General features: G+C 37.3%; 3 protein-coding genes across 3 annotated transcripts in view; 2 read left to right on the forward strand and 1 right to left on the reverse strand.

The window, feature by feature from the left end:
* Positions 1-11,851: 11,851 nt before the first annotated feature.
* LOC150082192 (ras-related protein Rap1-like) lies at positions 11,852-20,296 on the forward strand. The gene is made up of 2 exons (XM_090380037.1): positions 11,852-12,193; positions 19,527-20,296. The coding sequence occupies exon 2, from the start codon at positions 19,553-19,555 to the stop codon at positions 20,234-20,236; it is 684 nt and encodes a 227-aa protein (XP_090236163.1). The 5' UTR covers positions 11,852-12,193; positions 19,527-19,552; the 3' UTR covers positions 20,237-20,296.
* A 31,735-nt stretch (positions 20,297-52,031) lies between these two features.
* On the reverse strand, positions 52,032-214,675 carry LOC150082193 (transmembrane protein 184B-like). Its single transcript, XM_090379161.1, has 10 exons — positions 214,356-214,675; positions 167,065-167,283; positions 120,222-120,384; positions 114,826-114,916; positions 112,999-113,074; positions 103,287-103,378; positions 93,911-94,080; positions 78,325-78,569; positions 67,685-67,970; positions 52,032-52,551 (listed from the first exon to the last, which is right to left on the reverse strand). The coding sequence occupies exons 2-9, from the start codon at positions 167,278-167,280 to the stop codon at positions 67,719-67,721; spliced, it is 1,305 nt and encodes a 434-aa protein (XP_090235287.1). The 5' UTR covers positions 167,281-167,283; positions 214,356-214,675; the 3' UTR covers positions 52,032-52,551; positions 67,685-67,718.
* A 60,296-nt stretch (positions 214,676-274,971) lies between these two features.
* LOC150082194 (uncharacterized) overlaps positions 274,972-288,358 on the forward strand; it is an 84,746-nt gene continuing 71,359 nt past the window's right edge. Inside the window, exon 1 of the mRNA XM_090380038.1 lies at positions 274,972-275,752. Within this exon, the coding sequence (XP_090236164.1) occupies positions 275,371-275,752 (382 nt within the window). The 5' untranslated portion in view covers positions 274,972-275,370. The remainder of the gene's footprint in view (positions 275,753-288,358) is intronic.

Genomic DNA, 288,358 nt, shown 5'->3' on the forward strand with positions numbered 1-288,358 from the left:
ATGTGAAATAAAATACCATCAATTAAATTAAAAAAAAAAAAAAAAAACCGGCAAGACTAGATTAGTATCCTCTGTTTAAGCCACGTGGTCCTTGTTATAAGATCCTGTTGTTTATTCAGGTCATCAGATATATTTATCTTACCGAGAACGTTGACGCACACAATTATGGTGGGTGGGTGTGTGGGTGGGTGTACGCTTCTTTATTTTGTTCTCCTCATCTGTTCTAGCATTTATCTCACCCGAGATTCGATACCTAAGTTACTGCGTCCAGGTGCACGTGAACGGTAGCTTCATTCTGGGAAGAGACACTGCTTATTTATATAAATAAGCTAAATTTAATTGCATAAATTAGCTTTGAATTCTTGTAATTACAAGAAGATTGGTTCCGGTGTATATGAAAAGGAGTTTCCAGCAGAGAATGTGGTAGCAAGAAAGGCGAGAAGGAAATTATCCATGGTAGCCAGGCAGTTTATATTATAGCGGGTTCGTCACTTGTAACTCCTTTTAAAAGGTTTAAGTTCGGATCTCGAAGGAGAGTTTTTAAGGACTTCTTCATTACCATTACTAAGTCCGAATGGCGCAACGTTACGAACTTTTTCTTTATTAACCAAAAATAATTAAAATAAAACAGGATCATCATGCCATTCCCACAAGGTCGAATCTGGCTAAATTTAGCCAGATTCACTCCCCCTGCCACATTGAAAGGCAACTTAATCCAGTGTTCGACAACCACACGCCCTCGTGGGTAGCACAGTTGGAACAATCGACGTCTTCCCCATACCGCGTGGAAAAGACCTGAGTTCGAGTTCCCTCGATGACGTGAGCAATTTTTATGGGCTTTTTTTTTGGCTCCTAAAACTCAGTGCCTCTTCTCCATTGACCGTGTGTTCTTGTGGAATCTCTCACCATGCTCTTTGTTAGCATTGACCACATTTGGTCTAAAAAATTCCAGGTGAGAATACAAGTAATGGCGCTTGATTAGCAATCTGCATTCTATTTTCACTCTTCATGTTACCAAGAAAGCCATTCACTACAAAGAGAAACAACCGCCAAGAATTTCACACGCCATCGGCCATTTTGTCTTCCAGTTCCTGTGAAGACAACATTTGCTTTAAACGAGATGCCAGATCCAGTTCTTGCTGATTAGGGAAATGTCACATTGGACCGGCTCCTGAGGTGATAAAAGTGTAACATTGCAGTGTGCAGTAGACCTCACATAAAATTGAGCTACTCTCTGGATGACATTCGACCTTCCACCGGTATCAACGGACCCAGCCCGTGCAAACAAAACGTGCCTCCAGATACTTGAGTTGTCTTAACAAAGCAAACAGGATCCATCGCTTCGTGGGGCTCTCGCCAAAATCCCTGGCTTCCATCATTGCAAAACAAATTGTTCAATGAGAAGTGTTACTAATAAGTGCTGTCCTTTCCTATTTGTCTAAACCTTCAATTTTATTAATATTCAAATTTCTTTATTTACAGTGTCCCTTGTTTACCATACGGGTTTCCTGTCCAAACTTGCTTTCTTTGCTTAATTTTTTATTTTTATTTTTACTGAAAACTAAACGTTTCCTGTATAATTCGATATACATTATGTATATAATAATACATCTTCCCATTTCTCTCTTGTAATACTTGTAACGCTAGACGTTTTACAGTACTCTGTGAACTAGTTCATATTCCCATATGTTCTTGTGCAGATGATGCAATCGATGACCTGTTATCAAATCCTAACAGGTGCTTTGCCATCAGGATCATGTAATTAGTTGGGGTTGGCAGCTAAAGATAATCTAGTGAGGGTGGTATGAAAACGCAGTTACCGATCGATTATTAGTTACTGCTCTGAAAAAACCTGAAAATTGTAATACGAGGGGCGTCCAATAAATTGAGATAGAGGCAAAAATCTGGTTTTATTTTTCAATGTAACTCCTCTGAACTTCAATACACTTGTTCCATTTTGTTGGCAATGAGGAAATACCAGACAAATTAAATTTATTGTCCGGTGCCGTCCACGTAAGTTTTTTTTTTTTTGAGATTTCGAAGGAAGAAATAGTCACTGGGGGGGCCAGATCTGGCTGTAAGGTGGATGGTTATGTTCTATAAAGTCACAGTCTCTCAAAGCAGCAGAATAGCATGTGACCTGTGCAGTGGTGCGTTGTCCTGAAGAAGCACACCTCTGGAAAGTTTCCACAGCTTTTTTTCCTTTATGACATCCCTTAGGTTGTACAGTAGGGATGCATATGACTCCTCAGTGACTATCTGCTTGTGTTCCAAGTAGTGAATGCACAAAATTCCCTCAGCATCCCAAAAAAATGGTGGCCATAACCTTGCCAGCTGAAGGTTGTGTCCGAAATATTTTGGGTTGAGGAGAACCCTTGTGTTTCCATTGCATTGATTCTTGCTTGGTCTCAGGATCCCAGTGATGAACCCATGTTTCATCACCCGTAACAATTCTGGAGATGAACGTTTCAGGATCCCTTCCAAAAAGCTCTAAATTCCCCTCGCAACGCCATACTCTGAATTGCTTCTGCACAAGGATTACAAATCATAGGATCCACCTTGCACTGACCTTAGTCCTCCCCAAACGTTCATGGAGGAAGGTTATAATGGTTCCATTAGATATGCCACATTCCCTAGAGATTTGGGACACCTTTAACAACGTCAGTCATTCAGCAGTGTGGTTTCCACAGCTTGGCACATTTCTGGAACGGTCGCTGTCATGGGCCTTCCTGGACGTGGATCATCTTCGACTTACTCTCTACCCAACTTGAATTGTTTTAACCAGAATTTAACCTGGTACTCTAAAGGTCCACTGCTGCCATGCACAGCCACCATCCTTTCATGAATGGCCTTTGGCCCATTTCCTTCTTTGGTGAGAAACTTGATGACCGAACGACGGTCCAATTTCAGCAAATCCATAACTTGATACAGGTGTCCTCCTTCTTTCTGTTGCAGCAGTACAACCTAAAAACATAGTGAGATCAAAATTAGTATGATTCAAGTTGATATATGTTAGAATATGATAAATCGTGAATCTTTGAAATGCAAGTATGGGAAGTACCTTAGGTAGATAATTTATTGAACGCTCCTCGTACTAAGATGAATAAATTTCTAAGAAATATGTGACGTGGTTGTGTTGGTTCGTGAAAATTTATTTCGCTTCTCCTGCTGAGTAATTAGGCATTTTATCTTCAGAAACATGTTCTGACAAGTTTCATTACTAATTAGCAACAGCTTGATAAACTTAAAAAGGACATTTCAATTAAAACAATCTATATTTTATTCTTATTATCATGTTTTATTGTTAATAAAAATTTGATTATAAAGTATTGCAAAACTTGTAGTAATGTTCACTACAAGTTTTGCAATACTTTATAATCAAAGGTACATGAAATGCAACACGTATTTCAGGCTCTGCGACTTAATAAACTATACAATCGTAGTATGCTGCCAACGCATTCGTAATGCAGTTTACTTATTTATTCCTGGATTTTAATATCAACTGAAATATATAAAAAAAAATAAATTTAATGTTTCTGCTGTTATTGATATAATAAGCAAGTAGTAATAATTTATTATTTATGTATTTAGTAAACTAATAACAAAATTACAGCTTACAGCAATGACTTTCTATGTGCGAACCGAGAATATTTCGTTTCTGGGCATCGGCTACATTGCCCATTCATTGTACGATAAACCCAAGTTTCTGGTGGGTCCTGTGGGACCATTACAGTGGAAGGCAAGTATGGCCGATTACAGCAACATCAATTGATTGTCTGCCTCACCGATGAGAGCAGTATCGGTTTGACTGTATTTTGCTGAGTATCTGAACCATGCAGTTTTTAATTTAGAAATTCATATCCAAAACATGCAGTTTTTAATTTAGAAAGTATGAGGAACACTAGTGATCTAATATCTGTTTATATTTCTGGACGGCCGCATAGGATCAGAGGAGTTCACAATATAGAGAGAATACAAGAACATTACCATATGTAGCAGTCAGTAATTTGAACTAGGGTAAACTCCAGCACGTGTACCACTCTACTAGTTGGTAGAATCTTCATTCTCCCCACACTGGGTGGAAAAGACCTGAGTTCGAGTCCCTTCAATGACGTGAGGAATTTTTATAGATCTTTTGCACAACATGGCTGAGTTAGTCGGTCTCAGGCGAGGGAGCATGGTTTTTCTCCTGGAAACTTGGGGTTTTCGTCCAGCAAACATAAAATCGACTATAGATGCACCTTTTGATGCTCCTAAAAACCCAACAGTTGACCTACGGGCTCCACCTGTCCTTCTGTTATTGAACTGGGGCTTCTGAGCAGTTACAAAGAGAAAGATAAAATTTTACAGAAAGTGATACTCCCAATGAGGACATTAATTTGCATTAAACTGTCACAAAAAAGAGACTCCCAAAAGCTATCTAAACATGTAAAAGAAAATCATTTTGGGCTAGTTAACCTTTTTCCACATTTTATAATAGATGGATGTCTAACCCAAAAACACGAAGTTGTACAGAAGAAGAGAAGAGAAGATTGTTTATTTGGTCGACCATCAAAAGAGTCTTTTCAAAGAAAAGTTTCATGATTTCTAAATGCTCATACTCCAGTACTTTTCCACCTGTTAGGTTCCCGTCATTTTCCACGTACTCAAAAATTCTGATAATTATAAAGAGCAACCTATTGTTATTGTCTGCCAGTGCACTTATCTGGTATCCATTAAACTGCTTCTTAAGAAAATATCAAGTTTTCACCATCGAATGCCATAAACAATATACTGAATGGCCAAGGCATTTATTTTTATCCTTTAATGGAGCAAGAATATTACTTCGTAATGCGAGGTGCATCTTCACAATGGGTTTTAATAAAGCCTTTAAAGACAAAGTGGCTTTTGCAAGTCTTCGTGGTATTCTTAACAAAGAGATCAGGCTCCTCCGTAGCCAGATGGGCAGGAACAGCAATGCGTAGCACACGCTTCTTGATTAGACCGGGGTTTCAGCCCGTGACCACCAAATATGGAGGATGTGGAAAGGTCAGAGATTGACGACCGCATATCCCCCTGGAGCAATATGGCCTTAGCTGCTAATGCTCCTAAAAAACAAACAAACAGCTAACCCCACCAAAGAGATCATTTTTCAGCTTTAAAAATATATTACAGTAAAATAAATAAAAAATTGTCTGCAGATAATGGAAAACAAAGTTTTTATACACTAAGATTGCAAAAGTATCTGACACCACTTGATCTTCCATTTTTCGGAAAGACTGCTATAATTAACGATTGAAGTCCGTAAACGTTGTATGTCCTAATATTTTTGAAACGTAATATAGGGGTTTGAAGAGCAATCCTCTATACGCATAATGTAAGAAATCTTACCTTTTATACAAGGAGTGGTCAATAAGTAGGACATTGGTTTAATGTCTCATGCAGAAGAAATTTCATTAGTACTATGAACAGCTAGCTAAAAGTTTGTTTTTTTTTCTTGTGTTGACTACTGTTTCTTTAAAGTTTAAATTTGCAAGGCGAAGGAAGCAAATCAAACTATGAGAAGGCGAAAGCTGCATATGGGAAGAATTGCCCATCCTTTGAGACTGACAAATTGTGATGGTGAAAAGATCCATATCAGCCCAAAAGAAGAACAGCTAGCCCTTGAAGAGAGGAGCATGACTATAAATTTTAGAAAATGCAGTGAACATTAGCCATGAGTCTGTTTGCACACTGCACATGTTCCTGCACATGTCTATGGTGTCAGCCAGATGTGTGCCAAGACTGTCGTTTTTCAAAAGCTCCGCAGGAAAGAGTGCTTCTTCACTTTTTGGAGTTTTGTTCAGAGATAGTGGATAATAATTTTTTATCCGAATTGTGACGATGGATGAATGTTGGATGCATCATTATGATCCAAAAACAAAAAAAAAGATGAACAAAGAATGGATACATTCATTTTTACCAACCCTAAAAAACCGGCCAAAGTTCAATTGTCTGACAACAAGGCCATGTTGTCAGTTTTCTGGAACTCTAAAGATATCATCCTTACAAATCACTTCCCAGAAGGCAACATCACTGATGAATACTACAAAACCAGGAAAAGTTAAGGAAGGATATCAAGTTGAAGGAACACGGGAAGCTATCCAAGTAGATAAGAAAATGCAAATTATATGCTTCTCTCCTCACACTATCCAGTGGACCTTTGAATTTATTCAAACTGTCAGCCCCCACTACTGACAGGCACTACACATGCCATCACTATATATATGCTGCGCCGGTCGGTAACATTACTCCTAGGTACTGCGGGATGCGTCCACTCTTGAAAACATTATGGTCATCTCTGTTTTCAAGAGTGGAAACGGGGTTTCCGAGAGATAAATCTTGTTATCCCCGCCTGAGACCGGCTAGCCCAGCCACGGAGTGAAAAAGCCCATAAAAGTTCCTCGCATCATTGATGGAATTTGAACCCGGACCTTTTCCAGCCGGTGTAGGGAGGCTGGTGCTTATAATCGCTGTTCTACTGCGCAGACAACCAACATAGTTGAATGCTCTCCTTCTGTGGTGTCAAGAGTCAAAGGTCACACGTGGGCGACGCAAGTGGCGAGCGTCGTGTGTCTCCTCTTGTAATATAGCAGCGACAAAGCACCGTGGCCCATTCAACCACTGCGTACAATGTGGAACAGGAAGACCAATATCAGCATGAATAGGCGCTGGGCATTAGCTCATGGAAGTTATCATACCCACAGGGAGACACAAGAAACTGTGCCTTGCATGGTCACGTAAGCACGAACACCGCACCACCACATGTAGAAAGAAAGCTGTGGCCTGGTTTGGTTAATCCCGTTTCCAACTCTATCATGCTGATGGGTGTATCCACATCTGGAAAAGATAACACTAGGCTATGACATCCCGATGCACGGTTGGTGGTCTGCAGATTGGTGTTATGGTTTTGGGGACCGTTTTTGTGGCCTGTAGCTTCCTTTGCTACTACTAATATTTTGGTAATGTAGTTTATCTTTCTGGGTATCGAACAGGAGGAGATGTTGCGAATGGAGATGTTTACACTGCAATGTCCGCGAGTGTATCTGAAACCCTCTGTTGAACGCTTTCTAATCGGTCATAAAACTTTCTGGCTACAGCAACGTTCAGATACTTCAGTAAAGCATTTCCTACACGTCTCCAGTGATAGGAATTCGAAGATAATACAGAGGGAATCTAGATAACAGAATTCCGCTACCAGGATACCAGTGCGTAAAGAATTTGTTGTCTGTACAGCTAAATTTATGTATTAAAGCTTCCATCGTATTGATTAAATTATAGAGAGGGCAAGAAAATAAAGTTTTGCATCGTGTGTTGAAGTTTTGACCTTTAAAATATATTTTCATTCAGTTTGAGGTATTATTCTCTGTGGTAAACAGAAAACAGACGAATACATGAATACATAAAAAACAGAAAATTCGAATTATGATTTTTCTTTTGAGATTTTTATACATTTTTAAGAATGTGAGATTTTCTTAAAATTTTAGCAGCTATCGGAAGTGGCATTGATTCAACGTATGGTCATAATTCAGTGATCACCCAGTGTATATCACCATATTACTTGATAATTTAATTTCTTGTTGCCAAGCAACCGTTAGCATCAAACCATGAGGAATAATCTTTCAATATTCATTACTTTACTGCTAAGATTTCGGATAAACTTCCTATAAAATATAATATTTTATTAAAGTCATTGATATTTCAGTAAAAGAGGTTGATGTGTCTTTGTGCAACATCAATAGAATTTTTTTGTTTTAATGGCCTTTGTTGCTGCTCTACGATTATTAAAAATAGGTTTTTTAATTTCAGTTTACGTAAAATAATTCGAAAATTAACATTTTCGAATTCTTTTAATTAAGAATGACTAATCTGGCTAAATTGTCCTGAGGATGAACATGGGTAAATCCAAGAACATCTAATTTTCATTATTTCTGACTGCGCAGGCGCAAAGCTTGAGGACAACTAACCGATTATCTCTTTTTTGCTTTTCAAGGATGAAATAAGTTTCTGGTTGTGTCGACCTATTCAAACACGCCAAAAACAAAATAATCCCTTTCTTGGCAGAACTGCTTCTATGAGTTGAAGAAAGCAATTATTTTATTTTATTTTTTTCAGAAAAATCCATCCCAGGGGACTCGATCAATGGAATGAATTTATATTGCGCTTCAGTTATAAATAAATGAGACTGTTGTACATTTTTTTATTTTATTATCTTTTTTAATCATGAAGCACAAATTCCCAGTTGCATATAATCCTGTTTGTGTTTTATTTTTAAAAACGAATAATACAAAATAAGAGAAAATCCTGTATTAATTACATACAGGCAGCAGGCAGCACTTGCTGCGCAGAGAGTTTTCAATAGAGTCGGCACTGCGCAGTTGTATGTAAACAATCTTCCAGTTACATCACAAATGAAAGCGCACGTGGCGTATTATAAAATGCAGCTAAACGTAAACAATTTTCTGGATTACTTGAGAAATATATTTCATGCAAAGTTCGAAATTAATAGCATTCTGTAATATTTAACAGCTAATTTAGATGTAGTTAGCTGCGACGTATTTATTTAAATTGACTTGAAAAGAGAGGCTTAATTTTAATTTGTGAGCATGCGCACAGATACAAAAAGTTGATTTTTGATAAATTGATTGCATGTCCACTTTCTTGACTAGACGAGTTACCTTGGCAACAGACTGATTCATTTTGTTAACAGTGGATAAGGAATATATAAGTGATGCGATGTATCACTTTTATTGTTCTTTGAAGCAGATAGCACAATTAATATCGCAAAACTCAAAGTCTTTAGGATAGCATGTGCTAGGGGGTTTAACTTTCCTTTGATCCCGACCTTAAAACAGTTCGTTGCCAAGACAACACTAATTGCGTAAAGTTTTTTCATCGGAGCTGGACTGGACTTCCCTTTGGCCATCTTGCACTTGTATGTCTTTGTAATGTATGTGTGTTTTTTGGCCAGTTTGCACGTAGTAGTAGTAGTGGCATGCGATGCAAGAAAGCAAGTGTATGAACTTATGCATCATCAGCCAAAAAAAAAAAAAAAATCACAACATTCCCCCCGAATGCCTGTCCAGTTCCTCCTTAAATTTATTCAACCTATCAACTTCCACAACGACAGATGGAAGTTTGTTCCAGCAATTAACCACCCGCTGGCTAAAGGAAAATTTCTGCACATCTATTCTACATCTGTCTTTTCTTAATTTAAATTTATGCCCCCTTAGGTTCGTAATCTGAACGAGTGGAAGGATCCCATGAGAATTCAGCGCGCTCAATCTATTCAAGGTCTTATACACCTCAATCAGATCACCGCGCAGGTGCCTAGTCTCCAGCCACTGCAATTTTCAGAACTTAAGAGGATCCTTTCATTCCCCTCACCAATCTTATTGCCCTTCTCTGTACACGCTCAAGCAAATCTACATCCTTCCTAAAATGAGGCCACCAGACCTGTACGCAGTGCTCAAGGCGTGGCCTGACCATTGCCTTATACAGAGGGATAATCACCTCCTTTTCCCTGCTAGCAAAATTCCTATATATCATTGACAAAACCCCATGACCTGCCCTGGCAGCCTGTCTGCATTGCTCAGAAAACTTCATATCTGACTGCACAATTACTCCCAGTAGTCATCTTCTTCATGCTCGGACATTGTGTAGCGTACTCCGAATTGGAATCTTTCCCCCTACGGGAAGGCTGGTCGACGTAAGAGATTTTCCTCAAGGTCCATGGGGAAAAAAGCTCACGAATAATAAAATTCAAATAATTTTAGCTGCTCTCATGAGATTTCGCAATGTCTCATCTTTTAAAAAGACATTGATGAGACATTGAGTCTTTTTGAAATAAACCTTTTGGTGCGATTTTTGTTTGAAAATAGTGCAACAGTACGGCAACTCGTTGTGAAGGAAAAGTTCGTTTACTACCATAGTAAAAATAAATTATGCTTATAGCAGAGAAAAAACAAGTTTCACAGTTTTCTCCGGCAAAAATGTCACGAGTTTATCAGAGCTATATATTGACAACAGTAATATGAAAGGAATTTTTCCCGATACCTGTTCATTGAATTTTATAAGAAAAATGTTTAGAATACTGCTGAATATGGGAAGGATCTACCAACGAAGTCTTTTAACAATTTCTCTTTCGTGATTTCATTTTCAAATAGATGCAGAATCGATTGAATGAAATCCATTTTCAGGCTCACGAACACGTCCACATACGTCGTGTTGCGTTTGAGGCGGGTTCGTCTAGACCAGGGGTGAAAAACCTCCCAACCTTGGTCTACACTTGTCTTTTTCTTATTTGGCTCTTGGCTCGAAAAGGTTGTCAACCCGTGCTCACTATTAACATGATGGTCATGAGGAACACGAATGCTCTCTGGTGACTTTAATGTGTTTTACAATTCAAGACAGCTCCAGTTTTCTATTGTATGGAGCAACTAGTGGAATGATTAGGCATTTCGTATAACTTTTCGATAAAGAACCGAAATAGAGATAGCATTCACAGTTTCCGAACCTCTACGACACACAGAGCACGAACGAATAGAAATTCGTAGACCCGACTGAGAAACACAGATCCATTCCATCGTATGTGAAGAATCCGGCTTCACTTTTCCATTAAAAAAAAAAAAAAAAAAAAATATGTCATAAGAGACTCAAACAAGTTTTCAAAGCAATAGTTAAAAACAACTTACGTTAGCTTTACTTCTAGAAACAAATTAAGGAACTTGATTAAGTATCCTCGTGGGTAGCTCAGTAGATAATATTGCTGCTCCTTCGTACCGTTTGGAAAAAAAGAAGTGGGTTTAATGAAGCAACATCGCTACCCAAGATGAAAAATAATTCCTGATTAAAGAAGACGGTAGTACGGTTTTGTTTTTCTTTCTCTTTGAAAGTATGACATATCAATGGATGCGTTAGAATTTAATGTCGGTGACCTGTTTACTTTCCGAATGAAAACGTGTAGGCAAATATGTTTTTATTGTTAGAAAGAAGACATTTTTCTTTCAGAATATTGAACAATACACCAACTTCATGGTAGAATCTTAAGCTACATCAGCCATATATTTTGGGTTCCCAATATTAATAATATAAGCCAGAGCAGCAACTTCGGAGTTTGACCTGTATCCCTAAATGTTCAGTGTAGGTTTACTTGCGAACTTCATTCTCATAAGACGAGTTTCCATGGAAAAAAGTTGAAAGTTATATTGCAATTAACACTGGATTTGAAATTCTGTAAATTGTAACACACATTTGTAGCTATACAAATACTAAATGAACGATTTGGAGTGCTTAGCAATAGGTGGTAGAACAATCCACCATGGTATTAAAACATGCATCATTGAAGCACGCTGGTTCCCCTCTAAATAATTAAATATCATGAATTATGATCTATTTTCTTATTTTATTAAATCACAGTGAAATGCGTGTTGCCACTTAATTTTTTTAAAATCCAGGAGGAAATGAATAAAGTATTACAAAACGTTGAGTGAATGTTATATGTGCAGTGAAGCATAAACAATAAACAAGCAATAAAAATTATTTGTTAATTAATATTAATAATGCCCTGTTTTGTTTAATATTTTTGTTAATTAATATCAATAATGTTTGTTTTGTTTAATAATTTGCAAATATTAGTAATCTTCTGTTTTGTTTAATATATTTTTAATTAATATTAAATAATGTTTTGTTTTGTCAATGGCCAAAATGCAGAAGGCGCAGTTGTCATTTTAGAAGCTTAGTAAACACATCTGTCTCAGCAAGATGTCTATGCTTGAAGCGCAGGATTTACTCTTCGCTCTTTCGAAATGCTCTGTGAGCATATCATGCTGCACCGCGACATCATTTGAATATTATTACCGGAGCACCCTGGAATCTTCTGACCAATGAGAGGTGAAGCATCTTCCCAAGTTTTGCTCTCTACACGAGCATCCCTACAATGCGCTTACAGAGAAGTGTTGTTAGTACAGTACGTGTTTGTTTTACCACTTGGAAGACTGAGCTGTCATTGGGCATAACCAGTATCTAGGTGCTGCACGCGACAACCGAAACGAAGTATAAAACGCAGTCTCAGCCTAGTTTCTGCAGCTCATATCTAAGGAGTAATGACTGCAGCTACAAACATCCGACATTCCCCAGCCAACCCGCACAAGAGAAACAAGGGATTACAAACAAGGTAAGCATATTACGAATCGTTATTATAGAAGCATATTACAAAATAGCTGATGGAAATGATGTATCGATTTATTAAATAATCTATATTTTCGTAAAATAATCAATATTATTCTTCTCTTATATAACGAAACTCAAAATACTGTAATACTTTGCTATTTTGTAAATTCCTTCTCATCTGCTTCGTAAATTCCTCTCCTTTTTTACTAATTATAATTTATTTTTATTATAATTATTCCTAATTATCAAACGTAGCATTTGTGTCCAGTTATTTTCAACTAGTACGACTTCTCACAACATTAAAAAAAAAAAAAAATAGTATTAAAGTAAACGTCGGGCGAATAATATTGAAATTTCTTCATGGTGTATAAATTGAATACAGAAATTAAAAGTAATATTCAGAAAAATCTCTAAAATTAATTTCTTTTTATAATTTACTCTATAGTTTTTAAGACGTTTTTAAGAAATAAATAAAAAAATATTTAGAATAAAGTATCGGACATGCGGAGAATTTTTTGATAAAGGGAACAGTATGAAAAGGTAAGGGATTTTTTTTTTTTTTTGAGGAGGGCATTAGAAATTTTAAGGGTAGTCATATAAATTTTATTTGTAAGCGTCTACCACATTTGCATTTGTTCAATAAAATATTCTGTCGATTTTTAGAAATAAAAAACCGTTAAAGTAACTAATATAAGTTTCGTTTTATTTCATTTATTATTATTTTTATTGAATGTGCAAATATCTTAATAAACTTACAGTGCCTTATGCATTTTGGAGTCCCATCTTGGTCCCTAAACTGACCCAGAATTTAGTGAAAACAGAAAATATATAATATATTCATTTCGTGATAATAAGTGGCAGATACGTTCCTGAATATGATTGCATAAATTATTAGCTAATTTACAATAATAAATAATATGCAACAGTTGAACTGGAAAATGAGGGGCAGTTATAGACATTGCCAGAGAAAGCCAAAAATTATTTTTATATAACAAGTAATTTTATATGAATGTCGATCGCGTAGATAATGAAGTTCCAGTACAGAATTGCTATGCATTGGCAGCCGTCTGATAATCTTTTTGGGAGTTCTGTTTTACATTTTTTTCTGTGGGGTTATTCTGTGTTTTTCAGTCCGCATAACTCATGGGTGACAAGTTCCGGAAACTTTAATATCGTATGGGGTACAACTTCATCTTTCCACCTCGTGTTTGTCTTCGGTTCGAATCCCTACTGCATCTTTCCACCTCGCTTCGGTTCGAATCCCTACTGCTTCCTTTTCGACTTCGTTTTTTAAACCTAAGTCAAGACCGAGTCAATAAACTAGTTTTATTATCCTTGTTTATTGTTACGATACAGTTAACTATAAAGTAACAGCTTAATTACAAAGAAAAAAAAGTTATAATTTACATTGGAAAAATTAGTTATAATTAATATTAAATTATGATTTAAAATAAGTGCGTATTAATTACGATGAGTTTATTCAATTCAATTAACTCAGTTCAATTTTTTATAAAAATCCAAAACACGAAAGGCATTAAAATCTATAATATAATATAATATAATATAATATAATATACATAATATATATTATATATAATTAATAATATAATTTTTGTTTGTTGTGCTGTGAGTAGTTCTGTCGATATTAAGTTTTTTTGGTTTTTTTTTTAACTATTCATACACAATAATAAACAGAAATATATGCGCATGCGCACGTTTAAAATTTCGATTTTTAGCCGATCGTTTAACAAATTTAAAAATCTCTGTGAATCAGTTATTAAATATATGTACAAAATTTTATATTCTTTTTTTTTATTTTTTAATGGTGATGTGTTCTTATAAGAATGCAAGCAAATTGTCTTCAGAACTCTAAAACACCCTTTCCTATTATTTACAAGAATACTATGTATATAGTGATGGAGTGATAGGCAAAAGTTTTCTTTTAAGATGGAGGAAGAGTTGTTTCTTCTGTTTTTGCGTCGTCTCGATCATTCTTCTTTCATTTGAACGTTGTTTATTGTTTTCTCGTTGTTTATTGTTTTCTGTAAACTGTTTTTTCCTTTCATTTGAACATTGTTTATTGTTTTCTCGTTGTTTATTGTTTTCTGTAAACTGTTTTTTCCTTTCATTTGAACATTGTTTATTGTTTTCTCGTTGTTTATTGTTTTCTGTAAACTGTTTTTTCCTTTCATTTGAACATTGTTTATTGTTTTCTGTAAACTGTTGTTTCCTTTCATTTGACCATTGTATATTGTTTTTGGCAAACAATTTTTTTCTTTCATTTGAACGTTGTTTACTGTTTTCGCAAACAGTTTTTTTTTCCTTTCAATCATGGGCCAATCTAGCTAGTCATAAAATTCCCTGCTTCTGATAATAATATCTCTCGAATGCTGTCCAAAGAGTGAAAATTACTTCTCCTAAATTATTAGATATCAACAAGTGCCGCTTTGCTGCATCTGTCTTTCCTTGGGACAGCTTCTTCTACTTGTAATCCTGACCTGGCAGCCACCTTGATGACACGCTGACTAAACTCTGTTGCTACGCTTGCTGCATCGAAAACTGTGCGAATCTCTGAGAAACAAAAGGATGGTGTCTCTTTCTCTCACTACTTGTTTCAACCACAAGCAGGACCTCCACAAGGTATGGAAAACAATTGGGGGCTATCTATGACCATATTGCTTGTTCCAGAGCCAGAGCTGAATTCATATAAGTCCCGTGCAATTAAAAATCTCTTTCACCAGACTCTTATTCAAAGAGGAAAACAGCTGTACTTTAAAAAGTCAATAGCTTTACTCTCATTTCAATCCCACAGAATGGCTTGATCTGAGTACTAGATTCTCGAACTAGAAGACCCATGACACCAACGTCGTTGACTTTCAGTTACCATCTGATGCCTTAGCACAGCGTTTTCTAAACTGGGGTCAGTAGACCAGTTGCAGTTGGTCCGAAAAATGGACCCTCTGGAACTGGTCAAATTATTCGTTCTATGTATAGCAAATTGATGATAAATAAAGTTATTACTTTATATTTATGTAAAAATAAGAATAAAGTTGAGTTGTTTTAAACATAAAACTTTGAATTTCCTTTTCAAACAACCCAGTGTTCACACACACACACATGAAAAAATATGCATATATACACTGTCCTACCATTAATATCCGGATTCCGGAAACCCCTACATGGAAGGGGAAACAGGTCCTATGCTTGCAACACGTCAGAACCTGCTATAATGCAAACTGGGCTTCGAACAGGCAATTGCAAAAGTGGGCATGCAAGGTGACACGTTCTTCAGAATTACCTCAACAGTTCAACAGAATTGATCACCTCGACAAATGCTAAATGCCGATTAACATGGTGTAAGGAGCGCGAATCCTGGACTGTAGAGCAGTGGAAAACTATCCTATGGACAGACGAGTCGAGGTTCGCACTCTACCAGTCTGATGGCCGTTCCTGGATGTGGCGAATGCCAGGGGAACAGTTCCTTCCTGATTGTATCCTCCCAACAATAAAGTTTGGTAGAGGCAGTGTCATGGTATGGGGCTTCTTTTCATTGGCTTGGGTCCATTAGCCGTTATCGACAAAACCATGAATGATGTGCAATACCAGGCCATCCTGGACAATTACGCGCTTCCAATATTATGGAAATACTTCGGGGAAGGCCATTACCTGTATCAGCAAGACAACGCGCCATGCCATACTGCTTGGATCGTAACAGAGTGGTTTGTGGACATGGATGTGGAAAAGTTGGATTGGCCAGCCCAGAGTACTGATCTGAACCCTATCGAGCATATTTGGGATGTATTGGATCGTCGCGTACGTGCACGTCGAAATCGCCCAAAGAACAAGGCCAAACTGGTGGCTGCGTTCAAGGCAGAGTGGAGGAATATATCACCTGACATTTATAAAAAGCTGGTTGAGAGTATGCCGCAAAGATTGAAGGCCGTCATAAAAGCAAAAGGTTTCAGCACAAAATATTAAATGACACAATAAAAGCTCTTTTTTTTTGTCTAAAAGAAGGTGTCCGGATATTAATGGTAGGGCAGTGTATAAAGCATTTGTATAGTATTCTATACAGGTGGCAGGGTTGCCAGAGAAGCTGGCTGGGGCCGCAAGTAAAAAAAAATAAACATATATATATATATATATATATATATGCCGCCAAGCAGAGCTTGATCAGAGTGACCTAGATAGACTTCGGGGATGGTCAGAAAAATAGGAGCTATGCTTTAATCCAGCAAAGTGTATTGCACCTGGGTATCAGTAAACCCAAATTAAATTATACTCTTGGTGGAATTGAACTAAAGTCAGTATTCGAAGAAAGGGACTTGAGTATTACGATACGGTCACACATGAAGTTCTCCGAGCATTGTAGACTGGTTGCAAGGAAGGTCCATGGTGTCCTATTGATTATTTATCGAACATTTGCTAGTAGAGATAAGGACGTCATAGTTCCATTGTTAGACCACTCTTGGAATACTGTGTTCAAGTATGGAAACCGCGCCCCCCCAAAAAAAAGACATCGAGCTTCTTGAAAGGGTCCAAAGACGAGTAACTTGCCTGGTGAGACAGGCGAAAGGGCGTCCATATGAGGAAAGACATCGAATATGTGGGTTGCAGAGCTTGGAAACTAGGCGCCTAAGAGGAGATTTGATTGAGGTGTTTAAGGCTCTGAGAGGAGACTTGATTGAGGCACTTTTTCTTTCCTTTTTTTTTTTTTTTTTGGCTGGGGCAGCATAAGCCATAGGCTTCCATGCACCATTTGGCCACTGCTAATACTAATACTATTATATCACAATCTCCGTCCTCTCCACACCGGGTGGTAAAAGCTGGATTCGAATCCCGTCGATGACGCGAGGAACTTTTATGGGCTTTTTCACTCCGTGACTGAGTTAGTTGGTCTCAGGCATAGACAGCAATGTTTTTTTCTCAGGGACCCTGGATTTTTCGTCCAACAAAGCAGGCAAATCGACCAGAGAACACACGCAATTTACAGACACAATACACACGAGTAGAAGAAATAACTTCTATTTATAATCAGTCATTTGCATAAATCCTTTCACCTTAGAAGAACTTAGTAAATAAATATCTCTACCAAACATCTTGAACACAGTCCTTCTCCCCCCCCCCCCGAACTTTTTTCCTCAAGAATCGAAGGTGTACAGCGTGAAGTCCATACCTAAGATTCCGTCTCTATCGTATGTCAATCACTACCGGTCCATTTCATGTGCTTCAAGGTTCTAAGAAAACCTATTACCTATTCTACCTAAACAGCTTCTGCCAGACAGGTCTACGAAAATCCACAATTCAATACAAAATCGTTTAGCTAAGACCAACCTTCTCTCAATTCCGACTAAAATCCTCAATTCATTATACGATAATGTAGAAATTTCTGTCACCTACCTCGACCTAAAATCTGCTTTTGACTTGACGTATCAGCACTCCCCATTCTAGGTCAGTGACACTTCCATATTTCTTGCTCCCTTTACTCTACAAACGGACGCTCTTTCTAAAGTGGATATCTGACCTTCATTCGCCATTAAGCACAGGTGTTGCACAGGGTGGAGTACTGTCGGGCCTATTATTTACTGCTTTTCTTCATGGGAGAGAAGATATAATTTACTATGCAGATGATATCAAGCTGACTACGCGTATTACCTCTACTGATGACATAAATCTTATCACAGCTAGTCTGTCTAACAAACCGAAGATGATATTTCAGCATATTTATGCCAATTTGATGATTTGGTTAGGATATGTCTCAACCCAACCAAAGTCCATGATTCTATTTTTATACAGTGTCACCCGGATACCTAATGTATTCACTCACACTGATCTTGGAGTCGTTTTGACCCCAAATTAACCTTTCATAATCATCTAGATGCTCTGAAAATGGCTAAACTTAGATGACAAGCTAAGCATCACCTCCTCTATGTCAGGAACAGCATCCCGAGGAAGTACATCAAGACAGTTGTCCACTCAGCAGTCATACGTGGAACAGAAACATGGGCTTCTGCGGCCCCACAACACCCAAACCATTTTATGCTTCAGAATACTGACTGCTGAGGTGGGCATTTCAAAAACATAGTATGCCCTTATTAGTAGTACCACAGCCCTGGCACAATGTCTAAAAATCCAAGGCTCCATAGTTCAATCTTTGAGAGAAGACTCACTGTAAATATGCTCATTGATATTTCAGCTCCTGATCTGTAGGATAGTGTTCGCTGGAGGATCCCACTCTGTACCCTTCGGGCAGCTCCTTTCCTAGCCACCAACAGAAACAGGTAGATTTCTCCCTGGCAAATGCTAAAGGTCACACAGTCACTTGATATGGCCCGTTATCCATTCGCTACCAATAAGAGGTATTCGCCAGAAAATCTTGGAACACAGAGCTGTTCTTAGGCTGCAATAAAGCCAGCTCAATCATTTTATTTATATACATATTTCCAACGTGAATTTAATAGCTGGTTTAGCATTCGCTTTACCTTGAAACTTGGATACCTTACCAGAAGGCAATAACCTTTCGTCTTCAGAGCATCTAACCATATGATAGCTGTAGGGCGAAATAAATACAGGAGATGATGAAATCTCTGCGAAAGGCCAAGGTTATGGATTCTAGTTCCTCCAGATTTTCTTTCTACTTCGCAGACATCTCTTCGGAGCAAGAAAAGGTTATTTAGTTACTATGGCAACGCCAATGTGGGAAGACTTGCCATCTTCCTATTGTTTTCAGTAGAACTGGAAGAATAATTTAATTTTCGAGTGGAGTCGGGTGTCCGTTGCGTTGCATAAGTATTGAGGTTCTGGGGAAATAACTTCCTGTTGGGAAACTTAGAATGAGAACCGTTCCCGATATTTGAATGCACGTGGGAACACGTGCATTACAATTTTTTTTTTATTAGGAAAGTGCGACGCTATTATATACGAGGGGTGATCATTTAATTCGTGGACTGGTGCAAGATTTTATGAGCAGACTCGGTGTGCACATTACTTGTCGAGATAGTGTTGCGCGAACAGTTTTTTTAGCTGCGTGTCACTGACGATCGTTTTGAAGCAAGCGTCATGTCGGACATACGGATTGAACAGCGATATGTGATTCGTTATTGTGTCAGATGGGGCTTAAATGCATCGGAAACATTTAGAGTGTCTTGGTAGGACGGCCATATTATTGAACACAATAAAATATATTATTGTACATGCAGAAAATTAACTTTCAAAACTAAGCCTTTTATTTTTTCGGTAATCTCTCTTCTATACATCTCCCACTGCGATGTATTTATATATATTTTTTCTCCTCTTATTTATTTCACATAAATATGCGTTCTTTATTTCTTTTATAGGCCAGTTGCTTACATCCGTTAGTAAAATGCCAAGTCTCTGCAACAAATCCATCCTTAGTGCTTCCTCTGCTGCGGATTCTGACTCCCAAAAAGTTAACGACCATCCACGCGTTGTCATCATGGGATCCAGTGGAGTAGGCAAGACAGCGATTGTCCACCAATTTCTCTACGATAGCTTTCCTATCGACCATTGTGCGACAGTCGAAGAACTCTATCGCAGTGAATACGAAGTGGGTGGTGCTTCCCTTACTTTAGATATCCTGGATACAAGTGGGACCTACGAATTTCCTGCCATGAGACGTCTAGCTGTAACTACTGCTGATGCTTTCATCCTCGTCTTTTCAGTTGACTGCGCAGAATCATTTGAAGAAGTGAGCAGACTCAGGGATTTGATACTCCAAATACGACCCGGTGGTGCTCCTATAGTTGTAGTGGCTAATAAATCCGACCTGGAAGAGCTAAGAAAGATAAGAAGAGAGATCTCAGAAACTGTTGTAACCATAGACTGGGAAAGTGGCTACATTGAAGCTTCTGCAAAAACTGGCTACAATATTATAAGTGTTTTCAAGGAAGTCTTGGCTCAAGCCCATATTTGTTACGCTTTAAGTCCTGCTGTGAAAAAGAGGAGACGGTCTTTTCCATTATATCCCGCGTACTCGAAGATAAAGCACAGTGTGGAACAAAAACGGCACAGCTGTACTTTGTCTTAAGCTTTGGTTTTCTGGAAGAGATTTTAATTTAATAAAATCCAGGGTTTGTATGAACTAAAAGGCGAGATATAGCCATAACTTCATTTACATCAAAGATTTTAACAGTTCTTTTACTCGCTTGTATAATGTTCGAAATACGTATATCTTCGATGAACTCTGGATTTCATAATTTATCCTATGATCATGTAAAATTATTTTTTTCTCCAAGAATAAATGGAAATCATTGGAGATTTTAAAAAAGATAAAAGAGTATTGTTATTTTTGTCTTGGTCGTTATTTTGAAAATAACAGTTTTATATATGCTATTAAAAGAAAGAAAAGAGTAATATTTTATAACATAAATTGGTAAATAACAATTAAATTGTTTACATTATCGATTGCATTAATCAAAAGAAAACATACCAAAAAAAATAAACACGTAAGTGTTTAAAAAAATGTAAAGTACACATTTTAAGACAAATTTAAGTGGTCAATTCTTTTTTACTCCACTTGAGACTACTAGTGCCTTTTTAAATGACAATGCTCACTCAAACAGTTGTAAAAGTTGTTTAATATGAGTTACCATGCTCATTATCGGGCTGGCGCAAAGATGAAAAGACAAGACAGTCCTGCAGGCACCATATCATTTATCTAAGACCAAATCTTTAGCCATTTAATAACTTTGAACTTCACGCTTTAAGTGCCATCTGTTATTCAGCAAACTGCTCGTGCAAATTACAGCTATGTGGATGGTCATAACGATTGCACGTACCAAGGCATACAGCGCTTGCGTGAGCCACTGATCAGTTTGACATCACTTTAGAGCAGCCGAGAGCGAGCAGAAAGCAACAGAAAATTCTCAGTCTGGATACAGTTGATAAAAGATATGCTTGGTTAAATATATGTAACCATATTGTAACGTTAGAAGCTTCATGCAAGTTTTTTTGCCGCTATGATACACTTCACTCTCCTGAGTAGACTTTTCGCCAACGAACAATAAATGGCAGCGAATATAGTCTTTCATTCCTCCTGCAGAACAGCGTCCAGTTGGCCACATATGTGTTCCATAGAATTCAAATCTGGGCTCTTCACGGCCATTCCTACATTTCTTGTCGAACCATTCTTGAACAGCACCGGTGGTATGGCAATGGGCATTATCCTATTGAAACAAACACAGGTGTGTATCAAGAGCTGTTAAATCACAGGGAATATGAAATTGCCCAAAACATTAAGGTCGGCGTTGGTGATCCTCCTCACAACCACCGAAGATTCTAGTCCATACCATGAGAAACAAGCTCGCATTAAAACATCACCATCTAAGGACTTCATTGTTAGTGCGGTCCGCGCAGGTAGCACAGTGGCATTGTCACCGTCCTTACCACACCGGATGGAAAAGATATGGATCCGAATCCTGTCAATGAAGCGAAGAACTTTCATAGGTTTTTTTTTTTTTTCACTCCATGACTGAATTAGTCGGTTTCAGAAGTAAATGGCAAGGTCCCCTCCGGAAACTTGGATTGTTCGTTCAGGAAACCAGGCAAATCTACCAGAGAATACACGCCAATCACGAATATAATACATAATTCACTTTGGCAGATGAATTGACATTCCGGGTGGCCCTACAATGACATTTTTTCATTGTTAGTGCGATGCATTCGGGCAGCAGGTTCTACAGGCACTCAAACCCATTCGTCTGCCCCTCTTGGATAGTTGGCAGAAGCACCGTCCTCCCCACACCATGTGGAAAAGACCTGAGTTTGAATCCTGTCAATGTCGAGAGGAATTTTTAAGGGCCTCTTCCACAATATGGCTGGGTTAGTCGGTCTCGGGCGAGCATAGCGTGTCTTTTCTCCCAGAAACTCGGGTTATTCGACCACAGAACACACACAATTTACAGAAATATTACATGAGGTGTAATATGGCCTAAGTTGCTGATGTGCTGAAAAAAACCTACAACCTCTTGCGATGAAATGGGACAAAATTTGGTATGGTGGTGTACCAAAAGGTACACTACCACCCATAAGGCCACTGGTGGTGTGCAAGACTAGTGGATGCCACACTCCTGTACCGTACCTGAGGAACCCAAACCCAGACACCAGCAAAATCCAGCCAGCAAAAAAAGAAAAAGAAAAACTCACAGGCAGTTTTGAAAGTCCTTGGGCACCAGCATTCCTGTGCCATCGAGGTCCAATAGGAAAAAGAATTAAATAAATAAATTAGTAAAATAAATAAAAAAAATATATAAGAATAAAATAATAAAATAAAAACAATAATCATACACTCACAGGGAGAAACCAGTGAGTGCGAGCAATTCCGTACCACAAGAGTCCCAAATCCTGGTACAAGCAAAAGAGTTCGCCTCTTGAGGCCACAATTTCTGCCCCCTTAAGGGGCTGTGTAGAAACAGAAAATAAAATCTCCGGTACATGGAAGGACAATGCAAGTCCGTATCGCCAGTTAAGTGCAGCCAGTAAAGCCCAATCAGGTGTGTCCTATCGTAAATCATCCCAATTAAAGCCACATTGAAATCAATTGTTCTGGGAAAAAAGAAATATCACAACAAGTATTCTATCTAGGTACGTCCTGCCAGGTAAGTATTTTATAATTATAGTAACAGTGATAGGTATGCGGAATACGTAAATAATAGTTTTAGTAGAATCCAAGAGCCTAAAAGAAGTATCAGCATGAGTTTTCTTCCATAGTTTGAAGTTGAGGATACATTTCCAAATCAGTGGGAATTCTACATTTTAGCATACGCATGGATATGTTTCTACACTTGCTAGAAGCCTGTGGAACAGTTAACATACACATAAAGTACTGGTGGGTATTTAAGAGATAACTGTAGATGACGTAAGTGTATTTTCCAGAGGTCCGACATTTGAAGAAGAAGCAGCTAATCTTTGGAATGCCTGAAAGAACTCTTCATTTGCCACGAGAATAGCTTCGTTTCCTTCAGCAAAATTATTATGATAAGATTTTATTGATGATCTTTAGTCATTGTAGTTGAAGCAACGAGCGATAACGTGAGCCCAAGTTTCCTTGAACCGGCAAGAACAAAGATGTAAGTTGATAAGGCCGAATTGAAATAATTTTGAATTTAGGGATCCGTGACCAATGATTAAGAACGTAGAGTAAAAACAAGGGCTGAATCATTTCTTAACATCCCTTTCGGTGTTAAAGGTAACATCTGGTATTAATGAAAAAAGGGTTAAAATTTTACCAGACTTCTTTGCCATACCAGATGATAAATCATATATGATTATTGTGTCTCGTCAATCTCATAACCAACAAATGAGATGTAAACGTATTTGATTGACGGCTTTACTAGCCAATGAAAAATAAGCATCTTAAAGTTAAACAGAGATCATTCAATGTTCTCTGTTTTGAATTTATTTAATCTTTTTTTATATAATCCTAACAGAAGAACACAGCATATTTAGAGCACAGCTGATTAATGTTAACTGTTAATTCTCATTGGCATAATTCAATTTTCATTTTACAACCACCAATTATCGCTTTCGCGCTGCCCTCTGAAATTCGACACGCTGTATTGGTGCCAAAGTGACATACGAGAAGAACCGGATTATTTACCTTCCATCTGGGAATTGGTACAGCGATCCACAGCTAATAATCATTAATGAATATTAATTATTATCCGGTGATTCGGCCGAAGCTTATTTACGCCACGAATGTGCAGTGGAATTTGAGATCAAGGTTGAAGCGGACTGTATTCCTAAATGCAGATAACCCCAAACACAGAAATTGTTATTAGCGTGACTCGATGTAATGTATTGCAACGCTTGGTTTAACGATTCTTCTCCTTATACTGATTATAGGCTATCATGAGGATTTTCCAAGTGGACCTCAAATAGATGAGCCTTGAGCTATTGTTAGGAGTATAATTTATGTCCTTGTCGTGATCAAGGTTACAGTAATTAGATTTTGGCCGACGTTGTGGTTATGACAAATTACCACGAAATTAATTGCTATGATGAGCTGAGGATGAACATGCATGGCTTTATTGGTAGCAATTAAACAAAATATCGATTTATTCGAAACTGGAAAATCAAAAGGAAACCTCCAAAAGACAGTCGGGCAAATAACTTTCTCCGAGATCTGTCACACCCAGACACTACAGTCGGTGTGGTAGGCCATGTACCGTGACTCATCATGCTAAAGCACAGTTTCCATTGGTATACGGTCCAAGAACAGCCTTACATCGAAACTAGACGGCATCTGGCATTAATCGTAACCTGGACCATTCAGAGATGCGACTAGACGTATCAGAGGTCCCAACGTGTGCCAGTTGAACACACTCCAGACCATTACCGTCTGGAGTGTGTTCAACTGTCCACCTGCCTGAACAGTTCCTTGTCGACATGACGGGTGATTGCTTCGTGCGGTTTCTGTCAGATACGCATCCTCCGGTCTACTCGAAATAACTGGAAACGGGACTCATCAGACCAGTCTCTAATCATCCAAGGTCCAGTGCCGATATTCTTTCGACCAGTTGAGGCATACACTCTTGACACTGTCGAAAGGGGACAGTGCAATTCCTGTACCACCTCTGCGATAGAGGTGGTAACTCACGACGTTTATCCATACTGACATCGAATTACCGTCTATGTGAATGCAGTGTACCTATATACCTGTCAAGCGGTGGGTTCGTCAACTAGTGAGAAGGGTGACAGCGTCGCGTTGCCCAGGAACCAGGTATCCCATGAATTGTTTCCTTTCAGTGTATGTGGTGAAAGAAATAAAAGTTTAGGGTTTTCAACGTTGAAGGAAAATTATCTGACTTGGTTACTGAATTATCTGTAGAAAACTTATCTCACGGGCTGTAGAGTTATTCATCTTATAAGCCGACAAATACGGTAATAATAAAGGTAATTCTATTACCTTTATTATTACCGTATTTGTCGGCTTATAAGTTTCTGCTGTTGGAAGACGCACCCTAGTTTTGCAACAGTAAATTTAAGGAAAAAAACTTTTGAAAAAAAATTTATTGTTAGTACAATGGAAATTCAAAATTCAATAAAAAATAAAACCCAAAAGCCAATAAAGAAAGGTATAGGGTTATTATTTTAGTATTATTAATTTTAGTGTTCTTTGGCATATTGTGCTACTTTTAGCTTAAATCCAATGGTATAATTTTGCCTTCTTGATGCGCCTGCCATTGATTAGGACTTAAATGTATAATTGGAATTCACTTGTTACTCCAACAACAGCCTTATCTCATATCTTTCTCGCTCGTTTTTTCGAAATTTATTACTCATTGCGTCACTATTTCAACAACAGTGTTCCTACCCACCGAAGAGGGGCCAAAAAGCCTTGAAACGGTGCCGGTTGGATGGTGATATCCGCAGAGAATAAGTAACAATAGTCTTCTCTATAGGTGAACCGTTACTTATTCCAGGTAGTGTAAATACCATGGCAGCTCGTTGTGAAGGTATTCACAATATGAGATATAATTAAAACGATGCATTAAAACTACCTTGGTAGTAGAAATGATGTGTGTATTACCCATGCATAATTAAACTCCTTCATAAACATAGGATATTTTTTCCATGTCACGAGTTGCCTTGGCGTTGTACTACTTCAAACAGTTGTTCATCTTAACAAGAAAATGTTGCTTGAAGTTGTGCAGGTGAGAACAATAATCTCTGAACGCGTATCGTATTATTGATAAAAAAGATATTTGTTGCCATCCGCATAATGTTCCAGAATATCAGGTCCTTAAGAAACAATACACTGGAAGAGATTCTACTTTCGAACTCCTTAGACATCTTGTGCCTCTCTGAAACGTGGTTAGAAACAAACCAGACAGATATAAGCTGTGCCATTCCCGCAGGCTTTCATGTACTGGCTGCCTCCCGCAATAACTGCAGAGGGGGTGGGGGGAGTTGCTATAATTTTCAATACGGCAACGTTCTCCATCGTACACTGTCTCAAGCATCTCTCAAGATGTGGAAACCTTAATGATAACTCGAGAACATCAAGATACCACTATAGATGTCGCATCCCTGTACCGTCCTCTAACACCAACTGTGATGGCTATCGACGAAGTCACTAACTGGTCAATAAATAATTTGCACCCAGCAGCAACTCATATGGTATGTGCAGATGTCAATCTTCCGCCATCTACCCAACACCTCAAAAGTCGGCTCATAAAATCTCTCCGATCAATCCAAATCTTCCAAGTTAACTACCGGTCAACGAGAGACCAAAACCTGCTGGACATAGTCTATTCACTAACCAATCATATTTATAGCTCTTCTACCCAAAAAATACTCCAATATCCCCAAAACCAAATCTGTGCGAAAGGTCACCACCCAAAAATTTCTGAATCCAATGCGCTGCATTTAAGCTACATCCACAGTCCGTGGAACATCTTAGATGGATGTGAACTGAGCCTCGCAATCAATTTAATGACAAAATGGATCAATATCATCGCCCTTCACATTGCTACCAAGACAGTCACCATCACTCCGCGCTCCAGAGCGTGGTGGACTCCCCAACTCAACCAAAGTTTCCACTACAAACAATCACTGCACGCCACATGGAAAGTTTCTGGCAATATCTTAGACCGCATTGCATTCTCCAAAGCCAGGGCCGAATTCAACAGAAACAAATCAGCTGCAATTAAGAAGCACCTCGAAAGAACCCTAAAAAAGGAGAAACCATTCTACAGAACAAAGACTAGTTCTTCCAGCAACATCGACCCGGTTGACTGGCTCGTCTACGTTGCCAGATTTTTTAAGCAGCCTCCAACTAAATTATCTCTGCCCCACTGGAGAATATCTGGAGATCAGCATTAATGTTTAATTAAACATTCACTGTTTGAGGAAGAAGGGCAGGGCCTAACTGAATTGTCCAATAAGGATCTTTTCTTGTAACATGCATTGTAAAGTGAAATGTAGATGATTTAATCAAACTAGATTGCTTGGAAACAATTTTATGTATTTTATATATTCAAAATTCGTACGTTAATTCTATATTTTTCATCTCAGTTTTTCACAATTACTCTCGTAACGAAGAACTATTTTCTACCGGCTTCAAATGAACTTAGATGCCCTATATTTACTGTATTTACTAAAAACGTTTGGAGGCGTATTTGTATCCGTCCGGCCCTTTTCTGTTCCAAATTTTATAGAAATGAAGAAATATTTACCGATAGGTAAAGATAGGAATCTTTCATATAGACTCCAAAATTACATTATGGTTCTTACATAATGTAATTTTACAGAGTAGAAAAATTAGATATTTTCGAAATTAGAACTTAGGAACTTTAGAAATTATGAAATTTCTAAACTTAGAACTTAGCAGTTTAGTTTATCAGCCAAACTATGCAGATTAACGTAAATTCTCTTAACCGATGATGGTATCCTAAGTACTATTGGCTGAAGAATCGTGACGTTCACTTTGACATCCAATCATATCATTTTTTATACTAAACAATCACTTACTATCGAACTCTCTAAATAGTCGTTTTTGTTACTGATTATTGTATATTTAATGGCGGTTTAAATATATTTGGTTATTAAATAAAATTGTAAATTTAAAAATTAACTAAAATTTTAAAAAATACATGAAATTAAAAACTTATTACACAGATATAAGATGATAAATTAAATACACCACTAAAATTTACTTTAACATGATTTTAAATGTGAAATTAAAGAAAAATTGAGTTTATTTCAGTTAATCGCTGGAGCCAACTTAAATGCGTCTACTTTCAAGAAAATCTCTGTTCTTCAGAGCAGAGTTATTTTTAAAAAAATTAAGAGTCAGAGTTAAGGTTGCTGTTGCCATGGTTTTTGCGATCTCTTAACAAGAAATGATTTTTTTTAAACTTTTTTTTTTCCAACGAGAAAGTAGTTCCTTTCCTATTTATTCTGAACATGAAATTTTTAAAATATTTCCTCCAATCCTGATTCGATTCATAGCATGAAAATTAGATCTATCCCCCCCCCCACGTGTCTAGAAGCTTGCTGAAAGATTGTCAGTTTTTCTGAACTAACTGATTCTTAATCAGATGACAGGTCGGTCTAGGGACAACATGAAGGTGAACAGTTGTAAATTCTGTTCTGAATTACTAAACATGTTTACTGCAGCAACTGCAAGTCACTTGGGTGTTATTGACCAGCAATTAATTCTGTAAGCATTTCTACAAACACTCTCATATTACCTTGAACTATATCTACTTCACTGCGCAAATTATCTAGTTCATTGAGCCAATAGTACCTAAAGAACTCCTTAATTCTGCGCGTCATCCTGCTGGTTAACTTGAGAAAGTTGCGTTCTTACAGGTGGTGGTACAACAGTTAATTCCTCCTATTTGGGCTGAGTGATCATCAGGTTGCGAAGAAGAAAGATGAGATACCACTGAGGAGGGCGGAATAATAGAAATCCTCTTTTTCCAAAATCGGTCATATATCTCAAAAATAAATTCAGTTCATCATTTATTCGAGAAATTAACTAATGATTTACTGTAACATTATTTTAAATGTCAAGTTAAAGAGAGGTGATATTTGGAAAGTTAGGTAGACAATAATTCAATTGACTACCTTCTCCTGAAAAAAAAAAAAAAAAAAAAATGGGAAAAGAAATCTCTAACAGGAAAAGAATCAGTCATCGGCTTCACAGTTAAAATAAACAGAACTACAGCACTTTTGGGTTATGAATTTTCCGGAATTCACTACCTTTCCCCTAAAAATATTTGTTCCTCCAATTTCCCTGATTTTACAAGCTATCACTGGAAAGGTGACAAACAAGATATGCAAATCATCGAGTAGTTAGCAGATACAACCCTCTCTCTGGTAAATATTCTGCATATTGCATAGCACTCTTTCTCCAAAATGATTAACGATTAGACATCCGTAATTTTCAGGGGACAGCCCCCGGAATGTCCTGAAAATCATCTGTTCCTGTAAATCAACCGATTACCTTCCCTAAAGAGAGAAAAAAAAAAAAAAGCAAAAGAAAAAAATCTCTTATAGTACTGATACATCCACAGGGGCTCACATCTGGTGAGTATGGGCTTGGCACACCCAGGGTCCTGAGCTGGATATCATCATTCTTCTCTTTCTTGTTTTCTTGGTGATTCCCTTCTACTTCTGACTCTCTCTCAGGCTAACGCAGGAATCTTTTTTTTTTTTTTTTTTGGCTGGTGTAGCATAAGCCTCAGGCTTCCTTGCATAATCATAACAACAATAATAATAATAATAATGTTAATGCTAACTACACACAACAACATTCACAAAGAGTTGCGGTAGTATTGCACTAGTTTTAAAATTTACTTGAAAATATTTTTAGTAGGTTTAGCGATGACGTTACACTACTAAAAAGTTAATAGATTATTTAGCTATTTTTTTTTATCTTTTAAGTTTAAGCCTTTAAAACCTTTCTTTTAAACCTCTTTAAATTAAAATTTTATATTTTGAAAGTAGTTCAATACCAGGGCAGCTCGTTATGAAGGAATGTTTGTTCCTCTATTAGAATAAAAACATTGCATTAATTGAGCACTTTAAATAGTGCTCTCAGCAAAATAAAAAATAAATAAAATAGAAGAAAGGAAAGTATAATTTAATAATTATTTTGTTTATACTTTAAATTATTAATTCGTATTTTAATATGTTTATAATTCGTGTGTTCAGCTATATAAGTAAATACATTCATAATTCCTTATTATTATTATTCTGTTGATTTTGTATATTGTGAAAATGAGGGAAATTTGTCCCCTGGTTGGAAGGGGGAAAATATTAATCTAAAAATAATAAACAGTAATTCAAAGGCACCGGAATGTTCATTTGAATTTATAGTATCAATTTTATCAGGAGATTGTTTCGGTACTGCACTACTTCAAATACAATTTTCCTATTGAGATAGAAACTCAATAGATGTGCCGTTTAAAGTAGTTGAATATCGAGGCAAGTCGTTGTGAATGTGATGGTTTTCCGCATGAAAGATACGAGTAGAGTACTACCAATAATCCTAACCTCGTTAAACCCATTTACAATTAATTACAATCAAGGATTCTCCCTCGCCCACTATAATCTCTTTAATCAAATTTTCCACCGTCGCTGAATCTGAGTGTTGCTGAAAAGTTCGTCTTTAAGTTTAGGAGACATTTTGTTCCTGGATTTGAGCGTAAAATAAAACAAATAATAAAAATAAGGATATTTGCTATTTATTTGACGTGTACAGCATTATCCATAGGCGGGTTCAGTCCCCTTTTCAGACACATCAGTAAGGTATCGTGGAAGGAAGTCACTCAAAATTACAGATTTCGCGGCCCTCGCGGGTGGCACGGTGGCTAAAATCACCGAGCAATTAATACTGGGTGGAAAAAGCCTGAGTTTGAGTTCCACTAATGACATGAAGAGTTTTTATGGTTCTTTTCACGAGGATTGCATAGTTTTTTTTCTCCCAGAAATTCTCTTTGTTCTGTTGGAAACATTAAATAACTGTTAATTATGTGAGTCTCTTGGGGGACAGTTTTTTTTTTTTTTTTTTATGCTAGCCCCTTCGGGGGCAGGATTCGCTGGTCTCCAGTTTATTAGAGATGGGATTTTCACCTGCTCGTGCCCAGATTTAGGCTTCCTGGTTAGGGGAACTGCTGGTATTACACTTTTTCCAGATGATGCGTGATTCTTTGTGGGCTTCACCACCGTACGTGAATATAGGAGACTGCTGCACCCATACGACTTGCGCTTCTTCCTATGGTTCTGGTAATATTACATTTAGTTTAGTACGTGCATAGTTGAGCCCGCCTCCTCGTGGCGTGGACGGGTACTGGGAAAGAGCCTTCCTGGTGAACCACTGCTTCCTGGTAGCTAAGTGGCCAGAAACAACACAACACACACACACAACGCAAACATAGCACTGCACTCACTTCTGGCCATTGCACAGATTTTTGCATATCATCACAAAGAACCATAGTGGAGTTTAGGGGCCGCCTTACATAAGACACTACACATATCCACATTCATTAAATAATTTAATTATATATTATAATGCAAAGGCAAAACAATGACAACATCGTCATTGGAGAAGTATTCCCAGGAAGGCCATCGTTTATAGGTTGCAATAAGCGAAAGTCTAATGGCACGAGGTCTAGTCCATATGGAAGATGTGGAAGAATAGTCCTTTCGAATTCCACAATGATCTGGTCCTCCTTGTCAAGATGGTGGTGTGCAGTCTGGGCTGTGTACTGTGTAATTGTTAGTATGACAACTGTATACTTGAGAGGATAAATGATTAGTGTGTGTGTTGTTATAGCAGGTCCTCACCAGAGTGGACTACAGTGGGGTAAACCTATGTGCCCTCTAATTTATGACATGGAGCGGGATATGCTGACACCGGCTACAGCTGGAGCCGGTATGGTGTTATAGAACCACTATCCTCGGTGTGATCTATCATAGGGCACCCTGGTCCTATGTTTTGTTTCCAAATTACCCATACTCCCTTCCCCCTTTCCATGGAGGATGGGCTTCTTCCACAGTGATGCCTCTCTATTCCTTTAACTTCCTACTCATTGGTAGATTGCCTTCTTATCGTCCACCCTAACCTTCTTGCTCTGCGCCTACCCCCTCCACTGTCATCCCTTTAACGTCTTCCCCTTATAGAGTTTTTTTTTTAATTGGGGCCTTCCCTGGAAAGCTCAGGCGCAGTCCAGAGTTCACCACTGCCAGAATCGTTCCACTGCCTCCCCGAGGCAGTGGAATCTTCGTGGAGTCTGGAATCATTGTGGGGAAGGAGAAATTTTGCTTTCTTCTCTGTCCTGAGAAAAATAATTAGTTGGGTTTCAACATTCTCAAATAACTTTTAATATTTAATAAAGAAAATTTGTCAAATTTGCATTCGTAAAACTAACTTGGCAATATCAGAGCGTTTGAACTAAAACACTTATTGGGATTCGATTTGTGTGTGTGTCCCAAGCATTTGCACTTTTATGATTCTAACGAATAGATGAGAAAAGTGCGTCTTTGTTCCTCCACTATCATCTAGTTGGTGTTGCTATGGAAACGATATAAACTTGCAGAACTATAGCTTAAAAATCAATATCCGTTTTCCACTGTGATTCATTAAAACAGGAGTTATTATTGAAGCGCATTTAAGGTTTATTTGGCACGCGTAATTAAACGACAAAGGGAACTCAAGTTGGACACTAATCCTAATAAAGAAACAACGTGTAATAGTTTTGCGTTACTTTGAAAGTCTGTTTACAGAATAACAAGGCCAATTTTGCAAAGGTGAGCATTGAGTTTATTTTATTTTTATGAAAACCAAAGTATGAAAGATAATAGAATCCATAGTGGTAAAGTTTCGAAGAGCATGTATTAATGCACGCTCAAACTGGATTTGTTTATAGGGTGTGTTTACGATGGTTCTATTTGCCCTTTCCTAAGATTCTTTGCGTATTGTTTTACGTGGAGGCAGTTCGTTAAGACATCAGTGCGAAGGGATTACTGTTGGGCCTTTCTTCGAGAATCTTGTTCGACAGCACTGCTCGTAAGGATTACTTGATTTCTTAAAGAGCTTCGTTAGACAGAAGTACATGAGTTGTGTGAGAGATTGGAGCAGGACTGCGTGGGGATGCAATTAGTAGATGCAGGTTTCGATCTGGATAATGCAGCACTTTATTTTTGTATTTCCACAAAACAGGAATCAGCCAATTACAATGTGCAGTTGTAGCACACTGCTCGACAAAATTAACAGAACAAACCGTTTTTTATGAATATTTTACAAGTCATGGAGTTTGAGTGAGTTCCGATGGTTGATAATGAGCTGGAGTCTGTTATTATCACAAAATAAGCGCTGATACAGAATATTAACTCCCTCAGGGCCACTAAGACAGCTGGGGTCGATCGGATTGTTCACTTTATGGTAAAGTGTCTCAGCCCACATCTAATTGAACAACTGAAAGCTATTTATAGAGTTTCCCCCGAAAACTGGAATAAGTATGCTGTAATCCCTATGCCAAAAATTGCAAACTATAGGCCTATATCGACTGCATCTACACTCTTGAAAATACTGGAGAAAGCTCTACTGGCAAAGTTGACGGATCAGATCCTGGCCAGTCAGCCTCAACAAATTTATTATGCAATATCTAATAGATCAGCAATTACGAACCTCCTTCCATGCCGGGAAAAAAAAAAAAACCCCAAAGAAATGCAATAATAATATATGTTGATATAAAGGCCGCATTCGATAGTCTGAATGTACATGCCCTACTACATCTGCTGCAACACACCTTCCAAATAAAAGGAAACTTGTTGAAGTTCCTGCAGTCCCTACTAAGTTGTCGTTCCATTTATTTCCATGCAGACAGTCAGATTCTCCAGCGACCAGCCCACGAACGAGTTCCACAAGGTGGCGTCTTATCCGGACTCCTCTTTACCGCAACGATGATCCCGTTCTGCGAGATGCCATTAAGATTTTAACGACCATCCAACCGTCCTTTTCTAATGGTGAATTGTGTGACCAGATCAATCATAAGCTTATAGTTATTTTGTACTTAGATAAATTTGGCCTGGCCCTAAATCCACAGACTGTTAATGATGGCGTACTCTCTGAAAAAATCACCTACGCTCATACCTCCAAAACTAAATGGGATGCCTGTCCCAAATGTCAAAACTCATAGAGATCTGGGAACAATATTGGACACCAAAGTTACGTTCATGTAGCATATTGACAAAAGGCCCCTAAAGAGAATGAACTATCTACAGTGGATAACCAAACAAAACCTCTTGCTCGTGAAACAAATTGCGACAACCGCTAAATTAGAAACTTCTTTTAATTTCATAACCCAACGCTTGTGACACCTCCTAATTTTAACAACCACGATAGCATGGTGCCTGGCAGGTCCACAAAAATCTTTTTTTTTTTGAAAATTCTGCTTCACCTTAAAAGAAGACATTATATATAATACTATTAGCCACTTTCATTTTAAAGTTTGAAAAACCATTAAGTGTGTGAATTCAAACTAATGCATGTGCTTGTATTAGGAAGGATGTAGATTTACATTAGGATGTACAGAGAAGGACAACGAGACTAGTCAGGGAAACAAAGGGGCGCTCTTACCAAGAAAGGTTAAGTTCTGCAAATTGCAGTGCTTGGAGAGTAGGCACCTGCGAGATGATCTGATTGTGGTGTATAAGGCCTTGAATGGGTTGAGCAATCTGAATGCTGATGAGATTCTTCCTCTTTCTCAGATTAAGAACCTGAGGGGGCACAGGTTCAAATTGAAGAAAGACAGTTGTAGAATAGATGTGCGGAAATTTGCCTTTATCCAGCGGGTAGTTGATTGGTGGAACAGGCTTCCATCTTTTGTTGTGGAAGCTAATAGCCTAAATAAATTTAAGGCTGATCTGGACAAACATTTGGAACGAATGAAGGTGTGAAATGGGAAGGTTTTTTTTTTGTTTTTTTTTCTGGCTGATGCTACATAAGCTTGCTTTCTTGCATCGTATGCCTAAATTTCTTTCAAAACTTCGTGCAAATCGGTTTGCATTTCCTTCGCTACTAATGCTTCCCTACGTATAATGCAATGATTAAAATCTATATTTGGAGCAATTTCCTTTACTCTGCCTTTTAAACCTTTATTTTCTCCTATTAATGTAGCCATCAGTACAATTCGCAACACAGTTGTTCCACGTTAGATTATTTGTTTGAAGGAAATATTTATAACATCAAAAATCTTCTGGCCCGTCGTTCTTCCTTCCAAAGCTTCCAAGCTTTGCAAAATAGAAAATTCTCCAAAATATTCCCCCGTAGCAGTATCCGATATAAGCAATAAGTTGAGCAAGGTTTGAAATATCTGTGGATTCGTCTAACTGTATTGCAAAAATTGGACTTTCTCTCAATCGATTTAATTAATTGAATTGTATGTTGCAGACCGGGCTAGCCAGGTGGGTAAAGTGCCTGCTTGGCAACCCAAAGGTCGCGGGTTAGAATCTCGTCTCGGGCTTGGATCAGAGTAGTGCGAAAACCTTGGGAGGTGCATTATGGCCACAGAAGCCGATGCGTCAACAACTAACAAAAAGAAAAAAAAAAAGAATTTTGTTGTCCGATAACTGTAATACGCCGCGAGACAGGGTCTCTGGACAGAGGAATGGTTTTTAAATCGTACATGCATAACCGAAATAATTGTTATTGCTATATATTAGTGCTATTTTAGTGCTATATACACACTTTGCTTTGTATATTTGCTGCTACCGTACATCTACAGTATTGAAAAAGGAATTTTAACAACAGGTTTTTAGCTTTTATGTACACAAAAAATAAATTTATTTAAAAATTTCCGCGACCCCTTTAATTTATCCCGTGACCCCTCTGGGGGTCGCACCCCACTGGGATAAGGGCTTCAAAGAGTGGACGAATGCGACAGCTCTTATCCCTATTAAGACTATAGCGTTCGGACGAACATATTCTTAAACTCTCCAGCCATTTCCGGTTCCAAAAGCCATGTGCCTTATCCACGATCACGGCTTCTTTAGCTGTAATGCCATGCCCAGTTTCCCAGGCATCGGAGGTTTGCGCATCGGTGCAAAACTGCTGGTTTAGTTCCGTATGGCTTAAGAGTGAAGTTACAATTTCAAGACAGTCAGCTAAAGCGAGCTACTATGATATACCAGAGGAAAGTGGTGGGTATTTGGATCAGTAAGTTACATAAAGATTTGATGTATACCAGGAGGTGTAAAGAAACGAGTTCCAGGCGTTTAAGCGAATGTTTGGAATTAGTGCATTGGACATGGGTAACCGGAACAGTGATAGCCAAAGCTACCTGGATCTCGGATGAATATAGACAAAGGCAAGTGAACAAATATAATAGATTAAGAGAAGAAGCCAGGGAGGAATGTGATGTAATCACTGGAGGCGAGTTCATTCATAACCTGAGTGATAAGGAGTTAACAAACGAACAGATAGAATTATTAAATCTAGGCCCCAATTTCAGTTTAATCCCTCGTAGGCTCCCCATAGCAGATATTACAATGGGTATAGAGAGAGCTGTGGCCAATTTGCCTAGGGTCACAGCTAATGAGATTCGGATTAGGACATTGTGCACATTAGGTTCAGCCTGCAAATCCTCTTTCAATTTAACAGTTACACAAAGAAAAGCATTAAGAGAATTAAAACAAGATGATAATATTGTAATACTACGTGCAGACAAAGATAGATCTACGGTAATGCTGAACAAAGAAGAATATCAAGAAAACGCTCTTAGTTTACTGAATGATAGGTCTACGTATAAGATCATTCGTAGAAATCCCCCGAGCGGACTAGAACGAGTTAATAAGTTGATCCAGAGTTGGCTTAAGGCAGGAAAAATATCTCAGGTTTCCTGGAGGTTGCATGCGTTGGACTGTCACTTACCTAGAATTTATGGTCTGCCTAAAGTGCACAAGGCTGGTGTATCTCTCAGACCCATTGTGTCGTTTATTGGCAGTCCGACGCATGCACTGTCAAGATTTCTGGCTGAACTTGTATCCCCCATAGTAGGATACTCGGATCATACCATCAAAAACAGCAGAGAATTCGTACAATTCGTCCGTGCTTAAGAGGTAGAAGAGGGTGAGATTATGGCATCCTTTGATGTCATTTCTTTGTTCACATGTATACCTGTCGAACACGGCTTGGATTGTGTGCGGAATGCTTTGAGTAGAGATGGTACTTTGAAATACAGGACAGCGCTAAGTGGTGAAGATATTTGTGAAGGTGTTGGCTTATGTTTATCCCATACCACTATGTTATTCCAAAAGGTTATGTACCAGCAGGTTTGCAGAGTGGCCATGGGTTCACCTATTAGTGCAATTATAGCCAACTTAGACATGGAAGAATTTGAAGATAGGATGTTGCGGAGCTCTAGTCCTCCCCATTACGTGCATGGAAGAGATACGTTGATGACATGTTCACGGTGATATAGAGGACACGAAATAGAGATATATTCAATTGGTTGAATAGTGGTTCGCCTTATATTCGGTTTACTTCGGAGGTTGAGCAAGGGGGGCCCCTTCCATTTCTAGATGTATTTGTATACAGAGAAGGCCGACACTTGAAAACTAAAGTTTACAGAAAACCTATGTGTCGGGGCCAATACACACTTCAAGAGCTCAGGTCAATTGCCACAAAAATAGTGTGGTTAAAGCCTTAATGGAAAGGGTGGGGTCCCAATGCTCGTCGTTTGAAGAGAGATGCTACGAGATTAAATGTGTTACAGCAGACACAATAACGTGCGGTTACCCCCAGAGCAACATTAAGAGGTGTTTAAGAGGTATGAACAACAGTCACATGGATGCTTTTACACCTGTCTCTAACGCATACATCCGCTACTATCCGGGCATTTCGAAACCCATTTCCCATACCTTGCGTTCATGTAAGATATGCTGTGTGCAACTGCCAGGTCGGAGGCTGCACACAGTACTGTCCGCAACCAAAGATCCTATTGCATGTAATAACACTAGTGGGGTCACATATGAAATTGAGTGTCCTGATTGTGGGGGAAACAAAACGCAGACTGCGGGATCGCCTGGGGGAATGCAATAGAGCCCTTAAGACTGCAAATTATGGAGGTTCAATTGTAGCAGAACATGCCAGGGAAACTGGGCATGGCATTACGGCTAAAGAAGCCGTGGTAGTGGATAAGGCACATGGCTTTTCGAATCGGAAATGGCTGGAGAGTTTAAGAATATGTTCGTCCGAGCGCTACAGTTTTAATAGGGATAAGGGCTGTCACATTCATCCACACTTTGAAGCCCTTATCCTACGAAGAGATGAACGGTTTAGAGTGGTCCATCCAGTTTCCGGTTCCAATGCATGAGAAGTGAACCGTGTGCAGACACCATAGTTCATGACGCAGACCTGCTGAGATGTATGTGGTACATATAGATTGTCGGTCATCCTGCAACCATTATAGCTGAAGGCGGCCACTTCTGCCGAAAGCTCCCATGTTAGTGATTTTAAACAACTTTTATCGCTTTTAATTTTATATTATCATAATAAAGGCGTTTTATAGATTTCGGTCAGTGTTATTTAGTAGCATTACAGATGAATTACAGAGTTCCTGACTCTGGAGGCCTTTTCAATGAATAAACTTAAATTCCAGCAAGAGCAGCAACTGCCTGGCCAGAAATGTACTTTTTTACATTAAACTGAAAACAAAAATAGCAGCACAAATGTAGAGTGGATAGAAACCATGGGATACCTACCTAGTAACAGGTATGCCCACCTTTTGCCCAGATAAGGGCAGTCACATGGCAAGGTATTGAGTCTAGTTCATGAAAGCATTCCACAGGTATTTCCATCCATGCTTGCTGCACCACTGTCCATAATTCCGTGACATTGCAGAGTGGCGGATCCAAAGCTTGAATGGACCCTTCCACAGCATCCCAAATATGCTCCACAGGATTCATGTCCAGTGAGGCAATTCCATGGTGGTAAAATCTGTGGAATGCTTTCCGAACCATGTTCTAGTCACCACAGCTCTGTAGGAAGGTGTATTGTCCTACTGGAAGAATCCACTGCTCTGTGAGTGCACAATGACCATGAAGGGATGCAGATGGTCTGCAAGGATGGACATGTAATCTGGACCATTCAGATGTCTAGACATACCAGAGGTCCCGTGTGCTACTTGAACATGCCCCAGACCATTACCGACCTGCTTAAACAGTTCCTTGTTGACATGACGGGTGCATAGCTTCATGCTGTTTCTGCCAGATACACATCCTCCTGTTCACTAACAATAATTGGAAATGGGACTTATCGGACCAGAAGACCTGACTCCAATAATCCAAGGTCCCTTGTTGATGTTCTTTCGCCCAGTTGAGGCATAGAGTACTGTGTCGTGGTGTTAGCAATGGGATTCTGGTGAGTTGGTGGTTCCCATAACATATTGCGGTTGATTGCCTGGTCTTGGTGGAGATGCTTCTGGTACCTCCCTAAAGTTGGCAGTGATTTGTGCTACCATCGCTCTCCAGTTGGCTGAAACAATGTGAAACAGACATCAATGTCTACATTCATCCACCACCTTTCTTCTCCCACAGTGCTGCCCACAACGAAATTGATACTGTCGAACAGGGATATTGCAATTTCTGTACCACCTCCACGATAGTGACCCATGCTTGTGCATCCATCCACTATCGTCCCTATTTCAGTAGGTTAACTCATGTTTATCCATGCTGACATCAAATTAGTCTACGTGAATGCAGTGTACCTATATACCTGCCAAGCAGTGGGTTCATACACTAGTGAGAGGGGTGACAGCATTGCATTTCCCAGGAACCACGTATCACATGAATTCTGTCCTTTCAGTGTAGTACACATATGGTCTTGTGTCACCTATCACCATTTTTCACTTAATAACTCTGCATAAACATGTGTGATCAAAAAGTCCAAGGCCTGAACTCATCTCTGGGAATTGAAGTTTATGTTATTTGCATGGGTCTTCTTCAAAGTAGTCTTCTTGACACCTATATACACTGATTGAAATGCTTGTTGTAACACCTGGAAGCATTCCTGATAGGCTACTTTTGGAATTGTTAAGTTCCTTCAGTTGATCTGTGCCAACTGAAGAAATTCAGTTGAATGGAAAGTGCTGAGTATGCAGGGGGAGCACCAATTCACAGATGCTCACTTTTCTGTTTTTCTCTGAACAGCAACACAATAGCCAATGAGCTGTTTTGTGGTATTGCTGGTTCACTATTTGATCAGGCAGGGCAAGACAGGACAAATTAATAATGAATACCATTCAAGTAAAAAAATATGGTAAACATGACTTGCACATTCATTTGTTCAAGATTGCCTTGCTTTATTTCAACTCTGGAGAAAACTTAGTATTCCACTAGGACTGTGCCTTTGTTGCCAGGTAAAAGCAATACATCCAAAACTTCTCACCAGTAATGTGAACAGCAACAATGCGTTGATGCAAGGCACAAACTTGCCTGAAACATCACATTCCCAAATCTTGTATTAAAATCAATTTGTAATTTTGTTGATAGTAAAACATTTACATCTGATCAGATCACAAGTGATTGGATCACTGGTTTTTAAAGTTCGAGGGCAGCTAGAACGAGGATCGCCTTTGACAAATTGCCCTCTTTAAAATTTGCAAACCACCAAATGTTTTTCAATGACAACAGCTGCTCTGAATCTGAAAGATGATATTCAACCTGTCAACATATGCTTATTTAGCCTGACTGCAGATAAATAGGCAATCCATGTATTATGCCTGGTCGGTTAACAGATGTGACAAATCACAACTCTCCATGACACTAAGTAAAAAGCCAGTCCTTGAACTTTTTGATCACATCTTGTAGTAGTAGAATTTTAGGAACATTGGCAACTAAGGCCATATTGCTCTGTGTGTATGTTGTCTGTAAATAGCATGTTCTATGGTCAATTTTCTGTTTTCTGGATGAAAAACCCAAGTTTCCAGGAGACAAAAACCATGCTACCCTCACCTGAGAACAAAAAAAGGCCCATAAAAATTCCTCACATCATCAACAGGACTCAAACTCAGGTCTTTTCCATCCAGTGTGGGGAGGACAGTGATTCTAACAACTGTGCTACCCACGAGGGCTCACACCTTGTATCAACTCCAAAATCATTCAAGGAAAACTGTGTGGGTGTGTATTTCAGAAGCAGATACAGAAACAGCCAATAAAGTGGTAGATAACCTGCAATAGATTTTTCAGGTGAGCCTGCTAGACCTTGCACCAACACTGCCACCACTGGGTTAATAAGCATGTCTCCTGAATGATATTTAGGTTGTGTAACACTCCATTTTCATATCTAATGCTATTTTCAGTTTATACCCAGAAAAATTTAACTTGCATTTTAATGTGGCCCTTTATTTGCAAACAAACAAAAATTCTTTGTATACAAACATATAACAGTTCCATTTATATAACTTTTTAATCCAGGTAACTGTATTTTTAGCAGGTACACTTTACATATCGTTTTAGATATTATCGCAGTGCACCCAATTAACATTTATGATCCTTATGATATACAGAGAAAGTTTATAAATGTTAATCATGTGCACAGATTGTTTTAAAAAGGCAGTAACCATCTTCAATAATTTAACTCAAATACCAAAGTAATATATATTAATAACACAAATTGATGTTTTACAATATATTAAATAGATATTAATAACATATACACATTTAAACAAGAAAATATCTAAATACAATAAAAGTAACTATTTTACAAGGATTCACACATGAATAAAATTATATCAGGAATTCTTCTCAATTGCAATTTAAACGTGATAAGTACAGAAAATTACCTGGAAGGGCATATAAGTTCAAGTAAAAGGGGACTATTTTGAATGCGTCATCTACATGTAAAACAATTTACCCTAATTTTTTGAAAATTTACTTAATTAAAAAAAAGTGGTGGTTACAGATAATGCGCATTTGAAATTACATAAGTTTAGGTAATAACATGTTTTAGTAAAATTCTTTTATATTAGATTTTGATTAGCTACATTTGGTGGTAGTTTCCTCCTACTTTGAGTTTGTTTCTAAATAGAGACCATAAACAACACTGAAAAGCAAGACTCTACCAGTGATCGTGAAATTTTCAAGATGATTTTGTAGGATATGTGCTATAGATCATTTCACTTTTATCATAACACAACATACAAAAAAATTCACCTAATTCCTTAGTGTACACTCTTTTAGCTGATAGAATGGAACCAGCTGTGGCACAGCAGATAGTATGTACGCAGAAGTTTCTGTGAATGCACATAATAAAAAAAATTATAAATTCTTTTTGTCATATGTAGCTAAACTTAATTTATTAGAGATTACCTAAGTTTACTTTTAGTCTAATGTCAACTCTTGTTTACTATCAGTAATTTAAAAAAAAAGGAAAAGAAGAAATGCAGAAATAATGGAATGAAATATGGAATTTAAATTTAAAAATAAAACAAATGAAGAGCTGAAAAATCAGATTTTGCATTTAATCTGCTATCATGAACTGGTTGGCTTAACATATAACATGTGTAGGGTAAGGGGATTGTTTGTGTAAGAATAAGTTAAAAACATGCCGGGAGAATCTTGAAAGTTAATGAAAATTTTAAGGAGCCTGTATGTTACTGTTTGCTTAGAGATTAGAATTGTAAAACATTGGAAAGATTACAGACTACTGCAAATATATTTTTTTGTAGAATTACACAAGGAAAAGCAAAATAGATTACAGTGAAACAGAAAATGTGATATAATCAGAAATGAAAAGAATTAAGCATTGCAATATTATATGAAAAAAATAAAATAAAATAAAATAATTCAGTAAACTTGGAATAATGAGGGATACACAGCACAAAGCTATTCTAACGGTTTTGATTGTAATTTTTATTTTATTTTTTAACCTTCTGCATATCAATTCTAATTTGGAAAAAAAGTTATACCACAGGAGAGGGGTCAAAATTCACTCCATTTCTTTTTTATATGTATGAAACCTGAAATACTGATTTTTTTTTTTTTCACCTATATGTAATAAAAGCTCTATAACATTTACTCAAAAACAAATCATTAAATAATGAAATACGCAGATTTCAACATAAAAAAAAAATCCATAAAAGTAGGAATAAAAAATATGGGTTAAGAAATTTAACAACTTAATTTATAGTAAAGGCTTTGAGTATCAAGAAATTCAGTTGAAAAGAGAATTAGCTAAAGCCTCTATAAATAAGTTAGGAAGGATAACATTAATACAGTGGAACCAAAAGCATAAAAATTAAAAGAAACTGAATTTCCTAAAAAGGGCGCTTTTTTTTTTTTTCAAAAAGGTAGAAAAATAAATTAAAACGCACAAAAAACCCAGAGCTAAGAATTTCACTTGTTTTAGTAGGGTTTAAGGAGCATCAGTGATTAAGGTCATATTGCCCATGTATACAGTCTGTAAATTGCGTGTGTTCTGAGGTCAATTTTCTGTTTTGCTGGACAAAAAAAAACACGCTACCCTCACCTGAGGCAAATTAACTCAGCCACATTGTAAAAAAGGCCCATAAAAATTCCTCCCATCATCAATGGGGCTAGAACTCAGTTCTTTTCCACCCGGTGTGGGATTGGACAGCAATCCTACCAACTGTGCTATCCACAAGGGCAGAATTTCAATTGTCAATGCTTGTGCAAAATTTGTGCAACGTCTACTAAAGGAAGGTGGGAAGTAGAGCATACATGATGGCTGAGTTCTGCCCTGGAGCAATCAGCACAAAAGCTTTATTATGATGGTATGCTCCAGTGTTAGATGTTGGGGCAAAATCATATTTTCCAAAAAGCTAAAGCCTTTCCAAGCATATTGATCATTAGAGGTTTAAAAGGAGGCAAGTAACAACATATTTACAGAAGCTTTGGTTAATTCTTTTATTGGCTTAATTTAAAAAAAATAAGCTTAACTTATAATTAACTGACTGGTATCAAGTTAGTCACTAAACTTTTGAATACAATTATATTAATATAATAATCAAAGTTTAATGTCTAAGTTTGCTGATAATATAGATGTGGGTAGTATAGTTAATGACAATAACCTGGGTATGCTACTTAAACAAGACAGATAAATGGACATGCATCTGGGCAGCATTAATCCTAGGGAAAGGCACCACCAAATGCAAGAGTGGAGAGACTGCTAAGGTGTCTCATGATGTTTTTTCAATATAATTTTTCCTTTGCCAGTAGAAATAAAGGAGTGATTATTCCATTATATAAAGCAACAAATCTTGAATATTACATACAGGCTTGGAACACAATTTTAGGAAAGATGTGGATGTTGGAAAGATTACAGAGAAGAGTGACAATGCTAGTTATGGGCATAAAGGAGTATTCTTATCAAGAGGGAGAGACTTGAAATTTTAAGGTACAGTGCTTCGAAACCAGATATTTGTAGGGCAACTTGATAAAGGTGTTTAAAGCCTTGTCAGGTTTGAGTAAAATAAATGTAGGGTGAATTTTTATGCTTAATCATGTGACATACCCAAAGGGGTATAAATTGAAACTAAGAGGAAATAACCGTAGACTGCATGCCAAAAATTTTCCTTAGCAAACAGGCAATTCCTCAGGAAATGAGCAATCTACTGAAATAATTTCTCACCTACCCCTGTGGAGGTTTCAATGCTTCTCTAAATTTAAGAAGCTAGATAAATACTTAAAAAAAAGAGGCAAATGAAAGGAGGGAAGGCAACATTTTATTTTATTATTTAAATTTAATTTTTGGTGTAAAATTTAAGCTTGCTTTCTCGCATCATTCTGCTGATACCAAAACAGTAAACTCTCTAAAATATAGCATCCTTGAGGATTGAAAAAGGTGCTGGATTTTAAACAGGTATAGACTTAGTGGTTGAGTAGTTTTAGAAGAGCACATTTCAATAAATATTAGCATTAGAGGCACATTATGCAAGAAAGCAATCTACAACTAACTGAACTTATTTACATCTGCAAACATTTATAATGACTATCTTGTCTGTTTTTTTGGCTAGCAGGACTTAAACTGCATAGATAGCGAAATGTTTTAATTCTCACAACAGAACAAATTTGCCTTCATAACAAGTATGGCCAGGCATGCTCATTATGTCGATATGGCCAGACACTGCACTACCTTCAATAGCTAGCTTTAGCTATATTACAAATTTGAAAACTAATTTCATATACCACATGGTTATTCATGTTGAACAACTTCTTTACAACTGTTGTCACTAGAGCCCACCTTCTATTTAATGAGACCAGATAGTCATGAAACAGGCTGTCACAGCATTCTCATCTTTTAACTGAGACCACTGCATTATCTGTGCTTTTTAACTCCTGCTGGATGCAAAATCAGATTAAAGGACAAGATAGTCCTGGAAGCACCTTATAAAGAAAGAAATGGTCACTCTTTTTTGTATGGATTCTTAAAGACAAGTTCAACTGTTGACAAGAGTGCCAGAATTCTTTAATATTTCTGGATTGTAAAATGCTTATTTATTTTATGTGCCTGATTATAAGGAATTCCAGATTACAAAAAATATTTAGAATTTTTCATGGAATTTTTAATTCTAGATACACCATACAAAAAAGGGCCAGATCTAACATCAGTTTTGTTCTAATTTTACAATATAATTGAAATAAAAAAAAAAAAATTCAAAGTATACAAGCAAAACTCTTTGAGCGGAGTCAATTCTGACTACAGTATGCAGAGGGTTAAAAAAAGATATACAGACAGTTCTCGACTTTGAGTTAATTTGTTCCTAGTGCACGCTCGTAAAGCAGGAATTTATTTCACATAGACATAAGGTTAAAAATAGGGGTTACGTTCTCAACAATGAAATTAGTTAGCTAATTAGTTTGTTTAAGCAATGATTGATTTATCCAAAGAAATGAAAACGTAGCCTGTAAAATCAAGAAATTATTAACGACTTACAAATGTTAAAGAATGTTTATTCTTCATCAACATCGACACTCGTTGATTACTCATTATTGGTTCGGCACTTGTTGGTTTGTTGCACAAGGAGTTGTCTTCTTCAGAAATGTTTCAAGAGGCATTTTTTTCCAAGACAATCTCTTTTAATTATAAATTTCACGATTGCATGCATAAGCATTTTTTAATGGTGCACACAAATTTTGACTAACACGATTCGTGTGGAGTAACAAATTTACGAAGCTTAAAAAAAAAAAAGGAATGAAGAGAAGATTCTGAAAATGTATTTATGTTTTTTATACGATTGAAGATTTCAGTAAAGGGGAAACATATTTCACCACAAGAAGGTATGGATTCTTACGTTATTGTGAAAAAACCACCCAATTCCAGATATCGGTATTTTTGCAAATGCAAGAAGATCCGAGTTTACTACCTGTTTATAATTACTTGCAGTAACAGAAAAGTCCAATAAACCGGAAAGTGCAAATTGTTTTTGTTTTATGGTAGTGACCTCCAGAAATGTGCTTTAGTAAAAATATCACAAAAGCGTTTAAAATTGATTCTTATAACGGGAACATATGATAACGTATGGAACATATGTAGTGCATTTTAATGATTTCAATTGGTAACTAATACAATTTACAAACCATGCTCATGACCTTTTATATGGCCTTAAGGTCACGCTCGTGACCTTAATAATGACATTTTAGAGAGATACCAAAAAACGTGTTATTGGGTTCACCTTACGATATTTTAACAATACGACGGTGTCTCTGGAATGGATTAATATCGTAGAGCTGGGTACACTGTATTGTATAGCTACATGTGGTATTTATGAACGTTTAACATTCATTTTTTTGCAATTAATGTTCATATTTTCGATTTTGTTGATACTTGATACTTGGGGAAAAAAAAAACTCATAAACCTGGGAACTCGTAAAGCGAGAACTGCCTGTATTCATTAATTTGTAATTTGTTATTTTTGGAAATCAATAACTACTCTTGAGAGAATGTTTTGTGAAGAATATAAAAATAGTTCCAATGTATTAGGTCTCTTGCTTTATTTTATGTTTTTTTTCCTATGATCCTCAAATTATCTGTTGGTATTGAAATTGCATATAGCAGACATGGGTTCACCACTCAGACTCACAAAATATTTTGTTAAGGTTGTATGAATTTAAAGAAAAAAGTAAACAATAAATGTCAGCAAATATTTTAAAAATGAAATTCAGTAAGCCAAAATCTAAACCATGGCTGAATTTCTCCCAACACTTAACGTAATTATAAAGAGAACTCAGCTAACTCCAACCATTTCAAATCAAATTTAAAAAAATTTGTAAGGCTTTGAATGGATTGAGTAAACTACATGCTGATGACATCTTTACTCTTTGTTGGTCACGTAAGTGGACATAAACTGAAAAAGGATGGTTTCAGGTTAGATGTATGAAGTATGCTTTCAGCCAGCGAGTAACTGACTGTTGAAACAAACTTTTCATCTGATGATGTGGAAGTGGGTAGTTTGAATAAATTTTAGGAAAAGATTAGACAAATAATGATGAAGTAAAAATGGTAGTTTGAATAAATTTAAGTAAAAATTGGATAAATTGATTGAAATGGACAGATGAGATGGTTAGTTTTTTTTTTTTTTGTGGCTAATGCTGTATAAAGCTTGTGTAATTGTGTATCATTTGCACTAGTAATACTAATACTAAAAAGTAGTGATTTTTTTTTGTTTCAATTTCAATCTTTCATAATTCTTTTAATACAGCAGTGACAGCTTAGAGCTCCTAGCAAGTGAGCAATTCCTGCTATTCTTGATGTACACAATGTTATTATGTATATGAGAATGTTTACAGGAAAAGCTGGCTTAATGGAATCATTTAAATGATTTCAATTTTTTTTTTTTTTTTTTTTTTTTAAAGAGGAGACAAAACTGTATACATGAAATGTAAACAAATTTATATGCATTAGTTTCCTGCTAAACCTGATGTTCAATTTTTATTACTTCATTAAATATTTTTTATTGTTTTAAATAGGCCAGTTTCTATACATTGATGGTAATATTTTAATGCTGGATCAGGATTTTATTATCTGTATAATTTAAAATCAGGAAAATATTCTTATAATATGGGAATAATAAAAGTAGCATATATCTGAGAATTAGTTTAATAGTTCTGAAGATAAAGATTTAATAAATTTATTGATCAATTCCATTTCAATTTTGTACTTAAGTCTATGCTTAACAGAACTATATTTGTGTAATTTAAGATAGTTTCAATACCAATGTAAATTGCAAATGATGCCATCTATAGAACTTGTGTGTGTGTGTTGGGGGGGGGGGGAGGTAAAGAGTTAAGAGCAGTTTCCAGCATGGGCAAGGTAACGATATGTTTTTTTTTAAATGATAAGCAAAAATGTTTAATGCCACTGGTAGACAATATCTGTTCATTTGTTTTATTTTTCAATTTTAATTCCAAAATTGCATTATTTTATCATTGTTATTTTTAAATATTTTCTTTAAAATGATAATAGTAAAGAGGTTAAAATAACTTTGAATGCTGCAATAAAGATTGGTAATATCTAAATAAAAAGTTTTGCTAAATTTATGGTTAAACAAGCATTAGAACAAGGATACCTATACAGTTTAATTGGAACCACTCAGTCAAATTGGTTAAAATAATTACACAATGTCATTGCAATTCAGTCAAAATAATATTTATAAATAAAAGATTAAAGTTAATAATTTGTTTAAAACAAAATTTCATCAATTTGGTCTTGATATAAACTAAACTGATGAAATTCTGATTATTTAAAATTTATTTATTTATTTCTGATTACTTATTGAAATTATGATGAATAAAAGGCAGTTATTCATCTCCTTATGTTATTTCAGTAACAATTGTGCATTGGAACTGAAATATTCTACATTTACACAATCTACATAGTAATTATTACTTTAAGCTATTGTAAGAAACACTAATTTAATTGTAAAAAATAGTATAATTATTTTAACCAAATTAATTTGGCTATCATATCTTACAAAATTATACATTTCAGCACCACAGTTAACATAAGAGCAGCAATTCAAAGTATTAAAGTCTTTAATTAGGAACTTCATAATCCTAAAATATAATTATGGGCTAAAAATTTAGCCAAGCCACCATAAAACATTCTAAAGAACACACAAGATTACAATTAAAAACTGCTGTACAAAATGAACTGGGGTGTTGTTTGAACAGTGATGCAAATGTTGCATGTGGTACTGTAGTTCACTGTTTCATATTTCTTGTTGTTCCTCATGTACAATATCATATTTACTGTAAGCAGCATCCTTCCAAGAAAAAGTTTGTGTACATTCTTTGACCACTATATTTTCCAGTAAACTGCTATAATTATGTTATTTGCAATGGATATGGCACTGAGTAATAAAGGTTAAGGCCAGGAATCGGCAACCTTATTTCTCATGAGTGCCATTCTGTTTATTACAACAATAAAAATAACCATGCATGCCACATGGATAAATATATCCAAATTATAATATGGAAAATTTGAACAGTATCATGCAACTGATATGCTGCAAAACATCTTTCCACTTGCCACTTAGTGGCACATGTTCATAGGGTTGCTAATGTCTGGTTAAGATTATGCTGTGAAGATAAAATAGGTTTATAGCTGCAGAATTATAGTTGATTATATTAATGATAGGGCCTTAGTATGTTATGTGAAACAAGAGGTGCTCACACAGAAACTTACCACTCATCAATAAAATAATGTTACTTCACATTCAGAAAAATGAAGCATTCTTGCTATATGATCTATAAATTTTTTTCATTGCTTACAGATCATGGGATCGATGGCAATTCATTCATACTGATTATCCAAAGCTTTCTGTTAAATCTGTGTTGCACATCTGATTTAGTATGCATAAACTAGCAAACAATGCTGCACTTTTGTTTTTATGGGATGCTGTTTGCAGGAAATGTAACATCACACATTAGAGACACCTAAAAATCAAGGTGTCAAAACTTTGACAGACATTTCCCACACAGCAAGTTGGATCACTGTATCTCACTACATTTGTTTTAAGCTGGTAATGATAATTTGTGAACACTTCAAGGAAGTTATCCGATTTGAGGTTCTTGACATTTGTTAACTAATGAAGATATTATGGTGCCCAGAACTATGGATGTCAAAAAAATTCTCCAAGTATGACAAAACAAACTCGCCTTAACAATTCAATTCGGAGACCGAAAATTTTCCATTTCTGAAGAACTCCCCATAGTTTTGAGATGTTACTTTAGATATAGTTAGGAAATGTTATTACATGGTTTTTGATCCATTAGATAAAAAGTATGTTATAATATAAGTAAATATATATTATATATAGGTTATCTTAAATTTAGTTCAAAAATGACTGAAGATTAGATCTCATTCCAGATAGGCCTAACATTTAGGCTCTAAAAGAGATTAGGAGAAAATAATAATAATAAAATAAAAAAAAGTAATTTTTGTATCCTGTCAAATAAAATGTCTTGGACTAAAAGTTGGAGACAACTGCATCACAGCACCCAACAACTGCTTCATAAATATCAGCTAAGTTATTTATTTATGAATTCTGACAGTAAAGCTTTATTTTTTGTAAAGCAACTTATATTGCATAGCAGGATGGTTATGACAGTGAAAATGTAGAAGCATGGCTTGATCACTAAATTTAAAATATGACTTTCCCTATTTCAGTATCTTTTGTTTGTAAAAAAGGCACTGTGAAGACACTCAGTTAAATTTCTCTAGTTAAAAAATCCAAAGCCACACACACACACTAGAAGATGAATAAGCACAGAAGCTAATGGGTAAGGAATCTTTCAATACCTGATCTTGTCATCCTAAATTATATTTATATATCTGCATTTTACAAACACAAATATGGTCCTGTACAAGGTTTACTCCAAACAGATGAATAAAATTCTACCTACTTTCAGTTTTTCTAAATTACTATGATCCAAAGTCTTGAAATTTAAATAAAATAGCATTTTCCATGTTAAGCAAAACAAATTAACATAACAATATAGAGAATTTTTAAGATTTCAAGCTAAAAAAAAATATAAATTAACAGTAGTCATGGGAGATCATTGATCTCCCATGACTACTGTTATATTTGCTTGGTTGTTTTAAAATAATAGAATTCAAAAATCTTTTTTCACTACGATGGAGCTTCATCACACTTTCCTGTTCTGTGTATGGTTTTGGATGGCATCCTACACTTTTATCATGCAAACAGAGAGTCAACCATTTTTGTACTTACTAGAATAGTTACTATCTAATGTCAATTCGAGAACTTTGTAGACAATAAAATTGAACTATTTTAAAATTCAATAGCACAAATATTATTACTACAGTTACAACTCATGAATGACAGTAATGGTATTGAATTATATTTTACAATTTAATTATATTTTACAGGTTAATTTAGAATTACGCTATAGTAATTCTAATGGTAAAGAAATTTATGATTTGATTTTCAGTATACTGGATTAGTAAAAACTTCACTTTTCCCCCCTTGAGATCAATAAATCTTTTTCTTTTACTAGAACAATGATGGCATTCCTATTTAAAATTATTAAAATAAAAAAAGAAGTATTATTCAGAAGGCTTAACTAATGTGTTCAGAGTGAACATCTTTAAAACAATTTAGATGAAATAAAAGAACTAAAAGAGAAAAATAATTGCTATATATTTTTCTTTCTATAACATTTTAATGGTACATTTTTTTTTCTCCTTTAATACAACCTTCCCTCTGTACAATATATTTGGGTGCGGAACTAACCATCTGCAAAATAAGTACAGCAAAGAAGTTTAAAATATAAAATTTAAAATATAATAACCTTCAAATAGAATAAAAAGCAAGTAACAAACTATTATTAAAGAACACTTAAACAAAAAAAAGAAGAAATTCTGTGAAAATCTTAAAAATCTTATAAATGGAAAAATTTTACTACTCACAACCTTTGAAAATCATTGAAATTGTACATTTAAAAAAGCAATTTTACCTTCCTCCAGACAGTCTACCTGAATCATCAGCCCATAAAATATTAATATTCATGGAATATATTAAGTACAATTTTATGATGTGTGTGTGTTCATATGAGAAAGTAATAAACAAGATTAATCAATGATAATACATGTACCGGAATATAACAGTAATAATCCAAGATTATACTTTGTTTACTTTTGTAGGCACAAAATTTACAACTCATAAAAATGAAAGAATGAAAATTAAGTTGGAACAAACATAATCACTGATAACACTTCTTAACACTCTTACCAATTTACAGTCATAATGAAACACTGGTATTTCTATACAATAATATTAGAAGCGATATAATATATATTTATGCATGTGTGTATATATTTATATATATATTTATTTATTTATATAATATTTTACAACAGCACAAAATACATTTTTTCAACAGTATGTAACACTTTTACAGTCAATTCTTGGAAGATTCAGAAAAATGGTAAAACCTCCGACAATCTCTAACAAAAAACTATTACGCAAATTAGGCCAAAGCTGTTAAAAATTTTCAAAAACTAATCTTCAAAAATATGAAGTTTCAGAACTGTGATATACCTACTAAAATGACAACAGATGGCGGTATTGTTGCTATGGTTTGCCTATGAAACAATTGAAAGCAAACAACTAAAAGGTATGCCAGTAACTTTTGACTTGGTCCAAAGTTAGGGTAGTTGTAGCAAGAGTTCATTTTTAGAGAGCTTGGACTTCTGTAAAATGGCAGAACTATGTTGGGAAATGCATTAAAAAGTTGAATATTGCATTCACATAATTCTTTAATTCACTGGTAGCAGGACACACTAATCAGGAGTAATATCTGCTGCAGCTCCATTTGCCTTGTACCATTCTGTTGACAATATCAAAGCTGTAAAAGAAAATTTAAATTTAAAGAAAAATTTGGAAGGAAAAAAAAAAAAAAAAAAAAAAACAAGCAGAAAACTAATGTAGTCCCATGCTGCTAAACTAAATCCATCTTCCCAGTATTACATTAAACCACCCCCTTTGCTTTTAAATTTCTTATATTGGAAAAAAATAGATATAGCTTTTATTAATAAGTTAAACACTTATTCATCTTGCAGATGAGAGATTTTATTATAAAATAAAAGTATACACATTACTAGTCCTCCGACTTTTATCTACCTAAGTAACTATTACGCTCAACATCAGAGTAAGGTTTAATTATCAGAAGTATAGCTGAGAATTTTAATAAATACTAAAAACTAAATAGGGGAAAAAAAAAAAAAAAAAAAACATACAAACTTAGAACTTAAAATTAAACAAAAATGAAAAACAAAACCTAAAGAGTATCAGATTACTTAGAAGAGGGAGTTCTACATGATTGTTCATTATTATGTTAATGATTGATAGACACTACACTATTATATCACATGGTAGATTAAGTAATTTATTACTGAAATAATACAATTAAAAGGAATAGAACCCTCTCAACACCAAGCACAAACTATTTATGGCTGTGTTTCAGGAACTCACTGTTTCCAGTATTTACCTTAATTAATTAATAAATGATAGTTTAAGGAAATTCCTAGAGTTAGTCTCTAAATTAGTTGGAAGGACTTACCTGTTAATGTGATCTGGGAGTGGAGTTGCTCAGTCTGGTTGGGGAAGACTGAGGTGAAATGAGTGGACTGACTGTTTTTATAGGTTGGAATTGACTTGGTGTAGCCAATGGAAGGTTGTTGCATAGCAAACCTGGGGGATTTTGGATACAGGGATGAGGACTGGCTTGATTGGTTTGGTTTTTATGGTGCATGGGCAACTAAGGCCATGATGTGCCAAGTCCAGGACTACTTGAGAGTATATCTATGGATATTTCAAAACTTTTTAATCCATTACAGATTATTAGATCAATGTATGAAGTTTTTAATAACTGACTGTGTTTTTCTACTATTAAATTAAAATTAAACTAAATTACAGTGTCCCTACAAAATTGCATCATACAGTTGCCAAACTGTTATGACTTACATTAATGATAATGATAATTTATTATTATTTTGTTCATTAATTGCTTATTAAATTTAAGTTAAGACTTTAAAAATTAAAATTAAAAATTCTATATTCAGTCTCTGGCCTCAGTATAGGCAACACCCTATTTTCCCTCCTGGCAGAAACATTTATAGGCCTTGGAAGAAAATTTTCTAAACCAACAACTCATAAAACCAAACTCTGACAATATGGAAGACATCCTCCTCATTTGGAATCATGGAAAAAACCAACTAACAACTTCCACCTCAACAGATTTCACCACAAAATTAAGTTTAAGGTTAAAAACAGAAAAAAAAAATGGACAATTCCCATTCCTGGACATCCTCATTTCAAGAAACCCTGACAATCTACAGATGACAGTAAAAGGAAACCCAAGGGCACAGGATGCATCCTAAACTACAAGTCCTCAAATCATTTCTCCACCAAAATAGCCATCATCAGAATCTATGACAACAGAGCACTAAAATTTTGCAGCCAATCAGAATTACTAAAAATCTCAATCATAAAAGCAATAGCTTTAAACAACCCACATCCTCCAGCATTAACAGACAGCATCACCAACAAAACTCTAAACAATAGTTCTGGACCTCGACAAAAGAAAGCAGACAAACCTAAGACCAAGCTCATTATTCCATATATCCCAGTCACTGGCAGAATCATAGCAAAAACCAACAATCCCACATTCTATGCAAGAACACAATTTCTCAAACAAAAACTATCCAGGAGTCAACAACAACCATCTAATCCTAGAGGCCATGTGTACCTTATCCAATGCTCATGCAACAACTTACATCAGAGGAACATAGAAGACTCGATAAAAGGATACAAGAACGTAAGCAAGACACCCAACAAGGCAGAATCCAAAAGTCTGAAACAGCTGCACACACCCTTTCTTGCAGAAGCACAAGATTTCTCCAATACCATAGTTCTAACAAATGATCATCATACTCCAGAAGCTCCACAATCAACAAGAAGCAAGAAATTAACTTCCACAATGCTTATTACAACCTATTCCATACATATATCCTGAAGAAGTTCTCAGTAAAAAGATCCAAAACCTCTTAATAAAGAAAAGTAAATCCAGGTAGTCTCAGTCAAGATCAAAATTAACTTAAATTTTATCTTTAAAGCTTTAACTTAAATTTAATAAGCAATTAATCAACAAAATAATAATAATTATCATTAATGTAATAATCATAACAGTTTGGAAACTGTATGGCAATTTTATAGGGACATCATAATATCTGTTGACGAGGCTAGTGGGAGTCAGAAGTGTTCAAAGCTGCTAAGTGGATTTTCTTATTTATTGATTTGAAATTATTGTTTTTCTAAAACTTTTGATTTAAATTTAACAGTATAGCATTATTTTGTGATTTTCTGATTAATCTGATGTATTTATTCTTTACTCGGCCTTGTAATTGCATAAAAGTATCGGTAAGGGTATCAAATGTTGCAGCTCTGCTGAACGAGAAGTTTTTTAGCCATATTTAGCCGCTTTATTGACAAATTGTTACATCAAATTATTTTCTATAAGTAGCTTATAGACCTAGTCAGGATCCTTAGTTTATTCTGAACTGAGACAGCAAGATTTGGAAGTTAATTAATACTTAAGTGTCCGTAGATTTACCGTTCGTACCTTGCCGCCATTGTTATACAACACAACGTTATATCCCGAACTAGATAGTGTAAGCTTAGTATAGTATAGTATATAACATAACATTGTCAATTAATCAGTAAAATCTATTAATCTTGTTAAACTTCATTGTCAATTAAATTGTACTTTTAACTAAATACATATAACGACTTAGATTACAAATGTAACATAATTAATTAATACATAACTTGATACTGAAGTTATATAAACGGAACTCGTAGATAATACTCAATACTGAAAAATATATATAGTGTTATAACTGTGTTGGGATACAAGTTTAGGGTTATAATTTTGTACTGAAATTAATATTAAATTGAAATCATGACTCAGACCAGAGCAGCAAAGCAAAAGGCTCAAGCTAATGGGAGTGTCGTGGCTCAGGGGAGAACTGAGGAGGGCAGTTGCCCTCTGAATCACAGCCTTTTAAAATGCACTGCTTGAATGATGTTTGTGGAGCAATTGGGTACGGGACATGATATTGCCATGGGGGATGTCTTTGTGTGTGTGCACGATGTAAGGAAATCAGGTGACAACTCAGTGTTGTTATGGGCCTATATGAGAGCTTGAAGGACAGGGTGGATGCCCTCGAAGGATCTAAATTGAGGGTGCCATCAAGCTCTCAGCTGCCCAAATCAACGCCAGAGCTTGCACTTGGTCATCATGCAACACAGCGGCAACCCCCAAGGCAGAATGTGCTAGTCCCACAGGAACTAGTAGTTGTTGGTGACTCTATTGTCAGGGAAATGGGGAACATGCTTTGTAAAAAGGATAGGTGGAACAGGACCAGGGTATATCTGCCAGGGGATCTGCCAGGGGCAAAGGTTGATGACGTAGAACGGATATCATCTTTTAAGGGCACAAAAGGTGATATAGTTGTACATGTTGGCACTAATTATATTAAGAGTAGGAAACCGGCAGAATTACTTAACAAGTACAGGTCACTATTAAAAAAAAAAAAAAAGCCTTGAATTAGGGTTGAATTTGAAAGTGTCTGCAATTCTGCCCAGTCACGATAGGAGGGAGTATATGATGAGAGCCTTGTCAATCAATTCGGCCCTGGAAAGATTGTGCAAGGTTCAAGGGGTAGAATTTTTTTTCAGCCTGGTCTGTACTTGTTAACAGGAGAGACTGCTTCTACAGGGATGGGATACACTTAAATAGAAAGGGTGCAAGAATATTTGCTGATGCTATCGAGGCAGTGTTAGGTGGGTCGGAAAACTGCTATCATGGGGGGATAAATGGACTAATGGATTAACAGTAGCCACTGGCAGAGGTGAAAGTGATTCTTGCACTGCTTCTATTGGAATGAGCAGCAGCCTGAAAAACAAGATGCAGGATATTTCAGAAACTGCAGGGAGTCATTGCGGTACAAGTAAACACATTGGTTGTGTTAGGGTAGCTAAGAATAGGAACAGGTGCATGTATACTTGTATGTACACCAATGCTAGGAGTTTGGTAAATAAATTTGATGAATTTGAGGTATTGCTCAAAACATTGTTGGGATATCAGACATGGTGTCACACAGATATAAGGAATGCAGAACTGGAATTTGGGGAGTACAATGTGTACAGAAAGGATAGACAGGATAGGAAGGGAGGAGGGGTTATGCTATTAGTTAAGAAACACATAAAATCCAAGGAAGTGAAGCCAGTCGACATCGCTGGACAGTGCAGTGTCGAGTCAGTTTGGTGTGACATAAGCATTGGGAGATCAAAATTGAGAGTAGGCGTGTGCTATAGGCTTAATGACTCTGATGAGTATAATAAGGGAATAATATGTACAGGGAATGAGTATATATGTACAGGGAAATAGAGTGGGCCAGTAAATCAGAGAGTCTTATAATGGGGGATTTTAATTTCCCAGATATTGACTGGAACTTGTGGTTGGTCACTTGCACACTACAAGTCTTTTGTGGATTTATTGGATGATTGTTTTCTGCAGCAGCATGTTCAAGAGGCAACCAGAGAGGGTAATACTCTTGATTAGCAGTGATCATTCATGTATTAAGAATTTGCAGATAAAGGAACCACTAGGTGGCAGTGATCACAGTGTACTGATGTGGGATTTACTTAAAGGTATAATTACCATCAGAGATAAAGGAATGGTTTTTTCTTCTGTAAAGGTGACTAGAGTGGTCTCAGACAGTTTTTAAATTCTGTAGAGTGGGACCAACTGATGATGTTACCAACAGCAAATTCTGAGTGGGAAGCATTCAAGGAATTAATCTTGGAAGCTACTAGACTTTTCATACCTATTAAGAAATATTGTTCAAGGTTTAGGCCTAAATGGTTGTCAAATGAACTAGTGAGACCTGTGGCAGAGAAGAAAAATGCATGGGATGAATATAAATTATCAGGTGACACAGAAGCCTATGGTAGATATAAGCTAGTCTGTCATCAAATCACAAAGAAGACTAGGCAAGCGAAGGTAGATTACGAGAAATCTTTGGCAAAGGATGAAAAAAACAGCAAAGAGTTCTTTACTTATGTAAACTCTAGAAGGAAGGGGATGAATCAGATTGGTCCACTTTGTATCAATAGGTCAACTGTTGATGGTCCTGCTCAGGTAGCTAACAAACTAAATGAATATTTTGCATCGACATTCACACATGAGGAGTTATTCAGCGAGGGGAATGCCAGAGGTGTATTCAACTCTGGCAGTAAGCTAGATAATCTTGTAATACAAAGGGTACTAGGAAAGTTTTGCAATACAGCTTTGTTCATTTAATTTTTTCAAAGTAATTTCCTCTACATTCAATACACCTCTCCATCCTCCGAAACCAATCTTTAAACCAGTTCTGCCAAGTTTCACTAGGGAGTAAAGCACACTCGTTGTCCCAAGCCCGTAGAAGGTCCTCATCACTGGAAAACCGCCTCCCTTTTAGCTTCATTTTCCCATGCGGGAACAGTGCAAAGTCGCAGGGAGCAAGGTCTGGACTGTAGGGAGGGTGCTCGAGAAGTTTCAGTCCTGTCGTGGTCAAATATTCGGTGCAGGCTTTGGCGCGGTGAGCTGCAGCATTATCGTGATGGAAGTACCAGGTGTCCATTCTTGACTTTGGCCGCAGGTTCTTCATAGATCCAATGACTTTAGGCAGGCATTGTTCAGTATACCACTTAGCTGTGACTGTCTTCTGCGTGTCCAAAACGACACGTTCCACAATTCCACTCGATTTGAAAAATACAGCTATCATTTTCTTCTTTACAGATCGGGATTTTCTGACAATTACGAGTGTGTCATCATCATCAAAGACCCAAACTTTGTTTTGAGCCTTGGTCGGCAGATCGTAATAGTACAGCCAAGTCTCGTCACCTGTCACGATGTTGTTCACATACCGAGATTGTCCCTTATCAAACTATTTTAACATCTCCCGGCACCAAGTCACACGTCGTGTCATCTGCTCTTCAGTCAGTTGATGCGGCACCCAGAGAGAACAAAGTTTCTTCACGTGCAAATGATCTTGCAGAATCGAACAAATTGCTGGTGCATTTAAGCCAAAAGTATCCTCTATCTGTTGGTAGGTCACTCGCCTGTTTTCGTCAAGCATTTTCCTCACAGCAGTAATGTTTTCCTCCGTAACTGACGTTCGTTGCCTTCCCGGCCTCTCAGAATCCTCCAGAGTGAAATTTCCCCTTTGGAATTCTCTATACCACCTGAATATCGTTGTACGATGTGGACAATCATCATCTAGTGCAAGAGTCATTTCTTCTAAGCACTGGTCTATGGTTAAACCACGCACGAAATTACACTGCAAAACTGTCCTTATCTCATTTCGTGACCACGATGCCATCGCAAGCACTTTACACTCTCACTACTAAACTAATGAATAACTGAGCCCATCGACTTGCTGCGGCGGCTACTATGCACGTATGAACATGTCTCAACATGCAGCAACAAGCAACTTCCTGTAATTCATTGTTGCGTCATATTGCAAAACTTTCCTAGTACCCTTTGTAACTGAGAGTAAAGTGGAGGAGAAAATGTTGAAGATAAACACAAGAAAGGCACCCGGGGGTGGATGGGATCTATCCAGTTATATTAAAGGAGGCAGCAAAGGAAGTAAGAAAACCCTTAGCCATAATTATGAGAGCTTCCTTGGACTCAGGGGAGGTACCCATAGACTGGAGATGTGCAAATGTGACTCCAATTCACAAAGGAGGATCAAAGGCTGACACAATTATAGACCCGTGAGTTTAACTTCTGTTCCAGGAAAATTAATGGAGGTACTGGTTAAAGAAGCACTGCAGGATCATCTAGACAAGACTTCAGTTATAGCTCGGACACGGCATGGTTTTGTTAAGGGAAAGTCTTGCCTGGCCAATTTGATTGGATACTATGATGCAGTCACAAAAGAACTGGATGCAGGGAATAACTTTGATATTATATATTTGGATCTTAGAAAGGCTTTTGATACTGTTACACATGGAAAACTGCTACACAAATTGGAGCAGTGTGGCATTGGAGGCAAATTACTGCTATGGATAAAGGGATGGTTGAGGGGAAGAAGACAGTGGTAATCAATGGACACTGCTCATCGTGGACTAATGTTATTAGTGGAGTCCCTCAGGGTTCAGTGTTGGGTCCATTATTGTTTTCTGTATCTATAAATGATATTGATGATGGTATATATCAAGCTTAATGTCCAAGTTTGCAGACAATACAAATGTTGGCAGGGTTGTTACGGACACTACTGACGTTATGCTATTGCAACAGGATCTGGAAAGGTTGAGCAGATGGGCTGAGAGGTGGCAAATGAAGTTTAAAATTGACAAATTTAAAGTACTACATATGGGAAACAGCAACCCCAGGGCAACGTATCAACTCTGTGGTACTACACTGACAGTGGTAGAGAATGAAAAGGACCTGGGCGTAATTGTGCAGGCAGATATGAAGTTCTCTGAGCAGTGCAGACAGGCTGCAAAAGAGTAGCTCATGGTGTCTTATCAATGATATACAGGAATTTTTCTAGCAGGGATAAGGAGGTGATTATTCTCTTGTATAAGGCAATGGTCAGGCCACACCTTGAGTACTGTATACAGGTCTGGAGCCTTCATTTCAAGAAGGATGTAGAGCTGCTGGAACGAGTACAGAGAAGGGCAACAAGATCAGTGAATGGAACAAAGGGTTGCTCTTACAAAGAAAGGCTTAAGTTTTGCAAATTACAGTGTCTGGAGACTAGGCACCAGTGAGGTGATCTGATAGAGGTGTATAAAGTCTTGAATGGTTTGAGCAAGCTCAATGCCAAAAGGATTCTTCCTCCTGCTCAGAATAATCACCTGAGAGGGCATAAATTCAGATTGAGAAAAGACGGATGTAGGATAGATGTGCGGAAATTTGCCTTTAGCCAGCAGGTAGTTGGTTGGTGGAACAGACTTCCATCCCTTGTTGTGGAAGTCGATAGCCTAAATAAATTAAAGGCTCAGCTGAACAGATATTTCGAATGAACAGAGGGTGAAATGGAAGTGGTTTTTTTTTTTTTTTTTTTTGGTGATGCTGCATAAGCTTGCTTTCTTGCATCATATGCCTATACTAATGCTAATTTAAATTTAAATTTAATAGTCGAACAACACAACTATTAAATACTTAATATATCAATCTAATAATATCCGTAAAAGATTAAAATGTTTAGAAATATCCATAGATATAGTCTCAAGCCAGTCCTGAAATTGGCAGATCATGGCCTTAGTTGCCCATGCACCATAAAAACAAAAACCAAACCAATCAAGCCAGTCCTACCCTTTCTTCCCCTTAACCTCAGAATCATCCCAATCTACCTCCATAATATATTCCTGTACCCAAAATTCCCCAGGTTTGCCACACAACATCCTCTCATTGGAGGTTGTTGTGTGGCAAATTTAGAGAGTAACTCGAGGAATTTTTCTTAAAACTAACTTAATTAATTAAATTTATAAGAAAGAGTGCAATAATTATACAACAATTATACATGTAAAGGAGTATAGTATAATTAGAATATATTGTATTGTAAACAATCATATATCATTATCAAATTGAAAACTTGTAGTACCACTCCTCAAACAATGTTTGAGGGGTGAAAATGCAGTCAAAATGTAGCCATAAATAATTTGAGTGTTTGGAATTACTTAATATACTATGTGATATAATAGTGCAATGTCTATCAATTCAGTAACATAAAGAGTATCATTCAGCCTGAGATCCTACACCAGATGAGCTTGGCATATCACCAGTAACATGGGCTGTAATTGGCTGCATTTTGTCACAAATAGAATGCAATTAGTTTGTTACACAATTGAAACTATTTTAACATAAAAATGTGTGTAATTTTACGCAGGCATGACAAGAAAAAGTTTATGGCATGAGTCTTGTCAATTAATTCTGGCTTGCAAGGCTCATGAGATAGAATTTTTGTCAGCTTAGCCTGCACTTGCTGATACAAGGAGGCTAGCTGCTTTTACAGAGATGGGACACACCTGAACAGAAAAGGTGGAAAGAATATTTGCCGATGCTGTCGAGGCAATGTTAACTAAAGTACGACAGTATTTATTCAACTATTACAGGACTAATGACCTTCATATAAATAAAAGCATTGGATAACCCTGAGAGCTAAATTAAGTTATTTCAGTACAACAGGTACTTAAATACATAGTATAACAGATATATTTAAATACATAGTTATTTTTCCAAAAAATTATCAATCAAATAGATTTGTACAGTAGTGCTCAAAAAAATTGCATCATTGATTTTTTAGGTTGTTTGTCCATATACTTGCAGCTAATCTTTTAGAAATAGCTGAAAGAACATAAATAAGTAATAACAATACACATATGAAACTATTAATTGCAGAAAAATTCACTTTTATGTCATATTATTATTATTATTTATTAGCCACATGGTGTAAGGAAGCCTGAGGCTTATGCTGCACCAGCCAAAAAAAAAAATTCTAAATTACCCTGTGTGTGTGAGAGAGAGAGAGAGATAGAGAGAGAGAAAATACAATGAAATAAGTACTTTTATCCAAAATAACAGTATGTTACTTATGGTTCATATAATATAATATAATAACAAAAATTCTATGAAAGCAGTGACATTTCTCATTACTTTGCTCATGCTAGGAAAACAGCAGCTATATAAACAAAAACTCAACAAAATGCACACTATTTTGCTAGCCCATTGCTTGCTTTGATGACTGCTGCACATTGTCATGGCATCAACTGGATAAGGTTCTGAATATATTCCTGGAAAATCTCATGATACCAAACACATTAATGTCTCCTGCAGCTCTTTAAGTGCTTCGATTTCTTTTGCACTACTGAAACACCAATTTTGTTCAAACAATTCTCAACTGGATTGAAGTCTGGACTATTCTCAAGCCATATTATTGTGTGAATTGATTTATCCTTCAACCATTTTTGCACCTGAAGACAGCAAAATAAATTACATTTATTTAAGCAAGAGTGTGACATTTCATAAATTTAAAACTTTTGCAAATTTTATGAAATAGTACTTATGGTTTTGGCTCTATGACATAGAGCAGAGTTGTCCTGAAAAATGCAATTGGTAACATCCCCATAGTGATCTCTAATTGTAGGAAGTAATTTTATCTCAAGAATGTCCTTGTACACCTCAGCATTCACTGTACCTTTCAAATAATCAAGACTATCAACTCCTATGTAAAATACAGCCCCAATACCATTTGAGATGCAGAATGCTTGAGTGTGGAGGCGATACAGTCAGGATGATCTTCTCTTCCTTGTCTGTTGGCCATCCAAACCATGCAAGTTGAATTTTGATTCATCAGAGAAAATACATTTCCATCAGTGTTCTCCCCAGAAAATTTTGCCAGCCGGGTGGCATTATGAAGTAGCCGGGTGGGGAAGTGCAATACTTCGCAATATTATAAATTTTTCTGTTATTTATAAATGTAACAAGTAATCCAGAGCAAAAATTAATTGCATAATTTAACATTATATGCTCCTGTCACATTGACCTCAATCGCATAGTATGTTCGAATTAATATTGATCGCGATCAGTGAGCAGTACCATACAATACAGCAAGAATTGCTTAAATTTTAGCCGGGCAGTGCACTCATTTGATAGGTCCTGGGGAGATCAACATCCATTAATCCTTAGACCAGCTAACATGCCCTTTTGCCCACTTTAGACAATAGGCTTTCAATTTTTGCATCAAAAGTGTTTTTTTTTCTTGGGTGGTGTGCTACTAATCCTGATGAGAAAGGCATCTACATATTGTACCAATACTTGCCCTTACTCCCATACTGTTTCCAGATCTGCCAATGAGTACCTTCTGTTTCAGACACACACACAGATAGACCAGAAATCTGTCCTGCACTGCAGAAGACATTCGTGGATATCCACTTTCTTTTTGTTTAGACTGCTCATTTCTAATAATTTTCGTAATGAACTGCCACTGTTTACTGATTATAGTAAATCCTTTTAGCTATTTCATGTATAAAATATATCCCTCTACATCCCACACAGTAGCAACACTTTACTACGTGGTGTTAATTGTGAAAACTGAACCATTGAAATAACACAGAATACTGGGCTTGTGGCATATGCACTGTATTCATACTGCTGCTAGGGTGATGCAATAGGGTAATGATATTATAAAACATATATGTGAATTTTGCAAGCAATGAAATTTTTTGAACACCACTGTACTTACATATTATTTACAGAATAAAACAAAGTATGTATTTTAAAGATGAACACTAAAATAAAAAATAAAAGAAATGCTTGAAAAATTAGCTTTCTAACACTTTTTGAAAAAAAGAAAAAAAAAGAAGAGGTTTTCAATTGACATAAAAGATTTATTTTTTCATTGAAATTCTTGTTTTGATATTGTTTAAAAATAACAGTCTGCAGGTGTTGTATCTTCTTGTCATTCTTAATATTTTATTAAGTAATCAACTACTTCAAAAGCTTCCACATGGGTGAGGGCTAGCAAGATCACAGGGTTGTTATTTTTGACCAAAAATGATTTGCTGTATATATTTAAAAATTGGTCTTCTATGGTGTCATGTTCAGCTGCTAACTCAAGGTCTGATGAATTTTAACAGTTCTGTCAAAGTTGGTCACATTTTCTGTAAAGATTTTGAAAAATGTAATGGACTATTTAGTTCGCGATACTGCTAGCCAGCAAGTGAAATCTTTGACATTTATATATTTCAGGAATCTCATGATTGTCCCAAAAATGAGTCATGACTAGCTTCTTTTTAAATTTCCTAAAACCTTTTGATTTACCATTCTTGAAATAAGTATATCCAAGGACTCTTTTGATGATGGTACTGCACTGGAAGAGAACTGATATCACTAAAATTTTTCAATGCTCTTGGCACTGCAGGTTTCCTTACAACCATTAATGAGAGCTTATATGTTCCAGCAGCACTGACTGTACTATATGTATTCTTTACTTTTCTTATAGCCTGGAGCCACTACTTCAGTTGTAGTTGCCAAGGTTTTATTTGGTATTTTTTAAGATTGGTTTCACTGCCAGCTCTGCATCCTCAGACATACCAATGTAAATCTTAGCCTGTATGCGCAACAGCAGTACAATGGAGACCAGTATAAGCAGGAAAGCATTCCAATATGGACTGTGGATTGTAACCTGAACACTTTTAATGTAGGATGATGGTTGGATACCACCATCAGTAACAGTGGTAACCTTTCTGTGCACACAACTGCAACTTCCCCGAACCTCCCAAAATCCACTGTGGTAGATGTTATTGAAAAATGGAAGACTGTGGGTGATATCTCAATGAAAAGAAGGTTGGACAGATTCACAAACTCATAGAACAAACCATAAAGAGGGCAGATCATTCCACCTGCAGAAAGCAGTACTAAAAGAACATTGGTTAGTACATCAACTGTAGGAAGCTGCACAGTCTTAGGATCAATGGTAAAGTAGCCATACACATGCCCAATATTATGGTCACCAATGCAATCAATAGCACCACTCCAACAGTATTCAGAGTCATGTAATTACTGATATTTGTGGACTCCAGAACAGTGATGACAGAAGATATTATGAGGTAATGAAATCTCACTATGCAATGTTTTATCTGATGGACACATCTGGATATGGAGATTATCTGGAGAGCACTTTCTGCCAGAGCATATCATTTTGATCATGAATTATGGTAATAGGGGCTGATAATATGGAGCTGTTTCAGTTGAATCAGACTTTGTTTTTTGTAGTGTCTAAAACCATGAAATCCAGGTCCAACTTGAACACTTTTAGACCACACACTTCCAACTCCAATGAACAGCTATGGGATGGATGAATTGCAGTATCTGATATTAAGCTTCAGTCAAAACAGCTTTCTTATGAACAAGCAGACACCCATTGGAAGTTGGTCAAAAATAGGCCCAAAAGGTTGATTCTAAGAAAAACACTGGTTAGTGCATCAACTAAATTAAAGGTGGCCCTATTACATATTAGAGTTTTGAGGCTTAGAATGCATATTGAAATTTGCATTAAAAGCTCTTTTTCCAACTATCTGGTTGTATCTGAATACCTTTGGTTATAAAGTGTGTATAACATACACTCATAAATATACAGAGGCATGCACAAGAGAAATTTTAGTTTTACAACTTAAAGGAACACCAGCCAGTATGGTATGTATCAGATATATTTACTTTGAGTATTTGCCAAGGTACACCTCATGGTTCAAAGTTGAGCAAGGTTAAATTTAAGTGAAGCCTTAATTGTTAAATGATTTGTGACACAAATCAAAATGCTGTAATGCATCTATATGAAAAAGAACAAATTCACATTGCAAGAATGATTTAAAGAAAAATTCTGACCCAACAATGGAAAACTTTGCCTTACCCGCCACAGTCTTTAGACCTCACTTCAGCTGACTGTGATTTAGAGGTTTCTTCAGAACTTGGAGAAAGAGAGATACAGCAACTCAGACAATCAAATCTGAGAACTTTTTTTTTTTGCTTTAAAGCATATTTAAATTATATAGTCAGTGTACAAATTTGGTGAAATGATGAGGCTTAGTGATATATACAAAAAAAAAGTTACACATAAATATTAATACAGTGGATTCCGGTTATTTGGGCCACCGGTTAATCGGGGCAGCCGTTTATTTGGGGCAAATCTTAAAAAACAAAAACCAATCGAGAAAATAGCCAGGGTTTACTTCGCTTAATTGGGACAAAATGCCGTTTAATCGGGGCAGGAGACCTCAGCACTGGAGATTACCCTATGATTGTCTCCGACCGTACCACGTAGTTCGGTCGGATTTTTGGAGGTCACAACCATAAAACAATAAAAACAATTAGCAGTCACCTGTTTATTAGGCTTTTCTGTTAGTGCAATCTATCATAAACGGACAGTAAACTCGATCTTATTGAATTTGCGATAATACCGGCAGCTGGAATTCTGTGGGTTATTATGGTAAAATGTGTTTACACTTCCATGGAATCTTCAATCATATAAAAAAAATAATTTTCAGAATCTTCTCTTCATTCCTATTTTTAAAGCTTCCTAATTTGTTACTCCGTTCTCACTTGCGCGTGTTGTGTTACTTGCAATTTATGTGTGCCCTGTTCTTTGTTATTGATTGCTTATCTTTTTACTGTTTTAAATTTCAGTCCCCACCAACAAATGTCAGTGAACAGAAACGTCAACTAGTTTAGTTAGTATGTACATATTACAGTACGTATTAATTATTCCGATTATCACGTATATTCTTCCGATTTTCACGTATCATTTAATTTTTTAATTGGTAAGGTAATAAAGGGTAAATTTGTGCTTAATATATCTTTACTTTTATAGCCTGTGGATAATATTCCTCCTATTTTCGCTAATTAGAATCGCTGTTTAATAGAATTAAAATTCAATTCACAAACGTGATCACAATGACCGGCGCTTACTGCACATCGTATAGTGAACGGTACTTTACTATTTTGAGTTCGTCGTAACGTGATTTGATTGTACAGTGAACTAATTGTAAAGGGGGTGGGGGGGGGTAAATTGTATTTTTAACTATTTACGTGAAACTTCGGATAATTGGGGCAGCCGCTTAATCGGGCCAAAATGCACAGTCCCGATGTGTCCCAAATAACCGGAATCGACTGTATTTGACAAAGGTAAATAAAAATTTATTAGACTATTTTATTTAAAATAGATGTTTTAAATAAAATATCCTGCTTTACCAACCAGTAAACTCTGATGGTGGTATATGGCACTAATAATACAGCACTACTATGTAGTTCTAATTATGCATATTGCAGTTGAACTGAATATATGGTACTTATGGAAAACATCAAGGTAGGCACAATAAGTCCAAAAACTAATACTAATATTTGCAAAGCAGAAAAACTGACAGACCTCTTTGGCATAAATGTGTGAGGCAACAGTCCATTTACTGGAATTCATCATCTGAACTTAACAGCATAATTTTCTCGCTGTACGGAGTAGTAGTTGGAACCTGACGATTTGGTGGATTAACTCCATTTGCTGAAGGATGATCAGTATGTTCATCATCTACATTTCCAGACATACTAGCATGCAAACTTGATGCTGGTGGTGGTGCTGTATACTGGGTATATTGCTGATATTGTGGGTGGAAGTTGTGAATAGCATCATTCATAATATCCTTAGGATTCATTGTTTCCTACAATGAAAACATTTTGTTATTATTTAGTTTAATGCAAAATGGTTTAGTTATAAAACATATAAACTTTTAAAATGAAGAAAACATCTGTTTCAATATACACTTTCTAAGACTACTTTTATATTTTATGTACCTTTAGAGTACATAAAAATACAGTGAAACCAGCTTTAAGCACTTTCTATTAAACACTTACAGACAGACAGCTTATTTTAACCAGTCCCATGCTAAATCTTTCTTTTATCCCTTTCCCAAGTGAGTTTCTAGTGGTAAGCTACCTGAAGCAAGTTTTTCTTTTGATAATTTTTAAATTTGTAAAAACTGATAAACTAAGTAAACAAGTGGTTTTAAGCAATATATATTTTCCTACTTTGATTTTATAGCTAAATAGCAGAGCAAGACTGTGAAAAATAAAATAAAAAATCTTGTAAAAGAACAGTAAATTTATTATAAAATTACATTACTTAGCATAAAATAAAAAACTCAACAGATTAAAAACATAAGTGTTAAGAATGCATAAAACACAGAAAAACAAATTAAAAGCAATAAGAACAGTATAGATGCAGTATTTTGGAGCATGCATTCCTCAATCAACTATGGGAAAAACAGTATGACAGACCATTAGCATAGAAGTAAAGAAAACGTGATTAGAGAGAATATGGCAGACAGCTATTGCCAACTGAATAGGATTAAAATCAAATACAAAAGGGGAGGGGGAAGGCAAAAGGAGGGAGGAATAGAAATAAAAAAGCAAATTAAATCGAGATTAACATTTTCACCTATCACACAGTGTTTCCAATAGTGAAAATATTAAACAACAATACTGTATTGTACTTAAAAAAATAAACTTTGAAAAATTGCTAATTTCTTAGCAAACACATACTTCTAAATGAGACATTATTTACAGAAAAACCACTTCGCAGTAAAGTACTATAAACAGGTGACAAGAATCGCTCAGCAACATAATCAAAGTCCCACAATATGTACATGTCTAACATTAATAACGTCATGTGGTTTCTTTTGCCTGTATGTTTGCTATGAGTACTACTCTTAAAAAAGCTGCAATATAAAGTTTTAACTTAAACCACTGGCAGTCATACGATGTTAATTTTTTTACTCTCATTACATCTCCACCATTTCTTTCATTTTTACCCCTCTTTTTGTTATTTTACTCTGACTTCATCGGAAAATCATTCTGTTCATTTTGGAATAACTCTCAAAGCTTCCCACAATTTCTAACTGAAAATCCTCCAAGAAGTTTCTATTGGACAGGATGAAAATGTGCAACAAAAGTGGTAATACTTTGTATCTGATTTCACGTGGCTGCTAGTTTGTTAAAAGAAAGAAAAGTAAAAATTTGTTCATGGAACTCTGTGTCACCAGTTAAGAGTAAAATTTTAGTCTTGCATTACCAGCAGACAATTCTGAGTCCTCTTTGAGAGTATAATGGTTTTGCTATTTGCCACTCATTTGCAGAGGCCTTGGATAAAGTCCCATCACAGACTTCAGTAATTTGTGAATGCCTCCTCGATTGGAGCTGTTGGCTGTTCTCAGAGAAAGGAATAGTTTTTTCTCATCGAGTCACTCTGGGTTTTGAAGTCTCACAACATGCAAATCGGCCTGTAAACACACACACACACACACACACACACACACACACACACACACACACACACACACACACACACACACACACACAGTACCTGTGAACAGACAAACTACCCATAGATATGCTATAGCAAAGGCAGACTGGGAACTCTTCCAGAACACCCTACGGAATAGCATACAACAACGACAGAGAGAACTCCAATGTATCGAGGACCCAAGAATCCTCCAAATTAAAACGACTGAAATCATAAAACAAGCCAGCGACACAGCCATCAGGAAGGAAAATCCAACACCAGGGAAAGTGCCCTGGTGGAATCAAAACCTCCAGCGACTCAAGAAGGAGGCACAGGAAAGAAGAAAGGCCTTCCAGCGAGCCAGACGCTCCTGGCCGATGGCGGAAATTGAAACCCTACGACAGAGCTACAAAGAGGCGAGAAACGCCTATACAGCACAAATTAGAGAAAGTAAAAACCAATCCTGGGAGCGCCTGGTCTCCACCACTGGAAACAAGGACCCTTGGGGACTTGTATACAAGATCGTCACCAACAAACTTCCCAGAGGGGAAGTAGTTGAAGCCACTAAAACACCTGAAGGAAACTTGACTACCACTTGGGAACACACCATCAACAATATCCTTGACGCTGCCTTTCATCCAGAGATACAAACAATGACAACAGAACAGAGCCGAGTTTGCCAGGCCAACGGGACTCATCAAACGGCAACAAAAGAGCACCCTTTCACCATGGAAGAGATCAGCAATGCAGCAGACCTAATAAAAGGAAATAGATGCCCTGGACCGGACCTTCTGGAACCCGAAATTATCAAAAAAACGGTAGAGTACGCCCCGAACTTACTACTAAACCTATATAACCTCTGTCTCAGAGAAGGTATCTTCCCGAATTCCTGGAAGGTGGCAAAAGTTAAACTCATCCTAAAGAATCCAACAAAGCCACCACACCTTTCGGACTCCTATCGGCCCATTGCACTTTTGACAGTTATCAGTAAGCTATTTGAATGACTACTTTACACACGGATCCAACATTACTATGATGAGGCAGGCCTGGCCTCAGCAAACCAATTCGGCTTCAGATGGGGAACCTCCGCCGTGGATGCCTTAACTCACCTCCTGACCAAGGTAAACAGATGTAATACAAAGTACTTCCTAGTGATAGCCGTGGACTTCGCTGGGGCGTTCGACTCACTTTGGTGGCCGAGCGTCCTGGCGAGGTTGCGCGAAGCGAACATGCCGGAAAACCTCTATAACACAATCAAAAGTTACCGAAGCAACAGAACCATCAAAGTCACCGCCCCCTACGGCACACTCTCCAGACATGTCCATCGGGGCTGCCCTCAAGGTTCGGTCCTTGGCCCATTACTGTGGAATATTGTCTTGGACACCTTTCTTAACATCGATCTCAATGAAGTACAATCTCAGGCATTTGCGGACGACCTCATTCTGATGATACAGGCAAACTCAAGAGCTGCATTAGAGGTCCTCGCAAATCGGGCCCTGACCACTCTCCAAGAATGGGCAAACCGAAATCAACTCAAAATATCCTCCACAAAAACAAACTCCATCCTACTAAAGGGACGCCTTGATCTTAGGCGGCCTCCGCAAATAAAAATTGGGCAGGAAACAATCAAATTCTCCAACCAACTGAAATACCTAGGCGTGATATTGGACCAAAAACTGTCATTTCAGGACCATCTGAAATATCTCCTTAAAAAAATAAGACGCTACGCAGCCATGGTTGCCAGGGTCACGCGTACAGAATGGGGCTTAAAAAAGCGAGTCCTCAAACTGTTCTACAAAGCTATCTTCACTCCGATCGTCACCTACGCATCCGGTGCATGGTTTCAAAAAACTACAACAGCAGAAAACAGACGTATCACGGACCAAATTCACAGATCCATCCTCCTAACCATCACTCACGCTTGCCGCACGGTGAGCACCCACGCCCTGCAAGTGCTCGCAGGCACTCTCCCGCTGGACCTAGAAATCATACAACGCGGCCTACTATACTACCTAGACAAAGGCACCCCACAGACTTTTCTGGGGTTCACTATTGACCTAACCAGCAACAGAAATGTGGAAAAGAAGAGGATACAAACTCACCTGCAGCAGGCATGGCAGGAAAGGTGGAGCAACTCTCAAAAGGGAGAGATCACAAAGAAATTTCTACCCAATATTGAACAAAACTACCCAACCTCACCCAACTGGTTCTCCCCAGGTCTACAAGCAACGTACCTCTTAACTGGACACGGAGCTATTAATGCCAAACTGTCTCTACTTGGGATTCAGGTTGATCCAACTTGCACTTGTGGGGGGCTGGAGAGCTGGCAGCACCTAATGTATGACTGCAGGCTCTATGAAGACCTGCGTGGTGTTTTACTCACCAGAATCCACTACTTACCACAGGGACAAGAACATCACCTCCTAGACACAAAGGAGGAGTATCAAGTCTTCTCGGATTATGCACAGGCACTGTTCACGAGGAGGAGGACGAGGAGAAACCAAATGGCCGCAGCCCACAACCCACTACCATTATAACCAAAGAACATCTGTTCTTCAGCTCACCGGGCTCCCTTGCCTGGTGCCTTTCCACCCCCTCCCCTGCGCCGGTGGTGGGACAGTCCCCCCGGCGCCCCCTACTTTCTCCTGGTGAGGCATGGGCATGCCTCACTGACTTCTGGGGTTGCCTACTCTATCATCCCCATATTTCTGCCTTAACCCCCCAGCCTTCAGTCTCCCACCCACTCTATCTTTATGCTAGCGAATGTCCCACACACAAAAACTTAATTATGTCAAAATTCCCGTTCGCCCATTCTTTCGGTCTTTATTATGCAAGCATTGTCCCCCTCACCTAGCGATCATCAAACCGACGATGATGGATATATGTATCTGTCTGTACGTACGTGCATATAAAAGAGCGCGCGCGTTTTTTTTTTTTTTTTTTTTTTTTAAGGTCCTAGCCTCTGAAATCTCAGGAAATTAGGTGGCAGGACCTGCCAGAGTGAAACTAAAATTACTGGGTTCCTGGTCTGCCTCCACGGGGCGAAGGTGGGGCAACGTTGGGCCTCAGCAGGGGTCCAGCGGCTAAACGACCAGATGAACAACGGTACACGACATCACACAGATACAAAGCCCACACACTTTTAAATCTCTGGCATTTCCCAGTGAACTGGTACACCCACAATGAAAGCAACACGGAGATGGGGGAAACCCCTGGTGCCGTCTGACACTAAATACACCTTACACCTTACACACACTGCAATATCACCAAAGTCACTGATGTGAATGCCAACAACTTTACAAAATTATTTTATTAATTATCAAATTTGAGTAGTTTCATAGTTTTTTGATATCACGATTTAGCCTTGGTGTGTTATAGTGTATATTGGCAATAGAAACTCGAAACTAAAGCTTATTAGGAGTCTGAACTTATTACACAAGTAAAGAATCAAGGGTCTAATTCAACAGAGATATTGAAATAGTCGAGAAAAAATATTCACACTGTGCTTCATATTTCTGTCTGTACTGCTGAGGGAACCATATTGTCCCTTTTTGTCTTAGGTTCTTATATATGACTATTATCCATGAATCCATATCCATTTAAAGAAAGTAATTAATACTGTTTTTAATTGAATAACATTGACCAGTGAATCCATTACTCATTAAAACCTTTAAGGCACCACTGTGATTAGTTTTGGAACTATTTGGTTCTATCACCAGACAAAAAGGTAATCTCGATTAGAAATCCGTGACAAGTAAATAAAGGTATCAAATATAAATGAGTAACCAAGCATTATTCAACAGGAAAAAACTTGCAATTGAAAATGTAACTTTCATAACATGATAATAAAAACCCCCATTGGTAGGCCAATGCATTAAACAAGTAAAAAGTGGAGCACTACTTCAAAGTAGATATTGATTGGGGTTTTATTATGTTCTTTGATAATGGGACTAAATCATTCTAAAACCAATCACAACAATGCCTTCAAGTTTTTAAAATATTTTAACGAATAACAAATTCAAAGGCATTGTTGTGTTGTGTAAAGTGGTTCGAGGAACACAGTAGTAGCCAGCAGACCTCACAAGTGAAACGTTAGTCCATACACACAAGGGATCCTAGTTCTTGCCAGAAAAACATACCTTATATTAAGCAACCACCACTACCTGCCTGGACAGTGGGCAACATGCACAATGAGCCCATGGACTTGTGTGCAGCACACATGAAGGCATCCTTCAGTGTGTTGCACCAGCATTTGGACTCATCTGAACAGCCTGTTTGTTTCCAGTCCTCCAAAGTCTGACCAGCATTTTGTTGAAAACACAGCATTTGCCATCAACAATGATCGGTGATGAGGAGAGGGTGTCTCTTAAATCTTCTGCTGTAGAACCCATATGTCTGAGTGTGCACCACACTGTCATTTGGGATATTGTTCTAATTAATGCTGTTAATAGGGTTACATATTAACTGCTGTGTACCTAATCATCCATATATCAAAACAAAAATAAAGAACAAAATGCAAATTTATATGTTGTTTCCTGCAATCTATGAATCCAAACACACAAATATGCAACTCAAAATTTAGTCATCATTAAAAAAAAAAAAAAAAAACGAATCATAGGAGCAAAATAGCACCTTACCTTACATATAACTCTATAAGCATCATTAATTAATTTGCTGCATTTATTTTGTGGTTCAAGTGTTTCCAAAGTTCAATTCAATAGCTTTACTGAAATAACCTTCTTTTCATTCCCCATAATAAACACACCCTTAGGCCTTTATGATTCTCTACTACCTTGAGTTTGGTACAACTCACTCAAATGAAGTGCCATGAATTTAGTAGTATTAGTAAATGATGCAAGAAGGCAAGTTATATAAAATACCAGCAAATACACACACACACACCTTCCCATCCATCCATCATGTTTAAAGTATGTTAAACCCCAATTGCCATAGTAATAACAGTAATAGTGCATGTGATGCAAGAAAGCAAGCGTATGAGCTTATGTAGCATCAGCCAAAAAAAAAAAAAAAAAAAATATCACACAACCATTCCTTCTAAAAGTTTGTCCAGTTCTTCCTTGAATTTATTTAAGCTATCAGCTTCCACAACAACAGATGGAAGTTTGTTCCAACAATTAACCACCAGCTGGCTAAAGGAAAATTTCCGCACATCTATTCTACAACTGTCTTTCCACAATTTGAATTTAAGCCCCCATAGGTTCATAATCTGAGCAAGTGGAAGAATCCCATCAGAATTCAGTATGCTCAACCCATTCGAGGCCTTATACATCTCAATCAGATCACCTTGCAGGTGCCTAGTCTCCAGCTGCTGCAATTTGCAGAACTTAAGCCTCTACTGGTAAGAGGATCCCTTCATTCCACTCACCAATCTTGTTGCCCTTCTCTGTACATGCTCAAGCAAATCTACATCATTCCTAAAATGAGGCCTCCAGACCTGTATGCAGTACTCAAGGCATGGCCTGACCATTGCCTTATACAAAGGGATAATCACCTCCTTTTCCCTGTTAGCAAAATTCCTGTATATCATTGACAAAACCCCTTTACCTGCTTTTGCAGCTTGTCTGCATTGCTTAGAAAACTTCATATCCGACTGCACAATTACTCCCAGGTCTTTTTCATTTTCTACCACCCTAAGTGTATTACCACACAGTTGGTACGTTCCTCTGGGGTTACTTCTACCCATATGCAGTAGTTTGCATTTGTCAATGTTAAACTTCAGTTGCCACTTCTCAGCCCATTTGCCCAAATTTTCTAGATACTGTTGCAGTAGCACACTGCCATTACTGTCATTAACAACCCTGCCAACCTTTGTAACATCTGCAAATTTCAATACTAAGCCTGATATACCTTCATCAATATCACTGATAAATATACAAAACAGCAGTGGGCCTAACACCGAACCCTGTGGGCCTCCACTAATAACATTAGCCCATGAAGAGCAGTGTCCATTGATTACTACCCTCTGTCTTCTCCCACTCAACCACCCTTTTATCCATTGTAGCAACTTACCCTTAATAACATTCTGCTCCAATTTGTACAGTAGTCTTTCACGTGCAACAGTGTCAAAAGCTTTCCTGAAATCCAAGTATTTGATATCAAAATTATTTTTTGCATCCAGTTGCTTTGTAACCACATCATAGCGTCCAATCAAATTTGTCAGACAAGACTTTCCCTTAACAAACCCATGCTGTGTCTGAATTATTGCTGCAGCCTTGGCGCCTCCGTAGCCAGGTGGGCAGGAGCAGCAGTGCGTAGCACATGCTTCTTGATCAGACCGGGGTTCGAGCCCGTGACCACCAAATACGGAGGATGCGGAAAGGTCAGGAAATGACCACCACATATCCCCGGACCAATATGGCCTTAGTTGCTAATGCTCTTAAAAACCAAATAACAAAAAAAAAAAAAAAAAAAAAACTGCAGCCTTGCCTAGATGATCCTGCAATGCATTTACCCGGAACAGAAGTTAAACTAATTGGTCTGTAATTGCTCGTGTCACCCTTCGATCCCCCCCTTTGTGAATTAGGGATACATTTGCACATCTCCAATCCGTGGGGACTTCCCCTGAGTCCAAAGATGCTCTCATAATTATGACTAAGGGTTTGCTTAGTTCCTTTGCCGTCTCCTGTAATATAACTGGATAGATCCCATCCACCCCAGGTGCCTTTCTTATGTTTAACTTCAACAATTTCTCCTCCACTTTGCTTTCAGTTATTACAAAATCATTATGCATTCTGTTATAATCTGATAAACTTCTGGCATTTTCCTTCCTTAATAACTCGTGTGAATGTAAATGCAAAATACTCATTCAGTTTGTTTGCTATTTGAGCAAACAAACTGAACATCAACAGTCGAACCATCAATATCAAGTGGACCAATCTGATTCATTCCCTTCGTTTTAGAGTTTATATAAGTAAAGAAATTCTTCCTGTTTTTCTTAGCATCCTTTGCCAAAGATTTCTCGTAATCTACCTTCGCTTGCCTAATCTCCATTGTGATTTGATTACAGACTAGCTTATATCTGCCACAAAAATATAAGTAGAACCAATACTGAACCCCAAGGGTTCCCGCCACTAATAATAATCCAAAATGAGCAGTAGCCATCAATAATCATGCTCTCTCTTGCCACTCAACCCTTTCTTTATCCATATCATATGAGACAGTATCACTTACTATTTCTTTACTGAAATCTAGGTGTACAATGTGAAAATTATTTTTTCATCCAGTTCTTTTGTGACCACCTCATAGTAGCTAAGCTAATCAGATTAGTCAGCCAAGATCTCCCCATTCAAATACATATTGTGATTTCTGTACAGTATATTGCTAAATTCTATTAATAAGAGTAACTACAGTCATAAAGGGTGAACCTAACTAAATTCCATGCTGTTAATTTTAGTTACAGCATGTAGCAATTAAGTAATATGATAAATAAACTAAACAATTAATACTCAAGTGTAATATCTAAAATAAGATTTTCTATAAAAAAAACAGCATGTTCCCTATACTCACAAAAGATGTTTTATTTTATGTGTAAACATCCTTAAGAAACTTAGATTAATGTACACTTTAGATTGCATTTACTACACTTTTCATAATTCCATAGTAGATGACGAAAGAAAATCAAAACTATTTAAAATCAAACCTAGAACCAAAGTTATGAAAGATGTAATGTTTTACGCTCACGCCCGTTACTTACTCTACCGAATCAACCTTAGTGACTGAGTTAGCGTCATCTAGGAAGTGATGACATTTGTATCTTTTCCGTCACATTTTCATTACCAATCAGTTTTACTTCAGTCTGAAAATTTAGTAAGTGCTGCCAAAGATATTTTCACATCAAAATTATGCCCAGTTATAATTTTTTATAGAAAATAAAGATAAAAATAAAGAAAATAAAATTTTACAGACTAAAGATGATTAATTGCACAACTAGTTTTCTTCCATATACAACTTGGCTGCTCACTTAGATGTGGTATATTATTCAAAAGTTTTCTAATGGGGCCACATGTAGTCTAATGAGACATCGATTGATCTCAAAATGGGTGTCACATGTAGTGCCTTGAGTTTTAAATAAACGTAGATTCAATTTTTTGGCGACATTATTTATTTTAAAATAGTATCAGCAAATTTAAGGTAGCTGATGGATAACAGTGTCATGTCTAATGTGAACATAAGCCTAAGCTCTGAAGGAAAACAAGCTCATCTCTCTGTCATAGGGGAGAAAATATTGGTTTCTCCAAGGCAGAAACTTAATACAGAAATGTATACAATTATCAAATTATGAGCTTTTTTTTTTCTTTCATAGTTTTAGTTTTCTTATAAGTAGTCAATCTTCAATTACTGATGATATATCACTTAGTGAAATAATTTCAAATAAACAACACTCTCAGAAAGGAGTAATACTGCTATTCATTTAATAGGGTGGTCACTATACTGACAGCTGTTTTAATAGTACTGATACCTCATGATGATGTCAATTCTCAATGCAGATTTCTTAACTTAAAACAAAAATCTAAGTATATATTGTAGAATCACATTTGAATACAATACATAAAAAAAAAGGCCACTCCTTTATTACAGATAAAGTTTTTACTTTTTATACAACAGCTTCTCTCACATACTATCATTTTAAAGTTAGGTTACAAAAATATATAAACATTTTTAATATAAATGATTTAATTCTAATACAGTTTACACTGACAATATATCATACTTACTTTCAAACTACTTGAGATGCTCTGCATTGTTACAGATCGACCCTGAGCATCAGCATGGAATCCATGCATATAAACTTGATACGGGAATGCATAACGCAAAGCTAGTGATGCAAAAAACATTTCTATACATATAAGGAAATTCTGGTATCCAGCTGAGACTGTACCAGCACTTGCTGTAAATATTCCATTTGTAAAATAAATTGGAGAAATTACCCCTGCTTTCTCTAGGATTGCCAGAATCACACCTAAAAATAGAGATGATTATAATATAATAATTTAATAAAATGTAAATAATATTAACTTTTACTAATTAGCAAACTATCAACCCAAACAGTTATGAAACATTTATTTTTTATTATGTTAATACAAACATTGTAAAACTTATTTAAGTTATTAATAATTTTTTTTGTTTATTACTTATAATAATTTAGAGCAGGGATTCTGAATCTACAGATTACTCCACTATGAATAATGTTGCTTCATTATTTTTCTGTTATGTGAAAAAAAGTTAAACATTTTCAAGCTAATGGATTCATTCTTACATTCTGACTAGCACTTGTAATAATAGCAACAGCTATTATCTGTTGCACTAGGGAGCACATGTTCCCATTATTTTTAGTTAAGCGACTCTGCTATTTAAGAGCTTGCCACACACTAAGAAGATGCTGATAAAGACTATCTAGTTATCAAAAGTGATGACTAGATGGTCATCAGAGTAGAGTCTAGCAGCAACAAAAATTCCTGCTTTGATATTTCTGTATCCAGGATTATTTAAAATGGTGTATAATGAAAAAAATTGTCATAAACAGTTTTATGTTATTTATTGTAATATTTATACATATGCATACATATAATTAATTTTATTAATAAGAAAAACAAAATACAAATTCAAGATAAAATTACAAAAATAAAAATTCAAGATAAAATTATAACAATACAATTACAATAAAAAAATACAAATACAATTCCAGTAACAAAAATTGCAATATTTTATTTTAATGAGAGATTTCATACTGTTTATTTTTATCAGTGAATCGATATTTGTCATAGCAATGCAGAGAGTATTTTTTAAATTTACATCAGAAATTCCATTAATTCAAACACAGGTGACCCACGCTTCACGCTAACAATTCGTTCTGGAAAAATAGAACATTAAGCGAGCACCGCATTCCCATAAGGTAACATATGTATTTGTGAGTTGCGGTCGGTGCCATAGGATATTTCCTAATCAATAATAAACAGTAGTGAAAAGATGCCCAAATGTCGGTCAAATTATTTAATATTCAAATATTTGTACATATAAAATACTCTGCATTACATATGTATATAATTGTGGTAACTACTTACGTATCAAAATTAAACTTAAAATTCCAATTAAAATCATGAATTTAATTGATCTAAATTGATTTAATTTAATTGATGAATTTGATCATGAAAAATGTGTCGATTTTGGGTTGTACTTTGGCCCTCTTCCTGGTAAACTAAAAGGGGTTTTAATTTTAAATCCCCCCGCAGCGTTACCACCCAACAATAAAGTCAACTGATCCTTCGCTTTGAAACCTGGCATGTGTTTTTCTTCTTTCCATATGAAACTTCCTTTAGGCATTCGTTTCCAAAAAAGTCCTGCTTCATCTATGTTAAAAACTTGTTGAGAAGTATAGGCATTCAAGGAGTTTCGGCTCCTTGATCTGCACTTGTGGCTTCTCCATGAATTTTAAATCTATCCAACCAGCCCTTACTAGTTTTAAATAGTTCCACATTTTTTTTTTTAGGCGAGTTTTCTTCAGATCATCATATAGGCTAATCTCTCTCTCTCTCTCTCTCTCTCTCTCTTTTATAATATTTAACTTAACTGAATTCTGCATTGGGTATTATCTTCAATAAAATTATTTACAAGTCTCTCCATTTCAATCCTAATAGCTGACCTAGCCCTAGTTGCTTGCAGTTGAACAGCTGTCTTTCCCACTGCTAAAATTAATTCTTTATTTTTTATAATTGTTCTTACAGTTAAACTTGCCAGTCCTAAATTATGGCACACATCCGCTTGTCGTTGACTGGAATCGAATCGCTTAAAAACTAATTTAATTTTCAAATTCAGTCTTTTTCTTACATTTATAGTCTTCGTACTGCGTCCAGACGTTGCTTTTTCATTCTTATCTGCCATTATTAACTCTTCGAAAATGTAACTGTGTTGGTTGCATTAATTATGATACGATGTTCGAGTAAACTGTCCATTATTGCAGGATGTCTAATGCTGTACTGAGTGATGACTAGACTTTGGATAAATGCATATAATGCAAATATTACAAGCAATATATACTTCATCATTTTTTAAAATGTTGATCGCAGAACTACATAACAAGTCTCTGTACTGCAATTAAATTAGTGTGCGAGAAATTTTCAATGAGCATGGGAAAATTTCTAATGCTGTTTTGCTATTCATTTTCAAGCTATCGAATGAAACAATTTCGTTAAATATGCCAAAAATGCAATCTGTAAAAGAGTGTTATAGTCAGATACGGGTTATAATATAAGAACAGCGTTATAACGAGGGCCTGCTGTATATATAATAAACGGTGATGCAATGGGAATTTAGTGGAAACATACTTGAAAAAAATTTTCTTGTTTATTCAAGGGCTGAACAAACTGTTTCATTTGCTAGCTTTATATGCAGTGGAGGTAATAGTACTTTGTTTCTATATACTAGTGGATCATTTTTAACATTCTTTGAACCTGGTGCCTGAGACTGTCTTGGCGACCACACTTTCTTTTACCAATGTTCACTTCTTGCCATCTGCACAGAAAGCAAAGCATTTTTGTGTAACCAAGTTTGTTAGTTGAGATAGTATCAGATTAATAAATTTAAAATCTTCACATAATAGCCAACCACGATCCATGTACTGAATTTTTTCCAAGGAAGCTTAATATTTTCAGTTTTCTTTTAAGTATGCTAAGTGGGCTACAGAAATAGATGCATACTTGTTTCCATTAGGAAGGAGAACTCCTCTAAGGCTTTGCTTCAATGAATCAATGAACAGCCTCACTATTCGTTGGTAGAAAATTCAAAAAAGTTCATAACTGCAAGAATGTCACTGCAATATATCATTGAACCTTCTTTGGAAAACTGGGGAACCAATTTTTTTTCACAATATGTATACCACAAAAAGACTGTTCTTGGGAACAGTAGATTCTTAAATTTCAGCCTTAACCATAAAAGTCCTGAAGACCCTTTGGGCATATTTAAATCTCTATGAGATTGTTAAGTTCACTTGTGTAAACAACTGTGGTCTACAGTTGTGAATTTATTTGTCACAGCAGTTTATATCATAATCTAGATCACAAATGCAAGATTCAGAATCTGATGGCATATTCAAGAACTAGTGGGTGGGGGTACAGCCTTACAGCTGAAGTAATGATGTTGGGGTACACAACACATTGCTTGCTGTTTGCATTATAATCTGTGCTACATTTACAGAGCAAAAGCAGCAGTCATTAATATGATCATGATTCCCTCAATACCATGAGGATGGCAAGTGTCATGGCTTTTGTTTTACCACATTTTCATAATTTTAAGCTCTCCACACATTTAGAGAACACTTTATGGGGGGGGGGTGCTCAACTTTTTTATCTTGCTCACCTAATTTAATTCCAAAATACATAGCATACATTTTTCACAAATGATATTATATCTTGCCTTTGTTTAGCCATGATGTAGTTACTGCAAATGTAACAAAATATATCTGGATTGTTCACACAATCATAAGTTGCTACTGTAAAAGACATGGAATATTAAAGTCACATTAGAAGCATGTATTAGCACAGCAACACCAGAAAACAAATGAATACAAAAGAAACATTTTGCAGGTTTATAAATCTACGCGACCTACAGGCTTCAGTATGTCTAAACCAATCTGGGCATGGCTATATCTGTCATTCACAGAGGAAGTAGTACACATATTGTGCATAAATGGAATGTGTTACCTTAGAAAACAATTCCTACCATTTGTAAATAAGCTATATGTGATAGATAAAAACAGTTTGGATTTTTATAATTAGCAGTAAAATTACAACCAAAAACACCATGAATTTTGGAAATATCAATCAAAATCTATGCAGATCAGTGTAACTGTTGCTTTAGTTTTTTGGCTAGAGATGTAATTCTAGGAAGAACAATTTTATTTGAAACATTTGAATCATTTTGTTCACTTTTATCTCCAACCATCACTTTCATCATTACTTTAATGGGCACAGTGATGAGTAGCTGCAGGTTTTATCAGTCTTGCCAATCGCTTTAGCAGCTCTGAACTTTGCTATTAAGTACGATACACTAAAAAAATCATCCAACACTACATTTTTACTCCCTGTTCCACTGCACAGTTCCCCCTCAACCATCAAATAGTGGCAGCTGAAGCTGGATTATTTTATATTATCATTTATGAAAGTCTCATAACAAATCAAACATAATGGAATAGTAGTAGTAGTGGCATGTGATGCAAGAAAGCAAGTGTATGAGCTTATGCAGCATCAGCCAAAAAAAAAAAAAAAAAATTACAAAACAATTCCCTCTAAATGTTTGTCTAGTTCCTACTTAAATTTATTTAACCTATCAACTTCCACAACGACAGATGGAAGTTTGTTCCAGTAATTAACCACCCACTGGTTAAAGGCAAATTTCCGCACATCTATTCTACATCTGTCTTTCCTCAATTTGAATTTATGCCCCCTCAGGTTCATAATCTGAACAAGTGGAAGAATTTATTCTAACTTATTACCAGTTCACAAAAATTCCAATTTAAAAATAATCTTCATCATAATTTCTGAGTACTCTTTCTTTGCTGCTGATACTTTCAACCCACTGACAGATGGTTCATATGGTTCACTAATTTGACCTTCACACTCGTCTGATTCAATGATATCAAAGAATTTTTCACCACAGTTGTCTTTAAAACATGAATTTCTTTGAACTTTTCTACTGTGTGCTTCAAATATCTCATTTTCAGCCACCGTCATAAAAGGGATTTAACAGAATAAATAACTCATTATGCACAATGAGGCTTTTCTGAAATAAACTACAGACAAACTGTTATTTAGAGTACATCCTAGAGAGGCTTTACTGATTGTACTCAATGTTGATGTGACATAATGAAAGTAGGGGGAATAAAACTGCCAGCATTCACTTTCCCAAGTGGGAAGTATTATCATGCTGCTGGGGACATAATTAAATCAATCACTCGTGACATACAAATAAATGCATTGCTATACTTTGTAATGTATAAGTACACAAAGTAATATAATCTGGCAACCCAGTAACCTGAGGGTTGCCAGATAGGGTTTTTTTTCCAGAATTCGGGTAGCCAGGCCTAAAATGCACAAAAAACACAAGAAATACAAATAAATAAAATATGAATATTTATTGAGCAGAGTTGATTCATATCAATTACACGGCACCATCAGAAGAAATATCTTCAAAAATATCTTGACAGTTTTGGGAAGGTGTAGTTAATAGGATAGACACACCAAAAGTTGAAGGCTGGGATTCAGGTGTAGATGCTGTACACGTGCCTGTAGAGTTTACTTTGGAAACCAGTTTCTAAAATATATCCTTTGAACTAAGTTGTTTTAGATATTTTGGTCTTTCTTTTATAAGCAATTCTTGAATTTTATAAAGAGACACTAAGTGATGCACTGTAGCAAAACTCCTCCATTCCATTCCACAAATCAGTTCTTCCGTAAGGCTTATCATTCTTTCAATACTGATTTTTTCTTCAACAGTATCATCATCCTGTCATCACTTTCATTATCATGTCACAGATTTCACTATCTGTTAGTCTGATGGTAACTGGAGCATCATCATCAAATAAGGAAGCACTTTTCCACTGCATCATAATCCAACAGCTGGGCCTCAGGACATGACAAATCTTTAGTAAAATTCATCAAGTCATTGACAATTTTCTTCTCTCTTGACACCCTAAGTCATTGGACTTAGGGTGTCAAGAGAGAAGACTGATTCTTTCATCATGAAAGACTGATTCTTTCCATAAATTATGCCAACCATGTTTTAAAGTGTCTTCATCAACCCTGTCCCAGGCTTTTGCAGCAATCCAGATTGCATCCTTGATATTAATATCTTTTTGAATGTCTTTATTCCAACATCCTTGTTGCATTCTATGCATGAATTCATTCTTACAGATTGCCTTGAATGAACTCAGTGTCCCTTGATCCATTGGCTGGATCAAGGGCGTACAATTAGGTGGCAGATATATGGCAAACACATTATCTTTGATAAGAAACTGTGCACCAGGATTATCAAGAATTATCATTATCTTGTTGTCACTGGGAAGCCCTGCAGATGTACAATGTGCTTTAGCCTCTGGTACAAAATGGTTTTCAAACCAATCAAGGAAGATTGGTTTGGTAATCTATGCTTGTCTGTTTGCCTTGTAAATAACTGGAAAGACACTTACTCATTTAAAAGCTCTTGGATTTTTGCTTTTACCAATAACAAGCAGTTTCATTTTATGTGACCCTGCAGCATTTGCACAACCTTTCTTTTGAGTCTTTAAACCCACTGGGCGCTGATTCCTTAGGTGCAACGACAGTTTTTCTAGGAATATACCTCCAATATAAAGAAGTCTCATCAGCATTATATACCTGCTCTGCAGTAAACTTGTTATCATCAATTAATTTTGCAAACTCGTCCAAATATGCCTCTGCAGCATCATAATCAGCTGATACGTTTTCACCACACACTGCCAAGATATGAAAAACATTGTTTCTTAAATTTTGCATACCAGCCCGATGTATACTCACAGGGTGTTGTTATGCCTAACTGCTCGTGGAAAAGTTTTACCTGGGCCACGATAATAGAATGATTGAGAGGGCATTTTTTGCTTCGGCCTTATTGGATCCATTCCATTAACACTCTATTACTACATTCTTTATCTGGTGTAATGTCTTCCTGAGTTCCATTAACTCCTGCAAATTACTATCACCATAAAATTTTAAGTTTTTCTTTCTGTTTCATCAAATCATAGATGGTAGATGAACCAATATCATACTCCACACAAAAACTCGACTGATGCACCTTTGCCCAGATGTTTTAGTAACCTTATCCTTAATTAGCATTAGTAGAGGCATATGATGCAAGAAAGCAAGCTTATGCAGCATCAGCCAAAAAAAAAAAAAAAAAAAAACACCTGCTCCCATTTCACCCCTCCATTCATTCAAAATACCTGTCCAGCTGAGCCTTAAATTTATTTAGGCTATCAACTTCCACAACAAGGGATGGAAGTCTGTTTCACCAACCAACTACCTGCTGGCAAAAGGCAAATTTCTGCACATCTATCCTACATCTGTCTTTCCTCAATCTGAATTTATACCCTCTCAGTGATTATTTTGAGCAAGAGGCAGAATCCCATCAGCACTGAGCATGCTCAAATCATTCAAGGCTTTATACACCTCTATCAGATCACCTCGCCGGTGCCTAGTCTCCAGACACTGTAATTTGCAAAACTTAAGCCTTTCTTTGTAAGAGCAACCCTTTGTTCCATTCACTAATCTTGTTGCCCTTCTCTGCACTCGTTCCAGCAGCTCTACATCCTTCTTGAAATGAGGCCTCCAGACCTGTATACAGTACTCAAGGTGTGGCCTGACCACTGCCTTATACAAGGGAATAATCACCTCCTTATCCCTGCTAGAAAAATTCTGTATATCATTGATAAGACACCATGAGCTACTCTGGCAGCCCGTCTGCACTGCTCAGAGAACTTCATATATGCCAGCACAATTACGCCCAGATCCTTTTCATTCTCTACCACTGTCAGTGTAGTACCACAGAGTTGATACGTTACTCTGGGGTTGCTGTTTCCCATATGTAGTACTTCACTTTTGGCAATGTTAAACTTCATTTGCCACCTGTCAGCCCATCTGCTCAACCTTTCCAGATCCTGTTGCAGCAGCATAGCGTCAGTAGTGTCCTTAACAACCCTGCCAACCTTTGTATCGTCTGCAAACTTGGACATTAAGCTTGATATACCATCATCAATATTATTTATAAATACAGCAAACAATAATGGAAACAATACTGAACACTGCAAACAATACTGAACACTGAGGGACTCCACTAATAACATTAGTCCACGATGAGCAGTGTCCATTGATTACCACTCTCTGTCTTCTCCCTCTCAACCACCCCTTTATCCATAGCACCAATTTGCCTCCAATGCCACACTGCTCCAATCTGTGCAGCAGTCTTCCATGTGCAACAGTATCAAAAGCCTTTCTAAGATCCAAGTATATAGTATCAAAGTTATTCCCTGCATCCAGTTCTTTTGTGACTGCATCATAGTATCCAATCAAATTGGTCAGGAAAGAATTCCCCTTAACAAAACCATGCTGTGTCCAAGCTATAACTGAAGTCTTGTCTAGATGATCCTGCAGTGCTTTTTTAACCAGTACCTCCATTAATTTTCCTGGAACAGAAGTTAAACTCACAGGTCTATAATTACTTGTGTCAGCCTTTGATCCTCCTTTGTGAATTGGGATCACATTTGCACATCCCCATTCTATGGGTACCTCCCCCTGAGTCCAAGGAAGCTCTCATAATTAAGGATAAGGGTTTGCTTACTTCCTTTGCTGCCTCCTTTAATATAACTGGATAGATCCCATCCACCCCAAGGGCCTTTCTTGTGTTTGTCTTCAACAATTCTCCTCCACTTTACTCTCAGTTATTTCAAGATTCTGTAGCTTACTGCTAGAGTTGAATACACCTCTGGCATTTCCCTTCCTGAATAACTCCTCATGTGTGAATGTCAATGCAAAATATTCATTTAGTTTGTTAGCTACCTGAGCAGGCTCATCAACAGTTGAACGATCCATATCAAGTGGACCAATCTGATTCATCCCCTTCCTTCTAGAGTTTACATAAGTAAAGAGCTCTTTGCTGTTTTTCTTTGCATCCCTTGCCAAAGATTTCTCGTAATCTGCCTTCGCCTGCCTAACCTCCTTTGTAACTTGGTTACAGATCAACTTATATCTATCGTAGGCTTCTGTGTCACATGTTAATTTATATGTATCCCATGCATTTTTCTTCTCTGCCATGTCTTATTGTTCATCTGACACCCATTTAGGCCTAAACCTTGAACAATATTTCTTAGTTGGTATGTTAAGCCTAGTAGCTTCCAAGATAATTTCTTTGAATGCTTCCCAGTTTGAATTTGCTGTTGGTAACATCATCAGTTGGTCCCACTGTATAGAATTTAAATAATGTCTCAGACCATCATAGTCGCCTTTACGAAAGCAATAACCATTCCCTTTACCCCTGATGGTGGTTACCTCTTTGAGTAAATCCCACTTCAGCACACTGTGATCACTGCCGCCTAGTGGTTCCTCTATCTGCAGATTCTTAATGCATGAAGAACCACTACTGATAATCAAATCAAGAGTATTACTCCCTCTAGTTGCCTCCTGAACATGCTGATGTAGAAAACAATCATCCAATAAATCAACAAAAGCCTTGCTAGTGTGTGAGTGATCAACCCACAAATTCCAGTCAATATCTGGGAAATTAAAATCCCTCATTATAAGACTCTCTGATTTACTGGCCCACTCTATTTCCCTGTACAGTTTCTTATTATACTCATCAGAGTCATTAGGCCTATAGCACACTCCTACTCTCAATTTTGATCTCCCAATGCTTATGTAACACCAAACTGACTCTATGTCGATGTCGACTGGCTTCACTTCCTTGGATTTTATGTGTTTCTTAACTAATAGCATAACCCCTCCTCCCTTCCTATCCTGTCTATCCTTTCTGTAGACGTTGTACTCCCCAAATTCCAGTTCTGCATTCCTTATATCTGTGTGACATCACGTCTCTGATATCCCAACAATATCCGCCTTTGATGCTTTGAGCAATACCTCAAATTCATCAAATTTTTTTACCCAACTCCTAGCATTGGTGTACACACAAGTATACATGCACCTGTTCTTTTTCTTAGCTACCCTAACACAACCCATATGTTTACTTGTACCGCAACGATTCCCAGCAGTCTCTGAAATATCCTACATCTTGTTTTCCAGACTTTTGCTCATTCCAATAGAAGCAGTGCAAGAATCACTTTCACCTCTGCCAGTGGCTACTGTTAAATCTATTAGTCCTTGTATCCCCCCCAAGCTAGCAGTTTTCTGACCCACCTAACACTGCCTCGATAGCATCAGCAAATATTCTTGCACCCTTTCTATTTAAGTGCATCCCATCCCTGTAGAAGCAATCCCTTCTGTTAACAAGTACAGACCAGGCTGAAAAAAATTCTACCCCTTGAGCCTTGCACAATCTTTCCAGGGCCAAATTGATCGACACTTTCAAATTCAACCCTAATTCACGGCTTTTTTTCAACAGTGACCTGTACTTGTTAAGTAATTCTGCCGGTCTCCTACTCTTGATATCATTAGTAATCATTAGTAAATGTTTAGAGATATATGCTTCCTTTTGGTAGTCTTACCACCCAGAGGTTTCTCTGCAGGTCTTCTTGACATAATGACTATGGGTATAAGTGAACAGAGTTAAAAACTACAGTAGTTAAGAATTTTTAAAAAGTATTTTTTAAAACTAACTTTTATATTAATATTCTAAGGACTTTTAAAGCAGTTTCTTTTTCCTTCAGTCGTGTTCAATATTGCCGGTGTGCACATCGTCAGCCAGTTGTTTCCTAATAGCAGATGAATATTTTTAGTTCGTATTAAATGGGGAGCAAATGCAAATTCTCAGATTCACAACTTCACAGACAACAAATTTTCTTTCAGTTATCTATAAAATAGTGTGTAATAAATTTCCATTTGGTACCCCCTTACAAGGTTGTGCCCTGGGCAGGTACCCCAGTTGCCCTGCCCTCACTACAGCTCTGTATATACAGTATATGTATACATAACTAAGTTAACATAAAAGTTATTAAAAACATTAAGAGTGTGAGCAAAAATACCAATAATATAAGCTGTTTAAATATTTCACTTTATTGGTTATTGGAACTTCCAGGTACTGGGTAGCCAGATAAATGGTCCCACACTGTATATTTAATTATTATATATAAATTTATACTCAGTGATCACTGAATTATGGCCACCTACCTAATACTGCACTCATACAGATAACAGCCAGTATTCACCTAGGAATTAACTGCACTAGAGGTCTGAAGACATCTAGGGATCAAGGCTTTTCACAGTGTTAGAATATGACAGTGGCATGTCCATATACCTCGCTTCCCATTCCAAAACATCCCACAGTGTTCAACTGGATTGACATCAGGTGAATTTGGAGGCCAATCAAGATGGGCAATATCTTCACTGTGTTTTTCAAACTACTTGAGCACAGTGCAGGCCCAATGACATGGTGCATTATTGGCTTGAAAGATCCTTGTATCTGTTCAGGGAAAAATGCAACGTGGCAGGAAGCACATGGTTTCCTAAGAGCTATCGGTAGACCTCACAGTGAAATGTTGGTTCATATGCACCAGGAGCTCTAGTTCTTGCCAGAACAACATGTCCCATATTAAGTAACCATACCATCTGCCTGGATAGTGGGCACCATGCACTATGGGGTCATGGACTCTTACTGGTCTCACCACACACAAAGGTGTCAGTTGGCAGGTTGCACCAGGTATTCAGACTCATCCGACTATCACGCTCATTTCCAGTCCTCCATTGTCCGGCCAGAGTGTCATTGACACTACAGCACTCACCATTAATGACAATGAGCTGTGAAAAGACGATGTCTCTTAGGTCATCTGCTATGGAATCCCATATGTCTGAGTGTGCGGCACACTACCATTTGGAATTACCATTAGCATTAGTAGAGGCATATGATGCAAGAAAGCAAGCTTATGCAGCATCAGTCAAAAAAAAAAAAAAACCCACTCCCATTTCACCCCTTCCGTTCATTCCAAATACCTGTCCAGCTCAGCTTTAAAATTATTTAGGCTATCAACTTCCACAACAGAGGATGGAAGTCTGTTCCACCAACCAACTACCCGCTGGCTGAAGGCAAACTTCTGTACATATATCCTACATTTGTCTTTCCTCAATTTGAATTTATGCCCTCTCAGGATATTATTCTGAGCAAGAGGAAGAATCAATCAGCACTGAGCATGCTCAAACCATTCAAGGCTTCATACACCTCAATCAGATCACCTCGCCGGTGCCTAGTCTCCAGACACTAATTTGCAGCAAGCCTTTGTTCCATTCACTAATCTTGTTGCCCTTCTCTGTACTCGTTCCAACAGCTCTACATCCTTCTTAAAATGAGGCCTCCAGACCTGTATACAGTACTCAAGGTGTGGCCTGACCATTGCCTTATACAAGGGGATAATCACCTCCTTATCCCTGCTAGAAAAATTCCTGTATATCATTGACAAGACACTATGAGCTACTCTTGCAGACCGCCTGCACTGCTCAGAAAACTTCATATCTGCACGCACAATTACCCCCATGTGCTTTTTATTCTCTACCACTGTCAATGTTGTACCACAGAGTTGATACATCATTCTGAGGTTACTGCTTCCCATATGTAGCACTTTACATTTGTCAATGTTAAACTTCATTTGCCACCTCTCAGCCCATCTGCTTAACTTTTCTAGATACTGTTGCAGCAGCGTACTGTCATTAGTGTTCTTAACAACCCTTCCAATCCAACCTTTGCATCGTCTGTAAACTTGGACATTAAGCTTGATATACCATCATCAATATCATTAATAAATAAAGAAAACAACAATGGACCCAACACTGAACCCTGAGAGACTCCACTAATAACATTAGTCCATGATGAGAGGTGTCCATTGATTACCACTCTGTCTTCTCCCACTCAACCATCCCTTTATCCATAGCAGAAATTTGCCTCCAATGCCACACTGCTCTAATTTGTTCAGCAGTCTTCCATGTGCAACAGTATCAAAAGCCTTTCTAAGATCCAAATATATGATATCAAAGTTATTCCCTGCATCCAGTTCCTTTGTGACCTCATCATAGTACCCAATCAAACTGGTCAGGCAAGACTTTCCCTTAACAAAACCATGCTGTGTCTGAGCTATAACTGAAGTCTTCTCTAGATGATCCTGCAGTGCTTCTTTAACCAGTGCCTCCATTAATTTTCCTGGAACAGAAGTTAAACTAACAGGTCTATAATTACTTGTGTCGCCCTTTGATCCTCCTTTGTGAATTGGGGTCACATTTGCACATCTCCAGTCTATGAATACCTCCCTTGAGTCCAAAGAAGCTCTCATAATTATGGCTAAGGGTTTGCTTACTTCCTTTGCTGCCTCCTATAATGTAACTGGATAGATCCCATCCACCCCAGGTGCCTTTTAATATTTCGCTTCAACAATTTCTCCTCCACTTTCCTCTCAGTTATTACAAAATCATCTAGCTCACTGCCAGAGTTTAACTCACCTCTGGCATTCCCCTCCCTGAATAACTCCTCATGAGTAAATGTAGATGCAAAAATACTCATTTAGTTTGTTGCCACCTGAGTAGGATCATCAACAGTTGAACCATCAATATCCAGTGGACCAATCTGATTCATCCCCCTTCTTCTAGAGTTTACATAGGTAAAGAACTCTTTGCTGTTTTTCTTTGCATCCTTTGCCAAGGATTTCTCATAATCTGCCTTTGCCTGCCTAATCTCCTTTGTGACTTGGTTACAGACCAGCTTATATCTATCACAGGCTTCCATGTCACCATGATACTGTTCTTGCAATCCCCATATTATACTGCGATGTCAGCTGCCACACAGTGGCTCACCACAAAACTGTACGTGTTGTACTCTTCACTCACCACAAGCATCCACCTTGCGTAATCCTTTACAGTTTTGTCAGTGGAAAGGGATTTGATCCCTTTGACACCATTCTTTGTACATCTTAACCACAGTAGTCTGTGAGCAACTGACAAGAAGTGCCATTTCTAATATGGAAGCACCCAACATGCTAGCTCCCACAATTGTGACTTTCTGTAACTCTGTGATATCTTTACTACATCTCGTAGCTGCTACTTTATCACCTTGACTTGCATGACCAGATGCAAATTACCACTGTTGGCTTTTTATATTATGAGCTATGCAGCACAGTTCATTACAGATGGGGTGGTAGTAATTCAGTGATCACTGAGTGTATATGTAGAAGCATTGAGCTTCTACACATTACATAAAAAAATACTACACTGAGTGTGATTGAGTTTTATTTCCCTAGCACCAGAACACCAGCAACACAAATATCACCTACTGTAGCCTGCAAAATCTGCATTAAAAATCATATACCCACCCCAAAGAAGAGGTTCTGACAATGAATTGCTCTTGTAATTTAGTTTCATTCTAGAATTTTGTTCTGCTTCACAATTTAGATTTGTTTCAAATAATTTATTTGAGCCATTAAGCTAATATAACACTGATATTTTTTTTGCAGACTTGTTCCTGACTACCTTTATTTTCATAGCTACCTTCCATTAATCTGGTAGTAAGGCACATACATGGTTTGAATGGAAGCGGGCATTTAGGCTTTTATAATCTCTTTTACTCACCTCCCAACCAATCAAATATTGGATTTAATTGCCACACTTCTAAATTCTAAGTGGGACCCCTGAGGAACGTACCAACTGTTTGGTACTACACTTAGGGTGGTAGAAAATGAAAAAACCTGGGAGTAATTGTGCAGTCAGATATGAAGTTTTCTGAACAATGCAGACAGGCTGCAAGAGCAGGTCATGGGGTTTTGTCAATGATATACAGGAATTTTGCTAGCAGGGAGAAGGAGGTGATTGTCCCTCTGTATAAGGCAATGGTCAGGCCATGCCTTGAGTACTGCGTACAGGTTTGGAGGCTTCGTTTTAGGAAGGATGTAGATTTGCTAGAGCATGTATAGAGAAGGGCAACAAGACTGGTGAGGGGAATGAAAGGATCTTCTTACCAAGAGAGGCTTAAGTTCTGCAAATTGCAGCGGCTGGAGATTAGGCACCTGCTAGGTGATCTGATTGAGGTGTATAAGGCCTCGAATGGGTTGAGCATGCTGAATTCTGATGGGATTCTTCCACTTGTTCAGATTACAAACCTAAGGGGGCATAAATTCAAATTGAGGAAAGACAGCTGTAGAATAGATGTGCGTAAATTTGCCTTCCAGCAATTAACCACCGGTTAATTGCTGGAACAAACTTCCATCTGTCGTGGAAGTTGATAAGTTAAATAAATTTAAGGAAGAGCTGGACAAACATTTAGAGGGAGTGGTTGTGTGAATTTTTTTTTTTTTTTTGGCTGATGCTACATAAGCTCATATGCTTGCATCACATGCCATGATTACTATTACTATTACTTCCATGACTTATTAGTCTCAAATTTATTTTTATTTAATTTTTATCTTTACCAGAATACCACTTCAATTTTCAACTTATTTTATACCTTTCTATTAAACATGTGTGCGTGCGTGCGTACGCACGCACGCACGCACACACGCACTAGAAAAGAAACAGGTATACTTATTCTTTTTTCCTGGTTGGTTTTAACAAAACTAAACATTTTGGGATATAATAATAAACATTAGGGATAATCACCTACCTTGCCAAAATGACAAGAAAATAACAGACTTGATGGTACAGAATTTCCAAACTGGTTCATAAGGGGACAACAGATCCTTTGTTGCAAAATAGAACAGCAATAACCCATACAAAGCAAATGTTACACTAATGTTATAGATAATTGTAATGTAAAGGTATCCACTGTCAGGCCTGAAAAAAAAAATAAAAGAAAAAAAATTAAAAAATTAAATAAAATAAATGGCATGCTTAATTAAGAAACCAATGAAAATCAATTTAATAAATCATTCACTTTACAGTGAAAGTAAGAAGCTACAAGGACTCTCCAAAAAAAACTGATCAAAATTAGAAGAACTAATAAAAATCTTACAAACATCCCATTACCATGCCTACATCAACCATCCATTACTTAGGCAATACAGCCACTCCCCTATTAACGTAAGGGTTGCATTCCGCAGAACTCATAAGTTGAACTCATAAGTTCCGCAGAACTCACAAATACATAAGTTGGAATTTCCCCCATGCTTGTGCACTCACAACTGTGCTTGCTGAATTGATTGAATGAAAAAAGAAATGTTTGACGAACATGTACATAGAATTATTTATTGTATTTATTCAATTTTTTATCTCATGCGCAGGAAAAATTACAAAAGCATGCAATTTAAAAAAAATTCAAAATTATAAAATTACAAAAAAAGAGAGGGGACAGGCATAACATCAGTATGTTTTACCTCTCAAGCATCGTTGCCAGAATCGATGTCTCCAGCTGATAAGTATGCCGCTACGGAGGTTGAGGGCTGTGTAGATTTAGAGGGGGTCAGCTGCTCAACCTTAAGAAAGAGCATATTAATGGATGATTGGACGGTGGCTCTTTTCTTTTCATCGTAGATGTCTTTGTAGCAAGCAAGCATATCATTCACCCCTCTGTTAACTTTTAAGAATTGTTCACTGTCAGGATCCATCTTCTCAAAACTTGCCATTGCTAATGCAATTTCACAAAATGCCACCTTGGCTCCTCATCTGGTTCATCTTGAGCTTTGTCAGCATTTCCTTCTTTCACTATCACTGCAAGTCAATAAGTTCTTCGTTAGATAATTCCTTCTCTTCTTTCTCTATTAGTTTCTCCACGTCTTTGGCATCAACCTCCAACTGAATTAGCTCTGCAACCTTTACAATCTTATCTGTATCCTCTTTATATGATTCATCTTTTTCAAACCCTTCGAAGCCTCTTACATGCCACTGGCATTTAAACAACTTTTAGTAATTTCTGCCCAGGCCTTATTAATGTTTAAGATGGCATGATAAATATTGTAAGATTTCCAAAAGTCTGTTAACGTGAATTTTTTTTTCACCATCTACTGCAGATAATGCCTGAGCAAATGTGCGTAAATAGTATGCTTTTAAATTTGAAATAATACTGATCCATAGGTTAGATGAGTGAAGTCATGTTTCGTGGTAGAAATATGACTCTCACATTCAAATTGAAATCATCTAGATTCATAAGATGTCCAGGAGTATTAGCTAATAGAAGCAAAATCTTGAAAGGAACGTCATTGTCTTTACAATATTTTTCAACCTCTGGAATGAAGCAGCATTTAAACCAATCCTCAAAGAGAGATACTGTTATCCACGCTCTCTGGTTCGATCGGAAATGCAGGAGTAGGGTGGCTTTATTGATGCCTTTAAATGCATGAGGATTTCCAGAATGGTACACAAGCAGTGGTATTAATCTGTAATCTCCCACTGCATTAGCCCCAAGCAAGCCCTATCTTTTGAAGCCTTGAAACCTGGCATTGTCTTTTCCTCTTTGGCAATGTATGTTCGATCCAGGATTTTTTTCCAATACAGAGCAGTCTCGTCAACTTTAAAAATTTGCTACGTTGAATAGCCACCTTCATCAATAATTTTTTCCAACACATCACAAAATTTCTCTGCAGCTGCAGAATCGGCACTGACGACTTCACCGCATACTTTAACATTGTGGAAACCAGCACAATGCTTGAACCTATTAAACCATCCGTTGCTTGCCACAAACTTGGGTTGGGGTTCACCGTACTTATCCTTAATATCTTCATAAATACTTGTTGCTTTTGCTCGAATGGTCATTAGACTCAGGGGCACTCGCTTCTGAATCTGATTTTCCATCCATATTATTAACAGCTGTTCCATCTTTGATACAGCACCTGAATGCTGTTTTGTAATCACTGTTGATCTTAAGTGCATTGATCCTTTGACATGTTCTTTTGTACATGCACTGTCCTTTAAAATAGTATTCACTGTTGAAGCAGCAATACCTAATTCCCTTGCAATAGATAACGAACTTTGTCCTGCTTCGTACTTAATTATTTTCATCTTCATTTCTAAATCAATTTTGTTTCGTTTCCTGGCACTACCACCACTTGCACTTTCTGTTGGTCACTTTCCCTTTATCATTGTAATACGTAAATAGGAATGAAGAAAAGTTTCTGAAAATTTGTTTTTTATATGATTGACGATTTCAGCGAAGGGGAACACATTTCACCATAATAATGTAAAAACCCACACAACTGCAGTTATCGGTATTATCGTAAATGAAATAAGATCGCGTTTACTTCCCATTTATAATTAGATGCACTAAACAGAAAAGCCAAATAAATTGGAAAGTGCAAATTGTTTTTTGGTCGTGACCTCCAGAAATGTGCTTTAGAAAATTATCACAAAGGCATTCAAAATTGATTCTTATAATGGGAACATATGATAACGATAAAAGTGTAATGTAATTTCCATTATAAATATGACCTTTTAGAGAGATGAACAGTTTAGTGATATAGCGAAATTTTCAACTTCCAAAGACTTGGAACAAATTACAAAAAAACTAACAAAGTGTTATTGGGTTAACATTACAATATTTTCACAATACCTCCATTTATCCCTACAAATGCAAAATACGTTTTCATATTTTTTTTCAGTTTGCACCGGCTGGCAAAAACTTGCGTAAAGTCGAATTTGCATAAATCGGGGAGTTCCTGTATATATGCATTTGGCATGGCATTAGCAAAGATGCTCATAGCTATTTTCACTTATATTATGGCTGTAAGGTACATACTGGTCTTAAGTTTTGATACTATTAAAAAACAAGTGTCACCCTATTAAAAGGCATTTTACACATCTGTGCTCCCTACACCATAACTAGACAGTGGTTTAAACACTTCAATGATAAACATATTAAGTAATCATTTTTTTTGGACATAGTGAGGTTGATGATGACCCAATGTAGAGTAACTGTATAATTTATTAACACCTTTGCTGCCTTTTATATTTGAGGAGGTCATCCCTATGTGCATTGGACACTTCTGTTGGGTGCTGAAACAAGTAGGCAGTGCTCTTAATAAACGGATTTCATCTGCACAGAGTCATCACATAAAGTAATGATGGCATCTGTTGTTTGTGGCATTCTAACATCATCAACAGACGTATGTGAACGAGATTCAGAATCTGTACCACTTGAATAGTATTTTATTTAAAATAGTATTTTAGTATTTTATTTTATCAGATGACATATTATAAAGGGCTGAGTCAATGTCATCAGCTTCAATATACTGCCCATCCCCAATTCCTTTTCAGTCTGAATGCCCCAGGCTGTAAATTTAGCAAGCAAAAATCTTCAAAAAGTTTTACCTATTATTCTTGTAGAAAATACTAAACTAGATAAAATAACTTCTACATAAGCAAAGAACATATAAACTGTGAACCACTTATACAGCTTTTATGGCACTTTCTAGACTGTGCAAATGATGCTAAGCAAAATCCCAGCCATGATTCAATAACCCATGGTTCAATCAGTGTGCAGATTTCTCTCTCTCAGTTGCTCATTTCATGTGTTGTTCCTTTTACTGCACTCATTTATTGACTGCAATTGAATGGATGCATGTCTGCATTGAGGCAGCAAACGTGTTAATATTCCTACTCAAATTTTAAAGAATAAAAAAGAGATTACCTCAATCTGGTTCATAGAATAACTTCAAGATGGCACTCTCCAAATATAAACAGCTAACATCTACATAAAACAGGAGATTCTACTAAGGCCTCTGAGGTTAACAGACATTGGCCAAAAGCCAAAAATAAGAAAAAGGAGAGTACAGAATGAACAGTTAAAAGAATTTCGCACTACTGTGAAAGTAAAAAAAAAAAAAAAAAAAATTGAACCACTTAAATGTAGTGGGCTCAGAATGGTTTATGTAACAATGTACAGGGTGACGAGTAATGTGAGGGTAGAAACACACTACTAGATCACTTCACGGGATTTCACATGTAAGCATGTCTAACGTCAAATGTGGGGGAGCTATATATCCCATCTAGTTTATTGTTTGGAGACACTGTTGTCATTGGCTGCATTCACAAGATAACACGTCGGGCTTCGTGGCTAAATCACGTTTTCAGGCACTCAGATATTTCTGTTTGAACAGAAATTTCATTAGGCACGACACGTGTCAAGAGGAAATGCTAATAGAAAATTAAATTACAAGTAAATAATGCTGCTTTGAGTGCACAAGTAAGAATATCTGAAAACAAATAACAACATCAAGGACCTTGCTCCTGTGCCTATTCCAAAGCACCCTCCACTTCGACCAGCTACTCAGCACACTCACTGCAAATGTACGGTCACAGAGACACTCAAAAATGGCCAAAGGTGAAAAATAGAGAGTATTATTACAATTAACAAATTTAGAGAACAAACAAGTCGATCATTTCAATTTGTACAACTCATAACAATTTTTTACAAGTTAAATTTTTAGGGTTGAGAAGTAGTTTTTTGTTGTTATTAAATTTCATTAAAAATTTTTGTTTTGTATTTTGACAGAATAAAAATCCTTATTCAAAATTAAACTTCAGTATTTCGACTTTCTTTAAACATACAACTAATTTTCCTTCAGCACTGAATGAATTTCGAAATTGCGTGTATCCTTAATTAGATTATACAGGAAATTAAATTCTTTATTCATCCGTAAGTACATCTTAAAATGATTTTCATCTTCTTCTAAGTCCAGCAGTAAATGATGGAATTTGCCTTTTTTTTGTTCTCTTCCAGTTCATGATGTGTATCCATTGCGTACTCTTTGTTTCCTCGGCTATAAGTTATTTGGTTTTTAGGATCATTAGCAACTAAGGCCATATTGCTCCGGGGATATGCGGTGGTCATTCCCTGACCTCTCCGCATCCTCTATATTTGGTGGGCATGGGCTCAAACCCCGGTCTAATCAAGAAGCGTATGCTGTGCACTGCTGCTCCTGCCCACCTGGCTACGGAGGTGCCTCTCGGCTATAAGAAAAACACATGCATTTTCTAAATCTTCTTCAACATCTGAAGAAGAGGATGAACTGTGGCAATTCATTTCGCTTCAGCATTCCTCAAAAGAGAATAACACATATACAACGTTACAGCAAGGTTTGCAGACGTACCCCATTTCGGGGTACAATACCACTTTTTTAAAAATTTGAAATGGGGTATTTGAAAAAAGCAGAAATCATAAAACACACTGTTGAGATGATTATTTAGGAAGAAAGAATTAACTGACGATAAAGTTGTCACTGAAAGGCACCCATAAAGACTTAAAAAAATGACATTCTATCCTATTTACAAAGAGGGTTATAAGAATATTTATATTATGCTTACTTTGTAACCTTTTACATTCTACTTGACATCTTTTTTATTGCATTGTAATGTTTTAAGGCTCAGGCAATAAACTTCTTTTTTTTAAATTTAAAATTCCAAATATCAATATCAATTTGCTGTATGAAGAATATGTTCTGTTGAAATCATTCCATAAAAATATTGAGACGAAAGGCCTCAACAATACCACAGATATTTTGATAAAATTTTTAAATGCATACAAAGTACGTAATACAGAAAAAAATATTAATTTTGTTTTTGCTTTGCCTCACTCAAATGCAATAAGTGAATGAGCATTTAGCTTAATGTTTTAATGCATGGAAAAAAGATAGAAATAAATTAGACCTAAATTCAGAATGTTGAAGAAGTGTTGGTGAAAACCAATCAAAATGTGTCATGCAAAGAATTTTACGCATATGCACTAAAAAATTAGAAACTGTTATAGAAAATTTGCTCAAATGAAAAGTATTGCTAGGTAAATATTTTCTTTTTGATAAAATAAATCAAGAATATGTATTGTAAACAATTATGTAAAACATTTGATGTTAATATTTATAAAAGTTTCCTTTAGTGTTTATAACTCTTGCAATAAAATTTTCCGAATTAAAACACAAGCCATAATTCGGTTAATTTTATTAAAATTTGACTAATTTTGCATTCCATGAACTTGTAAAAATCAAAAAAAAAATATAGAAATAAAATATTTATTATTAAAATTGTTCATTTTTTAAAGATATAATGCGAGTACCCCAAAACGAGAAATGAATACCACAAACATAAGCATGAGTACTCCGAGAGATCAAATTTTTAATCTGGTCACCCTACGCTATAGTGATGCTTCTTTTACGACCAACTACACTAAACAGTGACATGGCGAGAGTCCCGTGATGTGATAATAGTGTGTTTCCGCCTTTACTCTCAATCAGTGCATGAAATGGAAAATATTTAACAAACTACGATGCTAATATACAGCAACAGAAACAAGATTAAATATGGAAATGAACTAAAGTAATCAACATGGAATATTATATACCATGTGAGAGATTAAAGCATTTTATTGAAAATGTTGCAGTTAAATTGAATACACCTCAACAGAAACAGTTTGGCAAAGTTTTGAGAAGTCGCTGTTGCTCACTGTCAACAGGTTAAATAACAGTCAAGCTAGAAATTAATTACAATGAATATAAAAACATTTTTAATTGATTAATTAAATATGCAAATTACAATAAACAAGATTAATAGGAGTAAGTCACTAAAATTATTAGGTTATTCATTTTCTAGGGAGTGGGAAGGTTGGGGATGAAAAAGATAAAACGAAAACTGGATCATTGCCTATATTAAATATTTGTAAATGTGTGTGAATATGAACTACCAAAATACAGTTTAATTTGGCTATAACGAGCATCAAGGGACCGACAAAATTTCCTAGTTATAATCGTTACTTGCTATATCAGTGATGAGTTAAATCTACCTCCTATTTTTTTTAAATTCTCAATAACTTGATAAAAAGATATAGATTCAAAAAACAAAAGAAATATTAGAGAGAAAAAAATAATATTAGTATATACCTACACATTATTTTTTATTAATATGCTTGTATTCAGTTTTTAAATCGATCCAGCCAACCATTGTTATATACAAAATCGCTGCATCCAAATCGTTTAGCAAATTTTTGCACTTGAGCCTTCAAGATTGGACCACCTATTGGAAATCCAGCACTTCTTTGTGTAGTGAGCCATTGAAGCAATGCTACATTGACATTTGTAACCTTGCACTTTCTAAAATTTTTTTTTCTGTTATGTTCTTTTCCATTGCTGATATGTAAACATGCTTATTCTTCCACAATGTCAATATGGTTGAAGAGGACAAAGAAAACTTTTTACACACATCAACATTTTTTGCACCACGTTCTAACTCTCAAATAATTTCAACTTTTTTGCGAATCGAGAGACACTTTCTATTTTGCTAGTAGACATGCTTCTGAAGGAAGGATTCGTTTCTAACTGATTTTACTTTAAAATAACAGTAAAGTGATCTGCATACAAAGTTCTTAGAAGTCCTGAAATGCATACAAAATTCTGAGGAGTCCCGAATTAAATTTATGGTTCAGTGAATACAAGATAATCTGCAAACAGAGTAATGCAGCGAGCGGAACGCCAATGCATGTCGGTTTATGACCTTGTCCCTGAAAGGACAAGGTCATTTCGGGGACAAGCCGCTAATCCAATGCGGGTGGTCATAAAAGCTAAGTTGCCCTTTTCGTTTTTGTCTATTCCAAGGATTGGATTTTTTGACTATCCAAGCAATTAAGAATGTTTGCACAGTTACCAAAATTTGTACGGTATATCCATGTAGTACACTCATTATAACAGTGAGCGACTGTATGGGAATATGCATAAATTAAAATCATTATGGCTTTTTGCTCATTACAGCCATGATTCCATTATTTCCATGCTCTTTATAACCAAGTTTGACTGTAATTAGAATGGAAGTTCACAGTGACTAACGGTACAGTTAATAATCTCCTTAGAGTATTGTATTGACTGAGAACAAAATGGGAAAATTACGAATATAATATGGTGAAAGCTCACCTGTTTAACTGGTTCCTGGACTGATGTGGAGAGAACACCAAAGTATTATGCTTGTAAAGCTTAGGAAACTCCTGACAGAGCCATTGGAAGTGAAATCATGAAATACTCTGAAATATGGGTATTGAAAAACAGGAATGATTTCTTTCAGGTGACCAATGTGGTTGAAACTGGGGTCTAGAATAAATGATTAACGATTACAAAAATGAAGAGTAGGAACAAAGACCTTAGACTAAACTAGGAGAAAGCTGACTTGGGAGTTTCATAAAGAAGAAATCCCACATGCCTCTGCTGCTAGAGATGTGGATTGCAGTTTGACTCGTCGATTCTTTCATACTGAATATCCTTTCAATGTTCTCTCACACTGGAAAAATATTCAATAAATTCATTACACTTCAAATTTTGGCTTGGTTACCCAGCCACAAAAAAAAAAAAAATTTTGCTTGCCAGATAGTTTTGGCCACAAAAGAAACCATGCCTACTCACAGCATTTAACTGCTGAGCACTAACTGTTTACCATCACAGAGCATACAAAAGCAAAATACTGTCCTTTATACAGACAGTATGCATGCAAGACTGCTGTATGCATAATACATATAGAACAGTCAAAACAAAACAGAAGATATAGTCATGAATAAAAACAAGTGGAAAATTGTATTTTGCTCTAATTTTTTTCTAGCATACTGATAGACCAAACACATCAGCATTACTAAAGGATTTCATGCCAATTAACCCCCAAATATCAAGAAGTTTACAAAAAGTTTTTTCCATCTTGTAGACATCAGTGCCTAACTTACCACAAATGAATAGATGTTCACAGCAGTCAAACAGTTAATTATACTTTTACTGGAAAAAGTAAAATACATATGATTTAAATGGTGTTATTTAAAGGAAAGTGTATCCTTTGGTAGTACATAAATTGTCACAATTCTTACTACGATATTCACTAATTTACTCTTAGTAATTTATATGTACTACCAAAGGATACACTTTCCTCCTGATTTATGCTATGAAACTACCAGGTGAAATAAATTAGTTCTTTTGTTAGTACATTAATCAATTAATAATTTCAATTACAGATAAAATTTCAACTATAACCTTCTTGCTGAAGTTTATAGAGGAGATTTCTGTTAATACAAGACTAAACTGCATTACACTCACCTCCAATCACCATCTGAATATTTTCCAAATGGCTGAAGAATCAAAGTAATAACAGACATAAGGGGCTTTACAGCACAGAACTGAAGAGTTGCCTGATTTTAAAATTATAAAAAAATTGTCCTGTAGTCAGAATTAAAGAAAAAATGTTTATCAACAACAATTTTTTAACAAAGGTATTATAAATTTATTTTAGCTTCACATTAATAATACTATGCAAAATGCTTGTATACAGCATGGAGAACCACAGTCATATCACTGTATTTAGCCCGTGACTGCTAAATACATTGATATTTTTATATTCTCTCTATCTTGTAAACACCTCTGACCCAATGTAACTGTGAGAGTATAAACAGAAATTTTTCTTGTTTAGAATATATAATATTTTATTGGTGCTTTGAATGCTGCTCAGTCATTCACAATTTTTCTAAGCATCTTTTTCCCCCCACCCTTCTCAGTTACTCACCTCCAGGCATCGGTAATTCCTTTTGAGATGGTTAGATGGTTGGGGGTACCTTGATATTATATGTGATCTTTTTATCATGTATTGTGTGTTCCAATTTGAATTCCATAAAGGCTTACAACGTCAGAGTAATCCAAGCAAAAAATCTTTCCTCCCTGGGGACATGAGCTAATTACAACCTCTACTGAAGAGGCCTTTAAGAATTCCTTCAGTCTCCAACAAGATTCAAACTCAGACCCCAACAAAAGAGTGGCAAGTGGCAAGCCCACTATACAGTCATAAACACCACCTTTGTAGAAGGTGTGTTACCTCATGAAAGTATCTATCATCTGGGTTGAGGGAGGTCTTCTAAAAACATTGACTTTATCCAAAAGAGAGTTTGTTTGTTTGTTATTTGGTTTTTAGGAGCATTAGCAACTAAGGCCATATTGCTCCGGGAATATGCGGTGGTCATTCCCTTGACCTTTCCGCATCCTCCGTATTTGGTGGTGACAGGCTAGAACCCTGGTCTAATCAAGAAGCGGGTGCTACGCACTGCTGCTCCTTCCCACCTGGCTACGGAAGCGCCCCAAAAGAGAGTGATCAGATTAATTAATGATTCCCTCTCCAAAACAAACACACTCCACTTCTTATCACACAGACATTAGGTTTCTGATGTTCAAAGTTCTGCCTTTTTCTACAGATATTTCCATAACTATAAACTTGCTGCAATCATTGATGATAGATAAACTATTAAAATAAAATACAAAATAATAATTAAATTATAAAGAAACAGTAGCATAAAAGTCATAAAACTGAAAATGCAATAAAAGTAAATATGAAAAGTAATGTAAGTAGAGGTACATGACAGGTCAGAAAAGAAAAGAATAAGTTGAGAAGTTTAAGAATGAAGAAAGGAGAGAGAAGAAACAGAAATATTTATTTGAAATGGCTTCTAAAAAATGCTTCTCTGCATTAATTTTTGCAGTCAACCATCAGGGGACACTGATCTCTCCAGTAATGGTGTCAGAATTTGGGCATGTGCACTTTTGAAATGACTATAACTGTCCATGTAGTCAACCTCAATTAACTAATATCATTCTTAATCATATAACATCACCCTTTAGGTGAATATATCATCCATTAAAAACTTGAGGAACTGCATTGACTGGTTTTGGAACTTAATGGTGCCATCATCAGGCAGCAGACAGTCCTATTAGCAACCCTGTATCAAGCAGTAAACAGATGTATTGAATTAAATGAGAGCCAAGCAGCAGATCAGAAGAAAACTTCCGATTGTAAATGTAACTTATGTTACATGGATGTTAATTCCCTTTTGAAAAACTGCATGAAGCCAATATTATAATAAAATTAATAAAAGGGGAGGCTTTTTTTCAAACACAGGTTATTACAATTTTTAAAACAGCAAAAGTAATGTTTCTCTGCATTAACTTTTGCAGTTAACCATCAGGGGATGCTGTGTCCCCTCCAGTGATGGTGACAGCGCCCATTCATGTACTGATATAATTTTTAATCAGATGACATCTCATTAAAAATTTATATTAATTACTTTAGGTTGGCTATGCAGACAGTAGTAGTCATTTCTAAAGAGCACATGCCTGAATGTTGTCAGAAGAAATAACTACAGGAAGGTGTGTGTGTTTTTTTTTTTTTTTTTATCAAAACTTGCACAAGCACCTGTAGTATGAAGCTTCGGTACACAGTATATAAATTGCATATATCCAGTGGCTAGTTTGCCCATTTTACTGGATGAAAAATCCCAAATTTCTAGAGGGGGGAATCATGAAATCTAAGATAAACTAACTCCAGAGTATGAAAAGAGACCACAAATTCTTCATCTCGATGGGAATCAAATCCAAGCCTTTGCCAGTGTGAATAAACAGCACTTGCAACCAGTATACTAGCTGCAGTGCTGAGCATGGTCATGAACAAAATGTAGCACAGACCTATCACCTACTTTTCTATTTTTACAAGGCAAAACATCCCTAATTAATCAGGAAGTGGCTGCAATAAATGGGGAAGATTGCCCACTCTGTAAAGTTGTTGCAGAGTGGTGGTGGTAGCAGTTCAACTGGGAATCACTGCAAACTCAGCAACCATTGTCACAAAGGAGAATGTAAAGAAAGTGGGACTGGTGTTCATGGAAGACCACCATATATCAGTTGGTAAACTGGCTCATGACATCAGTCTGATTACTATCTCTATGGAAAATACTGCACACACGAGCATTCTGCATGATGGATCCATTAAATACTCTCATCTTTCAAAAAAAAAAAATGCAAATGCAGAATTGTATAGAGCAACTTTTTAACCCTGTGCAATGAATGAGCAGGACTTATTTTCTCTGGTGACCACTCTATGAGACCTGATTTCTCATTTTGAACATGAAACCATGAATATTCCAAGCAATGGAAACAAAGCAAGGGTATATGCATAAAGGCGATGTCACTAAGTTTCCTGGCCATCATCATCACAAGGACATATTACTCAAACCTTATTAGTAAAGGAAGCTTTTTTTTTTTTTTTTTTTTTTTAAATTTCAATGCAGGCTTTGAAATAATTATTATAACAAATGCTTTGCTGCATTATATTGTAGGGATGCTTGCTCTGTTCAATCTGGTAACAGCAACAGGCTAATCTGATTTTAGAAACATTATTGATGAATAAAACAACAATTACAATATCATTTTATAATGAGTAACATCACCAAAACAGGTATATTTTCTAATTACTTCAACGCTGCATCTTATGTATAGCTGCCAAAGCAAAACAGTGAAGAATGGTGATTAAAGATTTGTTGTCACGTAAATAGCAAGTCAAGACAGATCTTAAATTTTGCCATATTCACTATATTCTCTTAACCTTGAACCTTCAGATTTTCCCCTCTATTTCTGATTTTTGTAAGAAAACAGATCAAAAAATTGTGATCTGTTTTCATCTTGATGGGAATCAAATCCAAGCCTTTGCCAGCGCAAATAAACAGCACTTGTAGCCACAGTCACAGTCTCAAAGGAAACTGGAGGCAGTCTCCAAAAATGGCTTCAAGAAGTATATCTACCAGTAGTAGACATGCCTACCAAGTTGCTAAAAAAAATTACTAATATACGTTCCTGATTTTAACTTTCTACCACCAGGGTTTCTAGATGAATAAGGATCTTTGCAAAACCACCCTTGTACTTGATTTGAGATCATTCCAAATTAATCATATAACACCACAATTTTAATTATACAGGTATTCCTCGCATTATGCAATTAACTGGTTCTGAGAAATAGCTGCATAAAGTGAAATCGTGTAAATGAATATTTACGCGATTCAGTAAATCAACTGCTGCATTGAAATACTTCTACAATTCTACATAGGGCAAACAGTCCATATTGCCATATTCACTGTTCTAAGGGTTAATGGTAACAATAATAGTTGCATTTTTAAATGGAATCTTTACTTCCATAAATTGCTTGGCTCTTCACTTAGACAAAATACATCAGGGTTTGGCATACGCTTGCAAATGTAGAACATCCAGCAGATAATGAGAAGCTGGTAAGCTTTGAAACAGCTGTCCTAGCGGTGTTTCAGATTTTTAAATGTATAGTGGATTCGCCTATTTTGGTGATGCTATGCAATTTAAAAAGATAAACAATTAGGCAGAAACCACGGATAACAGCAATTGTCTCATTCCTGTGATTTTTTTTTATATCTAGATTGAAAACTTTAAATTTAAGAATTGTATAACTTGTCAAGCCTTTGCGAATAATTTTGATAAACTCTTAAAATGTTCTCTATTATAATAAAACCTTCTTTTATAATAAAACTTTAAATTCATGCCCTTTGTTCTGTTCAGCAAAATTTGGTGTACATTACAAAATTATAGAATATTTAGTTTCTCTTACTCCAACATATAATCTAAATAGGCCCACTTTTAGAAAGCACAGAAATCACTTCATTCTGCATACTTTTTACTCATTTGATATATTCTGCATTCCATTTCCATCACTTTCTGATGATGACTGCATAATCAACCCCAGGGACTCACATCTGGTGAGTATGGGCTTGGGTCCTGAGCTTGCTCGCTCACGCTCACACACACACACACACACACACACACACACACACACACACACACACACACACACACACACACACACACACACACAGGGTAACTCAATTTTTTTTTTTTTTGGATGGTGCAGCATAAGCCTCAGGCTTCCTTGGCACCACATGGCTAATAATAATAATGTAGAGAAGAAAACTATTATACCACATATTAAATAAGATTATACTTGCCAAGGTATGAATTCTTCTGGATGAGTGCCAAGATACCTTAATCAAAATAAAATGATCACAGAACTGAATTCTATAATCTAAAACAATGTATATTTTGTGAAAAAAAAAATTCAGGATTTCCTTCATTATCCTCCCTCCCACAAAATCATCTTCAAGTCACAGATTTTGAAAAGGTGGCAACTTTTCTGTAAAATATCATCTATGTACTTTTTTGAAAAATATGATAGCAATAGGTTAATTAGCTAAGAGAAATACTTAACATTTAGTATTAGCAATGGACATATGGTGCAAGGAAGCCTATGACTTATGCTGCACCAGCCAAAAAAAAAAAAAAAAAAAAAAAGAATAAGAAAATTAAAAAAAATAAATAATTAATAAAAGAAAAGGAAATAGCCAATCTATGTATTTCCCTCCTCCCATAGGTAACTATCCATCTGCCTTTGAATTTCCCCAAAATGTGAACCTCTACCACCCATGTAAGTAACTTATTCCAGTAATGTATAACTCTCTGGCTAAAATAAAACTTCCAGTCTAAACATCTCCTCCATAACTTGAACTTATGGCCCCCTAGTTCTAGAATCATTTATAACCATGAAAATTTCATCCTCATTCATTTTACTTATGCCTCTTAGAGCCTTAAACACCTCAATCAAGTCTCCTCTAGGGTGACTTCTTCCAAGTTTCAAAGCACTGCAACCCACATTTCGAAGTCTTTCCTCATATGAATGCCCTTTTGCCAATCTCACCAGGTGAGTTACCAGTCTTTGGACCCTTTCAAGAAGCTCACCGTCTTTCTTTAGGTGTGGTCTAACAACAGCCTTATATAATGGGATTATGACATCCTTATCTCTACTAGCAAATGTTTGATAAATCATCAATAGGACACAATGGGCCTTCCCTGCAACCTGCCTACAATGCTCGGAGAACTTCATGTCTGACCGTATCGCAATACCCAAGTCCTCCCTTTCTTCGAATACTGACTTTAGTTCAATTCCACGAAGGGTATAAAGTTATTTTGGGTTTACTGATACCCAGATGTAATACCTTCCACTTTGCTGTATTAAAGCATAGCTCCCATTTTTCTGACCATCCCTGAAGTCTATCTAGGTCACTTTTAAGAAGATCTGCTTGGTGGTGATCATTAACTACTCTACCAATCTTTACATCATCTGTAAATTTAGACATCACGCCCTCATCCCTTCATTGATGTCATTTATGAAAATCAAAAACAATAGTGGTCCTAATACTGATCCTTGGGGAACCCCACTTCTTACATCAACCCAATCTGAGGAATAACCTTTATCACAGCCCTCTGCCTCCTGCCCTGAAGCCATCCTGCTACCCATCTAAGAATTTTTCCCTGTGATTCCAACCTGTTCTAGCTTATAAAGTAACTGTTCATGTGGGACTGAGTCAAATGCTTTGCAGAAAACATTTTAAACATTCTGTCTAATTCGGTGTAGAATACTCCTTATATGGGCAAGTATAGCATGGAATTTGTTATACCTCATTCAACAATTGATTACTATTGAAGACAAGGTCCTGATGTGTTTTCCCTTTATGTATTCCTATAGTTTATTCACTGGACTAGACCCATAAAGTTTTAAGGAGGTATCCCACTAAGCTTCAAGCCCCTCCCTGAATATTTGCAAGATACATGGAGCTGCTGTAGATGCATCTGTCAGACTGGATGCAGAAATTTAGTCAATGAGGAGCTAGACTTTCATATAATTCACCTATTATCATTGTATTTTGAAGAATATCATTCCCGGTGGTGGTGGGAATGGTTTTACAGTCAACAATATAATTTATGCGTGTGTGTGTGTGAAGGTGATGAAGCTATTTTTCTGGATGACTTAGTCGGGGGGGGGGGCATGCTTAATGACAGAAAATCCACAGTTGTGCATGCCAATTTTGCTCACTAAATTACATAGCTGAAATCATGAGGTATGGCTGTTCTAAACGGTTCCCAGGGAATTTGAGTCTGTAAGTAAAAATTTCATGTTTGTATATACTAACCAATATTCAAGCACTTCTCATGCCACTGTCAAAATTTTGCATGATTTATTTACTGTGTAACTTTCTGGCAAAAAACTATGAAATATTGTTACATATGTGAAGGCACCTAATTTTACACTTTAAGAGTGGGTACTTAAAATTTATATATAAACCAACACATTTTTAGGATATATAATACATTTTTTACAGAAGGTCAAATGATAAAAGAGTTGGGTGTCACTCCTTTCTTATGAAGAAAGGAGTAAGGTTCTTAAGGACATATACATTAGGTGGTGATGATGCTCCATCATATGCAACAATAAAGAGGTTGGTATGAAAATTTATCATGGCAAGAACAAGCCTTGAAAGTGATGGATGATCTGAATGGCCTTCAACAAGAGCCACAACCAAAATTGTTATTCACATATTGAAATAACAATGGAAGATGGAATAATTACATATTAATACCCTTAAGATGTCACAGGAAAGAAAGAAACACATGCCAAGTGGTCTTAAATATCTTCAATGGGTTTCCAAACTTCTGTCATCAAATCAAAAATGTGTGAGACAAGCTCTTAATGTAACATGCCTGGCATTTGAGGCAGATCCAAATAAGAGTCCACCACCTTCAGTTTTGAAGGAAAAAAAAAAGAACTGTCCATGTAATGGAAGCCCTCCATCTCCTAAACCAAAGCCTATTCTTTGGTAAGAGCAATGATTACATCAATCTTCTGAGATTTGAATGCTTGCTGTTAAGGATTATTTAGAAATGGGGCCAGCCCATCACAGGGATATACCATTTTAAACTTGATTATGTGCAGATATCCAGTTAAATTGCATGGTAATCAACAGCTGAAACGGCAACAATTTGTTATTGTAGGTTTGAATGTCTTGAACATCTATCTTGCTCACCTGATTTAACACCAGGCTTCCGCCTTTGCTCCAACTTGAGAAAAAAAGAGACTGAAACTCATTTTCACATTGATTTAGGTATTATAATAAGTGCTATCAATATTCTTTTGGAGAACAAATTTTATCTTTTGATAAAAACTTCCTAATGAAATTAAAGTTTTACAGAAATGGTGGCAGAAGAAGAATATCAATAAGAAGGGAGACTATGCAGAGTAGGGGGAAAAAAAAAAAAAAAATATATATATATATATATAAGGTCGACTGTTACTAATCCGGCAGCGTTGGGACCTGTGGGGTGTCGGATTAGTGAGCTTGCTGGACCACCGGTGGTTATTTTAGCACGTACAGTTTACCCAACAGCTAACCACCTCATCTTACCCTTAACATGTTGGCTGCCAAGCTAGTTAAGAAAAAAATTCCCCAGGGGACAAAAAATATTTAGCAAATAATTTGATTAGTAATTCTAAAATAAATATTGTAATGTCAGTGTTGTCATTTTTTTGCTTAAAATACCAAAAAAAATTTTTTTTTTAACGTTGCATATATGTGGCTGACGTGGCCCAGTAGATTACTTTATTTCTTGAGAAGCTGTGTCGGCCACATACGTGTGACGCTATTACATCATACATGTGAATGTTGTTTGTGACTAATTGAGATAAAATAAACTCTCAAACGTAGCAATAAGTTTGTCAGTATTGTTAGAGATTTTGTGAAAACAAGTTTGTTAGCGTGCTGTATTATCCATCATACTGTGTTGTGTTTTTCCGCAAGTTTGTACAAGTGTGTTGAAAAAAAATCTAAAAAGGAATGGCTAAAAGAAAATTACTAAAATAAGAGGAACTGAGAGAAATTGCTGGAATTTACAATTAAGCAGAGTTAAACTTCTCACTGCTGTCGAGTTTTTTCAGAAGTTCAACTTTATCTGTCTGTTATGGACAATGTACGGTGTTTGCGCTTTACACCCCGAGAGGCACTTCCTTTATGCACTGGAACCATGGCTGGGGCTAAATATGAGCAGGTTATAATAATAAATGCAGAAAAACAAGTGGGAATGGCTTGCGAGTGTTTACAAGTTCACGCCAACAACTGATGCTGTAACCAATGCCACCAAAACAGTAATGGCAGGTTGGTGCGCCGATCCAGGAAATTTGAAATTACATTTGCGGAATTAGCAGTGGAACTGGATTAGCGATGGCTGACCTGTATATATATATATATATATATATATATATATATATAAAATACATCTTTCAGACTTGCATCTTTCCAAGTATTAAAAACATTTTCAGTTAACCCTCATATGTATGAGGGTTAATATGTATCAATAGAGATCAAAGGATTTATATTCATTCAGTATTGCAGTGAGTCGTACTGTAGAGGGGCCCACAAAGGGTTTTCTTCATAGCACCACCTTCTCCAACCCCCGATCAAATGCACGACTCCCAGATTATTCTCACTTTTTAATCTAACTTAACCTAACTTTTTTTCTTTTAAATCCCTTACCTCACTCCCTCCTATGCACGGAGTGAGCTTAACTGGTATGATCCAGAAGAATGCTAGAATAGTAGATCCCTGGCCCAGCTCCATGTGACAGAGATGGTAACCAGATAGCAGCAGTTTCTGCTGACATCTGGGCTAAATGGCCAGTCACACAACACAAACAGCATAACCTAACAGTACACTATTATACTTTTACACCACTTCTTCTGATTGGTCTTTAACAGCACAGCATGGTCACAGTATACACAATGGAGTTGTCATAGTTTGATCGGGGCCACAAACACAATAAATAAAAAGAAAAGTAATTTCAACCAACCCTAGCAGAATGTCATGACTGCCAGGTTGGTAATTAAGGTCACACTTCTGTAAAATTATTTTACTTACAGCAAGTAAAATAATTTTTCATAATATTTTTAGTATGTTTTTCTCTAAATAATTATTTCATAATTTTTTGCTAAATAATTATTGATAAAGAATACAACTTTCGGTCATGGTATTCTTTATATAGCTATTCATACAAATTACTAAGGCACATTAAAATAAAATAAAATAAAACCAACCTGTTTGCAAAATCTCAGAAAACCAATAGTATACGTTTTTCCAGCTAAACAACATGTACCATATATCCAACTGGACCTTAAAAATAAAATAAAAAAAAAAAAAAAAAAAACAATTTTAGAGTGAAATTATTTTTTGCTAAATAATCATTTCAGTATTAAGATAATGTAAATAACAGAGCACAAGAGTCATTAATAGTAAGCACTGAGACTATCACCAACAGAGAAATTTGGTAAGCGAAAACTGCAAATAAGGATACCTATTCCTCATTAAGAAATAATTTCAATCCAATTCTGGTAATATTTGAAAGTTTGTTCACCAATTATCCTCAGGAAAGAGGTTCAAGGAAATAGTTCTGAAAGGCTCTGCTGTTAGTAAAAAGAGAAGAGAAGCTGCCAAATTGCATTAATTAATTGGAATAAAAAAAAAAAAGATAACAGATCTAATTCAAGTTTGCTTCAAACTTAGAGACCGTTACCTGCTTAACTTTACCTTGATAATAAATACCCAAAGTTGGATCCAAAATGTTGACAAGAAAGCAGTAATATTAAATATACTGGGCTTGCCTTTTGTTAAGAAACAAGTTTGTCTTTTGCCTAATTTCTACTTCAAGGACTCAATAAATCATATAAAATTACATAAATAACATAAGTCATGTGTTTAATTTTTTACATATTAATCTCACATAATGGCTATAAACACAATACATTCAGAAAAGTTATACTGAATAACAAAGCCAGGAAAGGTAAAAATATAAACAGAACTCAAATACAAGAAACAAAGGCAGAAACGGACAACCAGAAAGGAGAACTAAATAAACAAGTATTGCAGAAGAAAGTCTTTCCTCCAAACAATAGATAAACATTTTAATTACACTATAATGACAGTAAACTCAAGATACAACAGATACTAACAACAAACCATAACAACATGACCATTAAACAGAGCATTAAATAATAAAAAAAATTAATAAATTAAAAATAATCAACCATTAAGCTCCATTGTGCCAGAAGACCACATGGAAACAATGATCGATGAAATTCACTAACATAGCAGCACAACTGACAGATGAACTAATCAGCAGGACAACACAAAAGATTTGAACAATGCCGACTATTATGCAATTAAAAATCAAAGCTAGAACAGCTGACTGTACTCACTAAATAATGTCAACAGAGAAGTAATATAAATAATTATGTCTTGTTATCTTGACCAGAGACTAATTTTAAGGCACTATCTTCCTATATGGAAAACAGACAAAAGGCACATTATCCTTAAGATTGTCACATAAACTTATTGCATTTTTTCGAAAAATCACAGAACTCATGGAAATTATTTGATTTCCACTCAAAAGAATTAAGAGTTCCTTACATAGGGAATTACATTATGGATAATAATATAAAATTGTGACATGAAATTTTCTTAGTAATGCAGACAAGCTGTCAAACACGGAATTATTCCACCAACATACAGAGAAGCAATATGGACTTGTAGCATGACATGCATAATTATCCTGTATAAAGCAATGGTTAGGCTTCATCTCAAGACTATACAAGTTTGGAAATCCTAGTTCAAGAAGGATATGGATCTCTTCTGGAAAGACTGTACAGATGGGCAATAAGCCAAGTTATTGCAAGGAATAACCAATTCATGGATTAAACAGATAGTTGTACAAAACAAATGAAATCAGATAAGAGAATTATTTTTTTAAAAGCTGATAATATATAAGCTTTGCTCCCTTGCAATATTTTATCTTAAAATAGCATACCCAATAAAATAAAATCAAAATAAGAGATAATTTATTCGTGCTGTTAGTTATAAAAACTTACTTTATTGGCTGCCCCCTTATTTCTGCCATTATGTTGCTCTCACCACCGAGATATTCATAGCACAGACTAAGGAAGTTGTAAATAACAAAAGCTGCAAGAATTAAAATAATGTTAGGTTTTTTGGTTCACCTTCAGAAGTATTTAAACACAAGAAAATAAACACTTAAATTTATTGCATTAAGTAATTGGAATTAAATGATATGCATAAGTTTAATGCACAATTACTGTTCATGGGTTGAAGGTTGAGAAGATGAAAGAACATACTTGTTGACACTAGACTTGAATTTCTGTAGATTGTAATTTTCTGGAAATTACAGAAAATGGAAACTGAAGAAATAAATGAGGTAATTCTTCAGTGAGACCAGGTTAACCTAGTTAATCTCAATCCTGTCTAAAGGGAAATGTCTATAGAAAGGCAAGCAGCAGAAACAATATCTATGAGACAGAGGGTGGGGAGTTTGTTAGAGATGGGTCATTAATTAACCAAACTGACCTCTTCTGAATGGAATCTAGAAGCCCAAGAGAAGTTTTGGAAGCACTGTCCCAGATGTGAGAACAATATTCCATGGTGAATTTGAGATTTCTACGGTGAAAGTAGAAGTTCAGAATAAAAATAACACCAAGGGCAAAAGAGAAAACCCAGTTTTTTTTAGATGCAGAGGAATCAATATTTGTGATATGCTTGTGACAAGAAAGAGTAGGTCAGGGTAATCCCTAATAGAGATATGTGATCTTGTCTAGAAATCTGAGTCTCATTGAAAACAAGCATAGGAGCAGAAGAATCCTTTTTTGTGAGATGAAACAGGATTGAGATTAACTAAGTTAACCTGATCCCACTGGAGAATTACCTGGCAATTGGCATTTAAGGAATTGGTAGTGGATATTTGAAAAGTTGAAGCCGTCTGTGCAGAGCAAAGTTTCTCAAAATAGAATGTGGAATGCTGTTTTTTTGTTTGGAGATTTATTAGGCACATCGGCATCTGTGGCCATAGTCCGCCAGAATGTGGAATGCAACGTACTATCATCAGCAAAACCATGGATAGGATTTACATTCATTGGAAGGAGATCATTAATATACAAGAGAAAAGGGTGGGAGATATAACTGAATCTTGGGGAACACCAACATTAGTGGAGAATTTAAAAGACAGAGCCATTTGCCATCACCTTCAGCAAGTGGTCAGAGAGAAAACTGGATACAGAATTACATAAAAAAACAGTCAGAAATTCTTAACATGGAAGCACATTTGGCAAAACTCAAGCAACTGCTTGAATTTCACCAAACTCTCACTGAATTTGTCTACAGATGGGTACCATAAGCCAATGGATTGACACTGACAAATTCCATATTGTTGATCATTGATCAGATGGAAGGTTTCTAAATCATTTAGGAGTTGACAGTTAATGAAAGTGAAAGTGAAAATATGCAAAGGGGCAGAAGAATCCTTTTTGTAAGATATAAGACAGGACTGAGTTTTCGAAGGATTAAAATTAAGTTAACTTGGCCCCATTGGAGAATTACCTGAAGGAACTGGCATTTAAGGAACTGGTAGTGGATATTCAAGAAGTTGAAGCTGTTCTTGCAGGGCAAGGTTTCTCAAACCGGAAGGTAGAGTGCAATGTATTATCATTAGAAAACTATTGATAGGATTTACGTTCAATGGAAGGTCATTAATATACAAGAGGGTGGATCATCTTAAATTGTCGTATTCTCTGGCTTCCATGTTACTGAAGAGTCTGGCTAGCATCCAATTGTTGAAACACACAGGTTTTTCAATTTACATTTTTCTTGCTGACAGTGAAAATAACCCCAAAATAAGGGAGGTGATTAAAAAACTTACAAGAAAGCAAGTTTATAACAGCATCAAACAAAAAAAAAAAAAATCTCATTTCACCTGCCCATCCCCTCTAATAGTTTCTCTAGTTCTTCCTTGAATTTATTCAAGGAACTAGAGAAATCCACTTCCATAGCACCAGACAGAAAGTTGTTCCAACAATCAACTACCCATTGGCTGAAGGCAAAGTTCTGCACATTGATAAAATAATCCTGCGACCATCCTTTTACAATTTGAATTTATGCCCCCTGTCCCTCATGTGCATAGTCTGAGACAGAGGAAGGATTCCATCTGCATTTAAAGCCTTAAACACCTCAATCAGTTCTCTTCAAAGGCACCTAGACTCCGGGCACTGCAGTTTGGAGAAGTGAAGCCTTTCTTGGTAACAGTACCCTTTTGTTCCTTCCATTAATCTCATTGTTCTTCTCTGCATCTGTTCCAAAAGATCCATATCCTTCCTAAAACAGAGCTTCAAGATCTGTATGCGGTACTCAAAATGTGGCTTAACCACTGCCTTATACAAAGGGATAATTACTTCCTTATTCTGCTGGCAAAATTCCTGTATATCATCAACAAAAACCAATAAGCAGTCCTTGCAGCTTGGCTGCATTGTTCAGAGAACTTCATATCTGACTGCACAATTACCCCCAAGTCTTTTTCATTCTCCACTTCCCTGAGTATGGCACTTATGTAGTTTGTACATTAACCTGAAATTACTTCCACCCATATGCAGGAATTTTCATAGTTGCGTTCATAAGGATTGAAAATAAAGGTGGCATCAAAAAGTGAGATTCTGAATTATTTCTTGCCTACTTTAAGGTTATGCATGGGGTATCTAACTTTTTCCAGATGCACATGTGATCAAAAGCATACTTACAGGTTGAATAAGCAGAACATTACATGGACAATCCAGTAGGATATAGTGGAATATCCTGATGGGGAATAAAATTATACCAGTAATAACATGTATAGACTATTTACTAACATGATTTTTATCTTAAGCTGAAAATTTAATATTTTTAATAAAAAAATTAAAAAAAAAAATACTGTCGAGGATAACATTCAACTATTTGTTTCTTCCATAAAATACCACAAAAAATAACATTATGTACAAGGCTCATTAATAGATATTTTAGAGCTCTTGTAGCACAAAGTTTAATGCTCTAAGTTTATTTGTTTTGTTTCATCATAAATTTGAAACAAAGATGTTAACTGAGACCTGGATGTAGTGGGTCAGTAAATCAGAATGTCATATAATGGAAGATTTAACTTTCTAGATATTGACTGGAACTTGTGGGTTGGTCACTGCAGATTAGCAAGACTTTTGTGGATTGACTGGATGATTGTTTCTAAAGCAGCATGTTAGAGAGGCAACCAGAGGAAGTAATACTCTTGATCTAATTAACAGCAGTGATTGTTCATGCATTAAGAATCTGCAGATAAAAGAACCACTAGGTGGCAGCAATAACAGTGTACTGATGTGAGATTTACATAAAAATGTAACTAGCATCAAGGGTAAAGGGATGGGTTTTTGCTTTCGTAAAGGTTACTACAGTGGTCTCACACAGTTTTTAAATTCTATACAGCGGGACCAACTGATGATGTTACCAGAATTCTAATCATAGAAGCTACTATGATAGGCTTTTCACACCAACTAAGAAATACTGTTCAAGGTTTAGGCTTTAATGGATGAACTACTAAGACTCCTGGCAGAGAAGAAAATGCATGGGATGCATATAAATTATCAGACAACACAGAATGCCTATGTAGCCTATGACAGATATAAACTAGTCTGTAATCAAGTCACAAAGGAGTTTAGGCAAGCAAAAGCAGATTACGAGAAATCTTTGGCAAAGGATGAAAAGAAAAACATCAAAGATTTATTTACTTATGTAAACAATAAAAGGAAGGGGATGAATCAAATTAGTCCACTTAATATGGACAGTTTAACTGTTGATGATCCTGCTCAGACTGCTGACACACTGAATGAGTATTTTGCACCTACATTCACACATGAGGAAATCTTTAGTGAAGAGGACAGACTTTTATGGGACTCTGACAGGGAGCTAAATGATTTTGTAATAACTGAGGAAAGTGGAAGAGAAATTGTATTAAGAGAAGCAGCAAAGGAAATAAGCAAACTCTTAGCCATAATTATTAGAGCATCCTTGGATTCAGGGAAGATTACCACTGACTGGAGATTTTCGAATGTATCTCCAAAAATTCACAAAAGGAGATCAAAGGGTGACATGAGTAATTACAAACATATTAGTTTAACTTCTATGCCAGGGAAAATAATGAAGTCACTGGTTAAAGAAGTAATGCAGGATCATCTAGACAAGCCTGCAGTTGCACTTGCCTCATTTTAGGAAGGATGTAGAGCTGCTGGAATGCATACAGAGAAGAGGAACAAGATAGGCAAGGAGGACAAAGGGTTGCTCTTATCCACAAAGGCTTCAATTTTGCAAATTGCAACATTAGGAGACCAGGCACCTGCAAGTTGATATGATTGAGGTGTTTAAGGCTTTGAATGGATTAAGCAAGATCAATGCTGATGGGATTCTTCTGTTGCTCAGACCACAAACGAGAGAGGCACAAATTCAAATTGAGGAAGGATGGTTGCAGAATAGATGTGCGGACGTTTAGCCAACAGGTGGTTGATTGCTAGAACAAACTTCCATCTGCTGTTGTGGAAGTTGATAGTTTAAATAAATTCAAGGAAGAGCTAGACAAACTATTAGAGGGAATGGAAAGGTGAAATGAGACTTTTTTTTTTTTAGCTGATGCTGTACATTAGCTTGCTTTCTCGCATCATATACCACTACTAATGCTAATTCTTGAATGAGATAAATATGAAATAATGGTGAGTGAAGTGGAATAAGGTGGACTTCCATTATTATATTATACACTTCAATTGCATAAATTAAAGGACATTATATTTGAAAGCTCCATAAAAAGGATAAAAAAAAAAAACCTCACTTTCCTTAAAAGTCATTTTTTCAAAGGTTACTTCCATACAGAGATAACTAAGAATTAATACATTGTGATTACACCATGATTATTACCTTTGTTAAAAGTGCCATGTTCCATAATTCTGCCAATCCCTTGGTCATAGGAATTGCCATAATTCTGCCAATCCTTTGTTAATAGCATCACAATGTGATGCTATTAACAAAGGTAATAATTGCAGTGCAACAGTATATTATTTGAGTAGTTATATTTTATTTTCAGCACTTTACAGGCCTAATCCATTTATACAATGCAACTCTATTTACAATTATTTCTTACATAAAAATATATAGTTATGTTATTCCTTTAAAGTCCTTTAAAATTAAGTTCTCTTAAAAGTCCACTTTTTTTGACACTATCTTTCTGATATTGAAGAATTTGAGCTATAAACTGCTAATCAACTAGCTACTTCAGTATAAAACTTGGTAAAGGAATTAAAAAAAAAAAAAAAAAAAAAAAAAATTTATTATGTTCATATGATTATGCTGAAACAGAAAACTTTTTTTTAGTAAAACCAGTAATTAGTAGCTTTTTTTTAAAATTGTTATTACATACCTTCATACCAGTTTCTAACGCTGTCAAAATATACATAATAGCTGTCATGGAAAAACAATAGGCTCAGCCAGGAGTCAAAAGCATAGATAGGCACAATAAAGAGAATCCGAACAATCCACCGCTGTTCAGAAGGTCGAGTGTAGTAGCTCAAATGCTGGTATATCTATGGAAGAAATATATATATATATTATTATTATTAGCAAGGAAGCCTAAGGCTTCTGCTGCACCAGCCAACACAAAAAAAAAAAAAAAAAAAAAAAAAAATGCTGAGTTCAGAGAGAGAGAGAGAGAGAGAGAGAGAGAGAGAGAGAAGGGAATCACCAAGAAAGAGAAGAATGATATTCAGCTCGGGATCATGGGTGTGCCAAGATGTGAGCCATTTACATAACTTATTTTATTATATTTTTAGAGAAATCCCAAATTTTTAAAGATGAACATGAACAGAAAAGAAGTTGATAATGATAAAGGAGATGTGAAAGAAGAGCCACTGAAATATTACAAGAAAACTTACTAATATATAAATCTATTATTGTATTTATAAGTACATCACAATAATTTTGGTTATGTTAGAAATTAATACCTTTTCAAAAAGGTTTAAACATTGACATTTTTATATTACATAAAAATTAGATAGTATGAATCAGAGCTGTAATACTCAATATGTTCTACGTTGATTTTTTTTTTTTTTTTTTTTGATTTGGTAGTTATTGGCGCATCGGCTTCTGTGGCCATATTGCACCTCCCAAGGTTTTTGCAGTACTTTGATCCGAACCCGCGACCTTTGGGTTGCCGGGCAGGTACTTTACCCACTCGGCTAGCCCGGTCGGCTCTACGTTGATAATAATATTAGTAAATTAATAAGAGGAGTTTACCTCAATATAGTACGTGGAACACTTCCGTATGACACCCTCCAGAAATTAAAACGGAAAAAACGAAAAAATCGACAACTTACCGGTACATTAAAGTAAAATATAAATAATTAAATAATTAAAGTAAAATATTTTACTTTAATTATTTAATTATTTATATTTTACTTTAATGTACCGGTAAGTTGTCGTTTTTTTCGTTTTTTTCGTTTTTTCCGTTTTAATTTCTGGAGGGTGTCATACGGAAGTGTTCCACGTACTATATTGAGGTAAACTCCTCTTATTAATTTACTAATATTACATAAAAATAAAATAACACTTTTGATAAATTCAAAATGTTTTTAGTTTGTCTATGAAAAAAAAAAGATATACCTCAATAAGAAGAAAAGCAATATATTTTCTCAAAACTCAGAGAAAATGAATACATCCAGGAGAGGAGTACACACTGAGAAGATAACAATCTAACAGCAAAACAGCAATAAATATAAGGAATCGTACAGAAAATATGTTAAAAAAACATTAACAACTAAAATTTAAAGAAGTCAAAAATGAAAGAAACTATGGTCAGTGTTGGATTTAATGCTTTGCAAACATTTGTACATGTTAAAGTAAGAAAAGGCTGAAATTTCATTTAAAATAAATAAATAAATAAATAGCAGTTTATAGTAGTTTTGTCATGCTAGAGAATTATATGATCATTAACTGGTGACAACTTGTACAGTTGAGGACAAAGGGTTTACATTAGCCAGAAATGCATATAAATCATATTTATATAATAAGTCAGATATTAAAAATACAGAAGCAAAATAAACAAGTTAGTTGATGTATGCAGTGCATTACATTTCAGGTGAGTTGCATTTTTATTAAATGTTTTCTTTTCATTTCCTATGATTAATAAAAGCAAAAAGTAAATATAATTTTCCTCTTATCAATTAATTACTAAGACTAATTTTACAAAAAAAACACTTAATAAAACTACAGCAGAATCCAGATAAGAAGTTTTTCAAGGCACTGAAGGTTTAGAACTCCTTACATGGGAAAATGACCTAAGGCTATGAAATATTAACTACACAAATAAAAATGAAAAGAAACACACACATAAGTTAAAGATAATTTTTAAGTACTATTTCAGAATTTATAAATATTTCACTCTGCCTATAGGAAACATTTTTAAACTCAGGATTTCTAATAGCTTAACATGCTGTTCATTAAACTCTTTTTACCCAATACAGTGGGGCCCCAACATCCGATGTTAATTCATTCCACAAAACCCATTGTATGTTGAAAATATTGTAAGTTGAAACCAATAATACATTGATTTCCTGTAATTCATTCCCCAACAATGCATGAAGTAGGTATGAGAGGCATTCAAAAAATAAATTATACCTGCTGCCATCTCTTGGTATAATTGTGCAACAAATGTAGTGGCTGCGCAGAATGGAGTTCACATCATGTGCCCCCCGGTAGGTGAGTTTCGTTGACGTAGCGGTAACAGTTGTGTAGGAGCAAGCGTTCATAATGGCATGTCAGCTAGAATGTTACTCCAAGTTAGAGGTATGCAGAACAGTACGATTTTTGTGGGTGAAACATCTGAATTGTTCCGAGATTCATCTTGAAATAACAGCGGTGTATGGGGAGATTGCAATGTCACATCCAGCCATAGTGAAGTGGTGCCAGAAGTTTGAAAGTGGTCGCACAGAATTGACGTATGCTGATCGAAAAGGAAGACCATCAACATTGACCACTGCAGACAACATGATGCAGGTCGCAGAAATGGCAAAGGAGTTGGACATTTTGACAAGCAGCGTTCATTCCATTGTCTGTGAACATCTTGACTATCACAAATTGTGTGCACAATGGGTTCCTAGTTCAATGACAGACGAACACAAAGGTCAACATTTTTTGTCTTCTCTAGCCTTCCTTCAATGCCATGACTTCTTACATTGCATCATCACTGGTGATGAAATGTGGGTGAACCATTTCACCCCACAAACAAAGAGAGCATCTATGGAATGGAGACAACATCGCCTGTGCAGAAGAAATTCAAAGTTGCACCATCAGCAGGAAGAGTCATAGCCACCACCCTTGCACCCCATTGTTTAAATGTATCTCATCTCTACAAAACAGTTCCTACATGCTAGTTGTTACATGCAGATGGACAGACATAGTAAAGACAATAGATGCATATGCATATATACATGCAAATATGCCTAAAAAAGCTTAAATGATACTATGTAACAAATTTTCAAAATGGTTCTGTTTATCTGCATTTCTTGATGTTTCTTTACAAATCGGGGTATGCTAATTTCAAAGACATAACCACAGTTTTCATAAAACAATGGTTTGAAAGAAAAGTAAATATGCACTCTATATCAGATTTATTAAACAGTATGTTTAACTTCTACAGAGAGCAGAGCATTAATCTCTGCTAAAAGTAAACAAGCTAAAAATATCAAACATTAAAAAACAGCTCCTGGAGTTATTAAAAAAAATTTTCTTGAAACTGTAAAGTCCATTTGAGCACCTTTGTCTTTTATAGTCAGTATAATCATGATGAATTATGAAACAATGTTGGGGAAGGACGTTACGCGGTTGTTTTCCATTAAGATCATTACTATATTCAATAGCACTCTTACACCACGTGAAATTAATAATATACAGATAACCCTCGTATAACACGGTGGTTAGGTTCCCATAAAATATCATGTAGTGCGAAACACTGTTATACAGAACTAAGAACCAGTACAAAAAAGGGGGTTATGTTCCAAAAGCTAACAAATACACCATTTTTTTTTATAACTATCGGAAACTTAATTTTTATTAAAAATAGGAATAACCGAACAAATACTTGACAAACTGATGTCAGATAATGTACATTCATTTAATTTTATTCCTCTTCATCGCTGCTAAGCACAATCAAATGAGAATGTTTTCTCTGTTGCAAAATATCTTTACCTTCTGAACTTTCTTCTGCAGCATCTAGATTTTGTGTATCTTCTGCTCTCTATAAAAAATCAGTAATTGGGGTTTGTTTGCTTTTGCTTGATAGATCTATAAATTTCATGGTATGGAGTTAAGCATTTTTGAAGCTCTTTTTGTGCTCCTTTCAGTCGAAGGATCTGCATCCAAAAAATAAGATTCTAATTTCTCGGCTAAGTTTATGTCTCCCCATATGCTTTTTAGTGTAAAATTTGAAACTTCAGAATTTTTATCTGCACTATCATCCTCTGAATTCATTTAGTTTACCTCCAATTCCATTTCTGCCAAATCCAATCTCCAAGCTTCTTTTTCTACCAGTAATCTTGAACGCATTCAGTAGTCATATCATCAAAATCTTTCAAAATCTAGCAAGTTGTACTATCGCACTGATTCAGTTTTCTGTCAGTTCGATCATATTTCCTGAATGAAATGACTCTGGCTATACATTTTCCAAACACTCAGCTAATGTTGATGGTTGGTTTTACTTTGAGTGATAAAGCTAGGATTCCGATACAGTCCACAATTGAAAAATTTTTCCATGCTTCCATCACTTCAATAGATTCAGAATCAGTTTTTTTCCAAAATTTACTGCAATGATTTTCTGATGTAATGAATTTTAAAGATAAATTAAAGAAGTTGTATTAGGTGGTAGGAATATTACTTCAACATTTGGATGATTTAAATCTTTGGATGGCCTGGCGCATTATCCAATAGTAATGAAACTTTGAAATCTAGATTTTTTTTCCACAAGACTTTCTAAAAGTTCAGCAAAAGTTCAATAGCACAGAATCTAACTTAGGGATTTCCCAATAAAAGAAAATACAGGGATTTCCCAGTGTAGTAGTAGTAGTGGCATGTGATGCGAGAAAGCAAGTGCATGTGCTTATGCAGCAAAAAAAAAACACACCATTCCCTCCAAATGCCTGTCCAGTTCCTCCTTAAATTTATTCAATCTATCAACTTCCACAACAACAGATGGAAGTTTGTTCCAGCAATTAACCACTCGCTGGCTAAAGGCAAATTTCCGCACATTTATTCTACATCTGTCTTTTCTTAATTTGAATTTATGCCCCATTAGGTTTGTAATCTGAACAAGTGGAAGGATCCCATCAGAATTCAGCGTGCTCAACCCATTCAAGGCCTTATACACCTCAATCAGATAAAAGTGCAGGTGCCTAGTCTCCAGCCACTGCATTTTGCAGATCTTAAGCCTCTCTTGGTAAGATGATCCCTTCATTCCCCTTACCGATCTTGTTGCTCTTCTCTGTACACGCTAGGCACCTCCGTAGCCAGGTGGGAAGGAGCAGCAGTGCGTAGCACACACTTCTTGATTAGACCGGGGTTCGAGCCCATCACCACCAAATACGGAGGATGCGGAAAGGTCAGGGAATGACGACCGCATATCCCGGAGCAATATGGCCTTAGTTGCTAATGCTCCTAAAAACCAAACCAAATGCTCTGTACACGTTCAAGCAAATCTACATCCTTCCTAAAATGAGGCCTCCAGACCTGTACGCAGTACTCAAGGCGTGGCCTGACCATTGCCTTATACAAAGGGACAATCACCTCCTTTTCCCTGCTAGCAAAATTCCTATATATCATTGACAAAACCCTGTGACCTGCCCTGGCAGCCTGTCTGCATTGCTCAGAAAACTTCATATCTGACTGCACAATTACTCCCAGGTCTTTTTCATTTTCTACCACCTTAAGTGTAGTATCACACAGTTGGTACTTTTCTTTCGGGTTACTTCTACCAATATGCAGTATTTTGCATTTGTCAAGGTTAAACTTCAGTTGCCACTTCTTAGCCAATCTGCCCAAATTATCTAGATCCTGTTGCAGTAGCACACTGCCATTACTGTCACCTGCCAACCTTTGTATCATCTGCAAACTTCGACACTAAGCCTGATATACCTTCATCAATATCATTGACAAATATACAAACCAACAGTGGACCCAACACCGAACCCTGTGGGACTCCACTAATAACATTAGTCCACAAAGAGCAGCACCCACTGATAACCACCCTCTGTCTTCTCCCACTTAACCATCGTTTTATCCATTGTAACAACTTACCCTTAATACCATTCTGCTCCAATTTGTACAATAGTCTTCCATGTGCAACAGTGTCAAAAGCTTTTCTGAAATCCAAATATATGATATCAAAATTATTTTTAGCATCCAGTTCCATTGTAACCACATCATAATAACCAATCAAATTTGTCAGACAAGACTTTCCCTTAACAAACCCATGCAGCGTCTGAATTATTGCTGCAGTCTTGTCTAGATGATCCTGCAATGCATCTTTAACCAGTGACTCCATTATTTTACCCGGAACAGAAGTTAAACTAACTGGTCTGTAATTACTCATGTCACCCTTCGATCCCCCTCTGTGAATTGGGGATACATTTGCACATCTCCAGTCCGTGGGAACCTCCCCTGAGTCCAAGGATGCCCTCATAATTATGGCTAAGGGTTTGCTTAGTTGCTTTGCCGCCTTCTTTAATATAACTGGATAGATCCCATCCACCCCAGGTGATTTTCTTATGTTTAACTTCAACAATTTCTCCTCCACCTTGCTCTCAGTTATTACAAAATCATTAAGTACCCTGCTACAATTTGATAACCTTCTGCCATTTTCAAACCTTAATAATTCCTCATGTGTGAATGTAGATGCAAAATATTCATTCAGTTTGTTTGCTATCTGAGCAGGATCATCAACAGTCGAACCATTGATGTCAAGTGGACCAATCAGATTTATCCCCTTCCTTTTAGAGTTTATATAAGTAAAGCAATCCTTGCTGTTTTTCTTAGCATCTTTTGCCAAGGATTTCTCGTAATCTGCCTTCGCCTGCCTAACCTCCTTGGTGACCTGATTACAGACTAGCTTATATCTGCCATAAGTTTCTGAGTCGCTTGATAATTTATATGCATCCCATGCATTTTTCTTCTCTGTCACGAGTCTCATTAGTTCATTTGATAACCATTTAGGCCTAAACCTTGAACAATATTTCTTAATAGGTATGAAACTTTTAGTAGCATCCACGATTAATTCCTTGAATGCTTCCCACTTAGAATTTACTGTTGGTAATATTGTCAGTTGATCCCACTGTACAGAATTTAAAAACTGTCTGAGACGACTGTACTCACCTTTATGGAAGCAAAAACCCTTTCCTTTACCCCTGATGGTAATTACTGCCACCTAGTGGTTCCTTTATCTGCAAATTCTTAATACATGAATGATCACTGCTGATAACTAGATCAAGAGTATTACTCTCTCTGGTTGCCTCTCGAACATGGTTCTGCAGAAAACAATCATCCAATAAATCCACAAAAGTCTGACTAGTGTGTGAGTGACCAACCCACAAGTTCCAGTCAATATCTGGGAAGTTAAAATCCCCCATTATAAGATATTCTGATTTACTAGCCCACTATTTCTCTGTACAACTGTTCATTGTACTCATTCGAGTCATTAGGCCCAGAACACACTCCTACTCTTATTTTTGCTTTTACAGTTCTTATGTCACACCAAACTGACTCAACAGTGCACTGTTCATCTATATCAAATGGGTGCACTTCTTTTGACTTTATGTTTTTCTTAATTAACAGCATAACACCTCCTCCCTTCCTATCCTGTCTATCCTTTCTGTACACATTATACTCCCCAAATTCTAGTTCTGCATTCCTTATATCTGTGTGACACCACGTCTCTGCTATCCCAACAATATCCGCCTTTGATGTCTTGACCAACACTTCAAATTCATCAAATTTATTTACTATACTTCTAGCATTGGTATACATGCACCCATTCCTAGTTACCCTAACACATCCCATATACCCACCTATTTCACGATGACTGCAATCCATCCATGAAACCCCCAACACCCCTCGCTCCAGATCACTACTTATTCTAATAGACGTTGTGCAAGAATCACCTTCACCTCTGCCTGTGGCTACTGTTAAATTATTAGTCCTTGTATCCCCCCAAGATAGCAGTTTTCCAACCCAACTAACACTGCCTCGATAGCATCAGCAAATATTCTTGCACCCTTTCTATTTACGTGTATCCCATCCCTGTAGAAGCAGTCTCTCCTGTTAACAAGTACAGACAAGGGTGAAAAAAATTCTACCCCTTGAGCCTTGCACAATCTTTCCAGGGCCGAATTGATCGACAAGGCTCTCGTCATATACTCCCTCCTATTGTGTCTGAGCAGAATTGCAGACACTTTCAAATTCAACCCTAATTCACGGCTTGTGTTCAACAGTGACCTGTACTTGTTAAGTAATTCTGCCGGTCTCCTACTCTTAATATCATTAGTGCCAACGTGTACAACTATATCACCTTTTGTGCCCTTAAAAAATGATATCCACTCTACAACGTCATCAACCTTTGCCCCTGGTATACATACCCTGGTCCTGTTCCACCTATCCTTTTTACAAAGCATGTTCCCCGTTTCCCTGACAATAGAGTCACCAACAACTACTAGTTCCTGTTGGACTAGCACATTCTGCCTTGGGGGGTTGCCGACATCCCCCATGGCAATATCATGTTCTGTTCCGGAGAGTTCGGTAAACATTTCACAAGTTGCACATTTTTTTTTAGGCTGTGATGCATTGGAGAATCGCCCCCCTCAGTTCACCCCCTGAGTCACAGCACTCCTACCACTTTGTGCCCGTTGCTTTGCTGCTCTAGTCTGGGGCATGATACTTTAAATTAATAAGATCAATAAATTTAATTAATTAAATGTCAATACTAAGGTATCTAATAGAAACAGTGATGCGTATTACGCTATATAATTATATGTTAGAGCTACCTAGTTACCGCAATTAAAAATTTGAATTCCCTACCACTCTATACAAAAACAATGGCTGCAAGATTTGAACGAAATAACGGTTTTACGTATATTAAGTAGTAATCTACAAACACTCTTTATCTAAAATAAAAATAACTAGCGTAACTATAACTATAACACTACGTATAAAGTACAATATAAAATAACAATTAGCTAAATAAAAAGGCAAACGCTTATCGCTTTTTCGGAGCCTGTAATTCGCAGCTGTAATTTTTAAAGAGTCAGTGTGTGTATATATACATACATACACACTGAACTGAAATCACACTGGCGTGGGTGATTTCACGTGCTTTCGAAATGTGAAGCCACCATTATTTCATTATAGTGGAGCTCACTGAAAACTAGGAAGTTTTGTTTGTATCTTCAAAAGTACGTAAGAAGTGGAGTTACTGTATTTCGCTAATTTTGATGCCTTATTGCACATTAAAGTGTCAAAAAGATTGCACTATGAAGCCGCACTGAAATGAAAAGTTATTGTGTATGCAAAAGAACATGGAAATAGAGCTGTGGGTCGACATTTTGACATTAGTGAAGTAAATGTTCGTCATTGGAGAAATGATTGCAATTCCATATTTTCGTGCAAAGCAACAACCAAGTGCTTTACAGGGCCTAAGAAAGGAAGATTTCCACAAGTCAATGAAGCTGTGATACGTTCTGTAATGGAGGCAAGCGCAAAAGGATTACCCATCACTTGACAAGCCATGCAATTGAAAGCCGGAGAAATTGCCAAGTCTCTCGGAATAGAGAAAATTTTTAAAGGTAGTCACGGCTGGTGCAATAGACTCATGCGTCGTAGTGGATTATCGTTAAGGTGCTGAACCTCTATCTGTCAAAAAATTCCTACAGACTATCAACAGAAGCTGATTAACTTTCAGCGACAGGTGATGAAACCCCAGTCTTCTTCGATATGCCTCAAAATTAGCCAGTCAATGCTAAAGAAATCAAGATTATAAGCACGGGTTACGAAAAGCAGTGCATCACTGCTGATGGTCAAAAGTTGCACCATATTTAATTTTAAATAGAAAAAAACATACCGAAGAATGAACTTTTCCCCAAAGATGTTATTATGCGTGCACAAATAAATGGATGGATGTCAGCAGAGCTTATGGAAGACTGGCTAAATGTTGTGTGGAATAGACGTCCTGGAAGTCTTCGTAACTCTCCTAGCATGCTAGTACTTGATGCATTTCGTGAACATTTGTCCGAATGTGTCAAAAATAAAATCGTGCAAAAACATGGTGACTTGGTTGTGATTCCTGGAAGCATGACTAGCCAACTGCAGCCACTTGACGTTTCAGTCAACAAACCATTTAATGATTACTTGAGAAAGGAATATGAATCCTGGCTGTTGACCAACAACCTTCTGCTGACACCTTCCGGAAAAATTAAGAAAGCGCCAGCATCAAAATTTACAGAATGGGTATCAACAGCTTGAAAGCTGATCCCAGAAAGAATAGTACAGTACTCATTTAAAAAATGTTCATCACCAATGCTCTCAATGGCTCAGAAGATGATATATTATGGAATAATGAAGATAATGACGGCTTAGAAGAATCTGACCCTGAATGTGAAGTAGACTCTGATATTGACTCAGATGCAGATATTGATGGCTCAGCAGATTCAGAAGGAAGTGATGAATAACATACCTACTGATAAATACTGGTACTACTATTGTTAGTAAATTGAATTCTGTTGTAATAAAAATATTTATTAGATTTATTTTAGTGTTTTATTTTATTTATTTTTCTTAGAATCAAAGCTTTTTTTTCTGAAATTAAGGTGCGTCTTACAATCGATGGCATCTTAGAATCGAAGAAATACAGTATAATATATATATATTTATTTTATTTATTTACTTTTTTTGCATAACAACTAGCGAGCCAAAAGCAGGGATTCACAAAAAAGAATGGAAATGTTCAAAAATTACATCCAACATAATAGCAAGGTTTCCCCAGCATCAAAGCTCAAAAATACCATGTTATGTTAGGTTTGCCGCAATTCTCTAACCGTGTTAGAGCGAAATTGTGCTGTAGAAGTACCATGTTATACGGGGGTTGCCTGTAGTTTATTAAGCTATTCGCGTAAACTATTATACATTAAGGTGACATTTCGTGGTCTGATGATGGGTATCGGTAAGATACGTCCTGAAACGTCACCTTAATGTATAGTAGTTTAGACGATAGCTTAATAAACTATATTATTAATTTCCCATGGTGTAGAAGTGGTACTGAATATAGTAATAATTTTAATAAACATTAGTGCCCATCACAGTTTCAACCCTATTCCTTGGTATCTCTTCTCTAATGACAGTATGCCGTGTTTGATAATCTCTCCCCATTCTCTTCCCTAACACTGCCCAGATTTAGTCTGAAAAAATCCAGGTGAGAGTGCAAGTAATGGAACTTGACCGACATTCTGTATCCTATTTTTCTGTAATTTTCAAACTTGTCAATGACCTTGGTAATTTTCACTCATAATGTTACCAGGAAGGCCATTCACTACAAGGCAAAATGACTGCTAGGCATTTTGCTCAGAGTCAGTCATTTTGGCTACCTTTCACTTTTGCATCAGACAATGTTCAAAGTGTCATCTTCAGCATCCAATACTTTAACAAATCATTTGACCAGTCCAAGCTTGATAAGGAGTGGTGAAAGCAAGACTGTTTCTTAGAACAAAGGGATTGTTTATTAGATTGTGTACACCAGACTACAACTCAATTATGGCAAATCATTCCCTCTTACTGTAGTACTGATCTGCCCTGCTGGCTGTCCCAGAAATGAGAAAGTAAGGGAACTTAGTGAAACCACCTTGCAAACCTAGAAGGAATCCAAGTATCTTGAAGTTTCCACAGACATCCCATTTATACTGGTTATACTTTATCTTCTCTAACACATGCTTCACATTTCCAGTCTTAATATGAACAAAATGCACACCAAGAATTGATGGGCATATATTCCCACTGTGAGGCAATGCAACTTTCAAAACTTTTATTTGAACTGTCTGCGAAAAGACACCACACTTCTGGACTGTGATTAATACTAATTTCTTCATAAAAACCAATCAATCAAAATAATAACACAGAGATGCTGTAACAGTGTAAAAATATGCTTAAATGACATTCATTTTCTGTATGTGGAAGTCTAGCAGATTGGATCCAAAAGATTCTAGTGCTTAAATGTGATGCTAGGAGCTCTGCATCCTATTTGGTTTTGGTTAGATCCCAAGTCCCTCACTAAGTTATCCAATTCTGATAAGGGAAATGTTACACTTTACTTGAAAAGCTTCTGGGGTGTAATTACAATTATCCTGTTTACCAGATTCATAATCCAATCTGAAGAATCATGACCGGAAGGTGGTTTGGAAATTGGCAGATCTTCATTGTTTGGCACAAGAGCAACAGAGGATAGTATGCTGGGATGCACTACAGCTTTTTGACCTAAAGACTTTTTAAACTTTATTATATCCATCATACAAAAGTAGCAGTTTCTGTGATGGTTTGTGGACTCTTGATATTCAAAGTACAGCAAAAGGCATATACATACAACCTGCCATGAAAGCATCCTTTTAACATTGCTCTCAACTACCACAGTAAAAATCAGGTGTCCACAACTTTTAGTTCCCTGAAAACCCAAAAATGAAAAGTATTAGAGGGTATAGTACTTAGTACCATATATAGGTTGAAGGCTAAAAAAAACCAGAAGATACTTGTTGACACTAGACTTGAATTTCTGTAGACTGTAATTTTCAGGAAATACGTGCGAAGGAAGGATGTTCCAGAAAATAGAAGTAGAAGGAATAAAAAGGAAGGTAAAAACTTGGTTCTGTGAGTTTGGACTTGTACAGTGAATGCAGACTGCCTAAAGCACGTGTTCAGACTGGGTAGAAGAGAGTGAAGGAATTACAGACACCAATTCAGAAGAACAATAAAAGTATCTATAGAAAATGCATACAACAGAAACTGAAAATTTATAACAAAGAGAGTGAAGAGATGGATCATTAATTAACTTGATTGACCTCTTTTAAATGAAGTCAATAAGCCTGAGAGAGATTTTTGAGGTATCGACTCAGATTTTGAGCTCTATACAGACTAAGTGCCTGTTCAGAAGAAAAATAATGAGGAGAGTGGAAAAGAAAAGTTTTTTGATGCACAGGATGCAATATTTATAATGTGCTTATGCCAAGAGAGATTAGGCATCATGGTAATCCCTAATAGAGATATGTAATCTTGTCCAGAAATCTGAGTGTCACGAAAGGTGAGCATAGGAGCAGTAGAATAAATTAAATAAGTTTTTTCTCCCTATTGGAGAATTACCTGGAGATCAGCATTTAAGGAACTGGTAGCAAATATTCAAGAAGTTGATGTTTGTGCATGTTAAGATTTCTCAACCTGGAAGGTGCAATGTAGTGTGGTATCATCAAAAAAAAAAAAAAATCTATGGATACCACACTACATTGCACCTTCCAGGTTGAGAAATCAATAGAAGATAGCCATTAATAAACAAGAAAAAAAGGAGAGGGAGAAAGAACTGAACTTTGGGGAAGACAATCCCCCTACTACTGTCACCCACAGTGAGCATTCACAGAGAAAACTGGATACAGAATTGCAAAAGTCAGATGGCAGGCCACATGATGGAAGCTTTAGAAGACCTTTATGCCAAACACAATTAAAAGTCTTAGAAATAAAGAGCAACTATTCGGGCTTCAGCAAATTTTTCCATCAAATTTATCCAAAGATGACTAAAATAAGACAATACTAGCAAAAAGGCCTTGAGAATTGGGAATAAGTATACCAGAAATAAATACTGCTACAACCAATGAAACATTGTAATGTGGGTGGCAATTTATTTTAATGTTGAAAATTTGGACCGTGTGTATAATGCTCATCATCATTCCTGGTGAGAAGCACTCCATATAGCTGTAGCAAGTTCAGATACTAATCAAATTGTGAAAACCCACATACGTCCTATTATGTAGTGGTCATTTTGCAACATAATGAGAAATGGTGATCTGATCTAATAACATGGCAAACATTCATTAGCAGAGGCATATGATGCAAGAAAGCAAGCTTATGCAGCATCAGCCAAAAAAAAAAAAAAAAAAAAAACAATTCACCCCTCCATTCGTTCGAAATACCTGTCCAGCTGAGCCTTAAATTTATTTAGGCTATCAACTTCCATGGAATGGAAGTTCCACGGGATGGAAGTCTGTTCCACCAACCAACTACCCGCTGGCTAAAGGAAAATTTCCGCACATCTGTCTTTCCTCAATTTGAATTTATGCCCTCTCAAATGATTATTCTGAGCAAGAGGAAGAATCCCATCAGAAGTGAGCATGTGCAAACCATTCAAAGCTTTATACACCTCTATCAGATCACTTTGCCGGTGCCTAGTCTCCAGACACTGTAATTTGCAAAATTTAAGCCTTTCTTCGTAACAGCAACCCTTTGTTCCATTCACTAATCTTGTTGCCCTTCTCTGTACTCTTTCCAGGAGCTCTACATCCTTCTTGAAATGAGGCCTCCAGACCTGTATACAGTACTCAAGGTGTGGCCTGACCATTGCCTTATACAAGGGAATAATCACCTCCTTATCCCTGCTAGAAAAATTCCTGTATATCATTGACAAGACACCATGAGCTACTCTTGCAGCTCGTCTGCACTGCTCAGAAAACTTCATATCTGCCTGCACAATTATCCCCAGGTCCTTTTCATTCTCTACCACTGTCAGTGTAGTACCACAGAGTTGATAAGTTGCTCTGGGGTTGCTGTTTCCCCATATGTAGTACTTTACATTTGTCAATGTTAAACTTCATTTGCCACCTCTCAGCCCATCTGCTCAACCTTTCCAGATCCTGTTGCAGCAGCATACTGTCAGTAGTGTCCTTAACAACCCTGCTAGCCTTTGCATCATCTGCAATCTTGGACATTAACTTGATTGACTAAGCTTGATATACCATCATCAATATCATTTATAAATACAGAAAACAACAATGGACCCACCACTGAACCCTGAGGGGCTACACTAATAACATTAGTCCACGATGAGCAGTGTACATTGATTACCACTCTGTCTTCTCCCCCGCAACCACCCCTATATCCATAGCAGCAATTTGCCTCCAATGCCACACTGCTCCAATTTGTGTAGCAGTCTTCCATGTGCAACAGTATCAAAAGCCTTTTTAAGATCCAAATATATAATATCAAAGTTATTCCCCGCATCCAGTTCTTTTGTGACTGCATCATAGTATCCAATCAAGTTGGTCAGGCAAGACTTTCTCTTAACAAAACCATGCTGCGTCCGAGCTACAACTGAGGTCTTGTCTAGATGATCCTGCAGTGCTTTAACCAGTGCCTCTATTAATTTTCCTGGAACAGAAGTTAAGCTCACAGGTCTATTATTATTTGTGTCAGCCTTTGATCCTCCTTTGTGAATTGGGGTCACATTTGCACATCTCTAAAAGCAACTTTCTTTTGGATGAACTGCAAAAATTCAAGTTAAACATTGTCATGTTATCAGAGACAAAGAAAAAGGGATGTGGAGAGCAAATAATGGGAGAATACTACCATTTTTGGAGTGGAGCTGATAAGAGTGAAAGAGCAAGAGCAGGAGTTTCTACTGCTGTTAAAAAAAGAAATTGAGACACAACATCAAAAACTGGCAATTTATTAATGAAAGAATGATCTCATTGGAACTGAAAATGTACGGGAGAGAAATATGTATTTTGGGAATATATGCCCCGACTAATGACACCACCAATACCTTGAAGGATGAATTTTGGGAGGATCTGAGAGAACTAATAGAAAAAATTCCTAAGAACAAAGGGATATTTCTAATGGGAGATTTCAATGCAAGAGTAGGAACTGAACAAAATAGCAAAGTTATTGGAAGATTTGGAGAGAAATAGAGGAATGTCAACGGAGATAGACTATGCAATCTTTGTGAACAGTTCGACTTGGGAATAAACAACACATTTTTCCAACACACGGATATCCATAAATATACTTGGTCACAGGAGACAAGACAAATTAGATCAGTTATAGATTACATTATTTCAAAACATTCAGGGACATATGTATTGAAAGATGTCAGAGTTTATAGAGGAGCTGAATGTGGATCTGACCATTTTCTTGTTAAAACAACACTGAGGTGGAACTGGATTAATAAAATATGTGTGGACAACCAACAATGCAGGGAAGGAGAAATGCTATGAGTGGATCAATTTAACACTGACCTACTCCAGGACGACAGCATTAGAAACAACTTCACCCAGAGACTGGATGCTGCAATTAACATAGAGATAAAAGGTAATACTGAAGAAATCTACAAATATTTAAAAAATACTGTTAAAAACATAGCTCATGAAATCCTAGGCAAAAAGAAGAGCCAAGGACCAAAAAAGACCTGGATTACAGAGAAAGTAAGAGCTGCTGTAGAGGAAAAGAAACTTGCATATCAGAAATGGCTGGGTGATAGGAATGATGCATATAGGAACATTTATGTTGAAAAAAAGAAAATAGCCAATCGGTTGGTAGTAGAAGCGAAAAATGAAGAATGGGAAAGGAAATGCGCAACTATTAATAGCAAATTGGGCTTCAAGCAATCAGCGGAATCATGGAAGGTCCTTAAAGACTTGAGAAAACAGAATAAACACAATGCTGGTTTGCAATTAATACCTTTGAAAGACTGGATGGAGTACTACGAAGGACTTTTAAAAGAAGACAGGGAAGAGTTCAAGACGATGGAGGATTTTGGTGTAGAAGACTCGGACTTAAAAGTTTCTGTTAGGGAAGTGGAACTCCTGCTAAAGGAAGGAAGGAATGGCAAATCACCTGGACCTGGAGGAAGAGGAGTGGCTGTTCTGATACAAAAACTGTTAAATAGTATACTGAGAGGAGAAGAAATACCGAAAGAAATGATAACAGGATATATTACATCAATTTATAAGAAGGGCAATCGGAAAAGCTGTTCAAATTACAGAGGAATATGCGCCCTGAACCCGCTGTTAAAGATCCTTGGAAAATGGATCAGGAACCATTTAGAAGCCCGAATCGAGGTATCAGAAGAACAAAGTGGTTTTTCAGCTGGGAGGTCATGTATAGATCATATCTCAACAGTACGACAGATCCTTGAAAAATGCCAATCAAAAGGAAAAAAAATCTTTGATTTTCATTGACCTTGAAAAGGCATATGACAGTGTTCCAAGAAAACTCTTATGGGAAGCACTGAAAGAGGCAAATATTGATGGACAACTGATTAACATTATTAAGGCAATTTACAGGAATAATAGATGCAGAATTAAAGTGGGATCAGCTTTGTCACCTGAATTCCACACTTCAAAAGGCTTATTACAAGGTTGTTGCATGTCACCAACACTTTTCAAAATTTATATCGACATCTGCCCAAGGTCCTGGTCAAAAAAATGTAATAAAATGGGATTACCGATTAATAAGAACACCTATATTCACAATTTACTTTTTGCAGACGATCAGGTGGTGATAGCATAAGACTTAGAAGATGCAAAGTATGCATGTCGTCAATTGTTTGAGGAATATAAACAATGGGGTCTAAAAATCAATTTTAGCAAGACTGAAATGTTGTTTTCAGGGCCAGGACACGTTCTAAATATTGCAGGTTTTAAAATCAAAGTTGATAAATTCAAATATTTGGGATCAATCTTACAAAGTGATGGATCATCCCAAGCAGAGATCAATAAGAGAATTACAGATGGCAGAAAGGCTATCAGCAGGTTAAACTCTGTTCTGTGGAGCAAAAATATCCTACATAAAACAAAGAAACTTATATTTCAAACGATTGTACAAAGTCTTCTATTGTATGGAGCGGAAACCTGGACATTAAACAGGCAAGCGGAAAACAAATTGCTCTCCACAGAAATGGATTTTTGGAGACGCTCAGCAGGAACTTCTAGAAGAGACAGAAAATGGAATGAAGACATAAGGGAAAAAATGGAAGTGAAAAAGACTATTATTGACACCATCAGAGAAAAGCATCTAACATGGTATGGACATGTAAAACAGATGCAAGAAAACAGATATCCAAAGGCTATCCTGGAATGGATACCTCCTGGAAGAAGGAGAAGAGGAAGACCTAGGAGGACATGGATGGATGGAGTACAGGAGTGCATGACAGCCTGAAGCTTAACTGACCAAGACACCTTGAACTGCACTTTATGGCAGGAAAAAATTCCTAACAAGAAATAACTTGTAGGCTAAGGAAACCCATTGTAAATGGAAACACCCTCTTGAAGAAGAAGAATTTGCACATCTCCAGTCTATGGGTACCTCCCCTGAGTCCAAAGAAGCTCTCATAATTATGGCTAACAGTTTGCTTACTTCCTTTGCTGCCTCCTTTAATATAACTGGATAGATCCCATCCACCCCGGGTGCCTTTTTTTATGTTTATCCTCAACAATTTCTCCTCTACTTTCCTCTCAGTTATTACAAAATCATCTAGCTCACTGCCAGAGTTTACTTCACCTCTTCCTGAATAACTCCTTGTGTGTGAATGTAGATGCAAAATACTCGTTTAGTTTGTTAGCCACCTGAGCAGGATCATCAACTGTTGAACCATCAATATCCAGTGGACTAATCTGATTCATCCCTTTCCTTCTAGAGTTTACATAGGTAAAGAACTCTTTTCTGTTTTTCTTTGCATCCTTTGCAAGGATTTCTCATAATCTGCCTTTGCCTGCCTAATCTCCTTTGTGACTTGGTTACAGACCAGCTTATATCTATCATAGGCTTCCATGTCACCCATTAATTTATATGTATCTCATGCATTTTTCTTTTCTGCCATATGTCTCATTAGTTCATCTGACATCCATTTAGGCCTAAACCCTGAACAATATTTTTTAGTTGGTATGTAAAGCCTAGTAGGTTCCAAGATAAATTCTTTGGATGCTTCCCATTTTGAATTTGCTGTTGGTAACATCATCAATTGGTCCCACTGCATAGAATTTGAATATTGTCTCAGACCATCGTAGTCACCTTTACGAAAGCAAAAACCCTTCCCCTTTACCCCTGATGGTAGTTACCTCTTTGAGTAAATCCCACTTCAGCACACTGTGATCACTGCCACCTAGTGGTTCCTTTGTCTGCAGATTCTTAATGCATGAAGAATCACTACTGATAATCAGATCAAGAGTATTACTCCCTCTAGTTGTCTTCTGAACATGCTGATGTAGAAAACAATCATCCAGTAAATCCACAATGTGTTGTCCTATCTCCATAAAGTCTCTCAGCTGATGTTTGTTTCTTCTTTTCTCTTCCATCCCTTTTCTTCCATTTTTCAACGTCACACGATCAGCATTAGTTTGGTTCTAGTGCATGCACATATGTTATACCTCTGCAGGATTTAAGGATGTGTGTCACACCTTGTCTAAGAGATAAAGGGTCACATCACCATGAAAGCTACTTGGTGTATATGTTTTAATGCTTTTGATCTTTATATTTTTATCACTTTTAGTATATTTACTTCTGGTATTTATTTGTTTGCACATAGTATTTTAGGGGCTTAGAAGGGAACAGGTATCCTGTGTGTTAACAGACACTCAGCCTAAAACACTGATGGATCCAATATCTCTCTATTACAGAAGATTTAGGAGAAGTCCGGTTGGCCTGCCTCCCTAAAATCCACTCATGCACACCTTCTCGATGGTAAGCCCTGTTACATCACTTAGGTGGCAACGAACGTGTAGAGTGGTTCTCTTCAAGACGCCTGGTCAGTGTGAAGAGGAAAAGACCAAACCCTCCAGCATATGACAGCACGACAAAAGAAATGGCCCTCAGTCCCCAGCAGCTTTCACTCTCCCTCTTACTGCAGTGAGAGGATCAGAGTGGAAGCAGAGGGGGCTAAGAATCTCTGGGTAGGACCAGGCTGCCATGCACGGAAACTGAACTTGGCCTGTTATAACGTAAGATCACTCATCGGTGAAGACAGGATATTAGAGCTGGAAAAGGAATTAGAAAATGTGAATTGGAATATCATCGGTTTGGCTGAAACAAGAAGAAGAAATGAATCACTTATAAGTCTATCAAGTGGAAATCTGCTGTACACCAATGGAAACAGTGAAAGGAGTGAAGGTGGAGTTGGGTTTCTGGTCCATAAAGATTTTAAAAACAACATTTTGGAATTCAAAAGTACATCATCAAGGGTGTCAAGACTAATACTCAACATTTCTAAGAGGTACAAGCTAAAGATTATAATGATTTATGCACCAACATTGAGCCATGATGATGAAGAGGTTGAAGAAATGTACACCGAAATTGAGAGTCTTCTAGATGAGCAGAAAACCCACTACACTATTATTATGGGGGACTTCAATGCTAAGGTTGGAAAAAGGCAAAACAGTGCAGAAAGAGGAACTATAGGAAATTTTGGAATTGGTGAAAGAAATAAAAGAGGTGAAAGACTTGTGGAATTTGAAGAATCTCAAGGACTGTCAGTAATGAACACTTTTTTCAAAAACAGGGTGAACAGAAAGTGGACATGGAAGAGTCCAAATGGATTAACAACTAATGAAATCGACTTCATCCTCACTAACAGAAGATATATTGTGAATGATGCTAACGTCCTGAATAAGGTAAATGTTGGAAGTGATCACAGAATGGTAAGATGTACACTTGATATAGATGTAAGAAAAAAAAGGAAAAAACTGACTCAAGTAAATAATACAAAGGTCTTTGAGATAACAGAGGAGGAGAAAAAGCAGTATGTACTGGAACTTAAGAACAAGTTTGAGCTTCTGCAGACTGCTCAGGACCAAGATATCGACGAGGAATATTACAACTTTCTGAAAGTGATAAAGCCCAAGAAACCTATAGGGAAACAGAAATCCAAAGAAGAAAAAATTAGTCAAGAAACACTTGTCATGATGAACCGAAGACGACAAATGAAGAGCAAGAAAAACACTGACAGGGAGAAAATTGAGTATACTGAGTTATGCAAAGCCATTAGAAAGAGACTCAGAGAGGACATAAGAAGATTTAACACAAGAAAAGTAGAACAAGCATTAAGGGAAAACAAAGGATTTAAATCAGCAGCCATGAGCAGTAATACAGAAAGACAAATGATACTGAAACTGAAGAATAGCGATGGTGTACTTATAAACAGCAGAGAAGGCATAATTCAAATAGCAGAAGACTACTATAGAGAATTATACAAGGAGCGAGGGAATGATACCAGCAGTGGGGAAGATGGATTGCAAAGTAGCAACACATACAACATACCCGATATTCTTCCTGATGAGGTAGAACATGCATTGAAGAAAATGAAGAATCAGAAAGCCCCGGGGGAAGATGAAGTTACTGTAGAGTTGTTAAAATTGGGAGGAAGAGACATAACACAAAAACTGGCAAGGCTCTTCACAAAGTGCATTAGAAAAGGTGTGACGCCTAAGCAGTGGAATAATGCAATCATAGTTTTGCTGCATAAGAAAGGAGATAAATCAGGAATTGGAAATTATAGACCAATTAGCTTGTTATCCCACATCTACAAGTTGTTCACAAGGGTCATTACTAACAGATTAGAAAGAATACTTGATGAGAATCAACCAAAAGAGCAAGCTGGCTTTAGGACAGGATTCTCAACTATGGATCACCTTCACATAATATCACAGCTAATGGAGAAAGCAAATGAATATAAAACACCATTATGCCTGGCATTTGTGGATTATGAAAAGGCATTTGACCCAATACAGCATAAGGCAATGTTTCAGGCACTGGAAAGACAAGGCATAGATACCCCATATATTATGATTTTGAAGAAAATATATGAGAGGGCTACCTCCTTTATTAGACTAGACAAAGACAGTAGCAAATTTAAAATCGAGAAAGGAGTTCGACAAGGAGACACAATATCTCCGAAGCTGTTTACTGCTGCCCTTGAGGAATCTTTCAGAAGATTAGACTGGTCGCAGAAAGGAGTTTAATGTGAACAGAGAGTACCTAAACCATTTACGATTTGCAGATGACATTTTGGTCATAAACCACGATCCCAAAGAATTAGAGGAAAATCTTAATCAGTTATACGCAGTTAGTAAGGATTTTGGACTAAAGATGAATATGGCTAAAACAAAAGTAATGATGAACAAGTATGCCACAGAAAGAGAAATAATGATTGAAGGAGCAGTAATTGAAAAGGTGGAGTCATATACTTATCTGGGACAAGTTATTAGCTGTAATAATGATAAATGGCTGGAAGTCAAGAGAAGAATAAATTTTGGATGGATAGCATTCAGGAAATATAGTCACATACTGAAGAGCAATATCCCAGTTTGTCTGAAATGTAAAATAATGAACCAATGTATACTCCCCACCATGACTTATGGAAGTGAAACTTGGGCACTCACCAAAAGAATGGAAGAGAAGCTGAGAACTACATAGAGAAGAGCCGACCGGGCTAGCCGAGTGGGTAAAGTACCTGCCCGGCAACCCAAAGGTCGCGGGTTCGATTCCCGCCTCGGGCTTGGATCAAAGTACTGCAAAAACCTTGGGAGGTGCAATATGGCCACAGAAGCCGATGCGCCAACAACTACCAAATCAAAAAAAAAAAAAAAAAAAAACATAGAGAAGAATGGAACGAATTATATTGGGAATCAGACTGTTAGATAAGAAGAGAAACACATGGATTAGGCAGCAAACTCAAGTAAAGGACATTCTTATCAAAACTAAAGAACTAAAATGGTCTTGGGCAGGACACATAGCTCGAAGACATGATGACAGATGGACTAAAAAAATAACAGAATGGTACCCAAGAGGAGCTAGAAGAAAACCTGGAAGACAAAGGCGGAGATGGATAGATGAAATTCTTGAGTTTTTGGGTAGTAAATGGATGGCCAGTGCTCAAAACAGAAGGAACTGGAAAGTTGCTGGAGAGGCCTTCATCCTGCAGTGGACTGAAAATGGCTGATGATGATAGTATTTTAATAGTTTCCATATATTTTCTTCTTTTATTAAATTTTTATTTCTTAAATCTGTATATTTTTAATAAAGTTTTGTTTTAACGTTTCATTGGTTGTAACAATATTTATTTCCGGTATAAGACGATATATCACCAGTGGATCAACACTGGAATCTGTATTGGTGATCACTGATAAGGCAGAAGGTTGAGACAATTTAAGAGTTGCTCAATGAAGTTCTCCATTACTTTGGAAAGAGCAGAGGCAGTGCAATAGCGTAATAATTGGAAGGGATGGATTTGTCACCTCTTTTAGGAACTGGCTAGATGCGAGCAAATTTTCAAGCATAAGCCAAAATAATAGTGGAAAAAGAATATATACAAAAGTGACACACAACACGAGCCAACTCAAGGGAACAAGTTTTGAGAACAAGTGCAGCAATGCAATTGGGAACAGGAGCTTTCTTCTAGCAACCTTCTATTGGAAAACCATGGGAAGCATTAAGAGAAGTGTACTGAGTATGACAGGAAGTGGTTTACCAAGATCGTTAATTCAAGAGACAGAAGAAAAACAGGATGCTAGTAAGTCAGTTTTGTCCTTAGCTAATGATGCAGTAGAACCATCAGGTTGTAACAGATGGTAAGAGTACTGATGGACAGAAGTGTCAGTCAACAGCTCTGGCAAGAACCCAGAATGCCCAATTTGCATAAGAAGTTTTATACTCAGTCTGTTCAAATTGAGTTTAGACTGATTAATAACTGTTTTATAATTGTTGTGAACTTTAGCATAGGCAGAAATTGAAGCTCTACATTTGGATACAAGCAAATTGCCACATGCTACATTCTTGTCTTAAACAGCCTTAGCACATTTATTGGGAGAACAAGGTTTAGATGAGGGATGAGACTTTAAGGTGGAATGCAGAATAAAAGATTCCATCCTCATAAGAATAATTTCACTTACATGATCTTAGCAAATGTTGTGGACAGAAGATTTAAACCAGCAATTCAACTAAGGGAGAGAAAATAGAAATCACACTGTTCATCCCATTTTGCCTTCCTGTGATGTCAAATAATATGTGGCTTAGAATGGCTGAGAGAGAGATTTCAGATAACAGCTTGGTAATGATCTCTTCTCCAATGGGGAAGAGACCATTGACCAATAACATTGACCGGGTACTTGGAAGAGATGGTGGCCAGAAAAAGATTAAGGGTGTTGATATGTGGTTAGGATTGTCTGATATTCTAATAGGTAAATGAACAAACTGTGTAGGGTCAAAGCCTCAGCATCTTGACCAGCTGGATCCATGTAACCAGAAAATTGAAGCTGACTAGAGTTGTGAACATTAAAATCAAAAGAAAATTAATTTACCATTAGGGAAGTCAATAAGAAGAAAGCAATTAGTGGAGTTGGGCCAACGATAGAAGCAACAAATGAATTTCATGGAATGGGACAGAGATTTTAAGCCAGAGGAGGTCAAAAAGAGATTACAAATTAGGAAGTCTCCAACAAGGAATATCAGAGCACAAGTACCACCTTTAAAGCGAAAGGAGTCAGAGCACAAATAGTTAGAGCACCTGAGATGAGTAGTAGTTGAGACTCAAAAGTGTTGCTGGGCAGATTGCAGGTGAAAATGGACATCACTGAGATTGGAACTTTGACTATGTACACAGATGAACAAGTCTGGAAATAACTTACATCATTTGGTAGCCATAGCAAACTGCAAAACTTCTTATAGGAATACAAGGCTCTTATGTATCCCAGTATCGGTATGCACTCATGTAATATAAATGTTGCAAAAACATAAAACCATCAACTGTTGCAAAATACTGACACTAGACAAAAACTAATGACACCTTTTTATGTCATTGGAGCCAACACATAAAATGCATATAAGAAATAGTTATATAAATAAACTCCTTTTGTTCATAGTGTAATATTAATATTATGAAAACAGTTATAGAGCAGCACTCTAACTTTAGAAGACAGAATGGAATCAACAGTTACGCTGCTGTATTCTTCTGAAAATAAGGAAATATCTATGCCAAGGTGCTGAATCAATTTAAGCAAGGGATAAGGAATGGAGTAATATTAATTTAAGTGAGGATCAAGAACATGTTACTTAATATAATTGTCTGTTATGATTTCATTATAGGTGATCATGGTTTAGCAAATAAATTTTCTGTTTATACTCTGGGAGGCTATACAGAATCACAGAATTTCACAAGACGGAGAATACAAGAACATCACACATTCATAATCTTTGTAAGCATGATGCCATAGTCATTAAATTATGGGTTAAGTAATCATGAAAGGTTGCTAAGGGTGCCCAACACATACCAATGTTAAAAGTTTGTGGCCACATGAAAATATTTTTCATTCATTTTTGAAATCTTGGTTATAATACTGTATTACATATGAAATTCTGAAAACATGATCATCCATTAACATCTTTGTATTCACAATAGTTATTTTATTAATTACTTTATAACCTAACTGGTCACACAGGCTAATTTTTGCACTTCAATCTTTAGAAATATATAACATGGCTAAATATAAATATTTAACAATAAATTTTTTCTTCCTCAGCACACTATACTTCACAAATGCTTACAACAATGGCGGTTAGCTGTGACAGTTGCTATTATATGTGCTCTTGTTAAAAGTGTTTATAAACATGGTTTTAAAGTGCTTACTTTAAATACTCTTGTGATACACAGATATATTCTGATAAGGTCTACTAGGTTTGACGATTTATAATCAAGCAAAGGTAATATGAAAGCTAGATTTACGATAAGTCTGTTTTGGCAGTTAGAGCATTCTCTGTTCTATCAGTTCCAGCTGCCTATGCTTTAGCATAGCGCTGGTACTTCAAAATTTGAAGAGCTACTTTTTAAAATCTGCAGGGTATGAATGAAGGGGACTTCAAGTTGTTGTTGTTTTGGTTTTTAGGAGCATTAGCAACTAAGGCCATATTGCTCCGGGATATACGGTGGTCATTCCATGACCTTTCCGCATTCTCCATATTTGGTGGTGACGGGCTCGAACCCCGGTCTAATCAAGAAGCGTGTGCTACGCACTGCTGCTCCTTCCCACCTGGCTACGGAGGCGCCTGGGGACTTCAAGTAAGTGGAAGGGTATATCTGGCTGATTAGTTTCATCTAAGTTTTAAAGAATTTCAGATTTAAATAGTAAAGGCCTATACAGGCATTGCTAACGAAGGAAGAAGGCTGGTGGTGGCCTCTATATGGTTATTAGGGTCCTCTCATAACAATAATAATAATAATAATAAAAAAAATTGTTTATCAAATGGAGTCAGATACATACAGGGTTGATCTCACATGTAAAAAAATTTGTGGCGTTGAATTGAAAGAAGTTGCAGGTTCTAAGAATCTTGAAAGTGGTGCTAAGGAGTCTGATCTCACTGTTGCTACAGAGACCACCAAGTCTGCAAATTTCAAATGTAGATTAAAGAAGAATTGAATTCTTCACATAAGCTAGAATTTCAGGATCCAAGTTTATATCAAGGTAAATTGTCACTGAGTCCGAATTACTGTAACTCAAATCAGTACACTCACAAGTATAAGTTCATTTAAAGGTTTGAAAATAATGCAGCTGAATGTGCAGCATTCTTGATCTGTTGCAGATGAAATAAAAATTGTATGTCAACGAGAAAATATCGATGTTGCTTGCATCCAAGAACCTTATTATGTGAATGATAAGATAGTTGGTTATCCCCTTTCCTGTAGGGCCATATATAATCCTTGTCCAGAAGTGAGAGCTGCAATAATTGTTTTTAATTCAGATTCAATATTAACCAATGTAGCAGTCATGCAGTTTGTGTTAACATTCAGTCTACTGTTGGTGCATTTGTATTTGTTTCAATATATTTTAAATACAACTCTTACATTGGGCCATATTTAGTTTATATGGATAGTGTTCTTGATAAGCTAGGAGATTTGCCTGTATTGTTTGCAATTGATTCTAATGCTAAGAGTTCACTTTGGTTCAGTGGCACTACTGATAACAGAGGGAAGGCTTTAGATGACATAATAGTGGAGTGGAAGTTTATGGTTCACAATCAACCTAGGGAGGAGTTCACCTTTTGGACAGTAAATGGTGAATCCAACATAGACATAACTCTTACTAATTCAATTGGTGCTAGATTTGTCTGTGGATGGAAAGTCAAATCTGACTAGGTATTGAGTGATCATCGTGCGATCTTTTATGAAATCAATACACATAGGGGAAAACAGTTCTTGGCTTGAATCAATTACGGCACTTTTCTGTTAAGCATGCAAACTAGGATAACTTTGAGAGAAAAGTCTTCAGCGGGCCATGATTGCAATCTCTGAGTTATCTAACATGACAAGTGAGAACTCTGTGGTGTTTTTACAAAAACTTATCTATGATGCGTGTGTAGCTGCTATGAAATGGAATCAGATAAAACAAAGATCAGTTAAGTGGTGGACACCTCAACTTACTCTATTGAAAAATCAGGTTAATAAGGCTAGGAAGCAATTTCAGAAGAGCAAACGTAGGGAAAGCGTCTTGGAAGTAATTCAATTAAAGAAAGACTATCAAAGTCTTCATAATAAGTATGTCCATGCTATCACTAAACAGAAATATGACTGCTGGAAAACATTGGTGAAAACAACAGGAAATAATGACCCTTGGAGATTGGTTTATAAAATTTGTACTGGCAAATTCGGAGCAGCTGCTGATGTTATATATTCTATTGGCAAGGGCACCACTGAGACGTGTAGTTGGGAAGATTCCACGAGTGCAATCTTAGATCACCTTATAGGTAATGATAACATGGCTGATAACCCATGTGTTAATCTAGAACAGGGGTGGCCAACTTAATTTGTGATGCAATATACTTTTTTTCTTCAAGATGTGCCACGATTTACCATCTTAAGAATTTCATTGCACATGGTTAATAAAGTTAATCAACACATATTGAAAAATGTTGTTTATAAATTTTAAAATCATACGTATTTAAAATTTTAATTTACGTGAAATTTGTGCCTTCATGGCATCTGCCAAGCTTTCAAAATCGGGGATATACTGTGATAAGGCCAACAGTAAAGAATCTTCTGTATGCAAGTCCGTAAGAGTAGAGCAATTCTTCGCCTGTTTGTTTGTTTAAAATAAGAAAAGGCCGATTCACATAGATATGTGGAACAAAAACAGCAATTTAAAAGTTCACTGCATTTTTTTACATTTGGGTACTTTTCTCGGCAAACATATTTCCAAAAGTCCTTTTCTGATGATCTGGCTTTCAGGAAGATATCGTTTCGCAATATAATAATTTTATTTTCAAGAAATGTTTTCTCCACGTGAAAAATCTCAATGATTTTTTCGGAAATTTGTTTCGTATCTAAGTCGATATTAAATGGATAAGAAATATATTGAACATGTCTTCAATTGTTTTAAAATCACTGAATCTGGTTTCAAAATCATCCACAATTTTCTAAATTTCAGAAATATATTCTCACTATTAAATTCAAAAACAGGAATAAACAGGATATTTTTGCAAATGACCTTGCATATTTGCAAAATGATCGAATTTTTATGCAGAAATACTACTCCTACTCATGTCACCCACATTTTTATTTTTTCCCTGTAATTCAGATCACTTAATTTACTGGTAAAATCTGCCAAAAAAACCAGATCACACAACCAATCCATATCTTGTAGCTGCTGATAATCATCTCCCCAAAAATGTTTGATCAACAAATATTTTAATTTTATTCAGTAAATTTCGAAATCTCTGTAGAGACTTACTCCAACTCAGCCACCTCACATCTGTGTGTAATATCAGATCTGGTTCATTTTCATTGAGTTGCATTTTAACAAGTCTCCTTTGAGGAGATTGTCCTCTGATGGAATTCACAATTTTGAAAGCTATGTCCATAACACTTTTAGTATTTAATCTTTTGCTGGCTAACATATGTTTGCCAGTAAAATATAATACAGTGGCAAATCAAAAAATCTGAGAATTCATCATCCTTTGGCACAGCAATGAATTCATTAAGATGCCCCGTCATTGCTTTAATTCCATCTGTTGTTATTGATACGAGCTTAAATAGTGGTAATTTAATTTTTTCAATAAAATTTTTGAATGGGTTAAATATATCAAGATCTCTAGTTTTTCTTTTAACGAAACTATACCCAGCAGTTCTTCTCTAGTGGCAGAATCATCGAAACCCAGATGAATAAAAACAAGCAATTGAGCTGTATCACTGACGTCTGTAGATTCATCCAGTTGTAAAGAAAAGGACATACAATTAGCAATATGAGCACACAATTGTTTGCTCACATTTATACTAATTTTTTCATAGCATCACAGTATTTCGAGATAATTTCAGATCTTGAAGAGCACTTTTAATTTAATTTTTGTTGTTAAAATTTTCAAAAAGAGATTCTGTTATTTCTAAAAATACGTCTTTGATGAATTAACCATCAGAAAATGGTGTGCATTTTTTTGCAAGAAGGTGACTCACTTTAAATGATGCAATAGTTACTGCTTTAGGTTGTAAATTAGGTGTCATGAAGAAATTTTGTTTTGCTAATAATCTGGATTTAAGTTCTTTTCATTTATTTTTTCTAAGGTCATTATTAGGCGGAAAATTCGATTAGTATTTACCATGGAATGCATGGAAGTGCCTTTCTAAATTTCCTTTTTTGGGTATGACCACGGAAGCATTGCAAATCAAACAACAACATTTTTCTTTTATCATTATAAAAAGTATTCTAGTTCCCATTCTTGAGGAAAATGATACGTTTCGCTCTTTTTCTTAGTATTTATTTTAAATCAAAGGGTATTAAATTAATGTACAAGTACTGTCCAGTTATTAATATTAATTATTAGCTACATGGTGCAAGGAAGCCTGAGGCTTATGCTGCACCAGCCATAAAAAAAAAAAAAATCCCCGAGTTACCCAGAGAGAGAGAGAGAGAGAGAGAGAGAGAGAGAGAGAGAGAGAGAGAGAGAGAGAGAGAGAGAGAGAGAGTCAAAAGTAGAAGGGAATCACCAAGAAAGAGAAGGATGATGATATCCAGCTCAGGACTCTGGGTGTGCCAAGCCCATACTCACCAGATGTGAGCCCCTGGTGTTAATTAAGTAAACTAAATAAGAATTCGACGCATACACTATGACTATGCTCTCCACAATGTAACTGCGTGAATTTTCACTAGACAAGTGTAGACGGTTGCGCAGCAACGAGTGGTAATTTAAATGATGATGCAACATTTATGTACAAAGTTCATATGAATAGTCACGTAGTTCAACAGATTTCTTAAGTCCGTTAAAAATAACAAATGTCCAGGTATGGACCTACTGGAGGGAGAGGTGATCAAAAAGTTATCTAATCTTTATTCGAACAAATTGTTAAAAGTTTTTAATAACTGTCTAAGAGTTGGCATATTTCCGTCTCCTTGGAAGGATGCACTGCTCAAGATTATCCTAAAATCTCCAACCAAGCCAACCAGTTCACCTGCTTCATATAGACCTATTGCATTGCTTCCCGGTCTTGGTAAAGTTTATGAGAAGCTTTTAGCCATGCGGATTGCTATCTACCAAAGCAGTAATACTGGCATTTCTAACAAACAATATGGTTTCACTCCTGGTGTAGGTACTGAGGATGCGCTTCACTCTTTAGTTCGCAATGTTCGGGAATCGAATTATAAATATACCTTGGGAATTTTTGTAGACTTTACAGGTGCCTTTGATTCCATCAGTTGGGACAGTGTACTGATGATGTTGCACACGGCTAAATGTTCTTTTAATATTTTCACTATAATTAAGAATTACTTTAGGGATCGCACAGTAACAGTTAAGTTGAATTTTGGATTCAACTTAACTACACATAGTGTGACTTGATGCACAGTTATTCAATTACGCGTCGTGTGACTCGAGGCTACCCGCAAGGATCTGTCTTTGGTCTTTTAATGTGGAACTTGGTTTTGGAAATTTGACTCAAGAGAGAATTTGACCACTCACACAGAATAGCATATGCAGATAATATGGTAATACTTGTGCACGGAAACACCAGAAAAGAACTTTAAATGAGATCTGATTGCATATTGAAAGAATTATGCAAATGGCGTAAATTTACGTAGGCTGACAATCTCTACATCAAAAACTAAAATCACGATGTTGAAGGGTAAATTGGCTCTTAATAGACCACTTGTAAGGTTGAATGGTATTTCCTTACAGCAGGTGTTAATGATTAAATACTTGGGAATATGTATTGCTAGTGGCTTGAACTTTATCCTGCATATTAATTATATATCAGAGAAAGTGAAGAAATTTATTGCAATGATCTCAAGAATAACGCAGGTGAAATGGGGGATAAAGGGGAAAGCACTCGATTTGATTTATGATTGCATTTTTCTGTCGATTGTTACGTATGGTGCATCAATCTGGGTTTGTCATACAATCAAAGTAAGCAACACCAGAATGCTCTATTCTATACATCAAGTTATGTTACTCAAAACGGTTATGGCCTGAAGAATGGTTTCCACAGAAGCTTTGCAAGTGTTAGCTGGCAAAATGCCACTTGATTTGCAGTTTTGTGTGACGAGGCTGCCTGCAGCGTTTAGAAGCCTATCCTTTTATTTGAGAAGAGATATAAAATCCGAGTTGCTGGAGATCGAAATTAATACTTTAAATGACTTGAGAAACGAAAAGAGGATTTGGGAGCTTCTTTTACAAAAATGGCAAAACAGATGGAATTATTCGGAAAAAGGTAAAATAATGTTCAAATTTTCCCCTTATGTTAATGGCATGAATTATATTAAACCAATCTGGTTAGTACCAAATCTACGTTGTACATGCTTACTAACAGGTCACAGATCATCATTTTTTAAACTGAATAGTCTTAGAATCATAGCAAGATGCAACTGTATGTGTGGTGATCTGGAAACATGGGAACATGTTGTGTTTAATTGTTTGGAATATGCTGATTTGCATTTGGATTTACTGAATAATGTAACTCATCTGGTGAATGGGATTGAGCCATTACTTATTAAAACAAGGGAAAATTTTATTGCCTTTCAAAATTTTGCAAATTCAGTTTTCGTGAGAAGGAATATACTTTTGCAATTTGAAGAGTTAAGTTGAATAAGGGATGAATGGTGAACTGTACCCTCTTCTTTACATGGAACAGTATGTTATTTTTTATATAGGAACAGAGAAAATTCTTTGCAGAGGTAGACAGGATGTTGGTACTCTGTTTCCTTAATCGGTGGGTGTCCACTTCTGCTCCTGCCAATGCAGTTAGCAAGAAGTCTTAGTTGTTTTTCTTGGATTTGATCCTGCAATAACGCCTTCTTCCAGCTTGGTTTTGCTGGTTAATATGAGTAACTTCTGTTGAGCTCTCTGACTCCTGGTAGATGGCTATTCATTGAACTCTTTGTCTTCTGGAAAATACCGGCGATGATCAATCTCTAGGATGTGATGCTTGTGCTAACTGTGAAGTGTCTCTTCATCGGTTTCTGTTGTAACCTATGTGTCCAGCTCATTGTGATGATCAGTCTCTAGGATGTGATGCTTGTGCTCATCTGTGGACAGTCTCTTCATTGGTTTCTGCTGTAGCCTACTTGCCAGGTTGTTGTGCCGTAGTTGAGGGGATGACCATTGCACAGTACAGTTGATTTGCAATGTGAATATGAAATTTGTACTGTTAATAATTGTATACTGTACTATACTATTTCTATATTATGAAACAACAGGGATTACCTTTATTTTAGATATAGGAAGCTTCCTATATCTAAAATAAAGGTAATCCCTGTTTTTTCATAATATAATAGAATATAGGAATTATCGAGCACTTAATAGCTCTCTATTATCAAAACTATTTCTATATGTATGGCAGATTTGCCAGATTTTTTTTTTGGCTAGGGGCTGCTTTACTCAATAAATAAAAAAAAAAAAAAAAAAACTTTACTACATTTGTGAAGTATATATATATATATATAAAGCATCCATAATATTACTGAGTTTAGGTTGTAAAGATGTAAAATTATAGTTAAAGTGTAATATATAGAACACCCAATTAATGCCATCAAACGATCGAACATTACATCGGACGTTATGTATATACTAAATAGATACGTTATAGTGTAAAGTTAATATCTTTAAAGTTTGAAAATCCATATAGCCATAGTCCTGCCATATCTCCAGTATACATGAAAACCAAAATATAAATCATATTAAGTAAATTAATAAAATAATAAAATAATAAGCCCAACACAGGAAAATTATTTTGCAAGGAACTTTGTCGAGGGCTAAACCCTTACAAAATAACCAACCCATGCTAGACTGAGCCATCGGTTTCTGTTATCATCTGCCTGTATACTAAAGCCAAAATAATATAATAGTGGAAATGTGGAATAATTTAGTATAACATTAACGTAAGATTTGAGACAAATGTAAGTCTAGAATGCCAAAACAACAAGTGTCGTACCGTAATACATAACAACAATTTATAAATGATACAGGCTGGATGATATTTAGCCCGACCGATCGCTACCACATTATAAGCACAACTGAGTAATTATTAAAATTTTTGCTGAACACAATTTAGCATAAAATTTTGCAGAAAATTTTGCAGATAATAGCTAATAAAGCTAACCGAAGGAGAACGGAAAAATGTATAGTAGAGCAATAGTACCTCACTCCCCCTCGAATTACTCTAATAGTTCGCGAGGTATGAAAAATAAGGCAAGAGGAAAGCTAAAAGCAAAAAGAAAGAAAAGGTCAATTTATCGATAGTACATCGGATATTAACCGGGAGCGTAACTTCCCGACCCTAAAAGTAGGGATCCTGGTTAGGTAGTAAAGGCCTGTAAAAATATATAGCATAAATTATTGGATAACGGTTTCCCATATAATTTCATTTTGAAACATATGAGTACTGCTTTATCCATAGCACTAAAAAAGTACCACGATAATTTAAACCAGTTGGAAATTATCGAAAATATTAGGCAGGCAGTTTATTAAACTGTTATATACATTTTGGATATTGCCGTGGTCTTAATGTAATCATTATTGTTTTTTAATATAGGGTATAGATATAGCGAGTGGTGTACTAATTAGCCTTTGTATATACATGTACATACTAGGGACTGCTGTTTTGAACTCGCTATATATAGCTTACGCCTTAGAAAAGTGGTACCTATATGGGTTCTTTACAGTAGGAATGAATTCTATATTATACTAGGATTTCTCTTCTACATCTGAGTATTATTGGTTTTGTTTTCTCTATTATAGAGGGCGCTATTATGCTTTTGTTCATCCAAAAAACACCGGCTAATTCTTGACAAATCTTAGGTGGCGCATGACGCTTTGTAGTTATATAAGTCTAGTGAGGTTGCTGCAGGCGTTTTGTTTTTCCCGCCTTGGGCTACGGTAAAGTATGCTTGGTAGATTCCTTACGGGGTTTTTACCATGTCCCCTCTTTTGTTCTCTAAGCATTACTGACAATTCGACCTTATCTGACAGGTTCCGTCTTTCGTTCTCTTAGCATTACTGACAATTTGACTTTATCTGACATTATTTATGTCATACTTAAAGTAAACTTTATTAGGAATTAGCCATTCCGTTTTTTCCTTTTTCTTTTTCTTCTTTTTCTTTTTATTCGATTGATATATTTTTACAGGCCTTTACTACCTAACCAGGATCCCTACTTTTAGGGTCGGGAAGTTACGCTCCCGGTTAATATCCGATGTACTATCGATAAATTGACCTTTTCTTTCTTTTTGCTTTTAGCTTTCCTCTTGCCTTATTTTTCATACCTCGCGAACTATTAGAGTAATTCGAGGGGGAGTGAGGTACTATTGCTCTACTATACATTTTTCCGTTCTCCTTCGGTTAGCTTTATTAGCTATTTTCTGCAAAATTTTATGCTAAATTGTGTTCAGAAAAAATTTTAATAATTACTCAGTTGTGCTTATAATGTGGTAGCGATCGGTCGGGCTAAATATCATCCAGCCTGTATCATTTATAAATTGTTGTTATGTATTACGGTACGACACTTGTTGTTTTGGCATTCTAGACTTACATTTGTCTCAAATCTTACGTTAATGTTATACTAAATTATTCCACATTTCCACTATTATATTATTTTGGCTTTAGTATACAGGCAGATGATAACAGAAACCGATGGCTCAGTCTAGCATGGGTTGGTTATTTTGTAAGGGTTTAGCCCTCGACAAAGTTCCTTGCAAAATAATTTTCCTGTGTTGGGCTTATTATTTTATTAATTTACTTAATATGATTTATATTTTGGTTTTCATGTATACTGGAGATATGGCAGGACTATGGCTATATGGATTTTCAAACTTTAAAGATATTAACTTTACACTATAACGTATCTATTTAGTATATATATATATATATATATATATATATACTTCACAAATGTAGTAAAGTTTAAAATAAAAAATGTTTCATTACATCCACCTTTCTATGTAACTAATTTTTAGCAAATTACAACATAGCCATGTATATATAAAGTTTTTCATTAATATATATTTTAATGTTTAATAGCACTATATAAATTGTAAAAATAAAATATCTTGCAAGAAAGCAAGCTTATATAGCATCAGCCAAAAAAAAAAAAAAAAAAAAACCCTTCCCATTTCACCCATCTATTCACTCCAAACTTGTCCAGTTCTGCCTTGAACTTATTTAAGTTGCTGACCTCCACTGCAACAGATGGAAGTTTGTTCCATCTATCAAACACCCGCTGGCTAAAGGTGAATTTACGCACATCTATTCTACAATTGTCTTTCCTCAATTTGCATTTATGTTCCCTCAGGTGAGTAATCTGGGCAGAGGAAGAATCCCATTAGCATTGAACTTGCTCAATCCATACAAGGCCTTATACACCTCAATTAGATCACCTTGCAAGTCTCCAGAAGATGCAATTTGTAGAACTTCAGTCTTTCTTGGTAACACCAACCAATCTCATTGCCCTTCTCTGTATTATTATTATTAAAATCAGTTTATTTCCCAAGAAACCTTGGGTCACCCCGGGATGGCTCTATATATTTACAGACTAAGGTGCAAGGAACACAATGTACAATAAACAAAAGTACATGCGTGCTCGACCTGAGACTTTTACAGGTTTAAATATACAAAATATATGATTGCACGAAGCCAAAAAGTCTTTGTCAGATACAAATAGGCAAGTTTAAAAAAAAAAAAAAAACACAGTCAGTCATGTCCAGGAGCAGGTGAGTATCATAGATTCATTATCTGGTAGCAGTTCTTGAGGATATCCTTCCTGTAGAGCTTGTCTTCACAGAACCTATCAGGATGGATCCTAATTTTATTGAAGATCTGAAGACTTGGCTGGAAACATGTTCCTCAGGGAATCAATGCTTGACAGCGTAAGATGCAGAGGGAGACAGGAGTCGGGGAGCTCCCCTCTTCGGGCCAGATATTAATGTGGATACCGATGGAGCATCAATTCGCCTCGTTATAAGCTGTGCAAGCGTGAGGGCATTTTTTGTCATGATGATATGTCTCCAGGGAGTGGTGCCCAGATTTGCCTGTAGGATCGATCTGGAGATAGTTAGGAGGTGGCCTACCACCCTGTTCATCCATTTAAGCAACCAGTACTCTAAACTGAGATACTTCTGAAGATATGAGGCAGGAGCAGATGACCAAATTTCTGAAGCATAGAGAAGAATCGGCGTAATACACCTCAGGATGTGCCGAACAAGCAGCGCTGGCTGATGCACACCAACAAGCTCTTGACGCACTGCCCAAAGAGCCGTGTACGTCTTCTGCCTCATCCTTACAAAGTGAGGCTGAAATGTGAGCCCAACATCCCAGGTGAGGTCAAGGTCAGTATGGGAGGTCACTTTTTGCACTGGCTCCCCACGAACAAAGATTTGGATATCATTTTTGACCCTCTTCTTGGTTATCGGCAGTTGGGCTGATTTGGAAGGGCTCAGATGCAGCCCAATTGTGGCAAGATAACTTTCCAAGCTCAATAGCATTCATTCCAGCAGCTCTACATTTTCCTAAAATGAGGCCTCTAGACCTGTATACAGTGCTCAAGATGTGGCCTGACCACTGCCTTATACAATGGGACAATCACCCCCTTATCCCTGCTAGCAAAATTCCTGTATATCATTGACAAGACATCATGAGCTACTCTTGCAGCCTTTTTGCACTGCTCAGAAAACATATCTGACTGCACCATTACCCCCAGGTCCTTTTCATTCTCCACTACCCTGAGTGTAGTACCACCCAGTTAATACATTACTCTGGGGTTACTGCTACTCATATGCAGTACTTTACATTTGTCAATGTTAAACTTCAGTTGCCATCTCTCAGCCCATCTACTCGACTTTTCCAGATCCTGCTGCAGTAGTGTACTATCATTACTGTCATTAACAACCCTGCAACCTTCGTATCATCTGCAAACTTCTCCATTAACCCTGATATATCTTCACTGAATCATTGATAAATACCGAACCTTGGGGGACTCCACTAATAACATTAATCCATGAAGAGCAGTGTCCATTGATTACCACTGTCTTCTCGCACTCAACATTTCTTTTATCCATTGTAGCAACTTGGCCTTAATGCCATACTGCTACAATTTGTACAGTAGTCTTCTATGTGCCACAGTATCAAAAGCTTTCCTAAAATCCAAGTATATGATGTCAAAATTATTCTTTGCAGCCAGTTCCTTTGTAACCACATCATAGTATCCAATGAAATTTGTCAGACAAGACTTCCCCTTAACAAACCCATGCTGTTTCTGAACTATAACCACAGTCTTGTCTAGATGATCCTGCATCTTCCTTAACCAGTCACTCCATTATTTTCCCCGGAGCAGAAGTTACACTAACAAGTCTGTAATTACCCGTGTCACCTTTTGATCCCCTTTGTGAATTGGGAACACATTTGCACATCTCCAGTCCATGGGGACCTCCCTCGAGTCCCATGAAGCTTTCATAATTATGGCTAAATCGTTATTATTTCTCAGCTGATGTAGCAATTACCACAAACTGATTGTTTGTGGTAATTGCTACCTCCATTTTCAAAAAATTTAATGCAGTAGCAAATAAAGGTTTTTATTGAAATCTTCAATCAATCAACTCTAAAGCTATAAAATGAAATAAATATTAGTTTGCTAGTTTCAAACTATCATATATATCAAAGCAGATAAGGAATTTATCCTGTATGTATATCACAGAGGCGAGATTAGATTTACATAGCAGAATCACAGATTTAACAACAAATTCCACAAATATACAGAGTTATTCAAAATTGCATGTAATAAGTGGGTTCCCGACAAAACAAAAGATTTGAAAATGCCCTCAGGAGTGTTTTTTTCCTTCTTTCAAAAATGAAGTAGTTTTTAAGAAAAACAATGTTAAAAAAAAAGAACAATTATTTATTTTTGTTTTAATTTTTAAAAACGGAACTCCATTTTCAGAAAATTGTAATTTAAGCTATCAACTTCCACAACAACAGAAGGAAGTCTGTTCCAGCAATCAACCACCCGTTGGCTAAAGGCAAACTTCCACACATCTAATCTACAACTGTCTTTCCTCAATTTGAATCTATGCCCCCTCAGGTTCTTAGTCAGAGCAAGTGGAAGTATCCCGTCAGCACTGAGCCTATTCAAACCATTCAAGGCCTTATACACCTCAATCAGATCACCTCGCAGGTGCCTAGTATCTCTTTTTTTTTCTTTCTTTTTGAAATTAGTGTTTCTAAAATTATTTATAAAAAAAATAAAATAAATAAAAATCTGTGTACCTAAACATGTTAGCCCACATAAGGGAAATAGGAGTGTTCAACATCCAGGGTGATAACATGAGAGTTAACAAAAGTTCTGCAATATTAATATAATTTAGGAAGGATGTTTTATGATGATCTATGAGATTATGAATATAATACAAAAAAACCTCTTATACCATTTGAATAATTTTCAAAATTAGCTTTAAGTATTTATAATCTATTACAAGCACCAAATTTCACTAAATGAGACAATAGGTGACGTTTCCAGATACCCGGTGGTCATCATCGGGACAACAAAAGAGCTGAAACCGCTCCTATCTCACTGACAACCATTTTCAGAAGTGCTGATGTCGTTGATAGTGAGTGAGGCAATGGTGCTTGTAGTACAGTAAGCATCGGTTATAGTGATCACTGGTTATTAGAATCAGTCGCATTAGAAAATCAAATTCCAAAGAACCGATTCAAATCCATAAAATACACTACACTTTTATCATTTATTAGAATCACATCTTCAGTTATAAGAATAAATTTTGAATGCCTCTGTGTGATATTTTTCTAAAGCATATTTCTGAAGGTATGCATTTCTGAAGTAAAAAGAGGCATGCATATATACTTGATTGTACACATGGTAGGAGAATAGCAATACATTTTTCAGGTTTGAAGTATTGGTTAAGTCATAAAATGTACACATTTGATGACTTAACATTGCAGGGATATCAGAAACGTGGCGCCATTTAGACATTGGGAATGCAGAATTTCAATATGGTGAGTACACTGTGTACAGAAAGGAGAAAGTGGACAGGATAAGGATAGTTATGCTCTTGGTTAAGACGTCCAGATTCTAAAGCAGTGGCACCCAGTTAATATGGACTACTAGCTGACAGGGATGCCCACAACCGTGTAATACTGAATCAGTTTGTTGTTGCCTTTCCCTTGAATCTTCTTAACAAAAATGAGAGTTATTATAGTATATTAGAGGTCAAATGACTGTAACAAGCTTAATTAACAACTATATGGACAAATACAGTGGGGCTAGTAAATCAGAATGTCTTATAATAGGGAATTTTAACTTTCCAGATACTAACCGAACTTGTGGATTGGCTGCACCAGTAGCAGAATTTTCGTGGATTTACTGAATGACTGTTTTTTTCACCACCATGTTAGAGAGACAATAAGAGAAGGAAATATTCTTGTTCCGATTATCAGTAGTGACTCTTATTTATGCATTATGAATCTTCAGGTAAAGGAACTGCTAGGTGGTAGTGATCATAGTGTATTGATGTGGGGTTTACTTAAAGATATGCAAACACCAGACAAAAAATTAGTCATCTATGTAAGCCTCCCTTGGCCTAAATCACTTTGAATTCTCGTTGGTTTAACTAGACCCCTTAAATATTTTATATAGATATTAGGCCATTCTAACAACTGAGCCTGTAATTCATTTGAGACAGTCCCATACATTCTATGCAGGACTGAAATCTGTTACTTGATGGCCAGTGTAAATGGCCTACCATTCCCTTGTGCCAATTTAAAACAGCAGAGGCACTGTGAACTGAACAGTGGTCACCCTGAATACAGGAGTATCAAAAATCATGTCCCCTAAAATGTTCAGCAAAAGCATAATCTGATCCGGAATATTTGTATAGCCAGCCTGATTCATCCTGACTCGTATTTCAAGTAGGGAATTCAGTTCATATTAGTTTAAAACACCCCAAAGCATCACTGATCCACCACTAGCTTGCACATAGTCAATGAAATGCGTAATTGATTCTCTGCAAACTCAGTGCCTGGCATCATTAGAGTATAGGCAAAATTTGAATTTGTTGGACAATATCACAGTCTAATAATCATCAATAATCTAGCTTTTTATGCTTTTTTATGGCCAGCTGTTCACATTGACCTTTTTTGGGGACATAATCCAGATATACATGTTTTGCAATTCTCTTTACAATGTTCTCTTAGAAATCAGCTGATGAGGTGTTCAGTTAACTGTTTACAGCAGCAGTTCTTGTCTTGTCTTGTTTGAAATCATTTTTCATTTACAAGACTCTACATTCATTGCTGATCACAATTACTTAACACAAGCTTTCGACTACAATTCTGCCACTTATTTCTGGTTGATTTCAACTCACATAGCGTTCCTTAAAAACTTGTTTTACTGTTCTTTCTAAAAAACAAACAGAAAATTCAGTTACTTCTTTAACAGAATGTCCTTTGTGGCTAACTCACTAACATCTTTTCTGTGTTCCATCTTTCATGGTGGAAACCCTTGCTTCTTAATCACAGCTGGTATAACTGTAAACAGAAAAACTGGGTTGACCTTATACTCCAGTTCTGTAAGCAAACAAGCTGAGAAGATACATGTTTTCAATCTGTTATCAGCCCTAAATACCACAAATCATTTTAATTTCTTGTCTGATGTGAGTAACTGCTGACACTGGTAAAGAAAAGAGATTTCAGTTTTGTGAAAGGGACTATAATAGCCTTAGAAAGATAAATTCCTTTTAGTTGGACCGACTGATGATGCTAACAACTGCAAATTCTAAATGGAAAGTGTACTAAGCTTTTTATACCAACTAAAGGATACTGTTCAAGGTTTAGGCCTATATCAGAGATGTGGTGTCAGACAGATATAAGGAATGCAGAATTGGAATTTGGGGAGTACAATGTGTACAGAAAGGGAGGAGGGGTTATGCTGTTAGTTGAGAAACACAAAGTCTAAGGTAGTGCATCCAGTTAACATTGGTGGACAGCAATGGCTAACTGGATGTTGAGTCAATTTGGTGCAACAATCACTGGGAAAGCAAAAACGAGCGTAGGAGTGTGTTATAGGCCTAATGACTCTGATGAGTACAATGAACAACTATACAGAGAAAAAGAGCAGGCCAGTAAATCAGAATGTCTTATATTGGGGGATTTTCAACTTCCCAGATATTGACTGGAACTTGTAGATTGATCACTGTTACACTAGCAAGGCTTTTATGGATTTATTAGATGGTTGTTTTCTACAGCAGCAGGACATTTGAGAGGCAACTAGAGGGCATAATACTTTAGATCTCATTATCAGCAGTGATTGTTTGTGCATTAAGAATTTACAGATAAAGGAACCACTAGACAGCAGTGATCACAGTGTACTGATGTGGGATTTACTTAAAGATGTAACTACTATCAGGGGAAAAGGGAAGGGTATAGTAATAAAGGTGCCTATAGTGGTATCAGGCAATTTTTAAATTCTATAGAGTGGGACCTACTGATGATGTTATCAAAAACAGATTCTAAATGGGAAGCAGTCAAGGAAGTGATCTTGGAAGCTACCAGGCTTTTCATCATCTGACATCCTTGAAATACTGTTCAAGGATGTCAGATGATGGATGTCTTAATGGATGTCAGATGAACTAATGAGACTCATGGCAGAGAAGAAAAATGCATGGGATGTATCCAAATTATCGGGCAATACAGAAGCCTATGGTAGATATAAGCTAGTCTGTAATCAATTCACAAAGGAGGTTAGGCAAGTGAGGGCAGATTACGAGAAATCTTTGGCAAAGGATGTAAAGAAAAAGAGCAAAGACTTTTACTTATGTAAACTCTAGAAAAAGGGGATGAATCAGATTAGTCCACTTGATATTGATGGTTTCACTGTTGATCCTGCATAGGTAGCTGACAAACAATGAGCATTTTGCATCTACATTCACACATGAGGAGTTATTTAGGGAGGGGAATGCCAGAAGTCTATCAAACTCTAACAGGGAGCTAAATTATTTTGTAATAACTGAGAGCAAGGAGGAGTAGAAATTATTTAGGTTAAACATAAGAAAGGCACATGAGGCGGATGGGATCTATCCAGTTATATTAAATTAGGCAGAAAAGGGAGTAAGCAGGCCTTTAACCATGATTATGAGGGCATCGTTAGAATCAGGGGAGATCACCATGGACTGGAGAGGTGCAAATAACAAAGGGAGATCGAAGGGTGGCACAAGTAATTACAGATCTGTTAGGTCAACTTCTGTTCTGGGGAAAATAATGGAGTCACTGGTTAAAGAAGCATTGCAGACTGAATAGACAAGACTGCAGTTATAGTTCAAACACAGCATGTGTTTGTTAAGGGGAAGTCTTGTCTGATCACAATTTGATTGGATACTACAATGTGGTCAAAAAGGAACTGCAAGCAAAAAATTATTTTGGTATCATATACTTGGATTTCAAGAAAAGCTTTTCATACTGTTGCACATGGAAGACTGCTGTACCCATTGGAGCAATATGGCATTAAAAGAAAGTTGTTGCTATGGACAAAGAGATGGTTGAGTGGGAGAAGACAGAGAATGGTAATGAATGGTCACTGCTCTTCGTGGACTAATGTTATTAGTGGAGTCTCCAGCATTCGGTGTTGGTCCCATTGTTGTTTTCTATATTTATCAACAATACTGATGAAGGTATATAAAGCACATAATGTCCAAGTTTGCAGACAATAGGGAGGTTGGCAGGGTTGTTAATGACAATACACTACTGCAACAAGATATAGAAAAGTTGGGTTGATGGGCTGAGAGGTGGCAACTGAAGTATGACATTGACAAATGTAAAGTACTGCGTATGGGTAGCAGTAACTCCAGAATAACATACCAACTGTGTGGTATAACACTGAAGGTAGTGGAAAATGAAAAAGACCTGGGGGTAATTGTGCAGTCATATATGAAGTTTTTTCAGAGCACAGACAGGCTGCCAGAGCAGCTCATGGGCTCTTGTCAATGATATATAGGAATTTTGCTAGCAGGGATAAGGAGGTGATTATCTCTTTGTATAAGGCAATGGTCAGGCCACATCTTGAGTACCTCATACCGGTTTGGAGGCCTCATTTTAGGAAGGACGTAGAGCTGCTCGAACAAGTATAGAGAAGGGCAACAAAATTGGTGAGTGGACAAAGTGTTGCTCTTACCAAGAAAGGCTTAAATTCTGCAGATTTAATTGTCAGGTGACTAGGAATCTGCAAGGTGTATAAGTCCTTGAATGGTTTGAGCAAGCTCAATGCCAATGGAATTCTTCCTCTTGCTCAGATTATGCACTAGAAGGGGCATAAATTGAGGAAAGACAGTTGTACAATAGACGTACAAAAATTTGCCTTTAGTCAGTGGGTGGTTGATTGCTGGACCAAATTTCTGTTGTTGTGGAAGTTGATAATTTAAATAAATTCAAGGAAGAACTGGACAAACTTTTGGAGTTGATGGATGGGTGAAATGGGAAGGCTTTTTTATTTTTTTTTGCTGATGCTGTATAAACTTGTTTTTTTGCATCACATGCCTCTACTAAGCTAACTATATTTCCAGTTTGAAAAATACCTTGAAAGTACTGGTCTTGAGATTAATCCCAGAAAATCAGGCCAACTAATGAAGAGGAATATAAAAATTTACCATAAAGAAATTCGACATTAAATTTGAATGATGGACAGGATGTGCAAAAATTAACAATGTCATTTTATCACTTTGATCATAGACTTGTTGTGATAAATGTGTTACTCTCCACTACCATTTTAAAAATACCAATAGAAAAATGTATGCCTGTGATGTGAACTATAAGACAAGAAACGACAGGGATACACACCTCTAGCCTCAGAGTTCAGTATATCCCATGTGCTCCACACAAATACTGCTCTGTGGCTTTCGAGTCAGGTCCTCCATTCCTGCAACTTATCAAAAAACCTCCTTGAAATGGAGTACTAGATCTGGTACCGTAAACAGAAACAAAAGAAGTGACCTCAAGACAGTGAAAATTCTATTTTCACTATCTCGAGGTCACTTCTCAACACCATCTCTCTCTCTCTCTCTCTCTCTCTCTCTCTCTCTCTCTCTCTCTCTCTCTCTCTCTCTCTCTCTCTCTCTCTCGCTGATATACTCAATAACATCTGCAAACTATCCCAAAAACAAAAAATAATGTAAATTATTATCTACTGGTGCCATTAAGATCAATATACATAATCAAGTTTCTTACTAACATTCTCAGCATATACAATCAGCTTGGATGTGACCCTGAGAAGCTGCGCAGTTAAGGAATATATAAGAATGCAAACCATTACTAAAAACATAGGCTTTCACTGTAATTTTAGAGCTAAATTTAGTTACTCCAGAGAATATCACCTATAAATTAACAACCTACTTAAATGGTCTGATATGCCTAATTTTGAACTTTTTTTTTACTAATTTTCCTTTTATTTAAGTTTTCTATTTTGCAAACAAGCTAATTAGTAACTAAGTAAACTCTAAATAATTATTCATAAAGCAAATAATAATTTGCATTATGATTATGATTAGCATAACTTATTTTTTCAATACAAAAAGGTCTATTCACAGTCACACTATAATTTTCTAAAAATAGAGTTCTGTGACAAATAAAAGCACCTGCTTAGATTAAAAAAAAAAAGTTTTAGGATTAAGATATTACCATATTGCTAAGGTTTTCATGAAGGAAAATTTTGCCAATTTGTGCTGTAACTCTTCTTTTGTGTTCACAGAAAATTTCAGTGAAATCATGTATTGCCAACTATATGCTTCTCCTTTACAGAAGGCAAAGTGTGGAAGGTGAGTGTAGATGGTGACCATTTAGAGAGAGAAAAAGTGCCATGCAGTCACTGATTACCATTTGAAGGGAATGTCACTGAAAGAAAAGCATAGTCATGCAGCAAAAATTAGGGGAATCTTGTCCTTCATATGCCACAGTCAAAAACTTGGTTTGAGAATTTAAGAGTGGATGAAACAGTGTTGGAAATGCACCCTGATGGGAGGCCTGTTACAGTGTCAACATCTGCAAACGTGAATTCATTCATGACCTGATCAGACAAGACTGCAGAATAACATTAAAGCACAATGAGACAACATTCAACATCTCTCATTAGCAAGCTCATGATATTGGGGTGAATGTTGTAGGAATGAAAAAGGATTCTTTAAGGTGGGTCTCTAAAGCACTGAATGCAGATCAGAAGTGAGAAAGAGTGAGGTACTGTCATGAGATTGTGCATCATTTTGAAGCTAATGACACTCAAGTTTTGGAGACTATATATCACTATGGGCAAAACACCAGTGCACCACTTCGACTCAAACAAACGATCAATGAAACAGTGAAAGCATCCCTCTTTCCCCTCCCCTAAAAAGTTGAGTGCAGAAGTTGGCTGGGAAATTCACAGCATCCTTCCTGTATTGCCAATGAACCAGCAGGAAGTTTTATATCTTACTGTAGCGTTTCCCAAATGTTTTTAGTCATGGAACACTTTTCATCTCGCAACATATTCATGGAACAGTTACGAAACAAGTTTATCAGGAGCTAAAGAAATATTGCTAATATTTTATTACATAAGACGCACTGTGCATCAGGAACATCTTTATTTCCAACACATGTAAAGCTAAAATTCAAATTACTGTCATTATACTTTTGTTTTGGTCTTTTATTAGTTGGTTCCTGTTTTTTCACTTCAGATTTTTGGGGAACAAAAGGCTGCGATTGTTCATCCTCACTTTGAAGTGTGACAATATTGTGTTCATTTTCATCGACCACAGTTTCACTACTAGAAGTACTTTGCTTCTCGTTTTAAAAGTTCCTTTTTTTAAACCACAAATTCATGGTCACATATTTTAATAATAATATTTCGAAATACTAATAATTATAAAAAAAAAAAAAAAATTTATACAAGGAAGTGAGTTTAGTTATGATATCGGTTTGTTTCCTCCTCTCCTTCAACCCAAGTACTGCGGGCTAAATCGCATACAAATGGCATACTAGATCACCAGATTCACAAAGGATTGCTACTTTTTCGTAGATGTCATTACTTCTACGCATACTTCTCTATGCAAACCCCATGAAAATAGAGTGTTTCGCAGTCTATTTTATTATTAGTCTATGTCAGCATATTAATAACCGAACAAAAAATTATGTTAAATATTATAGTGATACAAAAGTGGTGTACACTACAAATATGCAAAATTTATTTATTTTATTTCTTTTTAATTATTAATTACGATTTTTCGTGGAACACTAGTGTTCCACAGAACACAGTTTCAGAAACTGTCTTACTGTATTCCATTCCATTTTGGTTTAAGAAATCTGTAAGAATAAAATGATATGAACAAACACAAGATTATACAATGTCTGCAAAACAGACCAGTGGTAGTCAACCCTTCTCTTTCATGTACCTTTTAATATATTTTGAAAACACTCCTTAAAATATTTTCAGAATTCGCACACTCTCATATCCTTGATATTTTTTAAAGATAAATGTTATGCCCTTTATTTATTATATGAAAGCTATTCATATAGAAATATAAGAACATCACAGCAATAAGAAGAAAATAAATCCTGTGTATACAGTTGAAATAACTCATTAACCCCCCCCCCCCACAAACAAATACATAAAATATATACTACCAGTAACTATTACTGAAATACACCCTATTAAACTTATTACAAAAACTTACCTGATGACATGTAATAATAAGTGCTGTCCACACAAAAGCTCCTGAAATAGCTTGTGCTTTAACAGTTTGTAGAAAAATGGGTATTTCCATTGGTATGCCAGCAGAATGGCTAGAGTTGTCCACGACAAATGCATCCTGTGTGCTAGCTTTAGTAAAAGTTGTCATTAGCTGTTTTCTGGCAAGAATTGCCATTTCTTGTGAAGCATTTGACTGCATGCTCTAAAAATCACAATTAAAGATATTTAATATAAATTAACCTATAACATAAATGAACACTAAATTTTAGTACTGATAAGAAGAAATGAAAGAAAAATTGATTTCTGTAATGGTCAAAATTAAAATACAATTGCTGATATTATGAACTAAAAATTACAATAAAAGGTGTCAGAATTGCCAGGAACAGAGATGCTAGTTTGTGATAAAAGTGTACAGGAAAGAAACAGAAAATGTATTAAATAGGGAAAAGGCATTACATATTATAAAAAGGTATTAAATTATTATGAATTTAAAGCAGTACCCAAGTAACTAAAAATTAAAGTCACCTATTCCAATAAATCTGCAGAGAAAACTAATTGGCTTCAAGCATTCGTATCTGGTAGATACACTATAAAGATAATACAGACAAGAATTAAGTAAAAAAAAAAAAAAAAAAAAAATCGTAGCTGTAAAAGTAATTACAAGGGGTGTAAGCAACACTGATACAAGAGTTAGGATAACCAAGAAGAGATTCAATGAATGTTATCATTAGCAAAGGCACATGATGCAAGAAAGCAAGCTTATATAGCATCAGCCAAAAAAAAAAAAAAAAAAAACCACATCCTTCTCATTTCACCCACCCACTCATTCCAAATGTTTGTCTATTTCTGCCTTGAATCTATTAAAGCTATCAACTTCTACGACAGATGGAAGTTTGTTCCAGCAATCAACCACCCGCTAGCTAAACGCAAACTTCCGCACATCTACCTATAACTGTATTTCCTCAATTTGAATTTATGCCCTCTCAGGCGATTATTCTGAGCAAGAGGAAGAATCCCATCAACACTGAGCATGCTCAAACCATTCAAGGCTTTATACACCTCAATCAGTTCACCTTGCAGATGCCTAGTCTCCAGACACCGTAATTTGCAAAACTTAAGCCTTTCTTCATAAGAGCAGCCCTTTGTTCCATTCACTAATCTTGTTGCCCTTCTCTGTATTCATTCCAGTAGCTCTACATCCTTCTTAAAATGAGGCCTCCAGACCTGTATACAGTACTCAAGGTGTGGCCTGACCATTGCCTTATACAAGGGAATAATCACCTCCTTATCCCTGCTAGAAAAATTCCTGTATATACTATATACTCTTGCAGCCTTTTTGCACTGCTCAGAAAACTTCATATCTGACTGCACCATTACCCCCAGGTCCTTTTCATTCTCCACTACTCTGAGTGTAGTACCACACAGTTGATATGTTCCTCTGGGGTTACTACTTCCCATATGCAGTACTTTATATTTGTCAATGTTAAACTTCAGTTGCCAACTCAGCCCACCTAATCAACTTTTCTAGATCCTGTTGCAGCAGTGTACTGTCATTAGTGTCATTAACAACCCTGCTGACCTTCGTATCGTCTGCAAACTTGGACATTAAGCCTGATATACCATCATCAATATCATTAATAAATACAGAAAACAACAATGGACCCAACACCGTACCCTGGTGGACTCCACTAATAAAACAGATATAACAGGATTAACCTGGCAGTATTCACCTGAGGAGTATTTTACCCCACCAATATAAAGCAGTTCATAGGGGAGAGGAGGATCCAATTATACAAGAGTTAGGATATCCAGATACAAGATGAAATATACAATTATACCCTGAGGTATAATTGTATATTTCAGGAACCTACTTTGAGGGATGTTGCAATAGTAGCAAAATGTATTTAAAAATATCTAATTTGAAAAAAAAAAAAAAAAAAACCTGAAACTCTCAGGAATGCATTTCACTCAAACACACACTAGTGTGTAATGTAACTTTTCTGTAATTAAGCTTAGTGTCAGTTTCCAAATTACTATTTAGCAAAGCACAGTTCAATTTCTCTAATACATACTGTTTTGTAATTCTCTTTGATATTTATAGAGGAGTTTCACAAGTTTCTCAGAAACAGTTCACTTTATAGTTACAGAGAAATTATGAAATACTTCTGTATATTATTTGATTTTAATTTAGAATGATCATTTTAAAGGGAGTGCTGTGTTAGCCAAAAGCAACCATTTTGGTTTAGAAATAAAAAATATAACTGAAAAAAAAAAAAAAAAAAAAAAAAAATTTTTTTTAAAAATCTCTATTTGCAACTGTATTATAATTTTCTAAAGTTTGGAGCTGTGTGATAAAAAAATGAAATCAAAAGCAAATAATAATTTGATTTTTAATTAACAGAACTTATTTTTATAATGCATAGAGGTGGTACTAAGCAGAGGAAACATCAATACAAAAAGCTCTATCCACAGCCACATTATGATTTTCTATAAATAGAATTCTGTGATAAATAAAAGCACCTCTTTGGATTAAAAAGCACACACACACACACATTAAAAAAAATCTTATTCTTAAAATTATTTTATGATTAAGATATTAACACGTGTGTATATTAATGCATAATGTATTTTGCCAAAAAAAAAAAAAAAAAAAAAAAAATTCTGACACCACATCTTCCACACCAGTACAATGTTTTTGCCAATTATCACTCATTTGATGAGGAATTTGAATCTCAGAGTATTTCTTCTTAAAAGCCTCTTCCATCAGAAACATAGTAATAGAGGCATGTGATGCAAAAAAACAAGCGTATGAGCTTATATAGCATCAGCGCCAAAAAAAAAAAAAAAAAAAAAACAAATTTCACACATCCACTCACTCTAAAAGTTTGTCCAGCTTCTCCTTGAACTTATTTAAGCTATCAACTTCATTAACAGGTGGAAGTTTGTTCCAGCAATTAATTGTTGGAACAAACCATCTGCTGGCTACAGGCAAATTTCTGCACATCTATTCTACAACTGTCTTTCCTCAATATAAATTTATGCCCCCCCCCTTAAGCCTTTCTTGGTAAGAGGACCTCTTCATTCCACTTACCAATACTGTTAGATAGTTAGATAATTTCAGGAAAGAGTAAGATTTCTCTTTCCTGAAAGAGCAAGATGGTTAGATAATTCCAGGATTTTCAGCCTGTACAACATACAAATCAGTCTGTCAACACATAACAGGCACAGTGCAATATACCTTAGATACTAGCATGCTAAAAATATAACAATTTAAGTGTTATTATAAGTTACTAAATTTGAACTTCAGTGAGATTTTATAAATGTTTTATTTATATTATTTTTAACTCAGCTGCTGCAGTTATGATTATAATTAATTATACTTGTAAGCTTCACTGTTATATATATAAAAAAAAAAAATCATCAAGAAAAATTCGGCAATGATATGTGAAAACTGGCCTGCCCAACTACTTAGGTTAAAAAATAAAAATATAATTAAAAAATTACCATTTAATATGAAAATTATATTTTATTTTTGTAATTGGTATAGGATTGTTTGATTAATAGAAAAGAATTAATATGAAGCTTTAATATATAACTGTGCTATAAAATACTAAATATCGCAGATGTAAAAATGGTGATGCAATCATTTACATCGTGAACATTTAATTTTTTTTTTTATATTTTTAACTATTGAAATTATGAATAGTTATGGTAGAGAGAATATTTTATGAATGAATGATCAATTTCTTCTACAAACCATACAAGATGCAGGTGGTTTGTTATTTGTTATTTGGTTTTTAGGAGCATTAGCAACTAAGGCCATATTGCTCCGAGATATGCGGTGGTCATTCCCTGACCTTTCCGCATCCTCCGTATTTGGTGGTGACGGGCTCGAACCCCGGTCTAATCAAGAAGCGTGTGCTACGCACTGCTGCTCCTTCCCACCTGGCTACGGAGGCGCCTGATGCAGGTGGTACAAGCTATTATGGCTGACAACAAGATCAGACATTGTGTGTGCACTTCCTGTGTCATAGACAGGGTGAACCCAAGCAATGAGAATGTGGGAAGTGAAAAATCCAACATGGTTTTGGAGCATGTCCAGACAGTCTCAGTGTTTCGTGCTGCAAATTTCAAAGTGTATGAAAAGTTCTTCACAAAAAGAACAACAGCCACTCCTTAACCAGCTCACTCATTGTACTTCTGCTCTCTTGCTGGACTCAGCCTATTGGACTTTTTTGTGGTTATTAAAGACATGCTGATCCTCCAACTACTAAATGAAGTGAATGACTTGGAGAAGCTACACAGTTATACTAGTCACATTACAGCACAGCTAGCAAAAGGCTGATTACCATAATGTAAACATAAAAAAAATTATAAGGCACACAAATGCACGAAGTTACTTTTGATTTACTTTGTATATTGCTACCCACGGGCTCAGTTGCTTAACACTGACCTTAAGCAAACTAACAACTTTGAAAATGCACGATAAAAACTGAAGCAGATTATTTTTATTTATTTATTTTTTTTGTTACTTAAGAATAAAAGAGTTTCTAAAGCACAATGTGACTGTCCATAGCTTATTGTAAATTTATAAATGTAAAACAAGCCCTTGTAGTTATTCAAGAGAAGAAGACCTGTGGTTAGGAATATGCATAAAGTATCTCATATAATATTCATGCTCAGCAATGAAATAATACTCATGGTTATTTACACACATACACCCCTGCACTTTGACTCATGTTTGATTGTGATGTGGAACTAAAGTAAAATGATGTGGTTACAAAGGAACTGGATGCAAAAATAATTTTGATATCATATATTTGGATTTCAGGAAAGCTTTTGACACTGTTGCGCATGGAAGACTATTGTACAAATTGGAGCAGAATGGTATTAAGGGTAAGTTGCTACAATGGATAAATGGATGGTTAAGTGGGAGAAGACAGAGGGTGGTAATCAATGGGTGCTGCTCTTCGTGGACTAATGTTATTAGTGGAGTCCCACAGGGTTCGGTGTTGGGTCCACTGTTGGTTTGTATATTTATCAATGATATTGATGAAGGTATATCAGGCTTAATGTCAAAGTTTGCAGATGATACAAAGGTTGGCAGGGTTGTTAATGACAGTAATGACAGGGTGCTACTGCAACAGGATCTAGATAATTTGGGCAGATGGGCTAAGAAGTGGCAACTGAAGTTTAACCTTGACAAATGCAAAGTACTGCATATGGGTAGAAGTAACCCCAGAGAAACGTACCAACTGTGTGGTACTACACTTAAGGTGGTAGAAAATGAAAAAGACCTGGGAGTAATTGTGCAGTCAGATATGAAGTTTTCTGAGCAATGCAGACAGGCTGCCATGGCAGGTCATGGGGTTTTGTCAATGATATATAGGAATTTTGATAGCAAGGAAAAGGAGGTGATTGTCCCTCTGTATAAGGCAATGGTCAGGACACGCCTAGAGTACTGAGTACAGGTCTGGAGGCCTCATTTTAGGAAGGATGTAGATTTACTTGAGCGTGTACAGAGAAGGGCAACAAGACTGGTGAGGGGAATGAAGGGATCCTCTTACCAAGAGAGACTTAAGTCTGCAAATTGCAGTGGCTGGAGACTAGGCACCTGCACTTTTATCTGATTGAGGTGTATAAGGCCTTGAATGGGTTGAGCACGCTGAATTCTGATGGGATCCTTCCACTTGTTCAGATTACGAACCCAAGGGGGCATAAATTCAAATTAAGAAAGGACAGATGTAGAATAGATGTGCGGAAATTTGCCTTTAGCCAGCGGGTGGTTAATTGTTGGAACAAACTTCCATCTGCCATTGTAGAAGTTGATAGGTTGAATAAATTTAAGGAGGAACTGGACAGGCATTCGGGGGGAATGTTGTGATTTTTTTTTTTTTTTGGCTGATGCTGCATAAGCTCATATGCTTGCTTTCTGAGTTGTTTTTATATGTTAATCACTTATTACTAAAAATAGTAATTCTAATTTTTCCAAAGCTATGAAAACATATTTTAAGTTATAACATTGTGTAACCTAAAACTTATTTTTAGGTTACACAATGTTATAACTTAAAATATAACAATTTGGTTTCTATAAAAAAACCTTAAATTCCTGAACAAGATTCTTAGAGAAATAACAAGGCAGGAAGCTACTCTTAAGAGTCACAACTGTAATGGCTTCAACAGACTAAAAAAAAAAAAAAAACCTGCTATAACAGTAATCATCATTATGGTAGATTATGATGCCATTTAAATTACAGATGAAGCCTTTAAACAATTACATATTTACATTTTCACTGAGACTGATATAGTATGCCATTTAAATCTGCTTCAAAATGTTCTACTCAAATATCCAAATAAATGTAACAGGATTTAATTCAACTTACCTGCTGAATTTAAAAAAACACACACAGAAACATGAAACATTTTTGCAATACACTAATATCTATTAGCAGACAAAATTTATCAAATAATTTTGATTTCATATTTATATAAAAATATGATAAATTTTAGTTTTAGTATTGGCAAAACGTTGCAAGGCAGCAAAGCAAATGGAAGATTTCAGCATTAAAAAAATACAAATATTTGTTAAATATAGCCTTCACTTTTATCTATTGCATCAAAGTACAGTGAAACCCAAAGTCACTACTTGTGGTTCCACTAATGAATGTCATCACCACAGAAGAAAAAACAAAATTCATCCTAATGAAGTTGATTTACCTTAACCTTACTGAATGAAGTCTTCAAGGATTAGTACATTAATTGAAAAACCATGACAAAAGCGTGATAATTTATTTATTTTTGTATTACACAAATTCTGTTATTAAGTCAAAACACTAAACACAACTGCCTTCACATAGAGATAAAGAAAGCATATTCCTTTCATCTTTCAACGTGAAATTAGGGGTTATTCATTTATAATTTAATATAATTTTAAATTATGCTTTACTGTATTCCAAGATATGCAAATGAACTTACTTGTTCAATTTACTTGTTATCTATTTCTATCATGTCTGTTTTGCTTTGACTTGCTTTTCCGGCAACCATTATTTTTGTCTTTTTTGTATTAATTTTGAACCTGTATTCTAAGAAAACTTCTTCCATTACTTCTATTGTGATTTTCAACTCTTCTTCATTTTCTGCTAGTGCTGCTATATCATCTGCAAAATGGATGAATTGCACATGTACTCTTCCTATGTTTATTCCTTTGGTTTTACACTTCACTTTCTCTAGAGCATCCTTCATGTACAAGTTAAAAATACTAATGGTGATAATGCACACTCCTGCCTAACTTCTTTTCTTATCTTGGCTATTAGTTCATAATTTTGAAATTCAATCTTTGTCATTTGATTTTCATATAATTTTTTCATGGCTTGTCAATCTCTCCAATCAATCTGGGCCTTCTTCATGACTCTGAAAAGCTTCTCCCAAAGAACATTCAAATGCTTTTTCTAGATCAAGCTATGTGTAGTTTTATTTATGATTATTCTTCAATCTACAATTGGGCATAGCATTAGGATGGCTTCTCATGTCCCTCTTCTATTTCAAAAACCAAACTGATCTTCATTTAAAAACTATTCAGTTTTTGGTTTACTTCTGTGTTTTATTATGTTCAAAAGTATTTTGGATACGTGGCTTTACACTGTCACATTTCCTCTTTTTGGCAATGTCACTGTCTGGCTTTGAAAAAAGTCATCCACATCTTTTCCTTCTTCACAGACTGCTTTTGTGATATTGAACATTTCTTTCCTTGTTTTGTCTCCTGCTTTTTTTTTTTTTTAGCAATTCTAATTCTAGTAGGTCAGGCACCAAACAATCCTCTTTTACTTCATGTTCAGCCTCCAAGGCTTCCTCACTTATTTGGCTCCCATCATAGAGGTCTTCAGATACTCTTTCCATCTTTACCTCTTACTGCCGTGCTTTTGCTTTTAGGGTCTCAAGTGCACTTAGTGGACAGAAATCATGGGATACCTACCTAGTAATGGGTAAGCCCACATTTCGCCCAGATAAGGGCAGTCACACAGCGAGGCATTGAGTGCACTAGTTCGCGAAAGAGTTCCACAGGTATTTCCATCCACGCTTGTGGCACTGCTGTCAATAATTCCATCGAATTCCTGGGTGGAGAATCCAAAGCTCGAACAGACCTTTCCACAGCATCCCACAGGAATCATGTCCGGTGAACGGAGAAGCCATTCCATGGTGGTAAAATCTGTGGAATGCTCTTTGAACCATGTTCTAGTCACCACGGCTCTGTGGGGAGGCGCATTGTCCTGCTGGAAGAGTCCACTGCCCTGTGGGTGCACAATGACCATGAAGGGATGCAGATGGTCTGCAAGGATGGACACAACCTGGACCGCTCAGAGATGCATCTAGATGTACCAGAGGTCCCAACATGTGCCAGATGAACAAGCCCCAGATCATTACCAACCGTCCACCTGCCTGAACAGTTCCTTGTTGACATGACGGGTTCATAGCGTTGTGCGGTTTCTGCCAGATATGCACTCTCCCATTTGCTCAAAATAACTGGAAATGGGACTTATCAGACCTGGAGACCCATCACCAATCATCCAAGGTCTAGTGCCAATGTTCTTTCGCCCAGTTGAGGTGCACAGTCCTGCACCATGGTGTTTGCAATGGGACTCTGGTGGGTTGGCAGCTCCCATAACCTATTGTGGCTAATGATCGCCTGATGGCCTTGGTGGAGACATTTCTAGCATTGAAGTCGGCAGTCCTCTGTGATGTCAGCGGCGATTTGTGCCACTGTCACTCTCCAGTTGGCTGAAACAATGCGAGGCAGCCATTGACGGCCACGCTCATCCACCAACTTTCTCTGCCCACAGCACTGTCCACAATGAGATGTTATTCTGGAAATGGCATATTCCCAAATACACTCTTGATACTGTCGAGCAGGCGTAGTGCAATTTCTGTACCACCTCCGTGATAGAGTGACCAATGCATTGGGCACCCACTATCATCCCTTTTTCAAAGTCTGTTAAATCACCCCTGGGGCCCACATCCGGTGAGTATGGGCTTGGCACACCCAAGGTCCTGAGCTGGATATTATCATTCTTCTCTTTCTTGGCGATTCCTTTCTACTTCTCTCTCTCTCAGGGTAACTCGGGAATTTTTTGGCTGATGCAGCATAAGCCTCAGAGTTCCTTGCACCATATAATAAACTCACAACGTTTATCCATACTGACACTGAATTACCGTCTACGTGAATGCAGTGAACCTATACACCCGCCTAGCGGTGGGTCTGTCCACTAGTGAGAGGGGTGACAGCATAGCGTTGCCCAGGAATCAGGTATCCCATGAATTCTGTCCTTTCAGTTTTTATGTAGCAATCATCTTGCATGCTGTGTCAGTTTTTCCACTGTTTAAATTATATTCAACTTCCTTGCATATTTCACCCATACACTTTGCCCTTCTGCATTCCTCAGTCGCTTTATTTCTTAGTGTTCTGTACTGTTCTTGTCCTTTGGCTGTATTCTTCTTTCTGGTTTTGTTTCTTTCTACAATCAGGATGAGTATTTCACTTGTTATCCATCACTTTCTTGGTTGTAGTCTCATGATGATGATACAAAAAGTCAATGACACAAAAATACAAAAAACTTTTCCATATAATTTGTTTTGACAAATTATATGGAAAAGTTTTGTAAAACTCTAGCAATTGCTGTTGACATTTCTATGTCATTTGATCGCGTTTTACATAAAAATCATCTAACCAACCTTCCATCGTATGGTTTGCCTTCTGTTATTCATAACTGGGTATTCAGTTTTTTCCACAATAGTTCAGAGGGTGGTAGCAGATGGCTCTCCAACTTCTCAACTAATTCTGGTGTTCTGTTTTTATCTTACTCTTCTGTTGTATACTACTCATATCAGTACACTACATTCTGCTTTTGATTTCAACAAATTCCTCTTTGCATGAAGAGCTACAACTTCTTGAACATTCACCACCAGTTCCTTACATGTTGATATCCAAGTAATTCTCCAGCAGGGAGAAGAAAACTTAGTTAACTTCAATCCTTATAAAACACAGTCCTGTCTTATTTCTTACAAATAAATCTGCTACCCTGTGCCCATTTTCAACTACATTCAGGTTACCAAACCAAATCGATTATCTTAACGGAGAATAATCCTAACTTTTAACCTTTCTTGGCATATCACAAATATTGCTATTTGTTTGGTTGGTTTTTTTAGGAGCATTAGCAACTAAGGCCATATTGCTCCGGGATATGTGGTGGTCATTCCCTGACCTTTCCGCATCCTCCGTATTTGGTGGTGACGGGCTCGAACCCCGGTGCACTGCTGCTCCTTCCCACCTGGCTACGGATGAGCCTCCCAAATATTGCATACCCTGCTTAAAAAAAAAAAAAAAAAAAAAAAACTAGATTTCCTCTTTTACTTTTCTTCTAAAAAAGCTACTAACTGTACAAATCCACATTACCACAGAATATTCTCTCCCTCCCATCTACAGTGATGCCCAGATGGGAGAGAAAAAAACTAACTCCTAGGCTTGATCCAAAACAGGTCAGGTTAATTAATGGTACATCTTACAAATTCTATCCACTGTCTATGAGACAGATATTCAGTTTCTGCTAATACCTTTTCTAAAGGTATTCCACAGGTACTATCCGTAGCCAAGTGGTCAGGAGCGCGAGTGCAGTAGCACACGCTCTTTGAGTAGACCGGGTTTCAAGACCCTGACTGCTGAATACGGTCAATCTGCCAACCTGCACGGGACCAGCGTGGCAGATTACGGTCCATTTTCCTCAGCATGAATTGTTGAGGAGGCTTCCATCCTGCAGTGGGTTGATAATGGCTGCACTTTACCTTTTTTCCTTAATGCAGTCTAAACATGTATCTCAACTAGTAAACATTTCACAGTTCAACTGCAAACCAATTTCACTTACTATTCCTCTTTCTCAGTCATCTCATCTATTTCTGTTCTTTGGAACAACCTTTCAAGACATTTACATATAATTTCTGAAAATCATATCTGCAAAAATTCAAGTACAAACACGGAAGATTTCATATTTGGGGTTGCCATAAAAAAAAAAAAAATGAAATAAATAAAACAGACTAGTAATATATCTATGTTTTGATAGCTTACAAATGATAATAGTACCTACAGAATGAATTTATTCATTCTGTAGGTACTAGAGAATGAATAAATATTAATTTTTTTATGCCCTCAATTGAATTAATTCCAGTATTTTAATTTATAATTTTGGCATAAATTAAAATCCTGAGAGTAATCACAATAAATTAATATAGATTCCACAGAATGAATATTTATACCAGTGAAATATGATTAACAAAAATGAGTTTCATAATTTAATTGATGACCTTAACTGAATTAAGTTCACACTTTCATTCGTACTTTTAGTACCAAAAGAGACTTTAATGAATTAGTATACCTTCTAATGAATCTGGGTTTGCAATTCTGGAAATAAAGTAATGAATATGTTGTATAAAGAAAGAACTGAATCCATTTGAAAGAGATGATACGAGTTGTTAATAAAGATGGAATAAATTCAAAATTTTAAATTTAATGTATAATTATATAGGTTTATCTGTTTTCTTGATTCTGAATTACTGTATCCTTATTTATATTTCATTTTAAACAGTTTAAAAAAATGCTCAAATATAAGAAGCATCAAAGCAATGACCAAAGAGATCTACTGCTAACTGTAGAATATTAAAATAAAAAAAAAAAAAAAGTTTAAATCAGTGACATATAATAAGAGACTTGTAAGAAATTTAGATTGCAAGCCAGTCAGCAAAAAGGAGAAAATCTGAATGGTGAAGACAGCACTGTGTCACAAAGCATTAAACAATTTTTGTTAAGATGGTGTAATTTGAATAAGTTAAACAGTAATTGCATAAAATAAGACATGTATCTCTTGACTTGGAGAAACATTCTTAAATTTTTTGTTAAGGATTATTCACTTAAAATATTCTGGGAGCTGATTTATTATGTGACCTATAAAATTATGTCATTACAAAGAGTGAACAACATGACAGCAACTACTACAACTTGGTCGCCCTGCCCCAATCCTAATTTTTTGTTGGAGAGGTAAATGTCAACAAAAACATCAAGGCAAGGTTTCAAAATTTGCTAGTTCTGCACAGTGCAAATGCCTGGCTTAGTGCCGTGAAAGGTTTGTAAAGGTAGGGTACCTGCGTGTAACTAGGAACCTTACAATAAAGATCCTCTTTATAGTTAATAGGTTGCTGAAAACACTACTTAGTTTTATAGTGCATTATCTTTTAGCAAGTTTTCAACACCCATAAATTAAAATAAATTCTACTAAAATAACGAGAACCAATTTTACAAAAGAGATGATTCCAAATATGTTTACTTGCTGGATGGGTTTCCAGAAGTAGAAGTATTTGATAAAAATATCTCATTTCATAAATGCATGTGTTGTATTAGATTTTTAAATCATTTGTTCTCAAATGTTTTCTTCCTGTGAGCCCCTTTCTGTTCCTGTGACTCTTATCATGGAGAGGTAACAGGGATAATTAGCATTTAAGATGAGGATATATAGGTGAATACTCAATTGCTCAGATAGAAAGGGTTACAAACACTGAATATTGCAAAAGAACAAACAAAGGTATGGGAATACTATTTGTTATCAAGATATGGAAACAAATACTTTAGTCACATAATTAAAGGTGATAAATATTAGCATTAGCATTAGCATTAGCATTAGTAGAGGCATTTGATGCAAGAAAGCAAGCTTATGCAGCATCAGCCAAAAAAAAAAAAAAAAAAGTAACATAAATAAATAAAAATAACCACTTCCACTTCACCCCTCTGTTCGTTCGAAATACCTGTCCAGCTGAGCCTTAAACTTATTTAGGCTATCAACTTCCACGACAAGGGATGGAAGTCTGTTCCACCCACCAACCACCCGCTGGCTAAAGGCAAATTTCCGCACGTCTATCCTACATCTGTCTTTCCTCAATTTGAATTTATGCCCTCTTAGGTGATTTTTCTGAGCTAGAGGAAGAATCCCATCAGCATTGAGCATGCTCAAACCATTCAAGGCTTTGTACACCTCTATCAGATCACCCCGCTGGTGCCTAGTTTCCAGACACTGTAATTTGCAAAACTTAAGCCTTTCTTCGTAAGAGAACCCCTTTGTCCCATTCACCAATCTAGTTGCCCTTCTCTGTACTCGTTCCAGCAGCTCTACATCCTTCCTGAAATGAGGCCTCCAGGCCTGTATACAGTACTCTAGGTGTGGCCTGACCATTGCCTTATACAAGGGAATAATCACCTCCTTATCCCTGCTAGAAAAATTCCTATATATCATTGACAATACACCATGAGCTACTCTTGCAGCCCGTCTGCACTGCTCAGAAAACTTCATATCTGCCTGCACAACCACCCCCAGGTCCCTTTCATTCTCTACCACTGTCAGTGTAGTACCACAGAGTTGATACGTTGCTCTGGGGTTGCTGTTTCCCATATGTAGTACTTTACATTTGTCAATGTTAAACTTCATTTGCCACCTCGAAGCCCATCTGCTCAACCTTTCCAAATCCTGTTGCAGCAGCATAGTGTCAGTAGTGTCCTTGACAACCCTGCCAACCTTCGTATCGTCTGCAAACTTGGACATTAAGCCTGATATACCATCATCAATATCATTTATAAATACAGAAAACAATAAAGGCCCCAATACTGAACCCTGAGGGACTCCACTAATAACATTAGTCCACGATGAGCAGTGTCCATTGATTACCACTCTCTGTCTTCTCCCCCTAAACCACCCCTTTATCCATAGCAGCAACTTGCCTCCAATGCCACACTGCTCCAATTTGTGCAGCAGTCTTCCATGTGCAACAGTATCAAAAGCCTTTCTAAGATCCAAGTATATAATATCAAAGTTATTCCCTGCATCCAGTTCTTTTGTGACTGCATCATAGTATCCAATCAAATTGGTCAGGCAAGACTTCCCCTTAACAAAACCATGCTGTGTCCTAGCTATAACTGAAGTCTTGTCTAGATGATCCTGCAGTGCTTCTTTCACCAGTGCCTCCATTAATTTTCCGGGAACAGAAGTTAAACTCACAGGTCTATAATTACTTGTGTCAGCCTTTGATCCCCCTTTGTGAATTGGGGTCACATTTGCACATCTCCAGTCAATGGGTACCTCCCCTGAGTCCAAGGAAGCTCTCATAATTATGGCTAAGGGTTTGCTTACCTCCTTTGCTGCCTCCTTTAATATAACTGGATAGATCCCATCCACCCCAGGTGCCTTTCTTGTGTTTATCTTCAACAATTTCTCCTCCACTTTGCTCTCAGTTATTACAAGATTCTCTAGCTTACTGCTAGAGTTGAATACACCTCTGGCATTCCCCTCGCTGAGTAACTCCTCATGTGTGAATGTCGATGCAAAATATTCATTTAGTTTGTTAGCTACCCGAGCAGGGTCATCAACAGTTGACCCATCGATCTCAAGTGGACCAATCTGATTCGTCCCCTTCCTTCTAGAGTTTACATAAGTAAAGAACTCTTTGCTGTTTTTCTTCGCATCCCTTGCCAAGGATCTCTCGTAATCTGCCTTCGCCTGCCTAACCTCCTTTGTAACTTGGTTACAGATCAACTTGTATCTATCATAGGCGTCCGTGTCACGTGTTAATTTGTATGTATCCCATGCATTTTTCTTCTCTGCCATATGCCTCATTAGTTCATCTGACAACCATTTAGGCCTAAACCTTGAACAATATTTCTTAGTTGGTATGTAAAGCCTAGTAGCTTCCACGATAAGTTCTTTGAATGCTTCCCATTTTGAATTTGCTGTTGGCAATATCATCAGTTGATCCCACTGTATAGAATTTAAATACTGTCTCAGTCCATTGTAGTCGCCTTTACGAAAGCAATACCCCTTCCCTTTACCCCTAATGGTAGTTACCTCTTTGAGTAACTCCCACTTCAGCACACTGTGATCACTGCCACCAAGTGGTTCATTTATCTGCAGATTCTTAATGCATGAAGAATCACTACTGATAATCAAATCAAGAGTGTTACTCCCTCTAGTTGCCTCCCGAACATGCTGATGTAGAAAACAATCATCCAATAAATCCACAAAAGCCTTGCTACTGTGTGAGTGACCAGCCCCCAAATTCCAGTCAATATCTGGGAAATTAAAATCCCCCATTATAAGACTCTCTGATTTACTGGCCCACTCTATTTCTCCGAACAGTTTCTTATTATACTCATCAGAGTCATTAGGCCTATAGCACACTCCTACTCTCAATTTTGATCTCCCAATGCTTATGTCACACCAAACTGACTCGACACTGCACTGTCCAGCGATGTCGACTGGCTTCACTTCCTTGGATTTTATGTGTTTTTTAACTAATAGCATAACCCCTCCTCCCTTCCTATCCTGTCTATCCTTTCTGTAGACATTGTACTCCCCAAATTCCAGTTCTGCATTTCTTATATCTGTGTGACACCACGTCTCTGAAATCCCCACAATATCTGCCTTTGATGTTTTGAGCAATACCTCAAATTCATCAAATTTATTTACTAAACTCCTAGCATTGGCGTACACACAAGTATACATGCACCTGTTCTTTTTCTTAGCTACCCTAACACAACCCATGTGTTTACTTGTACCCCAATGATTCCCAGCAGTCTCTGAAATATCCTGCATCTTATTTTCCAGGCTGCGGCTCATTCCAATAGAAATCAAAACATCAAAGGCAGATATTGTGGGGATTTCAGAGACGTGGTGTCACACAGATATAAGAAATGCAGAACTGGAATTTGGGGAGTACAATGTCTACAGAAAGGATAGACAGGATAGGAAGGGAGGAGGGGTTATGCTATTAGTTAAAAAACACATAAAATCCAAGGAAAACTTCAATGTATGGAAAACTTACATTGAAGTTTTCCAATATGGAAAACTTCAATGTATCATTCAAGGAAAAATCAATAGAAAATAGGCAGACTGAAAATATCTCAGTTGAAAAAATCTGCAAAAATGGTTTGGAAGCAACAGTGAAGAACTATTCAAAGCAGCAGTCTCCAAAATAAAAAATAGCTAAGATGACAGCCAATTCTAAATATTTTTTATTTATTTTATTTTATTAATAATAAGATACACAACAGGTAACCAATAATAGTGTATCTGAGAGCAGAACAATGAACACAACTGATAGCAATAATATGAAATCCAACAGGAAGATAAACATAGATACAGATTTAAAAATTAAAATCATATGTACAAAAGAGGATTGCATTAAGTTAAGTTACCGGTAAAACAAATAATAAATTAATTAGTTAGAGAATAGAAAAATAATAAAATAAATAATAATAATAAACTACACTCACTTTGCAGTTAAAGAGAATAGGCAAACTTGTGGATAGAGTTCATCAATGATTGGGAGTTGTCAAAGAAGTCAATGAGAGAGTCATTTGCTGAGTAAAACAGTGTAAGGTTCCTAACTTGTCTACAAGGAGAATGAGCCACATTAGGAGGTAATTTATTCCAGTGATCTGCAGCACACTGCCCAAAAATAAAATTCATAAGAGTCAGCCTTATGTTACTTCCTAAGATTTTATATTTGCGTAGCATGGTTCTTGCCTTTCCTACTAGTACCACCATTATATTCATTTCACTTATTCCATTCACAGTTTTACTCACCACAGTCAGGTCTCTTTAAGATGTCTAGTTGATAGACTTTGTAGTTTTCACACCTAAGCAATCCTCAAAGATTTTGAATAGAGTGGTCACTTACCCTGACCGATCTGGTTACCCTTCTTTAAACTCTGTCTAGAAGTTCTGCCTTTTTTTTTAGGTGTTACCAGTAGATCTGTAAGCAGCAACCCAGGTGCAATCTCACTGTTTCGTATATAGAGGAATAATGACATCCTTCTTTCTATTTACAAATATACATTAAATCACTGATGAGACATAATGTGCCTTCCCAGTTGCTTGTTTACATTACATGGGAAATTTCATTTCTCAATTGTATTGTAACCTCCAATTTTTTTTAATTTTGAAACACCTTTATTCTCTCCCCTTTCAAGTTTGTAAATTAATTACTCTTCAGTTTCAGTTTGCCAAGTGCAAAATTTTATATTTAGAGAGATCTTGCAATTCAGTTATTTTTCAGAGCACATTTGTAATCAGTCCAAACCATTTTGAAGCAACATAATCTGATCTTAGTGGTTAACCAACTACCCAGCCTTCAGAACAGCAGTAATCTGTGACAATATCTCCTATGCTTCTTTGCCAATGTCTTTAATGAAGATTATAATTAGGGGGGCAGTACTGATTCCTGAGGGGGCCCAAGTTGTTACACTGGTCCACTGTCCCTCAGCCAGCTTCTGATTGACCCAAAGATCTTCCCTATAATTTATAAGCTTTTTGCAATTGATTTTCACCTCTCTATCAATAGTGAAAACAACATACACATTGTGACTATAAAAAAAGAGAGAGAGAGAAAAAACAAGAAAAAATTACCATATCAATCACTTTTATCCAAGCCAATTACCTCAAGGGAAGAAAGATCACTTTTCACAATGTCTTTGCCTAGGCAAGCAACAATATCCCTTTTTGAACAAGTTAAGCCTTTAAATTTTCAAATAATTTTTGAAAAAATTGCTGTGTAAATTAAAACAATGCAGATGAATGTACCTTCGGGAAGACATATCTTAATGCTATTTATGAAGAAATCTCTTATGTAAAATTCTTCAAAATATTAAATAAATGTGCATCTGGATGACGCCCAATGAAATGGCCATTATATTCTCCGTTTGGTATAGGTAAAATTAGATTAGATTCTCTTATCCTTATTTTCTTGCTTTTAAAATTCTCAAAAACATGAATCATTCCACAATTGCCATATCTGTGACTGATTCTTTGCAGCTATTATGGTCAGAATGAGAATCTAACCAGAGCAAAAAAGTCTGCATTTTTCTTGTGATGCTCCTCCATATATGATGAAAGCAGTTGCATTACAGGGTTTCTATTCAAACAATGCATGTTACTTGCTTGGCCCACTGGCTTATATAGGCTTGCATAAACAACATAGAGGAATTTTGGCTAAGTTAAGTTCTTTTTTGTAAAATAAAGATCTTATTAAAGTCCCTATATGACAGGCTATTTACTAAGATATGCAACATGGCCTTTCTCTTGTATCAAAGCTTATTTTGACAAGGAGAGGAAGGGTTAAGTGCAGCACTGTTTCACAATAAAAATTTTGATCCTTAAAAAAAAAAAAAAAAAAACACAACTTGTCAATGATTTGCTGCTGCCATTATTTGCTGCTGCTAAGGAATTCCTTTCCATTTCTTTAGTTAGAAAACATTTGTTATTCCTTGAGATTCATTTTGCTTGATTAACTAATTCTATAACAAAAGTTGAAGCATAACGACTTTCTTTGAACAACTGCACAATTGAAAAGATAGAGAAAGTTCAGCTAGAAATTTCAACTATTCCTGAAACACAGAAGAGAAAATAAGAAATAAATTTGATAATGTTTTGAAAAAGAACTCTGTATTTCATATTTTAAGGAAAATAGGCAACATTGTTATGGAAATAAACAGAAACTTCCATTTCAAGTAGAAGCTTTGAAGGAAGAGATTTTTAAATTTAGCACAGTCATTTCCCATAAGATCATTCTCTGCCTTTAATAGGATTATAGACAATACACCACAATGAAAATTTACTGTTGTTTACTATAAACAAGGTTATTCCAAGTTATTATTTTATAACTTGCATTACAAAGGTAATGCAAGTTAACCCCTGCCTCTTGCTCAGAATAATCACCTGAGAGGGCATAAATTCAAATTGAGGAAAGACAGATGTAGGATAGATGTGCGGAAATTTGCCTTTAGCCAGTGGGTAGTTGGTTGGTGGAACAGACTTCCATCCCTTGTTGTGGAAGTTGATAGCCTAAATCAATTTAAGGCTCAGCTGGACAGGTATTTCGAACGAACGGAGGGGTGAAGTGGAAGGGGTTTTTTTTTTTTTTTTTTTTGACTGATGCTGCATAAGCTTGCTTTCTTGCATCATATGCCTCTACTAATGCAAACCCCAGGGGCTCACATCTGGTGAGTATGGGCTTGGATCCTGAGCTGGATATCATCATTCATTCATTCTCTCTCTCTCTCTCTCTCTCTCTCTCTCTCTCTCTCTCTCTCTCTCTCAACTCAAATATTTTTTGGCTGGTGCAGCAAAAGCCTGGCTTCCTTGCACCATATGGCTAATTATAATAATAATAAGTTATAAAATAATTCTTATTCTAAAACTTTTCATTAATGGGCTTGTTACAAACACTGAATACAAAGAAACTGTAATTCAGTTCATTGTGATAAGCTGAACATAAAAATATTACTTAATATAATAGAAGTTTGGCACATATCCTGCCTACTTTTTAGTACATATTACTGATATTTAGTGATCACAGTCCTTGTTATTCTATACTATGCAGAAAAGGCCTTAGGTAAAATCCCATCAAGACAGGAGAATTTATGCTTTTTTTTTTTATACAAGTGGCCAAGTTAGTCAGTCTCAGGAAAAGGCTGCATGGTATTTCACACAACAAAACAAGTAAACTAACTATAGAGTTCATACAATTTACATATACAATACATTGATGCAAAAGCAAAAAAATCTCATCAAGACAGATTCTAATTTAAACATACTCAGGTTCATCTTGTTTATGTTTAGGTGATTTCTCATTCACAACTGTTTTGTCATATTTGTGCTCAGTAATGGGTTATTCCCAAAAACTGACATGGTATTAAGAGCATATAACCTTGCTTTGTTTATTAATTTTTTTGTTTAGTAAACTTTAAATTGTGGTATGTACTATTATCATTTATGAAATGAAACTAAAAATTAAAAACTGCAGTAGCATATTTTATATTTATGTTATGTTTAAATATACATTTTAAGTTCACTAATTTCCAATGTTGATTTAATTTAAAAATTGGTTTTTAATGCAGACCTATATCATCTGACATTTTCCAGAACTATCTAGATACCAGCCTGAGCCTTGTTCTGAAATTTTATAATTTTATGTCAAAAGTGAACTAAATATTACCACTTTAATTCTGCGGTTCCTGACTAAGTATTTACAATATAGAATTGTTCCTTTTATTTCTGTGTATGCTGGTTATTTTAATATGAGAGTTTTTTCCCCCCTTCCAGGAAATACAATAATGGTAATATTTCATTAGCTTAAACATTGCAAATACAATAATGGTAATATTTCATTAGCCTAAACAGTGTAATCCAATGAAAATGCAACCCAATTTGCAGCAAGTTAACAAAATGCAACAATGTTTGAAATTCAGTAAAATTTATAACCCCTAGAATTTCAATGAAACAGGTATTATGTACTGAGTTCCTGTATTCATTCTCTCTTTAATGCATAATAAAGATCACTCATTCATTCTATTCCTTCATAAAAATTATCACAAAAATGATTTAGAGCAAGATAATTAACCAAAATAAACAAACATTTTTCTTGGGAAAACTTATCTATGCAATGCACTAATAAATGCTGTACTGCTCAAATGCCAATGCTATCACAATAAATGTGCCTTCTGCTACCCATCTAAAAATATTTTACTCATATCCAGTGGCACTGCACTCTGTTACCATAGCTACCTCAGTACACACTGTTTGGTGACTGACTGATTATATGGTAAATGGGTAACCCTGTATTTTACACTTATAAAATCATACGGTATGTTATTAAGATATAGAAACTCATCTCAAAATAAGACAATTCAAAGGAAAGAGTTTTTTGTATTAAGTAAACTATAATATCAAGATCACAAATTAAAATAATTATTGCAATTAGAGTATGACCTTAAAACCCCACAGGCTCACATCTGGTGAGTATGGGTTTGTAATGCAAGTTATTGTTTTTTTAACTTGCATTACAAAGGCCATACAAGTTAACCCCGGATTACCCAGGGTCCTGAGCTAGATATCATCATTCTTCTGTTTAATGGTGATTCCCTTTTACACACTCTCTCTCTCTCTCTCTCTCTCTCTCTCTCTCTCTCTCTCTCTCTCTCTCTCTCTCTCTCTCTCTCTCTCTCTCTCTCTCTCTCTCTCTCTCTCTCTCTCTCTCTCTCTCTCTCCCCCCCCCCCCCCAGTACAACATAAGCCTCAGGCTTCCTTGTACCATACGGCTAAAAATTTCACTGAAAAATTTTAGATTTTTCAGTGACTGCTACATGTTAATTTTTATTTTCAACATATGTACTTGTAGAAGTGTTGTTGAGGAAGTGAATATTGACAATAAATTTAAGGAAGAACTAATGAAATTATTAGAATGGTTGAACAGGTAATATGGGAAGTGGTTTTTTTTTTGCCACTACTAATACATCTGATTCAATGCACTTATTACACTATTCTAAAAGTTTCTGAAAAGAACAGTGAAGGCATCCAAAGAGATGATGTTAAGTTTGGCATTTATGTTTTCCTTTATGTCCTTAACATCCTCAAATCTCTTTCCTTTAAAAGGCAGTTTTCATCTTTGGAAAGAGGAATAAGTCTGCTGGTGCCAGATCGGGTGAATAGGGCAGATGGTTGATTTGTACAAAACCATGTTTCATCAGAAATGGCTTCATAACAAGTGTAGAATGGGTGGGGGCATTGTCAGGTAACAAGAATCAGCTGCTTTTCTCTTGAAATTGCAGCCTCACCCAGGAAATCCTCTGAAATAGTCTTCAAAGCCCCCATACATAGAATGCAGCATTGACTCTCTCCCTTTAAAGTACCAATTCCTTACAAATTACACCTGTTTGTCGAAAAACATGATCAGTGTCATCTTGATCCTGAAATTTTACAAACAAAACTTTTTGGGCCTTGGTGATGATTTTGAAGCCAATGGATGCTCTGGCATTTCATCTCTGGATTGTACTGAAACACCCAACTTTTTGAAAAATTTTGCTCTTTTATTAGCATATTAAATTGTATTCTATAAATAACTTTATATTCCTAGTCGCCTTCATTAGTTTATTTTAAAATTTTGCTAGAAATTTTGCAAGTTACGATTTAATATACCAAGAATCTTTGTATCAGTGAATCGGAATGAATATCATATCTTGTAATTTGTACTATAGTGAATGGTAGGGAAATTTTAGTGTTTTAATTGTGGTAAATAGGTAAAAAATTGTGGTAAATAGGTAAAAAATTGTGGTAAATAGGTAAATAATTTCTCTCGAAAGTTCAAATCATGTAAGTTTGGGTTAATAGATAATTTTATTATGTATTATAACTTAACAAGCATAATGGTATAGCGTAAACTTGATAATGTAATACATATAACGTAAAGTCGATATCATAATACAGGCATACCTCGGTTAACGAAGCCTCGATATAACGAAGTCCACGATTTCAAGCCCCATTTAACATAAAAAAATATTCCATTTTTGTTTAATCACCTGAAATCTAAACAAACTGAAGAAATTACGGAAACCTTTGGGGCTTCTCGTGGTTGGTTCGAGAAATTTAAAAAACGGGCCAGGATTCATAGTGTAAAATTAACAGGAGAAGCTGCAAGTGCAGATGTTGAAGCTGCAAATAAGTTTCCAGAAAAACTAAAGGAAATAATTAAACGTGAAAATTTTCCACCAAATTTGGTGTTCAATGTTGACGAAAGCGGTTTGTTCTGGAAACGGCTACCAACAAAAAGCTTCATTTCTATTGAAGAAAAATCAGCTGCTTGGTTCAAAGCAGCCAAAGACCGTTTAACGTTACTCTTTGGATCAAATGCCTCTGGCGATTATAAATTAAAATTGTTATTAGTTTACCATTCAGAAAATCCGAGGGCGTTAAAAGGTAACATAAAAATGAATTTACCTGTAATATGGAAAGCAAATAGAAAAGTGTGGGTTACCAAGGAGTTATTTACTGATTGGTTTGTTAACCACTTTTGTCCTGGAGTAAAACAGTATTGTCAAAAAAACAACTTTGAAGAAAAAGCTCTTTTGTTAGACAATGCTCCGGGACATCCTACTGATCTTAACACGTTGGACATATGCATTCCTGTCAAAGTTGTGTTTCTTCCAGCAAACACAACTTCCCTGATTCAACCTTTGGATCAGGGAGTAATAGCATCATTTAAAGCTTATTATCTGTGTTGAACTTTAAGCAATTTAACTGAACTAGAGGATAAAGAGGAAATGACAGTTAAAACTTTTTGGAAAAACTACACCATTAAAAACGCAATAGAAAGCATTGATAGTTCTTGGAAAGAAGTCACTAAGAAATGCTTAAATGGAGTTTGGCGCAAAATATGGCCAGAAGTTGTACTAGAAGAAGAAAATAACATCCAAGAATTAGAAATGAAGTTATCCAGATGGCTCAATCAAATAGGTTTCGAAAATGTCGATGAAGAGGATGTTAGAAATTTATTGAATGCAGAAGATGATGGTTTTTCAGTGGAAGATTTAGAAAGCCTTGTTAGCAACGAAGACAAAGATAATGAAGGCGAAGTTAAAGAAGTACCTGCCGAAAAAGTGTTAACAACCAAAGATTTAAAAAGGTGCTTAAATGATATTGAAAACGTTTTAAATTTTTTTAGTGAAAATGATCCTGACTTAGGAAGAAGTGATAATTATAGTTAAGCGATCAGTGTTAAATGCAATAACTCCGTATAGGCAATTGTTAAATGAAAGAGAAAAAAAGCATAAACAATCAACTTTAACCTCATATTTTAAAATGTGATTTCACTTTGTATGTAAGTTGACTGTTTATTTAATAAAACTTTTCTTTGTTCGAAAAAAAGCTTTTCATTTTCTTTACGTAGGAACGTTATCCCTATTCTGGCCATAGTATTTTTACCTCTGAAAACGAAGTTTCGCTTAACGAAGTAATTTCGTGGAACGCATCCTATTCGTTAATCGAGGTATGCCTGTATATATAATAACGTAAACTTGGTAGAATGTATTATTGCTCACAACTGGTATATAGCGCAAAAAGGATAGGTGAAATAGGACCAAGGTATGTCTGCCAGGGGCAAAAGTTAATGAGGTTGGAGAGCAGATATCATCTTTTATGGGCACAAAAGGTGATATTTTTGTACATGTTGACACTAACGACATTAAGAGTAGGAGATCTGCAGACTTACTTAACAAGTAAGTCTGCAGATCTCCTAAATAAAATTTAGGATATGGACCCAACATCATCTGAACAATCCATTTGCTATACAAGGAAGTCAAATTCTGCTTGAAACTGAACAACCAGCTCATTCTCAACTTTCTGTATTCCAAGGGGATAAAACAAGGCTGCCCACTCTCTGGGCGACTTTATACACTTGCCATAGAACCATTCCTAAATAAAATTGCAACCAGTCTACAATCCCGACAAACGATGCTACCAGAGCACCACCTGAAAATGACCCACTCGGTGTACGCAGATGACGTCACAATTGTTACATGCCATGAGAATGAATTTGAAGAAATCAAAAAGGCCCATCATCTCTATGCTCAAGCATCAGGAGCAAAACTAAACCACTGTAAGACCAGTGGCCTTTGATCTGGAAACTAGAAAACCAGAATCAAAATCCCCATCCAATGCACATGGTCCAGCAAGGGACAGAAATATCTGAGTGTATATCTCGGCAATGCAGCCCCTTTCCCCCAAAAGAACTGGCCTGAATTGCTGAGTCGCTTCAACAAAGTACTAGGGATATGGAGAAGAGTGTGCACTACATCTTCATTGAGAGGAAGAGTGCTTGTTGTCAACCAGATGGCAGCAAGCATTCTCTAGCACACCTTCAAAGTTCTCACTCCACCATCAAATCCAAGCATCTATCCAAAGCTTCCTATGGAACAAAACTAACTGAATGTCCTACTCTAAACTCTGCCAGCCACTCACTCATGGGGAACAGGGGTTCTCTTTTGATGACAAAATAACTTCCTTCCAGATCACCTTTCTTCTAAAGATGCTGCAAATGAAGCACTCATATTTTGTCACTACTGATAAACTATTAGCAACAGCTACTAGAAGGCTAATTCTATCAACAATATTAAGAATGGACATGGCACGAGCACCATTCAAACTACTGCTCTCCTATAGAGACGCATTGCACCACTGGAAGCAACTTAACCTTCACCACACTCTTCAAGGAACTTCACTTCCCACAATACTTTCAGAACCACTTTTCTACAATAAAAGGATAACAGACCCTGTAATAAATGATCATTTCTTCTTTCTTATGTGCAACTGGGCAGGAATAAGAACCATGAGCAACCTTCTGACACCAAGCCTTGAATAGAAAGGATCAGAAGACTTTCCCATTAAAACCATAAATGCAAAGCAACAACACAGACGTCTAAAATCAGCGATCTACAAACTCTTCCAGACAATACTTCAGCTAAAGGGATTGGGAATTTGACTGGACCCTCACCTAAACTGACCTTTGTAATCACATCACCAGAAGACATGGTACCTCTGTCTCCTGCATCCTCCAAAAAAAAGTCTATCAACTAATCACGTCTCGCCACACAGTCACGATTTTCCTGTCATCCACATGCCAAGCTGTCCCTGTACCCCTCTCCACACGGTGAGTGGAGAGGGGTACAGGATCATGTTTGGCATAAAGGTCTTCTAAACAAACTTCCATCTTATGGTTTGCCAACTGTTTTTTGTAATTGGTTATCCAGTTTTCTCTCTGATCGCTCACTGAGAGTAGATGGCTCTGTCTTCTAACTTCTCCACTAACACTGGTGTTCCCCAAGGTTCAGTTCTTTCCCCCACTCTTTTCCTCTTGTATATTAATGACCTTCTTCCATTGACTAGAAATCCTATCCAGAGTTTTGCTGAGAATAGCACATTGCATTCCACTTTCCATTCTGAGAAACCTTGTCCTGCTCAATCAGCTTCAACTTCTAGAATATCCACTACCAATTCCTTAAATGCCGATCTCCGGGTAATTCTCCAGTGGGGCAAAGACAACTTAGTTGATTTCAATCCTCCTAAATCTCAGTCTTGTCTTATATCTCGCAAAAAGGATTCTTCTGCCCCTATGCTTATCCTTGGTAACACTCCAATTTCTAGGAAAGTTGATATATCTCTTTTGGGGATTACCTTGACTTCTAATCTGTCTTGGCACAAGCATATTACAAATATTGCTTCCTCTGCATCTAAAAAACTGGGTTTTCTCTTTCGCTCTCGGTGTTACTTTTCTGCCAAACAGCTGTCCACTCTGCACAAATTGCAAATCCGCCCTACCATGGAATATTGTTCCCACATCTGGGGCGGTGCCCCCAAAACCTCTCTGAGGCTTCTAGATTCCATTCAGAAGAGGGCAGTTAGGTTAATTAATGACTCATCTCAAACAGAGTCTCTCTACTCGCTGTCTCATCGATGTACTGTTTCTGCTGCATGCGTTTTCTACAGATACTTCCATGAGCACTGTTCTTCTGAATTGGCTTCTATAATTCCGGCTCTCTCTTTCAAAACAGTTTGAACACATGCCACCACCAGCCAACATCCATTTACTGTCCAACTTAAAACTCACAGAACAACTTTTCATCTTCCTTGTTTATTCATTCAACTGACATTTTCTGGAACAATCTTCCTTCATATGTATTTCCTGAAAATTACAGTCTGCAGTTCAAGTCTAATGTCAATAAATTCTTGTCTCGTCTTCTCAACCTCCAACCCAAGCATGGTACTAACCACTATAGGTTCTAATACCTCTAGTATTTGGGGTTTTCATAAAAAAAAAAAAAAAAAAAAAAAAGACACCACAAGCCACCATCTAACTTTCAGTGGAACATTCCATACAGGACGAAATGCTCCAAACTGGATGCTGACATCCAGTGGAGACTGTGACACAACATCCTTCCTACCCCAGTCAAGCTACAAATCTTCGGGTTACACACCTCACACTACTGCCTCTTCTGTGCCACTCCAGGTACCCTGGAACATACGTACCTGGCATGCCCTGTGAACCAGGAACTGATTAAATATGCGCTGAATGCAGCAAAGCTTGCCTGTAACCATGCCCACTCAGGAGGACTATTGGTACCTGCTCCACTCTGAGCAGACAGCACACACCACTTGAAACTTGTTATTCACTGCTGCCAAGACCATCATTTACAACTTCTACTTGAAGCACACAAGAAGCAGTAACAATGTGCCTCCTGCCTACACGTCAGTGCAAAATCTTAAGTGGAGTCTACAGAGGAAGTTGCAGAGCAGACTTCTACTCAAATTGCATTGTAAAAGACCAGTAATGCTTGATCATCTTAACAGCGAATGGAACAATGGCGGTCACCTCTTCACCATCAATGAAGAGTCCATCACCTTCAACATGTGACATTTAATACGAGACTGATTCAATGCCAAGGAACTGTGTTCTTAATTCCTGAAGTTAAAAATGTTGAAATGTTTTTATTTATTTTTAAAATTTTTCTTTATTTTTTTTGTTTCACCTTTGTACATAAAATAAAAATAGATTTCGCTGAAAATGTATCTACTGTTCATGTTTAAACAAAAAAAATAAATAAATAAATATATATATAATTAAAGATAAATAAAAGATGTTATGTGGGTACATAGCATTAGCATTAGTTGAGGCATATACTGCAAGAAAGCAAGCTTATTCAGCAAAAAAAAAAAAAAAAAAAAAAAAAAAAACTTTCAATTTCACAAACTCGGTCACTTTAAACATTTGTCTAGTTCAGCCTTAAATTTATTTCAGCTGTATAAGTTTAAATAAGTTTAAGTTAAGCTAAGTTAGCATTAGTAGAGGCATATGATGTAAGAAAGCAAGCTTATATAGCATCAGTCAAAAATAAAAACAAAAAAAAAAAACACCCTTCCCATTTCACCCATCCTTTCGCTCTAAACGTTTCTCCACTTCTGCCCTGAATTTATTTAAGCTATCAACTTCCACAACAACAGAAGTTTGTTCCAGCAATCAACTAACCGCTGGCTAAAGGGAAATTTCCACACATCTTTTCCAAAACTGCCTTTCCTCAATTTGAATTTATGTTCCTCGGATTCGTAATTAGTATTAGTAACGGCCGCATGGTGCAAGAAAGCCTATGGCTCATGCTGCACCAGCCAAAAAAAAAAAAAAAAAAAAAAAAAAATCTGAACAAAACAATGATAAAAACAAAACGAAAAAAAAAAAAAATAAATAAATAAAATAAAATAAACAACTAAATAATAATAATTAATAAATAAAAAAATAAAATAAAAAGGAAATTAAACCTATCATCCTATGTGCTTCCCTTACCCGAAAGTACTATCCAGATGACCTTTGAATTTCCCCAAACTGTCGGCCTCTACCACCCATGAAGGCAACTTATTCCAGTAATTTATAACTCGCTGGCTAAAATAAAACTTCCTGCAGTCCAATCTAAACATTTCCCCCCCGTAACTTGAATTTATGTCCCCTAGTTCTAGCATCATTTATAATCTTGAAAATTTTGTCATTCATTTTACTGATGCCTCTCAGAGCCTTAAACACCTCAATCAAATCTCCTCTAAGGTGTCTAGTTTCCAAACTCTGCAACCCACATATTCGAAGTCTTTCTTCATAAGGACGCCCTTTTGCCGATCTCACCAGGTAAGTTACCCTTCATTGCACCCTTTCAAGAAGTTTGATGTCTTTCTTTAGGTGCGGTCTCCATATTTGAACACAGTATTCCAAGTGTGGTCTAACATAAGCCTTATATAATGGGATTATCACGTCCCTATCTCTACTTGCAAAAGTTCGATAGATCATCGATAGGACAGCATGGGCCTTCCTTGCAACCTGTTTACAATGCTCAGAGAATTTCATGTCTGACCGTATCGTAACACCCAAGTCCCTTTCCTCCAGTACTGGGTTTAGTTGAACTCCACCAAGTGAAGACCCCCAGGGGCTCACATCTGGTGAGTATGGGCTTGACACACCCAGGGTCCTCAGCTGGATATCATCATTCTTCTCTTTCTTGGTGATTCCTTTCTTTTCTGTCTCTCTCTCTCTCTCTCTCTCTCTCTCTCTCTCTCTCTCTCTCTCTCTCTCAGGGTAATAGGGAATTTTTTTTTTTTTTTTTTTTTTTTTGTTTTTGCCTGGTGCAGCATAAGCCTCAGGCTTCCTTGCACCATATGGCTAATAATAATAATAATAATAATGTTTTTTTGGGATTACTGTTTCCCAGGTGTAATACCTTACACTTTGTTGGATTAAAGCACAGCTGCCATTTTTCTGACCATTCCTGAAGTCTATCTAGGTCTCTCTGAAGAAGCTCAGCTTGACGGTGATCATTAACTACTCTACCAATTTTAACATCATCTGCAAATTTAGACATTACGCCCTCTATCCCTTCATCAATGTCGTTTATCAAAATTAAAAACAACAGTGGTCCTAATACTGATCCTTGGGGAACCCCACTTCTTACATCAACACAATCTGAGGAATAGCCACTTATCACAACCCTCTGCCTCCTGCCCTGAAGCCATCCTTCTATCCATCTAAGGATTTTCCCAGTGATTCCAACCTGTTCCAGCTTATAAAGCAACCGCTCATGTGGGACTGAGTCAAAAGCTTTGCTGAAATCTAAATAAACAATGTCGAAATTATTCCCAAAATCCAGCTCGTGAGTGACCCTTTCAAAATAGCGAACCAGATTTGTTAAACATGATTTTCCCTTTACAAAACCATGCTGAGTATCCTTGAGAATTTCAATTCGATCCAAATGATCCTGAATTCCACCCTTGATCATTGCCTCCATGATTTTCCCTACTACTGAAGTCAGACTGACAGGTCGATAATTTCCAACTTCACTTTTAGAGCCACCCTTATGTATGGGAGATACATTTGCACCTTTCCAATCCAAGGGAATCTCCCCAGAGTCTAGTGATGCTCACATAATTAGCCTCAATGGTTCAATGCACTCGCTTGCCGCCTCTCTTAAGATTATAGGGTATATTCCATCAACTCCAGGAGCCTTACTGGTCTGTAGGCTCGAAAGTTTTTTTCATTAAATAATCTTGCGAAATTTCAATATCATTAATTACGTATTTTTTAACTTCGCTCCCACAATTTCCCATTGCCACAAAAGGCTTTTCATTTGTAAATATCGATGCAAAATAACTGTTGAGTTCATCTGCAACCGCAGCTGGTGTATTTATTACTATCCCCTTTCCCTTACGTAAAGGTCCGATCTGGTTTGTCCTGCTCTTCTTTGCATTTATATATGTGAAGAATTCTTTATCCCCCCTCTTTGCTCTGTTTGCTAGTGATTTCTCATAAACTGCCTTTGCCTGTCGAACCCTTTCTGTGGCTCTATTACACATCACCTTGTAGCTGTTACAGGAAAAATTCCTGTATATCATTGACAAGACCGCATGAGATGCTGTCTGAACTGCTTAGAAAACTTCATATCTAAATCTACACAATTCAATTATTCAGTTATCCAGCACAATTCGGTTAAAAATCTATACACAGTGTCAGGAATACTCTCCATTGTACTGCCAATACAAAATTTCTCTTAGTCTTTCTCTTCAATACAAAATTTCTCTTAGTAATCTGAGCAAGGGGAAGAATCCCATCAGCATTGAGCCTGCTCAAACCATTCAAGGCCTTATACACCTCAATCAGATCACTTCACAGGTGTTTAGTCTCCAGCTGCTGCAATTTGCAGAACTTAAGCCTTTCTTGGTAAGAGGCCCTCTGTTCCCCTCATTAGTCTTTTTGCCCTTCTCTGTACTCATTCTAGCAACTCTACATCCTTCCTAAAATGCGGCCCCAGACCTGTACGCAGTACTCAAGGTGTGGCATAACCATTGCCTTATATAAGGGAATAATCGCTTTCTTATCCATTCTAGAAAAATTCCTGTATATCATTGACAAGACCCCATGAGATGCTGTCTGCACTGCTTAGAAAACTTCATATCTAAATCTACACAATTCAATTATTCAGTTATCCAGCACAATTCGGTTAAAAATCTATACACAGTGTCAGGAATACTCTCCATTGTACTGCCAATACAAAATTTCTCTTAGTCTGCTATGTTTTTATGTTTATTCTTCCTTTATTAACAATAGTCTAGAATTACAAAACACTACATCCTGTATATGTATTATTATCCCTGTAGTCCCCCTGAAGATGTCAACCACAATAATCTATCCAATTAATTATTCTGGTATTGACATTCCTCATTTTAACATACTTCTCCCTATCTGATTCTGGCATTTATTTCAAAATCCTGTAATAAATTCCTCCCATCCCCTCCGTACACAATTAGATTAACACCAACTTATAATTTACTTTGGATATATTTAATTCACTTAAAGTGCTATTATTTTTATTTTATTGTTGCATATTATTATTTTGAATTGCTTTAATTGCATGTTATTATAATATTCTGCTTACATTTTCATTCTTTAAACTTTTTTTTTTCCATATTCCTTCCCTAAACCAAGCAACTTATAACCACCTAGTAATCAATGGACACTGCTCATTGTGGACTAATGTTATTAGAGGAGTCCCTCAGGGTTCAGTGTTGGGTCCATTGTTGTTTCGGGTATTTATAAATGATATTGATGATGGTATATCTGAAATATACCATCATCAATATCATTTAGGCAGCAAACTCAAGTAAAGGACATTCTTATCAAAACTAAAGAACTAAAATGGTCTTGGGCAGGACACATAGCTCGAAGACATGATGACAGATGGACTAAGAAAATAACAGAATGGTACCCAAGAGGGGCTAGAAGAAAACCTGGAAGACAAAGGCGGAGATGGATAGATGAAATTCATGAGTTTTTGAGTAGTAAATGGATGGCCAGTGCTCAAAACAGAAGGAACTGGAAAGTTGCTGGAGAGGCCTTCATCCTGCAGTGGATTGAAAATGGCTGATGATGATGATGATGATGATGATGGTATATCAAGCTTAATGTTCAAGTTTGCAGATGATACAAAGGTTGGTAGGGTTGTTAAGGACACTACTGACAGTATGGTGCTGCAACAGGATCTGGAAAGGTTGAGCAGATGGGCTGAGAGGTGGAAAATGAAGTTGTTATTTGGTTTTTTAGGAGCATTAGCAACTAAAGCCATATTGCTCCGGGATATGCGGTGGTCATTCCCTGACCTTTCCACGTCCTCCGTATTTGGTGGTGACAGGCTTGAACCCCAGTCTAATCAAGAAGCGTGTGCTACACACAGCTGCTCCTTCCCACCTGGCTACGGAGGCACCCCGGAAAATGAAGTTTAACATTGACAAATGAAAAATACTATGTACGAGAAACAGTAACCCCAGAGCAACTGTATAAACTCTGTGGTACTACACAGACAAAAAAGTGTAAAGTGTATTTAGTGTCTCACCATATACAAGGTTACCAGGGGTTTCCCCCATCTCCACATTGCTTTCATTGTGGGTGTACCAATTCGCTGGGAAGGCCAGAGATTTAAAAGTGTATGGATATTGTACATGTATAGTGTTGTGTTCTGTTGTTCATCTGGTCGTTTAGCCGCTGGATCCCTACTGAGGCCCAACGTTGCCCACACTTGGCCCCGTGGAGGCAGACCAGGTACACCAGTATTTTTAGATAAGTACTCTGGCAGGTCCCGCCACCTAATTTCCTGAGATTTCAGTGGCAGGACCTATATATATATATAAAAAACAAAGGGGGGGGGAATAAAGGCTTGAATCTAGTTAGAACGAAAGCAGTTTAATTTTTCATTCTGTGGGGCATTCGCTTTTCGCTGGCGATATAGGTAGAGTAGGGGGGAGAGAAGGAAGGCTGGGGGGAAAAGACAGAAATATGGGGCCAATAGGGAAGGCAACCCCAGGTATATCAGTGGGACATGTCAGTACTACACTGACAGTGGTAGAGAATGAAAAGGACCTAGGGGTAATTGTGCAGGCAAATATGAAGTTTTCTGAGCAGTGCAGACGGCTGCAAGAGTAGCTCATGGTGTCTTGTCAATGATACACAGGAATTTTTCTAGCAGGGATAAGGAGGTGATTATCCCCTTGTATAAGGCAATGGTCAGGCCACACCTTGAGTACTGTATGCAAGTCTGGAGGCCTCATTTCAAGAAGGATGTAGAGCCTGGAACGAGTACAGAGGAGGGCAACAAGATTAGTGAATGGAACAAAGGGTTGCTCTTAAGAAGAAACGCTTAAGTTTTGCAAATTACAGTGTCTGGAGACTAGGCACCGGCGAGGTGATCTGACAGAGGTGTATGAAGCCTTGAATGGTTTGAGCATGCTCAATGCTGATGGGATTCTTCCTCTTGCTCAGAATAATCACCTGAGAGGGCATAAATTCAAATTGAGGAAAGACAGATGTAGGATAAATGTGCAGAAATTTGCCTTTAGCCAGCAGGTAGTTGGTTGGTGGAACAGACTTCCACCCCTTGTTGTGGAAGTTGATAGCCTAAATAAATTTAAGGCTGAGCTGGACAGGTATTTTGAACGAACGGAGGGGTGAAATGGGAGTAGGTGTTTTTTTTTTTTTTTTTTGGGCTGATGCTGCATAAGCTTGCTTTCTTGCATCATATGCCTCTACTAATGCTAATCTCTTATTAATGGATATAATTAAAAGTAAATATACAGTCGGACCTCTCTTTAACAAACTTCCATATAGCAAACTTTTTTGCTTCCACCTTGGTATACTGAAAATAGTTTCCATATAATGAAGAAAATTTCCATATAACGAACTAATTTCAAGAGACCTGGGTACGCATTCTTTGCACCTCTGGCCTTTAGGCAATAAAGCTGATGCTGTAGAAAGCACAAATTAAGAGCTAAAAAGATTAAGCATCAATCCTTTTAGCTTTTAATAGCTAAAGGCTTTAATTCCATGAATTAAGAGCTAAAACATTTTACAATTTAATGGTGCCTGTAAAACACTGCAGGAGGAAACTGGCCAACCATAGCGTGGGATAGAAAAAGATGGAAATTTGGGAGAGGCCTTTGCCCAGCAGTGGATCAGCAATGGCTGAAACGAAGTAAAACCTACACAACTTATACACTACTATGCGGAGAAGTCCTGCTGGTCAGCTGTCCACAGCCATTGGCAAACATTAAGGCAGGCATATTCCGGACAAGGGCACTGGCTCTGGCCCACCTATTTTCTACCGTAAGCATCCTATTAGAGAATTAGGAGAGAGTGATTTTCCTTTATCCCGGAAATTCATCTGTTGTTTCGAAGAAATGAGTAACCCACACTTTCACTAAATTTCACCTGTCTCTGTTTACATGGTAGCTACAAGTGGTCCCTAATTTCAGCTTTGTTTTAACTGCTGTGCAAGTAACCTTACAATGTCTAAGAGGAAATCCTTGAGTGTAGTGGAAAAAGTGGAAGTGCTTAATAGTGTAGATAGTGTACATTAAAAAAAAAAAAAAAAAGAAATTGCTTTAAAATCTGATGTGCTGCCAGTGGCATGTCAACCATTCTGAAAAACTCTGTTTCGATTCTCAACCTGTTTGAGGAAACGGGACCCAGTCAGAAGTGTGCGAAATTATGCCTTTGGGAAGATTTAGATGAAGCAGTTTTTAAGTGGAGGAAGTTGATTCGAGACCAAAACATACCGATATCAGTGCTATTAATAAAAGAAAAGGCTATGGAGTATGCATCTTTTCTGGGACACAAAACATTCCATGCCAGTTCTGGACAAATTGGCTGGACAAATTTAAAGAGCATCATGGCTTGCTCAAAAAGATATTTCTGATGAAAGTGGCGTTGCAATCGAAGAAGATGGTACCCATTGTAAAGAAACAGTTTTGAAAAAAATTATTAGTATTAGTTGAGGCGTATGATGCAAGAAAGCAAGCTTATATAACATCAGCCAAAAAAAAAAAAAAAAAACCCCTTCCCATTTCACCCATCTGGTCACTCCAAATGTTTGTCTAGTTCAGTCTTAAATTTATTTAAGCTATCAACTTTCACAACAACAGATGGAAGTCTGTTCGAGCAATCAACTACCCGCTAGCGAAAGGCAAGCTTCTGCACATCTATTCTACAACTGTCTTTCCTCAATTTGAATTTATGTTCCCTCGGGTTCTTAATCTGAGCAAGCAAAAGTATCCCGTGAGCATTGAGCCTGTTCAAACCATTCAAGGCCTTATACACTTCAATCAGATCACCTTGCAGGTGCCTATTCTCCAGATGCTACAACTTGCAGAACTTAAGCCTTTCTTCATAAGCGCACCCCCTTGTTCCTCTCACCAATCTTGTTTCCCTTCTCTGTACTTGTTCTAACAACTCTACATCCTTCCTAAAATGAGGCCTCCAGACCTGTACGCAGTACTCAAGGTGTGACCTGACGTTAGCATTAGTAGAGGCATATGATGCAAGAAAGCAAGCTTATGCAGCATCAGCCAAAAAAAAAAAAAAAAAACCCTTTTCACTTCACCCCTCTGTTCGTTCGAAATACCTGTCCAGCTGAGCCTTAAACTTATCAACTTCCACGACAAGGGATGGAAGTCTATTCCACCAACCAACCACCCGCTAGCTAAAGGCAAATTTCTTCATGTCTATCCTACATCTGTCTTTTCTCAATTAGAATTTATGCCCTCTCAGGTGATTATTCTGAGCAAGAGGAAGAATCCCATCAGCATTGAGCATGCTCAAACCATTCAAGGCTTTATACACCTCTATCAGATCACCTCGCCGGTGCACAGTCTCCAGACACTGTAATTTGCAAAACTTAAGCCTTTCTTCGTAAGAGCACCCCTTTGTTCCATTCACTAATCTTGTTGCTCTTCTCTGTACTCGTTCCAGCATCTCTACATCCTTCTTGAAATGAGGCCTCCAGACCTGTATACAGTACTCTAGGTGTGGTCTGACCATTGCCTTATACAATGGAATAATCACCTCCTTATCCCTGCTAGAAAAATTCCTATATATCATCAACAATACACCATGAGCTACTCTTGCAGCCCATCTGCACTGCTCAGAAAACTTCGTATCTGCCTGCACAACCACCCCCCAGGTCCCTTTCATTCTCTACCACTGTCAGTGTAGTACCACAGAGTTCATACGTTGCTATGGGGTTGCTGTTTCCCATATGTAGTATTTTACATTTGTCAATGTTAAACTTCATTTGCCACCTCTCAGCCCATCTGCTCAACCTTTCCAGATCCTGTTGCAGCGTCAGTAGCATCCTTAACAACCCTACCAACCTTTGTATCGTCTGCAAACTTGGACATTAAGCTTGATATACCATCATCAATATTATTTATAAATACAGAAAACAACAATGGACCCAACACTGAACCCCGAGGGACTCCACTAATAACATTAGTCCACGATGAACAGTGTCCATTAATTACCACTCTCTGTCTTCTGCCACTCAACCATCCCTTTATCCATAGCAACAATTTGCCACCAATGCCACACTACTCCAATTTGTGCAGCAGTCTTCCATGTGCAACAGTATCAAAAGCCTTTCTAAGATCCAAATATATAATATAATATCAAAGTTATTCCCTGCATCCAATTCTTTTGTGACTACATCATAGTATCCAATCAAATTAGTCAGGCAAGACCTTCCCTTAACAAAACCATGCTGTGTCTGAGCTATAACTGAATTCTTGTCAAGATGTGCTTCTTTAACCAGTGCTTCCATTAATTTTCCTGGAACAGCAGTTAAACTCACAGGTCTATAATTACTTGTGTCAGCCTTTGATCCTCCTTTGTGAATTGGGGTGACATTTGCACATCTCCAGTCTGTGGGTACGTCCCATGAGTCCAAGGAAGCTCTCATAATTATGGCTAACGGATTGCTTACTTCCTTTGCTGCCTCCTTTAATATAACTGGATAGATCCCATCCATCCCAGGTGCCTTTCTTGTATTTATCTTCAACAATTTCTCCTCCACTTTACTCTCAATTATTACAAGTTCATCTAGCTCACTGCCAGTGTTTACTTCATCTATGGCATTTCCCTTCCTGAATAACTCCTCATGTGTGAATGTAGATGCAAAATATTGATTTAGTTTGTTAGCTACCTGAGCAGGATCATGAACAGTTGAACCATCGATATCAAGTGGACCAATCTGATTCATCCCCTTCCTTCTAGAGTTTACATAAGTAAAGAACTCCTTGCTGTTTTTCTTTGCATCGCTTGCCAAAGATTCCTCGTAATCTGCCTTCGCCTGCCTAACCTCCTTTGTAACTTGGTTACAGATCAACTTATATCTATCATAGGCTTCTGTGTCACGTGTTAATTTATATGTATCCCATGCATTTTTCTTCTCTGCCATATGTCTCATTAGTTCATCTGACATCCATTTAGGCCTGAACCTTGAATAATATTTCTTAGTTGGTATGTAAAGCCTAGTAGCTTCCAAGATAAGTTCTTAGAATGCTTCCCATTTTGAGTTTGCTGTTGGTAACATCATCAGTTAGTCCCACTGTATAGAATTTAAATACTGACTCAGACCATTGTAGTCGCCTTTACGAAAGCAATAACCCATCCCTTCACCCCTGATGGTAGTTACCTCCTTGAGTAAATCCCACTTCAGAACACTGTGATCACTGTCACCTAGTGGTTCCTCTATCTGCAGATTCTTAATGCACGAAGAATCACTACTGATAATCAAATCAAGAGTATTGCTCCCTCTAGTTGCTTCCCGAACATGCTGATTTAGAAAACAATCATCCAATAAATCCACAAAAGCCTTGCTAGTGTGTGAGTGACCAACCCACAAATTCCAGTCAATATCTGGGAAATTAAAATCCCCCATTATAAGACTCTGATTTACTGGCCCACTCTATTTCCCTGTACAGTTTCTTATTATACTCATCAGAGTCATTTGGCCTATAGCACACTCCTACTCTCAATTCTGATCTCCCAATGCTTATGTCACACCAAACTGACTCGACACTGCACTGTCCAGCGATGTCGACTGGCTTCAATTCCTTGTATTTTATGTGTTTCTTAACTAATAGCATAACCCCTCCTCCCTTCCTATCCTTTCTGTAGACGTTGTACTCCCCAAATTCCAGTTCTGCATTACTTATATCTGTGTGACACCATGTCTCTGATATCCCAACAATATCTGCCTTTGATGCTTTGAGCAATACCTCAAATTCATCAAATTTATTTACCAAACTCCTAGGATTGGTGTACACGAAAGTATACATGCACCTGTTTTTTTTTCTTAGCTATCGTAACACAACCCAATTGCCTGACCATTGCCTTATACAAAGGGATAATCACCTCTTTGTTTCTGCTACAAAAATTCCTATATATCATTGACAAAACTCTATGAGCGGCTCTAGCAGCAAGTCTGCACTGCTCAGAGAACTTCATATCTGACTTCACAATTACCCCCATGTCTTTTTCATTCTCCACCTCCCTGAGTGTAGTACCACATAGTTGGTACGTTTCTCTTGGGCTACTGCTACCCATATGCAGTACTTTGCATTTGTCAATGTTAAACTTCAGTTGCCACTTCTCAGCCCATCTGCCTAACTTTTCTAGAACCTGTTGCAGTAGCATACTGTCATTAATAACCCTGTCAACCAACACTGATATCATTGATAAATATACAAAACAACAATGGGCCCAGCACCGAACCCTGGGAAATTCCACTAATAACATTAGTCCATGTAAAGCAGTGTCCATTTATTACCACTCACTGCCATCTCCCACTCAACTATCCCTTTATCCATTGCAGCAACTTGCCCTTAATGCCATACCACAAATTGCCACAATAGAGGACTAAGAGTCCAAAGACATATTCAACGTTGATGAAACATGTCTATTTTTTAAATGTTTGCCGAACATTTAAAAAATGTTCGGCAAACTGCTCGGGAGTCCATTTGACATGCTGCATACACCAAATTAATCGGGCCCTTTTAATTTTTTGTGTTGGCAAATGGTTGCAAATATGGCTAGTAATGAAAAACTGAAGCTTTTGGTAATAGGCAAAAGTAAATAACCCTGATGTTTCAAAGGAGTAGTCATTAGACTTTACTCCTTTGAAACATTCAACTTCAACTTTGACTACAACTACAACAAAAAACAACAAATGACATGCGAAATTTTTGAGCAGTGGATTTTGAATTTCGATAGAAAAATTACGAAAGAAAACAGAAAAAATAGCATTGACTGTCAACAACTGCCCTGTCGACCTTCACTCAGTAATTTCGAAACTTAAGTGTGAAGCTTGTTTTCTTCCTTCTGAATAACTCATCTTAATTGCAGCCAATGGACCAAGGCATTATTAAGAATTTGAAAATGGACTACTGAAGGCACATACTGAAAAAAAATTATCCTAACAATAGAAACCAACCAACCTATAGATTTGTGGATGTGCATATCAGAGTTGGAGAAAGTGTGACGTCAAGATGCGACAGAAACATCAATTAAGAATTGTTTTGCAAAAGCAGTTTTGCTAAATGATAATTAACATAGATGAGTGGGATTAATTACTAGAAGACATTGAGAAATCTTAGGAAAAATTCCAAGTGAGGTTTGATCGGTGGAGAAATTGTTCTTGACGAATTTTTAGGAGTTGATAATGATGTCAGAGTAGCTGAATATCCGAGTGACGTCAACATTTTGGAGCATATTTAAAGAACTAGTGACAATATTGACAATGAGTTGGATGAAAATGAAGGCCATATTAAGCCTTCCAAACAAATGTTGGCAGCATTTGAAACTTTGCATCGAGGCCTTCAGTAGGAAGAAAATGTAACAGAAAATATATCTGAGTGTTTAGTTTAAACAAACGTGAACATTTTTATGAATGGTGTATAGTAGAATCCAGTGTACAACAAAAAATAACCAAACATTTTATGACAATTCTTAAAAGTGTACTAATAAATTGTGGTTATCATGTAAATAGTCATTTCTTAATATATATGTATTGATAAATTTTTTAAAAATGTTAGAAAATTTATTCATTCCCACTTCTTTCCCATTTCTGAATTTACAATATTTTTCATTGTTAAAAAGGTCATATTTCTTTATGACGAAATTTACATATAATAACAAATTTTTTCAAGGGAACGATCGATTTTGTTATATAGAGATCCAACTTTACTTTTAATTATGTCTCTTATTAATGGATATAATTAAAAGTAAATATACTTTTAACTATATCCATTTACATTACATTCTTCTATGGCTGTTTTGTACTTGAAGGTGTAATTATTTGTATTACTGTGTTATTATATACCTAACTCCTTATGTCCCTCCTTGCAGTAATATTACATCATTTTCTTATACTTATTTTATATATATATATATATATAAACTGGCCCTTCACACTATTATGCCATTTATCTGGAATACAATTTTTTGGTATATGCCTTTTTGCATGATATTTAATTAGTAATTTAAGCTGCTTACATGAGGTCAACTGTGTTGGGACCACCATTTTTTGCCTATGCACATTTAAAATCATAGTATTTTGTTTTATTCAGTTTTCTATTTTGATCTATTTACACTGGCAGAAATGTATGAAACATTATGGCCCCCAATGGATGATCATAATTGATCCCCTGACAAAACTTTCTTCCCAGTAATGATATTCTACTCATTAATTTTCATCCCGGACCTTCCATAAGTATTGCTTATTATTATCAGCAGCATTCTATTCTTTACACAGCAAATTTTGTCCAATATTCACATTGTAACTACATGTATGTCAATGCTGGTATTATGTATTATACATAATTATCATTGTTACATCATTCCATTATTCAAATCATTAGCATTTTTTATATTCTTTCAGCCTTCTATCTTACACTTGCACTGTCCTTTCCTTTCCTTCTTATAAGTCAACACCTTGCAGAATGAATATTTCAACTTATTACTTTGACTAAATTGCTTTTCCTTTATTATACTTACACCAACACTTTTTTTAGCAGCTTAGCACTTCAAGGTGTTGGTATATATCAGGGGTGGCCAACGAGTCGATTGCTGATTTAATTTTGGTCGATCACGATGAATTTTAAATATACAGTCATCGCTCGATTTGTGCACCTTGTGCAATGAAATTTTTGAGATGGTAGATCGCAGCACATTTTGAAGGAAAAAAGTAGATCGCATCACAAATTAAGTTGGCCAATCCTGGTATATATCATACTTTAATTAATACATTTCCACCCATACAGTTACTATTATCATCAGCTACTTCCACGTATTATTACTACTCACACTCGCACACACACACGTGTTCAAAAAGAGTGCATCACCTAGGAATTTCACATTTCTAACCCTTTTTCACAATGGTATGTTACATTAATGACTAGCATCACAAATAGAAATATAAACAAAAGATATTTCTTAATAGTTAAGGCAAAGCTAAGTAATAAGACAGGTGCTCTCAAAACATTCCAAAATGACCATTTGCAACCTTTATACAACAGTTTTGGTAAACACGACAATTATGGCTGAAATGTTATCAGAAGCCCTCAATTTGCTTCAGTTCATCATTTTAAATGGAAAACAAAATGAAAAGTTCACCAGGTGCAAACTAATATTTAGTTGAACTGCTTCTGGCCCTGATGATAACAGCACACTGTTGAGGCACTGACAAGATCAATTTCTGAAGACAATTAACTGATAGTTCGTGGTTCCAAACACGAATTATGGCTTCCTGAAGTTCACAAATGGTCTTTGGTTTCTTTCTGGAAACTGCAGATTCCACACGATGTCAACTGTTCTCTATAGGATTCAGGTCCTGGCTGTTTCCTGGCCAGCTAAGAGTTGTAACGGACTGTTCTTCCAACCATTTTTTCACCTGTAATAATTTTAAACACATTACTGTCGAACCTCTGATGCAGAAATGAAGCTAAAGTAACTACAGAAGTGCCTACTTACACTTTTCGCCCGATGACAAGGAGCAGAGTCATTCTGAAAGATGCAGTTACCTGGCAGGTTGAAATGATCTCTAATGGTTGGCAGCAATTTGCCTTCCAATATAGCCAGGTATCCATTGACATTTACGGAACCTTTTATAAACTGCAGGTGATCTACTCTGCGATACGAAATGCAGCCCCATATCATTTGGTCAGTGGAGTTCACTGTAGACACCATACAGTCTGGATAGTATTCTTCACGACGTCTACGGCGAATCATTTGTCTCCCATGAACCATACAGGTTGAATTTCTTCTAATCCGAGAAAAATAACTGATTTGCACTGCTCGGGAGTCCATTTGACATGCTCCATACACCAAATTAATCGGGCCTTTTTGATTTTTTGTGTGCAGAGGGACTTCTTCATAGGACAATGGGCAACAAATCCATTTTTGAAGAAGCTGTTGTTGTTATTTGGTTTTTAGGAGCATTAGCAACTAAGACCATATTGCTCCGGGGATATGCGGTGGTCATTGCCTGACCTTTCCGCATCCTCTGTATTCGGTGGTCACGGGCTCAAACCCCGGTCTAATCAAGAAGCGTGTGCTACGCACTGCTGCTCCTGCCCACCTGGCTATGGAGGTGCCCCTTTGAAAAAGCATCTTCTGACTGTTACTGCACTTGCTACCACTCCTGTATGTTCTTCCCATTCTAGCTCAGACAACAAAGCTTTACAGTTTTTAAGGCATAAGTGCTTCAAAACGCGGTCCTGTTTTGGCATAGAAACTTGGTTGCATCTGGTTCCTTTTTTCCTAACAGCAGACCCAGTATTCTTGAATTTGGAAAGAAATCTACTCACTGTCGAATGATTACAAGACACTCTATAAGCATATATGACGGGAAGAACATCCTTCCTCACATAAAGCAACAATAGCACTCTTTCTTCGTGGCGTCAACTGCACGTAACTCGCCATCCTGATACAAGAAAGGGATGATTGACTGCAACTCTTGCAGAGCGTACTTATATAGCTGAAAGTAACATCAAATGCAATAATACATCATCACCTGCACGTGTCAATCTTATCTGATGCAGCCTGTAAGAAATATTGCCATATACTTATGTTATTCAGAAGACAATTACAATTTTAAGGGGTGATGCACTTTCTTTGAACACCAGTGTAGAAAATCTGGTTCTCAGATCTATATCGATGAAACAAAAAAAGAGGCTATTAAAACAGTCAGCATGAATTTATTTTTTATTTAAACAATTATTCTATTCAGGTCCAATACACAAATTGGTAATTCTATAGGTGGAGGGGAGTATTGTTAAAAGCAGTCGGTGTTTAACTTTGCAAAAAGTATATTTCCTATTAATATTAATTCTGTCGATACAAGAAAAGGACTTGAGCAAATTATTATTATTATTAATAGTAGTAGTGGTGGTTGCAGAAAATGATGCAAGGAAGCAAGCTTATACCAAAAAAAAAAAAAAAAAAAACACTTTCTCTCCATTTCCTCTAATACTATGCTGCCTAATTCTTTCTTAAACTCATTCAAACTACCCTTTTCCACAACACCAGATGGTAGTTTGTTTATTCCAACAATAACATGATATGTGACTAACAGTTCCACAAAATTCTGGAACTGTTTACTTCTGTGAATGACTGCATAGTTTCCTCTGAAGTCACAGATGACATTATTGAAAATCAGAGTTGTATGTCAGCAAGTGTCCAATGTTTGGAATATATTTCCATTTTGGTTTCATTTTAAAATAATACACAGCTATGTATATCGTATCATTTAACTTAAAATTCTGATAAAGCTAGAAAAACTCATTTTTATACCACAAAATATAAAATAAAGAATACATAAATCTTCATTATATAATGTGCCTTCAACTTGAACCCAGGAAAAAAAAAAAAAAAAAAAACACCTCTGCTTAACCTCTAACTGAAATCTACTGAGATCTGATCAGGAACTCATGAAAACCAATCAAGCATGAAAAGTAACTAATGACACACTGCACTGCTACCTGTCACTCATGGTTAATGGTGCTGCTACTGGTACATATAATATGAAATAAGGTTTTATTTATGTGCACTGAACTATGCATACATGACAAATTTTTAATCGTAAACTATGAATAACAAAAACCAAAGCATAACACTAATTCTATTCCTAAAAATTATAAAATAATAACAAAAAAAAAATTTTAAACATTTGAAAAATAATTCAGGGTATCTTAGTAAAATTCAAGGTCCCAAAGTACGCTGATAAACCAACTTTCTTTGCTGTGAATATGAAATGAAATATAAACATTATTAAAGATGCGAGTTTCTGTCGTAATTATTTCTGTAAATGTGATGACTAACTACTACAAGAATGAGTCAAATGAACACACTGCTTTTTTTTACTTTTTCAAAAAAAATCAACACACTTTAGGCACTTATTTCATCTGTATGCCAGCTTTTTAATAACTCTACTCATCAAAATCTTTTGCTTGCTGTTGGAACCACTGTTTGATGGTTTTCATCACTTCATCATCCATGTGGAATCAATGTTCTGCCAGATAATTTCTCAGTCTTCCAAAAACATAAGAACCAGACAGACTATTGGAGGGAACGAACAGGTGAAATGGGAGGTGTTGTGATGTTTTTTTTTGGCTGATGCTGTATAAGCTTGCTTTCTTGAATCATTTGGCACTGCTAATGATAATTGCAAGGCAACATCGTCTGCTTGTTCACCCAATCACTTCCCAGTGCAGCTCTCAGTTTGGTTGCCATGGTGTGGTCGAGCAACAGTCACTGAGAATAAAAGAATAGTAAGAACATAACCTTTCCAGTACTTCAAAAAGTCATAAACCTATTTGGTTGTGGTGATGACTGACTCTTTATTTAAAAATGTTTGCATCATGTCCTAACCACAGTTACTATATAATTCAAGAAGTCACTTTCTTTCTCGTCATATGATATTAGATGCTGTAGACCAAATTTTTTTTGCAAACATTTCTGTTCCTTGTTGAGGCACTTGGGAACCCACTTTGTGCATATATGTTCCTGTAGTGTAAATCTGTCGCGGATAGGTAGATTACAGTATGCAAATGCACAACTGAAATTCACCTCTTCGGGCACATCGTCAACTATTACACGTCAATCTGTCAAGATGATTTTATCTTGACAGATGTTTTGTTTTCCAACAACTTGAGCAAGAGTCATTCTACTGAGTTTTTCTTTCTTCACAGTAATGATCTGCTTTTTCATATACTTGTAGTCATGACATACAGTTGCCAAAATACACTTTTTTTCATATGACTGAATTTCCAATGGAAAGATGCCCTCCAGTCTAAGAAACTGACCAACACTGCTGTGACAGCTTGAATATGCCCAACTGTGAACATCGTATCATCACTACTGGTGCTGCTGTTGTAGGGTTTTAGGCACATCAGCAACTCAGACCATACAGCACCATTGTGTGTTCTCTGTAAAAGTGTGTATTCACAGGCTGATTTATGTATTGTGTGGACTGAAAAACCCAGAATAACAACTCATGGTAGCAAACCCCCAATCCCTCCACCTGGGATCAGCTAACTACAGCCTCGGTTGAAGAGGAAACTAGAAATTGAATCTAGCCCTTTCAGAATGAGGGACAAGTGGCAAAACCACTATGTCATGGAGGACTGCCTCTGTACAAAACTCTCTGTGCATGCCCTATTGTTCAGTAGAATCATTAGTACCATCCTTAAATTTATATCCATGGAAAGGCATACTTTAAATTTAGACAAATGAAATCTTGTTTTCATTTGGCACATCCTCATAGAATGAGGTAGCCAAGTGGGCAGGAGCGGGAGTGCAGTAGCACACGCTCTTTGAGTAGACCGGGGTTCAAGCCCCTGCCTGCTGAATACGGTCGATCTGCCAACCCGCACTGGACCAGCGTGGCAGATTATGGTCCATTTCCCTCAGCATGAATTGTTGAGGAGGCTTCCATCCTGCAGTGGGTTGATAATGGCTGCACTTTACTTTTTTTTTTTTTACATAGAATGAAAATATACATATACATAAGAAACAGCTTACACAGAAACAGCATTTACAATGTTCAGCTCACTGTAAATGTTTTAACTATTCAGAGAGTAGCATTTAAAAGTTAAAAGAAAAAATAATTTTCTTAATTTTTCTTCCAAAAAGGCATGGTTGGCTTCTTTAAAAGTGTTATTTCTGATCCTCTGATATATTTTAAAATGTGCAACTCTCCAGATCATCTGATGTAAATGATAAATATAAGAGACTAAAATGAAATTAATAAAATATGCAATTCACTTCCAATGTATTTTGTTTATGTAGTGAGTACTCTACAGTACCTAATGGTGTCAAATTGCATAAGGATTTTAATTTAGATTATCTTAATTTTTTATTTTTATTACCAACACAACCATTTATCTATACACTGAGGTACATTTTCAAATTCTACTTTCCAATTAACATGAACGACTTTCAATATAAATTAGCATTTTCTATGGCCAATATTATAGAACAATCACACATTGTCCCCACCACCTTTTTTTTTTTTGAAAATCCATACTACTACTAAAACTTGGCAATCTATACATCACGAAAAATAACTACAGCTTATGTTTGAGGGCAATGTTTCATATTATGCTTATAAATGTCTTATAATGTTATGCTTATAAATGTCTTCATATTATGCTTATAAATGGCATTTCATAAATACTAATTTTTAGGGAAATGTTTCAATCTTCTTTTCAAAATCAAAACCATTGAACTGCTATTAAGTGTACTGTGTTTTTAAATTTTGATTAAAGGGATAGATGAATTGGGATTAAAGGGTAGACAAAGTAAGCTGCATGTATTGACTACATACACAATTTGTGACAAGGCAGAATTTCCTGACAATTGCAAAATGAGAGGCTTCCCTTCACAATAAAAACTACATGCAACATAAAAAGATATGTTTTTTAATTAGTAATGAGTGGGGTTTAAGTTGTACCTTTCTCCATCAATCTCAAATCCAGTCCCAGTAATTTATCTACTATAATAACGTGGTGCGGCAAAAAAAAAAAAAAAAAAAAAAAGATTGAAATGACTTTCGTAAGACAGTTTTGTCTTGTTTTTTTACAAACTGTGTTGAGTCAATAGTGTTAGTCAACAAAATGTTGGTAACCATCAAAGACATGATTCAACTGCATGAACTCTTTTCATAAATCCTATTAACGAGTATCACTGTATAACTACAAATATTCTAAGAAATTTAACTTAATAATAAGTCTCATAAGTGACCTTTATTTGCATTTACGTAAACGAAGCCTGATGCACGAATGACAGATAAAAATAACAAGCAATGGCCTTCACTCAACTAAGCAATGCATTAAGCACAAACGCATATAATACTGCTATATAATACTGTAATTAGTGCTGAACTCTGCAGTCTGACCATGTCATGATTAAAAAAGCCACTAACGTTAAAATGATATGGATAGAATTAATACTTACCCTGATTTTTCTAACTTAATTCCAATTAAGAAACTGAAATATCACAATTTATAACTATATCACTGCTCGGGCTCATATTGGACATCAAGCGCATGTATCTTCTCAATGGTGGTTTTAGACGAAATCCATATGTATTCCATGATTTAAAACAAACTTTACTTTCACTTAATTTGTTTCATATATAAGTGGTTAAGAACGACAACCAACCTGCCCAAAATTCTTAGAATGCATATATACACCCAGTATCAATCAACAACATTACTAAAAGTAGCATAACAGAAAACCAATCTCTAGCGCCACGCACTTGACCACTCCTAATACTCGGTACTTGAACTACGGTATTTTTCAGTGTGCATCTTCATACGTAGAGGAAATATTTTAAAAGATGCAAATAAAAATAAATTTAAATTTAAAAATAAAATAATAAAAAAATTAAGACATAATTAACGCTATTAAATATTTTATAAACACTTAAAAAAGAAAACACTATTTGGTTGCAAACGTTTCGTTAAGCAGCAATTGTAATTTTATTCACATGCAACACGAAAAATGAAAATAAAAAGCAAAAATTAAATAAATATAAATCTACACTTAACTTACAGGAAGTACCCAAACAAAAGGGCAATTCCACGTGATACGATCAATAAAACGAACTTTGTATCATGATATCGGTTCTGCTGAAAGCTTGACATTTTGATAACATATCTCAAAATAAAACGGAATGGTTAGCCAATTTTTCGATATAGAAATATGCCCGCATTTTTGAAATACTGTCATAGTGACCAAAACTTTCACTTTTTCATGTTATTAACAAATTCGTGGCTATCTAAACACTATCATTTAAGAGGGTTGGTGTTGTACACTGAAAGCACAAAATTCATGGGATACCTGGTTCCTTGGCAACTCGACGCTGTCACCCCCTCTCGCTAATGGACGAACTCACCGCTTAGCAGGTGTATAGGTACACTGCATTCACGTATACCGTAATTCGATGTCAGTATGGATAAACTTCGTGATTTAACTGACTTTGAAAGAGGAATGACAGTGGGTGCCCGACACATGGGTACTCTAGCGCCGAGGTGGTACAGAAATTGCACTATCTCCGTTCGACAGTATAAAGAGTATATCGGGAATACGTCATTTTCGGAATAACATTTCATCGTGGACAGCGCTGTGGGCGGCGAAAGGTGGTGGATGAACGTGACCGTCGACGTGTGTCTCGCATTGTTTCAGCCAACCACAGCGGCTCACATCTGGTGAGTATGGGCTTGGCACACCCAGGGCCCTGAGCTGGATATCATCATTCTTCTCTTTCTTGGTGATTTCCCCCCCCCCTCTCTCTCTCTCTCTCTCTCTCTCTCTCTCTCTCTCTCTCTCTCTCTCTCTCTGTCTTTCTCTCTCAGGGTAATTCAAAAAAAAATTTTTGACCAGTGCAGCATAAGATGTACTATATGACTAATAATAATAATAACCGAAGAGCGACAGTAGCACAAATCATCGCCGACCGCCCTCATTGAAATCGGCCAGAAACGTCTCCACTAGGAACCATTAGGCGATCATTAGCTGCAATAGGTTATGGGAGCCGCCGATCCACCAGAATCCCATTACTAACACCACGAAACAGCACTGTACGCCTCAGCTATTCTAAAGAACATTAGCACTGGACCTTGGATGATTGGAGACAGGACTCCTAGTCCGATGAGTCCGGTTTCCAGTTATTTTGCGCGGACGGAAGGGTGCGTATCTAGAGGAAACCACACAACGATATGCACCCATCATATCAACAAGGAACTGTTCAGACAGGTGGACAATCGGTAATGGTCTGGAGGAGTGTTCAACTGGCACACGTTGGGATCTCTGGTGCGTCTAGACGCATCTCTGAAGAGTCCAGGTTACGTGTCCATCTTTACAGACCAGCTGCATCCCTTCAATGTCATCGTACACCCATACGGCACTGGACTCTTCCAGCAGGATAATGCGCCTCCTCATGGAGCCGTGTTGACTAGAACATGGTTCGAAGAGCATTCCACAGATTTTATCACCATGGAATGCCTTTCCATTCACCGGACATGAACCCTGCGAAGCATCTTTGGGTTGATGTGGAAAGGTCCGTTCGAGCTTTGGATCCTCCACCCAGGAATGAGACAGAATTTTGGACAGCGGTGCAGCAAGCATGGTGGAACGCTTTCGTGAACTAGTGGACTTAATGCCTCGTCATGTGACTGTCCTTATCCGGGCGAAAGGTTGGCCTACCCGTTACTTGGTAGGTATCCCATGATTTCTGTCCCCTCAGTGTAGTAGGGTTTTAGGTGCATCAGCAACTAAAGCCATATTGCTCCGTGTATACTGTCGGTAATTTGCATGTGTTCTGTGGTCGATTTTCTGTTTTCTAGACGAAAACCCGAATTTCCGGGAGAAAAGCACCATAATACCCTCGACTGAGAACAACTAACTCAGCCATGTTGTGAAAAAGGCCCATAAAAATTCCTCTCGTCGTCGACGGGACTCGAACTCAGGTCTTTTCAGCCCAGTATGGAGAGGAAGCGATTCTACCAACTGTGCTACCCACGAGAGCCTTAGGAGTGGTTCCAGGATTTTCTAAAGATTGGGACTACAGCATTTATAGGAAGGCTAAAGTTCCGGGGTATCATTAATCTTTAATCATTATGGGCAAAAAATCCCAATTATTTTAATCTCAAAGGGGAGCTATAGCTTCTTTAGCCTCCATCTGGGGTCGTCCTGCTACCATACTATTGGATCGCAGCGGGGAGACGCGAAAATACGGGGAATTGACAGCTAATATCATATGAATTTTTAAGAGTACGGGGATTGGTCGCAAATTTATCAGGGGTCCAGAATTTGTATATGCATCACTGATAACAACGTTTACAAATTGCAGTGTTTTCATTAATTCGTTCTCTCATCTAAGGTTCGACATAAAATACAAGTACAACTCAAAACTAAGCAGGCAATTAACAATATACGTAGAAGTAAAATATGACATTTTGTTACAATATACTGTTGTTTATCCACATTTTCCTCTTTTGTGAATCGTGGCCAAGTGAATCTTTCTCGGATAGCAGTTTTCTCTCAAAAGTAGTTTTGTGATTTTCATTAAAAAATTACTCAAGCCGAGAGCAGCAAATACAGTAACTCTTTAAACTCCAGTACTCCCAAAGATTGTTAAAATTGCCGAATTTGAGCGAGTTATACCTATTTTACAAGAGCACATTTCAATAAATATTAAGTGCAAACAACTGAACTTATTTACATCTGTAAACATTGTATAATGGTCTATCTCTTCTTTTCTGTTTTCAGGGGCAGCAGCATTTAAACTGCATTACCATGCAGTTTAAATCTTAATCCTGACAGTAGAACAAACTTGCCTCTGTGAGGGGGTTTCGCTGGTATTGTACTACTTTCAGCAGATAGCTTTTGCTATATTACAACTTTGCAAACTGATTTTATACATCGCATGGCAGTACACATCGAACAACTTCTTTTCTACTGCTTTTTTCTGAATGTTGCCAACACATTAGGATTAGCATTAGTAGAGGCATACGATGCAATAAAGTAAGCTTATGCAGCATCATCCGAAAAAAAAAAAAAAAAAAAAAAAAACCTCTCATTTCACCCTCCATTCGTTCCAAATGCTTGTCCAGCTCAGCCTTAAATTTGTTTAAGCTATCAACTTCCACCACAAAAGATGGAAGTCTGTTACACCATAGGAGTGAGTCTCATTTTTTAAACAAATAGCTGATTGACCTTTTAATGTCATCCTTTTTAATATATCACCTAACTAATTTAGATAATATTTATTGTTATACTTTTTAAATAAGTTATAAATTCAGTTATTCTAAATTTGAACTCCATTCGGCTCTTACAGTGAATCAGCGACAGGGAAGAATTATTCACCATACTCTAGTTACGCCTCTGCTTAGTAGTCTCTGAGAACAAATATTACTCACTTGCCTTCAGATTTATTGCCTGCAGTTTTACAGGAACGTGAGAGGGAATAAAAATTTTCAAAATCACAACCAAGGGAGCAAAAATGGTTGTTGTTCACTTCGAGGCAGGCAAGTTTATTTTCAGCAAAAATCGAGGAATTGCATTTAGATAGTGGTCCAGGGGTTTGATGCCCAATTCGTGGTTAGGAGTGAGGAGTCCTAAAAAGAACCTATACAGGTACTGTTCGTGACTGTACAGCACAAGAGACAGCTTTTTCCTAATGCGAAACATGAAAGAGTGGGGTGAATAGAGTAGGTGGACATTATCGGAATCATTGTTGCACAGTGAACACCTATTAAGTGATTATACGAGTATAGATGAGTAGCACAGAGGTTATACTCACTGTTCTCTCAACACTGGGTGAAAAAGGCACCAGGTTCGAATTCCGTCAATACGATAGAAACTTCTATAGAAACTTTACACTGCGTGGCTGAATTAGTCAGTCGCACGAGTGGAGAGTAATGTTTTCCCCGGAAACTCTGTTTTTCGTCCAGAAAAACAAGCAATTGGATCAGAGAACACGTGCAATTTATGGTTATATTACACATGAGCAGATTAGTTAGTGCGTCGGTGGCCCTAACATGGTGGAAACTTCACTTTATTAAATGATTGGAAGCACACCGTGGAAAGGGTCAACACTCTGTTAAAATTCATAAAGTACTGTAAAAAGTAATCATGCTGAAATACAGCGCAAAGAATGTACCCCTTCATCTAAATCAATGCACAAGACAGAGAATGTCAATGTAATAGATATGTACATAATGTTGTAGAGTTTTAGGAGCATCAACAACTAAGGCCATATTGCTCTGTGTCTGTTCTGTCGTCGATTTTTTGTTTACTAAACGAAAACCCCGAATTTCAGGAGGAAAAACCATGCGAAGCTCTCCAGAGACCGACTAACTCAGCCGCTTTGTGCAAAAGCCTCATACAAATTTCTCACGTCATAGACGGCCTCGAACTCGATTCTTTTCTATCCAGTATGGGAAGGACGGCGATTCTACCAATTGTGCTACCTACGAGGGCGCGACAGATATGGTCAGTCCGTTAATTTCACACGAAAAATCTCAGGAGCAAAATCCGTAACAGAAATGCTTCTATAGAAGAAAATCAATGACTCGTTAGGATTAATGAAGTTATTTTCAAAACGGCAGCAGTATAATATTCATATTTCAAAACCCTAAGGTGTTGTATCCTACTGCCTATTGATTAAAAGTGCACCAAATTATTGATTAAAACTACACCAAAATTTTAATTGATAAAACAGTGTGGTAGTATTGACCATTATCAGAACCTGTTAGAGTTTCCGTTCCATCGACATCATAAAAGAGTGGCGATGATACTTAATGGCACTCTATAGTCACTTTACTATAAGGTATTCAGGAAATTTGCAAAGTTGTTCGAGGCCTGGAGGAAAATTCAGTATTCTGATAGGCTAAAATTATAAATATAACTTGAGTGTAATCCAAAATCTTAAATATAATTTGAGCGTAGAGTCGATATCTTATACATAATAATATAATCCAAGTTCATAGCCAATGGTTGATGTTCCAAAAGTCCAACAAAAAATTAACTTAAAAAAAATCACAAGAACAATAATATTAGAAGAAGAAGAACTCTTTCTTGTATACATGAGGCACACGTCGTACACAACACCCTTCACAGGTACAAGTCAGGAGTCCGTATGAAAGGACAGCACAATATAATAAACATTGATGAAAAAAGAAAACAGTATTATTACTAATTATTCAAGCGTATGGTTAAAGATTGGAGCACAAAATTGACTATTTCATATATGAAAATATATATACAACGGCGTGTTGGCAACAAGATTTTTTTCCGGGGAGGAGAGAAGTCCTTTTATAGTTCCGAGCAGGCGCAGAAAGGTCGGAACACTGGGGTGATGGATCCATGGCAGTGATGAAGAGGTCCTCGGAAACAAGTTCTAATACCCTGTGACGTGGGTCTGAGAAGGAAGCCGATGAGGTAAGTTCTGACTATATTTTTTATCGTACTGCGAACTAGCAGCGGTTGCCGTTCAAGAAGTGTATGTGCTGCAGCATTTGCTTGGTTAAAATTTCAAATTGTTTTGTTAGAATCACCCAGAATAACTAAGATCAACTAACTCGGCCACAGAGTGAAAAAAAGCCCATTAAAGTTCCTCGCGTCATCGACGGGATTCGAACCAGGGCCTTTTCAACCCGGTGTGGGAAGGACGATAACGATATCACTGTGCTCCCCACGCAGACCATTTGCGTGCGTAGGCACAAATCAGATAACTTTAACCGGCTTGAGGTGGACTGAAGAACTGGGTTGACCCTAAGGCTTGGAGCTGGAATCCTCCATTCGCGGATAGCCCAGAAGTCTGGTTCGAAAATAATGCCAATCATCATTTTAACAGCAAAGTTGAGCATCTCTCGTGAATAATAGCATTTTCTACAATATTCTACAATTCTGCAAATTATGTGGTTTTTCTTATGAAATTAAAATTTTATTTAGTCTCAAATATCATCGAAGGGAATTTGATATATAAATCAATGTCAATGAGATAAGATCCAGAACAAAGCAGCAACTGTTGAATGTGTCTAGTACCATAACCACGGTGATTATTATCACCTGCTACTCTCAAGGGTAGCAAGTGGTTATAATCACCGGCGTCCAGACACCTGGTGGCACAGTCCTGGGTTAGTATCATGTCAATGACGCTAGGAACCTTTATGGACTGTTTTTCATCATGTGACTGAGTTAATCGACCTCAGGCGACGATTGCAAGGTTTTTCTCCCGGAAAATCGAATTTTTCCTCAGAAAAACTGACAAACCGACGAGGACACCCACAATTTATGGATCTAATGCCCTTGGTTGGATGAAATTGTTCTCCGGTAACCCTAATATGATAAATATATTGCCCTTACTGATGACAGAAAACAACAGAATTTGCAACTTTCTCAACATAAACACTCTACATGGGTAAAACCGAAGAAAAAACATTCTCTGGTTAAATCATCTTTAAAAATACCGAGATCTCGGATTACATCTGTACACCTGTAGCCACATAACCAAAAGTCAGTTTATATTAAGATTCGGTACTGAAAAGGACTGCTGGTATGGAGAGTTTCTACCAACAGACGGTAGACATAAAAAAGGAAATAATTGTTATCAGTGATTGTTGTACTGGGTTCACAGTAATTGTTTAATTGGATGCTCAATATCGAGGGGTGATCACCATTCAGTGATGTTCACTGCATCTTCTTCCTGAAGGCTAGGAAAGGGTAATTACTATTAACTAGCAGTTAAAAGGTGGCCTGGCATGTGTTTAAAACATATGTCAGGAGCCTTCAATTGTTTACGAGGGTAATTCAAAAAATAAGTTACACTTGACATTTACCCCAAGAGACATTTATTGAGATATGTAACATTATGCAATAGAACGAACATACATACCACGCCTTTTCCATATAGTCATCGAGTTGGTGTAAACACTTCTCGGAATATGTGACTAAATGTTCGATTCCCTGATGATAGAAATCCATTCCTTAGTCATTCAGCAACCGTCGAACTGCTGTTTGAAAATCGTTGTCCCCCTACATGTTCGTTCAGCTTGCCGAGGATGTGATAGTCACAAGGCGAAAGATCGTGTATGGTGGATGTTGCCATAGCTCCCATCCAAAACTTTGGAGCAAGTGTCGCGTTGTGCGTGCACTGTGTGGCGTGGCGTTGTCCTGAATGACAACAACACCTTTGCTTTACTTTCCAGGCTCTTGTTTTTCATGGCTCTTCATAAAGATCGTAATGTTTGGCAGTATGAAGCAGCATTAATCGTTGTGCCTTTTGCCATAAATTCCGTATAAAAAAGTATGAAGCAGCATTAATCGTTGTGCCTTTTGCCATAAATTCCGTGTAAACAGCTCCTTCACAGTCCAAAAACACAGTGGCCATGACCCTTCCTGCTGATGGTGCAACTTTGAATATCTTCGCCACAGGCGATGTTGTGTGTCTCCATTCCATAGACGCTCTCTTCGTTTGTGGGGTGAAATAGTCCACCCACATTTCATCGCCAGTGATGATGCGGCGTAAGAAATCATGGCTTTCCACAGAATTGTGGGTATAGCGTTGAAGGAAGGTTAGAGAAGACAAAAAACGTTGACCTTTGGGTTCATCTGTCACTGAACGAGGAACCCGTCACGCACATAATTTGCGATAGTCAAGATGTTCACGGACGATGGAATGAATATTGCCTCTCAAAATATGCAACTCCTTTGCCATTTCTGCGATCTGCATCACGTTGCCTGCAGTGGTCGACGTTGATGGTCTTCCTTTTCGATCAGCATCTGTCATTTCTGTGCGACCACTCTCAAACTGCTGGCACCACTTCACTATGGCTGGACGCGACATTGCATTTTCCCCATGCCGCCGTTATTTCAAGATGAATCTCGGAACAATTCAGACGTTTCGCTTACAAAAATCGTACTGTTCCGCGTACCTGGAACTTGGAGTAAGATTTTAGCTGACGTTCCAATATGAACGCTTGCTCCTACACAATTGTTACCACTACCACAACAAAACTCACCTACCAGGAGGCGCACGAAATGAACTCCATTCCGTGCAGGTGCCACATTTGTTGCGCAATTATACCAAGAGATGGCGGCAGGTGTAACTTATTTTTTGAATGCCCCTCGTATTAACTACAGGAATCCCTCACCAATCGCATGTTCAAGGTCAAAGAAACCTTCGCCTTTGCGATTGGCAAAAACTGTGAAATACCTAAAGTAATAGGGAAAGAGGGTTATGTTCCAGAATATTTTGAACGTAGAGACATGCAATTTTTGAACTTTCAACAACAGAATAGGAAAATTTATAATCTAAATTAGTTGATGACTAATTGCACAAGGCATAATACGTTATGGGTTGAAATTAACTATATAATTTCTGTGTAAATACTCCATAGTTTACCCATAAGTTTAACTACTTAAGTAGTGTAACGGCATCGTTTAATTTTTATCTCATATTGTGGCTACCTTCACATGTCTGCATTATCAGGGTACCTGCCCACTCACTGATGAGTGAGCCAGCAAGCTCCGAAGCGCGTCTGGGGTGTGGCACCCACTGAGAATAAACAACAGTAGTCTCATCTACTAGAGAAGTGCTATTTATTCGAAGTAGTGCAATACCTGGTATCTCGTTGTGAAGGTAGCCACAATATGAGATAAAAATCAAACGATGCCGTTACACTACTTGTGTAGTTAAACTTATGGGTAAACTATGGTGTATTTACACCGATATTATATAGATAATCTAAATTAATACATAAAAATATTTAAGTATTTAACTTAACGTACTGTAATCCAAAAAAGACCATATAGGAGGTTTACCAAGTTATGGGTGATAAAGCGGATATACACACACTTCCCATTTAACCGATTCATTCCCTGCAGTAGTTTGTCTAGTTCTTTAGTACTTCCTTGAATTTATTAAGCCACGAACTTCCACAATACAGATGGAAGTTTGTTCTAGCAATCAAGCACTCGCTGGCTAAAGGCAAACTTCTGCACATCTATTCTGCAACTGTAATTCCTCAATTAGAATTTATGCCCTCTCATGCGTATTCTCTGAGCTAGAGGAAGAATCCATTCAGCATGATCTTGCTCAATCTATAAAAGGATTTCACATCCCTGTCAGATCGCATCTCAGGTGCCTAGTCTCCAGACGCTGCAATTTGCAGAACAGATGCCTTTCTTTGTAAGAACACCCCTTTGTTCCCCTCACCAATCTCGTTGCCTTCTCTGCACTCGTTCCAGCAGCCTCCTCCCGCAGATCCTCAGAGGTATTTGGTTTCAGACTTTGTAGCACGGACAACTGGATGGGCCCTCTTTTAAGAATATCCCTGCATACCGATAAATAGTTTTGTCCCACTCCTTCATATCTTTAAAAGCAAGTTGGTATTCTACCTGAAATGAACTTGCCAGACAAGAATACTGTATTCAAGGTGTGGTATGACAATCGATTTGGACACAGGCGTGGCTAGGGTAGAGTTAGCAAGCACATTGTACCCTCGACACCAAAATCTGGTATTGTGATGCTTTTTTTAGCATTAGGCAATTGGCGCCTTTTTTTTTGTGAATGTACCTGCTGGAAAAAAATCTTGGCTACCCCACTGGATTTGGACAATGGAATAATTACCTTTTTATCTCTATTGGAAAAATTCATATGCAAGAATATCATTGAAAAAAATCCTATTGGCTGTTCTGTCAGTCCTACTGCATTGCTAAGGAAAGTTCACGTCCTACTGTATAACTATTCCCGGATCAGTGTTGAAAAAAAAAATATATATATATTATTAACCATATGGTGGATGGTGGAAGGAAGCATGAGGCTTTTGCTGCACCAGTCAAAAAAAAAAAAAAAAAAAAAAAAAAAAATCGGAGTTACCCTGAGAGAGAAAAAAAAAAAAAAAACGCCAGAAATAGAAGGGAATCACCAAGAAAGAGAAGAATGATGATATCCAGCTCAGGGCCCTGGGTGTGCCAAGCTCATACTCGACAAAATTAACAGAGCACAATATATTTCATGAATATTTTATTGTAAACAGCGTCTCCGAAGGCGAATTTTATATAATAGTCATCCTGGCATGCAAATTCCGAGTATCCAATAGAAATTGATCTACCACCTTACAGAGCCGCACATTATGCCAATTATTTATACCTGTAAAAACAAGGTTTGCGACCACATCACCTCATTCCCGTTTTTTGGCTTTCTCAGCAGGAAAGCCACAACTCCAGTACTCAGGATGGCAAGGCATCGTCGTTTAGATCAGTGTTTCTCAACATTTTTTGTGCGTGTATCCCCTAAGAACCACTTTCTTATTTTTGTCTACTATATTTTACTACAACACAAAACACGCTTAAGTAAAAAATTGGATAAATCATCAATTCTGATGAATCATGACTTAGCTTAATAATGGTAATAGTGTAATTACTACAGAATATGGTTAATTAAAAAAATACGTTTCAATTGTTTCATAATATTTTTGTTTCTTGTTAATCTCTCGCGTACCCCCGGTTGAATAACGCTGGTTTATATGATTCTTTGAGATGTCGGGCCGTTGGTAGACTTGAAGCAGGGCAGTCGCAGGCAGAGGTGGCAGGCTGGCTTAATGTGTTCCGCAGTGATGTCTCGGTACTATGGAACGAGTTTCAGGAGACAGGAACCGTTACAAGAAGAGCTGGCCAAGGTCGCCAAGAACTACGTCAAAGAGAGCAGACTGCCTTCTAGTTGTAACAGCAAAACAGAACTCTACGATGACCTGCCATCAGCTGTCTCTTGAGGTTGCTGCGGCCACAGGTGAAAACATTTCCAACTGGACTCAAATTATTTTATTAGAGTTACCAAGGATTTCTTCTATATACCCATTTATGTAATGTCTGAAAATTGAGTATGTTCTCTGGTCGATTTGTCTGTTTTTCGTCCATCAAAATGGATAGCAAGAGGGAAAAAAAACCTTGCTATCTACGCCTGAGATCGACTAACTCTGCCATGGAGGGAAAAACGCCTACTAAAGTTCCTTGCATCATCGACGGGATTCGAACCTGGGCCTCTCCCAACCCCACGGCGACGATGGTGATGATACCACTATGCTACCCACACAGACGTTTCGCAACCAACTTCCAACGGACTATACAGGGTGTTTCAAAAATGATGGTCAATAATTTAAAGGCGAAAAGTACAAATTAAAATAAGCAAAAAAGTCACAGTGAACATCGGGCTGCAAATGAACAGTTTTCGAGATAATGCACATTTTCTGTTAAGATCCGCCACTGACTATGGGAGCCCTGTGGAATTGGCGACGTAAAATTCGCCACACACTGCTATGACTCAGTACACGCTCTTGCAGAGCAACTCTCATTGTCGAAATTCCTGGATTTTGTTCTATTCTTTCTAACAGTCTGTGCCGGTAGCACAGTGGTATCGTCACCGTCCACCCCACACCGGGTGAAAAAGGCCCGGGTTCGAATCCCGTCGATGACGCGAGGAACTTTAATGGCCTTTTTCCACTCAGTGGCTGAGTTAGTCGGTCTCAGGCGTAGATAGCAAGGTTTTTCTCCCCAGAAACTGGGGTTTTTTTCTTTCAGCAAAACAGGAAAATCGAACGTAGAACATACGCAATTTACAGACACAAATACGGGTTAATAATTACGGGCAACCCTAAAATAATAATTTGAATTTTTTATTCTTTCTAACACCCTTTTCTCAACATCAGGTTTTATGCTTCTGCGCCTACCTGCTCGTACTCCATGTTCTCTAAGGCGTTGTACCCTGATGAATGTGCGCCTGTTGGGCTGCCTTCAGCGGAGAAATGCTTCTTGGTACAAAGGTGCAGCCTCGAGTGCACTGCCGTTGACTTTACCATACATGAAGTGCGTGTCCACATACTCTTCGTTGCTGTAACCTCTTTCCATGTTGACTATCCTTTGATAAGTACTAGTATGCGTGCTATCCCAGAGCATTGAGAGAGGGGAAAGGGAGAGAATGAGCATAACCTAACCTAAACAAAAACAACAAAGATAAAAATAAGTGGTGGATCCCAACTCTGTACAGTTCACCTTGTCAGTGGTGGATCCCAACTAGAAATGTGCAATATCTCGAAAACGATTCACTTAAGGAACCATGTTTACTAGGCTTTTTTTGCATATTGTAGTCTGTACAATTCACATTGAAATTATTGACCACCACTTTTGAAACACCCTGTATTAGGGTCACCCATAATTCACTACATAAACCCGTATTTGTGTCTGTAAATTGCGTGTATTCTAAGATCGATTTTCCTGTTTTGCTGAACGAAATAAACATTTCCAATCTACTCAAATTTTCAAATTATTTTATTAGAGTCACCAAGAATTTCTTCTTATACTCATTTATGTAATGTGTCTGTAAATTGCGTGTGTTCTCTGGTCAATTTGCCTGTTTTGTTGGACGAAAAACAGGCTTAGATAGCAAGGGGGGGAAAACCTTGCTAGTTACCCCTGAGACCATGTAATTAAGCCACGGAGAGAAAAAAGCGCATTAAAGTTCTTCGCGTCATCGACTGGATTCGAACCCGGACCTTTTACACCGGTGTGAGGAGGACGATGATGATACCACTGTGCTACGGCGCAGACAAAATTTACAAGTACAGATAAACGTTGAAAAAAAATATTATTATTAACCATATGGTAAATGGTGGAAGGAAGCATGAGGCTTTTGCTGCAAAAGCCAAAAAAAAAAAATAATAATACTCTGAGTTACCCTGAGAGAGAGAGAGAGAGAGAGAGAGAGAGAGAGAGAGAGAGAGAGAGAGAGAGAGAGAGAGAGAGAGATTAAAAAAAAAAAAAAAACCAACAGTCAGAAATAGAAGGGAATCACCAAGAAAGAGAAGAATGATGATATCCAGCTCAAGACCCTGGGTGTGCCAAGCGCATACTCACTAGATTTGAGCCTTTGGGGTGTTTGAAGGTGTCTGTAAATCTGCCCAGACACGATAGGAGGGAGTATATGATGAGAGTCTTGTCAATCAATTCTGCCTTGGAGACTGTGCAACGCTCATGGGGTAGAATTTTTTTCAGCGTTTTCTGTGCTTAAAGGAATAACTGCTTAAATAGGGATAGGACATACCTAAATACACTGGTGTGAAAAATTTAAGGACTACTCAGGTTTTCACCTGTAGCTTTTCATAGGAGTGGCCTGCATACCAAAGGAACCTCGTCAGGTACAGAAATGATGAAGGAAACAACACCGACACAACAACGGAAACAAAATGGAACAGGCGGAATTTTTTTCAAAAATGGCAACATAGCAGTGGCTGCCATGATACAGATGCATCACTGCCAAAGATGGAACAAAGGGGAGAGGTGGTCCTCAGTAGGAGATATGGCCACCCGTAATGTCGATGCAGGCTTTACACCACCTGTCCATACTTAGAACAATGTTGTTGATAAGTTCTTGCGGTAACATCGTCCATTCCTCTTTCTGCGCCATCTTCAGCTGGTGAATATTTTGTGGTGGGTGTGGACGTGCTGCTAGGCGTCTCTCCAGAGCGTCCCATATGTGTTCGATGGGATTTAGATCGGCGGAGGAACAGGCATGCCAATTCATACAAACAATGTCCTCAATTTCCAAAAACATATCACAGCTGCAGTGCGATGGGGTGTGGCGATATCAAAATCTAAATGATCATGTGATACCCAAGCACACCATCAAGACCAAGTCCTCGAGCACAGTCAACTGGTCGGTAGAACTGAGCCCGCTGGCTTGGCAAATACTTATAAATCAGACTAGAGTTTATATATATTGGAGCGGCCACCGATTCCGCGAACATGTGGCTATCATCAAATGCTACAACTGCTGCAAGTTCGGACACACATCGCACACATGCTCCCAGGCTGTGCGAACCTGCGGCCACTGCGCTGGCAAGGGCCACAACTTCACCGACTGCCCAAATAAGAGCACAGACGCCGTTTGTGCAAACTGCAAAAGTCAGAAAATGGATGCCTCCCATTCCCTCAGAGACAGCATGTGTCCCATATACCAAAAATACAAGAGCTTGACCCAATCCAGAACAGATTATGGCACCACACCATAAACAATTCAACACTAAAGTAATCAAATTCTTCCAGCTAAACGCTCATAGAACCAGGGCAGTGGCCGACCAGGTCAGGATGAAAGCCGACGACGAAAATATAGATATCATCATACTCCAAGAACCATACGCAGCCGCCAATCAAGTAAGGGGATACCCTCTACAATACAAGATCATACAACCTGAAAATGAAATCCCCTCGGCCGCTATTGTGGTCAGAAACCCAGATATAACAGCTACCAGGATCACTCACCTCTGCACGGCCTGGGCAGTCTGTGCGCATCTTATCTCAGCACTGGGAGCCTTCTACGTCGTAGCCCTTTATTGCCGCCCTGGAGAGGACATAACGATGGCTACAAGGTACCTAGAACATGTAACAAATATCCTCCCTGACCAGAAACTAATAATAGGAGCGGACGTGAACTGCAGGTCACCAGCTTGGTACAGCCATACCCCGGACAGGCAGGGGACAAGGAATGGGCAGCGCCTGGAGGAATTCCTAGCAACATCAACGATAACAGTGCTAAACCAACCTAATCAACTACCGACTTACTGCAACCTACGATGGGAATCAACCATCGATGTCTCCCTAGCCACTAGAAACATTGCTGGCAATATAACAGACTGGACGGTTCAGGATGCCTGGACAACGTCCGACCACAGGGTCCTGACCTTCCAACTCAACAGAGACCATCAGAGACAATATCCTGAGAGAAAAATGCTGCAGAGATATGCGGTGAACACTGCAAACTGGAACCAATTCAGAGACACCCTAATAGCAGAAAAAGATACACAGCAAGCTGCAATTCAAACAATCCAAGACCCTGACCAACTCCAAAAAATAGTCACAGCGATCATTACTAAAGCAGCGAATGCTGCCATAAAACGAAGAAAACCTGCCTCAGGTGCTGTACCATGGTGGAGTCCGGAGCTCCAGAGGCTCCGAAGAGAAGTCCAGGACAAACGAAAAGCATTCCAGAGAGCCAGACGCTCCTGGCCTGCCCCTGAAGTGGATGCACTACGGGAAATCTACAAAGAGGCCAGAAACCAGTACACCTCGCTCATACGCAGAAGTAAACAACTCTCGTGGGAAAATCTGGTCGCAACCACTGGCAACACTGACCCCTGGGGGGTGGTCTACAAAGTAACCACTAATAAACTTCCCAGGGGAGAGGTAATTTCAACCACCATAACACCACAGGGAGATGCTACCAATTCTTGGGAGGCATCTGTTAACAATATTTTGGATGCAACCTTCCACCCTCATGTAGACCCACAGACACCCCAACAAATCAAGATGTGCACAGAGAATGACGACTACCGAACAGAAGACAGGGAACCGGATTTCACAATAGAGGAACTACAAGCGGCTGCGCACCTTATTAAAAGTAAGAAATGTCCGGGTCCGGACCTCTTGGAGCCCGAAATCATCAGGAAGGTGGTGGAGATAGCCCCTGACATGCTACTGAACCTCTTCAATCTATGTCTCCAAACTGGAACCTATCCGAAGGACTGGAAAAAAGCAAATATTAAACTCATAATTAAAAACCCGACAAAACCACCAGACCAACCAACTTCCTACAGACCAATAGCCCTACTAACAGTCTGCAGTAAACTCTTGGAACGACTCCTGTTAACCAGAATACAGGCTCACTACCTACAGGCAAACCTAATGTCCCCAAACCAGTACGGCTTTAGACCGGGAACGTCGACTGTAGATGCCCTGAAGAACGTCCTTGCACGTGCAGCTGCCACAGAAAACAAATATTTCCTGGCTATCTCTATCGACTTTGCTGGGGCGTTTGACACCCTTTGGTGGCCGAGCATCCTGGCCCGGCTCCGGGGGAGTGGGATGCCAGGCAACCTCTATCGAGTAATCCAAAGCTACCTCTCCAGTAGACTCATCATGGTGAATGCTCCATATAAAATACTCACCAGAAAAATCAACAGAGGCTGTCCACAAGGCTCCGTTTTAGGACCTACGTTATGGAACATCGTTTTGGATGAATTCCTAAATACCGATATTGGAGAGGCGTCTTCACAAGCCTTTGCAGACGACCTCATCCTGATGATAGAGGGAAACAGCAGAATTCAGCTGGAAAGAAAGGCAAATCATGCCCTTAAAATCCTACAAGAATGGACCAATATCCACTTCCTTAGGATCTCTGCAACCAAAACGGACTCCATTCTCCTCAAGGGTGCCCTAGATTACAGGAGACCCCCACAGATTAAGATTGATGGTATCACATTACGACTGTCCAAGGAACTTAGATACCTGGGAGTAATACTGGACCCCACTCTCTGCTTCCAGGCACACTTGAAATACATCCGTAAGAAGATACGGGGCTATACAGCCCTTGTTACCAGAGTCGCAAAAAGGGATTGGGGATTGAAAAAGAAGACCCTCAAGCTGTTTTACAAAGCCGCCTTCCTGCCGATAGCTACCTATGCTTCCGGAGCTTGGTACCCCAAAGTCACCATGGCTGTAAATCGCAGAATCCTCGACTCTATCCATAGAGCCATGCTGCTCGCTATAACCCGGGCCTGCAGAACAGTTAGCACCCACGCGCTGCAGGTGCTGGCAGGAACCCTACCTTTAGACCTCGAAGTAGCTAAATGTGGAGTATTATATGAACTCTCCAAGGGAAGAGCCTGCACCTTCGCCGGCTTCGACGCAGATCCTACCACAAATCGTTTGACTGAGAAAAAGAGACTTGCAAATCATCTCATGCAAACCTGGCAAACCAGATGTAGACATGTAGACATGTATAGTATCTTATGTAGGACGGCACCTGAACGAAAGTTCATCTCCGTCTTTGTACACTGTGATGGTTACAGAAAGCACTGTAACAGGCCAGAAATGTGTGTAACGTTATGTTCGTGCAGTGTGTGTGTTGTTGTGTTGTTTAGTTGTTTCTGGCCGTTTTGTCACCAGGCAGGCGATCACCTGGAAAGCCTGCCCAGTGTCCGTCTACACCACGGGGAGGTAGGCCACAACTGCGCAAGAACCATGGCCAACCTCAACAGTCACGTACTGAATGTCCAAAGAGGATTTGGAGCCATTCAAAAGAACCCCGCGCCAGCAAGCCGGCAACAGCGCGCGCACGCACACACACACACACACACACACACACACACACACACACACACACACACACACACACACACACACACACACACACACACACACTCCCAGGAGAAAGGACAGCAGAAGACGAAGAAATAAGGATGAGAATAGCATAAAGTAAAAAAAAAAAAAAATAAAAAATAAAAATAAAATCTTTATCCATTTCTTGCCCACATCTGTATACAGTGCTGCCCAAAGTGGTCCACAAAGAGAAAAGGTGTATTGTCAAACAGAAGTTGTAATGTCATTCAATCATGATCGGCAGGAACAAGTTCTAGATATAATTCTGAATTCTGTTAATCTGGAGTGGTGTCAGAAGTCTCTGGTAGATGACGGTATCACTGAGCAGAGGTTTAGTTGAAGAGAGTCTTGATAAAGGATGAGTCAGAGAAGTGCAGCATCTGTCAAAATCTTTGTGTGTTCTTGAAAGCCACAACAATTTTGTATATGACGTCATCAGGACGACGAGGCAGCGCACAGTTGTATTATGATTTATGATGCATTTTCAGTTTCATTTCTTGAATTAACATTGAGGTTGAGAGCCTTCCTGCGATTAAAAGCAGCATTGCAGAAGGTTTGAAGGGCCTGGAAATTGTTGACAGAAATGAGTATCTTCTCACCTCCGGGACACAAGTTTGGTACTGTTGCCTTAAGAGCCGATCTTAGATCATCGTAAATGGAGCATTCAAAAAGTACGTGAGGAGAGTCTTCCGGTAGCCCACATCGACAGGAGACTGTATTGGAAAGTCTGAATTGGTAGAGTTTTGCGTTAAGCGAACCATGCCCAGTTAGTATGTAGGAGGTAAACAGTGAGGGTGAAAACCATTTTCTGGTGGATGATGCAAGTAGTGCAGTTACGTCGGGAACGAAGTTTTTGGTGATAGCTCCTTTTTCGGTAGAATTCCATCTATTCTGCCAGGTATTCACTAACAAATTCCAGCATCTGGTTCGCTCAGTTTTGGGATCAGTCTGAGGGTTAACAATGATTCCCTGAAATTCCACGGAAATGCCTTTGCGGATGTAAAAGCAAAGCCCTCTAAACACAACATGCAAGTCAAGTGGTATGGTGCCTGCAAGAGTCTGTAAAGCTGGAGTTGATACTGTTCGGCAAACGTGAAGTAGGCTGAGGAGAAAGCAACGTTGAATAGTGGATAACTTGGTTTGTACTGTTTTGAGTGCAGTACGTCTAAACCAAAGGCTGGCAGCGTAGGTTGTAATTGGGATTATGGCAGCATTGTAAAATAGATGTAGGGTTTTAGTGTTCAGTCCCCAGTCATGTCTGGTAATTTGGAGCAGCATCGCGGTAAAACTCTTAACTTTGACAGACAGATGTTGAATATGCTCAGTAAAGGAAAAGCGGTCGTCGATGATGACTCCTAAAAATTTGGTGCTTCGGACAAGTGGAAGTGATTTCTTGTCAAGTTTTACAACTGGTGGTCTGCGATAGTCTAATTTGTGTTTAAAAATCATGATCTTCGATTTTGTTGGGGATAATTTTAATTTGTTCTTAGAGGACCAGGACGATAGTTCAAAGAGTACTTTATTGGCATAGAGTTCTAATTCAGATCTTGAGTTTCCATTCACTAAAATGATAATGTCATCTGCATACGCAAGTTGTCGCACATTTTGAAATTCAGGAGTCCTAAGCAGCCAATCATCGAGAACTAGGTTCCAAATCAAGGGACCTAAAATAGATCCTTGGGGGCAACCACGGGAGACAGATCTGTTAATCTTCGTGCTTTTAGTGATGACGGTGACGGTGCGATCAGCAAAATAGTTTCTAACAAGTTTATAAAGCTGAAGAGAGCAGTGATTGGAACGGAGTCTGCTGAGGGCACTTTCCCACCATAAATTATCAAAAGCGCCCTCAAAATCGATAAAGATTGCCATAACGTACTTGGAAGTGGAGCAGTCAATGAGGTGGTGGAGTTCTAATAAGGCGTCTTCGCATCCAAGCCCTTGCCTAAATCCGTATTGAAGAGAGGATGTGGAGCTTGTGGCTCCCTGCAGTGTGGTTATTTTATTGGCAATTAATCTCTCTAACACTTTTCCCAGGTGAGAGAGCAAGGCTATGGGGCGGTAGGATCTCGCATTATCTAGTGGCTTACCAGGTTTATGTAAAATCTTAAGAATGGCGTGTTTCCACGGTTTGGGAAACGTTCCAGTATTTAAGCAGTTGTTGAATAATTTAAGTAGAACTTTGGGCCTTAGGTCATAAAAGTGTTTGATAAATATGTTGTCAATCAGGTCATCGCCAGGACATTTGTTTGACTGAATTTTATTCAAGATTGAAGTAAGTTCTTCTGCAGTGAATGGACTTGTTTCTTCTAAAGGAAGGTATTTTTGGTTTAAATCACGAATAGATAGATGGTGTGAAGTGTCAATAGTGAGATCATCGTTAGGCAGCAGTTGGTCCAAGATGGCATTTATGGAGTCTGTTAGTGTAATAGTTTCCATACTGTTGGAGGTAACGGAGTTAAAAATGTCACCCAAGATCATTTTATTTTTAGCAATTTTATAGATGACGCCCCAAGGATTATTATTACCAGACGTACGGACAAAATTGTGCCAGGATTGCAATTTGCTTTCATAAATCAATTTTACGTATTTTCTTTTGAGAGTTTTGTATTCTTCATGTAATCTGTTGACTTCTTCTTGAGACCAAGTACGCCGTTTACGCTGAAAATTTCTTCTGGCTTTATGTACAAGTTTCCGAGTAGAGGATAGTTCGTTATTCCACCAAGGTGTGCAGTTAGTTTTTAGTTTCTTTTTATGCGTAGATTTCTGAATTGCAGTGATGATAATGTTTTGAATCTGCAGTGCTAGTTGTTCGGTGGTAAGAGATTTAAAATTTTCTAGGTTGTCTTCAGGCAATTGAGAGAGAACGGAACGATTAAAACGTTCCCATTTTATGTTTCTAAGAGAGTAACGTATGAGATTACGAAGAGGTTGTTGAGGAGCAAGAGTTGATCCCAGCAGGAAGACGATGGAGCGATGGTCACTTGTCGTTAGGTCAGTTTCTACGTGCCAGTCAATAATATAAGGAGCAATACGGGCTGTAGCCAGAGAGATGTCTATGTTTGATTCACCCAGGGAATTGGAAAAGGTACATGGCTGGTTTGGTTGATTCAAGACGGTAAGTTGATGGGAGAAGATGGTATCCTCAAGCAGTAATCCCCGCGCATCTGTGAAAGAACTATGCCACAATGCAAACCAGATGGGAGAATTCCCCAAAGGGAGAAGTCACCAAACGATTCTTCCCCAACGTTGGAAAACTCTATCCAATGGCTCCAGCATGGTTCACGCCGGGACTCCACGCGACCTTCCTGCTAACAGGACATGGTGCCTTTAAGGCTAAACTTACAGCCCTGGGCATTACAGATGACCCTACTTGCTGCTGTGGAGAGCTGGAGAGCTGGCACCACCTCATGCATGAATGCCAGCTTTATGATGACCTCCGCTGCCAACTCATCACTCGGATCACTTTTTTGCCCAGAGATAGAGAACAACACCTCCTGGATGGGAGACAGGAATATATTGCCTTCTCAAAGTTCGCTGAAGCCCTGTACAGAAGAAGACGGGACCTGAATGCACATTAGCCACATGATGGCTAGAAGCCAAAATGTGCATAACACCAAAGATGGACTACTAAGCAACCATGAAGATAGACAAAAAATCTGAATGAAGGACGAATAGCAGCTGTTCTGGCGGCCTGAGCCAAGCACTAGCCTGGCTCTCCTTTAATATCCCTTCCTGGCAGGAGGACGAGATGACCAGTCGCCTCGCCCCCTGCTACTCCACCTTTCCTTCTGGTGAGGCATGGGCATGCCTCACTGACCACCTGGGGGAATCTCTTCTGTGTCCCCCATACTTCTGCCTTTCCCCCAACCTTCTTCCTCCCCTCCCCCACTCTATCTATACACAACGCGAGCGCCCTACACACTAAATTTAATCTAGCAAAAAAATAATCTTCGCCCAGTCTCGGCCTAATTATCCTACGCAATGCCCTACTTCTGCCATATGAATGCATGCACACGTGCTGTATGCAAACATCCAAAGTAATTACGATTGCATGGATGCGTATATATTATGTATCACTGTTGTGTATATGTGCATATATGTGTATGTGTACATAAGTTTTTTTTTTTTTTTTTTTTTTAGGTCCTAGCTGCCGAAATCTCAGGAAATTAAGCGGCAGGACCTGCCAGAGTAAATCTTAGTCTACTGGTGTTTCCTGGTCTGCCTCCACGGGGCGAAGGTGGGGCAACGCTGGGCTCCAGCAGGGGTCCAGCGGCTAAATGACCAGATGAACAACGGTACACGACATTACACAGGTACAATACCCACACACTTTTAAACCTCTGGCATTCCCAGGAAACTGGTACACCCACAAAGAAAGCAACACGGAGATGGGGGAAACCCCTGGGGTCGCATGACAACAATATACCTTACACCTTACACCTTACACCTTATCATCCATAAGCACGAACTCGGGGCCGATGGCACCTCGGAACAGACGCACATGGGGAAGGATTACCTCAGTACAGTAGCCTGAACTGTCTGCAGTACCGCCTTCCAGTATCTGGAGTTGTGTACGTCCATCCAAGATAACTAAACTATTATTATTATTTTTTTTTTTTTTAGGCCACCCGAATAATTAAATTGATCTGCCATGTTGTGTGTCATATGTCTGTTAATTGCGTGTGTTCTATGGTCGATTTGTCTGTTTTGCTGGACGAAAAACCCCAGTTTCTAGGGAAAAAACCTTGCTAGCTACGCCCGACACCGACTAACTCAGCAATGGAGTGAAAAAAAAAAAAACTACTAAAGTTTCTCGCGTCATCGACTGGATTCGTACCCGAGCTTTTTCCACCCGGTGTGGGGAGGAAAGTGACGATACCACTGTGCTGCCCACGCAGACATCCAAGATAACGCCTCCCCAGACGAGAACACCTCGACCGCCATATCGATCCCTTTCAGTGATGTTTGCGGGTGATACCGTGTGCCAACCTCTCATCAGATTAGCTGACGTCCAGAATCGCTGCTGAGACTGAATCTACTCTCATCAGTAAAGAGTACCTTAAGTAAAGATTTTGTGGTTGTAACCTTTAGAAATAGTGTTGGTCCTTAAGTTTTGCACACCAGTATAGAAAGGGTGCAAAAATATTTGCTGATGCTAACAAGGCAGTGTTAGGCAGGTCGGAAAACTGCTAGCTAGGGTGGGGGAACAAAGACTAATAGATTAAGAGTAGCCGCAGGCAGAGGTGAAAGTGACTGTTGCACTGCTTCTATTGGAAGTCTGCGCGTGTATCACAGTGGTATCATCACAGTCCTCCCCAAACCGGGTGGAAAAGGCCCGGGTTCGAATCCCGTCGATGACGCGAGGAACTTTAATGGGCTTTTCTCACTCCGTGGCTGAGTTAGTCGGTCTGAGGCGTAGATGGCAAAGTTTTTTCCCCAGAAAACTGCTGTTTTTCGTGCAGCAAACAGACAAATCGACCATAGAACACATGCAATTTACAGCATAAGGCACATAGCACGTCAGATTAATTTAATTATTCGGGTGGCCTAAATATAATAGTTTTTTTTTTATTTGCTTCTATTGGAATCAGCAGCAGCCTGGAAAAGACCTGCTGGAAGTCATCATGAAACAAATAAATACAAGGGCTGTGTTAGGGTAAATAAGAGTAAGAACAGGTGCATGTATACTTGCATGTACACCAATGCTAGGTGTATTGTAAATAAATTTTATGAATTCGAAGTGCTGGAGAAAACATCAAAGGTGGATATTATTGGGCTATCAGAGACATGGTTTCACACAGATGAAAGGAACGCAGAATTTGAATTTGGGCAATGCAATGTGTATATGTGTATAGAAAGGATAGGCAGGATACGAAGGGAGGAGGGGTTATGCTGTTAGTTAAGAAACACATAAAATCTAAAGCAATGAATCTAGTTAACATGGATGGACAGTGCAATGTTGAGTCAGGTTAGTATGACATAAACACTGGGAAAGAAAAAATGAGAGTAGGAGTGTGTTATAGGCCTAATGACTCTGATGAGTACAGTGAACAACTGTGCAGAGAAATATATTGGGCCAGTAAATCAGATTATCTTATAATGGGGGATTTTAACTTCCCAGATATAGACTGGAACTTGTAGGTTCGTCACTCGCGTACTAGGAAGACTTTTGTGGATTTATTGGATGATTGTTTTCTACAGCAACATATTCGAGAGGCAACTAGAAGGAGTAATACTCTTTATCTGATTAGCAGCAGTGATTATTCTGCAGCTAAAAGAACCACTAAGTGGCAGTGATCACAGTGTACTGATGTTTGATTTACTCAAAGAGGTAAATACCATCATAGGTAAAGGGCAGGGTTTTTTTCTTTCGTAAAGGTGGTCTCAAACAGTTTTTAAATTCTATACAGTGGGACCAACTAATGACATTACCAACACCAAATTCTTAATGGGAGGCATTCAAGGAAGTAATCTTGGTAGCTACTAGGCTTTTTGTTCCCCCTAAGAAATACTGTTCAAGGTTTAGGCCTAAATGGATATCAGATGAACTAATGAGACTCGTGGCAGAAAAGAAAATTGCACGGATGCATATAAAGTATCAGATGATACAGAAGTTTATGATATATATAAGCTAAGGCCGCAGTAGCCTAGTGGTCAGGCGCGCGGGTGCATAAGTACACGTTCCTTGAGTGACCAGGGTTCAAGCCCGTGACTACTGAATATGGTGCTGTTTCTTATATTCTGTATATCTTGTGAACTCCTCTGACCGTTTGGTCGTCCCGGAGTATAAACAGAAAATTTATTTATTTTTAGTCTGTAACCAAGTCACAAAGGAGGTTAGGCAAGCGAAGGTAGATTACGAGAAATTTTTGGCAAAGGACGCGAAGAAAAACAGCAAAGAGTTCTTTACTTATGTAAACTCTAGAAGGAAGGGGATGAATCAGATTGGTCCACCTGATACCGACAGTTCGACTGTTGATGATCCTGCTCAGGTAGCTGACAAACTGAATGAGTACTTTGCATCTACATTCACAAATGAGGAGTTATTTTGTGAGGGGAATGCCAAACGTTTAGTTAACTCTTACAAGGAGCTAAAGGATTTTGTAATAACTGAGAGCAAAGTGGAGGAGAAATTGTTGAAGTTAAACATAAGAAAGGCATTTGGGGTGGATGGGATCTATCCAGTTATACACTGCTGTGAAAAACTTAAGGACCAACGCTATTTCTAAAGGTTACAACCAAAAAATCTTTACTTACGGCATCCTTTACTGATGACAGTAGATTCAGTCTCAGCAGCGATTCTGGACGTCAGCTAATCTGACGAGAGGTTGGTACACGGTATCACTCCGCAAACATCACTGAAAGGGATCGATATGACGGTCGAGGTGTTCTCGTCTGGCGAGGCGTTATCTTGGATGTACGTACACAACTGCAGATACTGAAAGGCAGTAGTGTAACCGTTGCACGCTACTGTACTGAGGTAATCCTTCCTCATGTGCGTCTATTCCGAGGTGCCATTGGCCCCGAGTTCGTGTTTATGGATGATATCGCCACACTCCATCGCATTGCAGCTGTGATATGTTTTTGGAAAGTGAGGACATTGTTAGTATGGATTGACATGCCTGTTCCTCCGCCGATCTAAATCCCATCGAACACACATGGGACGCTATGGGGAGACGCCTAGCGGCACGTCCACACCCACCAGAAAATGTTCACCAGCTGAAGATGGCGCTGACAGAGGAATGGACGATGTTACCGCAAGAACTTATGAACATCATTGTTCTAAGTATGGACAGGCGGTGCAAAGCCTGCATCGACATTAGGGGTGGCCATATCTCTTACTGAGGACCACCTCTTCCCTTTGTTCCAATGTTGGCGGGGATGCATCTGTATCATGGCAGGCCGTGCTACGTTGCCATTTTTGAATAAAGTCCCTCTGTACCGTTTTGTTTCCGTTGTTGTATCGGTTTTGTTTCCTTCATAATTTCTGTACCTCACGAGATTCCTTTGGTATGCTTTTCCCATATCCAGGACACTCCTATGAGAAGCTACAGGTGAAAACCTGACTGGTCCTTAAATTTTGCACACCAGTGTATAAAAGGAGGCTGCAAAAAAAGCAAGCAAACCCTTAGCCATAATTATGAGAGCATTCTTGAATTCAGGGGAGGTCCCCACAGACTGGAGATGTGTAAATGTAACCCCTATTTACAAAATGGGTTCAAAGGTTAATTACGAGTAATTACAGACCTGTTGGTTTAATGTCTGTTCTGGGGAAAATTATGGAGTCACTGGTTAAAAGGCATTGCAAGATCATCTAGACAAGACTTCAGTTATACTTCAGGCCATATATCATGGGTTTCTTAAGGAAAAATCTTGTGTGACCAATTTGATTGGATACTGCGATGTTGTCACAAAGGAACTGGATGCAAAAAATAATTTTGATATCATATATTTGGATCTTAGGAAAGCTTTTGATACTGTTGCGCATGGAAGACTACTGTACAGATTGTAGCAGTATGGTATTAAGGGCAAGTTGCTGCTATGGATAAAGGGACAGTTGAGTGGGAGAAGACAAAGAGTGGTAATCAATGTACGCTGCCCTTCATGGACTAATGTTATTAATGGAGTTCCCCAGGGTTCGGTGTTGGCCCCATTGTTGTTTTCTATATTTATCAATGATATTGATGAAGGTATATCAGCCTTGATGATTGAGTTTGCAGCCGATATGAAGATTGGCATGGTTGTTAATGACAGTAATGCCAACACGCTACCACAACAGGATCTAGAAAAGTTGAGCAGTTGGCTGACAGGTGGAAATTGAAGTTTAACGTTCACAAATGCAAAGTAATGTATATGGGAAGCAGTAACCCAGAGTAATCTACCAGCTGTGCAGTACTACACTCAGGTTACGGGAGTATAAAAAGGACCTCGCGAAAATTGTGCAGTCATATATGAAGTTTTCTCAGCAGGGCAAACCGAGTGCCATAGCAGCTCGTAGGGTTTTGTCAATGATATACTGGAATTTTTCTAGCAAGGACAAAGAGGTGATTATTCCTTTGTATAAAGCAATGGTCAGACCACGCCTTGAGTACTGCATACAGGTCTGGAAGTGTAATTTCAGGAAGGATGTAGAGTTACTGTAACGAGTACAGAGGACAACGAAATTGGTGGGAGAAACAAAGAGTTGTTCTTACCAAGAATGACTTAAGTTCTGCAAATTGCACCATCTGGAGACTAGATACTTGCGAGATGATCTGATTGAGGTGTATAAAGCCTTGAATGGATTGAGCAAGATCAATGCTGATGGGATTTTTCCTGTTGCTTAGATTGCGCACCCGAGGTGGCATAAATTCAAGTTGAGGAAAGGCATTTGTAGAATAGATGTGAAAAAATTTGCGTTTAGCCAATAGGTATTTGATTGCCGGAACAAACTTTCATCGGTCGTTGTGGAAGCTCATACCTTAAATAAATTCCAGGAAGTACTGCACTATGGTTTGAAGCGAATGGAAGGGTGAATTGGAAGTTTTTTTTTTTTTTTTTTTTTGGTTGTTGCTGTAAGCTTGCTTTCTTGCATCGTATTCCTCTACTAATACTAATGTTAATGTATTCTACGTGTTCTGTTAAATTTGTCGAGCAATGTAATATTGTATCGACTTAGAACAAATTCTACTCTTTTCCAACTCAAGATATTCTTCAAGTATTTGCTGTCTGTTACAGTAGTTGGTATCCCTGCTGGACCGGGTGGAAAAGACCTGAGTTCGAGTCCAGTCGATAAAGTGAGGAATTTTTATGGATCTTTTCACAATGTAGCCTGAGCTAGTCGGTTTCTGGCGAGAGTAGCATACCTTTTTCACCCGGAAACTCGGATTTTTCTTCCAGCAAACAGAAAATCGACCATAGCACAGACGAAATTTCTAGACAGTATGTACCAAGCAGTATGGCCTTAGTCTTTGATGCGCCTAAAACCCTACTACTACAACTCCTCGCCGGTCACTAGGGAAACTGGAGTTCGATGCCTCGTGGAGGGGGGGGGGAATAATTTAATTTTTTCCTACCATCGAACCTATCCTACCCAACTGAATGGACCAGTTTTCGTCCAATTACCAGAGTTAAATAGCAATGGATTCGCTTAGTATTTGGGAGGGTGAAAATATCAAATGTTAGTGCTATTATTTATATCAGATAATTTGAATTAATTTTAGATAACATTAGACAAATTGTTAGATGAGATGTAAGCGTACGCTGGGTAGTATTTTTTTTTTTTTTTTTGGTTGATGCTCTATAAGTTGGCTTCTTTTTTTTTTCATTTACCACTACCAATCCTAATACTGTATTAAATTAGTAATAATAAGTCGAACTTTTATTATTGCTTAGCCAAAGGTAATAACAATAAACTAAAGTATATGTTTTTCACAGAACTGTATAAGGAAATTATTCGTAATTATTTCTGAGCTTTGCAATTATTTATCTGTTCAAATTTCAGTATTGTGCTTCTTTGTTTACTATGATAACACGAAGTGAAGAGAACCACCCTTATCTACTGGTATCGTTATGTTTTGTATATTATTGTAGAAAATTAGCGTGGCCAACAGCCAATGTTTCCTTGTTGTCCTTGATAAATGGATCAATATTTTGAAAATCTGCAGCAGGAAGTGACCTAGTTTGTTTTTTATTAGCATTTTGTTTAGTTGTTTCTTTTTTAACACAACAAGCACATTCATAAATTTTAACTTATGCACTAATTTCTCAGTGTGAACTAATAATTTCTATAAACAAATCTCTGCTTTTATTTTTTTAAGAAAATTATATTTTATTGTAAAACAACATATTTTATCGATCATTACTGTAATTTGATATTACAACACCTGAAATGAATATAATTATCCACCAGTTGTTTGTCATTTGCTCAGAAAATGTTTAGATATTAATCCGCCAAAAAAAAGGCTCTAATCTATCTTCGAATTATTTAAATTTATGTTAATGTTATGTTAATATTATTTTAAAGATATACCCCACCATTCTGGTTGTTGGAATGCAGGAATAAACTTAAAGGATCCACTAAGTCTGTTCTTATCTTTTTCTTGTGAAAATCATAACATTTTTGGAAGTAAGAGTCAGTTTTATTTTCTAATGTTTAAACATGTTTCATAAAATGCATTTGCTGCCATCTGGAACAGATGCCAAGTAAAAGAATTTTTATTTGGTATTTTTTAAAATACATTTGATCAATCTTACTTAGTGTCATTTATACTAATGATCTCTGTACAAAAATGAACTGAAATAAGTTTGAGGAGGTTAGATTTCTAAATTTTTGAAGAATTTCTGTCCTACCCCTTTAATGAAAGTAGGTTTTATTATCAGCTAGTTCGAATAAGTACAAATTCTCTAGAAAGCTATATACATATATTACAATTATTAAAAATACTTTAAAAAATAATAAATATCTTCAAAATATTTTAGACACAGATTTGCGATCTCTCTCATAATAATAAAATTAATAATTAGTGAATGGTATCAGTATTCGTATATGACTCTTTTATGTTGCAAAGTTGCTCTAAAAGTTGTGGTTAAATTGAATACATCCAGGCATTACTGGAAAGTTTGATATTAGAATAACTAATGCCCGCAAATGTTAAACGAATTATAAATGCCCTTTTAGACAGTTGTGTGGGTGGTATGGCATTAAATCAGAGAGATGACGTTGGAGAAAGAATTGTGATGAAAAATCAATCGACACTGTTGATTTATATTTGCAAGTTATAAATCAGTTTACGCTAATTGCTGTTATTCAGTTCGTAATTCATTAGGAAAGTATGCTGGTATACTTCCGTTTAGAATACAAGGGGAATTTCAGACGTTTCCTGTATGATTGAGTCGGTGTGTATCGATTGAATGAATTCCCGTTATCTGCGGTGTTACTAACTCAATGAGAGCATTAATTTTTTTTAAATTTTTTTATTATTTATGTAAACCCCAAACACGAGAGGTATTAGAACCTATAGTACTTAGTACCGTGCTTGGGTTGGAGGTTGAGAGGACGAAAGAAGATATTTGTTGACATTGGACTTGAACTTCTGTAGACTGTAATTTTCAGGAAATACGTATGAAGGAAGGTTGTTCCAGAAAATGGCAGTTGAATGAATAAACGAAGAAGATGAAAAGTTGGTTTTGTGAGTTTGAAGTTGGACAGTAAATGGACGTTGGCTGGTGGCGGCACGTGTTCGGACTGTTTTGAAAGAGAGAGAGCGGAAATTATAGAAGCCAATTCGGAAGAACATGGAAGTATCTGTAGAAGAGGCATGCAGCAGAAACAGTATGTCTATGAGACAGTGAGTGGAGAGACTCTGTTAGAGATGAATCATTAATTAACCTAACTGCCCTCTTCTGAATGGAATCTAGAAGCCTGAGAAAGGTTTTGGGAAGACTGCCCCAGATGTGGGAACAATATTCCATGGTAGGGCGGATTTGCGATTTGTACAGAGCGAACAGCTGTTTGGAAGAAAAGTAACGCCGAGAGTGAAAGAGAAAACCAAGTTTTCTAGATGCAGGGGAAACAATATTTGTAATGTGCTTGTGCCAAGAGAGATTAGAAGTCAGGGTAATCCCCAAAAGAGATGTATCATTTTGCTTAGAAATCGGAGTGTCACTAAAGATAGGAGCAAAAGAATCCTTTTTGCGAGATATAAGACAAGACTGAGTTTTAGAAGGGTTGAAATCAACTAAGTTGTCTTTGCCCCACTGGAGAATTAACTGAAGATCGGCATTTAGGGAATTGGTAGCAGATTTTCGAGAAGTTGAAGCTGATTGAGCAGGACAAGGTTTCTCAAAATGGAAAGTGGAATGCAATGTGCTATCATCGGCAAAACTATGGATAGGATTTCCTGTCAATGGAAGGAGGTCATTAATATACAAGAGGAAAAGAGTGCGGGAAAGAACTGAACCTTGGGGGACACCCGCATTAGTGGAGAAGTTAGAAGACAGAGAGCCATCTACCATCACCCTCAGTGAGCGATCAGAGAGAAAACTGGATAACCAATTACTAAAAACAGTTGGCAAACCATAAGATGGAAGCTTGTTTAGAAGACCTTTATGCCAAACACGATCAAAAGCCTTTGAGATGTCAAGAGCAACTACTTGTGTTTCACCGAACCTTTCCATTGAATTAGTCCATAAATGGGTAACATAAGCCAGAATATCACCAGTGGATCGACACTGACGGAATCCATACTAGCGATCGTTGATCAGACGGAAGGTTTCTAGGTAGTTTAAGAGTTGGCGGTTAATTGATTTCTCCATTACTTTAGAAAGAGTAGAAGTAATTGCAATGGGACGATAATTGGATGGGAGGGATTTGTCACCCTTTTCAGGAACTGGCTGGATATGAGCAAATTTCCAAGCAGAAGGAAAAACACCTTTGGAATAAGAAAGTGAAAAAAGGCGGCAAAGAATAGGAGTTAGTTCAGGAGCACAGGTATTGAGAACAAGTGGAGAAATACCATCGGAACCTTAGCATTAGCATTAGCAGTAGCATTAGTAGAAGCATACAAATTTGTATAATGCAAGAAAGCAAGCTTATGTAGCATCAGTCAGAAAAAAAGAAAAAAAAAACTTCCACTTCACCGCTCCGTTCGTTCGAAATACCTGTCCAGCTGAGCCTTAAATTTATTTAGGCTATCAACTTCCACAACAAGGGATGGAAGTCTGTTCCACCAACCAACTACCCGGTGACTAAAGGAAAATTTCCGCACGTCTGTCTTTCCTCAATTTGAATATATGCCCTCTCAAATGATTATTCTGAGCAAGAGGAAGAATCTCATCATCATTGAGCATGTGCAAACCATTCAAGGCTTTATACACATCTATCAGATCACCTCGCCGGCGCTTAGTCTCCAGACACTGTAATTTGCAAAACTTAAGCCTTTCTTCGTAAGAGCAACCCTTTGTTCCATTCACTAATCTTGTTGCCCTTCTCTGTACTCGTTCCAGCAGCTCTACCTCCTTCTTGAAATGAGTCCTCCAGACCTGTATACAGTACTCAAGGTGTGGCCTGACCATTGCCTTATACAAGGGAATAATCACCTCATTATCCCTGCTAGAAAAATTCCTGTATATCATTGATAAGACACCATGAGCTATTCTTGCAGCCCGTCTGCACTGCTCAAAGAACTTCATATCTGCCTGTACAATTACCCCCAAGTCCATTTCATTCTCTACCACTGTCAGTGTAGTACCACAGAGTTGATACGTTGCTATGGGGTTGCTGTTTCCCATGTGTAGTACTTTACATTTGTCAATGTTAAACTTCATTTGCCACCGCTCAGCCCATCTGCTCAACCTTTCCAGATCCTGTTGCAGCAGCATAGCGTCAGTAGTGTCCTTAACAACCCTGCAAACTTTTTTAGCAATTTGCCTCCAATGCCACACTGCTCCAATTTGTGCAGCAGTCTGCCATGTGCAACAGTATCAAAAGCCTTTCTAAGATCCAAGTATATAATATCAAAGTTATTCCCTGCATCCAGTTCTTTTGTGACTGCATCATAGTATCCAATCAAATTGGTCAATCAAGACTTTCCCTTAACAAAACCATGCTGTGTCCGAGCTATAACTGAAGTCTTGTCCAGATGATCCTGCAGTGCTGCCTTAACCAGTGCCTCCATTAATTTTCCTGGAACAGAAGTTAAACTCACAGGTCTATAATTACTTGTGTCAGCCTTTGTCCTCCTTTGTAAATTGGGGTCAAATTTGCACATCTCCAGTCTATGGGTACCTCCCCTGAGACCTGGAGCTTTCTTAGCATCAATATTCGTCAAAATCCTTCTGACATCCTTTTGACCGAAGACCACAGGAGGCATTGAATGGAGCATGTTAGGAATGGTGGGAGGTGTTTTACCAAGATCATTAATAAATGAGTTGGAAGAAAAATGGGATGCTAGCAGGTCAGCTTTATCCTTGGCTGAAGTGGTAACAGAACCATCTGGTTTGGACAGAGGTGGGAGCAGAGATAGGCAAAAGTTGCGGCCAATAGCTTTGGCAAGAGACCAGAATGCTCGGCTACCATTAGAGCAAAAAGGAAGTTTTCTACTCTTAGCCTGTTCAAATTCGAGTTTGGACTGATTAATAACTGCTTTACAATTGTTGTGAGCTTTGGTGTAGGCAGAAAATGAAGCTGAAAAATTAGAAACAAGCCAATTACGATATGCAACATTCTTCTCTTGAACAGCCTTGGCACATTTATTGGAAAACCAAGGTTTAGATAAAGGACGAGATTTTAAAGTGGAGGGTGGGATAAAAGATAAAGGACGAGATTTTAAAGTGGAGTGTACAATACAGGATAAGGGAAGAGATTTTAAAGTGGAGTGTGGGATAAAGGATTCCATTCCTGCAAGAATAATTTCACTGACACGATCTGAGGAAATGTTAACATCAGAAGTTTTGAAACAGTATTCCGACCAAGGAAAAGAAGAAAAGAAATCTCGCAGGTCGTCCCATTTTGTATTCTTGTAATGCCAAACAACACGAGTTTGGGAATAGCCATGAGATAAAGGTTCCATTGGAGAAGAGACAATCACTAAGTTGTGATCTGAAGTGCCTAAAGGATCTCTCACTTCGACTGTGTACTTAGAAGGGTTGTTTGTGAGAAAAAGATCAAGCGTGTTGGCTGTATGATTAGGATTGTCCGGTATTCTTGTAGGTAAATGAACAATCTGTGCAAGGTCGTTAGTAATTGCAAAAGCCTCGGCATCTTGACCAGCTGGGTCGTTGTAACTGGGTCGTTGTGAACATTAAAATCACCAAGGAAAGTCACCATTAAAAATCAGAATTAATGGATTCCTCACTTATCATTTGTTTGGCGAGGTCTGGGTTCGAATCTCTGAGTCTGGTCCTTAAGCGCGGTGGGTGCAACGAACCTTAGCCCCAGCTGGAAAAGGTGGTACTGTACTTTATGCTTGTCTGCGCGGGTAGCACAGTGGTATCGTCACCGTCCTCCCCACACCGGGTGGAAAAGGCCTGGGTTCGAATCCCGTCGATGACGCGAGGAACTTTAATGGGCTTTTTTCACTCCGTGGCTGAGTTAGTTGGTCTCAGGCGTAGATAGCAAGCTTTTTCTCCCCAGTAACTGGAGTTTTTTCGTCCAGCAAAACAGGCAAATCGGCCATAGAACATACACAATTTACAGACACAAATACGGGTTAATGTATTTAATTACGGGCAACCCTAAAATAATAATTTGATTTGATTCCTCTCTGCCTACCCCTGAATACTCTGAATCTCTAAAAAGAAAAGCATGGTGGTCTTCCTCTCTCACTACTTGCTTCAACCACAAACAGGTCCTCCACAAGATATGGAAAACTACTGGGGCTATCCACGAGCGACTACTTATTCTAGAGCCAGAGTTGAGTTCAATAGAAGTAAGGTCCCTGCAATTAAATATCACCTTCATTCAGCACACTCTTCAAAGAGGAAAACTGATGACATCAAGCTAATTACGCATATTAGCTCTACTGATGACATAAATCTTATCACTGCCAGTCTGTCTGACAAATTCAACATATTTACACCAATTTGGGCTATATGTCTCAGCCCAACCGAATCAGCCCAAATGGCCTTCTCTCTTAAGCCAGCACCATCCGTAATTCCATTGCTACACAACTTCAGTCAGATCCCTAATATGCCCACTCACACTGATCTTGGAGTCATTTTTTACTCCAAGTTCTTTTCATTATCACCTAGATGCTCTTCACCTGAAAATGGCTAAACTTAGACGGCAAGCGAAGCAACATCTTCTCTATGCCAAGGATATTATCATCACGACGAAATATGTCACAACAGTTGTCCAATCAGTAGTCCTGCATGGAGCAGAAACATAAGCTTCGGCGACGCCCACAACACTGTATTGTGGGGGCCGCCAGCGTACGCTTCTGAATACTGGTTGCTCAGGTGGACAACTCATAAACACGGTGTTCTCCCTACCAGCATCACTACATCCCTGGCGCAATCCCTGAAAATACCAAGGCTCCACAGCTCAATCTTTGACGGAAGACTCACTGCTACTGTATGCTAATGGTCGTATTTCAGCTCCTGATCTGTGGGATACTGTTCGCTGAAAGATCCCACTCTGTATTCTGTCTGTTTCTGTTGGTGGGTAGGGAAGGAGTCGCCTTCTTCCCTAACGACCAACAAAAACAGATTGTACATGACTGATAAATTTCTCCCTGAGCAAATGCTAAAAGTTTCACGGTCGCTAGATGTGGACTTTTATAAATTCGCTGCCAGCGGGAAGTATGGCCGCAAAATGTTAGACCAAAGACCTGTTCTTTTGCACTAATCGAGACAGTTCTAGAAATTTAGTCATATTGTAAACAACGTAACTGAAAGATCTCTTGCAACTTGTTAAATAGTACAGCATTCCCTTCCTAGAGTGTACTCAAGAGAATATTGTGTTTAAATTTTCCTAACCAACTAACTCCATACTAACTTACTATTTGCTAACCCTATTACTAACTGAAGTGGAGGATACTGGATATCTTGATGTTGGCTTCCTCCTTGCCAGTTATTTCTTCACTATATAAATCCCCTGACCATCTTTCCACCCGGAAAAGGAACTTTGCCTTTGTATATATGCTTTGCTGTTGTATATATTTGGCAATAAGGAACACAAAACCATTTTTCTAAATATTTCCCAATCTTGGGTATTCTTTAATTGGTATTAAAATAAATCTCGGTTTTAACTATTTTAGAGAACAGGATTATTAACAGTTTATTATTAATAACTTTACTGCTAAATGGATTATTAACATAAACCATATCAATTCGTATCCGAAAATCCTTATCCCAGACTTTTTAATACCCCCTCCTCCAAGTTTAGGGGCTGTGCTGCAGCTTCCCCACCTACACCATACAGTGATAATCCCCTGTATGGCATCGATCTTTCATACAGAAAATTCTTCACCTTCACAAGGCGTTGCCGCTTTGCCAGTTCATGATTCAAATAAACAGCACTTCCTTATTGAGAACTACTGTCTTGAAAGAAAAGAAGCATAATCCTCACAGTTTTTTAAAAATATATCATACAATCGTACTAAATTATAAACTTCAGTAGGCTCAATAAGGAAGAAATTAAATTTTTAAATTTAATTTATAGGAGACTGTTTGCTCTTAAATAATAAAAAAAAAAAACTTTTTTTGTTTGTTTTAACGTACCTACTCTTAACTTACACATTCATGCTTTACACAGGCATGAAGCTTTTCGTGTTCGTTTTATTTTCATGTTTATTTTCACACCTACCACACCTATATTTAATTACTTAAGCAGGCAGGATTGAGAAATCTGTTTTTGCACAATGATTACGAATGTACGAACATTTTTCTTGTTGTTGTTTTTGGAGAACTTCCAACTGCATAATTCTCTTAAATCAGCATTAAAGAAGAACGAAAAACCACGTAGTAAAGTCAGAAATTTCTTCTGAGGCTGAAATTCGAAAAGTATTTAAATTTAAGAAAATAATAATCAAATTATATTATATATATAATTTAAGAATGGTTTTGATAACAACAGAAACTGCCCCCGTAGCGCCCTCTAGTGTCTATTATTTCATTTATTTTCGTAATTACTTTGTATTATTGTTATTTATTGCACCAAACATCTTAACACTGTATTACATCTAGAAAATAAACGACTTTTCTAATTCGTTGTCGTGTGACTGCAGTTAAAATCACGAAGTTCGTTTCGAACACTTTTTAAAATACGTAATGTTACTTTAAATACGAATAATAACAAAAAGTTCACTGTGTCACAGACATAATACTTTCGCAACGTACAGACTGTACAGAGTCAATATTTAGTAAATATGCTACTGGTTACATCCGGTTGTGCAATCTAGGACAAGGTTGAAACGAAATTCATTATATTTTCGTTTAGAAACCGCTTAATTCATATGCTTCTACACAGCGTTATGTTCCGGTGGAACAAACAGGGTCAAACAGTGATTTCGGTTCACCAATGTGCCAAGCAAACATCAGCAAAAGATGACTGCATGACGTTCTGCATACGTCATGACTAGTGATTAGCATAATCGATTATTTCGATTATAGCAAATCATTCGATTATTTCAATTCTAGAAAATCATTCGATTATTTCGATTATAGTCGTATCATTCTAATGATTCAGTCGATTATGAAAAATCATTCGAATGATGTAATCGAATTATATTATTTAATCATTTTATTCGCTTATATCATTCGATCATTTCATTCCCTATTTCATTCGACAATATAATTCGATTATTTTGCTCGATCGTTTCACTCGATCATTTCATTCGATTACATAATCAAATTATATCATTCGATTATATAATTCGATAAATTAATAGCGTTTTGGGATACTTTTTTTGCAGTAATGACTGCTTCAATGCATCGTGATGACATCTACTAATTTCTTTTAGAGAGCCGGTGATAAAAAGTTACTGATAAACGGACATCTTGGCCTTGCCCTAATTCTTCATTCTAGTTTCCGAATATATTCTGTTGGGTTTAGGTCGGTGCTCTATGCCGGCCACTGCAGTGCTCCGATGTTGTTTTCTTCAAAACGCATTCACAATCCTTACTTTGTAACATGGGGAATTGTGGTGTTTGAGGGTATGATGGCACGCGAAACTGCCTCTTGATAGACCATGCAGAATTGTTTAGAACATTAATGTAGGACGTAGCATTCATGGTTACATGCCCTATGAGCAATGGTTATTTATTTATTTTTTAAATAAATCTATATATTATTTATTTTTTAAAAATAAATAATATAATACAAATTATCACAAAATATAGATACGAAAACCAAAAGTAACTTTAGAATAATTTTTTTTTTTATATTATAGTAGAAGTTTCTATAATTATTTTCCGGGTAATTAATATTAAACTCGTGGGAGTATGACATTCGAATATATTTTTATAAGTTTAATTTATTTATATAATTTATGAACAAAACTTGAAATTATGAATGCAATAATCTGAAAAAAAAAAAAAAAGTGCCGATATTTCGAAAAGCATAGTACGTCAAATATTATTTATGCAAATTAAATCAACACACTCCACTAGCAAAGCAATAAATAAGTAGGAAATGCAGAATATATTTTTTTTTCTAAACCCTTTACTACGCTCTATCACTCTTTTATTATTTATACTGTATAATGAATAGCTAAATAACCAGATATGAAATATAAATCGATAACTAGGCAGCAGATGGCAGCACAGTCGTTACTTAACCATAAAGATGTTAAAATCATAAAACTGTTGGTTAATTTTAATAATTTTTAATTTTAATATGGCCAGGATTACAATTGAAGATGAGTTTAAAAGTTGAGCAGTAAAATCGATAATCTGGCGACAGATGGCAGCACATTCTTTCAACTCCCTTTTTGGCGTTAATGGCAAAACTTTCGGAGGTAGGGCATATTTAAAGAAATATATTTATATTTACAATCTTTTGAAATACCTTTAAGAGCTTTTTGAGCTAATTAGCATGGAAGGGTCCATAAAAATGGTCCTAACTGCAGAAACGTTTTCCCTGAACATCAGTATGCTCTGTCTCAATATCTCTAAAATGAGAAGATTCTGTGGGTTTTGTTTTTATCATAATATAAAAATTATTTTTGATAGCATAAAGAATACGTATTTTCATTTACATATTATATTTATAAGGATTTTTAAAATAATAAGCAAAATTCAAATATAATCATTATAACATATAAACACAAGAAATAAGGAAAGAATTAGTTCATTGTCCAGTGAACCGATTTGCTGTTTGATGAACCAAAAACATGGTTTTTCTCCTTTCCGGGAGAAAAACCATGCTACCCTTCCCTGACACCGACTCTTTGCTAGCAAGGATAAGGAGGTGATCATCCCATTATATAAGGAAATGGTCAGGCCACATCATGAGTACTGCATATAGGTCTAGAGGATTCATTTTACGAAGGATATGGAGCTGCTGGAACGAGTACAGGGAAGGGCAACGAGATTGGTGAGAGGGAACAAAGGGGCACTTTTACCAAGAAAGGCTTCAGTTCTGAAAATAGCAGCGTCTGGAGACCAGGCACATGCGAGGTGATCTGGTTGAGGTGCTTAAGGCTTTGAATGGATTGAGCAAGCTGGCTGATGGCATTGTTACTGTTGCGCAGACCACACATGAGGGGTCACAAATTCAAATTGAGGATGGTTGCAGAGTAGATGTGGGGAAGTTTGTCTTTAGCCAGCGGGTGGTTGATTGCTGGAACAAGCTTCCATTGTTGTTGTGGAAGTTAATCGTTTAAATAAATTTAAGGAAGAACTATAGAAATTAGTAAAGGGAATAGGTCTGCGCGTACAGTGGCATCGTCACCATCCTTCCCACACCGGTTGGAAAAGGCCCGGTTGGAGTCCCGTTGATGACGCGAGGAGCTTTTTTTTTTTTTTTTTTTTTTTTCAGTCCGTGGCTGAGTTAGTCGGTCCCAGGGGTAGATAGCAAAGCTTTCCCCAGGAAAAACTGGAGTTTTTCGTCCAGTAAAATAGGCAATTCGATCAGAGAACATACGAAATTTAAAATTTACGGATATAATACACATGGGTAGATGAAATAACTTTCCAAATAACCTTAATAAATAGCGTATTAGAGGGATGAATAGGTGAAAAGATGGTATCTTTTTTATGGCTGATGCTATATAAGTTTGCTTTTTTGCATCATTTGCCAATGCTAATTCTGTCACATTGTAAAACAGGTCTATTAAAATTCCTCGAATCATTAACGGGATTCGAACTTGTCTTTTCAACCCGGTGGAGGGAGGACAGTGCCTGTATTCTTTATTAGTTTAGTATTTAAATTTTCAGTAGTTTGCATCGTGGAATGTTGTTTTGCTAGTGTTTATTCAAGTTTTCTCATCAAATCAGTTGAAAGTAGGATTAACCATCCATGTAAATGTGTTGCTTGAAAGTCAGTCACCGCTCCAGCTCTCCTCATAATTTTGGAGTGTAATTGTATTGTTTAAGCGAAATGCCAATTAGTCTAATTGCAATACTGTGGGCTGTTATGCAAACCTAATTTCACTAAAGCCCTTTGTCCTGTTAAATCCTTCAATTAAGATAATTAGTAGCTAAACAGTGAAGCTTAAAGTGCTCTTTTTCTTAATATTATTAATTTCAACATTTGGCAACCCTCATCTTACGAGTTACATCATCACTGAGTTGTCACGTGATCTCTACGAAGGGGATCAGCGAGCTCTCTCAGATGAAACTGTGCACAAGTTCCTACCTAACTGTTGAGACAAGAAATCATTTCAAATTGCTAAATCAATATGAAGTTAAAGTATATAGAAATTATATTGCACTGGCATATACCATATACTCATCATATTCACTGGAATTTTGTTATTCGGTACTTGCCAAAGTCGTCTGTAGGTTTTCGAATTGGTATTTTTATTTTTTTTTTGACATTCTTTGTCTACATAAACTTCTTAAAATATTTGCAAGAAGCAGTAATGACATTCGTGGATTTAAAAATAGTTGAAAAAGACACAAAAGAAAACGCGACTGTTATTCTCAAGGATGTACAGTTCTGGAACCAAGGATTTTTTTTTTTCTTTTCTGCATATGCTCTACGATGCCCAAATCAGTTCACTTGTTATCACCAGTGTCATGTGCCCAATAAAATTTTTATTGGTATCAAAGTGATGCCATTCATGTAGCGTGAAAACTCATGAGATATATATCTCTGTGAATGAAATACAATAAAAAGACTCCACCTGGTTTACCTAATTGCCATAAATATCTTCCCAAAGGATATAATGTGTGATTAATGGAAATATGAGAAATCATGCAAATGGCAATCATGACAACCAAATATACATTTGATTGCATTGACGTGTGCAAACTGAAATGACGAGTTAGCGTAATAGTATTATGTACTGTAAATCAGCAAAATAAGTCCTCAATATTTTGTTGTTCCTCCTCGAGCTGCAATCACAGCCTTGCAACGATCTGGCATAGAGTTAATCAACTTCTGGATATACGGTTGCCCAATTTTGTGGTACCCCACCCTTACAATGCAGCTGAATCTTACTTGTGGGCTTCTTCTGAGAAATTTTAGGTGGCATTATGTACCAGCAATTTTCAATAAGATTCAAATCTGCACTGTTCCAACACTGTAATGCCAGCATTTCTGAGCTATTACTGCTCCTTAAGGGAGAAAAAACGAGGGAAAAGATTGGTGTAAGTATGTTTTAAGCCTTGTGAGACAAGAAGACAAACTCATCATTAAATCTAAATAGCATAAAACTTACCAATTTTTCTGTGTGGCAAGGTGCTGAGTTCTGTTGAAAAATGCAGTTTTGGACGTCTGTGTGGTGATCCCTAATAACGGGTTTCAGGCACTCCTCCAAGATAGCAATGTAAGTTTCTGCATTCACTGTTCCGTTAATAAACTTAATTCGCCCTACCCCTTTGCTTGTTATGCATCCCCAGACCATCTTGCTGCTTCTGGGTAGCCAAGAGGCCAGCACCACACAACAACACAACCCACACTGATTATACAAACATGACATTAATACACGACTGGCCTATTTTATAGAGTCTGTTCAATTAACATGGACACGAGGCGGATTTGAATGGACGTTCTAGGAGCCGCCCCTACATATACACATGTCCACATGTCCATGCAGGTTGAATTTCGATTCTTCAGAAAAGATGACGATGTCCCATTGCTCTTTTGTCCATGAAACATGTGCTTTAGCCCAAGCAAGTCGCTTCTTCCTCATTTGTTGGGTCAACAAAAGCTTCTTCTTGGGCCGATAGGCATGCAGAAAGCCGTCTTTGGATAGATCGTGCACTTGTTTCAACACCAGAGGTCATCTTAAAGTCCAGTTTTAGATCAGGAGCACTAGCATGGAGATTACGAAGTTTCAAATATCGATCTTAGGAAGGCGTAGCCATTCTCTTACGCTCTGATCCAGGTCTTCTCTTCACATCACGCATTAATTTCAGCACCCGGGATACTGTTAGCTGGTGGCAGCCTATTTTCTCAGCGATAGCACGCGTAGAAAGGCATTCCTGAGACAGAGCAACAGCTACACTTTTTTTTCTTGGTGTGAACTGAACATATGGAGCCATGCTTACACCTCCATAAAACAGGATAATAATGAACATGTATGCCCTTCCAACGCTGTATTTATAGAAACGGCTGATGCAATACCTTGCAATACTATCTGATGCAATAGAAGCGTTATCTGACGCAATACCTTTGCTTTGCGATAAACAAAATGACTGTAATCAATTACGTTTCACTACAAATGTTACTTTTTTTAAGGTGATGCAGTTTTTTTGTCCGCCACTGTATAGATGTATGCAAAAAATAACAAAATATAAGATTTATAAAATATAGTTCAAATTTATGAACTTTAAAAGATAAAACTTACTTAAAAAATAAATATTGATTAGTTAAAAATATCCAGAAATACGCTGAAATGTTTTCTCTCTATATTCTTAATTTTAGGATTATCGATATTGAGTTGATTTAACCTTTTGACAATGCCATTTCTTTCGAAATAGTACAACGTCAAACAAATAACATCGCCAAAAGGTTCAATTCCACTAAGGTTTAACCCTTAAAATTCGGGGAAAAAATGCCTCCCACATAAAGAATATGGAAATATCATTTTGTATTTCAGTAACAGTGTTAAATAATAATTATTATTGTGAAATGAATAAAGTTATGAATTTAATTAATTAATAATCAAACAAATGAAATTATAGATCGAGATTTAAACTAGCTTAACTTGCTGGTGGACTCAAAACCTTACAACATCCATAATTACAACAGATAACCTCGTATAATATAGGTGGTATTTTCTGACGGGTGGAGGAGGATGAAAATAAATGAATTTTTGATATCTGTCTCGGGATTCATTCGAGATATAACCTAATTAGCTTCTGTTAGGATAAAGGTTGAGTGCATAAATATCCTGAGGGTGTTTGTTAGATGGACAGAAGATGGATTTTGTTTGGTCTTGCTTTGGTGGTTCTGATTGACTGGACAAACTGTCATTGTTCTATCCCTTGACCAAAATTTAATTTTTGGTTTCAATTTTAATGTCAATTATGGAATTTGATGATTTATTGAAAAGTTTCAATGTTGAAAACGTCAAAGAGCATGTAGGAATGCACTATGGGATCACGTATATTCCATTTTGGAGAAATAATGGAAAACAGAGTAATGGAAAAGTAATGGTAGATTTTCTTTTAACCGAGAAAATGTCAATTGATTACTTCGTGGAACGATGGTTGGTATTTTCCTCCGAGAAATGGAGAATTTTTTTTCAATAGCATCGCATGAGTGGAACCATAATCTAAATATTACCTTAAGAAACGAAAAAAGTAACTTATTTTACAAATTACTGCAAACCTTGATAGATAATACAGAATAGAAAATACACAAGATTTGAACACTAATTGGGATGTCACCCCAGAAGAGAAGAAAGACGCGTTGATTTGGATAAAAGGATAATATCTCGTCATAGATAAACCACATCATTTATTGGCATATAAAGTAAAATTTCTTTTTAAACTTATTTTCTCATTTGTTTATCCAACGATTAAATAATAATTGATTGATTAAATAAGGCTTATAATTTAAATGCGCACAAGTTAAAGTCAAAAACACGGCTTCGCTCTTGAAAGTGAGTTGAAAGTAATCGATATAAGACAGATGTCTTTCATCCAAGTGAAGGAAAAACGAAGTAAGTAAATGAAGCTTGCAAGACGATAATAAAGGTAATTAATAAATAGCGAAGAGGCAGCAATCAAAGTCTCGAGCCAGTTAAAATGCGTGCTCTGAAGAAGTACTCGGAGCGCAACAGAATAACGTGGTACAGCAAATCAATAATCCATTATAGTGACAACGAAGGAATAGGCAGTATTTAGAACGAAAAGCAGAAAGAATGAGCTGAGGTAATGGACGTGTAGGATGAAAGGGATGCTAGAATGGGATCCGAAGACGAAGATGAGAATCAGCAGGGATGTTCGGATTTAACTCATTTAAAATAACAATCTAAGTAATGAATCAACTGATTGTGATTACGACTAAATGTGAATATAAAGTTAATTTCCTCTCTGCAAGAGAGAGAGAGAACGATCCCAATTTACCTCTTAATGTATCACGTATTTATACTTAGTTTTGTTCTGTAATAACCGATCTGTAAGAATTATCTCTAACTCAATGACATACTCGTAAACTGTTTTCTACTTGGCTAAAAATTATTCAAACATTCCCCTGTACATCATCTAACTTTATTGTTAAATAATCTGTCCGAAATATATTTGTACCTTATATTTTTAGAAGTTTATTTGTTAAATTTTATTATTATTATTATTATTTTTTGATATCTGCTTTTCTGCTAAATACTTTAAAATTATTTGAATTATAAGCGAATTTGTGTTCACTTTCACCTTCCATTAGTACTGATTTTTTAGATTCTCAAAATGTGTGTTTTTATGTTTGCCATACGGGTGTCCAACCTGCTTCCTGTCTCACCTATATACGGTGGCAGACAAAAAAACTGCATCGCCTTAAAAAAAGTAACATTTGTAGTGAATCGTATAAGATATTGTTTGATTACAGTCATTTTGTTTGTCGCAAAGCAAAGGTATTGTGTCAGATAACTCTTCTATTGCATCAGACAGTAATTGCAATGTATTGCATCAGTCGTTTCAATAAATACGCCGGTGGAAGGGTATACATTAGTATCCTGTTTTGCGGAGGTGTAAGCATGGCTCCACATGTTCAGTTGACACCAGGACCAAGAAAAAAAAAAGTGTAGCTGTTACTCTGTCTCAGGAAGGACTTTCTATGCTTGCTATCGCTGATAAAATAGGCTGCCGCTAGTCAACAGTATCCCAGGTGCTGAAATCAAAGCGTGAAACTGGTGATGTGAAGAGGATCAGGTCGTAAGAGAGTGACTACGCCTTGCCAAAATCGATATTTGAAACGGCTATGCCTTCGTAATCGCCATGCTACTGCTCCTGATCCAAAAGTGAACTTTGAGATGGCCTCTGGTGTTAAAACAAGTGCACGAACTGTCCAAAGACAGCTTTCGGAATGTGGTTGGCATGCCTATCGGCCCAAGACTTTGTTGACCCAACAAATGAGGAAGAAGCGACTTGCTTGGGCTAAAACGCATGTTTCATGGACAAAAGAGCAATGGACCACCGTAATCTCTTCTGACGAATCGAAATTCAACCTGCATGGCTCGGATGGGAAGCGATACGTCAGAAGACGAAAATAACATTCTGACCGTATAACACCGACTGTAGAGTTCTCCGCCAGTCAGTTGGTCTGGGGATGCACAACAAGCAAATGGGGTGGGACAATATTAGACTGGACAGGCAACAGTGCATATTTGAACCCTATCGAAAATTGCCGGTACATAATGTCGTCTAAAACTGCTCAGAAGAAGCCAACATGTAAGATTCAGCTGCAGGAGAGCATTGTAAGGGTGAGGTACCATGAAATTGGGCAACCGTATATCCAGAAGTTGATTAACTCTATGCCAGATCATTGAAAGGCTGTAATTGCAGCTCGAGGAGGAACAACAAAATATTGAGGACTTATTTTGCTGATTTACAGTACATAATACTATTTAGGCTAACTTGTCATTTCAGTTCGTACACGTAAATGCAATAATGTTTGGTTGTTGTGATTGCCATTTGCATGATTTCTCATATTTCCATTAATTACGCATTTTACCCTTTGGGAAGATATTTATGGCAATTAGGTATATCAGGTGGTGTCTTTTTATTGTATTTCATTCAGAGAGATATATATCCCATCTAACAAATGCATTTCGAACATTTCTGCAACCCACAATGCAGCGCAAAACACATTATTTGCAAAATTCACAAGTGATGCAGTTTTTTGTCCGCCACTGTATATCTTTCTGCGTATTGAAGTTTTCTGGTAAATGATATGTCGTCTTCTCCAATAGAAGAAGTGTCAGATATTTTAATTGCTCTCCCATCTTATTTATAGGCTTAAAAATTGCTTCTACTCTCTATAAATTTATCTATAAGTTTACTTGAAAATTTAAGTGACCAGTCAGAAACTGGAAGGAAGTAATGTCCTTAGATCTCTTGTACTGAGCACCAAGGATCCTGCTTGTTTGTTATTCGGTTTTTAGGGGCATTATCAACTAAGGCCATATTGCTCCGGGGATATGCGGTGGTCATTCCCTGACCTTTCCGCATCCTCCGTATTTGGTGGTCACGGGCTCGAACCCCGGTCTAATCAAGAAGCGTGTGCTACGCACTGCTGCTCCTGCCCACTTGGCTACGGAGGCGCCTAGGATCCTGCAACGAGTAGCCTAGTATTTCACTACTTTAAATTAAAAATAAGACCCGCATCTAGTGTGTGCGTGTGTGTGTGAACTGACCAAATGATGCTTGTGGATGCATTGAACTCAGTGCCTTGGCACTGAGTCCTACAGGTGTCGAATAAGCTCATTTTTTTAAGTTTTTTTTTTTTTTACTTTATTTACGGTTCAATACTACAAAAAAAACAAAGTAGAAGTTATAAAATGAAAATATAAAATGAAATACTACAGTAAAAGTAATTTGCATTTACCTTTAATACAAAGTAGTACACTGAAAGGACAAAATTCGTGGGATACCTGGTTCTTGGGCAACCCGACGCTGTCACCCCTCTCGCTAGTGGACGAACCCACCGCTTGTTACGTATATAGTTACACTGCATCACTGCATTCACGTAGATGGTAATTCGATGTCAGTATGGATAAACGTCGTGAGTTAATCGACTTTGAAAGAGGGATGATTGTGGGTGACCGACGCATCGATCACTCTATCGCGGAGGTGGTAGAGAAACTGCGCTATCCCCGTTCGACAATATCAAGAGTGTATCGGGAAAGGTGGTAGATGAACGTGGCCGATTGTCTCGCTTTTTTCAGCCAACCGGAGAGCGACAGTGGCACGAATCACCGCCAATTTCAACGAGGGACGTGCCAGAAACGTCTCCACCAAGAGCATCAGGCGATCATTAGTCGCAATAGGTTATGGGAGCCGCCGCCGACCCACCAGAGTCTCATTGCTAACATCATGACACATGACTCTACGCCTCAACTGGGAGAAAGAACATCGGCACTGGACCTTGGATGATTAGAGACTAGTCTTCTGGTCCGATGAGTCCCGTTTCTAGTTATTTCGAGAAGACGGGAGTGTGCGTAGCTGGTAGAAACCGCACGAAGCTATGCACCTGTCATGTCAACACGGAACTGTTCAGGCAGGTGGACGGTCGGTAATGGTCTGGGGCGTGTTCAACGGGCACACGTTGGGACCTCTGGCTCGTCTAAACGCATCTCTAAACGGTCCAGGTTACATGTTCATCCTTGCAGACCATCTGCATCCCTTCAAGGTCATGGTGCACTGATGGACTCTTCCAGCAAGGCAAGGCAATGCGCCTCCAAACAGAACCGTGTGGAGGCGCATTGCCATCTTTCTACATAAATTCATTTTTAATAAGATAAAATCGCTGTTACATTTATTATAATTATAATTTTTATATAAAACAAATTTATATTATTCAAATTAATTATAATCAATGATTTCTTAAATCCAAATAGTTAAAAACAGAAATTTATTCAAACGCCTATTTCTTTTAGACAATAATTGAAATATCTTGCTTAAAATTTTGAATTTGGCTCACTACATTGAGAAATTAAACAAGCTATTACCAATTTCAGTCTAAGGGAGATTTGAATCGAGACCGCTCGAAATGAGTGACAAAGAGAGAGTGAAAGAAGTACCTAACTCTCAGTCAACGACGTTCCCTACAAGTTCGTGAACTTTGCCGAGAGTTTCCAAACCACAGACGCTAATGAGATAAATTAGCATTTTCAAATGAAGCTGGGAAACATTTCGGTTGAACACACCACTTTACAACAGCTGAATATGATGGTGTAGAGTATCGTATACATCCACTTCCAGTTTCTTCGTTTCATCGCAATATTACCTACAAACTTGAAATGTCTAGTTTGGTACACCACAAACACCACACACTTGGTTTGATTATGGATTATTACTATGGTTACGGAAAGGTAAAGATAGACATATTGGTTTTCAATCGGTCAGATTTTAATAAAATTTGGGAACGACCGACAGATCCTTCTAACAGAGCAAAATATAAAATTTCATGAAAATCCATTCACTGGAAGTGGAATTATTACACGCGGACGGACAAACAAATTATAATTTTCTGTTTCCATCTATTGGCCAGGTTTTAATGAAATTTCAGATAGCTCGGCAAATATTTCTACAAGCTCGAAATATAAAATTTCTTGAATGTGGGCTTCCAATGGGCCAGTGATGCGCAACACAAAGCTTCTCCTGTCCAAATGTCAACCCCACCTTCACGTTGGTGTGGCCCGTTTAAACTAACTGGGCTATGACGACCCGAGTATTGCCAGGATAAGCACGTCATCTTTAGTTGGAGGAAATGCCAACTGGGCTGGTCCAACAGCCTCAGACAGCAGCCCTGTCATTGGACACCTTGTGTTTTGGCTAGCAACCAATCTACAAATTCCTTCATCTACTTTCAAGTCTCAAAAGAAAGAGTTGAGGACTGCCTTGAATGGAAATGACCCTGGTCCGGCTAAAGATAACGACTAGAAGAAGAAGAAAAAAACATTCTTTGTTACTTGGAACGTGAGAACTCACAACGACCATCGAATTGATGATATTCTAATGCAAAAGAAAATTAAAATGGCTGCTTTGATAGAGACAAAAAAACAAAAGTTTTTAGAGGATATGAAATTGAATCAGACCACTTGACCCTTGAGATTCCCTCCATCATGGCTGGGGCATAAAATGGAGTAACCGTCCCAAGAATGTCTCTATAAAAATAAGCTCCCTAAACGATCCCGAAATACGGAAGAAATACCAACAAGAAATAGATAAGAAATTGACAAACTATCTGGCAAGAGTAAATATAGAAGATAACCGGAGTCATCTTTGCAAAATCTTGGAAGAATCAGCAGAGACAGCACTGGGTGTGAAAAAGCGATGGCGAAGAAAAAAGGGATTGCGACAGTGGAAAGCGAAAATCATCATTGAGAAAAAAAGAAATGCATATAAAAATGGATAACCACAATAAACTAGAAGATGAAGTGGAATATAAAAAGTAAAAGAGCCATAGCCAAAGGAAAAACACGAAAAAGATACAGAGATCAATGATAAAATTCTGTCACCAACTTAGAAAAAGACATTAATAAGCCACGTACTAGAGTATACAAAATAATAAGACAAATGAACAATAACCTAAAGGAAACAGTCAAAATTGACATAATACCATTAGAAGATTGGCTCAACTAGTATAAAAACCTATGGACCATGGTTGATCATCCCCTGGCTAAAACAACATCTAACAATAATATAATAGAAGCATTCGCCACCAGATAGCTGGAAAAATGCTCTGGCAGTGCCAATTTTCAAAAAAGGAAATACAAAGGAGTACAATAAACACAGAGGAATCAGTTTCCTAAACTCAGGATATAAAGTGTACTCAAGCCTTTTAAAAGTGAAACTTAGTAAATACTAAGAAAACATCCTTGAAGAAAAACAAAACGGGTTCAGGAGGGAAAGATCATGGGCTGGTGCTTACTTCACACTCAAGCTCGTGATTGAAAAAAGAAGCGAGTTCAATTTGGAAACCCAACTGTCATCCATAGATTACAAAAAAAGGCCTTCGACAAGGTGAACCGAACAAAACTATTGTAAATCTTAAAAGAAGACAATATTCCAAACCAGTTGATCGAGGCCATCCTCAATATCTATAAAAATAATAGAATAAAAATTAAGATCAAATTACAAATGGATGTGGACTGTCCCCGCTTCTATTGGACATGTATATTAAATCATATTATAAGAGAATGGAAGAAAATCTCCAAGATTGAAATTAGCTACAAAGCAAGAACGGACACACTGCTTTTTGCTGATGACCAGGTTCTAATAGAAGAAAATGAGAACTCATTGCAGAAAGCCATCTTTTCATTAAACAAAATAGCAAAATCATTTGATATGGAAATTTCAACTTCAATGACAAAAGTGATGACATTTAAAGGAACAGATCCAATAGGAGGCAAGATCTGCATCGACAATAATATTATTGAACAAGTTAATACTTTAAAATACTTAGGATACTACCTGCCCTATGAAAAAGAAAAAAATATTGAGCAAAAAATAAATAATTACATAGGAATACCAAAACTATAAATAATATTTTCGAAACTGATCAGGTACATAAGAAAAGAAGGGCATTAATACATAACACCCTCGCCAGACTTATCTTAAACTATGGCTCTGGGGCATGGACAATGAGCAAAGGGACAGAAGGTGGTTGACTGGTGCAGAAGTGCGCAGAAACGCAGGCTATACCAGACTTGACATGAAAAGAAATCAAGACATGCTGTCAGAGTGGGAGACAAGTTCAGTATTGAGTTTTCTCGATTCATACAGAATCCGATGGATTCAGTAGAGAGAATGGAGGATGGACGCTACCTGAAAGAAATTCTAAACTACAAAAGTCTTATTGAGGCTAAAGAAGCCTCAATAAGACTTTCAAAATAATATTTTCCCATTTTCTCTTATTGAAATATGTACCTTACTCACTCGTATTTCAAATCCATGTCATTATAGATTGTTTACCAAGTTGGATGGTGTAGAAATCTTTTTCTTATGATAAAATCATCGACCCAGAAATAACTTTTCCATCAAAAATAAATCAAAAAGCATACAGGTAGTTTGAACACATTAAAAAGAACTTACCTAATATAATTCCTTTCGATCTGCACATAAATGCGAATTAGATCTTTTGAAGTATTTTTTTATCCATTTTTAAAATCATGCGTCAGTATAGAGATATTTCGTCTAATCATTGAACAAAGAATATATTTAAATGTAGATGGAATTGCCTGAATGCTCCAATAATCAGAAATATTTTAAAAAATCACCAATTTCCGATATTTGAATTTTTCAATTTTTCCTTTATTTATATGTTAACATTTATATTTTTATTAAATTATATATCCAAATATTTGTTTTATTATCACAAATTTAACATAAAAGACAAATAATAGAAAACATATGCAAATAATTCAACAGTTTTTCACTTTTAGAAATACGTCACGGCAAAACGCGTCACGTTATAGAAATATGAGAAAGTTCTTATATTTCTATGACGTGACGTGACAATTTTTACATATAAAAACACGTCACATTATAGAAACACGAGAGTTTTATATTTCTACGACGTGACGTGACAATTTGTACACGTAAAAATACGTCACATTATAGAAATATCAGAAAGTTCATGAGGTATGTGCTGAAATGCCAAGATATTACATCTTCCAGTTAATTATTTTTCACAGAACTTTAGTATCAAATATAATACCATCGAGCAGCACAAAAATATATATTTACATAATAAAAATAAAGTTATTCACTTGTAATCATATTCCATTGAAAATATCTGTGCGAAGCGCCAATCAGTTTGTAAATATTAAAATGAAGTCTGCAATTTCCACGCTTATAATGGAAAACGTGTTTCATGGAAATACAGAATACACAAATCAGGTGATGTATCGCTTTATTTCTCCACTGCGAACGAATACATCATTCATGCTAGTATTTACGTAAGAAAAGTAAATTCTTGCTAAATAATGTATTTCCTCGATGTTTCCTCAGACATCTTTCACGGGAAGAAAATACTTCAAAGATATTTGCCTCTCACGTATGACACATTTCGTAAACGACTTGATGCAGTGTTTACTCTTTTTTTCCCTTTTTTTAAATGTAATTTTGTATATAGTCGAAAATACAAACAAATCCATTGTCATTCAGAGATGTCTCCAGAAAATTTATGTCACTTCTGTTTGATCAGCAGCCATCCATATTTCCATGAGATGGAAATCCATCTTTTTTCCCCTTCATTTTATTCAGCGAAGAAACGGAAGATGGAACAGTTTAAAACTTTTTTTAGCCCGAAGGAATAGGCAACTTCTTACTTTTTACCCACCTAAAAGAAAGCTTAATTTTGTTGGATGTGCGTGTGTTCTTGTGAACATGTGTTTGCAAAAAGCAATACAAGTCTAGGGATCAGCATCAAGGCGAAAAGCTGTCGCCTAAGGGTTGCTAGTACCTTATAAAGTCAAGACATCTCAAAGATAATGACAGAAACGTAGTGAAACCTCTCTGAAACTCGACATATTACGCTAGTTCTTTTATTTATTTTATTTTTTTTCCAGTAGCTCATCCTGAGGTGGGAATGTGCCATTATTGTAAATGTAAGAAGTTTGTTGCTTGAAGCGAACTTTGCTTACTGGCCGATAAAGCTTATTTACGTCACCCTGTTTGGCGATAGTTCCTGTAAAGTTAAACATAGGAACTACCCTCAAGTGTAAGTGGACGAACAAGTTGGCAGAAAATGCGTCCTCCACCTCGTTCCAGAGGCAATATGAATTTTAAATTTCGTTTTTCGATTGCAAAGACTTAATAATTCAGACTTTACGTGTTAAGTCAAATAAACTCTTTCTTAAGCAACCAGAATGAAAAAAAAAAAAACTATCCCACACATATAAAATGATAATATTAAGTAGCATCCAATACGGCAAAGAGCAATGGTATCTACTGAATCCCGACATTTATTCCTGGCTGATGATTCCTTCTTCGAAGCCATTTCCATTAAAATTCAAATAATCTGCAGAGTTCAGAGGTTCCCTCCATTTGATCCATCTAGCAAGGCCAGCCACCTTACAACAGAGAGCATTATCGTATTGTGTTGGCGATCCTAAATGCTCAAAGTCCTTTTCAAACTCTTCCTTGTTTTCTCCACTAAAAAAAAAAAACCTGCGTTCTTCTAGTTAATGCTATTAGGTCTACATAGGCTCTATTAATATCTTTATGTACAACTGGCAGAATTTGGAAGGAGCCATCGGGTTGTCAGAAGCTGGATGGTCAATCCAGCTTCTGACAACACCGGAAATCGCAGTTCGTGTGAATCGTGATGTCATTGTCCCCCACTGTTGACAACAGTTGGTACAAGAAGGTACTCGTACCCTTTGCCAGGACTCCGGTGGCACAGAAGAACGGGACTTCGGCGGATCCATCGAGTAACGACTGGAAATTGATTTTTCACAATCTACCAGATTCCCAAAATCGTAACACAATTCCTCCCCATGTATCCCGGCAAGCACGATTAGCAGAAGAAGGCAAGAAGTGGGCTGCATTTTTGCCGTCAAATTCTTAATCTGCTTCAAGATGCCATTACATCTTCATCAGCAGCTGCAGTAATGCTGGGACAGAGCTGGTTGTAGATAAGAATGGTATCATGTCGTCTTTAGTAATGAATCATGTTCCTGTTTGGGATCCAATGACGACCTTATGTGTGCCTGGACACACGCCAGAGATACAGGAAATCCAGTATGCATCAGGGAGCGGCATAGGATCTCATCGAGTAAACGACCTTTCAACTCTGGTTTTGATTGATGGCACATCGACAGCAAGGCATTATAAAAAATAAAATAAATTTTCTGTTTATATTCCAAGAAGACCATACATAAGGTCAGAGGAATTCATAACACAGACAAAATATAAAAACATCACCGTATTTAGTAGCCACACGTCGCACTTGAACATTTAGCTCTTTTTACGCTCAATCCCAAATGATATATTTGGGGTAGGGGACATTTCCCGCCCACATACGGTTCTCATGCCTCAACAGTGCCTACGTGATGTGGACACTCTACCTTGGCCTGCACGGTCAACAGATCTGTCACCCATCGAACCATTTGGAATATGACGGAACTTTTGCTAACCTCTGCCACTGAGTCCCCTACCACTGTTGTCCAACTGGCAACACAAGTGCAATAAAGCATGACTCAGTGTTCACCAAGATGGTATTAGCCATCTTTTCGATAGAATTCAGTAGAATGACCAGTAGAAAACTAGAAAGGAACGTAAATCAGACAATGACAAACCTTAATGAAATCCAATCCCTTGATGGCTTCCTTTACGTGATTGTCCATGTGAAAAATCATAAACTGGCCATTCAATAATCGTCGTTAAGACATTTAAAAAAAAAGTAACATCCCAAGACATATTTTCATATTTCTTTGACTCTATCTCATCGTTTGTGATCGTGACTTCCATGAGTGATATATCAAAATAACAAAGCCTTTTTACTGCCAGAGCAATAACATAATCCACTGTTCTCTCCAAACCAATTGACGCACAAAATCAGAAAGTGATACGCAGGAAGGAACACAGAAATTCTAGAACTAATCTCGTTACGTTGAAATAAGTCCTGGTTTTTCATTTTCTGTCTGCATCTTAATACTACTCAGCGCACTTTCTCATTAGGCGTAGTAATTCTTAGAAAAGCGAGTGAAAAGTCGAAGAAACGTAAATCAGACTGAAAACGGAAATGAAATCCCAACCTTTGCGCGAGATCGGATGACAGGAAATTTCGTTGAAGTCTACACCGGAAATGACGTCTAGTACTTTGACTGTAATGAACTTTTCAAAGTTGTCATTTGCTCGTTTAAATCCCAGATTAATGCGCAATCACTTGTCGAAAAGCGTATCAGAGACACCTGGCGCTGCGTAATTTCTAATTTGATCCTTTGGAATTATTACGAGTTTTCTGTTATATCTAAATTTTGATTAATTAATTGACCGATGTAATTATTTCCTTCGCTATTAATAAAATAATTAAGAAATTTCTATTTAAATAAGTGTCATTATGAGAGTTATTTATTTTCTACTTTTTTTATTTCTGTTTACAAGTCCATTTTAAATTCTTTCTTCAGAATTTAACGTATGAGGATGTTTATTGCAATAGAAAGAGGGTCTTATTGGTCAGCCTTATGATATGTGAGTTGGTATTGCACTATACAATTTTGAGAAAACTCATTAATCAGATTTGGTTCCTTATTGTTATCTGTATGGCCACTTCACTAAGAAGACCACACGATGGAGTCAACAGACAAGTGGCCAAAGGATTAATATCCTCCTCTCATTAGATAATTATTCATTTTTGAAATGTCCGCTTTTGGTCCTGCCGAGAAAACTTTTAAGAATCATTAATTGTACAGCGAGGAGTCGACCTTTGTCAGGAGTGACACTAACGGCCTCTGGGGATGACAAATGTAAGCATCGTTAGTAAACTCTAATGTTCGCTGTCCTGTGGCGCATTTCCGTATGTTGGTTTAATGACTTCCACCGGGAATAGACCACACCGTTTCCTTAATGAGGACCAACATCGTGCTTCCAGACAACGAAAGCTGCTGTCGAAACCATTACAGCTAAAGCATTAAACGAAAGCTAGTGGAGGAATACCTGGGAGACAGAGGTCACGATTACTTTAAGCGGCTTCCAGGTTCGGAGATAACCAAGAGTCACCCCTGGACACATTAGGAGAATTCGTGCAGTGGAAAAGAAAATCAGTGAAAAAAAATCACTGGTTTCAGAAGAACTGAGGTCTTCAGTTTCCTCCGATAGTGATTACTCATCAGGAAATACGGCGCATGATTTTCATTCTGGCTGGATGAGTGAAGAGAAAATGATTATACACTACCTGGACACTTTTTAAGAACCATGTGTCTGCGTCCGACACGTTAATAGCGTAAACTGGGACTCATCGAACCACATGACTTACCTCCAGTCTTCCTGCGTCCATTCTTTACTTTCCTAGCAACACAACCATATATTCCGGTTGGTGTTCGAAGATCGGGTTACTATTTCCTTAGTGCATTTTTATCCGGCATGAAATTTAGGAGTTAATTATTCCATCATTTGGCCAAAATCACTCGGTAATCCGCTCCTAGAAATCTCTGTGCGCACGAGTATTTTGCGGTCTTTTTCCCCATTCGTTAAAGATTCGAATGACCCTAGTCTTTGAAAACTCGACAAGTGAAACCATCTTCTCCACTACAGCACTTGGTAATCGTGAGATTCTGAACCTCTATTGGTTTCACAATTCCGGAATTTCATAGTTGCATAACCTCATGGGAGTTTTTCAGAATTTGTTTTCTGTTCTGTTTGCATCATGGGTGTAGAACGGATCCAAATCAATGTTCAGTGAGATGATTACGTGGACCGTGTTTTCAGGAAAGAGACAATCGGATACATTACATCAATTTTCAAAAACGGTGCCAGAAGAAGATGCTCCAACTATAGAGTAATCTGTGTTATGAGTTCTATTGCTAAACTATTTGGAAAAATGATAAAAGATAAAAGTGATGAGAGAATTGGCTACCTTAGGGCGAGATGGCCAATTCTCTCTTTATCCAGCGTGGTAGCCAGTACTGTAATTTTGGAATTTCTTTTAATATGACTTGGTTGCCGATGACAAGACGACTTATGCGTATAAAGGGTTTGATACGATGCATTGACTATGTATACAACGGATAATCTTGGTATTTGCAGCTACACCTGTTCCTGTTTCCCCGCTCACACAGCAGAATAAGTCTTCGTCCTTGTGAGGTCAAAATGGTCTTGAAAAGTAAGATTCTCATCTTATCTTTATGGTAACTTTTTCGTTTGTACTCCTTGAACGAAAGCCATAATGTGGTATTTTTGCATAGAATGTTGCTTATAGACCAATCCTCCAGTTCCCCAATAAAGTGCACAAGTAGTGCAGGTCTTCCGTGAAAGTATAGTGGTTTCTACTTGTCGCTCATTTTGAGAGGTCTGCATTCGAACCCTGTCGACAACTGCAAGAATTCTCAAAGGTCTCTTGAATCGCGAATTTATTCATCCGATCTCAGAAGATGGGAGTAAAGACCAATTCCTCATTGCTCCACATGCCGATTTTCCACACTTTCTTTTACTTTCTTTTACATATCAAAAATGGTAGACACAGAAGCCAAATAAAGACTGGCATCTCTACGACTTCCGCCCTCCAGTAGATGAAAGTCTACCATTGCCAACTGTGGAGGAAACGTTTTCTAACTGGCCTTGCACCACAAATGACCGTGACAGAAATTAAGTTAGCGATTGACCAGGACCTACAGGTCAAAGCGTTAGTACAGCATCTCAGAAAAGGACCAAACCATACTTCCTTTAGAATGGAGTGTGATATGAAAGATTATAATAGGATATCCTCTGCTTCAACGTGACTACCAGGTATCTTAATGACCGACCGATGCATTTACCAGGTTTTAGTAGAGCCAGTAACTTTGCAGTACCGGGATCCGAAAACCTACTAGAACCAGAAAATATTCCTTGGTGATCCAACCTGAGACAATGATAATCACCATTATCTGATATTATTCTCTTGTTGGAAGAAATTATTGAAACAAATTCCTTTACACTGAATTCTAATACACCTAACTGTCACAGTCAGCGAATTGATGTGAACTCCCATACAAAATATTGCGTAGAATTTTTTTATCTGTACAGATGGTAGTTGGAATCCAAAGGAATTCAGTCATGAAAAAAACTTCAACATTTTCTTCAGCCGCAGGATTGGAAATGAACTTCCAGAAAACCTTAGCTGAACACGTATGCATTAAAATTTGGATTAGCAATGTTTTTTATTACTATTAGAAATTTTTATAATCTAGGATGTAAGTGAAATATGTTCAAGACAAAATTTGTTATGGTGGTGGTGTACCATGAAAGGAGACATTGAAAAACTAAGGACAGGTATAAGGGACATTTATAGGAGTTGTATAAGAATTACCAAAAAGGTCACAAGAAGTCAATACAAGATGGAGGAGATCTCCTCCAACGGCTAAATTGTTTATCTTGCATGCTATACAAGGGTCGATTGTAACTAGCAATCAATCGAATAAATAAATAAATAAAAATGTCCGAAATTTTTCTGTTAAATCCGGGTTTGTTAAATAAGTCTTATTTTATTCACTCGAAGGTTTTGTGGAATATCGATTAATTTAATAAATATAAACGTACAATTTAAAGAACAATAATAATACGTGCGTGATTTGTTGTAGTGCACAAACCAGCGAACATAGTGATATTCAAAACATGAAATACAACGAGAGGATCCATTATTCACACGCAAGTGATCTCTATAAATCACTGCGAAAGCTAACCTTATCCCTTGATACCAGAGGGCTTGAAATTTCTCGTCATCATTCGGGTAAACAGGTCCCCTTTCAGTTTTACTCTGCCAAGAAGTATTGGAAGTGACAGAGAGCTGGAAAATGATGAAGATTAAATGCTCCAAACCGCTACATTATTTTGATATATCGAGTGACGAATGGCTGAACTCTGTGCGGAGATCATCAGTTATGTGGAATTTTAGAGAGCTGTGTTTGAAAATAAAGTCTCTGTGATGGGGAAACAATTTATGGTGCATAACTCTGTTTACAATAATTTGCATCGCTGACCCGAATTAAAACAGCGCATGCAATTGAAGGCTGAGTTGCAGTTTCTCCGAGAGCGAGCCTTCTTGTGTCGTGAAAACATTTTATAAATCGATAAAAGAAATTTCTGATATTATTCTCTAAAATCTGTAATAATAACAATTTAACCTTTTAATATTACACATTAAAAAATAATAATATATCAAATAAAATAATAAGAATGGTAGGTCTTTCTTTGTAAAATCGGTCGCAGTTTATGGTCCAGGGTGAGGAACATTCCTATAGAATTGGAAGGGAACATCTGGTCTACAGATTTTATCCTGTTCCTGGGTGGCTGCATTGTAGTTTGGCTTTATCGACGAGGTCTGCTGGAAGTTGAGTGGTGAAAGACTATCTCAGCTATGCTGGGGACTTCTATCTTTTTGACGATGAGTTTTGAGAGGGTAGATATGTTCATTTTGATTAGTATCCGTTGCCAGGGTACCCAATCTAGGTTTGCTCGAAGGAGGTGGTAAACGTGTTTCCTATGTAGTGGTTTAGCCACCTGAGGATCCAATATTCCACAGTCAGGAATCCTCCTGAGCTCCATACAGGGGAGGCATATAGGGCGCTGGGAGAAACACATCTCACCACACAGCGTGTTACGAGATTAGAACTTCGTATCCTTCCTGTTTAACACGCCACATAGCCCCAAGGGTTTTCTTTCTTGCCTCTGTTAGGTGAGGGGCAAGGTGAGTTTATTATCCCATATCATATCTCGTCTTTGTATTGTTCCATTCTCTGAAGAGGATGCCTATTAAGGACAACACCGATATCAATCTTCAGCCTTTTCATAGTGAATGGCATTTGAGCGATCTTGTTCGGGTTCAGGGCAAGTCCAATGTCGTTTAGGTACGAGGTAAAGTCTTCAAGTTGTCCGGAAGCATCCTTTGCAATTAATTGTGGATTGCGATCCTCACCGGATGAAGTCTGGAGAAGGTAGTATAATGGTGCTGGACTATTTTTTGAAATTCACTCTTGGACCATTGATCGTACATAGATTCCATGAACAGTTCCGTGGCGTCAATATTCTGTACACTATAGAAATGTTCTCCATTTCGTTGTAGAATGACAATTCTATATTTGGGTGAACTAGCTACTATACTAATGGAATGGACACGTATTCCTGCTGTCCTCTGCTACAAGAAATTGGTCGAAAGTGTTGCAGGACGAATAGATGTTGTCATTGGGACTCATTGAAGGCCCACATCTTGGTAATTTGGTCATAAAAAAAAACGTGTCTCTTTAGATGTGGTGTCCGAATACTTTTGGTGTATAATGTACGTTTTGTCTATTTTCTACTGGTCGTACCTAAGGCACCTTCCCAAAGCTTTCTGAGGAATCTTATAAAACACACAGCGCATAGTAAAACATCTATAAACAATAATACGCATTTCTGTAACATTATTATTTATTATTTTTTAGCATTTAAATCGTATTTTGGTATTTAAATAAAACAGAAGCTTCAAAAGCATGCGATTTCTCCGCCAGATGGCAGTGTGCCAAACGTTCGAATTCATTCAAATATTTCGAAGAATTTACGCCTCTTGTTAGCTAATTAAAACTTTTTTTTAAAACCCATTCCAGAAGCGAAATTCGTGCCTTATCTTCTCTTCGATGGTTAAGTTGTTTTAAAAATTGCAACATTGTCTTTGAAGTAGGTAAAATTCTTTTTTATAAAAATATGTGGGCGTTGCCTCATTGGTAATTACGAAGTTTATTCAACAAAGGAGATGAAGGAAATTTTGTTTTACTGGAATTTGCACGCGATATTCAAAAGGTTTAATAAATAAAAAATAATAAACATCTAAAAGTCTTAATAGTATTTGTTATTGTTCAAGTATTTCAATATTGGTAGCTCGAATACATTTAGGAAAATAATTCTATTAGGTATACCTGATAAAAGAACTTAAGCGTCTATGGTTTGTTTAAAAAAAAATACTTGATTAACAATAAGAACTTTTAATAAAAAAAGGAATAAAAATTACCATACTTCATAAAAGAACGAATGCAGCAAAAAATAATAATAATGCGAAGTGAAAAAGTACTCTAATTAGAATACAATGCACGCTTTTGAAAGGAAACGATTATTTGGGTAGTTGTTTATTTATAAGATGTAGAATTCAATTATCTTTTCACATCTGACAGTTTGATACTACAAGAAAAATGGCAGCCATCACGTAATGCAATGTCCATAGATTTTTGTGCACTGGGCCCAAAGAAGCAAAGACGATATCTCCTTATACATAACAACAAACAGTTCTTTTGTAAATGCTACCATTAAGGGCACAGTTATCTAGATTGCTGATCGCTTGGTGTGTATCTACAGAAAAATCGATACAGTGGTCTTACAGCGCAAACTCCCAACCTGCTCCACCTCCCTCTACGAGTGCGTTAGAGCCTCCTCTGCTGGCACGTAACCCCGAGCACATGCTATGTAGAAGCCGTATAGTGAACATGGACTTACTGGCTTAAAGTAAGACACTTGAGAACGATATATGCGAAAGGGGTGACAATCTGGGTTTACTGATTGTCACTAATTGTACCACATTAGGTCTCTCCTCTTATGACGCAGTCCCTGAACATATGTGCCCTTCCGCTCGAGCTTAAAATCATGAGGAGGCGTTCTATTGCTAAGCGTTAAGAAGATACTGCCCCCCGCAGAAGTCGATGTTCTTGGCGATTTGAGTGGAATTGTTGGCTGAACCTCTCCAAACGACAACACGCCTTTTCGAATAGGAAGAATAACCCGTAGGACCGTTTCTTCATGTTATTGGACTGCATTCCCGTTTGGTTCGTCGAAGATGCTTTTAGCGCCGTCGGAAATACACTTCATAAAAGATACTACAAATGGCATCCTGGCCCCCGATCGAAGAACGATTGCTGATTTGAGTAACAAGTTTCAGGAGAGCCGAGAAAAAATCCCCAAGATACAGGTGGTTGAGAAAGATGGATTTTGGTTTGCTCTCAATAACAGCTATCTGCACATCATCCGGGAGTTAGAGAAACAAGGAAAGTGTCCACAGATAAGGGTAGAGGTGGTCCCATTGAGCAAAGTTCCCGAGAGCGTACAGAAAGGGATGGTCGTCGAACTGGACGACAGAACTCGACTGGATGGAGAGACTGGAGCAACTTCGGCAGTATCAATCATTGAGGAAAGAGCTGTTTTGAAAGAAGGAGAACAAGGTACTGTGATAATTTTTCATCTTAACTGATTATTCTGTTCATTTAATTAAAAATAAATTCTGCACATACTTAAAAAGACATATGTTACTGCGTATGCATCGAAGATCTCAAATAGATGTCCTTAACTGCAAAGAAGTTTGCTTATTTGTTTCAGTATTCAAAAAGTAAAGATTTAGAGACCGACTATCCATTAATGTAACTTCATCCACCTAATAATAAGTTAGTAACAGCAACGAACTTTACCGTATGATCATGAATATCAAAATATTAACAGCATTACCTCGACATCTAAAGAATTTATACAATTGCTGAACCACCGCTGCTTTCCTCTTCTGATTCCACTAAACTTGTATCACAAGTCCTAGGGTGTCCAGACGGTGGGATCTGCAGTCTCCAAACAATATGGCAGCTGTTCAAATTGCAAACACTGCCACAGACACTATGGAAGATAAAAGTGAATTGAGCAGCACTTTTGGGATTATATAAACTTGGAATGATGTCTGGAATCAGAAACATGGCGGTTTAAAATAGATTGTGGTCTCTGTTTTTCAAGCTTCTGCTGTTTATTGCTTCGCCAATGTACTACAGTAAACACCACCCCTCTCGGTGTTTGCATCTGTCTAGCATACACTCCTGACATCCTTTTCCAAGAACCACATTATTCATCTACAATAAAACGAACTTTCTGGTAACCTACTTTACTATTTTCGATTCACTGCAACTGGTTTTTCAAGAAAAAAAGTTTTTCTTTTCGCGTTTCTAAAAATAGAGTAAAAAGAATGCAATTTCCTGTTATTCTTTCAAAAAAAAAACATAAGCGTGATGTATGAATGAAGGATGGATGGGTGTGTTTTCGAATCAAACAGTAGTCATCAAAGAATTTGCTGTAACAAATGGGTTTATCGATTTTTGCTTACCAGAACGGACCCACTTATTTCGAAGTAAATAGCTTTCACGATTGATGCAATGTTATGATTGATGTACCAATCATATATTTGTCCAACTATGCGGTTCACTGTAATCTTTCCCCAGTTAAAGCAATATTCTTTATACACTGTAACATTATTTACCGATATGGTATATAAACAAGACGGTATTTCATCTGGGTTATTCATTTCGTTATTAGCGTACAAAAATAGAGAAAATACACTGCGCCAACAATTTATTAGGATACTAAATAGCTTATTTATATAAAATGAAGCGTATTTTATATAAATAAATATATATACACTGTCCACTCAAAAGATTATGACCATCTCCATGTTTTTTAAATCGGCTCTTCCTCTCCGGTTGGTGTCATACGAGTCGCTGTGAGAACCGGTAAATGTGACACTACAGGTTCGTGGCACGCAGTCTTACTTGATCGATATGGGCAACGGACGTGATCTGAGGGACTTCGAAAAAAGCTTGATTGTCGGTTAGGTTGAAGAATGGAAACTGCCAAATCTTGAAAGCTGTTTGCGGAGTATTGTAGTTAAGGTGCTTCAAGAGTGAACGGACAGTGAACAGAACAGTCGCTGGACCAATAGCGGGCTTCAAACTCATCGATGGTCGTGGTGAACACAGGCTGATCTGCCGAGTCGATAGACGAAAAACGGTGGAACGGCTGACTCTAATCATGGGACGATCAGTGGTGTTTCCAAGACACAATCCCCCCCTTCGGAGTAAGCCTGGTTAAGGTATTTACTCATCACCAACAATGCCTAAAGTTTTAAAAATTTATAAACCATTATTCAGTGTCCAGCAGGGCTAGGTTTTTCACGAATTAGTAGTAGCAATAGCAGTCATGGCAAATGATGCAAGAAAGTAAGTTTATATAGCATCAGCTTAAAACAAAAGCTTACACAGTTTACCCATCCGTAGCCTCCAAGAATTTGTCTAGTTCGTCCTTGAATTTATTCAACCCATCCACTTCCACAACAACAGATGAGACGGAAGCCTGTTCCAACAATCAACCATCCGCTGGCTGAAGGCAAACTTTCTTGAATTTATACTCCCTCATGGGGGCTAGCCTCAGCAAGTTAAAGAATGCCATTAACATTCAGCTTACTCAATCCACTCAAAGCTTTGAACACCTCAATCAGATCTCCCCACAGTTGTCTAGTCTTGAGACGCTGAAATTTTCAGAACTGAAGCTTTTCTAGGTAAGAATACCTTTTTGTTCCCTTCACCAGTCTATTTGCTCTTCTCTGCACCTGTTTCAGTAGATCAACATCCTTCTTGAAGTGAGGCCTCCAGACCTTGCGGCCCTTGTACGTCGTCTCATGGATTCCATTTGGTGTCTGAGGGGAGTCGAGCTCCAGATTTGGCTATTCTTTCATCAGGATATTTGTCAGCTACCGTATTGTGTTCAGCAGAAAACTTCGAAGCCGAAATGCTCTAAAACATTATTAATTGGATTCAGATCTGGAGAATTAGGAGGCCACGGTAGATGCTGGAAATCTTGGGAATCCAGTCCGTACCAACAGAACATATTCTGTACCAGTATACCATCTCTAGCCGCTTGAGCAGGGAACAAGAGACAGTCTGGATGCATGGCTTCATGAGGTTTGCGCCACACTATCACTCTATCATTGGTGAAAAAAAAAGTATAAATCGAGACTCGTCAAATCTCATGAATTTTCCACTGTTCCACAGTGCAGTGCACCACTCCAGTCGAATATTTTTTATAGGCACAAGACTGTCCAACGCAGATTGTTCAACCTCCGCCGCAGTATGTTAGAAATGGGTCTTTCTTTGCCTAAAAACTTTTCAGTCATTTGCTGCACACTGGACTTCCTGCAGTCTAGTTCTTGGACTCAGCAATGTTGTGAAAAAAGGACATAAAAATTCCTCGCATCATTGACAGAATTCGAACCTAGGTGTTTTCCACCCGGTGTTGTTGTTGCAGGGTTTTAGGAACATCAGCGCCAAGACCATATTGCTCCGGGTGTATTGTTTGTAAACTGCTTGTGTTCTGTGGTCGATTTTGTATTTTCTGGATGAAAAACCCAGTTTCCTAAAGAAAGAAAAAACCATGCCACATCCGCCTGAAACTGTCTAACTCAACCACGTTGTGAAAAAGGCACATAAAAATTCCTCACGTCATCGATGGGACTCGAACTCAGGTCTTTTCCATCCTCCAGCTGGCGTGGGAAGGACGGTGTTTAGGCTAACAGTATAAAACCCGTTTATACCGTTATTCTGCATTTTTTTATAGCACAGATAAAAGTTTGTCAACGTTTAGAATTCTAGTTGTGCGTAACTCGTAATTGATGATGAGAAATTTTGCTCCAGTAGGAAATATTCATAATAAAGTATTAAGTATGCGTTTGCTATCTAAAACATTGTTCTTTACATTTGTCTTCAAGAAAATTTCCATCAAAACAACAAAAAAGAAACATTGGGTTACCAACATCTAAGATTTTCTCTTTCTAAGAAGTCTTCATCAATAGAGAAATCGTTAAATTTAATCTCCTTTTGCTCAGACAAAGGTTTTCTTCTACGAGTGCTTATTGGTCCTCATAATCCGGATTACAATATATAAGATAGAAATCTTGTTATCCTTGATGCACTCTCATGTTTCAGAACACCAGTTAAATCTTAAATCGTTTAATCTGTCAGTCGGCTTTACATCTTGCGAAAGTTTCCTCTGCTTCGACTTTCTATAGACTATTTTCAACTTTCAGACTAACCGAAAGTTGACCATTCGAGTCCTGAAGCGGCTAAAATTTTCTTTCGTTCAAAATCGATTGTATTCGCTTGTTTTTCCAGCAGTAGCAACGTTGAGGGTTTGTTGACTGGCACGCAAGTTCCAATTACACTCGGGTGGATGTGTGGATCGTTATATCAATAAAAATACTATTTGTTTCTTCTCTGATGTTGGAGACCACTGATATGCGAGTGGTAAACACATCTGATCCGTGGAATTAAATCTATTTTCAGTAGGAGATAGAAAGTTAGAATATAGTATTGAATTCAACAGATAATTAAACGTACGATATACAAACATCAGTTATCACATGGTACGATCACAAATTCCTTGGTATCAGATAAATGTACTTTCTAGGAGTTCTTAGTCGATCCGGTAGTGAGGAAGATAGGTGATCTTTCCTAGTTTCAGAAAATGTTATTGTTGAAGCAATTTAAATAGGAGCCACAATTGAGAAGACGATGGATTGGTGTGTACCAATGAGTGGAAGATGAAAGGAGAATACAGCTCTAAAAGGAAGAATTTGCTGCAGAAAGTCGGTACTCAATACTGCAGGGATTTAAAGCGAATTTTACCTCAGAATAAAAGGTCCAGTGTGCAGCAAAAGACTGAAAATTTCAATTTAGGCAAAGAAAGACCCATTGGTAACTGAACTATGCGGAAGGAACTGAAGAATGTGGAATTTTGCATTCGTGTGTCTATGTGAGAGCCAATTCTTTCTGTAAAAAATCGCGAAGTTCCACTGAAATAGTGCAGCCAACGCCAAGACTGGACTTTGAAACAGTGGAAAAGATTGACGTTTGACCAATCCCGATTTACACTTTTTTTTGCACGAATGGTAGGACAAAAGTGTGGGGTGAACCTCATGCAGCCATACATACAGGCTGTCTCGTGTTCACTATTCAAGCGGCTAGAAGTGATATCATGGTATGGGGTATGTTCCTTTGGTAGGGACTGGGTCTCACAGCATTATAAGGTCTTGTTACCTCCAATAAATATCTTTCTGTCGCATCGAACTGACTTCACTCTGCAAATTACACTTATCACGATTGTGATGGATTCCTTAAAGACGATAGTCGAACTATCCATCGTGCAAAAATTGTCTGAATGGTTCGAGGAACGTTACTAAGTTTGGCCACATCTATCCTGGCCACCTGATTGTCGAGATCGGAATCGAACTCAGATTGTCCGGAAAGGACAGTTCGGTTCGCAGTTCTCTACAGACCACAACACAGCAGCTACAAATATCCAGCTACAACGAAGAATGGTCAGATCTGGAGCTAGACTTCCTCAGACACCTAATGGAATAATGCCACGAAGTGGATGGGCTGTAATTTGAACAAAAAAGTAGTGGGCCCTACTGGATATTGAATAAAAGTCTCTAATTTGTTTGGCTAGATTGTGGGGTTGACAGTGCTCAGAGAAATATTCATGAATTTTGATTTTTGAGGTCATACTGTTTAATAACTGCGAAAGTTGCATTCCATAGGATAATACCATAATAAAATTCTCATCCGAAGAACATAACTACCAATATTTAGTTGCATTTTCTCCATTCGATGGCGCTTCAGACAGCTCTCAATAGCGGTATTTGAATTGTGGCCACACGGTAATTTAGTCTTTCATGGCAGTATAGTGGTTTCGCCACTCGTCACTCCTTTCGAGAAGTTTGGGTTCGAGTCCCGTTGGTGTCTGCATGAATTTCTGAAGCCCTCTTCAATAGAGGATGTTGTGTGCCCCGATGGAAGTGGACTTCAATGGAGGGAACTACAGTATTGTAAAGCCTGTAGTCCCTGTAAAGAACACTTTCCTGTACAGCCAGTTGTCCATACCGGAAGCGAACTTACAGTTCTCAGACTTAAAAAATGCAAATAAATAAATCAATAAATCTTTATTGTGAAGTAAAGTTACAGCGTACAAATACAAAAGGCTACAAAATACCGATTACAAATGGAATCCACCAAGAGCAAGCGTTCCAAATATTTGGAGATGATATCTGGCCTGTGATGAGTTTGGCTGTGAAGACCAGCCTCTTTTCCACGATCAGGAACTTCATCTTCAGGATGGCGAGTGCTTGTGCCATCATGGTGGTTGTGGTAGCGGGAGACAGACGAAGCTTGTTATTGGCCCATTTCAGTAACCAGTATTCAGCGGTGTATATCCTCTTGAGGTTTGTAGGGGCAACAGAGGCCCATATTTCTGCACCATAGAGAATGGCGGGGTAGACGGTGAAGGTGATGAACTTTTTAACAGTGAGAGGATGTCGGACGTGTAGCAGCTGCTGCTGTGAGATCCACCGTAGATGAGAAAATTTGGTACTGATTTTGTCGATCTGGTTGACAAAGGACATCCTTTGATCAAACAGAACGCCAAGGTCTGTGTGCGAGGGTATGTTTGGTATTCTTGCCCCTGCGAGTGACACATTGAGTACTGTTGGCATGGATTTGAGGGAAAATATAACCTGAGCAGACTTCAGTGGGTTCATTTTTAGATTGAAGTTTTCCAGGTACAATTCAAGATTCTTAAGTTGGGAATTCATCCTGTTGCTGAGCTGAACGGGGTTGTCGCCAGAGTTAATTTGAGTCAACAGTTTGAGGTCATCGGCATAACATAGGAGACCATTCATTGAGGCAATAATGGGCACGATGATAGCCGTGAACAGGACACCAGATAGGAAACCCCCCTACAGTACTCCAGCAGTAATGTCGCAGGATAGGGTGTGTTGTTGCCGATGGAGAATAAGTATTCTGTGATAGAGAAGAGATTCCAAAAAAGCACAGCATATCATCTCGAATGTGAAATTTATCCTTAAGTAGGAGGGCAAGGCCGGGATCGACACGGCATCAAAGGCTGCGTTTATGTCGAGATATGTGGTTGCTAGCTCAGCTCTTTGTTCGAATGCTGAGAGGATGCGTTCTGTGGTGGCTGCCAAGTTAGTGATTGATGATTTTCCTGCGACGGCGTAGTGGATTTCAGGTGGTTTTGTCTGGAGGATTTGGTGAGTGATTGTGGGTAGCAAAGCCTTTTCGAGAGTTTTTAACAGACAAGAGGCAACTGATATGGGTCTAAACTGGCTGACGTTTGTGGAAAATTGGTTTTTAGGGGTGGGGTACACTCTGTACTTATTCCATTGGGGTGGAAAATAATGCTCAGAGAGGCATCTGTCGTAGATCGAGAGAAGAGGGTCTATAATGAATGTGCTCAGCATTTGATCATAAATTGCGGAATTCCATCCTCCCCAACAGTGGCTGTTGTGGGAAGGGAATTGATGGCACGTATGAGCTCCTGTTTCGTGATCAGGATGGTCCCTAGGACATCTGAAAGGTTTTCATAGTCAGACTGGACACCTGTAGATGGGACTGTGGTTGTATTTGAAAACCTGGCGGTGTATTTGAGCCATTCTTGAGGATCAAGCATATGATTGAATCCATCATGTGAGGCAGCATAGAATGGCTTTCCTTTCCTCAGAGTGCGGTTAAGATTTACTTGGATTGCAGCAGCTTTCTTCCGATTAAAGTGGGCCCTGGCGGGGAAAAGGCGATTCTATCTTGACTGCCATTCGTTAGCTCCCATTTCTTATGTAGGACTTGTTTCATTTTAAAGCTGTTGTTGAGGTCAGCAATCCACCACGATCTGGAACGGGGAGTCACTGTCCAAGGAATGCAGGATGCTGTTTCTACACAGAGTTGAGGATTAAGGTATTTAGCTGCTGAAACATATTTAACTAATTTGCAAAGTAGAATAGACACAGAAAAAATAATAGATAGATAGACAGATAGAGAAAAGTCGGTTGTTATTGTAGGATTTTAGGCGCATCAGCAACTTTGGCCATATTTCAAGGTATATAGTATGTCTGCAAATTTCGTGCGTTCTGTGGTCGATTTGCTGTTTGTTGGACAAAAAACCCGAGTTTCCGGGAGAAAAAAACCATGCTACCTTCGTCTGAGACCGACAATCACAGCCACGTTGTGAAAAAGCTCATAAAAACTAGTCACCTCATTAGCGGGATTCGAACTCAGGTCTTTTCCACCAGGTGTGAGGTGGAGATAGATTTTTTATTTATTAAGCATGGACAGTAAATACTTTTTAAAGTAAAATAGCTCGCCCTCTAGTGAGTGTTGCTAGTAGGTGATCTGTACTATTAGAGTAAGTGGACCAATGGCTTCCTTGCATAGATTCCGCTTGAGCTGAGCCTTCTCAATGCAGTCCGGTTCGAAATGTTTTCACCTGTGGCCACAGCAACCTCAAGAGATAGTTGATGGCAGGACATCGTCTTGCTGTTAGAACCAGATAGTGGTCTGTTCTGTCTGACTTAGCCCTCGGGCAACCTTGGCCAGCTCTTCTTGTAATGGTTCTTGTCTCCTGAAACTACTTCCATAGTACCGAGACGACACTGCGTGACAATAATCCAACGTGCAAATCTGCAACTACCAGGCTTCAAATCCCCCAACAGCCCGCCACCTGAAAGAATCATCTCATCTAAACAACGATGGCTTGCCATCCCGAGTACTGGAAATGTGGCTGTCCCACTGAGCAAGCCAAAAAATGGGAATGGAGTGATGTGGTCCCAACCCGTGTTTTTGTAGGCATGAATAATTTGCTTAATGTGCGGTTCCGCAAGGTGGTAGATCGATTTCCATTGGCTACTCGGAATTTGCATACCAGGATACTTATTATGTCAAATATTCGTCTTCAGCGACAGTGTTCACAATAATTCATTAAACAAAAATCTTTTAAAAAGAATCCGATAACATTTTATTTATGCATTAATTACAATAACTCCAATAGAACACATCTCTTTGAAACCTTTTAGGGGCTTTTGCCACCTTTTCACACCCACACACTTCTGAATTTTCCTAGAATATTCTATTTAGTTAAACAGAACTTTTTGAGTGCAAAGTCAGTGAATTTTTCGAATTGATCACGCGCAAAAGAAAGACGAAAAGAAAAAGAAAAGGGAGAATTTTAAGCGCGAAGAGAGAAAAAAAGATGTCGAAGTGAATGTAAAAGAAACCTTAAAGAAAATTAAAGTTTTCAAAACCAGCTAAAAGCTATTAGATATTGAAAAAAAGGAGCCCGTGCTCTTTACAAAAAAATACAATACTCGATGTAAAACTACTGAAATGATTCGATTTCTTGTGGCTTACTGGAAAAGAAAACAAAGAAGTAATTAAAGAGATTTATAGCAATCCACTGAAATTAGAATAACAATTCCAGCATAATTAAAGGTTTACGATGCTAAAGGTAACATTTTTTGTTAAATAAATCTCTAAACTGCTGTCGTGTTTGAGAGCAACTTTAAAAATAGCCCGTGGTAGAAATAAAATGAAATCCGAACGATCTGTGGAGATGAACGCTAATTAGATCTTTAATAGGATGGCGAATGAGGACTCGAAGAATTTTTATCGGAAGATCTGAAATGAGAAAAAAACATTTTCAAACTGAGATAAAAATTCTCCTTTAAAACGATATCGCTTTAACGAAGTGAACCTTTTATTGCTATGTGCTGATAGTTAGAAATATGAACTACTTAAATCAGTGGGTATTCGTTCTTCTATCAGATTCTGTAAGTCCAAGTTGGCCAAACAAATAGTTGTAGATGCTGGATAAACATGAGATACGTGGAGTAGTTACCTATGAGATAAATGGCCATCCTTCGTGTTTCATAAAAAATGCTTTTGTTTGAATATTTATCGATAAGCATGACCATAGCTGGCTCAAAGGGTTGGGGCGCCCTCAGCCAACGTTGCTTTGGCACCCATCCTATTTATACGCTCAGTGAGAACTGAATTATGACCACCTACCTATTTCCGTGTTGGGCCACCGTTCCCACCAAAACATTCCACAGGTGTTCAATTGGATTGAAGTCAGGCGAGTTTGGGGGTCAGTCAAGATGGATGATATCTTCGCTGTGTTCCTCGAACCACTCGTGCACAGTGCGGGCCCGATGACATGGCGCATTATCGTCTTGGAAGATCTGTTTCTCTACAGGAAAAAAAATGCAATATGGCAGGGTGTACGTGGTCTCCTAAGAGCTGCCAGTAGACCTCACCAGTTCCACCTCTCTCAAACCCCCTATTGCACATGTGGTTCCCAGGAAACTACAGAGCACATACTACTAGAATGTCCACACTATGCTGATCTTCGGCAACCACTTCAGTAAGCAAATGAAGTTTATTCACTTCAAGAAGCACCCTCTTTGTTAGATTCAAGGGAAAGCTACAATGCTTTCTCACACTATGCCAACAAAGTCTTGAAAAGAAGAAGAAGTCATCTGATGCTGAACAACACCACATAACCCTGAACGAATTCTCCTGGATATTCTGTGTCTTTACGGAGGATATACCTGCCTTCTCCACAAGGATGTGGCAAACACTATCCGAAGATACCCACCTGAACTGGATTACATCTGACAAACTTCGATACCCACATAGATAGCCTTCGCCTTCCATATTAATTGTGCTTACCAACAAGCAGACTCCACTACAAACATTGATCCACAAAGATACTGACCTGAGACTTCACCACCTATGACACCCAGGCTGACTGCTCACTAGACTGGAATTTTGATCCACTTCAGATTACCCGGACCTGTCAACTGCTGACCCCTACCTCCACAGATGGACACTCTGTATGAACTTCTCTCCACTGTTTATCCAGCAATACAGATGGATTGGGATCTTTGCTGGTTCTGATTCTCGGCTCAGAGCGAGAAGACAGACAACCCTCTTAGAGACCAGCTAACCTTGGTTTCCTGAGGTGGGACCCTTCTGCTGACCCCTTCGGGAGTGGGATTAACGGACCACTGTCCAGACTTTATTTCTTTTAATTTCCTTCATTGATCTTGTAACTTCTACTTTTCATGGGAATGTCTCCTTCTTTCTTCCACTACCTTTCTGTCTACTCTCCCCCTTCATTTTACTCTACTCTTCCCTAACTATTTTCTCTTCTGTTCAATGTTTCTTTTGGACTTCTCTAGAATTTTCTGGAAAGTCCGGTGCGAGATCCGTCTTGGATAGTTTCTGGCACGCCTCCACGTGGCTGAGTTTGGGAAGCAGGGGGCAGTCGACTAGGTGTCTGCTGCCTCCTGGCTGCGAAATCGCCAGGTGCCGGCACACAACAAACATAACTCTTCAAATCTACATTACACTTACACAGCCGGCTTTGGAATTTTCCTAGTACAGACGATACAGTGACGTATGGGGAAGCCCTGGAGACCGCAGAAAAGAAAAAGAAACACACACACACACACACACACACACACAAAAAGACCTTGCCAGTGAAATGTTGGTCCATACGCACCAGGGGTCTTAGTTCTTGTCAGCAAAACATGCCCCATAATAACCAACTGCTTTGGACAGTGGGCACCATGCACGATGGATCCATGAATTCATGTTGCTTGCACAACACACGAAGGCGTCTGCCTGCATGTTGCACCAGGTATTTGGACTGATCCGACCAGCACACTCGTTTCCAGTCCTCCAGTATCCAACCGGTATTGCTGACACCACAGCATTCGCCATCGACGATGATCAGCGGTGAGGAGACGGTGTCTCTTGGGTCGTCTGCTGTGGAACATCATACGTCTGACTTACGTAATTGTTATATCTAAAACCTTTTATATCGTGGTGTTCCCCATGGTTCAGTCTTGGGCCCTTTCATATGGAACCTTGTTTTGCAGAATTGGTTAGCTCGCTCTTTTTATAGCTAAAGGACAATAGCCTTTACTGATGATTTAACGATTATAGTGGCTGGGAGGTCGAGGAGTAGTCTTGAACATAATGCTGATATTGTATTGACTGATTTGCATCTCTGGGCACAAAACTATAAGTTAGTTATTAATCAGCATCAAACCAAAATCATGCTGTTTAAAAGAAAATTGAACCCTGGTCGACCTCCACAAATAAATTTCAATGGTATTCAGCTACCAATGGTATCCGAAGCTAAATATCTAGGAATAGTAAGAGATTATAAACTACAGTATTATTTTTTACACATTTGACAGATTTAGGAGATAAAGTGAAAAGGTTTTCGAGTGCTGTTATTTTTGTTTCTAAGTCTGACTGGGGTTTATCCCGAAAGACTCTTTTGTTGTATCACAATGCTCTATTTCTTCTCATGACAGCATATGCAGCAGGTGCTTGGTTTCATCGTGCTGTGTTGGTGAGGTTCCAAGCAAAACTCAATTCTATGCAACGATCAATGCTTCTCAGCATGTTGAGAGTGTGTAGGACAGTACCTACTGCGACTATTCAGGTGTTATCCTGGGCTGTTCCTTTGGACTTTCACCTTACTGAGGCCTTAGGCTTCCCTTCTACTGGAACTGGCCCTCCTTTCCGTGGTGCGGGCGAATATCTGGAAGCAGCCTTCCCAGTGATCGCTGCTTCTAGGTAGCCAAGAGGTCAAAACAACACAACATACATAAAATACACAAATATTACGCTACTACACGTGGGGCCTATTTTACAGAGTCCGTTATTGAATATCCACTTTGGATAATCCTTAACAGTTTTGTCGGTGGGAGATGATTTGACCCGTTGGACACCATACTTTGTACAACTTAACCACAATGGCTCTGAGCAACAGACAAAACCTGCAGTTTCCAAAATGTAAGCACCGTCTGGGCGGGTAGTACAGTGGTATCGTCACCGTCCTCCCCACACCCGGTGGGAAAGGCCGGGTTCGAATCCCTTCGATGACGCGAAAACTTTAGTCGATTTTTTTTTTCATATTTCACCCAGATCTAAATCCTTGGTAGTCGTTGGGTTATGTAACCCATAACTTTTATTTTGCGATTTTCGGATCATGCTTATCCAATACGCGAAGAACACCAATAATAATAATATGGGAGTACCCTTCATTAAACGGTGATTCAAAAAATTTTACAATAAATTTTGGAGATTTTTCTTCCACAG

The sequence above is a fragment of the Mastigoproctus giganteus genome, chromosome 8 (genome assembly GCF_048544385.1).
Source record: "Mastigoproctus giganteus isolate SK-2022 chromosome 8, ASM4854438v1, whole genome shotgun sequence".
Lineage (NCBI taxonomy): Eukaryota > Metazoa > Arthropoda > Arachnida > Uropygi > Thelyphonidae > Mastigoproctus > Mastigoproctus giganteus.

Excerpts from the sequence above, each read along its gene's own strand:
- LOC150082192 (XM_090380037.1), top strand. The coding sequence starts at position 19,553 with ATGCCAAGTCTCTGCAACAAATCCATCCTTAGTGCTTCCTCTGCTGCG.
- LOC150082193 (XM_090379161.1), bottom strand. The coding sequence starts at position 167,280 with ATGCAGTCAAATGCTTCACAAGAAATGGCAATTCTTGCCAGAAAACAG. Across the intron at positions 114,917-120,221 it reads CGTTAGAAACTGGTATGAAG|CTTTTGTTATTTACAACTTC; the intron begins GTATGTAATAAC and ends TAATTCTTGCAG. Across the intron at positions 78,570-93,910 it reads TTTCTTGTCATTTTGGCAAG|GTGTGATTCTGGCAATCCTA; the intron begins GTAGGTGATTAT and ends CTCTATTTTTAG.